The sequence below is a fragment of the Geotrypetes seraphini genome, chromosome 8 (genome assembly GCF_902459505.1).
Source record: "Geotrypetes seraphini chromosome 8, aGeoSer1.1, whole genome shotgun sequence".
In the NCBI taxonomy this organism is placed as follows: domain Eukaryota; kingdom Metazoa; phylum Chordata; class Amphibia; order Gymnophiona; family Dermophiidae; genus Geotrypetes; species Geotrypetes seraphini.
Window position 1 is genome coordinate 111,401,153 of NC_047091.1, and position 231,790 is coordinate 111,632,942.

Genomic DNA, 231,790 nt, shown 5'->3' on the forward strand with positions numbered 1-231,790 from the left:
AAATTAATAGAACTTTATATCTGATTAAAGAGTTTTGTTTTCTTTCAGAAGTCAGCTATGTATGTCAATGGCAAATGCTCTTCCTTTGAACAGTATAGCCACCACCAAAGCTTCCAAGCAGGTTTCAGCAGTACCCCTAGTGGCCACAGCAAAAACGATCCAGGTGTGTGATTCAAAATGGAGTCAACCCTGCAGGGACTAAAATAAAGTAAAACACAAAACCCTGGTTTTCCAGAAAACTCTTACAAAGGTTTTAATGGTCAGAATGGGCCTGAAACCTTCAATAAAGTCAGGTTCATCAAAAATAAACACCAGGGAAAACTCCTGAACAGTCTTCAGGATTTTCTTACAAAACCCCCAAACCTTTGCTTTTTCTTATACACAGGTAAGTCCAGCTTTAAACCTTTCTTACAGCCAAAAGTGTAGAAGCCTCCAGCTGCTAGTAAGTACAGCTGGGGACAGGGAGTTTGCCACAAGTTTGCTTTCAAAGCTTCACCAATCACTTTCAAAATTCCCTCCCAGGATGACAGCAAACTTCAGCTCCTCCCTGGCTTGAGCTCTCAAGTGAAAAGCCAGAAGACCCCCACCACCACCACCACCACACACACACACACACAGTTTCTCTTCTAGGCACTACCAAGTGGCCAACCCCCACACAAAGTCCAAACACAAACATCCGGGATTTAAATGCAATGTCCATAGCTCAGTCTAGTCAGCAAATGCAAAACATCAAAAATAAACTTCCAAAAGAACACAGAACATTTGCAGCCAAAAATAAAACAGTCTTTTTAAAAACAAGATATTGTGTCCCAAAGTTAGCCAGCTCAAAAACAAACACTCACAGTTCTGCATTCAGGAACGCAAATGGTTCCCCTTTGGCCACTTACTTCCTCCTGCAGCTCCAACAGCACTCCCTGGCCTGGGGCTGCAAACAGTGGTGTGGACCCAGCTTCTTCCACATCCAGGTCTTAAAGCATTACCCTGGCTTGAGCCTGAAACTTTCTCTTTGGGAAGAGACCGGTGTCTTCCCCCTCACCTCTCCCCAACTAGTGCAAACTAGTGAGCCCTCCGAATCTGCGGTTTCAGTATCTGCAGATTCGGTTATTCCTGATATTTTTTTTAAAAAAAAAATAAAGCTGCATTCTGGACCTTCCCCGCCTCCCTCCTGGCAGCCCAGACCTTACCTGGTGGTCTAGCGGGCTTTCAGGGCAGGAACGCTCTTCCTACGCTCCTGCCCCGTCTCAAGCGACTACGGGAACTCACGGCTGCCATTTGCTATGAGTGATCTGCCACAGGGCAGGAGCGTAAGAAGATCGCTCCTGCCCCGAAAGCCCACTAGACCACCAGGTAAGGTCTGGGATGCCAGGAGGAAGGTGGGGGTGGGTCAGAGCCGGCCCAAAAGTTATTCACAAATATTCAATATTCATGGGCCAGCTCTTCCCCTAACCCCCACGCATATGGAGGGGGAAGTGTACTGGCTTTTCATAAGGGGAGCCACGCCCTGCTCTGACTGAGCCTGCTCTCATCTGGGCCCTCTTGGGCTCCCCCCAGTGGACACTAGAGAAACAACAGACCAAGGCAGGAACGGAGCCTGACTGGTTACAACAGGCAGTGGCCCTTCTTTGCTTCTAGTACCAAGGTAGCCACCACTGCCACTGTAAAATTAGAATTTTAGCAATTAGCAAAGCCTATTAGAGAGAAAAAAAAGCACTCAGGAGCAGGGACAATCCATCCTGTGTCTGAAGGCACAAAATATTCTAAAACAGTGGTCTCAAACTTGCGGCCCGGGGGCCACATGCGGCTCGCCAGGTACTATTTTGAGGCCCTCAGTATGTTTATAATAATCACAAAAGTAAAATAAAACAGTTTCTTGATCATATGTCTCTAGCTATAAATGACAATATGATTATTAAGACTTAGCCAAAAGGAAAGATTTATAAACTATAAAGAGTTTTACCTCATGCAAAATTGTCATTTCTTTAATAAGACATTAACTATTTTTTTTCTGAGACCCTCCAAGTACGTACAAATCCAAAATGTGGCCCCGCAAAGGGTTTGGGTTTGAGACCACTGTTCTAAAACTTAGTATAGGGAAGAGGGAAAGGCAAGGGATTGAGGAGCACAAGCTTAACCCTACACTATTCTAAAATTACTTTGATTTAATAACATTAACATAGCTTCAGTAGTGTTCCTGGCTTGGATGCCACCCAGGATGAAGCATCTCTCCCTCCAGGCCCTAGGGGGCACATGGAGCAGTCAGGGATCTGTAGTCTGTGTGCACACAGTCAGCTGTGCTAATATCCTGCCCTGGAACAGGAAGTTGATATCAAAGGGGGTGAGGAACCACAGGAGTCGATGGCCGCAGGCATGTGGACTGTGGCATCACAGCTACTCTGTGCACCCCCCTGCCTGGAGCCGGGGCAGACTGCACCCATTGCCCCACCCTTGGTATACCACTGGGTTGCTTTCATTAAGGTCAAAGTTGAAAGTTACAAGCGCTCTGCATAACTTTTCACTACTTTGATTTTACTGGACACGTGCTAAATTCAAACATAGGCAGAGATGTCAAGTAGTTCCAGGCTGGAGTCTTTTTGGTCAGTTCTGGTGATGAATCTGCATCCAAAAACAGTTTGATGAAGACCTATTTGTTCTCTAATTTATGAGGTATTGATATTCCATGTGTACCGATTATCATTAACCGCATAGAACTTATTGGTTATGTGGTATAGAAATTGGTTGTTATGTTGTTATCCTGGCCATTAATGAAATCAATGCTGCAAATCTCATAATCAGAATTCTAGAATGGGCAAAAAATCTGCAATCTGGAAATGTGCATATTGACATCTCTGCAAGTGCTGTTCCTTTTGTTGCTTAATGACTCGAAATAGTCATTAATGCATGTAACTCTTTAGAAATGCAGTGATCATGTGACACCTTGTAAAGCCTATTATTATGCAGGGCTGTCAAGTTGCCCAATTTCAGGAGACTTTTTATCCAGTTCTGGTTTTGAAATGTCATCCTAAAGCAGTTTAGTATTTGAAATCCCTGATTTCATATGCTGAAATCAATTCTGCAGGTCCCTTAATACAACAAAATGGGGGCTGCCAGAAAGCAGGACAGGCCTTTAATCTTCCTCCTGAAAGTGGGTAACTTGGCAGCTTTGTTTATGGAGTAGAGTAGTGCTTCCAAAATATGGCCCAAGAGCCCACATTCATTTGAATTTGCAGAATCATTATAATCACTATGAATCCCCTGACAGAGAACACCACGAAAGGCTTTGGAAAGAGACAATGTTGGCAGAAAAGGACCATTTGGGCCCATTTTATTGTTATCACTCTGGCACTAAGAGCTACAGGATGAGCATACAAACATGTAATACTCCCTCAGATGACTTGGACCGCAGAAGACAGTAACCTATTATTGGGGTTTGTTAGAAAAGGTCCTCAAGTACTTCCTTCTAGTATTTTGGACATATGATCAAAGCTCATAGTGTCAGCTTAACACGCTGTTATATTAAAAGGTTTTGGGGTTTTTAAAAAAACAGATTTGCTTTAAAGCAATTTGACATTTGTACCAAATGAGAATAAGGTTTATGCAAATGCCAGACAGTCAATCCCACTATTGGATTTATAGACAATCTAAAAACAAAATGCAAGCTACAGCCAGTGAAAGACACATCCATATATTCACTGGTGTTCCCAAGTCACACCATACAGCTTCAGGTTTGGGAGGATCAAAGGATGGAGCAGGAATAGTGAAGGAATGAATGCTGAGAAGCAAATATTTATGTGTGTCTAAGGGAGAACCCTAATCCACATATCCACAATGTAATGGAAGTGGGTCTGTCTGAGTTAGAGCTCATTTCTAAGACATTTATCAATACTGTACAAGAATAAAGAAGTGGCTTTGGGCAACAGTACCAAAAATATGCTGCTTCATTCAATGAGACTTGGATTTTTAAGAATAAAGGTCCAACTCACTGGGTGACGGCTTAGTTGGCTGGTGCTAAAGTACTGGTAATGATAACATGCTAAAATACAACCAGGAATGTTAGTAGCTAGCAAGATACATGCTGTTCAGGCAGACTAGTCATAAGGCTAGAGACTTTGCTCTGTGCAAGCAGGAGCCCAGCCCTCTATCTCAAAGATAATTCTCGGTACTTTACAAAACTATATACCAATTTGTAGACCAGATCTGCAATCAAGAGAGGTCTGCTGCTTGCCGGGGGCCAGGATCCGGGATGTAACTCTAGCCTGGGCAGACTCATCAAGCCCCGAGATCACTTCCCTATGATTTTCATACACGTCGGAACCAACGACACTGCCAGGGGCACCCCGGAAAGCATTCCCGAAGACTTCAGAGCCCTGGGGGAGAAGCTGAAGAGGATGGATGCGCAGGTGGTCTTCTCCTCGATCCTCCCAGTGAGGGGCAAGGGCAGTGCCAGGGAGGATCAAGTCCGGAGGGTGAACGACTGGCTGCAGGAATGGTGCAAGGAGATGAACTTTGGGTTCCTGCACCACGGAGAGGCACTGCAAGGACTGCTTGGACCAGACGGGTTACACCTGACCAAGAGGGGGAAGAACGTCCTTGGACACCGTCTAGCCCGCCTACTACACAGGGCTTTAAACTAGGTAAGTTGGGGGAGGGTACGGGCTGCCAATACTCTTTTGAGGCTGAACTAAGTAAACATTACATTTCTGGGACACATTACAATTCTGGGTCTAAGGGGAGTACACATAGCAATTCTGGGTCTAGAGGGAGTACACACTGTAATTCTGGGACCAGCGAGAGTGCACACGTTATAAATTGCACTAATGGAGTTCAAGTAGCCCAAACGGGAATACCCCCACAGGGTACACACATTACCAAGTCTGGGATAGGAGCACACTGTAGTCATGGGGAGTCCGGGATAGGTGCACGCTGTAGCTTTGGGTCTAGGGAAATGTAAGAGACACGCAATAAATACTAATAGTGTCCTAGTCGATAAAGAGGGACTGTCCCCACTGAGATACAACAAGCACACAACATGGAGGGCTACGTATGTCAACGCCCACAGTCTGGGAAACAAGATCCTAGATTTGGAAACAGAAATGAGGAATGCCGACCTGGATGTGGTGGCGATATCTGAGACCTGGCTCACAGACTCCCACGGGTGGGACATGGTCGTACCAGGTTACAACTTGCTTCGTCGGGACAGGGAGGGCAAATTGGGAGGTGGGGTAGCATTATATACTAAAGATGACATTAAGGTCACCAGAATCACAGATGTACAGTACACTGGGGAATCCCTTTGGGTAAATTTGGCCAGAGGGAAGGACAAATGCCTGTATCTTGGCATAGTATACAGACCCCCAAGACATCAAGAAGACCTAGATATGGAATTAATCGGAGATATAGAGAATATCACCTTGCGGGGGGACACAGTATTGGTAGGTGACTTCAACATGCCCGATGTGGATTGGGTCACGCTTTCCTCTGCTTCCGGCAGCAGCAGGAGGTTATTAAACTCTTTGAATGGAGCAGGACTCAGGCAACTGGTATTTGAGCCAACAAGGGATCAGGCAATTTTGGACTTGGTACTTACCAATGGAGAAAGTATCACAGAGGTCTCGGTAGGTGAAACTTTGGCCTCCAGCGACCACAATATGATATGGTTCAATCTCAGGAAAGGTTTCACGAAATCTACCACACTGACCAAGGTTCTCAAGTTCAAGGACACAAACTTCCAAGACATGGGAGACTTCGTTCACCAGGCGCTACAAATCCAAGCAGACACCGACAGCGTGGAAGAAATGTGGTCCACTTTGAAAACCACTATACAGGAAGCAACAAACCGCTATGTTAAATCAGTAAGCAAACGGAGTAGGAACAACAAGCCACAGTGGTTCTCTATGGAAATCTCGGACCTCATCAAAGAGAAGAAAAAAGCATTCATCTCTTACAAACAATCAGGGACTCAGGACTCCAGAGTAGATTATCTGACCAAATCAAGAGCCGTCAAAGCGGCAGTTAGAGAGGCCAAATTCCGCATGGAGGAGTCTCTAGCAAAGAACATCCAGAAGGAAGATAAATCCTTCTTCAGGTATATTAGTGACAGAAAAAAGAACTCGGGCGGGATAGTACGACTCAGAAAACCAGACGGAGACCATGTAGAGACGGACTCGGAAAAAGCCCAACTGTTAAATGAATACTTCTGTTCAGTCTTCACCCGCGAGGCGCCGGGAATCGGCCCTCAGCCACAGACAAGGATCAAATCAGTAGACCCGTTTAGTAATTTCAAATTTACACCCAGCAGCGTCTACTGCGAGCTGTCAAAAATCAAGGTCAACAAGGCAATGGGGCCTGACAACCTACACCCCAGGGTACTCAGGGAGTTGGGTGATGTCTTGGCGGAACCACTATCCGCGCTCTTCAATCTCTCCCTTAGTAAAGGTAACGTCCCGATGGACTGGAAGATGGCTAACGTCATTCCACTACACAAGAAAGGCTCCAGGATGGAGATGGCAAACTACAGACCAGTGAGTCTCACTTCAATAGTGAGCAAACTAATGGAAACCCTAATCAAACGCCAATTGGATAGGATCATGGACGAGGAGAATCTACAGGATCCCCGCCAACATGGATTTACTAAGGGGAGATCCTGCCAATCCAACCTGATCAGCTTCTTTGGGTGACGAAGAAGCTGGATGTTGGTGAGTCCCTGGACATCGTCTACCTGGATTTCAGCAAAGCATTTGATAGCGTGCCACACCGCAGGTTGCTGAACAAGATGAGTTCTTTAGGTTTGGGCGACACATTAACCAAATGGGTTGGGAACTGGCTTGGAGGTAGGCTTCAGAGGGTGATGGTGAATGGCACCCCCTCCGAAATGTCAGAGGTGATAAGTGGAGTGCCACAGGGCTCCGTCCTGGGACCGATCTTGTTCAACATCTATATAAGAGACTTGACAGAAGGGCTCCGAGGTAGAATAACATTATTCGCTGATGATGCCAAACTGAGCAATGTAGTGAGCAAAAGCTCAACAGACAAAAAAGCAATGGCAGACGATATGGTGCATGACTTACTTCTGCTGGAGCACTGGTCTAGGTCCTGGCAACTCAGTTTCAATGCCAAAAAATGCAAAGTCATGCACCTGGGAAGCCAAAATCCATGCAAGATTTACACCCTAAATGGCGAGATCCTGACAAGAACTGAAGCAGAAAGAGACTTAGGGGTGATTGTCAGGGAAGATATGAAGTCTGCAAACCAAGTGGAGCAAGCTTCATCCAAAGCAAGGCAAATCATAGGTTGCATACGCAGGAGTTTCGTCAGCCATAAACCTGAAGTCATTATGCCACTATATAGATCCATGGTGAGACCGCACCTGGAGTACTGTGTGCAATTCTGGAGGCCGCATTACCGCAAGGATGTGCTGAGACTGGAATCGGTCCAGAGAATGGCCACCAGGATGGTCTCGGGACTCAAGGAGCTCCCGTACGAGGAGCGGTTGGGGAAATTGCAGCTCTACTCACTCGAGGAACGTCGAGAGAGGGGAGATATGATCGAGACATTCAAATATCTCACGGGCCGCATCAAGGTGGAAGAAGACATCTTCTTCTTCAAGGGTCCAGCGGCAACAAGGGGGCATTCGTGGAAAATCAGGGGTGGGAAACTGCACAGTGACACTAGAAGTTCTTCTTCACTGAAAGGGTGGTTGATCGCTGGAATAGTCTTCCACTTCAGGTTATTGAGGCCAGCAGTGTGCCGGATTTTAAGGCCAGATGGGATAGACATGTGGGATCTATCCGCAAAGATAGATAGGGAGGGTCACCGGAGTGGGCAGACTTGATGGGCCGTGGCCCTTATCTGCCGTCTATTTCTATGTTTCTATGTTTCAAATAGGAAAGACGTCCAAAAAGTGGTATAAAGGGGCAGATGGACATTTTTCTTGCCAATCCTTGCAACTCATTATTTTCGAAACCTATATTCTAGATGGATATTGACGCTGTTGATCAGTAGTTCATCTAAATCTCAAGGAGGCATATTAGAGGCATGCTGTGGGTGGGACTAGGGCAGGCTTATGACCTGGACTAATCAAACATTTTCTGGAATAATCAAACATTTAAGAATATATCAAGGGCACAATTTGGACATCTGGGGCTAGACCCTAAAAGGTGCCTAAAAGGTGTCCAAACTGACCAGATGACCAATGGTGGGATGTAAAATGACCCCCCCCCCAATGGTCACTGACCCCCTCCTACCCTCACACCCAAAATGCAAATGAAACAGTACATACCAGCTTCTATGAGAACTTCAGATGTTATGGCCAGCCCTAATAGAGCAGCAAGCAGGTTCCTTGGATAGCCTAGTGGGTGGTATAGTCAACCATAGTGATGGGAAGTCAGGTCCCTATCCCACTCTAACTACTATACTTATGGACTATGTGAACCTTTCAAAACTCACCCAAATCCCACTATACCTACATGTACAAGAACTATGAGATAGCTATAAAAATCAGAAATCCATTCCAGGTATTGACGCATCAGGCATCTCCAGCAAAGGGGATGGCGGAACTGGGTTGAAAGAGGATGGCTGCATGGATGTCAATGTGAGCGCTTTGGATTCTTAAGAAAATCAAATGATTTTCCAAGACCTGCTCAGCAGAGATGGTATCCATCTATCGAAGGAACAAGTATCTTTAGTAACAGATTGGCTAATGTACAGAAGAGGGCTTTAAACTAAATTTACTAGGTATGGGTGTAATTAATAACTCTCAGAAATATAAGGCATTAAATACCATTGTTAAAATTAGACAAAAGGGTAATAGATGGAAAGCTTTGTATACCAATGCCCACCGTACAGGAAACAAAATTCTAGATCTAGAGGACCTAATGGTAGAAGCTGAATTGGATTTATTGGTGATCGTGGAGACATGGTTCATAGAGAACTATGATTGGGATGTAGTTTATACCTGGGTATAATCTATTCAGGATGGATAGGGTAGGTAAAAAGGGCAGAGGAATGGAATTATATGTTAAGAATACAATATACCCCCGTGAATTCGCAGTTTGAGATTCACAGACTCGGTCATTTGTGGTATTTTCTGACCGTCTCTTCCGGGAACCAAAGTCAGGCTACACCAATCAAGAGCTGCTTTGACGCGCCAGATAGCATGTGAAAGCAGCTTCTGATTGGTGTAGTCTGACTTTAGTTCACAGAAGAGGCGGTCAGAAAATACCATGAATGACTAACCAGTGAGGGGGGGAGGGGAACCACCTATGGACTCCCAACACTGCCTGGGAAACACCTTTCCTCCTTGGGCTTTTATTTTCAAATAGAAAAGAGCAAACCCCACCGGCTCTCCAGACTGGCTATCTGCCTAGCAGGAGAGAAGCACAATTGAGGCACTAAGAATGATCCCGCAGGACATCAGCCTTTTTTTTCAGCACATGCCGCCGCCCCTGCAGCCCTCTCCCGCCTCTGATCTGCTCCTAAACCGGATCCAATATTCGCGTTTTTTCGAAGTTCATGGATGCTCCTGGAACAGAACCCCATGAATTACGGGGGACTACTGTAATATTCAAGTAACATAATTGTTAAGACAAAGAGGGTAAAAAGCACTGTGGGTTAATCTGGAGAGAGAGAATGGAAAAGGTATTTATGTTAGTATGGTATACAGGCCTCTTTCACAGTGAGAAGACATTTTGTTTTTAGATTATTATTATAAGATAGCTAGGAAAGGGGATTTTAATATGCTGGCATTATTTCCTCCTTTGTCTCCCCCTCCCCCGAATGTAACAATCACAGATATAACTGCTGGTATTTTATAATGTTACATGTGCAATTGGCACCTAACATTAGGTTCTAGAATGATATAACAAGGGTGATAGTGTTTCTTTCATGGGCTTCAGTTCTAATCTAATCTAAAATTTAGGTTTGTATACCACATTATCTCCAAATAGGAGCTTGATTCGGTTAACATAAGAGGACATATTCATAATCTTTGGATAGAATATGGTAAGATATGAGCTTAACCAAAATTTTAATATTATCTGATTGGTAAAATAGCTATCGGCGATAAACAGATTTATTTTCCTATTTTATTACATTTGTCTAAATATTGTTGAAATAAGAAAGTTTTCAAAGCCTTTCGAAAGATTTGAAGGGAAGTGAGAGTCCTAATAGGAGATGGAATATTATTCCAAATCTCAATAAATTTATTTATGTAAGATCGACAGTTTACCAGTTCATCTTATCCCTATAAAAGAGGGAAAGGAAAGTTTATACTTATGTGAAATAGGGGGGTGCACACCACACTCAGCTATGAGTAAAGCAGGGTTAACAGCCCAGCACAGATCAATGTGCTAGAAAGATCTGACCAATACGTTCCTTCTGATTCTCTGAAATAGTAGCACCTTTAAAGAAGAAAGCAGAAACTGCAAGATCCTTTCAGCCAGCACTGGAGCATGAAGAAAACTGCAGCCTCTCAGCACTTTTCTCTGACCTGCTGTGTCAATAACTTTTAGAATTTTGGTAAATCAGCACTTTTGCAGTGCTCTTTGGGCCTGCTAGATCAGTGCTCCAGGTGATTTATTTCAGTATATCCTAACTCAATAAGCAACCTAGTAGATGGTAGCGTACCTGGTATATTTGACACCTAGGGCCAAACATTTTTTTTAACACCCCTTTCTCTGTATAAAAATTTTTTTTGTAATATTCCACGAATCGCACAATAAAGGTGCGCCTAGGAAACGGCAGCATCTTAAACACTGCAGGAGCACTAGTTTTATAATGGATGTATTGATGTTCTAAACCAGTGCTCTTCAACCACCGGTCCATGGACCAGTGCCGGTCCACAGAAATTTTCTGCCTGTCCACAGGGCCAGCACGTGCATCAGGCCCAAAACAGTGTTCTTCAACCGCCGGTCCATGGTGCGATCAATGCGGCGTTATCTTCGAGCCAGCTCCCTCTTCCTAACTGATTCAGTGCACAAAGCCATGGGCAGTGGCTCCTACGGGCATCCTGTGCCTGAACCGGAAGCCTTCTCTCTGACATTGCAACGTCAGAAGGAAGGCTTCCAGATGAGGCATGGGACATGCCAGGTGCAATTAGTACTATTATGGGGTCGGGGTCTGGGGTGGAGATTGGGTAGAGATGGGCGGGGTCTAGCCCACGACTTAGCTCAGTGTTCTTCAAGCGCCGGTCCACAGAATAATTCTTTTATTTCTGCCGGTCCATGGGTGTAAAAAGGTTGAAAAACACTGTTCTAAACGAGTCAGATTAATACAGGTCGATCCTGCCAGTCAATGATAACAGAAAACCATGTCCTAATCAAAAAAATGCTTCTTTGTGTTTTGGAAGCTCCGTACCATAAAAAAATATTTTGATTTAACATCTTTTAGATTGTTGGTGCAGTCTCTGATATTAAGGGCTCCTTTTACTAAGCCGCGTTAGGACATTACCGCGTGGAATAGCACGCGCGCTAGACGCTAACACAGCATTGAGCTGGTGTTAGTTCTAGCTGCGTAACGCGGGTTTAGCGTGTGCTAAAAATGCTAACGCAGCTTAGTAAAAGGAGCCCAAAGTATCCCTGCCGACTCGCAAGGCACTATCAGCGGGGAGCTCTGGGCGCCTGCAGCCACTGCCAACGGAGCTCCACCACCGCACTGGCCCGAACAGCAGTTTTCAGGCCGTCGGCAAGTGCCTCGCGACTGGACCAAATTGTGCCCCACTCCGCCTGAAAAGGGCTCAATTGCTCCATACGCGACCTAGCTAGAAGAAAAGTGCCAGTTAGTACAAAAATACAGTAAAGTTAAAGGGAAGCAACCCTTCAGACCAGCACTACCTCAGGATTTTTTTATTATTTTTTTTTTTTTTTTCAGAAAAGACTCCTCAGGCTCTCAAAGCAATATGCCTGGCTTGATTTAGGGGGCAAGGCTTACTGCTGAGGCTCCTCTAAAAAAATGGGGGGAGGGGAGGAAATGGGAAATGGACCCCGTTCGAGACCCGCCAGGTTTGACACCCCCGAGGTTGGATGGACCCCCAAAAGAGGGCGCACCCAAGCTCAATCCGGCCAAAAACAGGGACTAGAAACCCCTAAACAAATTCCAACAGCCCTACCAAGGGAGATGGGTACAGCTCACTCAACACCTGTTGGAGACTGAAAGAAGACTGATAGGAATAGGGGAAAGAATCACTTATGTACTATTTCATGTTCTGTTTTCAGTCTCCACCTGCTGGTCATGATTGGGATATATACCCACTCATTAAGATTAATCTCTACCGGTCTGGAGAGTAGTGCTGCCCGATTCAGGAAAAAAAAAAATTTCGATTCGATTCAGCCTATTGAATTGGTTTTTTGATTCGATTCGATTTTCCTGCACAATTGGCTGTTTTTTTCAAACATCCTGGTGGGTTTATTTTATAGCCTCTTCACCCCCTTTGCCTTCTCCTAACCACACTGGCGCTGTGGTATAAACAAAATAAACAAACAAAAAAGACTTTATCTCTCTCAGTTAAATCCTAGCTCATGTTTGCGGTCTAACACCAGCTCTGGCAGGATACACGTTTCAAATCTGACATATTGTAATCACAAAATGGAAAATATATTTAGTTTTTCTACCTTTTGTTGTCTGGTCATTATTCAAATCTTGTTGGTCCCAGGATCTGATTGTCTTCTGATAACTTGCTTGCCAGGGTCTACTTCTTTCTCCATGCTAACCATCCATCTGCCATCTCTGTCCTCCCCTTCAATTTCCCTTCCCTCCCCTGGAGGTCTGGCATCTTTCTTTTTTTTTCGCCTCCATCCACAGATCCACCTTTTCTTAACTACCCTTTCATCCAGCATATCTCCCTCCTTCCCCACCACCCCAGGGTCCACCATCTTTCCCTTTCTTTTCCGAACTACTCTCCTATCCAGTATCTCTATCCCCCCTCCACACCATCCCTTGTGTCCTACTTCTCTCCCTTTCTGTTCCTTCCCTCCCTAAATCCCATTGTCTCCTCTATTTTTAGACCCATTATTTCTTCCCCCCCCCAAAGTCCGGCATATGCACATCTCTTTGAACTCCCCTTCCCTCCCTCCCTCCATGTACTTCTACACCAGGGCGCCCCTTCCCCTGAAGGTCTGTTCCTCCTTGAAGTCCTGCACCCCTCCCCTGAAGGCCTGTCCCCCCCATCCCTGAAGGCCTGTCCCCTCCCTTGAAGGCCTATGCCACCATCCCTGGCCTGTCCCTCCCCTTTAAAGGCTTGTCCCCCCCTTAAAGGCTTGTCTCCCCTGAAGGCCTGCTTGTCCCTCCGAAGGTCTGCCCCCTGAAGGCCTGTGCCACCATCCCTGGCCTGTCCCCCCCTTAAGGGTCTGCACCCCCTTTACAGGCCTGTTCTTCCCTTGAAGGCCTGCACCCCCCCAAAGGACTGCCCCCTCCATAGGACTGCGCAACCCCCCGGGAAGGCCTCCGTGTTCCCCCTGGCCTCCCTGCACCTTTTATCTTATAGTTTCAGCCTGTAGCGAAGATCGCGGTTACAGCGTCTTTGCAAAATGCTTTGAGCTGTTCCCTCTACTGCGGTCCCGCCCCTCCTCTGACGTCAGAGGCAGGATCGCGGCGGAGGAAACAACAAAGCATTTTGCAAAGACGCTGTAACCACGATCTTCGCTGCAGGCTGAAGCTGTAAGATAAACGGTGCGGGGAGGCCAGGGGGAACACAGAGGCCTTCCCGGGGAGGCCAGGGGGGATGCCAAGAGCAGCACTTCCTGACTGACCCTCACTCCTCGCCCTCTAAAGCAGATGTGGCAGCAGCCGGCCAGCAAGAGCAGCGCTGTTGCTCCTGCTTTAGGGGGGGAAGGTCCGAATCACGAAGCTGATTTTATTTTTGTTTTGAATCGATTCGAATCGATTCACCTGAAGTGAATCGGTGAACAGATTCAAATCGTGAATCGGGCAGCACTACTGGAGAGTGCTAAAGAAATGGAGCTTTTTTTGAGAGACCAATGACTTTGCTATGCTCCAGTACATAACTTGTATGTACTGAAATAGGGAGTGAATTGATTATCCGAGGTCTCTTTTTTCTCCATTATTTTTAAATGATATCTAATTTACTATGTCTATTGATACAGTGGTCTTTTGATCATAGCTGTCTCTTTCTACTATATTGTGTTGGTATTCTCCTACCCCACCAATTTGGCTTCAGACCCAACTTCAGCACCAAATCCCTTTTGGCCTCACTAATCTCTAAGGTGCAACAATTCCATTCTCGCAACAAATTCGCTGTTCTCCTACAATTCGACCTCTCCGCAGCTTTCGACATCGTCCATCACGATATCCTAATCTTCCAACTCTCCGAAATAGGCATAAGCTCCACAGTCCTAGATTCGTTCTCGAAATTCCTACGCTTCCGCTCCTACACCTTTAACATAAACGGTTCCTCATCACCCCCCTGGAAGCCGAAATGTGGAGTCCCACAAGGCTCACCCCTCTCTCCTATCCTTTTCAACATCTACATGTCCTCTCTGAAACTCCTTCTTCTATCCCCCCTAGAAACTCTCTACACCTACGCTGATGACATCCTTATCCTCCTCGAGACTGACTCGAACCTCTCTAACCTCGCTGACAACATATCCACATGTATAACGAATCTCCAATCCTGGGCCCAATCTGTACAAATGAAACTGAATGAGTCCAAAACAAAACTACTTTGGCTCGGCCCAACATTAGATCATTTACCCACCTCTATCCCACTACCTTCCGGCCCCACTCTTCAGCTTGAGTTTTCAAGCAAAGTCCTAGGCATTGTCATAGACTCCTCTCTCTCCTTCAATGATCACCTCAACTCCTTGGTAAAAAAATGCTTCTTTAGCCTTCATATGTTGAGGAAAGTGAGATCCTGCTTTCATCATTCTCACTTCGCCGTCCTCGTTCAATCCACCATCCTCTCTAGACTGGACTACTGCAATTCCTTCTATATAAGCCTAACTAAGAAAAACCTCCATAGACTTCAGCTAATTCAGAACGCCGCGGCTAAGCTTATTTTCGCAAAAGGCAAGTTTGATCAAGTCTCCCCACTCCTCTCCAAGCTTCACTGGCTCCCAGTATACTCTAGATCCTCTTTAAATATGCCTGCTAAGCCTTCAAGATCCTACATGGCGTCCTTCCTCCCGTTATCCCACTCTTTTGGAATTCCTCAAACCCACACTCCACCAGACCCTCCCAAAAACTGAAACTATCATTCCCCTCTATAAAAGGTATATCCCGCGCAGGAAAACTTGGAACATCCCTCCCCTTTAGAATCACAGAACTCTGGAACAACCTCTCATCCCCGCTCAGAAATTCAAGCTCCTTCCAATCCTTCCGCAAACACTTGAAAACTTGGCTCTTTTCAAAAATCTAATCACTGGGGGCGTGGCTTACCGCGCACACAAAATGGACATGTGATCGCGGCGCTCCTCTCAACTAGGCAACGAATGATTAAAAATTTTCCCTTTCGAGTTGATTTCGGTGGAAAAATCAATGCCGATTGATGAAACTTATATATCTACCAACAGAGGCAATTTTATAATACCTTCTCCGCCGGTACTGAAGAAAAGCCTGAGGGGAAGGAGACAAGCGCTGTTGCTTCTTTTACCGGCTTTTCTCTGTGCTGGTGCGGCACGGTAGTGAGGACAGGCTGTTGAAAATTATAACTGTCCAACGGCAAAGAAAAAAAAAAGGAAAAGGAAAGTTTTTCCCTTCAGGCCGATCTCGGTAAGAAGCTGGTGACAGTAGATTCTGGAGCTGTGGCGGTTTAGTGCAGCCCTCTACTGCCAGAGCTGAAACAGAACCCTGAGGGTGGGGAGCCAAGGAGATCAGCTACTCTTTCGCCGGTTTCAGTGGAGGGCTGGTGTCTGTCAATGATGAAAATATGGCAGTTTGATGTAGCCCTCCTCCGCCGGTGTTAAAGCAAAGCCTGAGAGAATAAGAGCCAAAAAATAAGAACGCCGTTTTTTCTCTGTGTTGGAGCGATGCGGTATTGAGGGCTGAGTTTCTGACGAGGTGAAAGATAGAAGTTTAAAAAAAAAAAAGCTTAAAGATCACGGTGAACTGGCATTGAACTAGCCGACGACGGAAAGGAAAGGAGAAAGGCTTCCCCTTTGGATTGATTTCGGTGGAGAGCTAGTGCCTGTCAGTTTGAAACTATGGCAGTTTGATGTAGCCCTCCCCCGCCGGTTTTGAAGCGAAGTCCTGGGGGTAAAGAGCCGGGTTTTTTTTTTTTTTTTGTGCAGTGTGACATCAAGAATAAATGAGGAAAAGTGAAATCGATGAAAAGTATGGTAATTGATGCTACCCTCCACCGCCGAAACTAGATAGGAACCCTGAGGGAAGGGATCCAAAAAAGTCTGTTATTTCCTCAACGGCATAGCATCGAAGGCGGGCTATTGTATACTGTGGCGGACAGAAATCTTACTGAGCCTAAAGATTGTAGAGAAGGTAAAATCTGTAAAAATATAAAAAGAGGTTCACAAACATGGCAAGCACCAGACAAAATAAAAATGAAGCTGGTATGTCAGCAAAAAGACAGAAGCAGGATCAAATTACACCAAGTAAGATCCCACTTCCTGCTGAAGAACCTGATATACTGAGTAAAGCAGAAGTTATGGAAGAACTGAGACAGATTAAACAAATGCTTAAAGAAACTGTGAATAATATGGCTGAAATGAAGGAAGAAATACTAAATATCCACAGACAGATGGAAATAAACAACAAAAGAACAACTGACTTAGAAACTAAAATGGAGGTCTTAGAATGTGAAGGAAACAGATGCAAAAATGACAGTTTGGAACTGAATAAATTGAAAAATCAACTGGAAGATTATGAAAATCAAGGAAGAAGAAAGAATATTAAACTTTTTGGAATACAGGAAAATTTGGAAGGAAAAAATCCCATACAATTTCTAGAAAATTTAATTCCAAAAATACTACAACTGGATTTAAAACAACCATTAGAAATAGAAAGGGCGAACAGGATCCCAATAAAAAATATAGAAAATCAAGGCAGACCAAGACCATTAATATTCAAAATGCTTAGATACCAGCAAACAATAGAAATCTTAAATGCTGCCAAGAAAGACAAAAATTTAAATTACAAAGGATCCAAAATATGGTTTTTGCCGGATTTTGCTAAAAACACAGCAAATAAAAGAAAGAGATTCTTAGACTTGAGACCTCAATTAAAAGAAAAGGGATATAAATACGGATTGTATTACCCAGCAAAAATGAGGGTATCTTCTGGAGATAAATCTTTGTATTCTGAAGATCCAGAAAAGCTAAAAACCTTTCTTTCAAAATCAGAACCCATGTCATTTTAACATAATGGATGTTGAAATGATCATAAAATACCAAGAATGGTTTTGATGACATTGTGAAAAAAAATATAAAACTATGAAACTTTGGAATACTGAAGAAAGAAAAATATGAAATAAAGAACAGGAAATAAAATGAACTAAAGAAAAGACAATAAAAAATATAAAGAAGTAATATACAAGAAAGACAGAATGAAAACTCAAGAGACTAAATTTAAAAGAGTAAAATATGGATGGCTGGAGTAAAGAATGATCATAAAGAAATAAAAACTTGAATAAAAAACAAAAGCAGAAAGAAAAAGAATGCACCAGATAACAATAAAAACAGGATAAAAGAAGAATGCAAAAAAGAAAAAGGATACTAAAAACTTTTAAAATAATATATGAAGATATGGACATTTGTTTTTAGATATTAAAGGTTGATAAGAATTGATGGAATAGAAGGTATAAGATATAGGAAAAATATCATTACTATATTAAATATATGTTTATGATAAAATTTTATGATATAAACTAAAATATAGGGGAAATATAAATTAAAAATTGATGAGTAAATAAAGATACATTAATGAAATGTTAGGAGTAAAATATGATTAATGATATCAAAGGTTAATATAGATAGATAGAAGGGGATATTAATTAAATATAGGTTGCCTAGAGGGGAGGGGGAAGTTCGGGTTGCTGTACCAATGTGTGTCCTTAAGCAGTCATTATATTGGGTGGGAAAGGGAGGGAAAAAATAGGATTTACTAGAATGATTAAGGAAAATAATAATAAGGGATTGGATACTTCAGGGGTAAAAATGTGTGTCATAGAGAAAATTTTTTGGATTTTAAATATGAAGGAAGAAAGGAAAAAGATTATGATGATAAGTTTTAAAATATATAATGTCTTTTAAGATATATTCTATTAATGTCAATGGCCTGAATCATGTAATCAAAAGGAAAAAGGTATTAGCATTTTAAAAAAAGCAAAACGCGGATGTTTATTGTTTGCAGGAGACTCATCTGAACATAAAGGAATCAAAAAAACTAAAGAATGGGTGGGTAAAAGAATGTTTTTTTGCTCCAGCAGCAGGTAAAAAAGCAGGGGTAGCAATTCTTATAAATAAAAAATGTATGGCCAATTTTAAGGTAATAAATTCAGATCCACATGGAAGATGGATACATATTGATATAAGTATGGGAAATAATGCCCTGACGTTGTTTAATATATATGCCCCTAATTCGAATCAATCAGAATTTTTTAAAAAGTTACAGAGTATGTTGTTACCACTGGCTGCTTCTAATTTAGTGGTGGCTGGAGATTTTAATGCTGTAATGGATCCATTATTGGATAAAAAACCAGGTAAAAGCATAAAATCTTTAGGTTTAGATAATTTGGCTCAATCATGTGATTTGAAGGATATATGGCGTATTCTTCATTTTAATGATCAGGAATTTTCATTTTGTTCACAGGTTCATAAATCATTTTCAAGAATAGATTATATTTTTGTTTCAACAAATAAGGTGCAACAGGTGATTAAAGCTTCCATAGATCCTATTATTATTTCGGATCATGCGGGAGTATGGATTGAATTACAATTGGATCAATTGGAGAATGGTAGACCTCTTTGGAGATTTGATAATGCATTGCTTGTGGATGACAAATTTTTGGAAAATTTTAAAACACAAATTAATGATTTCTTTCAAATAAATTTAGTGGAGGATACATCTATTGAGAATGTATGGGATGCATTTAAAGCAACTATGAGGGGTAATATTATATCATATTCAGCTTTTGTTAAGAAACAGATTAAAATGCAATATATAGAATTAGAAAAAGAAATTAAAATATTAGAAGCTAAATTGGTAAGTAAATGGGAACATGAGGTTTTGCAAGCTCTTTTGAAAGCAAAAGGTAAATATAATGAATTAACTTCAAAAATGATAAGAAGAGATTTGTTTTCCAAGCAAGTAATGTATTATGGAAATTCTAATAAGGCGGGAAGATTATTGGCAAATTATCTTAAAGCAAAAAAAAGAAGAACTAATATAAATGGGATAAAAGAAGATAATGGTATAATAACAAATCAAACAAATATAATTTTAAAACAATTTCTAAAATTTTATAAGGACCTGTATTCTTCCGAACCTTATTTGGAGAGACAAAAAGATGGTAAAAATTTTTTAGATTCTATTAATGGACCTAAGATTCCTGATCATATAAAACGGAGTTTAGATGAACCTATATCATTAAAAGAATTAGAAACAGCATTGAGATCTCTTAGAGTTGGATCCGCTCCAGGTGGTGATGGTTATACAGTAGAATTTTATAAAACATTTCAAAATGTCCTATCCCCATATTTACTAAATTTATATCAGACACAATTTATAAAAGGTGATATTAAAGGTACTATGGCTGAATCAATAATAATTGTTTTGCCTAAGCCAAATAAAGATCCTACTTTGGTTTCAAACTACAGGCCTATATCTTTAATAAATGTGGATAATAAACTTTTAGCGAAAATTTTGGCTTTGAGATTAGCCAAAGCTCTCCCACATATTATAGACATGCATCAGACGGTTTTGTTGCTAAAAGACATTCCTCTAATAACTCTAGATTATTGTTTCATATGTTAAATTTATCAAAAAAAATGGATGAACCGGCTTTTACAGTTTCCTTGGATGCAGAAAAAGCGTTTGATAGGGTAGAATGGAAATTTATGTATCAGGCTTTAGAATGGTTTGGTATAGGTCCTGGATTTATACAAATGGTAAAAACTTTGTATAGCTTCCCGATTGCAAGATTAAATATTAATAATATGATATCTGATGGTTTTCAATTGCAGAGGGGAGTTAGACAGGGTTGTCCTTTATCTCCTTTGTTATTTGACGTTGTATTAGAACCCTTATTGTTAGCAATACAACAAGCAAAGGGGATACAGGGTATTCCATATTCAGATGTGGAATATAAAATTTCGGCTTATGCTGATGATATTTTACTTTATTTGAAAAATCCAGAGTCTACCTTATCTTCTTTATTGGAATTAATTGATAAGTTTGGCAAATTCTCAGGTTATAAAATTAATTGGAATAAATCTGAAATTATACCTTTAAATGTTCATTGTGTAAAAGGATTATTTGACGCTTTTCCGTTCATATGGAAAGAAGAAGGATTTAAATATCTTGGCATTCAAGTTAAAAATACAATTGAAGATACCGTAAAAGAGAATGAAAAAATTATATTAAAAAAAGTTACGGAGTTGTGTGAGCAATGGAACCCTTTACATATTTCTTGGTGGGGGAGAGTTCAAACTATTAAAATGATGATGTTGCCTGTAGTTTGTTACCAAATGAGTATGATACCTATTTATTTTCAGGGGTCCTTTTATAAAAAGCTTAATAGCATTTTAACTAAATTTCTTTGGCTTGGTAAAACACCTAGAATAGCTTTAGTAACTTTGCAAAAATCAATTAAGGAGGGAGGGGTAAATTTTCCAAATTTTTATAGGTACCATCAAGCCTATATTCTACGTCAGGGTATGTATTGGATCCTCCCAGAACTTATAGATAATGCACCAGATTGGTTGTATTTGGAATGGCGCCTTATGTTTCCCCTAAATTTAGTTCATCTTCCAAGTATTAACATACCTAGAAGATACAGAGAAAATAAAATACTAATGGATACTTGGAAAACGTTGAGGTTTATTAGTAAATTAACACCTGTCCCAATAAACAAATCAACTAATCAATCTCTATGGATAAACTCCAAGATCAAAATTGGCGGAGCTCAAATCCTTTGGAAGAACTGGATTATTGCAGGCATTAGATCTCTAGATGATGTTATTTCAGAAGGTAAACTGCTGGAATTTTCACAATTGCAACATAGATTTGGTCTTAGTAAAACACAAAGTTTTAAATGGTTGCAATTGAAGCAGGCCATTCAGGTTGGGTTCTCTGAATGGAAAACATTGAATAATCAATATAGTTTAAAGTTCTTATGTTTTCAAGCAGACTTCCTAGGACATCAAGCCGCATTGTGGTATAAATTAATATCTGGATATTTGAATAAAAAACCAAAAAATGGTCTAAGAGATATTTGGAGCATTGAGATTAAGCATCAAATTAATGCATCTCAATGGCCACTAATTTGGTCTTGGAGAATGAGATGTACAGTGTCAGCATCTATGAGACAAACTTGGTTCTTTTTATTACATAGAGCTTTTTGGACCCCTACACGTTTACAAAAATTAGATAGTTCTAAGTCCAATAAATGCTGGCACTGTAATCTGGAACCAGGGACGTTAGATCATTTACTGTATCATTGTCCCTACATTAAAAGTTTTTGGAATGCAATTTGGCCACAAATTAATAAATTAATGGAAAATCATATAGCAATATCATATGATACAGTGTTATTTGGAATGATGATGAGAAAAAAAAGTCAAATTTCACCAGAAAATAACAAGCTTTTATTAGTCATGACAGGGGTTGCCATTCAACATATAACCAACAATTGGAAGAATTATAGTAACCTAAATTATACATTTTGGTGGAATACAATATGTCATATATTCAAAATGGAAAGAGCAATAGCAATACAAAGAGGGACATATACTAAATTTATAAAAATATGGGGGCCATTGACAAAATATTGCAATGAATAAATAGTAGGATTTTTCTTCTTTTCTTCTTTTCAATATCTTCTTTGTGACACACATAGAGGGGGGGTAGTGAAAATAATTTTTACATAATATGATATAATATAATATACAATATGTAATGTATGATTGAAAAGTAATAGAAGGGTGGGGGGAGGGAGAGGGGATAAAAATATATTTAGAATATGATGTATTAGGTATAAAAGTGATATTGTGTATTCATCAATTGTATTTTAATATTTTGTACACTTTATGTAAAACTTGAAAATAAAAAAATAATAACCAAAAATCTAATCACCTCCCATTCTCTAGTATCCTGTCCCTCTCTATCTTCTTAGTCCCTCTCCTATAGCCTTTCATTGTAGTTCCTTTCCTCTTAACTCTGTAAACCGTGCCGAGCTCTGCGCTTGCGGAGATGGCGCGGTATACAAACCTAAGGTTTAGTTTAGTTTAGTTTATTGCTATTGTAATAGCAGAGGTTCTGTTATATATTGGTTGAGGTGCTACATTAAAGCCAAAACAAGTGTTGAACAACCCTTTGTTTACCCTGTTCCTGTTTTAATCCTGGATTAGCTAAAACAAGTCTTAAGATCTAAGTTATTGCCCCAATTTTTGCCCAACAGAAGAAGTCACATACACACGGTGGGTTAGCTGCTCCATGCGGTTTATTATTTCTAATGCTTCGCTCTTCCTACACAAACAGGTTTCCTTCCTCATTCTCCCCCTCATCCAAGCCCTATGTTGGGAAGGGGGAAGTAGGTTAATCCTTCATTTTGTTTGAATCGATTGCGATCAACAACTGAAAAACATAAAAGGGAAAAAGAGAGTGTCAGCAGGGCCGCTTGGCCTGGGTCTCACATAGAAAAAGATTTCTCCATTTGGAAAATATTTATTTTATTGTTTTAACACAGAATTAATTTGGCTAGGCAAAATGTATTTACTTTGCTTTTTAATATGCTATCTTTGCAACAGAATAAGAGCCTGTTAAAATAGTATTTTAATTGAAATATATTTTGTATACATATTAGATGTATACTTTTACATCTAAAAATCTGTCTCAGCTGCTTCTATATCTGCCCCCTTTTTTAAAATTATGAATTTCAGAACTCTGGGGCTTTCTAATTTGTACTGACCAGGTCCTCTGTGATTCTCTGAAAAGCCCTATCAGTGCCATGATTTCAGAGTACTGTGCAGACCAGGAGCATCTCCAGGGCAGGATTAACCAGTAGGCCAAGTAGGCACATGCCTAGGGCCCGAAATGGTCAGGAAGGACTGATGAAGGAGGGCATCAACATTGTTTTTTCCAAACGGCAATGGGCCCTTCCAGCATCGATCAGCAACGTGGGCTCACCCCAATCGGCAACACAGCCCCCCCTCCCCATCGACGGAAAGTAAGACAAGCAAGTAACGCGGGTAAGAAAGGCAACGGAAACTGTAATTGTGCAAGCGGTGCTGCTTGCCCAAAGCTTCCCTCTGACGCAGCTTCCTGTTTCTGCCTGGGCGCATGGTGGGGTGGGGCGGAGCGGGGCATGGGGCCCAGTGTACTTGTGTGCCTAGGGGCCCTCGATGAATTTCCTGCCCTGAGTGTCTCACACTTGGGTCCTTTTACTAAAGCTGCAGCGGCAAAAGAGGCCTTAGCGTACCCCTTATGCAGGTCTTTCCCTTGTGCTAAGACCACTTGTGTTGTGCCTGGAAATTGGCCGGTTTTTCTATTTATGGAATTAATGGCCACATGCAAATTGCACAATTAGCACGTGACCATTAAAAATATTACCACTAAGCCTTTACTGCCATTCAGTTCGTAGGCAGTAAGGGCCCATGTACTAATCCCATGATAATCAGTTAACGCATGGCAATGCCCCATGTGTTGGGTAATGAAATCACGCTCAGTCAACCCCAAACACACCCTATTCTACAAAATTACAAAATATTTTAGTGCATATGCAAATTGGCAAATTTATTGCAGGATACCTCACTAGGCATCTCTAGTTCATGGTAAGTAGGCATTAGTGCTTACCGCAGTTTAGTAGAAGGACCCCACTGTGTGAGAGTGAAGGCAGGAGAATTAAGAAATCTATTAAACTGCTAGTGGCGAAGTTCCTCTCTTTGCTTCTGTTCCCTAGAGATGTGATAATGGTGGTGCCTTTGTGCAAGTGGCTTCTGCCCTTGCCAATCCTATGCTAATAGAACAGATTTCTGAGTGACTGAAATGCATCTCATTTTCAATAATCTTCTGTCTATAATGCGGTGTTGCTAAATAGTTTCACAGCACAGACCGTAAGTGGGCAGTGTCAGAACAGGACATAGCAATTATCAACACTTTTTTCATGCTCAGGATAATTAATATTCAAAAGGGTAGATGGAACCTTTGTTTAGCCCTTTCAGGACCAAGGGACATATTTGTCCCATAACTTTAAAATCCTATAAATTTTGATTGGGATAGTCTACAGTTCTAAATTTGATATGTACGGATTCCATATGATACTGCCTTTATGTAAACAAACTGGTTCCGACATTCATTCATTAGCGTCGTTGCCAGATTGACGAGAAGATTCACTTGCCACACTGTCCATAAGCCAGAAGTGTGATTTTTTAAATAAAAATAATGATATTTCACAAAAAAAATCAATTTTTTGGCATCTGCAAGCCCTTTTTACCATAAAAATGTCGTCAAAACCACAAAAATTGGCCTACGATCCTTATGGTCCTGAAAGGGTTAACATCCCATTCAAAACATGGTCTCTATGCAAATAACATGTTAAATTTAGGATTACCAGACGTCTGGATTTACCTGGGCATGTTCATCTAGGTTTTCATGCTTGGGGCCGCTTCTGGAGGGCCTCCGTGCATGTGTGGATGTGACATCATTGCATCACATCTGCACATGCTCGGAAGCCCTCCAGACACCACCTCGAGCTGGAGGAGAGATTTGGGGGCGGGAACACATGTCCAGGTTTTATCAGAAGAAAATCTGGTAAACCTATGTTAAACTAGGACACTGCACTAGTACAGGCTCAGAAGAAAACAGTGTGTACTGGTACCTTGGGTAGGGTTACCAGATTTTACGTCAGTAAAATCCAGACACCCCTAGACCCTCCCCCAGGCCAGCTCAGTTCCACCCATCCCCACCCTGTTATGCCCCAGTTCCATCCTCAGCTCCGCCCCCAGCCCCAACCTCCACTGCCTGTTCGTCAGGCAGGAAGGCATCTGCGCAGCCCCCTCCTGACGCGATTTCTTTTAAAAACCTGGACAAAGTGTCAGGTCTGGACCCCCATACATGTCCTTAAAAGGAGGACATGTCTGGTGAAATCTGGACGTCTGGTAACCTTAACCTTGGGATCTGCTATTAGCACTCTAGTAAGAGCATTCTTACCATACTCCTTTCCTGGGATGGGTTTATCATTCCATTCAAAAGCCCCCCAGCGGGTCCTATAGTGCAGATACTGAGCGGGCAGTGTTGGATCATACCAGGCTGTTTCTCTCAGGTGCTGGGCATAAGCTGCAGATCACAAACAAAACAGAACAAAACCATCAAAGAAAGCAACATTCTGCAGGGTGACAGGACCAAACTGATTTTGCCTATTCCACAAAACCTGTAGCATGTCAGAACAGTATCAAACAGGAGGAAATGTTTTTTGCCAGCTTTTTAAAGTAGTTTTACATTCCAGAAGTGAAATAGAAAGATTATGTTCTTCTTACCTCAGTAATCTTTCTTGTAGATGTATCTAGAGTTCCTGAACACTAGGGGGCTCATAATAAAAGAAAAAAAAAAAAAATCCAAAAAGTGGCCTAAATTGGTACTTGGACAATCAAAAAGACAGATCGTCCAAGTACTGATAATCAAAGCTGGTTTTAGACATATCTAAAACCAGCTTATGCCTTTCCCCTTGCCTCTGAATTAGAGAGCTGCACGGGAACGGGGACGACGGGAATCCCGCGGGACCCGTGGGGATCCTACGGGTTCCCCCTTTGGGTCGCGGGGTTCCCGTGGGGACACCCCCTCGGGTCACGGAAATCCCACGGGGTTCGATGCAACTCGAGCCGTGAGGCTCTTCTTCTTTTCCTACCTACCCTGATGTCTTCTATTTCCTGCCTGCCCTGCAGCAAGTAGATGACCGGAAGTCTTCCCTGATGTCAGCGCTGACGTTGGAGGGAGGGCTTTGCGTCAGTTACATGCCAGCATGTAGGGCAACGAGCCCTGCACGCTGCATGTGACTGACGCAAAGCCTTCCATCCGTTATCAGCGCTGACTGAGGGGAAAGACTTCCGGTAGGCTACATGCTGCAGGGCGGGGATGGAGGGGATTAATCGTGGGGATGGAGGGATTCCTCGAGGGGACGGGTGAGATTTCTGTCCCCACATAACTCTCTACTCTGAATGCCTAGAGCGAAAAGAGGCATTTTTGGAGGAGGGAAAAGGGCGGGAGGTGGGCCAGCCTAGATTTAGTAGTACAGCAAGTATAACCAAAAGTTTAATGAGATTGCCCAGTCGGAACTTACACTTTTTGACTTAGATCATGCCCAATCTCTCTTGCCGAGGCGCACCCCTGGAACCCCCCCTCGAATACTGGCAGGAGGGATCCCAGGCCCTCCTGCAGAGGCGTACCCCCGGAACCGAACCCCCATCCCCCCGACAACACTGGCAGGAGGGAGCCACCACACTAACCTTCAGCCATCACACTAACCTTAACGTTGGCCAGCTGGGTCCCCAGTCCAGCTGGCCCGTCATCCTCAGAATGGCGGGCCTGCCCCTTCCTGGTGCATTGTGGGAGGCACTGGGAGGGGCCTAGGTCCTGATTGGCCCAGGCGCCTAAGGCCCGCCCATAGGAGCCTTAGGCAACTGGGCCAACTGAAATTGGCCAAGTTGCCTTAGGCCCCTCCTATGGGCAGGGTCTTAGGCACATGGGCCAACCCATCCTGTCCCGCCAACATTAAGGTTAGGGGGGATCTGGGGTGGTGGATCCGGGGTGATGGTGGGGTTGTTCGGGGGAGGGGGGCTTCCGGAGGTGCGCCTTGGCACGAGAGATTGGGCATCTCTCCTGCTGGTATTCACCGGGGGTGAGTGTGTCAGGGGTACGCCTCGGCAGGAGAGATTGGGGCATCTCTCCTGCCGCAATCGTTGTTTGGTGGGGGGGGGAATTATGTAACCGGTGGTGTTTTTGACAGATGCCAGTAACAGAATCCAGCTTTTAGGTGAAGGATTGGCCCCTCCTTCATCTAAAAGGCGTTTGGGACTTGGGTGATTTTTTGGTTAGGAATTGAGTTTTAATGTTAGATGAGGTGGTCTGGGCAATTAAACTGCTGAACCTAGAGGTAGGCCATTCTCAAAAAAAAATTTCATTTTGGATGGGTTTTTTTTTTTTTTTTTTTTTTTTGAGAATAGACATTTCCCTGCTGCTACTTTCAGCGTTTAAGGGCTTAGGCCAAAAGGGGACTTAGACTTTTTTTTTTAAATTATGCCCCTCCACGGCTCTTTGTATCTGAAACTAGCAAGTTGCTTGCAGCAAACTGTCAATCATGTTTTCAATGCCACCTCCCTCCCGGGGAGCTGCTCCTGCCCCCTCAGTTTACAAGAACAATCAAGTAGCACTGCAATGAAAGACATAACTGGAAAGAGGGAAATGGGGAGAAATCAACACTACAATTCTGTTCTGCTCTGTAAAAAAAACAAAAAACATAGTAAATAACATTATAACATCCAAACTTGTACAACTAGCACGATTTATGTATAGAGCTTGTTCCTACTCACAGGACCTGCTAACCAAGTGGTAACCTTCGGGCATCGAGCCTTCAAACAACACAGAAAATTACTCTCACTTCTGGACAATTTGCTTGCAGAAAACAAACTGAGGGGAGGGGGCAGGAGCATCACCCTGGGAGGGAGGTGAAGTTAAAAACATGATTGACAGTTTTCTGTAAGCAACTTGCTAGTTCAGATACAAGACACCTAGCATTCTGGGCCACTGGATATATTGCACTAGAAAAAGAGATTGAGGCAGCTGTATATTGTCAGTGAGCCTGAACCCATGTCAGCATGTAAAACTTCCATAGCTGTGTCTTCCCTACACAACTCCAGCCAGCTGTTGAACTGCAGCAGTGGCAGTGCAACACCCTCTGCTGGAATTACAACCACAATCAAATGATTTGCTACAAACTTATTGTGTTTATGGTGACAGTCTCAGACCATAATTACACACACACCACATTCAACTTCTGCTTATTTGCATCAAATCCAGAAGAAAGGGACACCCTAGGAAAGTGATAAGCAGGAGCTTCTACTGGCTTTTGTGGACTATTACAAATCTAATAAATAAGGTATTATGTAGAAAAGCAGTGCAAGCCACCAAGATACTTGATTGTAGTGGGTAACCTCTTCTAGATCACATTTAGATTAAAATACTAGGCACACACTCACCTGTATAAGCTCCAGACACACCTAAACTTAAAAAAGAATTAACATGATATCAAACATTCATAAAACTGGATGGAAAACAAAAAGAAAGCTACTTCTACAGAAAGCTCACTTTGTATTCACTATTGCTCTAATAAAAAGTTCCAATACTCCCTCTCCACCCCCTTTTGTGCTCCTTCCCTGGAGGCAGGCTATTGAGAGGGATAATGGCCCTGGGAAGCCGAGGCAGGCTGTCCACGCAGGATAGTTTCCCTGGGAAACAGACCAACTGCATCCAAGACACTCATTCCCTAGAGGTAGGTGGTCCACTCAGCATAGTTTTCCTAGGAAGCAGACCTACTATATCCAGGGCACTCATTCCACAGATATGGGCAGGTAGGCCAAACTATACGTACCTTTAACATGCTGAGGTTAGTTCTTCAGAAGTAATGCACCTGCAGAAATGTAGTGTGCATAAAATACTCTTCCATTCCTGCTTGTCCTTTTTAGTATCTAAAAAGATATAACTAAAAGGACTGTTTCAGCACTGGTAATTCTTCAAAAACCAGGCCTTTTGCTTAACAGAAAACACCAGATCAGGAGAGACTGAACTAACCCTGGCTTTCTTCATTTGCATTTATGGACTTCTACTTCTAATTACTTCCACTAGGGAAGTGTCCTGAACTGCTGTGACAGAAACCAGAATACTCTGGTCTGTTCCCACTAGCAAGGATCCATCCGCTAACCAGTGGCCCATTCTTGTCTGCAGCCTACCGTGTGGCAGCGTCTTCAGTTCTCGCTTTTTGTGCCACTGGTACCAACGGTTGTAGATCTGCCGATTGTTTCCATTAGTCAGCCCTGTGTACCACACCTGAGACTCAGCATCCCACCCCATGGGAGTGGTCTTCCATCGCACTGCCTGGTTAACCAGAGGGACATTGCTGGGGCCTGGGAGGGAGAGCAGTTCATAGCTGAAAATGAGAAGAAAAAAAAGCAAAAAGGTAGCCATTACTCAGCAGACCCCCCAGAACATTTCTATGTACCTAACAGGCTAGGAAGAGTCAGATGAGAAATCATTAAAGGTGTACTGTTATTCTCTACAGGTTGCCAAAAATTAGGGACTGGGATGCTGCATACTGAATGCAAATTATATATAGGTAATTAAGCACATAATTGTTTGTTACAGAATAGTTGCATAAGTCCACAGTTATGTGCCTAACTTTAGGTGTGAGCACTAATGCCAGCTGAAAGGCTGGTGTGCATACTTGCACATAACTACTTAGTTAGGAACAGAACTGCTAAAACACATCCCTTACCAAGTCCATGTCTCTTGCAGTTGCCCACTTCAGAGTTTGTGCAGACAAATCGTAGAATACTGACTAAGGGCAATCACACACGTAACTGCAAATTAGCACCAATTATAACCACAGCAGTTAAGTAAGCAATTTACACATGTAACTGATACTAGTCTATAAATTCCACAGCCAACTTTGAGCACTACATATAAAATTGGCCACCAAGATTACAGAATTAGGGAGCAGGTGGGCAACACAGTGACTCCCCGCTTTGTGGATGTTCTCTCTTTCTTGCACCCTGTTATGTCTGCACTGATAGCACGCTCCTTTATGTAGGCCATATTGTATTATTGCTGGTTTTAAGTCAATTTTTAACTCTGTTAAGATACAGCAATGGATAAACAGTAAATCAAACTTGAACCACATTTAGCTCAAGAATACAGAAGACCAAGTCTGGTGTTTCAACCAACTGGATTAGAGAATACAAGTTACATTGGTGCACCTGCTGAGGTCACACCACAGACAGAACACCGGAGTCCAGGGGAATCCAGAGGTTAGCTGGAGCCTATAGAACTGCACCAAGACTAAAATTGGTCAGGTGAAAGGGGCATTCCATGCCATCATTTCTAAGGCCTCTGTTACTTCTGAGATGACCGCAATGCCTTTTGAGAGCAATGACTAGCAACATTTTTTGAGGTGTGTATGTCAAGTTTCAAGTTTAATATAAATTGGATTGATCGCTTATTCAAAATTTTAAGCGATGTACACATCAATAAAATTATAGAATTTAGGGGACAACAAAACAAACGACAAAAACTAAATCTTGTAAGACATATTCAAAACTAACCTTACAAACATATTAAAACAAAAGTAAAGAAAGGGAAGAGAAGAAATACAAGTTGTTTGATAGTAAATAAGACACTTATGGGGAAAAAACAATGGGAAGGGAGAGGTCCATGTACTTCAGAGAAGTTATGAAGTGCAATTGAAATAAGGCTCCTAGTCAGGCTTTCTAATTATCAAATGCATTCTTAAAAAGAAAGCTTTTTAATTTGCTCTTAAATCTGTCCAAATTGTTTTCTTCCCTTAAATAGATAGGGAGTGAGTTTCATGTTTGAGGGGCTGTGACAGAAAAAATGAATTGCTGCCGTGTATTAATAATTTTAAGTGAGGGAATTGTTAGTAAATGTTGATCATTTGACCTCAATAATCTAGTTGAGATGTGGGAAATCAGTAATTTATGAATAAAAGCAAGAATTTTGTATAGCAAAGATTTGAAAGTAAGCAGACTTAGTTTATACATTATACAGTGAGCTACTGGGAGCCAATGCGCTTTCTTAAGGAGAGGTGTCATGTGATCAAATTTCTTAGCTTTCATTATAAGTTTAATAGAAGCATTTTGGATAATCTGTAAATGTCTGATTTCATTTTGGGCTATTCCCTTGAACAGAGCATTGCAATAATCAATTTTGGAAATTGAATGAATTAATATGTTAAGTGACTTTGGACATAGAACGAAACTGAACGGATTTGACGAAGTCTTAAAAAAGTTGATTTAACAATACTACTAATGTGATCATGATAGGTTAATTTATAATCAAAGATAACTCCTAGGATCTTAATGCTACTTATCGACTGTAAAGTGGTACCCTTGATAATGATTGGAAAAATAAGCTTAGAACCATCTTTCCAGGGAAAGAGCATAACATTTGATTTATTAATATTAAGAGCTAATCAGTTAGCGTCAAGCTACTGGTGAATCTGTTCGAGTTTCTTATTGATTGCTATTGTTTCAATTGGAATCTAGCGGATGTAAAAGCTGAATATCATCTGCGTAAGCAAATACATTAAAACCAATGGATTGGCAGAGTCATCAAGGGTGCAAGAAAAATATTGAACAAAAGTGGTGAAAGAATGGACCCTTGGGGAATACCATGTGTTGCCAAAAAAACTTTCGGAAGTTGTATTGTTAAAGGACACAATCGAGGAGCAGTTTGCAAAGTAAGATTTAAACCAAGAGAGGACCTGATCCATGATGCCAATAGACTGCAGTCTATCTATAAGAAGGTTGTGGTCAATTATATCAAAAGCAGATGAAAGATCAATAGAAATCAGGAGAACAGATTTATGATGATCCAGAAAGTAAAGTATGGAGGTAGACATGCCAATCAACAAATGTTCTGTAGAGTAATGCTGTCTAAAGCTTGTTTGATTCGGATGTAAAATGTTGGTTTTTTCTATGAACTCTGATATTTGATTGAATACCACCTTCTCAGTCAGCTTTGCTAGGAAGGGGATATTTGCGATTGGTCTGTAGTTTGATTTAGTCTCGGGTAGCCTTAGAGGGGGTGTACAGCCGGCCCGGTCCCTATTGCGCTCCCACCCTCCCAGCGAAACCAGCAAACCTTCCTCCAGTAGTGTTGGCTGCTTCGCGGCTTTCTTCTCCCTCTGCCGCGTCACTGATGATGTCATCAGTGACGCTTCACCAGCAGGAGAAAGCCGCGAAGCAGCCGACGCTACTGGAGGGAGGTTTCCTGCTCTCGCTGGGAGGATCGGAAAGGTTCACTTGGGGAGGGGGAGAGATAGGAGGGTCAGCAGGGGTTCGGCTGGGAGGGGGGAGAAGCGGCTACCTCGGTGCTCCAAGGCCTGGCGCTATTACCTTCTTCGGGCAGCAGCAGCTTTTACAATTCGCTGCTGCTGCCCAATGAAGTTTGGGACACCAGGCCTTGGGTGACAGAAGGAGGAAAGGGAGCAGAGGGGGAGAGAATTGGGGAGAGTGTTGCTGTACCCAACTGGAGGGAATGAAAGGAGATGCCAGGGCTTGGAGGGAAGAAGAGACGCCAGGGCATGGAGGGAAGGAGGAAGGTATGCCAGATCAAGGGAAAAGGAAGGAGGAAAGGAAAGGAAGATGTCACAGCATGGAATGGGAGGGAGAGATGGAAGAAAAGGAAAGGAGAGAGATGCCGAGAATCAGGGAAGGGATGATGCCAGACTGTGAGGTGGGAAGAAAAGAAAGGAGAAGAGAGAGATGCCAGAGCATAGGGGAGGGGGTGGTGACAGAGAGAGAAAAACGTAGAGGTGACAGAGTTTAAATCAATCATGTACAAAGGAGAGAAGGGGCACGGGATAGATAGTTTATGGAAGGAGCATAGAAAGAGGGAAGATGCCATATGGAAGAGAGAGAGAGAGAGAGGGTGCACACTGGATAGAAAGAGCACAGAGGGCAGTGAATAGAAGGGGCGAGATAGAGGGTGAACAGTAGATGGAAGGGGTAGAGAGAGGGAAACAGACACTGAATGGAAGTGTGGAGGAGAGGAAGGACAGCTGCTGAATGGAAGTGTGAGGGAAAGGGGGAGCAGATCCTGGAAGGAAGTGGGGAGGAGAAAGAAAAAAAGGGCACATGCAGGATTAAGGGAGGAGGATAGAGTTAGTTACTGGAAGGGGTGAGGGAAAGAGGTGGCAAGCTATAGGTAGACACAGTGAAAGAGGGAAATTGAGGACTGAATAGTAAAAAAGAATTTAGACAGAGGCAGAAAATAAATTGAGAAGGAAGACCAGGGAAGAACATGAGGAAGGAAGCGGAGAGAGAGATGCCAGAGCAGGGGGGAAGGAAAGGAGACAGATACCAGATCAATGGGGGAGTGAACGGAGAGATGTAAGGGGGAGGCATACAGTTTCTGGAAGGGGCATAGAAGGAGAGAAGATGCCATATAGGGGAAGAGAGATGGCAGACAGTGGATGGAAGGAAGAGAGTAACAAGAAGATGAGGAAAGCAGAAACCAGATAAGACAAAGGTAGAACAAAAATTTTCTATTTATTTATTGCTTTAGGAGACATGTGTCACTGTTTCTGTGGTATTGCATTGTATGCAGAGTCCAGCTTCTTGCTGGTTCAATTTAACCTTTGTATATGTATTTCTATTTTATCCACCCTTTTACAAAACTGTGGAGTGTTTTTTAGCGCCAGCCGTGGTGGTAGCTGCTCTGATGCTCAGAATTCTTTGAGCGTCAGAGCTGTTACCATCTTGGCTAAAATACACACTACAGTTTTGTAAAAGTGGGAGGGGTAAGCTTGTGATGACATTCCATACTAGGCGAAGGTGTTTTCTGTGTTCTGTGTGTTCGAAAGACATGGTTCTGTTAGGATTGACTGCAGAATTGATCTGTACTAGTCTGGCTTGTTTAGTTTTACAATGGGTGTATTGCTGTTGTACTTCTCATTGTGACGTGTGGCTTGTTACTAAAAATCATGTTTTTCGTACAGATGGGGGGGGTGCCAAAAAATGATGGGCCCCGGGTGTCACACATGCTAAGTACGCCACTGTCCTCAGGACTATTTTTTTTTTATCCTTAATAATGGGGCGAATAACTGTTTCCTTCCAGGCTTTGGGCATAATGTTTTGTTGAAGACTTTCATTAATTAGGGCAAGGATGAAAGGACCGAAAATTGCAAAATAACATTTAAGAATGAAGGGGGGATTGATTCTGCTTGGGAACCCTTAATATTAATGGTCCTAATGAGGGATTCAATCTCCATAAGATTTGGTAGGTTGAATTGTGAGCATTTTGAGGATAGTGACATTTCCTGCTCTCTTAGCACTGGGCACGCTTTTTTTTAACTTGGGTACTGTAGTGGGATATCATCTACACTTAATTGAATTGCTTGATATGGTTACATCAAACCATATAGGCATATGCAAAAAACTTAATTTCTAGCCCCACTAACAAAAAAGTGTTGAGTATGGCAACTATATTATCAGCCGACAGATGTAAGAGTCACAAGAAAACAGGATACTTGGTTTGAACATATTCCCAAGCAAACTTTCCAGTTCTGTTTGCACAACTGAGAAGTTTAAATTTAAACATACAGCTACCAGTTAGCATATGGTTACCATGTTTGTTCTTATGGTCAAACTACTCAAAGAGCAAAGTAAATGTACTGCAGCCCATTACAGAGCAAGAATAACCCTCGAGGACAAATCTCTTTCTTGGAGTATGCCATTCACATAACCAAGCCCCTACAAGCATCCTGCTCCTCCTCACTAAAATCGTTCCCAACTCAGCCTCTTCTAACGCCCAGAAAAAAAAGGTTCTATCTAGCAAGAACTGAAATCCTTGTCTTGATGAAAATAAATTAGATGTTATTATTTATATCTAGGATCTCACCTAATTAAAGGTGCAGGAAAATCAACTTCCAAAGTCCTGCGTGGAATATAGCCCCTGTCTTCGTAACAGCTCATGTCTACCAGTTTTCCAAATACGTCCCTTCAACTCATTCACTTTTGTGACAAGGGGGATTAATAGGTTCAAGGTTATCATCACACTTGAATACTGTTACTGTCAACAATGCATTGTAGTTGCCTCCTTAGCAACCAAAGACAGACTTATAGGGAGGAGTTAAGAGCCAAGGTTACCTGATCCATAAAAATCACAAATGTTGCGAGTCTGAACTCCATATCAACATCAAGTTTCAACACACTTTTGTCACTAACACTTTCAAGAAGGAACATCAAAAAGATCCAAAAGGAAACTGGATTTCCAACAGCTTGTTTTAGAAAAATCATGTCCTAAAGCACTTTTGTAACCTTTGAGTGGTCACTACTTATGTAACAACACAAAAGAAGTTTAAAAAAAAAAGAACCTGAAACAGGTTAAAGTGCAACAAATTAGAGCATGTGTCAATTCTTTTTGGAGCAGACATAACTGAATGAAAACTAAAAGCACTGTCCAGCAATATCAGCTCCCAAGACAAACATCCTGATACAACTTTCTAGACAGAAAGGTCCATGTTCTATAAACCGTGCCTTATGTTTGGCACCTAATTTACTTCCTCCTTTACTAACTCGTAAGCGTGGGTTTTAGCGGCGGTAACTGCTCCGATGCTCACAAAATTCCTATAAGCATCGGAGCAGTTACTGCCGCTGCTAGCGCTAAAACCTGTGCTATGCATTAGTAAAGGAGGGGGTTAACTGGTAAATCCATTTCTTTCTAGACAGAAAGGCCCATATTCTATAAACCGCACCTTAAATTAGGCACCAAATTGGTAAATCCATTTAAGAACAATTTTTTAAAATCCATTTTATATCATCAAATGTAAACACTTTCATTGCGCCTACAGAGGCGCCATAGAACGCCTAAGGTTAATGCCGGAAAAGACCTCAAGCATTCTAGGGCACCTCCATAGACATAATTCTTATCAAAGGTAGCCACCGGAAATGTAGGACTTTAAAACCCTGGTCTACATTTCTGGTGCCTACCTTTGGCAAAATCTATGATTCTGTAAACAGTGCCATTGTGCAACTGACACACGATTGGCAGTTGCCGATAATGGCACCATTTACAGAATTTGGCCCAAAGTGTATAAACATGCTTCTAGCTGCCAGCTGGAGGTTTTCATGAGTCATTTCCATCCGTGAAGGGTCATGCCACACCTAGGGCCTCCAAATGAACAAGGTTCACCAAAATTTTGAAGAAATGTTTCCAAAAAAGATTTGGTACTGAAAAGGATTAAGAACATAAGAACATAAGAAGTTGCCTCCACTGGGTCAGACCGAGGTCCATCTCGCCCAGCGGTCCACTGTGAAGTGGTTTCTGACCACTTTTATAACCTACCTCAAGTTCTATCTGTACCCCTCTATCCCTTTATCCTCCAGGAACCTATCCAAACCCTTCTTGAACCCCTGTACAGAGTTCTGGCCTATCACTTCCTCCGGAAGCGCGTTCCATGTGTCTACCACCCTCTGCGTAAAAAAGAATTTTCTAGCATTTGTTCTAAACCTGTCCCCTTTCAATTTCTCCGAGTGACCCCTAGTGCTTGTGGCTTCCCTCAGTTTGAAGAATCCGTCCTTATTTACTCTCTCTATGCCCTTAAGGATTTTGAAGGTTTCTATCATGTCCCCTCTAAGTCTCCTCTTCTCCAGGGAGAACAGCCCCAGCATTTTTAACCTGTCAGCGTATGGAAAATTTTCCATACCTTTTATCAGCTTAGTCGCCCTCCTCTGCACTCCCTCGAGTACCGCCATGTCCTTCTTGAGGTACGGCGACCAGTATTGAACACAGTACTCCAGGTGCGGGTGCACCATTGTGCGATACAGCGGCATGATGACTTCCTTCGTCCTGGTTGTGATACCCTTTTTGATGATGCCCAGCATTCTGTTTGCTTTCTTTGAGGCTGTCGCACATTGCGCCGATGGTTTCAGTGATGAGTCGACCATCACCCCCAAGTCCCTTTCCAGGTTACTCACCCCTAGCAGTGTTCCCCCCATTTTGTAGTTGAACATCGGGTTCTTTTTCCCTACATGCATGACCTTGCATTTCTCTACGTTAAAACTCATTTGCCACTTTTTTGCCCAGTCTTCCAGTCTCGTTAGGTCCCTTTGTAGGTCTTCACAGTCTTCCGTGTTTCTAACCCTGCTGCAGAGTTTGGTGTCATCAGCAAATTTGATAATCTCACATTTTGTCCCCGTTTCCAGATCGTTAATAAATATATTGAATAGTAGAGGTCCCAGCACCGACCCCTGCGGAACTCCGCTCGTGACCCGTTGCCAATCTGAGTATTGGCCCTTGACTCCAACCCTCTGTTTCCTGCCCGCTAGCCAGTGTTTGATCCATTGGTAGATATCCCCTTGCACCCCGTGGTTCCACAGTTTTTTAAGTAGCCGTTCGTGAGGTACCTTGTCGAAGGCTTTTTGGAAGTCAATGGATTCACCCTTATCCATCTGACTGTTTATTCCCTCAAAAGAAGTACAGCAAGTTCGTGAGGCATGACCTTCCCTTGCAGAAGCCATGCTGGCTCGCCTTCAGTTGTCCATTGTTTTCTATGTGTTCGCAGATTGTGTCCTTTACCATTGCTTCCATCATCTTTCCAGGAACCGAGGTCAAGCTCACAGGCCTGTAGTTTCCCGGGTCACCCCTTGATCCCTTCTTAAAGATGGGCGTGACATTTGCTATTTTCCAGTCCTCTGGGATCTCCCCAGTTTTTAGGGAGAGGTTACATATTTGGCGAAGTGTCTCTGCTATTTCGTTTCTCAGTTCTTTTAGTACCCTTGGGTGGATGCCGTCCGGGCCTGGTGATTTGTCGCTCTTTAGTCTGTCTATCTGTCTGAGGACATCCTCTTTGCTTACCTCTAGTTGTACCAGTCTTTCGTCGTGTTCTCCGTTTATAATCACCTCGGGTTCTGGGATATTGGATGTGTCCTCTCTGGTGAAGACTGACGAGAAGAATTTGTTTAACCTTTCAGCTATCTCTTTTTCCTCCTTTATCGCTCCTTTCCTGTCTCCGTCGTCCAGTGGTCCCACTTCCTCTCTGGCTGGTTGTTTCCCTTTCACATACCTGAAGAAGGGTTTGAAGTTTCTTGCTTCTCCTGCCAGTCTTTCCTCATATTCTCTCTTTGCCTTCCTGACCTCTCGATGACATTCTTTCTGGTGTCTTTTGTGCTCTTCCTGGTTTTCCTTTGTTGGATCCTTTTTCCATTTCTTGAAGGATGATTTCTTGTCGCTTATCGCCTTTTTAACTGCAGATGTTATCCATGCTGGGTTTCTAGTTCAATTTTTTTTGCACTTTCCTAAACCTTGGGACGCACAGGTCTTGTGCCTCGAGCACTGTGCCTTTAAGCAGTGTCCAGGCTTCCTTTACGGTCTTCACCTTCCCTGAGTTGCTGCTGAGCTTTTTTCCTACCATTTTCCTCATGTCCTTGTAGTTTCCCTTTCTGAAGTTGAGTGCTGTCGTTTTGGTTCTTTTCACCTTTGATGTTCCCATGTTTAATTTGTACTGGATCATGTTGTGATCACTGTTCCCTAATGGTGTTATTACCACCACTTCCTTTGCGGGTCCTTCTAGCCCGTTGAGGATTAGGTCTAGAGTGGCATCCCCTCGCGTTGGTTCTGTGACCAGCTGCTCCATGAAACAGTCCCTTATCGCCTCTAGGAATTGTTTCTCTTGTGCAATTTGAGTGCCCAATGTCCCAGTCTATTCCCGGATAGTTGAAATCCCCCATAACCACCACCCTTCCACTTTTGCACTCCTGCCTCAGTTCGGCCTCCAGTTCCAGGTCGTTTGCTTCTGACTGTCCTGGTGGGCGAAGTAGAAGAGGAAGACCCTATGAAGAGGCACAATTTTTTTCTGACAATACAGAGTAATAGAAGTCTGTATCTTGAGACAGAACTGTAATCTTGGCCACAGTAGTCTCTGACTAGAAGACAGCTTGTGCCCACTTTACTCACCGGATGCCAACACCATTTGAAAATTTTCCAAAAGCAACAAGAAATGCCATTTTCCATTCTGTCTTGGAAAAATATCTGGTTAATAAAACAAAGAAAGCAGCTCATGTGGCCAAATATACGATGACCGTAAAAATACTTTCAAAACTTCCTAGTGGTTAAGGCTTATGGCACACTTTTAAGAATTGCAATACTGGAAGAAAACAGAAGGAAATTCTTTGACAATTCGTTTCCTCTGGATTCTATCTTTCAGCTTCATTGGAATCAACCCCTTTCTGGGGCTTACTGCTATCTCTGTTCTAGGAAACAGTCAAAAGCTTGACTTTTCTACCAAGCTTTAATGGAAGGAGCAGCTGGTATCACTTTTCCACTCCTACTCTAGCTGAAATCATTTTCTAGCACGTTTTCCAATTTCATGTGCAATTTTTCCTAGCTACCCATCCTTATTTCTTATCTAGAAACATAGAAAGATGACGGCAGATAAGGGCTACAGCCCATCAAGTCTGCCCACACCATTGACCCACCCTTATAAGTCTACTGGCCCCCTTAACTCTACTGACCTGCTCTATTAAGTCAATATCCTAGCGACCCTATTCATTGGTATGACCCTCGCAGTGATCCCACATAGGTATCCCATTTATTCTTGAAGTCTGGGATACTGCGGGCCTCGATCACCTGTACTGGAAGCTTGTTCCAATGCTCTATCACTCGCTCCGTGAAGAAGTACTCCTGTTACTCTGTCTATATGGTCCGCCTCCACCTCATGCCACAACCCAGTCAGGTTTTCAAGATTTCCACAATGACTATGTACAAAATCAATTTGCATGTACTATTTCAAATGTATGCATATCAATCTCATGCATATTCATTATAGAAATCTTGAAAACCTGAATGAGTTGTGGTCCTTGAGGACCATGGTTGCCCACCCCTATCTATGGTATGAAAATGTTTTAATGTGTATTGTATTAACATTAAAAATGGCATACTATGCAATATAATGTATATAATTTGAATGCTTACTGCTGTGTAAAGGGGTGATGAAAAGTTCTCAGCCTAACCAACTTCCTAAATTCTGCACGTTATTATGCCATTGTAGCTGAAATGAGTGTTATTTATTATTTAAATTTTCTATACCGTTCTCTCAGGGGAGCTCAGAACAATTTACATGAATTTAGTTAGGTATTAAAACATTTCCCCTGTCTCGTGGGCTCACAATCTATCTAATATACTTGGGGCAATGGGGGACCAAGTGACCTGCCAAGGGTCACAAGGAGCAGTGCGAGCCTGGGTGCCGAGGCTTCAGTTCCAATTCCTATACCATACTCTTGTAGTATGGTAGAAGATAGCATGGCAAACATTGTCCAAAAAGGGTGGCAAAACATAGTTAACAAAAAGATGGTAAAACATAATATGACAAACATGGTATGGTGAGACATAGCATGGCGAGCATATTATGGCAAAACATAGCATGGTAAACATTGTATTACAAAGAATGGGTAACATAGTATGACAACTTGGAAAAACTGGTAAGGCAAGCATGCTTGATGAAAAATAGCCTGGAAGACATGGAACAGCAAACCTTGTGTGGCAGACATGGCATGAGATTGCAGTATGGTATAGTATGGCAAACATAATATGATAAATATGGTGTATAGTATAATAGGATAAAGATGGTGGAACAATGACAGTGTGGAAGAACATTGTATGAGAAAACATGGCATGGTCAGATGTAGGACGAAGCACATAGCGTTATTTTCCAAAGTGCCAATTTGCATAATTGTAATGTTATGTTTTGACATTGCTTTAGATCATCGATTGAACCATGCCAATGAAAAGCATTGAATTTTCAAGTGTGGAACTCTGAGCCGTCATGAAGTTCCTATTCCTGCATTGGAAAATTTCAAAGGAAATACCATGTCCACGACCTGATTTTGGTAGCTCAACAAATATTGGCTAAAAACAATTGCTGAGACACTACAGATATCCAGGGAACAAGTTGGCTGTATAATCCATTAGCAGCTGGGTATGCAGAAGCTGTCAGCCAAGTGGGTGCCCAAATGTTTGAATGCTGACGAGAAATTATGTTGAGTGGATACTTCCAAGTTGATTTTGCAGCATTTTCAGCAAGCTGGTGCCATCTTTTTGGAACGACTAATTACTGTTGATGAAAAAGAGATTATGTACTTACCCTGATAAGCTCTTTTCCAGTAGATAGCTGAGACATTCTAGACAGTAGGGTTATTTCCCTATAGCCGCATGCTGCTGTAGAAGGAATCCACTCTGGATTTTTCACTCTGCCTGTGTTATACTTCACTGGACTCTAAACTAAACTTTAATTTTATAGACCAGGTCTTCAACCAAAAGGTGCTCAACTCGGTTTACAATATTGTAAGTATAGTATATAAATATGGAAGAAGAATGTAATTTAGAATGGCTTAGTTTCCAAAGTGTTTAGTAAACAAGAACATTTTCAGAGCTTTCCAAAATAAAACGAAGGGGCCTAGACTTCTAAGTCAGATTTTCAGGATAGCACTAATGAATATACATGGGGCAGATTTACATGCCTGCCACCTCTATTACATACAAATCTCTCTCTGCATACTCATTAGGGTTCTCCCAAAAACCCAACTGGTTGGTGGTCCTCCAGGACAGGGTTGGGAACCACTGTTCTAGACAGTAGGGATGTACAAAAGCAGTCCCCTGAAAAGCTAGGGCGGGCTTGCTGTGCAGACCCTTAAGACCGAGGACCCAAAGGCAGAGTCCTGTCTTGCCACCACATCCACTTTGTAGAACTTGGCAAATGTGTGAAGAGAAGACCACACTGCTTCGGCCCATGAAGAAACCACACTCCTGGTAGAACGTGCCTTAACAGAAACAGAAGACTGTTTCTCCGAAAGAATGTAGGTTGATGAAATGGCCCTAAGGATCCACCTGGAAATTGTGGTCTTGGAAGCGGGAGTGCCCCGTTTAACTGAATGAGTCAGCACAAATAGTTAGAGATGAAATTCGGTGATGCCCAAATAACGCATAAGAATTCTGCACATCCAGTTTCTCAACAGGTGGTCTTGTGACTTGGAACTTGGTTGAAAGGCAGGCAAACACTTCCCAATTGACATGGAAAGCCGAAACTACAGTACCTTCGGCGAAGGAAGGAAGCAACAGTCTGAAGGGAAACCCCTACCTCCGAAATACAGAGGAAAGGGTCCCTGCAAGACAAAGCCTGAAGTTCCAACACACGATGTGCCGATGTAATGGCGACCAGAAAAACGGTCTAGAGCATAAAGTCCAAGAGGGTAACATCTCAAAGGGCCTCAAAAGAAGCCTTGGTAAGGCTAGAAAACACCAAGTTACGGTCCCAGGAAGAGAAAGGATGCTTAACTGGCGGTCGAACATGAAGAGCCCCCCCTTCAAGAATCTAGAGACATTAGGATGAGAAGCCAAGGAAGACCAACGCTCCCGGGATCTAAAACAGGAGAGCCCAGCCACTTGGACCTGAAGAGAAGCCACAGTGAGGCCTTTAGCCAAACCAGACTTAAGAAAAGCAAGAATTAGCAAAATTGGAGCTGAATAAGGGTCCACCTGGTCCTGACCACACTAATGTTGGAAGGCTTTCCAAACCTTAGTGTAAGCAGACACCGTCAATGACTTCAGAAGAGTATCAACAATCAGGGCAGAATAACCTTTTTGCTAAGGCTGGCGCTCAAGAGCCATGCTGTAAGAGCAAAATGACCCAGACCATGGACCCTGCATGAGAAGGTCTGAATAGGCATCCAGCTGAAGACTGCGACCCTTGCACAAACTCATCAGATCTGCGAGGCCAATCTGGAGCCACCAGAATGATGCAGCCTGGAAGAGCCACGATCCTCTGAATGATCATTACGAGCATCGGCCAAGGAGGAAAAACATACAGGAGAATCTTCTGAAGCCATAGCTGCACCAGAGCGTCGAGCCCCTCGCTTCCAGGCTCGGATCAACTGAAGAGGCGATCTGCTTTCTTGTTCCTTGCTGTGGCCATGAGGTTGAAGTGGGGCCTTCTCCAGCACCCTACTATCACTTGGAATGCCTCTTGTGACAGGACCCACTCACCTGGATCAAGAGTCTGTTTGCTAAGGAAGTCTGCTTGAACATTGTCTACTCCCACCACATGCACTGCCATCCATGCTAGGAGATGATGCTCTGTCCAAAGAAAAAGGCAGGCAGGCTTCCTGAGGCAGAGGAGTGCTCTTGGTCCCTCCCTGGCGATTGACGTAGGCTACTGCTGTTGCATTGTCGAAGACCATGACCACTTATCCCTCCAGTTTCACCTGCAATCTCATCAGAGCTAATTGAATGGTTCTGAGATCCAAATGATTGATTGACCACTTTCGCTGAGAGGATGCCCAACACCTGAACAGGACAATTGCAATATGCTCCTCATCCCTGAAAGCTGGCATCTGTCATCACCACGATCCAGGAAGCAACGTGTAGCGATTGCGGGAGAAGCCACCAGTCATGCTTGCTCAAGCTTCCACAGTCTAAGGTAGACGGGTCTGCAAAGCATCCCTGTGCAGAGCCCAGCAAGAGAGCAAAGCATGCTGAAGAGGGGACTCATGTGTGCCCTTGCCCAAGGAACCATATCCAGCGTGGGAACCATGGATCCCAGAACCTGAAGATAATCCCATGTCGAAGGAGCCGGCTACTCCAGAAGGGAAGAAATCTGGGCACAGTTTCTGCCTGCGGGCTTCTGGTAGATAGATGCAGCCCACTGCCGTGCCAGGTATTCCAGCGATTGCGTGGGCATCCTATAGCTCTTTCTGAAGTTGACAATCCAGCCCAGGTCTTCTAGCACCTGGAGCACCTATTTCGTGTCTCATCCCTCAGCAAACAAGGAAGCTCTGATCAGCCAGTCATCCAAGTAAGGGTGAACCTGGAGACCCATCTTCTATAGGTAAGCCACCACTACCACCATCACCTTGGTGAAGGTGTGGGGTGCTGTCGCTAGCCCAAAGGCAGTGCAGAGAACTGGTAATGCTGTTCTAGAACATGAAACCGCAAGAATTTGCGGTGGCTGGAAAAACAAGAAATGTGCAAGTACGCCTCTGTGAAATCCAGAGAGGCGAAAAACTCTTCTGGGGCCACTGCTGCAATAACCAAACACACGGCCTCCATTCATAATTGAGAAATCTTGAGAGCAGTATTCACGTGCTGAAGATCCAGAATAGGCCTCCAATCTTCTGAGCCTTTTTTTGGCATGATAAAGTAAATAGGGTATCTGCCTGAGCCCAAGAAGTTCTGTCAGAAGTTGAGCAAATTCCAGCTTGTAACCCAACCAAATAATGTCCAAGACCCACTGGTCAGATGTAATGCACATACAGGCAGGAAGAAACGCTAAGAGCCAGCCCCCTATCCACAGAGAGGCATCCATTGACCTGGTGCCATTGAGCCTTTCTGGCAGATGGTGCAGAATGGGAGGTGGAAGGCTGGGAATACCTGTAGCCAGTATCATTGTCTGGAGCCCTGGGAAAATCTCTGCGAAATGGCATTTGCATACAGTTTGAAACACCGTGGAACCATGAAAATTAGAGTGTCCAGAACCCCTGGAGGATCTGGGTCTACTATCGGGCAGAGTCTTAGGGCAACAGTCCATCACCGAATCCATTAGGTTATCCAGACATTTGTCAAACAATAACTTCCCCTTAAAAGGCAGCATAGCCAAAGTAACCTTGGAAGTGGAATCAGAGATGGAGTACACTGACACCTTTGCCAAAATTCTCATGAGATCATACAATGCATCTGCCGTATAATCTGTCCCAGCCATCAGAAGTTGAGGGGGATCCACTACCTCACAAGCCACAAACGACGTCGCCAAAGCAGCCTTGATACCTAAAGTAGCTGTATCAAAATGTTTCCTGAGGACCACATCCACCCGGCAGTCATGTATGTCCTTTAACACCACTACCCTCACTGGGAAGAGAGGTGTACTTAAGTCACCTGTATCACCAAAGAATCCACCCTGGGCTAAACCAACAGCTGTTGACACTCCTGTGCTAGGTGATACAAGTGGGACATAGCTCTAGCAATTTTCAGAGAACCCTCAGAAAAGTCAAACTACTCCGAGACCAGAACACTCATATCAGGGTGCCAGGGAAAGGTAGCTGACTGCAAGCACACACCACATAGCCAGAAGGAAGTGGACAGAACTGGCTGAGTGACTAAATTCAATTCCTGCAATGACTCAGAAATGAGGTCTGGCAGGGCCGCAAACTTAAATAAGCACAAGACAGTAGAATCATGCACAGGATCCACGACTACAGAGGGAGCCAAAGATCCAGCACACAACCCCCGATCTCCCGCTCTGGGAAGTGCTGTACCTACAAACAAGGGATTAGTAAAAGAAACATCAGCATCCGGGTTCCCCAGATCAGGATCAAATAGTGCAAAAGCCACAACAGGCTGTGCCTAGAGGCAACACACCACTAAGAGACGCTGCAGAGGCGGATTGAGACTGTTCAGGGGAGAACACTTGCTCTGAAACTCTGACCACAAAAATTTCATAAATTTAGAAAAAGTGTCTGGCTTCAGAGGCAGAAAGTCACTTTTATATAACTTGCATTTGTGTTTCTTTGGCTGCGGAAGGTCTGCAGCCTGGCTGATGGAAGTACCAGCCGTGCTGAGCCCTGAAAACGACAGCCGCCCTGCAAGGCTAGCTGAGCATTTGGCTACTTGCTTCATTGTAGCCCCTCCCCCTCCATCTGCACCATGTGGCGCAAGGATGCTCTAAAAAGCACAGTTACTTACCATAACAGTTGTTATCCAGGGATAGCAGGCAGATATTCTCACACATGGGTGACATCACCGACGGAGCCCCGCAGCGGACAGCCTCGAAAGCAGACTTGCTTGAAGATCTTTCTAAGAGCTTCCGAGTGCTGCACCGCGCATGTGCGCGTGCTTTCCCGCCCGAACCAGGAGGCGCGTCTCCTGTGAGGATCCTCAGTTCAGATACCTAGCTCAGAAGCCAACCAGGGGATGTGGGTGGGTTGTGAGAATATCTGCCTGTTGTCCCTGGATAACAACTGTTACAGTAAGTAACTGTGCTTTATCCTAGGACAAGCAGGCAGCATATTCTCACACATTGGTGACCTCCAAGCTAAGCATAAAGGGATGGAGGGAGAGTAGGCAATTTAAGAAAAAAGATTTTGCAAAACAGATTGGCCAAAATGGCCATCCCTCCTGGATAAAGTATCCAGACAGTAATGAGAAGTGAATGTATGAACCGAGGACCAAGTAGCAGCCTTGCAGATTTCCTCAAAAGGAGTTGATCTGAGGAAAGCTACCGACGCCGCCACTTGTGGCCCGTCACTTGACCCTACCGAGGAAGACCAGCCTGAGCATAGCAGAAAGAGATGCAAGCAGCCATCCAGTTGGAGATGGTATGTTTCGAGATAGGGCGTCCTAACCTATTTGGATCAAAGGAGATGAAGAGTTGAGAAGATGTTCTATGAGGTTGAGTGCGTTGGAGGTAGAAAGCCAAGGCATGTTTGCAGTCCAAAGTATGAAGTGCCACTTCTCCAGGATGAGAATGAGGCTTCGGAAAAAATACTGGCAGAACAATAGATTGATTGATGTGAAATTCTTAAACAACTTTAGGTAAGAATTTAGGATGAGTACGGAGGACCACCTTGCCATGGTGAAAAACTGTGAAAGGTGGGTCCGCAACCAAAGCTTGTAACTCACTGACTCTTTGAGCAGATGTGAGGGCAATCAGGAATACAGCTTTCCAAATGAGATATTTGAGGTGAGCTTTGTCAAGTGGTTCAAAAGGAGGCTTCATCAGTTGAGCCAAAACAACATTAAAATCCCAAACCACTGGAGGCGGTTTAAGTGGTGGATGAAGATTAAAAAGTCCTTTCATAAAACGGGAAACCACGGGATGTGCAGAGAGAGGTTTCCCATCAAGAGGCTGATGAAAAGCAGCAATAGCACCGAGATGGACTCGAATAGATGTAGATTGAAGTCCAGATTGTGACAAGTGAAACAAGTAGTCCAGAATAGATGCCAAGGGGGAAGACATGGGCTGCAGCTGACGTGTGGAACACCAAGTAGAAAATCTAGTCCATTTCTGTCCGTAACACTGTCGAGTGGATGGCTTCCTAGAAGCAAGTAAAATATCTTGAACAGACTGAGAGAATTGAGAAGTGTCTGTTATGCAGAAAGGTACCAAGCCGTCAAGTGTAGAGACTGCAGATTGGGATGAAGCAAGGATCCTTGACTATGAGTGAGCAGAGAAGGAAAAACTGGCAGAAGTAGAGGCTCCCTGGTGCTGAGTTGAAGTAGAAGGGAGTACCACAGTTGTCTGGGCTATTAGAATCATAGTGGCGCATTCCGTCCTGAGCTTGACAAGAGTCCTGAGAATCAGTGGGAATGGAGGAAAGGCATAAAGAAACTGATTCCTCCAGTCCAGGAGAAAAGCATCCGCTTCAAGATGTTGAGGGGAGTAGATGCGGGAGCAAAACTGAGGTAGTTTGAAGTTGAGGGGGGATGCAAAAAGGTCTATCTGAGGGGTCCCCCAACGAGCAAACACCTGACGAAGTGTGGGGGAATTGAGTGTCCATTCGTGAGATTGCAGAAGACGACTCAAGTTGTCTGCCAGACAGTTGTGTTGACCCTGAATGTAGACAGCTCTGAGAAAGATGTTGCGATGAATTGCCCAATGCCACAACTGCAGAGCCTCCTGACAAAGGGAGTGAGAACCCGTCCTTCCCCGCTTGTTGATGTAATACATGGCCACCTGGTTGTCCGTCCGGACAAGAACTACTGTGTCGTGAAGGTGTTGAAAAGCTTTGAGAGCATTGAAAATCGCTCTGAGTTCCAACAGATTGATGTGACAGCGACGGTCTGTTGCAGGCCACAGCCCCTGAGTACGGAGACGAATCGGTTGAGAGAACTTTCTGATGAGGAAGATTGTGTAACAGCAAACCTCTGGAAAGATTGGAAGAGAGCATGCACCAGCGGAGAGATTTCTTCAATAAAGGCGTTACTATAATTTGTTGGGACGGCGGGTCCGTGGCTTGTTGCCATTGAGCTGCCAGGGTCCACTGAGGAATGCGAAGGTGAAGTCTGGCAAAAGGAGTCACATGAACCGTCGAAGCCATGTGGCCGAGCAGAACCATCATTTTGTCTTGCAGAAATCAAGGGAAGATGAAACACCTGATGACAAAGGCGAAGGAGGGTATCTTGACGTGTCGGAGGTAGAAATGCTCTCAGCTGGACAGTGTCTAGAGTGGCCCCGATGAACTGAAGAGACTGAGACGGGGGTCAACTGGGATTTGGGAAAGTTGATTTCGAACCCTAGACTCTGGAGGAATGCAATAGTCCGATGGGTCGCTGCAATAACCTCTGGAGAAGAGGAAGCCTTGATAAGCCATTCATCCAGGTACGGAAAAACCTGAAGACCTTGAGAACGAAGAGCAGCAGCCACGACCACCAGACATTTCGTAAAAACTCTGGGAGAGGAGGCGAGTCCGAAAGGAAGAACCCTGTATTGCAGATGAAGATTCCCCACCTTGAATCGAAGGTATTGACGAGAGGCCAGATGAATGGGGATATGAGTGTAAGCCTCTTCGAGATCCAGTGAGCACATCCAATCTCCCTGATCCATTAGGGAGTACAAGGTCGGCAATGAGAGCATGCGGAATTTCTCTTTGACCAGAAATTTGTTGAGGGCTCGGAAGTCCAGAATGGGTCACAAGTCCCGCGTCTTTTTTGGAACCAAAAGTAACGGGAATAGAAACCCAGGTTCCATTGGGAAAGAGGAATCTCCTCGACCGCTCGAAAGCGAAGAAGAGCCCAGGCTTCCTGAAGAAGGGGAAGTTGTGAGGATCTGGAAAGACACTCTCTTGGAGAGTGATCTGGAGGAACCTGAAGCAGGCGTGGAGAGTATCCCTCTCGGATAATGGTCAGAACCCAGAGATCCGAAGTGATGGTTTCCCACTGGGAACAAAAATGGGAAAGACAGCCTCCAATGGGTAGAAGAGAATTCGGATGCAGGGAGGTTGGAATGCTCAAGCCTGGAACGTCAAAAAGACTGAGCCGGCTTGGTAGCAGCAGGAGTTTGAGCCTTCTGTTGACACTGATGTTGCTGAGGGCGTCTAGGAGGTCTGGAAAAAGCTGGCATTGTTTTCTGAGGATAACGACGAGACAGCTGTTTGTAAGCCCGAGCAGTAGGAGTCTTGGGCTTGAGTCGAATCAGAGAAGCAAAAGAAACATAGAAACCTAGAAATAGACGGCAGATAAGGGCCACGGCCCACCAAGTCTGCCCACCCCAATAACCCTCCCCTACCTTTCTCTGTGAAGAGATCCCACGTGACGATCCCATTTTGACTTAAAATCAGGCACGCTGCTGGCCTCGACCACCTGCAGTGGAAGATCATTCCAGTGATCAACCACCCTCTCTGTGAAGAAGTATTTCCTGGTGTCACCGTGTAGTTTCCCGCCCCTGATTTTCCACGGATGCCCTCTTGTTGCCTTGGGGTCTTTGAAAAAGAAGATGTCCTCTTCCACCTCGATACGGCCCGTGAGATATTTGAACGTCTCGATCATGTCTCTCCTCTCTCTGCGTTCCTCGAGTGAGTATAGCTGCAATTTTTTCAGCCTTTCCTCATACGGGAGATCCTTGAGTCCCGAGAGCATCCGGGTGGCCATTCGCTGGACCGACTCAAGTCTCAGCACATCTTTGCGGTAATGCGGCCTCCAAAATTGTACACAGTACTCCAGATGGGGTCTCACCATGGATCTATACAATGGCATAATGACTTCGGGCTTCCGGCTGACGAAACCCCTACGTATACAACCTATGATTTGTCTAGCCTTAGATGAAGCTTTCTCCACTTGCTTGGCAGTCTTCATGTCCTCACTGATGATCACCCCTAAGTCACGTTCTGCTACAGTCCTTTGTAGGATTTTACCATTAAAGGTGTAAGTCTTGCATGGATTTTGGCTGCCAAGGTGCATGACTTTACATTGTTCGGTATTGAAACTGAGTTGCCAGGTCCTGGACCAGTGCTCCAGTAGGAGTAGGTCGTGCACCATACTGTCGGGCATTGAGTTTCCGTCCGGCCCTGTGCTTTGGTCTGACGTGTTCCTGCCTACTACATTGCATAGTTTGGCGTCATCGGCGAATAGCGCTATTTTACCTTGAAGTCCCTCAGCCAAGTCCCTTATGAAGATGTTGAATAGGATCGGGCCCAAGACCGAGCCCTGCGGCACTCCACTGATCACCTCCGTCGTTTCGGAGGGGGTGCTGTTTGGTGGCAGCTTCAATGGAGTCTTCGAAGAGTTCATTCCCCTGACAGGGCAAGTTGGCAAGACGATCCTGTACATTAGGGTCCATGTCGACTATGCGGAGCCAGGCAAGGCGACGCATGGCGACTGCAAAAGCAGAAACTCTGGAAGAAAGTTCAAAAGCATCATAAGATGCTTACAACATGAAAAGTCTCAATTGTGAAAGAGTTTGGAGGATTTGTTTAAACTCTTGGAGACAATGCTTGGGCAGGTCCGGAAAGAACGGCAGCAGCTTCAGAAAATGATTGAAGTAGGTGGTGAAAACATAGTTGTAATTGAGAATCCTGTTAGCTGTCATGGAATTTTGGTATAATCAATGGCCAAACTTATCCATGGTTCGACCTTCCCTGCCAGGTGGAACAGCTGCAGAAAGTTTAGATGGATGAGCTTTCTTCAGAGAGGACTCCACCACCAAGGATTGATGGGATAATTGAGACTTTTCAAATCCCTTACATGGGACAGTGCGGTATTGAGACTCCAATTTAGAAGGAATGGCCGTGACAGAATAAGGAGTTTCCATGTTTCTCATGATGGTTTGCTTAAGGACTGGAGTCATGGGCAACTTCAAAGTCTCCTTAGGCAGATGAGGCAGCTCCATGTCAGCCAAGTATTCCGGTGTGTACTTGGAATCTGAGTATAAGTCCAAATGAAGAGCCTGCCCCATATCGAAGACAAACTTGGCGAACGAAAAAGACTTCGAGGCCATAGCATCCTCAGGGGAGGCAGAACGGGACCGAGGTGCCACCGAGTAGGAAGGTGAAGTCTCACGAGAGTATTGAGATAAAGGTTCCGATTCCAAGTGCACTGTGATGGAAGAAGCCGCACTACCAGTCTGTGGCGGAGTTAAGGAGTGCTTGCGCTTCAAACTCCTTGATGGCGAAGTTCTTTGGGTTTGAGGCATGGAATGCAGCGACGCAGGAGGAGACGAGTCCCATAACAGAGGTCTCGATGGAGGAGTCCCCGATCTCGATGGTCTTGGAGATGGAGGTGACGAGGTACCACGATGATGAGACCGATGCTTCAACTTCGAAGAAGACTCAGTAGTCTGAGGAAGTTTGGAAGTAAGATGCTTCAAATGCCTCGATCGATGTTTCGGGCGAGGCAACGAAGACATCGAGGCAGGTTCCGGCGAGGAGTTATTGGAAGAAACACGCTTCCGAGACCTGCCCCGAGGAGGCTTCACAGGAGGCTCAGACTGCTGCCCAGGCTGGTCTACCAGAAGTATAGTCAAGGACGGAACCAATTGAGCCACAATCGAGGAAATTTGAGTAGTTAAGATAGACTTTAACATATCCTCAAACATGGGCACCGAGACAAAAGGATCAGGTCACGTAGGTGCCGCAGTGCACTCCGAGGGCGACCTCGAGTGTGAGTATTCCCGAGACTTGGAGGCACGCTTAGCTGGAGGTCTCGATGAGGCAGGCAAACCCGGGGTCATGGATTGCGGGATCAGAGACTCCGGCGGCTTCTTAGGGATGGCACCTGAAAAAGAGGCAGGAGACTTACCCATAGGAGCAGACTTCGAGGAAGGAGTCGACGAGGCCTTCAAGACCGAAGACCCCGAGGTCTTCGAGGTCGAGGCTGGCACCGGAGCAGAGGGCTAGGTCTTCAAGCCTGAGGCAGCCTCTGAAGTTGAGGTCTTCGGAACCGAAGTCGTCGTCAAGGTCGAGGTCTTATCGGGTTCCATAACCGCAAAGAGCTGAAGAAACCGTTCACAACGGCGGCGAAAAGCTTGAGGCTGAAGGGTTAGACAGCGAACACAATCCTCAGGTTGATGACTGTCTCCCAAACAAACCATACACTGACTATGAGGGTCAGTTAGGGAAATTGTCCGGCCGCACTGGTAACAATGTTTAAACCCGGTTAAAGGCCAGGACATAGAAAAAATAAAGTCCATACTGCAGGAAGGTGAAGGGTTGGGCCTAGGCCCAAAGCTCCCGTACCCGACAGCAAACGAGACAAACAAAAGTAAACTAAATAATATATATATATTTTTTTTTTTTACTGAAAGAAAAAAATTGTAGCAAAACACACGCAAACACAGCGACTAAATCAAAAATCCAGCCGCGGTGAAGAGAACATAAGAACATAAGAAGTTGCCTCCGCTGAGGCAGACCATAGGTCCATCCTGCTCAGCGGTCCGCACCCGCGGCGGCCCATCAGGCCCATTGCCTGAGCAATGGTCTATACCTATCTATACCCCCCAATCCCTTTCTCTTCTAGGAATCTATCCAAACCTTCTTTGAAACCATTTAATGTTTTCTTGTCTACAACAGCCTCTGGAAGCGCGTTCCATGTATCCACCACCCTCTGAGTGAAAAAGAACTTCCTAGCGTTTGTTCTAAACCTGTCCCCTTTCAATTTCTCCGAGTGCCCCCTTGTACTTGTGGCGCCCCTTAATTTGAAAAATCTGCCCCTGTCTATTTTTTCTATGCCCTTCAGGATCTTGAAGGTTTCTATCATGTCTCCTCTAAGTCTTCGCTTCTCCAGGGAGAAAAGTCCCAACTGCTTCAATCTGTCGGTATATGGGAGATTTTCCATTCCCTTTATCAGTTTGGTTGCTCTTCTTTGTACTCCCTCAAGTACCGCCATGTCTTTCTTGAGGTACGGCGACCAGTACTGGACACAGTACTCCAGATGCGGCCGTACCATTGCACGATACAGCGGCATGATGACTTCCTTCGTCCTGGTCGTAATACCCTTCTTAATGATACCCAGCATTCTGTTTGCTTTCCTAGAGGCTGTGGCGCATTGCGCCGATGCCTTCAGTGTTGCGTCTACCATCACTCCCAGGTCTTTCTCCAGGTTACTAACCCCTAGTGGTGTTCCCCCCATTTTGTATGTGAACATCGGGTTCTTTTTCCCCACGTGCATGACCTTGCATTTCCCCACGTTGAAGCTCATCTGCCACTTTTCGGCCCATTTTTCCAGCTGCGTTAGATCCTTTTGGAGATCCTCGCAGTCTTCCTTGGTTTGAGCCCTGCTGTATAGTTTGGTGTCATCTGCAAATTTAATGACTTCACACTTAGTTCCCGCCTCTAGATCATTTATGTAGATATTGAACAAGAGCGGTCCCAGCACCGACCCTTGCGGAACTCCGCTCGTGACCCCTTTCCAGTCTGAGTAGTGGCCCTTTACGCCAACCCTCTGCTTCCTGTTTGCCAGCCAGTTTTTGATCCATCGGTGGACCTCCCCTTGTACCCCGTGGTTCCACAACACTGCAGAGCTAAGAGGAACAGGTCTTCTCGGCTCCGCGGAAAACGTTGAACTGAGGATCCTCACAAGAGACGCGCCCCCTGGTTCGGGCGGGAAGGCACGCGCGCATGCACGGTGCAGCACTCGGAAGCTCTTAGAAAGATCTTCAAGCAAGTCTGCTTTCGAGGCTGACCGCTGCGGAGCTCCGTCGGTGATGTCACCCATGTGTGAGAAAATGCTGCCTGCTTGTCCTGGGATAAGCACTAAATTTGTACAATCCTGGCAAGAATCCACAAGAGGAGGGCCTAAGGACTCCATCCCAGCAGCTTTCCAGGCAAAATTTGGAGTTTTGAAGAAGCAGGGAACTTTAGAAAAAAAAGATTGCTAAAAATCCAAGAAAGCCACCGTAAATTAAATTTGCATCAAAATCACAATATTTTTCACACTTCTCAAACAGTAAAAATGTAGATTGCAGGATTTTTCAGGAGGGGGAACACAGGGGAACATCCAGAAACCTTCAAAACTCCACTTTTCCGACCTCCCCTGATGTCTCTCACAGGCTGTCAGCCTGTGTACTCACTATGATCTGACAGGATCTGTGATACAATCTGCTTTCAGCTCTCTCACAGTAGCTGGATGAGAAAACTCACTGCCACAATGCTGGGAATGCTTCTGCAAAGCTGATCTTCAGGCTGCCCGTCAGACTCCTATGTTTGACTACATCTCCACCCCTGTGGACCAACAGATGTGTACTGGGACAGGCGGAGGCAGCACCCTGCAAGACTTCACCAAGCCTCCTAAGGGCGCCTAACAGCCTGTGTTAGATCCCTGATTAACAGGAGGCAAGACCACCTCAGGGACTGTCCTGAGCTCCAGAGAAACTATGCAAGCTGGCTAGCAGGTACCTAGAAGGATCGGCCTGTCAGCTAGACTGGTCTGTGAATTCTCAAGCAGGCAGAGCTTCAAAATCACTAAAATACTAGAAAAGGGGACAAAATTACATTGAATTAAAATAATAAAATGGGGAGAACAGAATGCTCCTGCAAGCACATATGCAGAAGAACTGAAGGTAGAGCTAGAGAGCCCAGTGAAGTATAAAAGAGGCAGAGTGAAAAATCTGGAGTGGATTCCTTCTGTAGCAGCACATGGTTATAGGGAAATAACCCTACTGTCTAGAATGTCACCTATTGCACTGGAAACATGATTACACCACTATAATCCTGAGACAAAACAACAGTCCATGCAATGGTGGCACTCAGTTTCTCCAAGGTCAAGGAAATTCAAGACCCACAAGTTAGCAGGAAAGGTCATGGCCACAGTGTTTTGGGATCAGGAAGGTGTTGTAATGACATCTTCCAAGGGACCAAATAGTTAATGCAGAATACTACTGTAACTTGCTGTGCTGATTAAAAGAAGCTTTGAAAGAAAAAAGGAAGAGGGGAAGCTGCAGAAAAGTTATTTTTCTGCAAGACAATACACCTGCTCACAAGGCTAGCAAATGATGGATGTTTTGACGCAGTTGCTGTTTCAGAGCTAGACCATCCACCCTACTCACCTGATTTTGCTCTGATTATTTTCTGTTTCCAAACCTTAAAGAGTTTGAAAGGGTGACAATATTTGAATGATTCAAAGGTGATTGCAGCAGCAGAGTAGTATTTCTGTGACCAGACATCAGAGTATTTTTTGGAAGGGTTACATAAACTTCAGACATGATGTGCCAAGTATGTTGAACGTAGAGGTGAATATGTGGAAAAACTTGTAAGTTTCTTGGTTCCATGTCATTCACTTCTTAGTTGGACTGAGACTTGTATGTCTAGTTTGTTCATGCTCTATATCACCTTAGGCAAATTTCTTCAAAAAGGTGGTAAATAAATCCTAGGAAATAAATACTGCACCATGGGTCAATTCACACATATTAAGTTCCCCTTCCTTTGTTTTCAACTCCATCCCATTCAATCCTGTCCCTGCAGTGAGAATTCTATGGGTCATAGACCACTTTCTTATGGAACCCAGATGATGAGCACCACCAGTCTGGATAGTATGTTTGTTTGTTTTTTAGCTCCCACATTTTCTGTTCAAGTTCAAAGCAAGTTATGTTGACGTATTACAGATATGTCATTGTCCCAGAGGGCTTACAATATAATCTGAGTCAATGGAGCGTTAAAGGACTTGCCCAAGAAGCAATAAGGATTTGAATGAGGGTTCCCCTGGTTCTCAGACTCTGCTCTAACCATTAGACTTCTCCTCCACTCCATTATTGTGTAATGGATGCGGAATTCCTACTTAGCCCCAGCTAAGCAGAAAAAGCACAGTTACTTACCGTAACAGGTGTTATCCAGGGACAGCAGGCATATATTCTCACATGTGGGTGACGTCATCTACGGAGCCCCAGCGCGGACAGCTTTTCAAGCAAACTTGATTGAAGTTTCAAGTTTGCTACACTGCACCACGCATGTGCATGCCTTCTTGCCCACTAGAGGGCGCATCCCCACCTCGTGGTCCTCAGTTCCATAACCAGCAAAGAAGCCATCCCCGGGGAGGAGGGCGGGTTGTGAGAATATATGCCTGCTGTCCCTGGATAACACCTGTTACGGTAAGTAACTGTGCTTTGTCCCAGGACAAGCAGGCATGATATTCTCACATGTGGGTGACCTCCAAGCCAACCAAAAAAGGGCAGGTGGGAGGATGGCAATTTAGGAAAACAGATTACGTAACACCGACTGGCCAAACCGGCTGTCGCTTCTGGACAAAGTATCCAGACAGTAGTGGGAGGTGAACGTATGAACCGAAGACCAAGTGGCAGCTTTACATATGTCCTCCACAGGAGTAGATCGGAGGAAAGCCACAGAAGCTGCCATCGCCCTGACCTTATGCCCCGTGACTCTACCACGGAGCGTGAGACCAGACTGAGCGTAGCAAAAAGAAATACAAGCAGCTAGCCAGTTGGACAAGGTGCGCTTGGAAATAGGATGTCCCAGCCGATTAGGATCAAAGGACAAAAATAATTGAGGAACCTTCCGATGAGACTTGGTACGTTGGAGATAAAAAGCCAACGCCCTCTTACAGTCCAGCGTGTGAAGCGCCGCCTCACCAGGATGAGAGTGGGGCTTCGGGAAGAACACCGGAAGAACAATAGACTGATTGAGGTGGAAATCAGACACAACCATAGGTAGGAATTTAGGATGGGTGCGAAGAACCACCTTGTCATGATGGAATACAGTAAAGGGCGGGTCCGCAACCAAAGCCTGTAGCTCACTAATCCGACGAGCAGACGTGAGCGCAAGTAAAAAGACCACCTTCCAAGTGAGAAACTTAAGAAGAGACTTGTCAATAGGCTCAAAAGGAGGTTTCATCAGTTGAGCCAAGACCACATTAAGATCCCAAACTACAGGAGGAGGTTTCATAGGAGGATTAATATTAACTAAACCCCTCATGAAACGAAACACTAGAGGATGTAGAGAGAGAGAGAACGTCCCTCTAGATGCCGATGGAAAGCAGCAATAGCACTAAGATGTACCCGGATGGAAGTTGTCTTCAGCCCAGACTCGGACAAATGCAACAAATATTCCAGAACCGAGGACACCGGAACCAAACTTGGATCTAGATGGTGCGAGGTACACCAGGATGAAAATCTGGTCCACTTTTGAGAATAACAAAGCCGAGTCGAGGCCTTGCGCGAGGCTTCCAACACTTCCCTGACCGCCGAAGTCAGGGGGAAAGGAACCAAGCCGTCAGATGTAAGGACTGAAGATTGGGATGCAACAGCGAACCCCGACTCTGAGACAGCAGAGAGGGAAACACCGGCAGAAGTAGAGGCTCCCTGGTACTGAGTTGAAGAAGCAGGGAGAACCAGTGCTGACGAGGCCACCGAGGCGCAATGAGAATCATAGTGGCGCCGGATGACTTGAGGTGAACCAACGTCCTCAAGATCAGAGGAAAAGGAGGAAACGCATAAAGGAATCTCCCTTCCCAGTCGAGAAGGAAGGCGTCTGCCTCGAGACGGTCCTGGGAGTAAATCCGTGAACAGTAGAGGGGCAGTTTGTGAGTCTCCGGGGAGGCAAACAGATCCACCTGAGGCGTTCCCCAGCGGTCGAAGACCTCGCGCAGAACTCGGGAGTTTAGCGACCACTCGTGCGGCTGGAGAAGACGACTGAGTTTGTCGGCCAGACAATTCTTCTCTCCCTGAATGTAAACCGCCCGCAGGAAGATGTTCTGGGAAGTCGCCCATTCCCAAAGGTGCAAGGCCTCCTGGCACAGGGACCAGGAGCCCGTTCCCCCTTGCTTGTTTACATAATACATTGCCACTTGGTTGACCGTCCGTACCAGGACCACCTGATTGCGCAGCAGATGACCGAACGCCCGAGCTGCCAGAAAGATGGCACGAAGCTCCAACACATTGATGTGACACAGACGGTCCTCCGCCGACCATAGCGCTTGAGTCCGCAGACCGTCGAGGTGAGCCCCCCACGCATACTCCGAAGAGTCCGTGGTCAGGACCTTGTGATGTGGAGGGACGAGAAAGAGCAAACCCCCGGAAAGATTGGAAGAGTTGGTCCACCAACGGAGCGATCGTCTCAAAGAAGGAGTGACTGCTACAGGGAGGGAGAGCAGGTCTCGATCCTGACGCCACTGGGAGGCCAAGGTCCACTGAGGAATTCTCAGATGCAATCTGGCAAACGGCGTGACATGAACTGTCGAAGCCATGTGGCCGAGTAGAATCATCAGCCTGTGCGCAGAGACGGAGCGCTGCCGCAGAATCTGGCGGGCCAGGCGAAGCAGAGCCTCCAGTCTCGACGAGGGAAGGAACGCACGAAGGCGAACCGTGTCCAGCACGGCCCCGATAAACTGAAGGGATTGAGCCGGGCACAACTGCGACTTGGGAAAATTTACCTCGAACCCCAGACGTTGAAGAAAACTGATAGTCTGTCGGGTCGCTGAGATAACCCCCTCCCGGGACGAAGCCTTGATTAGCCAATCGTCCAGGTAGGGGAAGACCTGCAGTCCCTGAGATCTTAGGGCAGCCGCGACCACCACCCTACACTTTGTAAAGACCCGAGGAGACGAGGCCAGCCCGAAGGGAAGGACGCGATATTGGAGGTGCAACTCCCCCACCTGGAACCGTAAGTACTGGCGGAAGGCGGGATGCACCGGAACATGAGTATATGCTTCCTTCAGGTCCAGGGAGCACATCCAGTCCCCCAGTTCTAAAGAGGGTACAGGACTGGAAGGGGCAACATACGGAACTTCTCCCAGACCAGGAACTTGTTGAGCCTCCTGAGGTCCAGAATGGGGCGTAAGTCCCCTGTCTTCTTCGGGACCAAAAAGTAACGGGAGTAAAACCCCCGTCCCCTTTGGTTCGGGGGCACAGGCTCCACCGCCCGAAGGCTCAACAAGGACCTGGCTTCCGCCAGGAGAAGAGGAAGCAGGTGTCGACAGCCAGGGGAAGCCCCCGGCGGATGTTCTGGTGGCATGGCTAAAAAGTTTATCGAGTAAACGGAGATGATCCGGAGCACCCAAGAGTCCGACGTGATCTCGGCCCAGACTGGAAGAAAGGCCTGCAATCGGCCCCCGATAGGAAGGGGGTCTTTTGACAGTGCGGAGGTGGCCCGCCCCCTCTAAACGGCTTCTGCGGCGGAGCCCGGGGTTTGGGACGGACCAACGAGGCAATAGAGCGCTCGTGTTCAGACAAATGCTTGGTCGCCGCCTCCAAGGATTCATCAAACAACTCTGAGCCAACGCATGGAAGATTGGCCAGACGTTCTTGCAAATTTGGGTCCATATCCAGGGTACGGAGCCATGCCAGGCGGCGCATGGCCACCGAGAAGGCGGACACTCGAGAGGCAAGCTCAAATGCGTCATATACAGCATGGAAGAGGTAGAGACGCAGTTGGGACAAATTGGACATAAAAGCCCCAAAATCCTCTTTATGGGAATCCGGCATGACTCCATAAAACCTCGGCCACGACTTCACCATCTGTCTCAAGTAAGACGAGAAGGTGAATGCGTAATTTAGGACCCTGGTCGCCATCAAAGAGTTGGAATAGAGGCGACGACCAAACTTGTCCAAGGTCCGTCCCTCCCGTCCGGGGGGAACTGCCGCAGAGACCCTGGAAGGCTGTGACTTCTTCAAAGCCGACTCCACCAGTAGGGACTGGTGGGACAGCTGTGCCTTATCAAAGCCCTTGCACGGAACAGTGCAATATTTGGACTCCATCTTAGAAGGCACCGCTGTGACTGTAAGAGGGGAGTCAAGGTTCCTCAAGAAGGTCTGGCTAAGAACCTTATTAAGAGGGAGCCGAGGCGTCTCTCTGGGGGGAGAGGGTAAATCCTGCTCCTCCAAAAACTCCTTGGTGTACTGTGATCCTGCTCCCAGACCAAGGTCCAAAGCACTTCCCATATCCAGAACGAATCTAGAGAAAGAGGAGGGCTTTGAAGGTGGAGAGGGAGATCGAGACGAGCGCCTCGCCAAGAAGGAAGGAGAAGCCTCGCGTGAGTAACGAGGTTCCCTTCCCGTGCCAGACCCCGAACCCCAAGAAGCCGCCCCGAGCGATCGAGGCGGGGTCGGGGAACGCCCATGCCCCGAGGAACCCCTTCGGGAAGTCCCCGGGGTATGGGGCAGCGAGGCACGCCCCTTTCGTCTTGGCGAAGAGTCCCTCGAGCACTCAACCTCAGACGAACGGAACAGCCTCGGATTATCGAGGCGTAGTTCGGAGACCCGCAGGGTCTCGGCCCCGGTCGGCAAGGAGCGACCACGGCGCCGAGGAGAAGCCCGTTGGCGTTTCGGCTTCCTCGATCGACTCTTCGCCTGAGGCCGACCCGAGGGCGAGGAACCCCGGGAGGACCTCGACGAGGACGAAGAGGAAGAGATCCTCCGAACTCGCCGCACCTTGTCCCGAGGCCGCACACTCCGCTCAGGCTGGTCAACCGAGGTCGAGGGCAAGGTCGGGGCCGAGGCCGAAACCCCCCCCCCCGGGCCCGAAGTCGAGGGCACCGAGACCGAGGTCACCGACGCCGGGGCAGCCGAGGCCGAAGCCTGCTGAAGGTGCGTGATGGCCCCGGACAGCTCCGAGGCGATAAGAGCCCGGAGCAAGTCCTGGAAGACGGGAACCCCCATCATAATGGGCAGATCCGGGGCCGTCGGGTGCTCCCTCGAGGGTGACCTCGGTAACGAGTATTCCCGCGGGGCACCCGACTTCGGCTCTCGGGGCGGGGCCGAGGACGACCCACCCGCCCCCACCGAGGAACTCGAGGATGGCTTCTTCGAGGCTGAAAGTGAAGAAGGAAGTGAGGACTTACCCTTCGCCGACTTCGTGGTCGAAGACACCGGCTTCGACGTCGAGGGCTCCCGGGGCGAGGACGAAGGAGTTGAGGCCGAGGTCAAGGCCGGGGCCGAAGCCGAGGCCGACGTCGAGGCCTTCCCCGCCACGGGGTCCACTGCAAAGAGCTCTGCCATGCGAGCCTGACGGCGGCGGAGAGCTCTCCTCTGAAAAGTGGAGCACCGGGAACAAGTGTCGGTGGGGTGCTCAGGGCCCAGACAACGCAAGCACCACCGGTGAGGATCGGTAATAGAAAGAAGCTGATCGCACCGGGTGCACTTTTTGAAGCCCGTCACAGGACGGGACATGGGCCCAAAAACCGGCTGGGAACAAGCGAGGTCCCGCGGCTGCGGCTATCGGGAGCCCCCGGAGCCGAACGAAAAAGAATTTTTTTTTTTTTTTTGACGAAAACTGAAAGAAATAAAAAGAACAAAAAAGAGAAACACAGCGACCGAGTCAAAAAAGAGACACAGCCGCGGTGACAGAAGGCAAAAACTAAGAGCACAATTTCCACAGGGCTTCTGGCTCCGCGGAAGAGAATGAACTGAGGACCACGAGGTGGGGATGCGCCCTCTAGTGGGCAAGAAGGCATGCACATGCGTGGTGCAGTGTAGCAAACTTGAAACTTCAATCAAGTTTGCTTGAAAAGCTGTCCGCGCTGGGGTTCCGTAGATGACGTCACCCACATGTGAGAATATAATGCCTGCTTGTCCTGGGATAATGCTAGAATCAAATTAAACTTGTATCATCTCTACATGGCAGTGTACAGCAGTAAACACCACAGGGCCAGACCAACATCACACACAGACACTAAATATAAATTCACAATTGGTTTTAATGCCAGTTACATTAATTTACATGAAAAATTACAAATTTCTCTTCTTCATATCTTTTTGCACGGAATGACAATATATACCACAGTCACAGACTTACAAAATTTTCTGGCATAAACTAAGATGACTCATCCCCCCTACTGGACGTTGAAACCTAACAACTGTACAACTTGGAAATTTTAGGGTTCATACACTGAAAATACAAGTAGGCAATAATTTTTTCTCTCTTCTCCATACTCCTGTCTTCTCCAATTTACAAATATACATGCAGCACACTCCAGGCCCTAGACAGTCAGTCACTGAACATCTGAATAGTCTTCACAATGTTATAGAAACAAAATCATACCCATACTCACCCACATACATATACACATGCTTACACATTCAATATAACTTCCTAAGAAGGCGAGAGTCCCACATTATCCCATACCCTGAATGTATTCTTCCCTCTGTCTGCAGCAGTGCTTGTTCTTTCAAGTTGATTATAATCTCTTTTACACGAAAGGAAAATGATCCCTCTCAATCATTTTCTACACAGAAATAATTTACCTCATTAACAGTGCGATTTGACAACATGGCTCACCTTGTGTTATAAATTCAGTGTTTCTCAACTCAGTCCTGGAACACCCCCTTGCCAGTCAGGTTTTCAGGAAATCCACAATGAATATACATGAAAGAAATTTGCATATAATAGATGCAATGTATGCAAATCAAGTTTATGCATATTCATTGTGGATATCCTGAAAACCTGACTGGCAAGGGAGTACTCCAGGACAGAGTTGAGAAACATATTAACCCAATGGAATCTGCCAACTCTTGGAACCCTTAATTCCAACAATGAATTTTGCCTCTCTTATACCGACACTTTGTGGGGATCAAGAGGATAAGCACACTAAGTACACCTTCTTATAAGCTACTAGAGGTATCTCAAATGTTACCAAGTATTATCAACAGCAGTTATATAAAAATCAGAATATATGCCCCCCAGTTCCTGAGAGGTGCTATTCAATTGTTGAATCTATCAAACCATACATGAGCCCTCAAGCTTATATGGAGGGCCATTAGCTAACATGACCCTTCATTTTTCTCTTTCACTTGCACTGTTCCTCACCATAAGACATCAGGCAAAAATATCAAAATCAGATTGTTTTTTCAGTTGCAATCACCCATAACTAAACTGTTTTTAATGCCCTATAATATTTTATCACCTTCCAGATACATGAGAATTTGCAAAATTTACAGCATTTTAATGCTTTTTGACCCTACAAATCCATCCCCAGGAATATCCAGATCGTAAGCAAAGTTTTAAGTTGCAAACACAACTTGCTATTTGTGTCTGTCTCTTCAGGTTTATAACCAAGTCCTGTGACATCGTATGCTAGCTTAAACAGTAATGCTACTTATATCTTTAGGGTGTTGGAATCACAATTTCATCCTCCTCCCATTCTTTATCGGAATGCAAGAGGAGAGATTTAATCAATTTTAGGGGACCCTTTAAATTTAAAACTAGAAGTTCAGAAGGCTCAGTGATAAAAGAAAACACAGTACACCCCAGGTACCCACCAGCCTGAAATTTGTCATCAAAACATTCATGGGCAAACATTTTTGCAGAGGTGCAGGCTACTGCTGTCCTGAATTTCACAATGTTTTGGTAGTTATCTTCAAATAGCCTAATAAAGGATCCATCTTAAATTGTCCTAATAAAGGATCCATCTTAAATTGTCCTTAGTAAGGTTATCAACAGGTAAAAATACAATTAGCAGTTAGCAGCATGTTACTGTGAAGATTATAATTCTCTTATTCATTTTTTTTCTCAGCAAGAAATCCTTGACAGAAAATACTGAACCTCATCCATTGACCGGGATGCTTGGGCTTACCTGAATTCACAAGAACGCAAAGCTAAGCCCAAACTGGCACAGCTCAGCCATAAAACCCTAGCGGTTGTACGTGTCAGCAACTTATACAATGGAGATGTAAATGCCTAAAACACCTAAAGCACAAGATGTATAATTTCTGAAATGGGGGTCTAAAGAAGAGATATCAAATGTTACATCTGGATGATAAAATTAAAGATACAAACCTTTCCTACAAACACAATCTGTTAGCAGCTGTGTGAAATCCTCTTAGGGCATTAAACAATCTCATGTGCATTTGTTGGAGACCAATAAAGTTCAACCTCACTTGGTGGGTATGAAGGTAAAATAGCAAACAAGACTACACTGATCAGGACAAAAAGATCACTCGAACACCACAAAAGATCCTTTAGTCATTTAACGGTTTCTTTGATATGGAGCTGTATTATTGCCCGAGGAACTCTACATGTTAGACTTGCAGTATGGAATGTTACGGCCGCACTGGCTCTATAATAGCCTAACTTGTAAGATAGATGTTTGCGGCTCATGCAATAGGTATCCTAAGGTCCTACAGTCACAGAGTGCAAGACCACCACAGTAAATATTGAAAGTCAGAGTCACATCTCATACTACAGTTAAAAAATGTTGGCTGAAAATCACCAAAGAAATGAAAGCTTATGCAAAGGAGAGGGACATTACTGAATGTTTCCATGGCCCTACTGATCTCAAAAACCCTTGAGTAGTTTGGTAAAATGGGCAATCCAATACTTTCCTCCCCTGTCCTTTAAAATCTGTCCTCATCTCTGGGGCTCAACCAGTCATTTCCTAGACATGGCCCAACTTTAAAAATCAATAAATACATGTCAGCTTCAAGGAAGGCGACATCTGTCAGATTAAAACCAAAATGAAGAAAATATTTAAGTTTACAATTATCAAAATCTTCCAATAAAATAAAAAACTTCTAAAAGCTTTAGGTGTTATAGTGATTCATTGTAGATATTGCCTTCGGTGAAATCTGCTCTCATTTCCAACTAGTATAGCATAAGAAAAGTGATGCTTCTCTATGATGATTGTGGAAATATTGAGGACAATGAACAGGTTGTTAGCTCTCATCACTAACGGTCTCTTTGACAAAGCCGCGCTAGCGGCCCCGAAGCCCATAGAGATTTAAAGGGCTTCGGGGCTGTCGCTGTGCGGCAGCTGCTAGCGCTGCTTTGTAAAAGATGCCATAAGTGATCAAATAAACAAAGCTCCATGTCTTACTGATTTGGTAGATGAAATGATTTGGTAATTTCCAACATGCATTGGTTCCAAACCTCATGCTCTTCAAGCTCTCCTTTATGACTTATACCAGGATATTCATAATGGCCCTCCGAGGGATCCAACCAGGCCTAGCTTCAGGGTAATCAATAATGCAAATTATCTGACTTTTACACCAAACACATGCAATTAATCAATATCCATAATGGATATCCAATAAATCAGACCAATGTCTGACTCTGAAGGACTGAAGTGAATACCCCTCAGTGTACAGGAGGCAGTTGGAAAGATTATCCACCACGCTTTTTCTGAATAACAATGAGGGCTTGGATTTAGACAAGTAGCAACAGAAGAAACAAGAAGGGGTAAGTAGAAATCTATAGATTTCATCAGGTGGGAGAATCAAGACTGGATTGGGTTAAAGGCAGTCTGATAATAAAATATTCATAAATTGGTTTCAATCTTATTCCAACACCAGGGTGGTAGCCAGATTGAGATTTAATCTGTGTTAGCTCTTAATAAGTAGTTGCCTGGCACTGAATGGAAATGGTATTCTAATTCACACTTCCAGTGAATATCAAGTCTTGAGAAACAGTGATTTTGCTTTTCTGTGGTGCTTTGTCCTATGCATCACCATTTAGCTCCAACTCTTCTACTGCTGCTTTCCCTTAGCCATTATTATTCCCAGGACTCATCTATAATACAAACACACAGCTGGGAGACAAAGATTTTAAAAAAACAAAACAAAACCCAAAAAACATGCCGTTTACATTCAAACAGACTTTAAGAAGAAATAAATATATACAACAGAACTGGAAAATGTTGGCACATTTAGACTGACTGGACAGAACTTCTGCATGAAGGTAGCTCTTCCCTCATTATTCAATACCTCTCTTCTTTAAATAGCAATAATAAAAAAAAATCAAGTGCATTTTTTATAATATACCACTGCATTCCACAAGACAAAAGGAGCAAGTTCACTTATACCATCTTTCTTCTTTGATCTACATACAAGAAAAAAAAAAGATTTTAAATGCTCCCAGGTTTCAACCTAATTAAAGTTAAAAAAAACTTTTGTACTTAAAACCAAAAACACTGAATGTTGAGCACCTGATTCTCATAACATGATGTCTGTTTTTGTGGCCCTTTACTAGGTGAAAAAGAATCTCAGTACTTTCTTATCTACCCATCTGAAAAATTTCCATGGGAACAGCAGGTGTTGACTTTGGGGGGGGGGGGAATAAGGGGAGAGTCAATAGTGGCTTCAGTCTAGTGACATAACCTAGAGTGCCATTTAAGCTTGGGTATTTTACAAAAAAAAACAAACCAACCAACCCACCCCTTCAAACTGCTAATTACCTCCCACCAACTAAAAACCCAAGGACCAGGCAAGGCATAAACACAAGGCAGGTCTATGGACTGTTCTCATGCAGGTTTCCTGACACATTAACTAATTAAACAGAAAACCATTACATCACAGTGATAGAAATGTTGGCGCCACTGCCATAAAAGCAATATATTTCAAACCCAAACTGTTCATGTGATACTGCCAAATTGCTATACAGCACAAATAAATTCCAAGAAACTCACAAAAAAACTTCTCATAACCCAAAACAGAGGTAGGATGTAATTTCTCCTTCAGGAAGTCCAATTTCTTGCCAAAAAGAACTATGTCCTGGATAGGAAGTAACAAGTTCTGCCTTCCAAAGACAATTTCCCTCTGCCATCAAAAACTGGCTTCATTCCCACCTGAGGCATGGTGCCTTAAATATGAATTGAAAGACTTGAGCAGATAACTGAAGGAAGTGCCGAATGTGTGGTAGGATATCACAACCTGTCCTTTGCATTCTTAATTCAAAATAAAGAGATGATTCTAATCTGCCAAGTAGTCCATACAACACATATTACTCAATAATATGAAAAAAAAAAAAAAATGGTGTTGGTCTTTCATTCTGCCTCCTTGAAGTACAACCAATGAGCTGATATTTTTGACAACTCCTCCCCTACATCCCAGCACCCTCCCCCCAAATCTGTCCAAAATACTGTTTAACATAGTCCACAAACAGATTTTGTTTGTTTTAATAGGAAATCTTGGAACGTTGCTTAGCTCCCCCCATCCCCCTTTTTGTAAATGTCTTCAGGTTCCTTGCTGTTCTGAGCTCCATCATGTTGAATATTGAGTGGTATTCTCCCCAAATGCTTTGCCAAATGATACCGCTTTGTAATGGTGAGAGTTTTTATCGTATTCTGGTGAAAAGATTAAGAACTGATACAGACTCCTATAATGGGGAGAAAAAAATACACTTAAATTGTAAATACATAGCGATATCGTAATCAGTATCTACTCAATGCAAAGTCCAATTCTGATATTATCTGCTCTTCCCAACTTATAATCCTCTGTCTGCTTCATAGCAAACCATGTATAGAATGACCTTACTGCAGACTACCACAGTGCCTGGGAGAGGGGGTAGCCTCAGGATAAGGATAATGAACTGTACTTTTGGAGTAGAACTCACATGTCTCTACACCTATAGCAAATTACCATATATACTCGAATACAAGTCAATCCAAATATAAGCCGAGAACCTCATTTTCCCTCCAAAAAGGAGGAAAAATGGTTGATTTGGGTGGGCGGCTTAATATTCAAGTGCCCTCCCCTGTCAGGCTCTGCACCCAGCCCTTCCATGCCAGGCACTGCACCCAGCCCCTTCCATGCCAGGCACAGCTCCCAGCCCTCTTCCATCCCCTTTCAGGCTATGCACCCAGCTCCTTCCTTCCTCTCCTCCTGGCTCTGCACCCAGCCCCCTCACTGCCAGGCTCTTCACCCAGCCCCCTTCCCTTCAATCCCTGTCAGGCTCTGCAACCAGCACCTTCCCTGCCAGGCACTGCACCCAGCTCCCTTCCCTCCATCCCTCGTCAGGCTCTGCATCCAGCCCCTTCCCTGCCAGGGACTGCACCCAGCCCCCTTATCTCCCCCTCCCTCCCCTTTCAAGCTCTGAACCAGCCCCCTTCCTTCCTATCCTCCCGGCTCTGCACCCAGCCCTCTTCACTGCCAGGCACTGCACCCAGTTCCCTTCCCTCCATTCCATCAGGCTCTGCACTCAGCCCCTTCCCTGCCAGGCACTGCACCCATCCCCCTTCCCTCCCTGGCTCTTTACCCAGCACCCTTCCTTCGTTCCCAGGCTCTGCACCCTGTCCCTCCCCCCCTGCCCTGTCCGTTGTACCTCCTCTGCCGATCCCTGGTGGTCTAGAGGTGCAGCGGGCAGGAGTGAGCTTTCCATGCTCCTGCCCCACTGCTAACCCAGTCGGTCGGTCGCTGCTGTGGCTGATGCGAGTTCTGGTTTCTTCAGCCACTAAGCAGCACCAAGCAGGAATGTACTTTGGTGCTGCTGCTCAGCGCTGAGCAGTTTCCTGACTGGCTCCTGCGTATTCTCGTGAGAATTCGCAGGAGCCAGTCAGGAAGCCACTCAGTGGCTGAAGAAGCCAGACCTCCTGGCAGCCACCGACCGATTGGGTTAGCAGCGAGGCAGGAGCATGGAAAGCTCGCTCCTACCCACTGCACCTCTGGACCACCAGTGATCAGCAGAGCAGGTACGACGGGCAGGGAGGGGGGTAGGGTGCAGAGCCTGGCGGCAGCCTGCAAGAGGACACTAGCCCAAATATAAACCAGGACCCCTCATTTTTGGGACTTTTTGACCAAAAAATCCCAGTTTATATTCGAGTATATACATTAGCTGCTTACTGATAGATCTAAATCTGTACAACATCTGGTTGGGTTTGTACTTCTAGTCATAATCTAGCACTCTTGGTTTTCTAGTTTAGATCAACTTAAAAGATAGTACCAGAGAATGTGGTGAAATCAGCTTAGTGATGTTTAAAAAAGGTTTGGATAAATTCCTAAAAGGGAATTCCATAGGCCATTATTGAGATGGCTTGGGGGAAATCCACTGCTAATTCTTAGGATAAGCAGCATAAAATCTATTTCATTATTTTGAATTTAGCTAGGTACTTGGGACCTCAGTTGGCCACTGTTGGAAACAGAATACTGGGCTTGATGGACCTTTGGTCTCTCCCAGTACAGCAATTCTTATGTTTATAGTCTAGCTTGGTACATTTAATGCTTATGAGACATTATACAAGCAGAAGGGCACACTAATACATCATTTTTTCAAGTTCTAAATGCAATCATTTTATATAAAGGAAAACAGCTGTGTTTATGTTAAATTCCATGCTTTTCCTGAAAAGCCTGCATAACAGTACTGTACAAAGTGTGGTGCCCTCTGATTACAGCAGGTACATTTGCACATGGTTAAATTCAGCACTTAAGTCTTTGAAAGCACAGACCATGCTAGCAGAAATGGTACCTTTGTGGAGCGTGTTTTGCTAAAAACATTCCAGAATCTCAGTGTTTCATCCCCAGCTCCTGTAACTATGGCCTCGCCATCAGGAGACATTGCCTGAGAAGGGAAGGAGAAAGTGAAATAAGGAAGATAAGTTATGAAAGGAAAAGCATTTTATTGGCAGTATTGAGCGGCTTACTAGAAAGCAATCAATTTCACCATTCATACCTAGGTTAAGATCAATTTAAACTCTTACCTTTGCTAATCTTTCTTGTAAAACCACACTCTATTCTTGGACAAGTGGGTTATGTATCTCTTGTAGGAAGCTTCATTTGCACATTTTTGTACCTCCCCTCCCTTCATTTGCATATTTTTGAACCTCAGGACTGCCCTCTAACTTCCAGATGATATAAAAGCAGACAGTCATACCTGTATAGGACACAGAAAAGAGGAACGGGTACAGGGATACTCCCTGAGAAACAAGTCTAATCACCACCACCTGCTGGAGACTGAGAATAGACTGATTATAGAAGGGACTGCACAGCCCACTTTGTACTACTGCCAAAACTCATTATGTTTCAGTCTCCACCTGCTGACAGAGGAGCGTAAACCCATCCATTCTGTGCTGGTCTGAAGGGCTGTTAAAGAATTTAAGATTTTTGGGGTCTGGGAACCTAGGGCTTACTCCCAAAACCTTTAAAACCTAAAAGCTGAGACCCCCCCTCCCGCCAAAAAAAAATTGATCTCACAGGCTGTGAGCTGAAAGCTGAAACAGCTTACAGGGAGAGCCTCTGCTTAAAGAACCCTGGGACCTGGACTGCCTGCCTTTTCTGACTGCCTCTTGGGCCCACTGAACTAGCCAGGGGACCTCCACACTTCTCCCAAAACCTGCGCATGCTAAAAGGTGGAGGAACGCAGTAGGCCCCGATCCAGTAAAAACTGCCAAGGAGTCCTGCAGCCTGTACTCGAACCCACTAGCGGACGAACCTGGGGCAAGCTATGCTCCCAAGGGAACGGTCTCTGAGGTCTGAACTGTGAATGCAGGCTGTCCAGGTGGGTGCACTGCTGAGCTGCCAACCCAATGGAAGCAGAGTCTGCCCCTCAGATCCTGTGATCGCCTGCAACCAGAGCTGTCCCTTCAAGGGATCCTCTGCAGCATGAAAAAGAAATCACAAAAAATGTAGCAAAAAAAATACTGACGTAAATAAAAATAGACACAAGCAGAAAAGACTAGCTCCTACTATCTCGCTTGTAGGAAGACAAGGAAGACAACTGGAAGTTGGAGGGCAGTCTAGAGGTAAAAAAAAAAGGAGGAGTAAAACAATTCAAATGAAGCTTCCTACAAGTCTACAAAATTCTGAGTGGAGTAGAACAAGTACAAGTGGATCGATTTTTCACTCCATCAAAAATTGCAAAGACTAGGGGACACTCGATGAAATTAAAGGGAAAAACTCTTAAAACCAATAGGAGGAAACTTTTTTCACACAGAGAATAGTTAAGCTCTGGAATGCATTGCCAGAGGATGTGGTAAGAGCGGATAGCTGGTTTTAAGAAAGGTTTGGACAAGTTCCTGGAGGAAAAGTCCATAGTTCGTTATTGACAAAAACATGGGGGAAGCAACTACTTGCCCTGTATTGGTAGCATGGAATATTGCTACACTTTGGGTTTTGGCTAGGTACTTGTGACCTGGATTGGCCACCGTGAGAATGGGCTACTGGGCTTGATGGACCATTGGTCTGACCCAGTAAGGCTATTCTTATGTTCTTATATCTTGCGAGATGGGATTGACTACCCATTTGTTCAGGAATAGAATGGGGTTGTACAAGAAATAATCATTACCAGTTTCTTAACTGAGACTCATGAGATACTAGACAGCGAGAATCTGGTATTAGGGGTTGGTCTTGATTTGGCTTCAGCTTTTGATCTGGTGGACATGATTTGCTGCTTCAGAGACTTAAAAGATATAGGGATTTCATAAACTGTGTTGGAATGGTTTAAAATCATTCCTAATTGATAGAACATTTCAAGTAGTTATAAAGAAAGACAGGTCAATGAAACGTCAGATAAAATGTGGGGTAATTCAGGGTTCAGAATTACCACCGGTATTGTTTAATATTTTTTTGGTACTCCTATTAACATTGATTCAGGACTTCAGTATGAGTCTACTGCTATGCAGATGATATTTTAATTACAGCCAGAGATGATCCAAACACAAAGGACTTAAAGTTAAAAAACTGTTTATCAGCAATGATGAACTGGTTGAAGCAGCAAAGGCTGGTCTTGAATATTGATAAAACTATGATCTGTTAGTTCCATGGAGCATATCCTGACCTAAAAGCATCAATTAATTTTATGGGAGAAGAAATCTTCCCAGTAAAGAAATTCAAATACTTGAGAGTATTTGGTTGATAATGATATAACTTTTAGTGATCATGTGACAGATGTAATTTTAAAAAAGGGTTTACCACCCTTAGGATGTTACACTCTATTAGAAAATATTTTGACAAAAAAAAGTCTTACATACACCGATTCATCCGTTATTAATATCAAAATTTAATTATTGCAGTGTTCTATACACAGACTGTTCAAAGGCAGAATTGAGGATATTACAAACATTATAAAATGCAGCATTAAAATTATTAGGCAATTAAAATAAATCTGATCATGTTACGCCATTCTATTTAAACTATCACTGGTTGCCTATATCCTATAGAATACAGTTTATTATTACTGATACATAAGGCATATCATACCTTACGACCAGAATACTTACATTCTATGGTCATACCATACTCTTCTGTTAGGGTATTAAGATCCCTACAAGATAGCACAGTTACTTACCTATAACAGGTGTTATCCAGAGACAGCAGGCAGATATTCTCACAGATGGGGTGACATCACCCACGGAGCTCTGGTATAGACAGTGCGAAAGTGTATTGTCACTAACTTTTTTAGAAGTCTCAAGGCCGTACGTACTGTGCACGCGCGAGTGCATTCCCACCTGACATTTGCCTGCGGGACCATCAGTTCAGTAAACAAGCTAAGAAGCCAACTAGGGAAGAGGGAGGGTTGTGAGAATATCTGCTTGCTGTCCCTGGCTAACTCTTGTTACAGGTAAGTCACTGTGCTTTATCTCAGGACAAGCAGGCAGCATATTCTCAGATGGGACACCCTAGCTACTACAAGTGGGAAGGAGGGAAGTTAGCAACTAAATAGAGAATAAATTTTGTAGAACTGCTTGGCTGGACAAAAATAGGATGTGAAAAGTATGGATTGTGGACCTAGATTCTGCTTCCTAAATGTCCCCCCAAAAAGAGGAATGGAGTGAACTACTGAGGATGCCATTATTTTTACTTTGTGTGCTATAATTCGACTTTGAAGTGGTAGCCCAGCCTGAGCATGGCAGAATAATATGCAGATTGCAAACCTTGGAGTGATTGTCTTCTTGATTACAGAAACTCCTAGTCTGTTGGGATTGAAGGACAGGAACCCAACAGACAAGTTGTAGCTTTGAAAGGCTTAGTTTGATGTAGACCATAAGCTAAGGTGGGTTTACAGTTCAATGAATGGAATACAGCTCTCCCAAGATTAGAATGTGGTCTAAGGAAGAAGGCAGGAAAATTAATAGACTGGTTGAGATGAGAATTCGAGTCTACTTCTGTTAGGAAGAGGAGATGATTGAGAAGAACTAACAAAAGAAACTGTTGTGTAAGATTTATTAAGTAGTAGAGATTGGAATTTACTGACTCGGTGTGCAGAGGTGATACAGAGTCGAGTTTCAAGTTTATTAGGTTTTTATATACCGCCTATCAAGGTTATCTAAGCGGTTTTACAATCAGGTACTCAAGAATTTTCCCTATCTGTCCCGGTGGGCTCAAAATCTATCTAACGTACCTGGGGCTATGGAGGACTGAGTGACTTGCCCAGGTCACAAGGAGCAGCGCAGGGTTTGAACCCACAACCCCAGGGTGCTGAGGCTGTAGCTCCAACCACTGCGCCACACACTCCTCCTAAGTAAGAAGACTTCTGTCTAAATAAGGTGGTTAAGAGATGAAGTCGTAAGTTTTTCAAATGGAAGCTTCATCAAGAGGAGAGGATAACTGGTAGGGTCAAAGCAGCTGGAGCAGGTTGGAATGGAGGATTTGATATCTTGAGCCCTTTCACGAATCGAGAAAACAACAGATATGTTGCTCAAAGTCCCATATACGGCACTGATAGTCTTGAGTTGAACACATACTTAAGGGTTTTTGTTGGTTGTCTCTGTTTTTTTTTTAAATTTTTTGAGAGACAAACAAAAACAATGCAGCAATGATGATATAGGACATATGTTTAGAGCCAAATCCTGTAGGCGACACAGAAGGTAAAATATGTCCATATCAGCTATTCTAGACCAGTAAACACTTGAGAGAATGGCAAGCAAACACCTTTTAAGCTTTTGGCATTCTAGACTCTTAAGAACCATACTTCCACAGTTCATGGAACTTTTCCTTTCTCAGGTCATAAGAACAATCCTGATAACACTGTGTCGTAGTGGTTAAAGCTAAAGCCTCAGCACCCTGAGGTTGTGGAATCAAGCCCACACTGCTCTTTGTGACCCTTAGCAAGTCTCTTAATCACCCCATTACCCCAGGTACATTACATAAGATTGTGAGCTCACCTGGACAGAAAGGAAAAAAGTGCTTAAGTATCTGAATAAATTCATGTAACCCATTCTAAGCTCCCTGGGGAGAATGATATAGAAAATTGAATAAATAAATATTGACCACTGCTTGCTTTCAAAACTCAATAATGTGGGATTCAAACCACCCAAAATTAATAGATGCAGCAATCCTAGCCCAATCCTATTCAGGTTTCAAGATACAACAGGTTTTATTATTACTACACTTTCCTTTTAGGCAGTCTTTTTCTAGTTTATTAAAGATATATCTTCTGCTGTAAAACTTCAACAAACTTAGCACGTAATTAAGAGTTCAGTTCATTTATCCATTAGTGAGAGCTTCATGCCACATCTAATGCTTTCAAGACTTAGGTAGCAGCAGGGCCGGATTAAAGGATAGGCCCAGTAGGCACGTGCCTAGGGTCCAAAATGGTCAGAGTGGCCACCTGAAGGAGACCACTCCCCCCAAAATTTTTCAGATGGCGAAAGCCCGGCTCCCCTGTAGCGATCGGCAACACCGGGCCCCCCCTCAATTGGCAACACCGGCCCCCTCCTCGATCAGCGAAACAGGGCCGGTGACTGCTTTCTCCTGCTGCTGCCGCCGAAGCCCATGGGGCTCTAACAGTGCGCGTGACGCTACCGACTTTCCTCCTCCACCACCATCAACCAAATGGGAAGTTACATCATGAGGGGGGGAGGAAGGAAGCCATCAGCGGCACACACACTGTTAGAGCCCCGCGGCGTGTGTTAAAGTTGTTTACAGGCTTCGACAGAGGCGGGAGAAAGCAGTAAGTGAGTGGAAGTCGGCAGGCCTGGGGAGGGGAAGATGGAAGGGCAGTCGAAATACTGTATGTTGGAGCAGGGGATGAGAGGGAGGGAGAGAAGGGGAAATGTTGGACAAGGGCAGGAGGGGCGCTAGATCATAGGGTGACGGAGAAGAGAACAGCAGGAAAGAGAGCGGAAGCAATCTTCGAACCTGAGGGGGAGGGAAGAGAGAAGTGGTGAGATGATTGATTATGTGGAGAGGGACAGGAGGGAAAAAAGATGGGATAGGAAGATAGTGAAGGAAAAAGGACAGGGAGATATCAGGAGAGGAGATGCTGGGCTACAAGAATGGAGGGAGGGGATATTCTGGAAATTGTGGGACCGACCAAGGGATGGAGGTGTCAAGGACATGAATGAGAGGAAGATAACCTCTAGCCCCTCACCGCTGCTGCTTTCCTGCATGCGCCTGACGCTGACAGCATAAGTTCTTCCCACTTCCATCATCTGCCCTCTTCTCTCCCTCCCTCCACCCCAGGCAATTCACTGAGGGGGGCAGGATAACATGTAATTGCCTGGGGTGGAGAGAGAGAGAAGGGGGCAGATGATGGAAGTGGGGAGAACTTGTGCCGTCTGCTTCAGCAGCGGTGAGGGGCCCTCACCTCCTCACCACTGCTGCTGCTTTCCCACATGCTGGAAGGGGGGAAGAAGATAGAGTTAGTGAGATAGAGGAGGGATGAAGGAAAGGGGTGGCAAGCTGTGAGTAGACACAATGAAAAGAGGGAAACTGAGGACTGAATAGTAAGAAAGAATTTAATTTAGACGGAGGCAGGAAATAGAGAAGGAAGAACAAAGAGGAAAAGGGAAGAGAGGAGAATTCCCAGAAATGGGGGAGTTAGATATCAGATCTGAGTGGAGGAAATGAGAAGAGAGAGACGCTAAAAACCACAGGGGGGAGAGAAAGAGAGATGGAATGATATGCCAGACCATAGGGGGAACAGAGGGAAGATGATGGATGCTAGACCAAAGGAGGGCGGGGGGGGGGGGGCAGAAGGAGAGATGGAAGAGGGAGGTAGAGATTTTCTGGAAGGGGCAGACACTGGATAGAAGGAAGCAAATGACAAGATGAGGAAAGCAGAAACCACATGACAAATGTAGAAAAAAATTATATTTTTTTATTGCATTGCTTTAGGATAAAGTAGTATTGTAGCTGTGTTGATAATGTTTAGAAATAGAAATGGTGATTCTTTTATTGGACTAATTTTAATATATTTTTGGCTAACTTTCAGAGACCAAATTCTCCTTCCTCAGCTCAGGACAAGATACTGTAACAGCATTATAATTTACTGACCTAAGGAAAGAGGGTTTGACCTCTGCAAGCTAATTAAAAAATGTAGTCCAATAAAATGGTATTTTATTTTCCATTTTTTGTTTTATTTTTATTTGTTAATTTGTAAAGTGACTTGTTATTTCTCTTTTCTTCAAATTTACATCTGCTATCTTTATATTTTGTTCAGTATTGGGGGATATATACCACTGTTTCTTCAATCCTAAACTGTACCATTCCTTTGGTTTGTTAACACAAGGCAGCATACTGAATGCTTTGCACAGAATTCCTATGATCATCAGAACAGCACAGAACTTTCAGCCCGCCAGCCAGTGCTAAAAACCTCTTCCGTGCTTTTGTAAAAAAGGGGGGAGGGGGAGTTTAGTTTCTGATTACTTATTCCATACTAGGTAAGGGTGGTTCTGTGTCCTGTGTGTATGAAAGACATGGGTTTCTGTTAGCGTTGACCAGCCTTGTTTGGCAAAATGCATCAGGCATGGTTCCTTCGGAGCACCTTGAATATACCTGATTTGAATCTCCTTATTGGCTGCCGCTCTTCTTTTGTTCCATGTTGGATTCTATGGTGGACCGCTTGCCTTGCTGTTTTGTTACAAATTAACATACATGGAGTGGAACATACCAAAGGAGATATAGATTTGGTTGTTCATACATACATATGGGTTACAGTTGGACGATAGAGTGAGGCAGTTGAGAAGAATTGCAAACTTAGTTATTAATATGGACTTATGTTTCGGATAGTATTACTGCTTTACAATGCATTTGAACACTTTTGGGCAAGTAGGTGGGAAGGGAAGGAAGGGGGGTTTTGTTCAGAGATGTTTGGGGCTTGCCTAGAACTAAAACTGTACACTGGCACTGGTATGGTAATCTTTGTTATTTGTTTTGAATTTTATAATAAAAGAAAAAAATACAAGTGGAAATAAAGAAGTAAATAAGAAAACAGGTAAATAAATGTGGGCGGGGCGTGGGTGGGATGTGGGTGGGGCAGGGCTAGGGGGCCCAATGTACTTGTGTGCCCAGGGGCTCTCAAAGAATTAATCCTGCCCTGGGTAGCAGCTTTATTACTTGTTATCAAAATGCAACTTTAACTCAGATTGCTTCCTCTTTTGGGAGTAAACTCTCAAGCCTTCACCATTTTTAAATCTTCATCATGTTTTCTATGAGAGTATCTTCTACATAGCTTCCTTTACAGGCCATAGGCTCTTCACCATTAATTTGTATTTCACATTCAGAGCCAAGAGACATACTGGTCTTCATGACTGCCCAATCACGGTACACTACCTCAATCTTGGAAGCTTGTCTGTCTGCTTCCCATTCCTTGCTAGGTTCTGTTTCTAAGGCAGAAGTGGTTTGGTTGCTGGTTTCCCTTTCATCTGTCCATTCCAGCCCTGCTCTCCTCCCTTCTGCTTAGCCCTGCTAGGCACAGGTGTGAGCTGCTCCCTGATTGGTTGAGGTTGTCTTAGTGCTTTTTCAATGTGACCACCAAAAAGCTCGTCTCCCAAACAAGGGGAATTTGGAAGGCAGTCTTGGACAGTGGGATTCAAACCTGATTCACGAAGCCACACTTGCCACCGGATTGCAATGGAAAAGACCGATGCTCTGGAAGTTACATCAAAAGCATAAAAGACTGACCCTGACATGAATTTCCTGGTCTCAAGGAGATCATGTGTAGTCTGTTGAAAATCAGGAAGCTGGTCTACAGGGATGAATTGTTCAAAGTGAGACAGGCATTAAACTAAATGCTTGAAATAGGTCATATAGAAATTGTAGTTGAGGATGCGGCTAGTAACATTGTATTTTGAAATAGCTTATGACCTTCCTTACTTGGAAATGTAGTGGTATATGATCCAGAGCTAGACGACCTCTTCAAAACAGACTCAACTAGGAGAGATTGATGCTGCAATTGAGGCTTATGAAAGCCAAGACATGATTGTACCCTGTAAAAGGAATCCAATTTTGATGGTGCCACTGAAATAAGTAGGGGACTCTCCCAGTTTTTCAACATGGATTCTCGCATGAGATCATGGAGTGGGAGTTTTAGACATTCTTTCAGGATGTGTTCAAAGTCATGTGCATCGAAAAGTGCAGCTCTTGGTTCTGGTTTAGATTCTATATGCTTGACAGTCGTTCCTGAAATTTCTTATATTTACATCCCTTAACTGAGAGGAATGAAAACAGAGGATACGATTTTCCAAGATGTTTAAAAATTGTAATAATAAAAGATTCCATAAGATACTCAGGAATTGAGCCTGTTAGTGCATTAAAGCAAATGCAGCCGAGCTTAAACTTGACCCGCGCCTCAACTGGAAGCCAATGCAATCGACGATAAGAATCAGTAATGTGGTCAAACTTCCTCAAGTTGAAAATCATGGAATCTATTATTACAAGTTCTAAACATCTTAGAAAATCGCATCCTCTGTTTTTATTCCCCTCAGTTAACGGATGTAAATACAAGAAATTTCAGGAACAACTGCTATCTTTTCAGGCAGCCTCATGGACTAGGGACTTAACTCACATATTTACATTTCCAATTTTATTCCAACAATTTCGTCGTGCCTTAAAAACAAATCTTTTGGCAGTTAGAATCTGGATCCTTATTCATTTGTATTACTAATTTTTGTGAACCGCACATAACTTAATGGTATTTGAGGTATACAAGTGAGTTTTATGTTATGTTATGCATGTTGACCCATTTGCCTTATGAATGAGGTAAAAGAAAGGCTCTCCTTTGGTGACCTACGCCTAGGTAGAGGAGGAACTGGATCTGATGAAAACCCATAGGACTCTGGTGCAGAATGTTGTGAGTCAGAGAAATCCTGAAGGGTTAGATTAGAGTTCTTATGCTTTAAGGCTGGAGATGTAAAAACTTTTCTCCAGAAGGAGCATGATGCTGTGTAGTATGTTGGCTATGGTGTCAATGATAGCATCGGGAAGGACTCCTATGTCTCCTTCGATGACGGTCCGATGTTGATGAGGAAGTGCTCCAATGATGGGACCTGGGAGCACGTCAAGCAGTGCTCGGACTGGGCCAGTATCAGAGGAGTTGGTGCAGCAGGTAGGGGAGGGTCATTAAGGTGGGCAGACTAGATGGGCCGTGGCCCTTATCTGCCGTCTATTTCTATGTTTCTGATTGATAAGATGGACTTGGAGGATGAGATGTACGATGTCAGCATCTGTGAGACAAACTTGGTTCTTTTTATTGCATAAAGCTTTTTGGACCCCATTCGCTTACATAAATTAGATAGTTCCAAGTCTAATAGATGCTGGCATTGTCATCTTGAAGCAGGAACTTTAGATCATTTAGTATACTATTGTCCCTTGATACTGCAATTTTGGAGGTCTATTTGGGACCAAGTAAATAATATATTAGAAAATCCAGTGGCTTTATCTTATACTATTTTATTTGGTACTCTTATGAGAGCTAAAAGTCAACTATCTGCGAGTAATAACAAGCTTCTATTAGTAATGACAGGGGTTGCCTTGTAGCTTATTTTGAGAAACTGGAAAAACTGGGTTATTCATTTTGGTGGGAAACCCTATGTTTTACTTATAAAATGGAATGTTGTTTGGCCATATAACAGGGACGATTTAAGAATTTTCTGGATGTTTGTGAGCCATTAGCTAAATATTGTAAAGAGGAATAATTTTTCATTTTGTGGACATGTAAATACACACATCCTGGGGGGGAATGGAAATAGTATTGATATAGGAATTTATGAATAGTTTCATGAAGATTTTAATATATTTGTATTGGGTGGGCGGGAGGGGATAAAAATAATAGAGCATTAATGTTATACATTTGTTGAGCTTGGTTTGTAATACCCATATTTGTGATTCATTTGTTGCACAATTATAACTTAAAAAATCAATAAAGATTTATTAAAAAAAAAAAAAAAAAAGATGCGGTACCGAGATTGTCAATGGTACCGTTGGTGCAGGGTGTCAAGACGTTAGTGACCTCAATGTAGAGGTATGCCTCAAAGGAGACACTTGCTGTAATGATGGAGAGCAAGATCCTTGATGACGCCATTTGGCATGTATAGACTTACTCGATGCTAGAGATGCTGGTGTCGTGTGTCAAGGTGAGGCATCAGAATCCTTCTTAGCCCGTTTACTAGATGGTGACGGCACTAGTACAGAGGAAGTTGGTGCCGAACGATGCAGCAATTGTGGTGCTGATTTCATCATGGCTTTTTCGACATCAGACATGGTGGACATATTCAGTGGTGACTTTGAACAGTGATAACAAGAGTCTACTTGGTGCTAAGGACAAGGCACTGAAGACACCAATTGTGCAGATCAATAACTGATAAGGCCCTATTGCACCTCTTGAAGCTGGAAGAAGGCTTTGAAATTGAAGGAAAAACTGCTGCTGATCAAAGAAAACAATTTTTCTTCCGAGGGTCGATTAATTTAGTGACCAAAAGAGTCGATGCAGCTGGCCAGAAATCTGGCTGAAAGAGGACCTAAAGGCCCAAAAAAAATGCAAAGAAAAAATTTTGAGAAACTCTCAAGAAATTAAAAGACAACAAAAGAAAATTAAAAGAAATGAAGAAAATGACCCAAGAAGGCCCCAAAAAATGGAAAAAATAGCGCAATTGGAGAGACTCCAATGACACGTCTTCTTAATTCTGTGGAAAACTAAGAAATGATGGTCTCACAAGCCAATATCAGGTGGGAAAGCACTTGTGCATGCGTGGTAAGGGTGATTGAGACTTTTAAAGAAGTTAAAGTGACAGTACACTTTTACTCTGTCTGTACCAGGCTCCATGGGTGATGTCAACCCATCTGTGAGAATATGGTGCCTGCTTGTTCTGGGATAATTTAGATTAACAATTCCAAAGTTAGAGAGTGCAAAATGGGCCTCCACTAGAAACAAAGCCTTTTTTGTTTAGCTCCTCAATTATGGAATGCTTTATCAGCTGTAACAAGAAAGGAGGAAAACTGTATGAAATTTAAAATAGTTTCCAGTAGGATAGGCCTTTAAAGATCGAGTAGTGTAGGACATAATTAGTTCATCGAAAGGAAATGAATGGATCATTTTGAGAGAGATGTATGATCTTGGGGTGAATGGAAATTAGGCTTATCCTATCTATGAAATGGAATTCCTATTCTTGAGCTGATATATTTTTAGACTGTAAACCATTAACATTGAGGGGTATACTAAATGTTTTAACAAACAAACATACTGGGAATGAAAAGCTGAGAAATCAGCTTTTAACTTACCAGATAAAGAACTCGATAGGAATGTCCAGTTAATTTTGCAACTTGAGTTAGAGAGGGATACTTCCAGACCAAGATTTGGTTCTGTGAATAGCCATGGGTGCTCACCTGTAGGGCACAACAGGAGGATTCACAAACAGCTTTAAGAATCATAAGGATCAGTGAGGAAACCTGCTCATGTGCTCCACAGTTTCACTCTCCCCCACAGAAGGCTTACCAATTCATTGGCATGCTTGGACCATGCTAAGTTGCAGACTTGTGAGCCAGTGTCAATGCACTGTAAGGGCTGTCCTGTCAGTGTATTCCAGAAGCGGATGCAGCGATCGGCTGTCCCTCCACCTGAGGCCAGCAGCCCATGCTGATGAGGAGACCATGCAATGGCTTTTACTGCTGCAAGGTGTTCTGTGTATTGCTGAACAGGACTCAAGCTGGAGTGGTTCCAAACCAAAAGCTGTGGGCAGGTAAGAGATGAGACAGCTAAGGAACCAAATGTTACAAAGCAACAAAGAATGAGAAAGGCTGTAACAATCCAATCAATTCATATCCCAGCGATTTCACAGCCTCAAACACAATACTACATGGGATTTTGAATACTGAGCAGAGCAAAACACACCTTCTGAGCTCATTTGCAAAAGGAATAATTGAGGGGGGTGCTCCACTGCAGAAGGGGAGGAGTTTCAAGTTCTTAAAGATATCCTTCTGCAGTTCATGGGAAATGGGAATCAACAGTTAAAGTACAGGCTCCTGTGTATCCGCAACAGAATATAAAGTTAAGACTGTCCTAATCATAAACCTTGTTGGAATATGTTAGCATATGACTGGCATTTAGAAGGGTTTCATTCCATTTGAGTGTGTGTGGCTTTGGATTCCTGCTGCTTACATATCTTCGAAGGTGTGAAGAAGAGTTAAATAACAGGCTGAGACTGACCCAGACTGGCTGGGCATTATTCTTCCCTATAGACTGGAAAGCTACTGGCTAGAAAACAGCAATGAGCAAGCAAGCCCAATGAGACACACTATAGTAGCTGGAGGAAAGACACTTGAGATAGGTGGTATGGGAAACTAACAGAGGCAGCTGCAGAACAGGAAGAAAAAAGGAACCGAAGCTGAAGGAAGGGGAGAGCAAACAAAAACCATCACAAAAGGTGGAGCAAATTAAGTGAAAAAGTTAAGAAAAAAATATAAATTTCCTAGTTCTAAAAAGTTCTTGGCTAGTGCCCAAGTTTTCTAAATATGTTTCCACTCCTGCTCCCATAAATGATTTTAAAAGATGGGAGATGAGTCCTATTATGAAGAGCCCCCCCTCCAAATCTTGCTGTCATGCTGTAGAAAATGCCTCTGAACATCACTATCATACCTTATTGTCATTTCCACCCGAAGCAAGGAGCTGGTGATCAGTGGACCACTTCAAGCCACACACTTCTTGTCTGTGGCCCTGAAGCCGTCGTTCAGATTGGAGAGGCGGTGTTCGGATGTCCCTCTGAAGGATCATCCTGTCTCGACTTCCAGAAGACAGCTGATCTGCGTTCCATGCCAAAGCCCCTGTACCACAGAACACCCATTGCCCAGAAAAAAAAGGAATTTAACTCCCCAATCCATACTTTAAGAGAGAAAGAAGAGGTCCCCTCTAGAAGCAGGACTTCATAACTTCATGATGCTCACAAGAGTACCTTACTACAGCAAGATAGAGATGGCATATGGTAAAGAACAGTGGCTTTTCAGCACTTAAAAGTGCAAGGAATGTCTCAGAAGGGAAAATAGCAGTTAGTGTAGTCAAAATAACCCAGGTATAAGCACATCTTATATTAATGATAACCAATAACTAATATATACTAAGACGTGGCACTGAAAGTCAGTTAATGTACTGGCTTTCTTCAGCTAAAATTAAATGTTGGGATGTGCAACAGATCCCAAAGATTTTCCAGCTTTAAGTAAAACTAAAATCCAGGAGATGTGCCCAATGCACTTTTATACATATTTCTGAAAAAATATATAAAAGTTGAATTCTGGTGTGAGGTGATTCCCTGAGCAGACAAAGCATAGTTACTCACCTGTAGCAGGTATTATCCGAGGACAGAAGACAGATATTCTCATGTGTGACGACATCCACAGAACCCGGCACAGGTAGTCAAAAAGTATACTGTCAGTTTGATTATTGCCTTGCAGTTTACATTTGTTTGTTGTGCCATTTTTCAATAAACATATTCTTAAAGTTTAAAGCTCTAAGACCGCTCATACTGTGTGCAGGTGCCTTCCTGTCCGATGTTCGCAGGACCATCAGTTCAGCAACAAAGCTAAGAAGCCAACTAGGGGAGGAGAAAGGTTTGCGAGAATATCTGCCTGCTGTCCACAGATAACATCTGCTACAGGTAAGTAACTATGTTTTATCCGAGGACAAGCAGGCAGCAAATTCTCACATATGGGACTCCCTAGCTGCCAGGATAATGCCTCTGAGGAGAAGTTTATTGACAAAGGGGTTGGAAGGAATTTGGCATCTAAATTTGTGGGAGCCAATAAGGAAGCCACTCAGCACCGAGCAGCAGTGCCAAATTGCACTCCTGCTGCTCAGTGGCTGAAGAAACTCAATCAGCGGCAGCCGGTTAACATTGGGGCAGGAACTCGGAAAGCTTGCTCCTGCCTGCTGCACCTCCACCAGGGACTGGCAGAGGTATGAGGATAGGACAGGGATGGGGGCAGAGGCTGATGGTGGCAACCTGCAAATTCTAGGAGGGGGGCGTTGCCTCAAATATAAATCAGGACCCCCATTTTTGGACCAATTTTTTGGTCCAAAAATCCCAGTTTATTTTCGAGTATATGCGTTATGTCTCGAGTACTAAGTGGAGCACTTGGAAGTGTTTGAATATCTCTGTGGCAGCTGAGACTGATGAGATTTTGAGGAGGACAAGGTAGTCGTGCAGTCAGTATGACTCGATTTTCTGTGTGGCCTACTCTATATTGTCTCTGAACAAATCATCCTCTATACAGGGTATGCTAAAGAGACGTCTTGAATGTTGATGTCTAGATCTGAGATTCTTAGCCACATTTGTCTTTGCATGGTGATCGAGACTGCAGAGGTTCGAGAGGTAATATCAAAAGTGTCAAATGTAGAGCGTACTATGTATTTTCTGGTCTCTAGAAGATCGTTCATTAAATGTTGGTAAGAAGAGAGATGCACCAGTTGTTTATATTTGGTCATAAAGAGACATCTTATGGATGAGAGATTTCATATAAAATGTTATATAAAAATTATAGTTTAAAATTCTGTTTGCCAGCAGACCTGAAACACTGCAACCAAACTAATCCAGAGTCCTGCCTTCTCTCCAGGGGAGAGTACTAGCATAAGTTCTGGTACTGTTTGCTCTCTTCAAGGCGGACTCTCTGACCAAAGACTGGTGCTGTAACTGTGGTATGTCAAAGCCAGGGCGAGATTGGATCTAGTAAAGAGGGTTCAATTTATGTGGAGAACAGAAAATGGAAATTCCCAGTTTTAAAATAAAGCCTTTCATGAGGCCACTCTTTGTAGCTGACTGCATCAATGAGTTCTGTTTGAGATTCTGTTTCAGACTCCATAATTATTGGGAATGCTTGCTCCGTCTGTCTTATGACCTTTGTAAAGGATAGACTCTCAGGGGTGACCTTTGATAAGACAATGGAGGAGATGGATCCAAAGGTATACCATAAGACTCATCTGTTGAGAGCTCTGGATAATCGCTGGAAGTTGGAGTCATACCCCTTAACATTAGGCCTTGCAGACTGAGATCAACAAGGGAAATATTGAGATCGTTGCGAGGAGCATCAGGGTGAGCGTTTGATCTTTGGCGTGAGTGTCCTGATGAAAGTTGAGAGGAGTGTTGAGAATAGGATGATTAACTATGCTCTCTTGACAACAATGCAGGATTTGATATAGATACTTTATGTATTTGCAGTATTTTACTTTACATTATACCTTGCGGTTCAAGGTGGATTACAAAAGGAGTTATTTGGACATTTAGGAATACATAAGGAGTTATCTGGACATTTCCCATGGTATTATGGAGTGGAGCGGGTTGCTATTGGGGATTGAGATGATTCTTCCTGTGTTAGTTTGTCTTTAAGGATTTCTTGAATAGCAGGGTTTTTATTTCTTTTCTGTAGGATTTGTAGTCTGGGGTCGTGATCAGTAAATTGGAGAATTGGTAGTCTAGTTTTGCTGCTTGAGTGGCCAGGAGGCCATCGTACCTTTTTTTTAATTGTAATCTTAATGCATGACTGTCTGTTTTAATGTATTTGTATTTTGTAATCTGCATAGATTTTTGTGATATGCAGAATATAAATGTTTTAAAATAAATAAAATTTTTAAAAAAAATGTTGTGGCTTCCAAGCTCAATGCCTCAATTTTTGAGCCGAACGAAAGCAAAAGAAACAAAACAGTAAAATATGACTGAAAAAAAAAATAAACATGGCACAAAATAGCACAAATTTGATGTTTAATTCTGCTCAGACTAAGAACAGCTTCTCAGTTCCGTGGAAAACTGACAGTCCCATGTCAGGTGAGAAGGCACCTGCATGAGTGTGTGCGTGTGCACGTGCGATATGGGCAGCCTTACAGTTTTAAAGTGGTAATACACTTTTTGACTGCTGGGCCAGGTTCAGTGGATGAAGTCACCCACTTATATATACTGCTTGTTGTCCTCGAATAAATGCTATTACAAAAGCTACCTAAATCCCATATACATATGAAGGAATGTGATGGGAAGTTATACAGCAACCCCTCAGACTAAAGACATTTTGAATATCTGTGTCATAGCTATGGAGCCCACATTGACATTGTCTTTGAATCATTTTATTAGCCCTTTTGTTCTCTCTCTAAAGTATGATCATCATCTGTCCTATAGCTGAATTGTTTTTTTATTGGTTATTGTGATCTGCGCACCAGAAACACAGGCACCGTACACACTTGAATATAAGCCGATCCGAATATAAGTCGAGACCCCTCTTTTCCCCCCAAAAGGAGGAAAAATGGTTGACTCGAATATAAGTCGGGCAGCTTCATATTCAAGTGTCCTGCCCTGTCAGGCTTTGCACCCAGCCCCTTCCTTCCTCCCCTGTCAGGCTCTGCGCCCAGCACCCGTCCATCCTCTTCTCCTCTGTCAGGCTCTGCACCCAGCACCCTTCCATCCTCCCCTCCCCTGTCAGGCTCTACACCCTTCCCTCTCTCCCCTGTCAGGCACTGCACCAGCCCCCTTTCTTCCTTCCCCCCTCCCCTGTCAGACTCTGCACCCAGCACCCTTCCTTCCTTTCCCCGTCAGACTCTGAACCCTCCCTTCCTCCCAGACTCTGCCCCCGCCTCCCTCCCTGCCCTAGCCTCATACGGAACCTCATCTTGGTGATCCGCAGTAGAGGTGCAGCGGGCAGGAGCCAACTTTCCAAGTTCCTGCCCTACTGCTAACCGGCTGCTGCCGAGTTCCTTCGGCCGCAGAGCAACACGAGCAGGAGAGCGATTTGGTGCTGCTGCTCGGTACTGAGAGGCATCTTTACTGGATCCTACAACGGCCTTAAAATAAATTCTAGGAGGGGGCATTGACCCGAATATAAATCGGGACCCCCATTTTTGGGCCAATGTTTTGGCCCCAAAATCCCGGTTTATATTCAAGTATATATATGGTATATCAAATTTTAATAAACAGAGAAATTAAGTCTTACTTGCTAATTTTCTTTCATCAAGTCTCTCCAGACCAGTCCTAACAAGGGGGATGTGCTTTTCTACCAGCAGATGGCTGAAAACTGAGAACTACTGAACATAAGGGTCCTCTGCAGCCCTGACCCAGCAAGTGTTTCTACTGACCCAGCAATTTAATAGAACTCAAACAGTTCCCCCAAATCCAGGAAAAGAATAATCAACCAAGACTTTCTGGATTTTTTTTTTCTTTTTGCATAGTAGAATCCAGAATCAGGTGACTCTCCAGAAACTGAAAACCTCAAGAGTGATGACTCTTCTTTAAGACGTGAACAAAAAGTGAGATGTCCAAATCAACCAGTGGAAATTTTATTAAGTATAGACAGTCTCTACAGGGTTGTTTGTTGCATCAAATAGAGTATATAAACTAAGATCCCAACTAGGATCCAAGTTTCGGCAGTGTAAATTGCCTTCTTCAGGGGACTTACAAACAATTATTCGCTGGCCAAGAGTGATGTACACTTTTGATAAAACCAATAAATTGTATCAGCCAAAAAAGGCTTCCGCGGCTGGCGTCATAATTGTTGTAGTTGTCTGGGTTTTACTGCATCTGGGTAGGCAGAACAGACATTTCAGCCATCATGCTCTGCTATTCCCAAAATCATCTCACCCTGGGGAAAGTCACAGCATGATGGCTGAAACTTGGTTCTACCTACACAGACACATTGAGACACAGACAACTGCAACAATCAAGATCTAATTTTGCCTTATCACTTCAGATCAGTCCCAACAAGTAGGAAGTACCAAAGCAGTACCAAACAACGGTAGGACCATGACAACTCAGTCACCAATACCTGAGCTCTAAAAGCCACATCCTGCTGTAACTGAATAGCCAGTCTGTAATGCCTCATAAAGGAATACAATGTAGACCAAGTTGCCGCTTTGCATATCTCAAGTGCCAGAATCAAGAAATGCTCTGCCCACGAAGAAGCCTGTGATTTGGGCCTTCAGCTCAAATCAGTACTGAACTTCCTTTCAGCAAATAAGTTGAGGCAATGGCCTCTTTAATTCATCTGGCCACCATAGTTTTCAAGGCCACCTCACCCTTCTTTTGGCTTCCAAACAAGACAAAGTCTGTCAAAACCTCTGAAACTTCTAAGTCCTTTGCAAATAGCAATGTAACACCATATGATACAGAAAATCTCTGACAACCACCTGTGCAAAATAAAAAACCCCAAAAAACAGATAACGAATGACTGATTTATGTGAATCTGGGAGACTACCTTGTGCAAAAAAGCTGGCACTGGAAGAAGGACCAGCTTCCCTCTGGACATAAGGAAAAATGGCTCAGAACAGGAAAGAGTCTGCTACTCTAAAATTCATTTAGCCAAAATGATGGCCACAAAACCACCACTTTCAGCTTAAGAATCTTCAGCACTGCCTGAGGAAGGAGCTCAAAGGGTGCCTGAACCAGGGCTGACAAAACTAGATTCAAATTCCAAGGAGAAATAATCCAGCAGAATGGAGGTTTAATATTCTTAACTCTCTTAAAATGCAAAACATCCAGATAAAGAGCCAGAGCCTGGCCCTGCACTGAACTTCTGAGACATGCAATTGCTGCAAGCTAATCTCTCAAGAAGGCCACCTTACTTATGACACCTTAAGTGGAGCAACTCTGCTATCCTCACACCAGTTTACAAAAATCCTCCAAATCCTGATATAAGCATGGAACTCATTAAAGTAACACAGTAAATGACGGCAGAAGAGAGACCCTCAGGGTCCATCCAGTCCACCCAACAAGGTGACCAAAGCATTGCACACCACTCTGTGTAGTACGTTAGATAGATTGTGAGCCCACCGGGACAGAGAGGGAAAATGCTTGAGGACCTGATTGTAAAAAACCGCTTAGATAACCTTGATAGGCGGTATATAAAAATCCTAATAAACTTGAAACTTGAAACTTGTAGGCCCAGGTTACCCATGTTTAAATGCTGGTTGTGAAGTCACCACCATGCCAACCATACAGGCAGCCAAACATAATGGAGACAGAAACAGAGAATCATGATGGTAGATAAAAGCCAAATGGTCCATGCCCATCCACTATCTCCTAAGAGATTCCACATGATTCCACATAGATATCTAAGATATTCCACATAGGCCTGTCCCATGCTTCCTCGAATTTAGCCAGTCTTCGTCTCCACCACCTCTACCAGGAGACTATTCGACAAAGTGGTTAGAGCTACAGCCTCAACACCCTGATGTTGTGGGTTCAAACCCTGCACTGATCCTTGTGACCCTGGGTAAGTTACTTAATTCTCCATAGCCCCAGGTACATTAGATAGATTGTGAGCCCACCAGGACAGACAGAAAAAATGCTTGAAGTGACTGTATGTAAACCACTTTGAGTGTGGTTGTAAAACTACAAAAAGGTGGTATAGAAATCCAAATCTTTCCTTTACTTCTTACTTCCACTTTTGTAAAGAAGGGCCACATCTGCCCTTTTCCAGTCCTCCGGTACCACTCCTGACTAAAAAAGCATTGAAAAGGTCAGCCATACAGAGCCGCCAGAACTCCCCTAAGTTCCTTCAGTACCCTCGGATGTACACCATCTGGCCCCATTGCTTTGGCCATCTTCAGTTTAGTTAGTACCTCTTGAACACAATCCTCTGAAAATTGATCAGGGTCTACTACACCTCCATCCTTATTTGTGTTCATCTTCAGTGGTTCCGCTCCCGGCACTTCAGCTGTGAACACAGAACAAAAATATTAAGCAATCAGCCTTATCTTTATCAGCTTCTACATATTCCTCCCCTTCATCTGAGTCTCACAATGCCACTTTTGCATTTCTTCCTATCACTAATATATCTTTAAAAAAATGTTGTCCAGCCCCGTTATACTGTCTATTTTTTTTCTTCCATTTGAATCTTTGCTTTCCTGACTATTTGACCAGCCTCTTTTAATTTTTCCAGATATTTTTGCCTGTCTTCCTCTTTCTATGATCTTTTGTAGTTTATGAAAGCTAACCTCTTTTTCTTTACCTTCTCAGCTACTACTTTTGCTCAATGCTTTCCTACTTCTTCTAGATGTTTCCATCCAGACAAAATTCCTTGATGTAATCCCCCATCTGAACAATGTTAGTTTAAGTCTAGAGCCTTTGCTTTTGAATGAACCCTCTCTATACCTTAATATTAAACCACACCATACATAATCTGGAAACCAGAGGATCACCCACTGTAACATCAGAAACACTTTCCCTGTTTGTAAGCACTAAGTCTAGAATGGCCCAATCCTGCATGGGTTCCATTACCAACTGCTGGAACAGTTTTCCTTGAATAGAATCCATGATCTCCTTACTTCTAGAAGACCCCACAAAAGGGATACCGCTATCAATATCTGGCATGTTAAAATCACCTATTAGTAATACTTTCCATTTTATACCTATATTCTGAATATCCACTATTAAATCCCTGTCCACTTCTTCTGTCTCTGAAGGAGGCCTACATATCACACCAATGTAAATACAAGTTCCATTTTCTCTTTTTAGACTGACCCACAGTGCCTCTTCTTTACCCTGTAAATCCTGCAATTGTGTGGCTTTAAAATAATCTTTAACTTATAATGCCACGCCCCTCCTTTTCTTCCTATCCTTTCTTTCCTGAACATATTAGCCCTTTATAAATATATCCCAGTCATGGTTCTCTGTGAACCAAGTCTCTGCAATTGCCACTAAATGCAACTCAGCCTCTTCCATCACAGCCTCTAGATCTAGAACCCTGCTTTCCAGACATTACCCCCTTTTCCCATTTGTTTAGAGGTATTTAGTGATTCACTTACCTCAGGTCCTATACTCACCTGGGACTTTAATCAATCTGCCCTAACGATTCAAGTTTAAAACCCTCTTCCATAGGTCAGCCAGTGTGCTGCTGAAGAAACGTCTTCCCTTCTTTGATAGATGTACACCATCCCTGCTCAGCAGGCCTTGGAAAATCATCCTGTAGTCCAGGAAGCCGAAATGCTCTCAACACCATCCAGGCAGCCACACATTCATCTCCAGGATGTAAGTTTCTCTGCCTTGGTCATTACCCTTGACAGGGAGGATTTACAAGAATACTACCTGTGAACCTTACTGCTTCACCTTCTCTCCCAGACCACAGTCACTTTTGATACATTCAGAGGGGTACCTAGCAGTATCATTAGTGCCAACATTGGATAAAGCACAGTTACTGTAACACGTGCTATCCAGGGACAGAAAGTAGATATTCTCACATGTGGGTGACGTCATTCACGGAGCCCTGGTACAGATAGTCCCAAGTGAATTAACACTTTAAGAACTTTAGAAAGTTTGCGACCAACTGCACCGTGCATGCGCGAGTGCCTTCCCACCCAACATAGGCGTGCGGCTCCTCAGTTCAGATAGCCAGCTAAGAAGCCAACCAGGGGAGGTGGGTGGGTTGTGAGAATATCTGCCTTCTGTCCCTGGATAACATCTGTTATGGTAAGTAACTGTGCTTTATCCCAGGACAAGCAGGCAGCATATTCTCACATGTGGGTGACCTCCAAGCTAATCAGAATGGGATGGTGGGAATGTTGGCCTTTTAGGAAAATAAATTTTGTTTGGCCGAAGTGCCCATCCCATCTGGAAAAAGATTCCAGACAATAATGTGAGGTGAATGTATGAACTGAGGACCAAGTGGCAGCCTTGCAAATTTCCTCTATAGGAGTGAAAGAAGGAAAGCTACAGAAGCTGCCATTGCTCGAACTTTATGAGCTGTGATTCGACTCTCCAGTTGCAGTACAGCCTAAGCGTAACAGAACAAGATGCATGCAGCCAGCCAGTTGGATATTGTTCTCTTGGAAACAGGATGCCCCAACTTGTTAGAATCCAAGGAGATGAAAAGTTGGGGAGACAATCTGTGTGATTTAGTCCTTTGCAAATAATAAGCCAATGCTCGTTTGCAGTCCAAGGTATGAAGAGCCGCCTCTCCAGGATGAGAATGAGGCTTTGGAAAAAATACTGATTGAGTTGAAATTCAGTAACCACCTTTGGTAAGAACTTTGGATGAGTGCAAAATACCACTTTGTCATGATGGAATACTGTGAATGGTGGATCCGCCACCATCACTTGAAATTCGCTCACTCTTCTGGCTGAAGTGAGAGAAATTAGGAAGATAACTTTCCAAGTAAGGTATTAAGATGAGCCGTAGACATTGGTTCAAATGGAGGCTTCATCAGCTTAGCAAGAACCACACTGAGATCCCATAGTTTGAGAGGTGGTTTGACATTGAAAAGACCTGGAAATGAGAGGATGAGCCATGAGATGTTTGCCATCCACTGACTGATGAAAGGCTGTGACTGCACCGAGATGAACTCTAATAGATGTAGACTTGAGTTCAGAATCAGACAAATGTAGAAGATAATCCAAAATTCGGGAAACCGAGATGTATTTTGGTTGTTCTTGATGAAGACGACACCATGAAGAAAACCTTGCCCACTTTTGGAGATAACATTGTTGAGTGGACGGTTTCCTGGAAGCTTCTAAAATTAGTCGAACAGGCTGAGAGATGTGAAGATCAGCAGAACTCAGCCCGAGAGGTGCCAAGCTGTCAGGTATAAAGACTGAAGATGGGATGTAGGACAGATCCTTGACTCTATGTGATGGAAAGGTTTATAGAGAGATTGGTTCCTTGGTACTGAGTTGAAGTAGAAGGGAAAACCATGGTTGTCTGGGCCACCGAGGAGCTATCAGAATCTCAACTTCATCAGAATCATGGTGGCAGACTCCTGTTTAAGCTTGACAAGTGTTTTGAGAACAAGAGGATAAGATAGAAATGCATACAGGAACTTGTTCGTCCAATCCAGGAGAAAAGCGTCTGCTTCGAGGCGATGAGGTGAGTAGAGCCGGGAACAGAAGCGGGGCAGCTTGTGATTATGGGAGATGCAAAGAGATCTATATGAGGTGTTCCGCATTGCAAAAAAATGAAATGGAGAGTGGCTGAATTCAGAGTCCACTCATGAGGTTGAAGAATGCGACTGAGATTGTCTGCCAGATTATTATTTTCCCCCTGAATGTAAACAGCTTTGAGAAAGATGTTTTGAAGAATTGTCCAATTACAAATCTTTTGCGCCTCCTGACAGAGAAGGAGAGACCCTGTACCTGCCTGTTTGTTTACATAATACATTGCTACTTGATTGTCCATCCAGACAAGGAGAACTTGATCTTGTATGAGATGCTAAAAAGCTTTGAGAGCATTGAAAATCGCTCTGAGTTCCAATAGATTTATATGATGGCGTCGGTCTCTGGAGGTCCATAGACCTTGAGTGCTTAGGCCATCCAGATGAGCTCCCCAAGCATAGGTCAATGAGTCTGTTGTAAAAACCTTCTGATGGGAAGGCGTTTGGAAAAGCAAACCTCTGGAAAGATTGGTACATTGCATCCACCACTGCAATGACTGTTGAAGAGATGAGGTCACTGCAATGTGCCGGGAGAGAGGGTCTGAAGCCTCTGGGAAGCCAGAGTCCATTGAGGGATTCGTAAATGAAGTCTCACAAATGGAGTGACGTGGACTGTGGAAGCCATGTGTCCCAGGAGAACCATCATGTGTCTTACTGACAGACTGGGTCTGGGCAACCTGATGACAAAGTTGAAGAAGGGCTTCTTGACGTTGTTGCAGAAGAAACGCCCTGAATTGAGTCATGTCCAGAATGGCTCCTATGAATTGGAGTTTCTGAGACGGTTGAAGTTGAGATTTGGGGAAGTTGATTTTGAATCCCAAACTCTGAAGAAAGGACACCGTTTGGTGTGTCGTTGAAAGAACAGTTTGTGAAGAGAGATTTCTGATGAGCCAGTCGTCCAGATAGGGAAAGACTTGAAGACCCTGAGACCTCAGGGCCACTGCCACTACTACCAGGCACTTGGTAAAGACCCTGGGAGAGGAAGCCAGACTGAAGGGTAGAAACTTGTATTGGTATTGGTGTTGCGCCACTCGAAACCTGAGGTACTTCCTGGAATTTGGATGAATGGAAATGTGAGTGTAGGCCTCTTTCAGGTCTAGAGAGCATAGCCAATCGTTGTAATTCAGTAGGAGATAAAACCTTGCTAGGAATAGCATTCTGAATTTCTCTTTGACCAGAAATTTGTTGAGAGTCCCCATCGACTTGGTGACGAGAAAGTAATGGGAGTAAAATCCTGTGTTCTCCTGTTCTGTAGGAACCCACTCGATGGCATTGAGAAGCAGTAAGTTCTCGATCTCCTGAAGAAGGGAGGGCTGAAGGAGATTGGAAACACACTCTCTTGGAGGATGATCTGGGGGTATGGTGAGAAAATGAAGGGAGTATCCTTCTCAAATGATCTTGAGAACCCAGAGGTCGGATGTTATTAAGTCCCAACGATGAGAATAAATTTGTAGATGACCTCCGATGGGTTGAGGAAGCGGAAGGACAACTGGATTAAAACTATGCTCTTGAGTAGATGGTCAAAAAGACTAAACAGATTTTGCCGGAGCAGACTGCTGAGGTTTCCGAGATCTCTGCTGTTTTTGCTTCTTCTGCTGAGATCTTGCAGCAGCAGATGGTTTAACAGTATAGTTTTGCTGGTAAGACGTAGATGGCTTAAAAGGACATGACACTGAAGACTTGGGTTTAGGCTTAACTAAGGAGTCCCAAGATTTTTCATGAGCTTTTGAGTGGCATTTTCAATTGTATCTCTGAAAAGCTCATCACCAAGACATGGTATATTAGCCAAGCGATCTTGAAGAATAATATCCAAGTCTGCCACTCTGAGCCAGGCCAGCCTTCTCATGGCCACAGACATAGAAGTTCAAGAGGACAGCTCAAAAGAATCATAGGCAGATTGTACCAAATGTTGCCTTAACTGTAGAAGGTTGGAAACTAATCGTTGAAACCCTTTAACATGGTGAGGAGATACGTTTTGGTTCATAGGTAATTGTTTCAACAATTGCTTCAAATAGCATGTGAAATGAAAAGTATAGTTGTTTACTCTACTGTTCAGCATTGCATTTTGATAGAGGCATCTACCAAATCTATCCCTAGTGCAACATTCTCTCCTTGGTGGAACAGAGGCATACACCTTAGCAGAGGTAGATTTTTTAAGTGTAGATTCTACCACTAAGGATTGGTGAGAAAGCTGAGCTTTGTCATACCCCGTAGAAGGAGCAACCTTATGTGGAGTCCAGCTTTTGGGTGCCACTAGCACTGATAAGGGAGATTCCCAGTTTCTAAAGAGAGTACCTTTCAATATGAAAAGGCTAGGAAACTTAAGCACCTCCTTTGGAGGCTGTTTGATGTCCATAGTTTCTATATATTCAGGTGTATATTTGGAGTCAGCTTCCAACTTAATAGACATGTCTTTACCAAATTGTCTAATGAAGCGAGAGAAAGAAAGAGACTCTTGAGCAGATGACTCTTTAAGAGATAGAGGTGGAGAACATTTAGGAGAATCATCAACTTCCGTTATTGAAGGAGAAGCACCAAGATAAGATTGTATATGGAGGTCAGAGTCCAGTACTATTGATTGACATCTATGCCTCTTATGCCCCCAGTATCGATCCTGAGAAGGAGAAGGGGATCCGATGTTTACGCTTCTCCAGACGCTTAGTAGAGAAGTGCCTAGACTTGGGCATAGAAGAGCTGCACTTGGATTTGTGCATAGAAGAGCTGCGGCTAGAAGCAGTAGTCTTAGATGCATACCTGGATGATGGACAGTGCAGTAATCCAGGAGACGGCACTGAAGACTGAGTACTATTACCGGCATCCCTGGGGTTGGTATGCTCAGGCTGGGCCGGCACCTGCAGAGTCGTGCCAGGGTCAAGAGATTGAAAATGTTATCATACTCTGCGCGAAAGAACTGCTCAAATTGTTCTTTCAAAGTACCGGTACCTGTGGCATTGTTGCTGGTACCATCAATGCTGCTACTTGCTCCACAGTAGGCACTGGTACCTGTGGCTTAGTTGCCGGTACCATTGGTGCTACAACCCGCTCCAAAGAAGAGAAACCCCAAGATTTTGAAGTGAATCGAATAAAGGGCTGTCGTTTGGCCATCATGATTGGGCTCAATGCCTTAGTGGCCGACCCCACCTGGGAGACTGGTGACTTCCTCGCTGGCTTCCTGAAAGAGAGGTTGTGACTCCGGAGTAGAAGGCGATGCCAAAGGTCGTGATGCCTTGGATAATGGTGCCTTCAGAGGTGGTGCCGTAGAATGCGGCACCTTTACCAGCAGTGTTGTGGAATGTGGTGCCTTCACTTAGAGTGCCTTTGAAGACAGTGCCTTGGAAGTTGAAGAGAAAGATTGAAGTTCTTCCATAGCAGCACCAAAAAGTTGTTTTTGTTGAAGAAGAAGGGTTTTTAAAGTGCACTTTTTTTAAGGTGGAACAGCGCATGCACAAGTCAATGTGATGTTCAGGCCCCAAGCACTGGATGCACCAACTCTTTGGGTCTGTCACCAAAATAGTGCACTGGCACCTGCCGCACTTCTTAAAACCAGTTAAAGGTCGGGTCACAAAATTAGGAAAAACCGCCTCAGCCAAATCGAACGAGAGAGAGGCTGAGGAGGGAGAAAAGGCCCTGCTGTGAAAAGCACGACAAACACTCTTCTGTTGGTTGTTTTTGTTTTGTTTAACTATACGCAAGAAAAAAAGCAAGAAATATATGTAAAAAATACGTGCGAGTAGGAAGGCAAGCACAAAAAATTAACGAACATTCAATGGCGCGACTGAGCAGCTCCGCAAAAAACATTGAACTAAGGAGCTGCGTGCCTATGTCTGCGGGACAGCACTCGTGCATGCGTGGTCGGTCATGAACTTTCTAAAGTTCTTAAAGTGACGATGCACTAGGGACCTTCCGTACTGGGTCTCTGTGGATGATGTCACCCACATATGAGAATATGCTTATCCTAGGACAGTGGTAGGCAATTCTCGAGAGCCGGAGCCAGGTCAGGTTTTCAGGATCTCTACCATGAAGATGTATGAGATGGATTTGCCTCTCTGAGATGCAAATCTATCTCATGCATATTTATTGTGGATATCCTGAAAACCTGACCTTGCTCCGGCTCTCGAGGACCGAAATTGCCTAACCCTGTCCTAAGATAATAGTCATTAGGCTTGATAAGTTTCAGCAAGCTCTCCATACCATCTTGCATTTTGGCACCAGCAGACAGCATACCTCTCAAGACATCATGTCTGGTCTGCAGATGGACGCCTCTGTACCCCTCAGAAGGGACTCACCAACCACCGCTACCTAACGCCTCCTAGTGGTCACTAATCCAGCAACTTTGGGAATTTCAAGCTTTGGTCCTTCCCATCCCTGGGATGCTCTTTATCTCCTCCATTTCCAGGGCTGCATACCGGTTCTTCAGTTCAAGGACAGGTGAAGTCACAGTATCAATCCTGCAGGATCCCATAATCTGAGTCCAGCTGTCCTCTCTCAGCATGGTTTCTTTGCCACAGCTGAAAATCTTTGATGCCTCATGAAGCATTTCATTGATGTACCTCTTCTCTAAGTTCCTTTACTTCCTTCATGAAGGATTCAAGCTGAAGACAACTTGCACGTGGAACCAATACCTCTGCTTAACATTTTCTGTCTGCACAGAGACAGAAGTAAAGACCTGGAAAACATGTTTGGTGACACAATGTTTCCTAGCCATACTGTTGCAGAAGTACTCGCAACTGATTGGGGGGGGGGGGGGGTGAAGAGAAGAAAAAGCAGAAAAAAATCCAACCAAAGTGAATGGGAATTAAACACTAAACAAAGACTTTCTTCAACTGCTAAGTCCTAATCTGATCTTATGCTCTGAAATACAACCTAAAACACTAATCTAAACTAAAATACTTTTCATATAAAAACCCTAACAGTGTCTAAAGGCTAAACTATTGCCTAAACTGACTGCTAAAAAAGTAGAGTACTGAACTAAAAAGTAAAAGAGAAGGATAATAAAATAACCTAGTGAAGCCCAAGTTTTACCTTTTGTCAAGTTTGAATGCCAGCAGGTAAGATATTCGAATGGTGTAGTAGTTCTCCTTAGCAGATCCTTAGTCAGTTGAATACTATCGGTATTACTAACAGTATTCAACTTACCAGCCAAGATGCCTTCCCCTCCCTCCTAAACTGCACAGTACTCCCACTTGCAGTACGTGACAAAAAAAACGATCAACACACTTGAGTTGTCAAACCTTTACTTTTCTCTTGCCACATAGGGGACACAAACCTTATAAGTCTGTCCAGCACTGGCCTAAATTGCCCCATGCTGGATTTGGCTACTCTTAAGAACATAAGAAGTTGCCTCCGCTGAGTCAGACCAGAGGTCCATCGCGCCCAGCGGTCCGCTCCCGCGGCGGCCCATCAGGCCCACTGCTTGAGCAGTGGCCCTTGATTTTTCTCTAACCTATGTCCCTCTCTTGCCATGAGAGGGACATAGATCACACAAGTTCTCTGGTATCTGCCTCCATTCTCTCATGCTGGATTTAACCAATCTTGTTTGCCTCTCAACACGTGTGGGACGCACACCATACAAGTCTGTCAGGCATTGGCCTCCATTCCCTCATGCTGGATTTGCAAGACAGACCATTCAAAAGTCTGTCTAGCACAGGGATCTCAAAGTCCCTCCTTGAGGGCTGCAATCCAGTCGGGTTTTCAGGATTTCCCCAATGAATATGCATGAGATCTATGTACATGCACTGCTTTCAATGCATATTCATTGAGGAAATCCTGAAAACCCGACTGGATTGCAGCCCTCTAGCACTAGTCTCAGCTCTCGCTATTATTACCCAAGGTAAAACCTCAACAGCCATTTTGCATTTCAATCTTCTTTCTATTTAAGTATCCCCTGTGTCCATCCCACACATTTTTTTTTAATTCATTCACAGTTTTAGAATCTACCACCTCTCTTGAAATGGTGTTCCAAGCATCCACCATCCTCTTTGTGAAAAAGTATTTCCTGACATAACTTCTGAGTTTATCTCCCTGTATTTTCCATTCATGTTTTCTAGTTTTGCTGCCTCTATGTCTCTGAAAGAGGTTTGTTTGAATATTAATACCTTGCAAGTACTAAAATGTCTGCATTTATATCACCTCTCTCTCTTCTTTTTTCAAGCGTATACATATTTAAGTCTTCTAATCTATTCTCATTCATCATATGGCACAAACCATGCACTCTTTCCATTGCCTTCCTCTGAAATGCGTCAAGCCTTTTTTACATCCTTGCAAAGATACAGCCTCCAAAAGTCTTTATGATTTCAGCAGAATAATCTTGTTTTAGCAACCTCACTTTTCAAAGACCAAACATATCTATGACTGTTGCAGTTGTCCGGGTCTTGCCACATCTGGGTAGGTAGAAAGCGCAGTTACTTACTTTAACATGTGTTATCTGGGGACAGCAGGCAGATATTCTCACATGTGGTTGATGTCATCCACGGAGCCTGGTACAGACAATGTAAAAGTGTACTGTTACTTTAAGCTTTAGAAGCTTTAAGACTGCCTGCACTGTGCATGTACGAGTGTCTTCCCGCCCAAAGCTGGCTCACGAGGTCAGCAATTCTATGTCCAAGTGAAGAAGCCAACCAGGGGAGGTGGGTGGGATATGAGAATATCTGCCTGCTGTCCCCGGAAAACACCTGTTACAGTAAGTAACTGTGCTTTAGTCTAGGACAAGCAGGCAGCATATTCTTACATGTGGGACTTCCTAGCTTAGGGAAATCATGCCTGCACCCTTGAGCAGGACCACCTCGTGCCAGCAGCCCTTTCTTCAGGCAAGTGAGGCACTTTAGTCAGTTAAGGCTTGAACCAACTTGACCAAATCCTCTCCAAACAAGAAAGAGCCCCTAAAAGGGAATTTCGTCAACTTAGTTTTTGATGCCACATCTGCCAACCATTGCTGAAACTACAAGGTATGGCGTGCTGCCACTCCAAAAGCCATAGACTTGGCAGAAGCTTGCAAGAGGTCATACATGGCATCTGAGAGATAAGAAGCACCCATATCAATTTTGGCAACTTCCTGCTCTTCAATTTTGGCAGCTTCCTGCTCTACTAAGTCCCAATTATTCGACTCATGGTCAAGGACTCGCTCGGCCCAGCAAAAGCACACCCAAGCAACCAGCTGGACTGCCAGATTGCTGCCTGGACTGCCAGAGCTGTGATATCAAAACTCTGCTTGAGGAGGGGCTCAAACTTACATTCCTCTGGGTTCCTCAAGGCAGCACCGCCCTCCAAGGCACGGTAAGTCACTTTGCAATGGCCGAGATCACCGCGTACACCACTGGCGACTTCAAAGTGTCCCAATCTCCCTCCGGGATGGAATACAGATGGGCAATAGAACATGCAAATCGAAAGGGTGCCTCTGGCACTTGCCACTGTGCGAGCACAATATCCCAGATATCCTAATGCATAGTGAAAGAGCGGGAAGCAGAGCGGATCCCCCTGAGCAAGGGGTCCACTGTACGCAGGGGCTCCGCCATGATGTCCCCAAACCTCAACACAGAGGAGACCTGACTCATTAGCTCAAGAAGCTCATCCTGCTGAAAAATGCGCACCATGGACACATCCTAGCCAGCAGGCGGGCGCTCAAACCCACCGCTGGAGGAATCCTGCCCCCCCAAGAGGTCTCCCCAAAGGTCCAAGTCCTCATAAACTACATCCTGCTCCTCGTGGCAAAAATCCTCATCCCAAGAGACACGAGGCCGCTTGTACGAGAGAGGAATAGAGGGGGCAAAACCAGCACTGTCTGGGGCCAAACCAGAGAAGACGTCAAGGGTACATCCCCTTTCCTCCCCGGAGTGGAAACAGGACCTCCAGCCGCCAGCACATAAGCTTTGCAAAATGCTAAAGTAAAATCAGTGACCCAAAGAGACTCCCTGCCACAGCAACATGACTTTATCGGTAGCAGACCCACACAACTAGTTTCCCCCTGTTTCTCCAATACAGGGGGAAGGTCACCTGAGGACACAGAGATGATGGTGGTGTTTCCCGCCGAAATCGGGCCAGAAACCACTAAAGTCGGGGTTCCCTGGCAGCCAGCACCCGATGCCGATGAGGATCCCCCACCGCTCCCGCCTTGCGTCTGGAGCACAATGAGCACTTTTTCCCTAGCAAAGTGCTCATTGTGTTGAAAACTGCCCTAGCTGCAAAAGAAGTGCTGGTTCGTTGAGAAAAAATACAGAACTAGCAATTTTACAGGGAAATGAGCCCTGTAGATCAGCACAGCCTCAGGATTCTTTTTTTCTTTTCTATCAGAACAGGCTCCATTGGCTCTCTAAGACGGAGGTCTGACCGGTATCGGTGGCCAAGCTGCCAGCTGAGGCACCTCTACAAAAATGTGGGGAGGTGGAGGAAGGAAGGGGTAGGGACCAAGCACCCCTCCCCCCCGAGGTCGTATGGATCCCCAAACAGAACCCGTCCAAGCTTCATCCAGCACTATAGAGGGCCCAGGAGTCCTAAAACAAATTCCAACAGCCCCAACAGGGGGAGATCAATTTAGTCTTACCACTCTGCTGGAGAATGAGAAAAGACTGGATGGGTAGTGGAGCCTCTTCTAATATACAAGTTTTGGTCTCAGTCTCCATCTTCTGGTCACAGTGAGATATAACCCATCTGTGTTTACCGGTCTGGTCTACAGTAGAGAGTTGTGCGGGGACAGAAATCCCACCTGTTCCGGCGTGGAATCCCTCCGTCCCCACCCGTCCCCGCGAAGAATCCCCTCCATCCCCGCCTGTCCCTATAAACTTCAGAAATAGTTATTTCATTTAATTATGCTACTGAATTAAAGGCTCTGGTAGAGACCCATTTACAAATAAGCAAAGACACTTTATTAATTGGGAAGAATACATACTTTATAAACAGGTTTCTACCAGAGCCTCTAATGTAAATATAAAATATAAATACTCAGCTGATGAGGATCCCCAAGCTATGTCAGCTGAGGACTTCCTCTGAAGGTGGCCGGGGCTCCCTTTAGCCAAGCTTGGCAGGCAGCAGTAGCGTCCCTGAGTCACAGATACTGGCACCTCAGTAGCTCATGGATGCTGCCAATGGCTGCTGCACTTGGTGGAGGGGAGTTCTGGCTATCTCTAGAAGAGGTCCTCTGCTCATGGTGCTTGGGGATCACCACCAGCCACAGCCAGGGATCAGCAAGTTCTTCAACTACACTGTAGAAATAAAACCAGAAAAGCATTTTCTTTTCTTTTGAACACAATACAAAGACACTATATATATTTCCCAAAGCTAACATATTTTAGTCAATACCATTTTTTTTACCTTTATTGTCTGGAGACTTATTTTTCCATCAAGTTGGTCCCAGTTTCTTTTTTCCTGCTTTCCCGTCCTCTGCAAATTCTTCTGTTGCTGTCCATTGGTTCCTCCTACCATGGTCCAGCATTTATCCCTCTCTCATCGCCCAGACCATGTACAGCATCTTTTGCCCCTATCCATCAGCCCCATGCCCAACATTTCTCCTTCTATCACCCCTCTCCAGCACCATGCCACATCTCTCCCTCCATTCACTTCACCACTATGTCCAACATTCCTCCCTCTTGCATCCCTTTCAATCTGTCCCACTGTTCCCTTTCCACCACATTTCTCCCTCTCATCTTTCAATTCCCTATCTGTACCTCCCTCCCTATGACCAAAAATTCTCCACTTTCTTCCATTCCCCGTGTACTCCATCTTTCTTTCCCTCTCACTGACACACATATGGCATGCTATACTATAATAAAAGACATTTTTAAAAGGTAGGGTAACTCCTTATTGAGGGTAGTTGTTTTCTAAACATAGCTGTTGAATGAAATTTAGTCCTTCAGTTGTTTTCTTTCAGATTTCCACTGCCGGGTATTGACCCTCATTTAGCTCCTTATTAACTCTTATATGAAAAAACCACAATTATAATCACACAATAATTCTATAGTGCTGTGGTCATCCCTCAACCCTTTAAATATGGTACCTCTTTCTTAACAGAAACGATAGGAAAGGGCAGCTGAGACTTGACTAGTATACTTGTTTCTATTTCCTGCTTACTTGATAGTAACCTAAACAAGAAAGCACTATATACATTTATTTTTAAGGCACAGCAACAATTTGGCCCCAAATTAATTCTTTATTAGAAAATCATGTTGGCCTTTCATATGATACTGTATTATTTGGTACATTAATGAGATTTAAAAGCCAAATTTCAGCGAATAATAATAAACTTTTATTAATATTAACAGGGGTTGCCATTCAGCAGATTACAGGAAATTGGAAAGATCATACTAAACTAAATTATACTTTTTGGTGGAATTCAGTATGCCATATTTATAAAATGGAAAGGGTGCTTGCTATACAACAAGATAATTATAATAAGTTTAAAAAGATTTGGGGGCCATTGATTATTTATTCTTTTTTTTTTTTTTTTTTAAATCTTTATTCATTTTTTTTTTATGTTACAGCAAGTGTTACAAATAAACTCAATAGAAACTTAAATACACACTTGACTAACTCATATATTAATATCAAGTTTAACATTAATATAATAATCCCCTGTCCCACCCTCCTTCCCAACCAATAATACATAAATCAATTTTATTGTACATTCTTTAAATATTAATTTAGTATGTAATAATCAAAATTGAAAAGCCCACCCCGTTCCCCTCTTTACAATTATCTTATCATGGGAAAAGTTGATTTTTCATTAGAGAAATCATGTTAACGGTCTTCAGATATTTCCAAGTTTTATTTATAGGAAAAATTATCTTTCTTTACAAAAATCAGTTAATGGTCCCCATATTTTTTGAAATTTATTCATGTATCCTTTGTGTGTTGCAATTGCGAGTTCCATTTTGTATATGTGGCATACCGAATTCCACCAGAACATATAATTCAATTTATCATGTTGTTTCCAATTGGATGTAATTTGTTGTATTGCAATTCCAGTTAAAATAAATAAAAGTTTGTTATTACTAGATGAAATTTGGCTTTTTGCTCTCATGGTTGTTCCAAATAATATAGTATCATATGTCAAGGCTACCGGATTTTCTAACAATCTGTTAATTTGGGGCCAAATTGATTTCCAGAATGATAGGATAAATGGACAAAAGAATAAAAGATGATCTAGTGTCCCAATTTCAATATGACAGTGCCAGCATCTATTAGATCTTGAACTATCTATTTTTTGTAAACGAGTAGGGGTCCAAAAAGCTCTATGAAGAAGAAAAAACCAAGTTTGTCTCATAGATGCTGACACTGTACATTTTAGCCTCCAAGACCAAAGTCGTGGCCATTGAGATGCACTAATTTGGTGTTTTATCTCAATGCTCCAAATGTCTCTAAGACCATTTTTTGGTTTTTTATTTATATATCCGGATATTAATTTATACCACTGTGCGGCTTTGTGACCTATTGAGTCCATCTGGAAACATAAGAATTCCAAACTGTGATATTTAGCGAGATCTTTCCATTCAGGGAACCCTTCCTGAATAGATTGCTTCAATTGCAACCATTTAAAATATTGTGTTTTATTGAGACCAAATTTTTGTTGCAATTGTGAAAACTCCAGCAATTTATCATTTTTAATTACATCATCCAAAGTGCGAATGCCTGCTATCATCCAATGTTTCCAGATGACTTTGAAACCGCCAATTTTGATCTTGGGGTTTAGCCATATAGTTTGGTTGGTTGATTTACTAATTGGAATTTGAGTAAGATTACTTATGTATTTTAGAGTTTTCCAGGTATCCATAAATATTTTATGATCTTTGTATAACCTTGGCATTTTGATACTAATTACATGATTAAGACGTAATGGAAATATAAGCCTCCATTCTAGCCAAAACCAGTCTGGGATATTATCTGTGGGTTCTGGGAGGATCCAATACATACCATGACGTAAGATATAGGCTTGATGATACCTATAAAAGTTGGGAAAATTTACCCCTCCCTCCTTAATTGGTTTTTGTAATGACGCTAGAGCAATTCTTGGTTTTTTATTAAGCCATATAAATTTTGTCAAAGTCCTATTTATTTTTGTATAAAACGAATCTTGAAAGAAAACTGGTATCATCCCCATTTGGTAACATACTACAGGTAAAATCATCATTTTTACAGTTTGTACTCTTCCCCACCAAGATAAATGCAAAGGATTCCATTGCTCACACATTTCTATTACTTTTTGTAATAAGCATTTTTCATTAATTTTCATTGTTTCATCTACTGTTTTTGTTATCAAAATTCCAAGGTATTTAATATATTCTTCCTTCCAAACAAAAGGAAATGTATCAAATAAACCTTTTGTACAATGTATATTTAGTGGAAGAATCTCTGATTTATTCCAATTAATTTTATATCCTGAAAAATTTCCAAATTTCTCAATCAATTCAAGTAGATGTGGAATGGTGGATTCTGGATTTTTCAGATATAGTAATAAATCATCTGCATAAGCAGATATCTTATATTCTTTATCTGAATGAGGTATACCCTGTATCTCCTTAGCTTGTTGGATGGCTAATATTAAGGGTTCTAAAACAATATCAAACAGCAAAGGGGATAAGGGACATCCTTGTCTAACTCCTCTCTGTAGACTAAATTTTTCTGAAAACGTATTATTAATATATAGTCTAGCAGAAGGGGAGCTATACATTGTTTGTATCATTTGTATAAATCCAGGACCTATACCAAACCATTCCATTGCTTGATACATAAAAGGCCATTCTACTCTATCAAAGGCCTTTTCTGCGTCTAATGAAATTGCAAAAGTAGGTTCATTCATTTTCTTTGTTAAATATAACATATGGAATGTTAATCTGGTATTGTGAGATGAATGTCTTTGAGCAACGAATCCTGTTTGATGCATACCTATTATATGGGGGAGAGCTTTAGCTAATCTTAGCGCAAGTATTTTTGCTAATAATTTTCCATCTACATTTATTAAAGATATTGGTCTATAGTTTGAGACCAAAGTGGGATCTTTATTGGACTTTGGCAAAACAATAGTCAAAGATTCTGCTATAGTGCCTTTAATACAACCTTTATTGAGCTGATATTGATAGAGATTTAATAAATAGGGTAGTAAAAAATTTTGAAATGTTTTATAAAATTCCACTGTATATCCATCACCACCTGGAGCGGATCCAACTCTAAGGGACTTCAAAGCTGTTCCTAATTCTTTTAGTGATATTGGTTCTTCCAAACTTCGTTTTATATGTTCAGGAATTTTTGGACCCTCTAACATTTTTAAAAATTCAAAACCATCTTTTTCTTTATTTGGATAATTTTCGGAAGAATAAAGAGATTTATAAAATTTCAAGAATTGTTTTAAAATAGGTTCAATTTGTGTATATGTATTTCCATTTTCATCTTTTATTGCTATTAATTTTGTTTTTCTTTTTTTCGTTTTAAGATAGTTTGCCAGTATTCTTCCTGCTTTGTTTGAATTACCATAGTACAATGTTTGTTGAGAAAATAAATCTTTCCTAATCATTTTAGATGAGATCTCATTATATTTACCTTTTAATTTTAATAATTCTTGTTGAATAGAATATTCCCATTTTTCTATAAGTTTTGATTCTAAATTTTTTATCTCTTTTTCTAAAAATAAAAATTGTTTTTTAATTTGTTTTTTTAGAAAAACCGAATAAGAAATTATTTGTCCTCTAATTGATGCCTTAAAAGCATCCCATAAAGTTTCTCTGTTAATATCATCATTATCATTTATTTGAAAAAATTCTTTCATTTTTGTTAGAAGATTTTCACAAAAGTTTTGGTCAACCAACAGTGTATTATCCATTTTCCAAATTGGTCTGTTATTATTTTGATCTGTAGTTTTAATTTTGATCCACACTCCACCATGGTCAGATAAAATAATTGGATCAATGGCAGCTTGTGTCACTTGATGTGCAAGATGATTTGAAGTAAAGATATAATCTATTCTTGAAAAGGAATTATGAACATGAGAACAGAAAGAAAATTCCCGACCATCAAAATGAAGTATTCTCCATATATCTATTAAATCACAAGATTGAATCAAATTATCTAGTCCCATAGATTTCATAACTCTACTTGGGTTTTTATCTAATAAAGGATCCATTACAGCATTGAAGTCCCCTGCTACTATAAGATTTGAAGTAGCCAGTGGTATGATCATTTGTTGAAGAGTTTTAAAGAATTCATTTTGGTTCGAATTAGGGGCGTATATATTGATTAACGTCATGGTAGTATTTCCCATATTCATTTCCACCATTATCCATCTTCCATGAATATCTGAAGCTTTTAGTTTAAATGAAGCAGAGCATTTTTTATTAATTAAAATAGCAACACCTGCTTTTTTCCCTATAGCTGGTGAGAAAAAACATTGTTTGACCCAGCCTCCTTCTAGCTTTTTAGATTCTATATGTGAGAGGTGGGTCTCTTGTATAAGGCATATATCTGCATCTTGCCTTTTTAAAAATGATAATGCCTTTTTCCTTTTTATCATATGATTTAGACCGTTAACATTTAAAGACATAATTTTAATATCCATTTATTTTTAAATTTTCAGGTATTAAATTATGTATATTTTCCCAATGTTTTAAGTATTTCATTTCTCTTTTTTCCTTTACACCCATGATTACCTTATATATTTCCCCTTTATTCCCTCCCATCCCTCTTATCCCTCCCTTCCCCCCCTCATTAATTACGAAAACTTGGATACGCAGGTTGAGGTTAGATTTAGATAACTCCGACAAGCTATTAATAATTATCTAAAGTACTACCATTTTTCTCTATTTCTGTATATTTTCTCTTATTTTATTATTAATTATAAGAATAAGTAAAAAGTTTTTCATTCTTATGTATTGAAAGATTATTTTCTATATTTGTATGTCTTTAAATCCATAAGAATGAATATATTACATTACTTATATCTTAGAACATTTCAATTAAAATTCATTTCTTTTCAGGTGGTATATTATTTTTACTTTAAAAAGCTTTCATATCTGGGTATAATAAGTTTATCATGTTAAGAGCATTCCAATTTAGCCTCTTTCCTCAGAACTGTAACAAGAGTCTTCAGCACAGGAATCCCCCCATCTCTTATGCTCATTATTTTCCTATGATTCACGAGAGAGTTGTCAATTAAGAGAAGCCAACAATCCCATCAGTGTTCTCGTTAGCTCTGTCTCAATAGCATACTCTCCAGACATCTATGATTTTAAAGTATCTGGGGCCTGTGCAGACGAGAGTGGAGTCCTGTGCCAAAAACTCTCCCTTTATCTCCCATAGAGGATTGCCAGGTTGAACAATTGTGGGTACTAAAAGTCAACTTAATAAATAAAAGAACAATTATCTATAAAGATGAAACATGAAATTTGAGATATATATATTTAAAAAACTTTTCAGGCAATTTTTGCGTTTCAGATATATTCTTTTCATATATATCGTATTTGAAACGCATTTTAATGTATTTGAACCGCAAAATTAAACCTGAAGTACCACCTTCAACCGGAAATATAACAAACCAATCACTTCGTCTTTTTTATAATCTTCTCTGTGGTTGAAGGATGATTCCCTTCTCACCATTACTCCGCCTTCAAAATTTCTTATCCAATCAGTACATCTTTAAGTTTGTTGAAAAAACTTTCTTCGTCGTTATTTGAGTTCGAAGATGTGTTTCAATTCATTTTCGTTCCTGCCAGTAAGTTTATTCTATTTATTCTGAGTAGAATTCTAGAATTTTTGTATTTTTTCAGTTTTCTTATTTTCCATGGAGAATGTTGCAAGTTGTTTAAGTTTTTAATTCGATCCTTGTGTGTTCTTTTTCCATTGCTTTCCGTTCCAATCTATCTTTAACCAATGTTCTTTTATTGAAATTCATTATCATATAAGTCAAAGTTTTCACAAATTGGTCAATAGTCTTTAGTATGAACCCATTAGATGTTCTTTAGATTGTCATAGGTTGCTCCAGTTGATTTATAAATTCCTGTAGTTTTTTTGGATCTGTAAAGTTTTGCGTTTTGTTAGCAATGGTAACCTTCATAATCGCCGGATAAAGGAGCCCAAATCTAGCTCCTAGAGATCTTAGTTGTGGTCTCATGTCTAAGAATTGTTTTCTTCTTGTTGCTGTTTCTTTTGCAAAGTCCGGGACAATGTATATTTTTGAATCTTGGCATTTAAGATTTTTGATTTCCTTGGCTATTTGGCATATTTCAATTGCTTGTTGATGTCTTAAAAGTTTGAAAATTAAAGTTCTTGGACCTGTTTGAGTGTTATTTCTTTGTGTTGGAATCCTATGAGCTCTTTCAATTTCCAGTTCCGTTTTAAATTTCAGTGGTAGTATTTTAGGTAGAAATTTTTCAAGAAATGCAATCGGATCATTCTTTTCCACTCCTTCAGGTAATCCGATTATTCTTAAATTATTCCGTCTTTCACGATTCCGGCTGTCTTCAAGATTTTTTTTTATCTCTGTTATTTCTTTCCATATGATTTTGCTGTGATTCATATCTGTATTTAATTGTTCTGTAATATCTTCTAATGTTGAAATTCTATTTTCTGTAATGTCCACTCTTTTAGTTAGGATTGCAGCATCTTCCATTGCTTTTTGTAGTTTTTTGTTACTATCTAAGACAATTTCTTTTATTTGTCTTAGTTCTTCCATAACATCCAGATTTTTTTCTGTTGGTAATGGGATTTTAGAGGGTGTACCTGGCTCAGGTTTCGACCTCTTATTGCTTCCCGATGTTCCAGCTCCCAAGTCAGCTTTATTTTGTTTAGTTGAAGTCATATTTCAATATATATTTTAGTTTCTTTAAAATCAAAATATAAAATATTTGGTAGTAATTCTTTTTAATATATTTGTATATAGGAGCTATTCGTTTATCCAACCATCCGTCCAAGCCACGCCCCTTTTTTTTTTTAGTATTCTTAAAGCAACTGTAAGTTATTTGTCTTAGGTTCTATTGCTGTGAGAAAAATTGTCAGTAGTCTTTCTTTCTTTTTTTTTTCTTCTCCTTCAAGCCCTATCTCAGTCTCTATGAAGGCAATAACATTCAAAGTAGCAGATCTTTTTTAGATATGGTTGATTATTCTTTTATAGAATTAATTTACCAAACTCGTTGTTGACATCTAGCTTCAGCGCTGAAAAAATTTGTAGCCTTCTTTTCTTGCTCTCCTCTTATAAGCCCAATCGCAGCCTCTACCGAGGAGAGCAATATTCCATCCAATATATTTATTTCAGCGTCTCTCAATTGCCTCAATGTCACTTTTTTTTTTCAGGTTACAGAAATCATTAATCCTTTTATTTGTCCTATTCTCACAGCCTAAACGTTGAAAAAAAAAAAAACCTACAATCTCCTATATCTGAATCTTTTCAAGTACAACAGCAGAGATTGATATTTATATTGATATTTATATTTATCCTTCACAATTTTTTTTTTGAAGTTAGCAGCAAGGAAATAGTTAAAAAAAAAAAAACAAAAAACCGTTGCCCAGTAGATTTTACTGCAGACCTTGCTTTATCTTCAGCAGAGGACAGTTACTTTAAAACAGCTTATTTCCTTAGTATGACAGGCATCAGGCATTTCAAAACTTTTATTCCTGTCATTAAGCAGCTCACCGGCAGTCCCAGACTTTGTCAAATTTTTTCGATCCAAGATGGCCGCGATCGCGGTGCACCGAGCAACCGCCTGCAAAACCCTACCCTCGGGAAACTTCTCCTCTGGCGCTCTACGCCGCAGAACCCCGACCGTGCCAAAGAGGAGGGGAAAGGGAGCCCCACGGTGTCCCGAATCAGTCTCCTCTGGCAATATCCAAGAGTTGCTGAGACGGACTCAGCCCTCCACACCTCGCCTCCCAGAAACAAAAACGGCACTTCTATCTCCCGACTCTCACTCAAAACGGCACCTCTATCTCTCCGACTCGATTAAAGAGGTAAACTTTAATTTATTATAACATCAAGAATGTAAAATCTTGTTTTTTTTGTAGTTTTTTTCTGAAAATTAAGCCTGTTTGTACGGAGCTTTTTCTTCACCCAACCGTCCTCATTCGCGTCCAAGCCACGCCCCCCCCATTGATTATTTATTCTAATGATCAGACATCTTAAACACCTCAGTATTGGAAAAGATAGAGGGAGGGTGGGAGTATGAATGATAAGAATTGATAATTGTTAATTATTAGTATATGGGAGGGAGGAGTGGGATTCTTTTATATTTATGTATTGGAAAATTACAAATAAGATTGTCAAGTGATTAATTAATATATTTCTGATGGATTATTGTACACTTGTTGTAATTTTTGAAAAAGAATAAAGATTTATTTAAAAAAAAAAAAAAAGGCACAGCAACAAACGGTTCAGCATCACAACCGAGATAATAGAACAAGCATAGAAATACATATGTAGTTAAGAGGTACTATATTAAGAGACCAGAGTCTACATAAACACTCAAAAAACCCAGCTAAAAGTAACTAATCGTTAACTTTCAAAAAGCATTAATGATTTAAAATATAAATAAAAAGGCACAGAACACTAGTCATACAGCAACGGAAGTTACCGTCTGATCTACAGAACCTAGTTAATTTAAAAATAGGCAGCAAGCATAAGAACAGCATATTCACTATACAACGCAGAAATGATTAATTACTTCTCTTCAACAATGCTTTAGTTCTCACCTCTGTTTGCTCCTTTTTTTTGTATTTTTAAACCACGCTAATCTGCCGACTATTGATCAATTCTAACTAGGATATACTGCGGCAACTAATCCCTCGGGGTCGCACCGATTTAAAGATGCCGCCATCCACGCCCACCTTCTCCCCCTTAACCAGTTCGAACGGGTAAGGGGAGCTAAATAGCAAGAGCTCAACTTACCTTATTAGGTGGGCTAGTTACGTCTTTAAAGAATGGCAGACAGCCAATCTGGTTCCTCTCTATGGGACGAGGTGGTACCTTTCCGGTTTGAATGGACACAATAGGGTGCCAGTAGGTGAATACTCACTGAGTAACTAAGCTACTGTGGCTGGGAGGCCAGTGGGGAGCATTGTAGAAATCAAGAGACTGTATTACGATACACCATTTCAAGGCAGGAGTGAGCAAGAACAAGTTAGCAGGAGGATCCGCTTCTTCCTAGTGCGCACGCTGTAAGTTCTTTTTAGCAGGAGGGCAGAAAAAGAAGAGGAGAGCCACTCGGCTCGAGCTGCCTCCAATCCCGTGGGGGCAGCTCGAGCCTACGGGATCCCCGCGGGATTCCCGTCATCCCCGTTCCTGTGCAGCTCTCTAGTCTACAGGCGCTGCAGAAAGGGAAATTTAAATGCTACTAGCAGTAGGACTCAAATCCATGGTAGCACATTTCTATGAGATGAGCGCCTAAACTATATCGCCATTCTAATGGCTGTGATGAAGGGAGAATGTCAAAAAAACCAAAACCTTGGTCTTCCCCATTAAGAAAGGTTCCTCTCTACTTTCTCCCATTGAATTCAAGTCTACTCCGGTTCAGTTGGTTAAGATCATCAAGCTTCTAGGAATCACTTTTGATGAAAGTCTCACCTTCCATGATCCTTCCATGAAAACGTAAATGTTTTCACCGTTTCCATATGATCCGCTCTCTTACCAAATTACTTGACTATTCTACCCTAAATATCCTCATTCATTCACTGGTCATCTCCACTGGCAATGCTCTATATCAAGGAATTACTAAGAAAGCGATCAAACGCCTACACATAGTACAGAATACTGCCGCTAAAATCATCTTCAACGCAAAAAAATTTGACAATGTCACGCCCCTCCTGGTCAAAGCTCAGTGGCTCCCTATTGATCACCGTATTACTTATAAAACCCTATTGCTGACATTTAAAACTAGAAAAACAGGTCAGCTGGAATTTATCAACAGACTTTTGATACCTTACTCTTCGATCCTCTGACCAAAACTTGCTAGCAATTCCGTCACTAAGATAGATTAATACTAGGACAGCATCAATGAGCATATAGAAAGAAATAATCTGATGAGAACCAGCCAGCATGGTTTCTGTAAAGGGAGATCCTGCCAAACGAACCTACCGCACTTCTTCGAGGGGATAAACGAACAATTGGACAAAGGTGACCTCATAGACATCATATATCTGGACTTCCAAAAAGCCTTCGACAAGGTACCTCATGAGCGTCTGCTAAGGAAACTGTGGAACCACGGGGTGGAAGGGGACGTGCACAGATGGATCTGTAATTGGCTGGCGGACAGGAAGCAGAGGGTAGGAGTAAAAGGACACTACTCTGACTGGGAAGCAATCACGAGCGGTGTCCCGCAGGGGTCAGTGCTGGGACCACTACTGTTCAATATATTCATTAATGACCTGGAAGTGGGGACGAAGTGTGAAGTTATAAAATTTGTGGACGACACAAAACTCTCCAGTAGGGTTAGAACTGTTGAAGAACTGCAAAGGGACTTGAACAAACTGAGTGAATGGGCAAATGGCAAATGTGCTTCAATGTAGAGAAATGCAAAGTCTTGCACATAGGGAAAGGAAACCCGATGTACAACTACAAGATAGGGGGATGGTATTGGGGAAAAGCAACCTAGAAAGGGACTTGGGGGTTTTAGTGGACCAATCAATGAAGTCGGGGCCACAATGCGCAGCGGCCTCAGAGGCGGCGAACAGAATGTTGGGCATTATCAAAAAAGGAATTACTAGCAGAACCAAATAAGTTATCCTGCCGCTATATCGGGCGATGGTATGCCTGCATCTGGAATACTGCATTCAATACTGGTCGCCGTACCTTAAGAAGGACATGGCGACACTTGAGAGGGTCCAGAGAAGAGCAACAAAAATGATAAAGGGCATGGAAGACCTTTCATATGCTGAGAGGCTGGAGAAACTGGGGCTCTTTTCCCTGGAAAAACGGAGACTTAGAGGGGACATGATAGAAACTTACAAGATCATAAAGGGTATAGAGAAGGTAGAGAGGGGCAGATTCTTCAGACTGGCGAGGGAAACAAAAACAAGAGGGTACTCAAGAAAATTGAAGGGAGACAGATTCAGAACAAATGCTAAGAAGTTCTTCTTCACTCAGAGGGTGGTGGATACCTAGAATGCGCTTCCGGAGGAGGTGGTAAGAGCAGAGTACGATTTTGGGTTTCAAAAAGGGGTTGGACAAGTTCCTGAAGGAAAAGGAGATTGAGGGGTATAGTTATAGGGGCACTATATAGGATAAAATGTCTTAAGTAAAGGATCACTTACAGGTCACTGACCTGGGGGGCCGCCGCGGGAGCGGACTGCTGGGCACGATGGCCTATGGTCTGACTCGGCAGAGGCGATGCTTATGTTCTTATGTTTAGGAGAAATACTATCTTCTCAGTCATCGCTCCCTCCATCTGGAACTCGATTCTGAACTTCATGAGAGAGAACACCCCTCGATAAATTCAAGTCTTCTCTTAAAACATTCCTTTTTAAAGATGCTTTCCAAGTTTGACTGTCCTTTTAAGGACATTTTAAACTTTATTTAGTCCACTCTTTTTTGGACCAGTCCTTTTGTATTTTCCTGTTTTCTGTTCTTTCCTTTTATTATATTAAGTCCTTTCCCTCCTGTGCCAGTTTGTTTAGATCTGTTTTGTAAGTCTTGTCAACCTGCTTGATGTCATATTATTTAACTATTTTTGATTAATTATTTGTATACTTTTGTTTTTAATATACAACCACCTTGAATTTCTGAGAAGGCGATATAACAAATTTTTAATACCATTCAAGTCAACGCACCTACGCCACCTAATCTCACCAGATACTACTTAGTGCATATGTTTTATTGTCATGTCTATATTATAAATTATTGTCATGTCTATATTGTAATTATTGTAAACTATGTCATCTCTGTCATATCTCAATTATTATGGATGTACTTTGTAACCCGTTCTGGGCTCCTTTGGGAGGACGGGCTAAAAAATTGAATAAATAAATAAAATAAAGAATGATGAAGGAATTGAAGTTTTATTCTATTGCCTTTTATTTTTTGAGGGAAGTATAGAAACCTCAATAAATTATGGAGAACATCCCCTTAATCTATTCGATAAAGAGAGTAACATTGAAGGTATCAGTCCAATTCTAAACAGAAAGGAAAGTGCCAACAAAGGCATGGCGATGGGGAGAGATATCTTCCAGCAGAAAAACATAACATCTGTAACAGATTGGAAAGAGGCAATGTAAGAATCTCCCAGAGAGATTCATTCAAATTCAATGGCTGAACGAGGCACGCTGCAGGCGCAATAGAAGACTAGAAAAATCATGTGGAACATGCAGAAAGTTGTGAGCTGTCGTAGCAAAGGAGAACTATGAACACAAAATGACTCGATACTGAAAATGCCAGGGATGCTGAGAAGCTCTCCGGTACCAAAGGGAATCGATACCACTCAGATGATTAATCCATGAAAAGGTGGCACTGGTACCGTATGCTGCTCAGCTGGTACTACAGATGCAGCAGGGTGTCAAAGCGTTGAGAAACTGAAACAAAAGGCGCACTTCAGAATGACAGCCTGCATTGATGGCGCAGATATGCCTATGACACTTGATGTTCAATGTCAATGCACCGGAACCGCTAGGAAACGGTACCAGAAAAGAAGTCCAATTTGCCAGGTACCCAACTCCAGGCCTAATATCTTCTTATAGAAAATAAAATGCAGGAACAAAAAGAATAAAAACATTTGTTTGGTAAGGCATTATTCTTCTTGTTCAGTTTTTTTTTTAATACAGCCCTGGAAGATCGGGAAGATATCCAGCAGGAAAGACCAACAGCATGCGTCGAAGGCCGAAAAGCCATAGATACCGTAGGCAGAGACAAAATCTACAAAAATACCTGTGGGCCTAGAAATTGAAAATAAAAAAAAATTACTTGAAATTGTAAAGGATTGAAAAGAAAAACAAGTAATAAAAGAAATAAGGAAATTAAGGGAAAATACGAAGAGGGAAGCAAACTCGAATAGACAAAGTTTAGATACGTGTTCTTCACTCTGCGGAAAATGAAAAACTAACCTTGCAAGCTGGTGTCGGGCGGGAAGGCACTTGCGCGGTGCAGGCAGTCTTAAAGCTTAAAGTTACAATACACTTTTACACTAATGAAATCTACATTTGAGAATATGCTGCATGCTTGTCCTAGGATAACCAATGTTTCAACCATCAAGGTGTGGCTTTCTTCAGGGTATGCTGTAAGGTCTGCAATTTATATATAGTATGTCCTCAAACTTGACTGGCTGGAGTTTGCAGGGATTGAGGCAGGAAAGCCCGTTGGTCACAAATTTGAAATTTTGGTGGCCAAAATTCCCGCCAAAATTCAAATTTTTAAGCAGAATAGAAATGTTTAAAATAAAAATATTCTAATCAGAATACAAGCTGGCACTCTTGATATCAAAATTTTGACATGAATAGTATAGGTTCAGCATATTTCCTCCCTCAGCTTAGAGGCAAACATTGCTACTGACATTTCCTTACCAACTCTGGCTGTGTGCCCCTCGAGCGTGGATAACTTCTTCCCTCCTGCTGCATCCCAGATCTGTACAAAGCCCTTATGAGTGCCAACTGCTACTAAGTTCCCCTAAAAATAAAAAAATTACACATAAAAAGTAAGACTACATTTCTTAAAACACAGAAACAACATAACATAAGTTTTTATTTATATACTGCACAAATGCCTTTCGGTTCAAGACGGTGAACAACAAGAATACTTCAAGGAAAATTGTTAACATTAAAAACAGATTAAACCATACCACAGCACATAGATATTCCCTGTCTGTCCCAGATGGGATCACAATCTATTAATATATATTTATACAATAGAAGAAGAAAATATGTAAATACGTAAATGGTAGGAACTATGTGCAAATAATAGAAAAAGAAAAAAATATTAAAATCACAATAAAGGGAAAAAAATTTGCACTAAATCACATATTCCTTTAAATGGGAAAAATATCAGGAAGCAGACATTCTCAAAATCTCATTGACGATAGTTGCAAATTCTTTACTAGCAGGTGTAAGGAGAAATTAGTTCTTACCTGCTAATTTTCTTTCTTTTAGTCTCTCCAGACCGGCACACCATGACAAGTAGGTGGAGACAGACACAAATTTTTGGCTGTAGTATAAGTGGGCTGTGCAGTCCCAAGTACAATCAGTCTGACGAATAGCCAATCAGAACTAATAAAACTAAGCAACAACACTCCCAGAAGGAGAGTTGTTCCTAACATAGAGAAATACTGGTGGATATTGAATAGAATAAGAACCTTAAAAAAAGTCCCCACAGCTCGCCAACTACACCAGACGAACAAAATGCTGCTTTTCTGTCTATCTTTTTTTTCCAATGTTTATGTATGCATTATCAATCTCCTTAAACCTCCGAACAAGAAGACACTGCAGAAAAAACAGCACTCTTTGCACAAAAATCTGAACAAGAAAATGACAGAGGAATCTGTGCCGGTCTGGAGAGACTAAAAGAAAGAAAATTAGCAGGTAAAAACATAATTTCTCCTTTTTTATTGTCCCTCTAGACCAGCACAAAAACTGATGGGGATGTACCAAAGCAGTACCAATCATGGGTGGGACCCCCAAAGGGCTGCTACAAGAACATGCTTCCCGAATACCGCGTCCCAGCACACCTGAACTTCCACACGGTAGTATCGCACAAAAGAATGGAGAGAAGACCAAACCAAACTGCAGCTTTAGATATCCACCGGAGGTACAAGAGAAGACTCCGCCCAAGAAGCTGCCTGACACCGAGTGGAATGAGCTTTGAAAAATTCCGGAAGAGGATTCTTCTGAAGAAGTTACGTAGAAGCGATAGCATCCTTGATTCATCATGCAATAGTAGCCTTAGAAGCACCATTCCCCCTTACCATCATGTAATAGTAGCCTTAGGACCCGCTAAGATGACAAAAACATGATCCAATTTCTGGACTCCTGGGTCTGCTGAACATAAAAGCTAAGGATCCGACAGACATCCAACTTGTGCAACTGCCTCTGCTCCAAAGAGCACTCCCGACTACCCAAGACCAAGAGGACCACGGGCTGGTTGAAATGAAAGGCGAGACCACCTTCAGCAGAAAAGAAGGGACCAGCCGCATGACAACTCGCTCCCGAAAGAACTCCAGGAAGTGGGGCCTACATGAAAAAGCCTGCAGTTCAGAAACATATCTCGCAGAAGTAATGGCCACCAGGAAGTCTTAAGAGTAAGGTCCTTCAACATGCAGGAGCCCAGAGGCTCAAAAGGAGAGTGCACAAGCATGGAAAGTACCAGATTGAGATCCCAGGCTGGAACTGAAGGCCGCACTGGAGGACAAAGTAATTTATCCACCTGCAGAAAACGAATCACATCCAGAGAAGAGGCCAAAGGCAGACCATGCAACAAACTATGAAACATAGACAAAGCCACATGCTGAACCCAGAGGGACGACCAGGCAAGGCCCCTATCCAGGACACCCTGCAACAACTTCATGATGTGAGGCAAAGAAGCGCAGAGGGGAACCACGCCATGCGCGGGAACACCACGCCTCAAAGATACGCCAAACGCACATAAGCCCAAGAGGTGGAAAGTCTCCGAGAGCCCAAGAGAGTGGAGATCACCTTATCTGAATAACCTTTCTTACTTAGGCGTTCCCTTTCAAGAGCCAAGCTGTAAGACAAAAGGGGCCTGGATCGAACATTGGAATGGGACCCTGCGTCAGAAGGTCAGGTACAAGGGGCAGCAGAAGAGGATCTGCCACAAGAAGCCGAACCATATCTGCGTACCACAGGCGCCAGGGCCAGTTTGGAGTCACCAGGATCACGTGGCTGAGATGATAAGCAATGCAAAGAAGGACTCTGCCCACCATCAGCCATGGGGGAAAAACGTACAGGAGGCTGTCCATCGGCCAAGGCTGCACCAGAGCATCCAGCCCCTCGGCCCGAACATCTTTGCGCCGACTCAAGAACCATGGAGCTTTGACATTAAAACTTGTGGCCATCAGGTTCATGACTGGCTGACCCCAAGTCTGCATAATCAACTCGAAGGCTGCGGGACCGAGACACCACTCTCTGGGATCCAGCACGTGACAACTGAGAAAGTCCGCCTGAACGTTCTCCATTCCAGCAATGTGGTCCAGAAACATAGTAGATGACGGCAGATAAAGACCCGAATGGTCCATCCAGTCTGCCCAACCTGATTCAATTTAAAAAATTTTTCTTCTTAGCTATTTCTGGGCAAGAATCCAAAGCTCTACCTGGTACTGTGCTTGGGTTCCAACTGCTGAAATCTCCGTTAAAACCTACTCCAGCCCATCTAAACCCTCCCAGCCATTGAAACCCTCTCCAGCCCATCCTCCCCCAAAACGGCCATATACAGACACAGACCATGCAAGTATGTCCAGTACTGGCCTTAGTTCAATATTTAATAATTATTTTCTGATTCTAGATACTCTGTGTTCATCCCACGCTTCTTTGAACTCCGTCATCGTTTTCCTCTCCACCACCTCTCTCGGGAGTGCATTCCAGGCATCCACCACCCTCTCCATAAAGTAGAATTTCTTAAGATTGCTCTTGAATCTACCACCCCTCAACCTCAAATTATGTCCTCTGGTTTTACCATTTTCCTTTCTCTGGAAAAGATTTTGTTCTATGTTAATACCCTTCAAGTATTTGAACGCCTGAATCATTATCTCCCCTGTCCCTCCTTTCCTCTAGGGTATACATATTCAGGGCTTCCAGTCTCTCCTCATACATCTTCTGGCGCAAGCCTCCTATCATTTTCGTCGCCCTCCTCTGGACCGCTTCAAGTCTTCTTACGTCCTTCGCCAGATACGGTCTCCAAAACTGAACAAAATACTCCAAGTGGGGCCTCACCAATGACCTGTACAGGGGCATTAACACCTTCTTCCTTCTACTGGCTACGCCTCTCTTTATTCAGCCCAGCATCCTTCTGGCAGCAGCCACCGCCTTGTCACACTGTTTTTTCGCCTTTAGATCTTCGGACACTATCACCCCAGGGTCCCTCTCCCCGTCCGTGCATATCAGCCTCTCACCTCCCAGCATATACGGTTCCTTCCAATTATTAATCCCCAAATGCATTATTCTGCATTTCTTTGCATTGAATTTCAGTTGCCAGGCATTGAATTTTAGTTGCCAGAAGATGAGCCTCTGTCCAAGCCATGAGCAGAGAAGTCTCCTGCGCCACCAGATGACTCTTGGTTCCCCCTGACAATTGACGTAAGCCACTGCTGTGGCATTGTCTGAGAGAACCCGAACTAACTTGCCCATCAGCAATGTCTGGAACCCCAGTAATGACAACCGGATGGCTCTGATCTTCAGAACATTGATCGACCAGGATGCCTCCTCTGGCGACAAGCTGCCCTGAGCCAGGTGACCAAGATACTGAGCCCTCCAACCAAGAAGACTGGCGTCCATGAGAAGCACTGTCCACTGAGGCTGATCCAGAATCATCCCCTGCACCAGACTGGAAGAATGTAGCCACCAGCAGAGGCTGCGACGAACCAAACCCCAAAGCAGAACGGGAGAGTCCTGATCAGGCATCTGAGGCGACCACCGCCAAAGAAGAGCATACTAAAGTGGGCACATGCGAGCCCGAGCCTATCGGACCACATCTAGGGAGGCCGCCATTGACCCCAAGACCTGCAGAAAATCTGCACCCGAGGACACAGACAATCCATCAGAAAGCGAACCTGCGACTGCAATTTGCACACTCGGGCCTCTGGAAGGAAGAATCTCCCCAAGCTGGTGTCGAAGAGAACCCCGAGGTATTCCAGGCACTGAGATGGAGCCAACCAGCTCTTGGATAAGTTGACCACCCATCCCCAGTGACTGCAGGAACTACACAACCCGAATCGTAACTCGGGAGCTCTCCTGAAAAGACTTTGCTTGAATCAACCAATCGTCCAGATAGGGATGAACAGAATGCCTTCCTTGCAAAAGGCCACCGCCACAAAATTCATAATCTTGGTGAAGGTCTGCGGAGCCATGGCCAGACCAAATGGAAGAGCACAAAACCGATAGTGCTTTCCCCAAATTGCTCAGCAATGGAAACCCTGATAGGAGGTCCAAATTGGAACATGCAGGTAGGCCTCTATCAGGTAAAGAGAAGTCAGGAATTCTCCCAGCTGGACCGCCAGAAAGCACAGTTACTTACTGTAACAAGTGTTATCTAGGGACAGCAGGCAGATATTCTCACGAATGGGTGATGTCACAGACGGAGCCCTGGTATGGACCACTTTAAAAGTACATCGCCACTTTAAGTGTTTAGAAAGTTTGCGGTAGCCCAACATAGGGTGCAGGGTCCCTCAGTTAAGATAAGCCAGCTAAGAAGCCAACCTGGGGAGGTGGGTGGGATGTGAGAATATCTGCCTGCTGTCCCTGGATAACACCTGTTACGGTAACTAACTGTGCTTTATCCCAGGACAAGCAGGCAGCATATTCTCACGAATGGGTGACCTCCAAGCTAATAGAGATGGAATGGTGGGAGTGTTGGCCTAGGAAAATAAATTTTGTAATACAGATTGGCCAAGTGCCATCCTGTCTGGAGAAAGATTCCATACAATAATGAGAAGTGAATGTATGAACTGAGGACCAGGTGGCAGCTTTACAGATTTCCTCAATGGGCGTAGATCTAAGGAAAGCAACAGAAGCTGCCATAGCTCTAACTTTGTGGGCTGTGACACGACTCTCCAGTTCCAGTCCAGTCTGAGCATAGCAGAACGAAATGCAGCCAGTCAGTCAGTTGGAAATCATTATCTTGGATACAGGATGCCCCAACTTGTTTGGATCAAAAGAGATGAAAAGTTGGGGAGATGTTCATTCCGGCTTTGTCCAGTCAATATAGTAGGCCAAAGCCCGCTTATAGTCCAAAGTATGCAAAGCAGTTTCTCCAGCATGAGAATGAGGTTTAGGAAAAAACACTGGTAGAACAATTGACCGATTGAGATGAAATTCAGTGACAGCTTTTGGAAGGAACTTTGGATGTGTACGCAGAACCAGCTTATCATAATGGAAAAACTGTGAAAGGTGGATCTCTACTAATGCTTGTAACTCACTGACCCCTCCTGGCAGAGGTGAGAGCAATAAGGAAGACCATTTTCCAGGTAAGAAACTTGAAATGAGCTGTGACCACTGGATCAAATGGTGGCTTCATCTAACTAGAAAGAACCACATTAAGGTCCCTGACGACAGGTGAAGGCTTGAGAGGTGGTTTAAAAGTCCCTTCGTGAACCTGGAAACCAAAGGATGAGCAGTGAGAGGTTTTTCCTCGACTGGCATGTGAAAAGCAGTAATAGCACTGAGATGGACTCTGATATATGTAGACTTGAGACCAGAGTCAGACAGATTAAGAAGACAATCCAACACCAAATTCCACTACCAAGGATGTTGGATCGTGATGATGAAGAAGACAATCCAACACCAATTCCACTGCCAAGGATGTTGGATCGTGATGATGAAGAAGACAACATGAAGAAAATATAGTCCACTTTTGTTAGTAACATTGCTGAGTTGCTGGTTTCCTGGATGCATCAAGAATTTGACGAACAGGCTGAGAAAGAAATTAAACAGATGAATTCAGCCCAAGAGAAACCAAACTGTCAGGTGTAGAAATTGAAGGTTGGGATGTAGAAGCAATTCCTGATTCTGAGTGAGCAGAGTAGGAAATATTGGAAGAGGTATGGGCTCCCTGGTGGTGCTGATTTGCGCCCCGGCGATGAAGCCGATGTCGAGGCACTCATCGATATAAGACCCAATTGTTTCTTGGGACTCCTCGAGGTCTGCAGGACTTGGCTCACTGCTGAAGTGACCTGGGAACCCAAAGAGGTGGGGGAAGGCTTCTTAGTCAGCTTACTCACTGCATGCGACACCGAAGATGAATCCATCGACGTCAGGTGTTGGGATGTCAACTTCGGTGCGAACTCCGACGTCGGCGCTGGTGTCGAATCACCCTCCATAGCGCAACCGAAGAGAAGACACTGTTGAATCAGATGATTTTTAAGGGACCTCTTCTGGAGTGAGGAACGAGTGCACGATTCAGCCCTATGCTCCGGCCCAAAACACTGATGGCACCAGCGATGTGGATCTGTGATGGAAATAAGGCGAGCACACCGTCAGCACTTCTTAACCCTTTCAGGACCAAGGGACATATTTGTCCCATAACTTTAAAATCCTATAAATTTTGATTGGGATAGTCTACAGTTCTAAATTTGATATGTACGGATTCCATATGATACTGCCTTTATGTAAACAAACTGGTTCCGACATTCATTCATTAGCGTCGTTGCCAGATTGACGAGAAGATTCACTTGCCACACTGTCCATAAGCCAGAAGTTTGATTTAAAAAAAAAATAAATAATGATATTTCACAAAAAAAAAATCAATTTTTTGGCATCTGCAAGCCCTTTTTACCATAAAAATGTCGTCAAAACCACAAAAATTGGCCTACGATCCTTATGGTCCTGAAAGGGTTAAAACCCATCTGAGGACGGGACATGGAGGGAAAAGATGGCCTCGGCAAAATCAAAAGTCAAGGCACAAGGAGGGAAACAGGCCCCACCAGGCCAAACTCGCGAAAGGGAAAGTAAAAAAAAAAATTTTTTAACTATAAAAAAGAAAAACTGACTAAAAAGTCAAAAATAAGCTGCGTGAGCGGGAAGGCAGTGAAACAATATCAACAGCCATTGATGAAGCGACTTCTTAGCTCCGCGGAAACTAAGAAACTGAGGGACTGTGTGCCCTACGTCGGGTGGGAAGGCACTCGCACATGTGCGGTTCGGGCTATCGCAAACTTTCTAAAGACTTAAAGTAGCAATGCACTTTTAAAGTGGTCTATACCAGGGCTCCATCTGTGACGGCACCCATTTGTGAGAATACGCTGCTTGCTTGTCCTGGGATAATGACAGATCTCAAGGTCTCCATACAAAAAGATGGCATTCGGAGCTCCCTTCAGATTTAAAATGGGCCAAGAGGACCCCTCTTTCTTGGGTACCATGATTAAATGGAATACCTGCAGGTTCAAAACTCCCAAGGCACTGGAACAACTGCTTTGAGATCGAGCAACTATTGCAGAGTCTGACGAAAGACCCTTCTCTTCCAAGCTGCCAGACAAGGAGAAGAGAGAAAACTATCTAGCAAGGGCCAGGCAAACTCCAGAGCAAACCCGTCCCGAATCACCTCCAGGACCCACTGATCTGTCGTGATCTTGTAAAACTCCCACAACCGAGCACCCAGCGGCACCAGGGGAAGGGACTACAAGGAGTCATGGGGCCGGGCGGACAGTGGAGGGGCTGAAGGAGGAGTCCCAACCCCCCCTGCGGGCACCCTGAAAGGACTGCATTCGCTGAAACTGCCCCTGGAAGGAAAACTGAAAGAAACGGAAGCCAACTTCCACACATCCCCAACCAGGGCAATAATGATGAAAATCCCGCAAACGCCCCCGGCAACATCACCATGTAAGGGCGGGCAAGAACTGTCCTCAGGAATAGGGGGCACCTTAGAGTCATTCAAGGCCTGAACCAACTTATCCAAGTCCTCACCAAACAAAAAAGAAGCCCGAAAGGGAAATTTAGTAAACTTAGCCTTAGACACTGCATCCGCCGACCAACTCCAAAAGCCATGAACTTAGCTGAAGTCCGCAGCAGATCATACATGGCATCTGAAAGATAAGAAGCACCCAGCTCAAGCTTAGCAATTTCCTGATCCGACTCCCGGAAAAAAGCATGCAACTTCCTGATCCGACTCCCGGTCAAGAGCATGCTTGGACCACCGGAAACAAGTCTGGGCCACTAGACAGTCATACATCGCAGCCTGGACCGCCAGGGCAGCCACATCAAAACTCTGCTTAAGGAGAGACTCCAGCCTATGATCCTCAGAGTCCCGTAAGGCCAAGCCATCCTAAACTGTCACTGTATGCAGATGCGCGATGGCCAAAACCACCGTGTCCACCACAGGAGACTTCAAGGTATCCCTATCCCCATCAGGGTTAAAGATACAGCTGAGTCATAGACCATGCAAAATGAAAAAGCGTTTCCAGCACCTTCCATTGCGTGAGCACTATATCCCAAATATCCTGGTACACAGGAAAAGAGCAGGAGTCTGAGTGGACCCCCTAAAGCAGGGGGGGGGGGTCTACCATACACAGTGGGTCCTTTGTGTCTTCCTCAAAACGCAAAATGGATGAATCATGAAGAATAAGCTCCTGTAGCTACTCCCACTGAAAAATGCGCACCGACGCATCCTCACCAGCCAGCATCTCCGAAAAACACAGGCCACCAGCATCTGTCTCTCCAAGAGGATCCTGAGAGTCCAACAAGGGGTCCAAGTCCTCATCAGGAGAAAACACATTTCCAAACAAAAAATTCTCGTCCCACGAGACCAGCGACCGCTTCGACGAAGATTGGGGGAGAATGGGTCAGAACTGACGATGAGGGGGGGGCCAAGCGGGGGTAGACATGGAAAGCAAAAGTCCTCCTAAAAAGCCCGAGATCCCCGAGGAAGAAACAGGACCCCAGCTGCCTATAAGTATGCCTTATACATGGTCAAAGCAGGACTCACTGCAAAGATAGGAGACCCAACAGAAACCTGCTCCTGTCTCTCCAAAATAGGAGGAAGGTTACCTGAGGCTGCAAACAAGATGGCAGAGCTTCCCACCAAAACAGGCGAAAAACCCGCTGAAAAAATCTTCCCCAAGGCCTGACTAGATCCAGCCGCTAAAGCAGGCAAGCCAGCAGCCATGAAAAAGGAGTCTCCAGCACTATCAGCGATAAGAGAAACCTCCCTCTGACCAAATCTATCTCCCTCCCTCCCCCTTACCTTCACGGCGCTTTAGTAAAGAAACTTACTGAAGCTGGCGGAGACTGCCTGCCTGTGCCTGCAGTTACGTGTGTGTGGGCGGAAGCTTCTTCTCTGACACAACTTCTGTTTGCATCAGAGGAGAAGCTTCCACCCACACACATGCGACTGCAGGCACAGGCAGGCAGTCTCTGCCGGTTTTAGTAAGTTTCTTTACTAATGCGCTGGAAACTAAAGGGGAGGGAAGGAGATTCTCAGGCCGCTGAAGGGCGATGAGGTGGCGAGAGGGAAGGGTGGATGCTGCGGGGACGGGGCGGTGAAGGGGACGGTGGTCCAGTGATGGGGCAGAGACGGGGACAGATTTTTTTCCCCGTGTCATTCTCTAATCTCTTTCTCTAGTTCAGCAACCAGAACTTTGATTTATAAAATGACAATTGTACAGAATATTGTTTCTTTTTATACTTTAAGAAAATAAGTTCAGTATAAAGCTATTCAAGGCTTATGTGGATGGGATCAGATGGTTTGTGGGGACGGGACAGGGATAGGGATGGAGCTCACGGGGATGGGACAGAGATCAGCTCACTGGGACAGGGCAGAGATGGGGGTCAAATTTTTTTCCCCGTGTCATTCTCTAACATAAAACAAACTAAGGGGGCAGGAACAGCTCCCTGAGAGGGAGGTGGAGTTGAAAACACAATTGACTGTTTTCTGCAAGCAACTGGCAAGTTCAAACACAAGACCCTAGTAGTAAGAACCACTAGACAAATTGAACTAGAAAAAAAATTTTACTTATTAAGTCTTGTATTAGTAGGACCTCAATGGTGACTTCATTCACATGCGCTTCATGGCTCAGCTTGATTTTTATAGGTCCATATTGTTAGGTTTTATGAAACATATCACTGAATTATTATTTTTTTTTTTTTCAAAATCTTTATTCATTTTAACATATACATCAAGTGTACATTTAAATATGAACACAACATATTACATTATCACTTGATAATTCCATAACAATATATACCTAAAAGATTTATATCCCACACCCATCTCATATCTATACATGAATAATATAATTCCTATGTATATTAATCAATTAAATTATGCACATATATATTGAATTATCATAACCCACCCATCCCCCATCCCCCAATTCTTTCAATTATCATATAAGGAAAAAGAATAATATATTAACATTAATCATTATGATAATTTATTATTGGCCTCCACACATCTTTAAATCTATTAAAATGACCATTTTGTATTGCAAGTAAACGTTCCATTTTGACACACTGAGTTCCACCAGAAGCTGTAATTTAGTCTAGAACAATTTTTCCAATTCAATGTTATTTGTTGTATCCCTACTCCTGTAAGGATCATCAAAAGCTTATTATTTACTGCAGATATTTGGCTTTTATTTCTCATACACATTCCAAATAAAACTGTATCATATGACAATGCCACATGATTTTCCATAAAGAGGTTAACTTGATCCCATATTGATAAACAAAATGTCTGAATATATGGACAATAAAATAAAAGATGATCCAGAGTTCCAACTTCAATTTTACAATGCCAGCACCTATTAGACTTAGAGCAATCTAATTTTTGTAATCTAGTAGGGGTCCAGAATGCTCTATGCAACAAAAAGAACCATGTTTGTCTAATAGATGCCGGCATCGTACCTTTAATTCTCCAAGACCAAATATGTGGCCATTGAGATGCATTAATCTGATGCTTAATCTCAATGCTCCAAAGGAGAAATTAGGTTCTTACCTGCTAATTTACTTTCTTTTAGCTTCTCCAGACCAGTAGAGGTTAACTTTACGAATGGGTATATATCTAATCATGACCAGCAGGTGGAGACTGAAAACAAAACTTTGGGACAGTATATACTATCCTCCCTTCTCTATTTCCCTCAGTCTGCCGAATAGCCAAGCAGAACCAAGAACTGGAAAAACAGGAAGAAAACAATACTCCGAACAGGAGTAACAAATAACATACCCAAATGCTGTTGGAAAATGCAGAGGAGAAATACCCGAAGGAAAATGTCCCCACAGCTCGCCAGCTAAGCCAGCCGAGCCACAGCCGCTGTTCTTTAATTCTCCCCGGCCCTAGAAAAATACTAGAACCCGCAGCAAAAAACAAAAACTGCCCGTGAAACAGCCCCAACAACAACAACAACAGACAGGGTGGGGACCTCTACTGGTCTGGAGAAGCTAAAAGAAAGTAAATTAGCAGGTAAGAACCTAATTTCTCCTTCTTTAGCACTCTCCAGACCAGTAGAGGTTAACTTTACGAATGGGACGTACCAAAGCAGTCCCTCTCACGGGCGGGACCCCCGAAGGGCCGATACCAGAACACGCTCACCGAACACCGCGTCCCGACGCGCCTGCACATCAACCCGATAATGACGAACAAAGGAATGCAAGGAGGACCAAACCGCAGCCTTACAAATATCCACCGGAGGCACGAGCGACGACTCAGCCCAAGAAGCCGCCTGACCCCGAGTGGAAGGAGCCTTGAGAAACTCCGGAACAGGCTGCTGTTTCAGAAGATAAGCGGAAGCAATCGTCTCCTTGATCCAGCGCGCAATAGTAGCCTTAGAAGCGCCAGCTCCCCGACGAGGACCCGCCAGGAGGACAAAGAGATGATCGGACTTCCGGAATTCCTGGGTCCGTTGCACATAAGAGCGAAGGACCCGACCGACATCCAACTTGCGCAGCTGCCGTTGCTCAGAAGAGCCCTCCCGACCACCCAAGACCGGGAGAACCACCGATTGATTGACATGAAAAGGAGAAACAACCTTCGGCAGAAAGGAAGGAACAGGCCGCAAGACGACCCGCTCCCTAGAAAACTCCAAGAAGGGAGCCCTACAAGAGAAAGCCTGCAGCTCAGAAACACGCCTAGCAGAAGTAATGGCCACCAAAAAGACCGCCTTCAAAGTAAGGTCCTTCAAAGAACAGTCGTCCAAGGGCTCGAAAGGCGGACGCACCAAAACAGAGAGAACCAGATTAAGATCCCAAGAGGGAACCGAGGGCCGAAGGGGAGGCCTAAGCAACTTGGCCGCCCGCAAAAACCGAATCACATCAGGAAGAGCCGATAAACGCTGACCTGACACCAACCCTCGAAAGGCCGACAGGGCCGCAAGATGAACCCGGAGAGAAGACCAAGCCAGGCCTCTATCCAGGCCATCCTGCAAGAACTCTAGAATGTTAGGCAGAGAAGCGCGAAAAGAGGTCACTCCCCGCGCCCGACACCATTCCTCAAAGAGACGCCAAACCCGCACATAAGCCCGAGAGGTAGAAAGCCTCCGGGACCCCAACAGTGTAGAGATCACCTTGTCTGAATATCCCTTCTTGCTAAGGCGACCCCTTTCAAGAGCCACGCCGTAAGACAGAAGGGAGACGGGTCGAACATGGGAATGGGACCCTGCATCAGAAGGTCGTCCGAGAGAGGCAGAGGAAGAGGATCCGCCACCAGGTGCCTCACCAGATCCGCATATCACGGACATCGAGGCCAATCCGGCGCCACCAGCACCACCAAACCCGGATGGTGAACAATGCGAAGAAGCACTCTGCCCACCAGCGGCCAAGGAGGGAACACATACAACAGCCCCTCCGTTGGCCACGGCTGGACCAGAGCATCCAGACCCTTGGCCAGACCGTCCCTGCGACGACTGAAGAAGCGGGGCACTTTGGCGTTGCCACCCGTGGCCATCAGGTCCATCAGGGGCTGCCCCCAAGCCTGCACTATCAACTGAAACGCCCCGGCGCCGAGACACCACTCTCCTGGATCTAGGAAGTGACGACTGAGGAAGTCTGCCTGAACATTTTCTACTCCGGCTATATGAGAGGCCGAGAGGTCCAGCAGATGGGACTCCGCCCAAACCATGAGCAGAGCCGCCTCCTGCGCCACCTGAGTGCTCTTGGTGCCCCCCTGACGATTGACATAAGCCACCGCCGTGGCATTGTCCGACAGCACTCTGACCGACTTGCCCAGCAAAAGTGAGTGGAAAGCCAACAGCGCCAGACGGACCGCTCTGGTCTCCAACACGTTGATCGACCAGGCGGCCTCCTCCGCGGACCAGGTGCCCTGCGCTGAGTGACCCAAACACTGAGCCCCCCAACCCAGGAGACTCGCATCCGTCAGGAGCACCGTCCACTGCGGGAGATCCAGACCCACCCCCTGAACTAGGTGAGGGGTCTGGAGCCACCAACGCAGACTGCAGCGCACCAAGCCTCGCAGGGGAACCGGAACATCCATCCCGTGCCTCTGGGGAGACCACCTCCGGAGCAGAGCATACTGGAGAGGACGCATGTGGGCCCGCACCCACCTCACCACGTCCAGGGACGCCGCCATCGACCCCAAGACCTGGAGGAAATCTCGCGCCCGAGGACACCGGGACGCCAAAAGCAGGCGAATCTGAGATTGCAATTTGCTCACCCGGGCCTCTGGGAGGAAGACCTTCCCCAAGGAGGTGTCGAACAGCACCCCTAGGTACTCCAGACGCTGAGCCGGGACCAACCGACTCTTGGAAAGGTTGACCACCCAGCCCAGCGACCGGAGAAACTCCACCACCCGAGCTGTAACCCGGGAGCTTTCCTGCAACGACTTTGCCCGAATTAACCAGTCGTCCAGGTAGGGGTGTACCAGGATGCCCTCCGACCGCAAGGCTGCCGCGACGACCACCATCACCTTGGTGAACGTCCGGGGAGCCGTGGCCAGCCCAAAGGGAAGCGCACAGAACTGAAAGTGCTGACCCAAGATCGCAAAGCGCAGGAAACGCTGATGAGAGGCCCGAATGGGAACATGCAAGTAGGCTTCCGTCAGATCGAGAGAAGTGAGAAACTCCCCCGGCTGAACCGCCAGAATGACCGACCGCAGAGTTTCCATATGGAAAGAGGGAATCTTGAGAGCCCTGTTGACCCCTTTCAAATCGAGGATGGGCCGAAAAGTCCCCTCCTTCTTGGGCACCACAAAGTAAATGGAGTACCTGCCCGTGCCCCACTCCGGAGGGGGCACTGGAACAACTGCCCTGAGATCTAGCAAGCGCTGAAGGGTCTGGCGAAAAGCCTGCGTCTTCCCAGGAGTCTGACATGGAGAAGCGAGGAAAAAGTCCGGCAGAGAGCGGGCGAACTCCAGGGCATAACCGTCCCGCACCACCTCCAGGACCCACTGATCGGACGTGATCTCGGCCCATTTGGGGAAAAAGTTGTGCAGCCGGGCCCCCACCGGAACCAAAGGGGGCGCCGGCAAGGTGTCATTGTGCAGGACGGGAAGCGGGAGAACCGGCGGAGGGATTCCCTGCCCCCCGACGGGCCCCCCGAAAGGGCTGCATGCGCTGGAAGAACCGACCCCGGGAAAACCCCGGAGACTGGAAAGAAGCAGCCCCACGCCCAGGGAGATACTTGCGAAATTCCCGCAAACGCCCCCGGGCCGCACCACCCCGAGACGCAGGGCGGGCACGGTCCTCCGGCAGACGGGGAACTTTCGAGTCCGACAGAGTCTGAATCAACTTATCCAAGTCCTCTCCAAATAAAAACGACCCCCGAAAGGGAAATTTAGTAAGCTTAGCTTTGGACGCAGCATCCGCCGCCCAAGCGCGCAGCCACAACACACGCCTTGCGGCCACGCCAAAAGCCATAGACTTAGCCGAGATCCGCACCAAGTCATATAGAGCATCTGAGAGGAATGAGGCAGCCATCTCAATCTTCGCTACCTCCTGATCCACCAGAGACCAGTCATCAGACTCCCGATCCAAGACACGCTCCGCCCACCGAAACACGGCGCGAGCGACCAGTCCCCCACAAATAGCCGCCTGGACCCCAAAAGCAGAAACCTGAAAATTTTGCTTAAGAATGTTCTCCAACTTGCGCTCCTCGGAGTCCCGCAAGGCAGAACCGCCCTCAACAGGCACGGTATGCCGCTTAGAAATTGCCGAGACCACCGCATCAACGACTGGCGAAGCTAACGTAGCCCGATCCCCTTCTGGAATGGGATACAGGCGAGCCATGCTGCGCGCCAGCCGAAACGGCGTCTCCGGCGTTTTCCACTGCTCCAGAATAATATCCCGAATATCCTGATGCATAGGAAAAGAGCGGGAAACGGAACGGATCCCCCGTAACAGAGGGTCCCCCACACGCGGAGTCTCCGGCGGCGCGTCCTCAAAACCGAAGAAACCTGTTGAATAAGGTCAGGCAGCTCATCTCTCTGAAAAAGGCGCACCACAGACGCCTCTTCACCAGAGAACGGGAAACCCGACAACCCGCCGCCAGCTTCCGTCCCCTCCAGAGGGTCCTGGAATTCCTCAGAAGGGTCCAGGTCCTCCTCCAGACCGACACGTTCCTCCGACCACAAATCCTCGTCCCACGACACCCGCGGACGCTTGGACAAGGGAGGCGGCGGAGGGGACGTCACGTCAGACGAGAGAGGCAAAGCCGCAGGGAGCGCGGAGGAAACCCCACCCCCCGAAACCCCCTGGGCGCAACCGGGACCCCCAGCCGCCTGAAAATAGGCTCTGCATAAAGAAAAGAAAAAATCAGGAGAAAAACCCCCCGAGGGTCCCAAGGGACTCCCTGCCACAGCAGGGGACCCAGCAGAAACCTGCCCCTGCATAGTCAAAACAGGGGGAAGGTCACCTGAGGTGGAAGATAAAATGGAGGGGCCAGACAGAGAAGATGGCGGTTTTCCCGCCAAAAAAGCTCCCTCCATAGCCTGAAACGGCTGAGAAACCTGAACAGTCTCAGCCGCTAAAGCAGGCAAGCCGGCATCAGCTGTCAAAAAATCAGCTGAGAGGGAATCCTCTAAAACCCGACCGTCGGCGGCTCGGGGAATCCCTCCGTGGGCGGACGGAGAAGACCGGGCTTCTCCACCGTTCCCTGCCGACTCGCGAGGCACCATCGGCGGGGAGCTCTGGGCGCCTGCAGCCGCTGCCGACGGAGCTCCTCCACCGCACCAGCCTGAACACCGCTTGCACAGGCCGGCCGCGAGTGCCTCGCGTCTGGAGCACAATGAGCACTTTTTCCCTTTAGAAGTGCTCATTGCTCCATACGCGACCTAGCTGTAAAAAAGTGCCGGTTAGTTGAAAAAATACAGTAAAATACAGTTTTCTTAAAGGGAAACAACCCTCCAGACCAGCACTACCTCAGGATTTTTTTTTTTTTTTTTTTTACAGAACAGACTCCACAGGCTCTCGAAGCAATATGCCTTGCTTGATTTAGGGGGCAAGGCTTACTGCTGAGGCTCCTCTAAAAAAATGTGGGGAGGTGGAGGAAGTGGGGGGAGGGACCCCGCTCGAGACCCGCCGGGTTTGACACCCCCGAGGTCGGACGAACCCCCAAACAGAGTCCGCCCAAGCTCCGTCCGGCCAAAAACAGGGACAATAAACCCCCTAAACAAATTCCAACAGCCCTACCAAGGGAGATGGGTACAGATCACTCAACACCTGCTGGAGACTGAAAGAAGACTGAGGGAAATAGAGAAGGGAGGATAGTATATACTGTCCCAAAGTTTTGTTTTCAGTCTCCACCTGCTGGTCATGATTAGATATATACCCATTCGTAAAGTTAACCTCTACTGGTCTGGAGAGTGCTAAAGAATATCTCTTAATCCATTTTTAGGTTTCTTATTCAAATAATTAGATAAAATTTTATACCACTTGGCGGCCTGGTGTCCCAGAAAATCTGCCTGAAAACATAGGAATTCTAAGCTATAATGATCATGTAAAGATTTCCATTCAGGGAACCCTACCTGAATAGCCTGCTTCAACTGCAACCATTTATAACTTTGTTTTTTATTTAGACCATATTTTTGTTGCAATTGTGAAAAATCAAGCAGTTTACCATTTTGAATAACTTCATTTAAGGATCTTATACCTGCTTTAATCCAATCTTTCCAGACAATCTTAAACCCCCCTATTTGTATCTTGGAGTTTACCCAAATAGATTGATGAGTAGATTTTCCAATAGATTCAGGAGTTAATTTGTCCACACATCTTAATGTTTTCCAGGTATCCATTAATACTCTATTGTCCTATTAAATACCAGGCTCAATAAGTAAATTTGTTTTTTTTCCTGTTGGTTTTTCCATTTTAGGAGACATTCTCAAAATGGTATCTTGGCTCCAAAGCAGAAACTTGAAAATATTTAACAAATAAATAAATTCAGCAAATATTGTACTCTGTGATAACCAAGATTTCAAACTGGAGGAGGGATGTTAACCTCTCTTTCCTCTAGACATTTTTATCACTTTGATCTTAATAAATTATGTTATGAGGGGAGGGGGGAGAGGAGTATACCAGCATGGTATTTAGCAAGTACTGACCCTTTCCGACCAACCCACAGATGTTACAGAGTCCCCTTCTACAGAGAGGTCACACAACCTGGTAACCTGCAAAAGCAGAGAACAAGATGTCAGCAAATGGATCCGTTTGTCAAAGCAGCCATGGAGAGGTGACAAAAATATTACCTGGCTGGTGCATGCACTCCATAAGTAAACACAGGTGCCCAGACCCACACTGAGGACATTGAGGGAGGACCAGTCCACCAGATTTAGGTAAAAATCATCTTGCAGTTCAGGAGCATCAAGGACTTTAAATGGAATTTTGGAGATTTTTCTAGTTGGTTTTCGAGGTGATCGCAGCAGCTTCTGACTGTTTCCAGAAACACATAAAATATTCCCCATGTTACCAATGCTGAGTGTAGACCATCAGAGATTAAGCTTTGAACATCCATGGTAACTGAGCAGTGTCTTTAATTTTTTTTTTTGTTATGCTCTCACTAGGATACTGACAGTACGGAATGAATTGTTAAGTTCTGTATTTCCACAGACATACATACATGGACATCCACTGGCAATTTCCTTGCACTATAAAGAGCTGTATACAGATGTCCATGGACTGTCCCAATACCTAAAACTTTTGTCCACTCTAGTATTTAACTGGGCCTCTTCTTTTCCTTAATGGCAATGCAGTGGTGTATTGAGGGTAGGAGGTATCTGAGATGGTGGTTCCCCCCCACCTCACCCATACTTGCATCCTCCCACCCTCGTACCTCTGTAAATCTTCACGTGAGTAACTTCTCCAGCCTGCTGCTGGCTTTCCCTCTGATGTCAGTTCCTGGCCCCGCAACCCGGAAGCGATTTCAAAGGGAGCCAGGCCTGAGGAGCAGGCTAGAGTAGTTGCTCACGCTGACGAAGATTTTAAAGAGGTATGGGGGGCAGGAAAGGGAGGGAGGAGAGGTGTCAGTGCCCCCTTGCTATGAAATTGCAATGGTTTTCATATACCTTCCACCTTCTCTTGTATATTATTATTGTATACACACCTGCACATAGATCAGGGCCACATGCAGTGGTCTGGAATATAACAGAAGTTTTTAAACAGTATTAGATTTGTGCTGTGCCACCTTAAATGGAATACAAATCCTACTAAATGTACAAATAACTTGATTCCATAAAAATTCATGCATTCAGAAACAAAGCAAATTGTTTTTTTCTTCTTGGATATGCATCCTCTTACACAAATGCCAGAAGATAATCTCTAGTGAGAAGTTATTTTGCTGATGCTGGAATTCTGAAGTTTGTGCAGAGTTGGGCTGCTTTTACATACCTCTTGTTGCTGACAGGTGATAAGGAGTATGGGGAGACTTCATTTCCATCATCTGGGCTTGAACGTTTTGAGCTGAGAGAGTACTGGATGGGATAGGAGACAAAAGGAAGAACTATAAATCAGAACAAATAGAATCAATAATAATAAAACACTAGAGCGCGCATGCGCTCTCGAAAATTCGTGAGTCCTGGCGCCATGAGGTGTGCTTCTGTGCCAGTCCTCACGACATCTGCACTAGCTGGAGGCGCGTGTGCCAGCGACTCCTCCCTCCCGGCTCAACCGTCCTCCCAAGGCGAGAAAGACAAAAAAATTTCGTCTCCACAGGGGGATTCGGCGCTCACGACGGGCTGCGTCTTCCTGCCTCGGCCTCTCAACTGGTGTGAGCGCTGTGGCGCGGCCAAGTCCGCCACTTAGTAAACATAAATAAAAGGGCTTCGCCGCCGTAACCTCCACGCGGAGATATCAACAGGCTCCACGCGGAGACATCAACAGTTAATGCTGCCCAAGCGCCGTTCCCTGACGTGACGTCCCCGCCTAAAACGGCGGAGGGCTCGAGTCTCGCGGCGGTCAATCGCTGAGCCGTTGATTTCTCGCCAGAGGGCGGGGTGACACCGGAGGCAACGTCTGCTTGTGAGGAGGCGGGAAGGCGGCCAAGGGCGGCGAGTGGCAGCCGACCGGGGGGAGGAAGTATCGCCAGTAGGTAGGCCAGGCTTAGGCGCAGGAGGGACGCAGGCAGGCTGGCTTCAGGGGAGGGGTGGGACAAAGGCTGAAAGACAGTAAGGAGGACATAGGAAGGAAGGAAGGAGAGAGAGAGGCAGAGAAGGGGTGAGGGTTGTAAACAGAAGAAACACAGAAAGGTCTGGACCAAAGAAGAAAGACAGGAGGCAGATGCTGGACTATGAGAGGTGCAGACAGGGAGGGGGGGGGAGACCCTGAGGAAGAACAGAGAGATGGAAGATCATAACAGAGGAGAAAGAGAGAGACAAAGAAAAAAACCCAGACAGACAGACATCTCTAGCACCCGTTAATGTAACGGGCTTAAAGACTAGTACATAAATAATTTTGCTTTATTATAACTGGACATTAAGTAGCAGATACACAACTTTAAATTCTATGCATTGTGAACTTAAAATGAGGAAAGAACAGAGATGAAAGTAAACATATTACAGGTGTCTTGAAGACTACAACATACTGCTGCTTTAAAGCAACAAGTCCAGGCAGAACTAAGCAATTTAATAAAATAAAAAGCCAAGTCATGCTGCTTACTGAGAAACTTCCCTCACTTCCTGATTGTTGCACTTGTCCATATCTTGCCATGTCTGAATAAGTAGAACCTACATTTCAGCCAAAGTGTTGTGGCTTTCATCAGGGTATCCTGAAAAGAGTGAGAGCACAATGGCTGAAACATCAGTTCCACATATTCAGATGGAGCTAGACCCAGACAACTACAACAATCATTGACGTTAGCCGCAGAAACTTAAGAGAACATATTATCTCTTCCATTTTACTCTAAGTACTGTTTCCTGCCAGAGAATGCACCATGCTCTCCCACAAGTCAAGAAAATTCAACCAGGGTTTCTAAGATTCCTCTGCAATTTACTTGCTAGGATGAAACGCTTTGCTCAATATTATGCCTTTTGTCTTCCCTCCATCATTGAGTTTTTTTGAGGGCAATGGAAATGACCGGAGTACAAAGGTAGCATATACACCTTCATTGTGCCTTACTCTTCTGCTCCACTCTATATCCTCTTCTTCTCATTATACAAGAGTAGTTAGGGTAAAGGGTCATGGATTTGACATACTGCCTTTCTGGTACTCTCTCTATCCCTAGTGGGCTTGCAATCTGTTTTTGTACTTGGAACAATGGAGGGGTAGGTGACATGCCCAGAGTTACAAGGAGCCACAAAAGGAGCTGAACCCAATATCCCAGGTTCTCAGCCCATTGCACTAACCAATAAGCTACTCCTCCATTCTCTTTGTTGTTGTAGTTTCTTGTTGTTCATACTAGACCAGTCCAGAACTTGTTGGTTTGTGCCCATTCACCAGAATATGGAGAAAGAAAACAGTCAACAGCCTTGCATTACAAATGTTCAGTATTCTCAGTTGCCAGCAGATGGTGACAACTGCCCATGCAGCTCCTGAAATGCTTAATGGTATAAAAGCTCCTGCACCAGTTGGAGAAGCTGGTACTCAGTTAAGCTGGGCATTTTTGGAATTGAAAAAATAGGCCCTGATTAAAAACAAAACAAAACACATTTTTTACTGGAGCATAGGAGATTCGAGCTCCCTCCCCACCTCTCCTCATATTGTATTTTCCTTACTCCTTTATTAAGGTTTTAAAGTAGACTATTTTCTCCAGCAGCTGTTTCTTCTCAGCAGTAGTTTGAGAGTCTTAATTTTTTTTAACCCTAAGTCTAATAGATGCTGGCACTGTCATCTTGAAGCTGGGACATTAGATTATTTGCTATTTTATTGTCCACTGATACATGCTTTTTGGAAATCAATTTGAGGTCAAATAAATAGCTTGTTGGAAAATCTGGAAGCATTATCGTATGATACTGTGTTATTTGGTACATCAATGAGAGCTAGGAGTCAAATATCTTCTAACAATAACAAGTTATTACTCATTATTGCTATACAGCATATCATGAGAAATTGGAAAAATTGGGATCGTCTGAATTATAGCTTTTGGTGGAACTCTTTACATCACATATTTAAAATGGAAAGGGTAATTGCCATGCAGCAAGGGAATTTTAAGAAATTTCAGGTTATTTGGGAGCCATTAATAAAATACTTCAATGAATGAATACAATTTTTCTCCTTAAAAATGCACGTCCAAGATGGGGGAGGGGGCATTTTGGTTTTCTTATGAGTGCAAATTGAGTATGGGGGAGGGAGGGATAAGGAATCTGAATTAGATTTTGATAGGCTATTAAGTGATGTATTTAAGTATTTTTTTTTTTTTTAATCTTTATTCATTTTCAGAAATTTCAACAAGTGTACAATAATCATTCAGAAATACATTAATTAATCACTTGACATTTATTTATGTTTAAAGGTTTCGGAATTATGTGAACAATGGAATCCGTTACATATATCTTGGTGGGGGAGAGTTCAGACCATAAAAATGATGATATTGCCTGTGGTTTGCTATCAAATGTGTATGATGCCGGTATTTTTTCAAAACTCTTTTTATAAAAAATTGAATTCAATAATTATTAAGTTTGTTTGGCTTGGCAAAACACCTAGAATTGCTTTGGTATCTTTACAGAAATCAATTAAGGAGGGTGGGGTAAATTTCCCAAATTTCTATAGGTATCATCAGGCCTATATTTTACGTCAAGGTATGTATTGGGTCCTCCCAGATCTCATTGAATACACTCCAGATTGGTTATATTTGGAATGGCGACTCATGTCTCCTTTACATCTTTGTCACATTCTCAGTATCAAGATGCCCAGATTGTATAAAGAAAATAAACTTTTACTAGATACATGGAAAACTCTGAGGTATGTAAGTAATTTAACTGAAATTCCTATTAATAAATCAACAAATCAATCTATATGGCTAAACTCCAAGATTCAAATTGGCGGATCTAAGATTGTCTGGAGGCATTGGTTAAATGCAGGAATACAAACTTTAAATGATGTTATTTCAAATGGAAATATGCTTGAGTTTACACAATTGCAAAATAAATTTGGACTGAATAAATCACAATTTTACAAATGGTTGCAATTGAAGCAGGCCATTCAGGCAGGGTTCCCTGAATGGAAAAATCTAAATTCTCAATATAGCATGGAATTTTTATGCTTCCAGGCAGATTTTCTGGATCACCAGGCCGCACAGTGGTATAAAGTTATTAGTGAATTGGTTAATAAAAAACCTAAAAATTGTCTTAGGGATATTTTGAGCATTGAGATTAGGCATCAAATTTCAGCATCTCAATGGCCACAAATTTGGTCTTGGAGAATAAGATGTACACTGTCAGCATCTATGAAACAAACTTGGTTTTTTCTTTTGCACAGAGCATTTTGGACCCCTGTTAGATTACAAAAATTAAATAGTTCATTGTCTAATAGATGCTGGCATTGTAAGCTTGATGTAGGGACTTTGGATCATCTTTTATTTTTTTGTCCCTATATATTAGCCTTTTGGAATTCGATCTGGGATCAAATAAATTCTTTATTAGAAAATCCTGTAGCATTAACTTATGATACTGTGATATTTGGCATGTCTATGAGAAAAAAGAGTCAGATATCGGCAAGTAATAACAAACTTTTATTAATTATGACAGGAGTTGCCATGCAACATATTACTACCAATTGGAAAGATTACAGCAGACTTAATTTTAATTTCTGGTGGAATTCACTTTATCACCTATACAAAATGGAACGTTCAATAGCAATACAAAATGGAAATTATAAAAGGTTTAATGAAATATGGGAGCCATTGACATTGTTTTGTAATGAATAAACACCATTTTCTTAACATTATTTATGAATGGAAGGGAAAGGGGAGGGATTGTATAAATGAAGAAAAAGGTAAAAAGAACTATGAAAAAGATTGATTCAATTAAGTAAATTGTATGGAAAGGGAGGGGAGAGAAGGGATTAGATATATATACATTTGTTATTATCTTGATAGATTTATCAAGTGCTGTTAGTAAATCTATGTATTACATATATTGTACACTTGTTGAAAGTTTAAAAATGAATAAAGAATTTAAAAAAAAAATAAATTTTTTTAAATGAATAAAGAATTACAAAAAAAAAAAAATCACTTGACATTCTTGTTTGTATTACTCCAAATAAATATTTATAAAAGAGACCCACCCCTCCCACCCATATACTAATACTTAACATATATCAATTATTATCAATCATAATCCCACCCCTCTTTATCTTATCCAATATTCAGGTGTTTAAATTGTCAGATCACTAGAATAAATAGTCAATGGCTCCCAAATCTTTTTAAACTTATTATAATTGCCTTGCTGCATAGCAAATACCCTTTCCATTTTATAAATATGGCACACTGAGTTCCACCAAAAAGTATAATTTAGTTTAGTATGATCTTTCCAATTCCCTGTAATCTGCTGAATGGCAACCCCTATTAATATTAATAGAAGTTTATTATTATTAGCTGAAATTGGACTTTTAAATCTCATTGAAGTACCAAATAATATAGTATCATATGAAAGGGCAACAAGATTTTCTAACAATGAATTAATTTGGGGCCAAATTAATTTCCAAAAGGCATTTATATAGGGACAAAAAAATATCAAATGATCTAATGTCCCAGCTTCTAAACCACAATGCCAGCATCTATTGGATCTTGAACTATCTAACTTCTGTAAACGAACTGGGGTCCATAAAGCTCTATGCAACAAAAAAACCCAAGTCTGTTTCATAGATGCTGCCCTTGTAGTTTTTATTCTGCAAGACCAAAAACGTGGCCATTGAGAGGCAGAAATTTGGTGCCCAAGCTCAATGCTCCAAATATCCCTAAGAACAGTTTTTTGTTTTTTATTCAAATATCCATATAACAATTTATACAACTGTGCGGCTTGGTGACCCAAGAAATCCGCTTGAAAGCACAGGAATTCCAGACTATACTGAGAATTAAGAACTTTCCATTCAGGGAATCCTTCCTGGATGGCCTGCTTCAATTGCAACCATTTAAAACTTTGTGACTTATTTAAACCAAATTTATGTTGCAATTGTGAAAAATTAAGCAATGGTCCATTTATAATCACATCATTTAAAGTCCGTATACCTGCAATGATCCACTGCTTCCAAACAATTTTAAACTCGCCAATTTTGATCTTGGAGTTTATCCAAATGGATTGATTTAATGATTTGGAAATTGGGTCTGGTGATAAATCACTTACATAACGTAAGGTTTCCAAGTATCCAACAAAATTCTATTATTTTTATATTTCCTGGGCAAATTTATACTAATAAGATGAGACAAATGTAGAGGAAACTGGTACATTTTCCATGAGATCTGGGAGGATCCAATACATACCCTGTCTTAAAATATAGGCTTGATTGTATTTTAAGTATAAAATGATGTTATATGCTGTTACACTTATTGTAAGTTTTAAAAATCAATAAAGAATAAAAAAAAAAAAACAGCAACCCAAAACCCTGAGGATGCTTACAGGGATTAAGATTACCTCTCTGAATCCTTCAGGTTTGTAAACAGCACTGGATCATTTTCAGACTTCCAGCCGCATCCCTGCTCTCAACCTTTTGAAGTGTCCAATGTGCCTGAGATAACTGGCAGCCATTCTCCGATTTAGGCCTTGGCTGAGCATGCCAAACTCTGTGCTAACCATGGGAGCTAGCAAGGAGCGGCTAGAGACTGCACATCTTAATGGGAGGATATTCTTTTTTTTCTTTTTTTTAATTCTTTATTCATTTTAAATCTTAAACAAGTGTACAATAAAATATCCATTAAACTTTCAATATAATACTTGAAATTCTTAATCATATCATCTAGAACAAAAATATACATCCCCACCTCCCACCCTTCTTAAAGTAACTAAATTCCTTGAGTTATTTTAAAACAGACAATAAATGTACATAAATATATCCATTATAATTTCAATACAGCACTTAAAATTCTTAATCAAATCCTCATAAACAAAAATAGAAATCCCCTCCCTCCCACCCTTCTTAAAGTAAGTAAAACAAACTTTCAAATAAAAATTATATCGCCCCCCACCCCCCAATGTGTAAATATAATCTCCCTTTAAAAAAAATGTCTACTCATTACAATTCTTTTCCATTGGTCCCCAGATCTTTATAAACTTATTGTAAGTCCCTTTCTGCGTAGCAATAGCGCTTTCCATCTTATAAATATGGCATAATGGTTTCTGATCACAGCACTAGTCCTTTCACAAGTAAAAAATAAATAAATAAAATGCATCAATATAAGAAAAGGAGCTTTATACTCCTTTAGTAAAGCCTTGCAGTTCCTTAACAGGTAGTGCTAAGGCAGGAGCCAATTTATAGTGGGCTATATTTGAAACTTTCTCAGTTTCACTTTGTATTAGATCAGAGGTTCCCAACACACAGTATGCATATCCCAGGGGCTATGTTCTAGGAGTGTCACTCACAGATTTTACATAGTTGCGCACAAAAATACTTGCAAATCTGGAATATTGTTGGTTTCTAGAACTGGTTGCTCACACAAAATATTTTTTTGAAATTGTCGCTCACATGAGAACAAATATGCACACACCTGGCCAATCCTTAGAGGGGGTACGTGCAGTGGCGTACCAAGGGGGGGGCGGGGGGGGGGCGGTCCGCCCCGGGTACCAAGCCCTGAGGGGGTGCTCCCGGTCCGGTCCAGTTACCCCCCCCTGCGCCGGGTGTCGCGTCTGGAAACAGCCTGCAGCAAGATCGCGATGCCAGAGATCTTTGCCTGCTTCGACTGTTTCCTCCGCCACGGTCCTGCCCCTCCTCTGATGTCAGAGGAGGGGCGGGACCGCGGCGGAGGAAACAGCCGAAGCAGGCAAAGATCTCTGGCATCGCGCGATCTTGTTGCAGGCTGTTTCCCCAGGGCAGTAGCGTACCAAGGGGGGCGAGGGGGAGGTCCATCCCGGGTGCCGCCTTAGGGGGGGGTGCACAGCTGGCCCGGTCCCTATCGCGCTCCTACCCTCCCAGCGAAAGCAGCATCGGCGCCATTATCGAAAAAGGTAATGGCGCCAGGCCTTGGAGCACCAAGGCAGACCGCTTCTCCCCTCTCCCAGCCGAAACCCCGCTGACCATCCTATCTCTCTCCCCCCCCCCCCCCAAGTGAACCTTTCTGACCCTCCCAGCGAAAGCAGCAAACCTCCCTCCAGTAGCGTCGGCTTTATCCTCCCTCTGCCTCATCACTGATGACGTCATCAGTAACGCGGCAGAGGGAGGAGAAAGCCGCGAAGGAGGTTTGCTGCTCTCGCTGGGAAGGTCGGAAAGGTTCACGGGGGGGGGGGAGATAGGAGGGTCAGCGGGGGTTCGGCTGGGAGGGGGGAGAAGCGGACTGCCTCGGTGCTCCATTACCTTCTTCGGGCAGCAGCAGCGTTTACAATTCGCTGCTGTTGCCGGCTTCAGGCCTTGTTCTCTGCCGGGTCCTGCCTACTTCCAGTTTTCAAGAAGACAGGACCCGACAGAGAGGAAGGCCTGAAGCGGGCAACATCAGTGAATTGTGAATGCTGCTGCTGCCCGATGAAGTTCAGGACATCAGGACATCGGGGAAGGAGCAGGGAGAAATCGGCTGCTGGCTTGGGGGTGAGGGTAGGGAAAGAATCGTGGAAGTGGAGAAATCGGCACGATGGCTTTGTGCAGGCTAGGGGGAGAGAGAAAGAAAGGAAAAAATAAAGAGGGGGGGCCAGGGGGAGAGAGAAAGAAAGGCAGAAAGAAAGAGGGGGACCAAGGGGAGAGAAAGAAAGGCAGAAATAAAGAGGGGGGTCAAGGGGGAGAGAAAGAAAGGCAGAAAGAAAGAGGGGGGCCAGGAGGAGAGAGAAAGAAAGGCAGAAATAAAGAGGGGAGCCAGGGGGAGAGAGAAAGAAGAAGGATCAGAAGAAGGACCAGAGACTCATGAAATCACCAGACAAAAAAGTAGGAAAAATGATTTTATTTTCAACTTAGTGATCAAAATGTGTCCGTTTTGAAAATTTATATCTGCTGTCTATATTTTGCACTATGGCCCCCTTTTACTAAACCGCAATAGAGTTTTTTAGCGCAGGAAGCCTATGAGCGTCGAGAGCAGCGTGGGGCATTCAGCGCAGCTCCCTACGCTAAAAACCGCTATCGCAGTTTAGTAAAAAGGGAGGGGGAATATTTGTCTATTTTTGTATAGTTGTTACTGAGGTGACATTGCATAAAGTCATCTGCCTTGACCTCTTTGAAAACCCGCAGAATATAAATGATAATTAACATTTTCTCTGCGTACAGCGTGCTTTGTGTTTTTAAAATTTTATTGTTGGTAGATCATTTTGACTTGGCCACAAAGGTAAGGGGGAGGGAGGGAGGGGAACTGCTGAAAGACATCTAATAATCCTTGCAGGCTTGACTGCAGGGAATTATTTTTGTAAAATCATGTTTTGTTATGTGACTGGCATTATCTAGACTTTAATTTCTATGAATGAATAGAATGAAAATGATATAAAATTACTTGCTTGTTTTTATGTGCGTGCGCTGAAGGAAAGTGGAGAGAGAGTGGGCTGAGGATGCTGAAGGGAAATGGGGAAGAGAGTGGGGAGAAGACGCTGATTTATAAATTGACAATTGTACAGAATATTGTTTCTTTTTATACTTTAATATAAACAATTCAAGGCTTGTGTGGATGGAATCAGGTGGTTTGCGGGGATGGGGACCGAGCTTACGGGGATTAGTCCAATAAAATTGTATTTTTTTATATCTCATTATTTGTTTTATTTTTATTTGTTAATTTATAAAGTGGTGATTGTTATGTATCAGTTTTTTCAAATTTACATCTACTGTCTTTATATTTTGCACTGTATTAGAGGACATGTGTTACTGTTTTTTGTGGTGTTGCATTGTATCCAGGGTCTGGTTTCTTGGCGGATCAGTTTAACTTTTGTCTACATATTTCTATTTTTAGTTTGTGATTATTCCATTTTGGGCGAGGGTGTATCTCTGTTCTGTGTGTATGAAAAAGACATAGTTTTCAGTTGGCATTGACTACAGGACCAATTGACTGTGCGGGATCTGGCTTGTTTAGTTTTACAATGTATGTGTTGGTGTTCTAGTGCTCACTGCAGTGTTTAAGATGCAGCCTTTTCCTAGGTACACTCTTGTGGTGCGATATGTAGATTGGTACTAAAAATCATATTTTTCATATAGATGGGGGGGGTGTCAAAAAATGATGGGCCCTGGGTGCCACATACCCTAAGTACGCCACTGCCTGCAACTACTCCATATGTACTTCTAATGTCATGACAATTTAGACATAATTTATGTTTTGTTATGTTTGGAATAATGGTTACATATATGAGGTTCAATAAAAGAAAATTTTCACTGCCTGTTTCTATTCTGACCATTTATTCCATTTCATGGTTATTGCAAAAAAAAAAAAAAAATTTTTTTACATGGGGGGGGGGGGGGGGTGTCAAAAAATGATGGGCCCCGGGTGCCACATACCCTAGGTACGCCACTGGGTACGTGTACCAATGGCAGGATGTACACAGTGCTGGCATGCCTCCAACACTACCATCATTTTGTCTCCCCAACACCCTGGACTAGCAGTGGCACCTCTCCCTAACCCCCCCCCCCCCGACTCTCTCTTGTAATTTGACCGACAGCAGTCTCAGGGCCTTTTCTAGGCAAGCCCGCTTCCAATGATGCAACTTCCTTTTTCCTCAGAGGCGGGTCAGCTTAGCAAAGGCCCCAAGACTGATTGGGGGAATCGATTTGCTAATGCTGCAGCAGCTGTCAGGCAAGTTACAACAAAGAAAGTCTGCTAGTCAGAGGGGAGGGGTAGGTGCTGCTGGACTTGGGAGGCAAGATGGAGGAGAGCTGCTGGACCTGGAATGTAGGGGGGGGAAGTGCTGCTGGGCCTGGATGATGAAGGGAGGTGAGAGGGAGAGGTGCTGCTGGACCTGGGGGGGAGGGTTTGAAAGGAAAGGTGTTGCTGCTAGTCAGGGGAGCGAGCAGTGCTACTGGACTTGGGTGGTAGGGGGAGGTGCAAGGGAGCGGTGCTGCTGACCTGGGTGGTGGGGGGAGGTGAGAAGGAGAGGTGCCACTGGACCTAGATGATGGGGGGAGGTGAGAGGGTGAGATGCTGCTGGATGGTGCAAGGGAGGTGAGAGGGAGAGGTGCTTCTGGACTGGGGTAGAGTGAGGTGTGTATGAGAGAGAAACGGGCAGAGTGACCGAAGGCGGGATGTGTGCGTACTTGTGTGTGAGAGAGGGAGAGAGAGAGAGAGAAGGGCAGAGTGGCTGAAGGCAGATGAGATGTGTATGACAGAACTTGCCCATAGTGACCAATCATGTTTCATTTTACCAGAGAAGAGAGGAAACTTGATTGGTAACTACTGGCAACCTTTGTGCAGAACTTCCTTTTCTCCTGTTCATATAAATAGGCCCTGTTTAAGTGTCACTGTTCATTTTCACTTAGCATGTAAGAATGACACATCACCTGTCAAGAGGCCAGTTTATAGGAGATTGAAATATAACAGATCATGTCAAGTATGCCTTAGTCTGTAAACTAGGATGAGATGTATTTGTTACTTATGTTGCCTAGTTAGTTACTGTTTAACAATAAAACGTCCATTTCCAAAATCTCTGCTACTCAGAGCATGGGGATACTCGGTTGAAAAATTTTCAGTTTAGGGCAGGGGATGTCAACCTGCGGCTCATCTCCCATGTGACTGTGGCTCTTCTCCCAAGGCCCCCCCAGATCTACTGAACTATCTGGTGGTCCAACAGGGGTCTTCATGGCAGAAATGTAGCCCTCTCGCTCCTGCCTTCTAAAATGGCTGCTGCAACCTCTCGCGGAACTACAGGAAATGCTGTGAGCAGCCGTGAAAGGTCATGGTAGCCATTTCAGAAGGCAGCTGCAAATAGGTAGAAGCAAGAGGGCCGTGGTCCTGCCATAAAGACACCCACTGGAGCACTCCACTCCACTGTCAAAGTGGGAGGTGCCAAAAGAAGTAACACTTCTCCAAAACTGGTTTGCGGGAATGGATTGATCACCTAACGTACGGATTCCTGAGTAGATCTAACAGAATTACCAGTACTTTAGATCCAGAACATAATGTAAATGTATATTTACAGAATGTATAAAATTCTAAGTTTTTAATATGAAGCTGGAGTCTGAGTTAGTACATTTTTATCGACTAACTCCACTCAAAAAACAGCCCTGCTTTCGAATCGCTTTAAAAATGAGTCTGCCTTACTTGGAGCATCCTTTGGGTCATCTTAAAACACTGATGCGACAGGTTTATAAACTCATGCAATTCTTCCCTATGGAACACTCATTCCACAGAGGCATGGTCACCTGAAGTCAAATTCTTCATCCATGCATCCTCCTCACAAACCTCTCTCCTATCTATCTGATCCTCATCCATCCAACCTGGAGCCTCCTCAGAAAGGAGGAAGATGCCTAGAGGAGATCCTCCTCCTCTCAGTCCACCCTCTGTTATCTGGAATGAGGAGGGAGGTGGGGAGTCCACTCAGCTCCTCTGTCACTTGTTCAACTTGACCCCCCCCCCCCGCCCCAATTGCCTCATGCAGGTGACCTTATACAAGACCAAAATGAACTCAAGAGAAAAATCCACTCTGGAGGCTCCCTAGGGTAAAACACCTCCCCCCCAGTCTGATCCAGAATGAAATTCATATGCTAAAGATGCAGAGACTGCTCAACACTAGACCCTGAAGACAAGATGATGGTAGCTTCCACCAAAGTCAGGGCCGCCATTATGTCATATGCACCAGATCTGGCAGCCTCAGCTACATCCCCACAGGAATCCTTCTTCCAACAACTTGCAACAGCTGCTGCTGAAGGTTCGTCAGTCCTGCAACCGACACAAAATTTACAAACTCCTGCCACATCCACTCCTCATTGTGAATACTCAGAGAACTTCTTTAGTCTGTCCACATTCATCACATCTCCTCACTGGTGGTATGCACAGGCTCAGAAAAACAAAGGACCCTCACCCTCTTCCAACAAAGTCACTCAAATATCTCTCCAGCATCGAAAAAGAGCAAGGCCTAGCAGCTGCAGCCTGAAGACACCACACTATCGGCTGTGAAACTGAGGGTTAAATGATCAAAGCAAGAAGTCTTGAAACATGTGGAAGAAGGAACCCAACCACCCAAGAGCAACACCCCCTTGAGCCTCAGTCCCAGTCCAGCATAGCTAACTGCCAGCTAGCCCTGAAAAAGATTTTTTTTTTAAATGCAGAACCTCATTTATCTGACCTCCTACAAGCCTAACACCTGACCAGGACTGCACAGGCTTACAATATCCATCTGCAAGAGACTGAGGACTACCGACTCTCTGGGTACTGCACAGCATAGTTAGAGGTGAACCCAGAAGTCAGTGGTTCTCAGTCTCTACCTGCTGGTCAGCGTGCATAACCCATTAGTCTGTGCCAGTTTCTATTCATAAGGCGTATGGGGACAGACTTAAAGATCTCAATCTGTATACTTTGGAGGAGATATGATAGAGACGTTTAAATACCTATGCAATGTAAATCTGCATGAGTCGAGTCTCTTTCATTTGAAAGGAAACTCTGCAATGAGAAGGCATAGGATGAAGTTAAGAGGTGATAGGCTTTGGAGTAATCTAAGGAAATACTTTTTTACAGAAAGGGTGGTAGATGCATGGAATAGTCTCCCAGAAGAGGTGGTGGAGACAGACTTTGTCTGAATTCAAAAGGGCCTGGAATAGGCACGTAGGATAATGGTTACTGCAGATGGGCCATTTGGCCTTTATCTGCCATCATGTTTCTATTTTAGTTTTTTCTTGTTACATGTTTTTCTGTCACAGTGTGTAACATGTTTTATTTTTCAATACAATTCAAATACTCAAGGATTTCTGCTCCATGTTTTCATTGCTGTGTCATTCAAAATATTGAGCTCCTGTAGTTGCATGCTGCCTTAACAGGGCAAGGCTCACAATTCTTTGTTTTCTGTCTCCAGCTGCTGATCGATTGGCAGAAACCAAACAGGTTCCGGATGGGACTAAAGGAAAGAAAATGATCAGGGAGGTTCTAATTTCTCTTACCCTCCCCCATTCCTCTTGCAGGTCTCTCATTCTCATTCCTATCCTCAGGGCCAAAAATGCTTCGTTGTCTCCCCACTCCCTAGCAGCCAGTCAATATGGTGTACTTCCTCCAGAAAAAGCAGGCAAATGCATTTTCAAATACCAGACACTTTCATGGCTTACTGTAAAAAGGCTTTTCTTCTCCGGGGTAGATGGCTGCAGCCTTCTGTCCTCTGTCTGGGGATCTTGCACCTTTTCGATCCCTGCTCCTAGCAGCTCATTCTTCAAAAGGGCAGAATAGGCGAGGCCATCTATTGAACATACAGGGAACACAAACAAGCCCCACTTCACGTCTACAGAAAATGATCTGAAGCAGTTAGAAGAGACGTAATGCAGGGAAAGGGAGAGGTTTAAATCCTGGGAGAGGGATATGTATGGTGTATAGACTTTGAAACCAATAACTAGTAACAAATGACAAAAAGTTTTGAGTCCTACCTTTGCCATTGTCAGAGGTAGCATCTTTTGCTTTCCTGTTCTGACTTGGTGATTTTTCATTTTCCTGTAGACAGGAATAGAGTCCAATATTGTTCACTAAAAACTGTTACACAATGCCTTATGTGTAATACCAGTAGCAATATATTTTATTCATGGCGTAATAAGGGAGGGGGGGCGGACCACCCCAGGTGCCATCTTGGAGGGGGCACTAGCACCTGTCCTCCTCCTCCACCCCTTCTCAACCTCCCCTGCCATGCGCTGCTTCTCTTGTCCATACCTCTTTAATTTTCCCAGAGCGAGCAGAATTACAAACTTGCTGCCCGCCGTGTCGGTGTAGACTATCTCTGATGTCACTTCCGGGTCTCATGCCTAGGAAGTGATGTCAGACGGAGAGCTGACACCGAAGTGGGCAGCAAGTTTGTGTTCACTCCAGGAAAATTAAAGCAGTACGGGGGAAGGAAAGGGGTGTGCGGTGGGGGAGGGAGGAGTTGGAGAAGGGGGCGCCACTCACCCTCACTACACCACTGCACATAACATTGGGGTAATACCAAACTCATCTAAGTGCTTTAAGGCAGGGGTGCCCAATACGTCGATCACGATCGACCGGTAGATCTCGAAGGCAACACGAGTTAATCGTGGTGCCCATCCCGGGTTTCGTGATAGACTTGCGTTGCCTTCGCAATCTACCGGGCCAATCAGCCTTCCCCTCCCCGACGTTCCCCACTGCCGCCCCAAGCTCTCCCTGCAGAAGCGTTCTCCCCGACGTCAATTCTGACGTCAGAGAGAAGTTCCGGGCCAGCCAATTTCCTCTCCAATGTCAGAATTAACGTTAGGGAGAAGGCTGCTGGCCTGTTGCAACGTCAGAAAATGAAGAACTTGGCAACGGCAGCATCTGCAGTGGCTTGGGGGCCCAGAAATCGGTGAAGTTCCCAGAAGTCGGTGGTGGCTTGGGGGCCTGTTCCCAAACGACAGCCCTGGCAGTGGCTTAGGCAGAAAGAAAGAAAGGGGGGTGGGGGGCAGAAAGACAGAAAGAAAAAGAAAGAAAGGGGCAAGGAGACAGACAGAAAGAAAGAAAGGGGAAGGGGACAGGGAGGAAGAAAAAGTTGGACTCATGGAAGGAAAGAGATGTTGGCTGGGGAATGGAATGAGGTCTGAAGGAGACAAAGCATGCAGGAGGCAGAAAGAAGGGAAGAAATATTGGATGCACAGTCAGAAGAAGAAAGTATAACTAGAGACTCATGAAATCACCAGACAACAAAAGGTAGGAAAAATGATTTTATTTTCAATTTAGTGATCAAAATGTGTCCTTGAGAATTTGTATCTGCTGTCTATATTTTGCACTATGACCCCCCTTTTACTAAACCACAGTAGCAAATTTTAACGCAAGGAGCCTATGAGCATCGAGAGCAGTGTGGGGCATTCAGCGCAGCTCACTGCGCTAAAAACCGCTATCACGGTTAGTAAAAAGGGAGGGGGTATATTTGTCTATTTTTGTATAGTTATTACTGAGGTGACATTGCATATTTTAAAGTCATCTGCCTTGACCTCTTTGAAAACCCCCCGAATATAAAAGATAATTAACATTTTCTTTGCGTAGTGTGCTTTGTGTTTTTTTTAAATTTTATTTTATTGTATTCGGCATGTCAATGAGAACAAAGCCAAATTTCATCAAGGAATAATAAACTTTAAATGATTATGACAGGAGTCGCCATACAACAGATCACAAGTAATTGGAAAAATTGAAAAAAAAAAAAAAAAAAAAAAAAAAGGAATAGACTCAATTATAACTTCTGGTGGAATTCGGTATGTCGCATTTACAAAATGGAGAGAACAATAGCTATGCAAAAAGAGAATTTTAATAAATTTAAAGAGATATGGGGACCATTAACAAATTATTGCAATGAGTAGACATCATTTTAAATTATAATACAATATTAAGATAGAAGGGATGGGAGGGGGGAATTTAAATTTGTTAAATGATTAGATCATTAGGAAAGTTTATTGATGTGATATATTTGATTGAATGTTAGGTTGAAAAGGAGGGAGGGATGGGATAAAATTTTTATCTATTAGTGTCATAAATGATAGAATTTCAAATGATGTATTTATTGATAAATGTTTAATATATATATTTGCTGTAAGATGAAAAATGAATAAAGAATTAAAAAAAAAAAAAATTTTATTGTTGGTAGATCATTTTGACTTAATCATTTTAAAAGTAGCTCGCAAGCCTAAAAAGTGTGGGCACCCCTACTTTAAGGCTTTTATAAATTATACTGCCTTGGAAGTTTTAGGGCACAAGCATGTGGTGCACGCTTCTCACATTACAATATCATAGACTTTCTAGAAACTGTACCATGTAACAATTATGAGGAAGACACTTACATTTATTCTGTGGAAGTTAATGCTCCAATTGGCTCCAGCGCGCGATGGAATAAACCTGTCTCCATGCTTACTGGGGGAAGACATAGGAGAATTGGAAGGAGTCAGAGTACGTCTCATCTCTGGTACCTGAAGTAATAAAGAAAATGGGGACTCCTTAAAGCAAAAGAAGGCTTTGAGGATCCATGGATAAAAAAGTGCCACTATTGAACTACTGTATATCCTTCAATCAAAAGATAAAGCAGTCTCCAATTGAAGTCATACAAACAGAAAGTGAAACCATTACAAGGGGGCTCTTTGTAATGGTTCTTGTACTTCTGTTATAGTACAACTACTGTATTTTTTGCACTATAAGATTCACTGGACCATAAGACACACCTAGATTTAGAAAACAAGAAAAAAAATATTCTGAACCAAATGGTGTACTAATATATTTAATAAATATAGCAGGATAATATTTCAACCATATAAAGTCAACAGCGATATTAAGAACCATCATCACTATCATTAACAAAGGAAGAAAGACTTTAAGGTTCAAGCACTCTTCTAGTTTTCTAGGCTCTGCACTCAGCCCCCTTCCCTGCCAGTCTCTGAACCCAGCCCCATCCCTCCCTTCCCTACCAGGCTCTGCATCCGTCCCAGCCAACTAACAATTTTTTTTTTTTAATCCCCCCATATCTTTTTAAATCCTGGTGGTCCAGCAACGTTATCGGCAGGAGCAAGAACTGACGGCAGCCATTCAGGAAGCGGAGTGGGCCCAGGCTGGAGCGCGAAAAGATCGCTCCTGCCTTGTGTGCCGCGAGATCTGAGGCAGCCATCCAGTCAGGGAAGAGCTCAGTATGGGGCAGAAATGCGGAAAGCTCGCTCCTGCCGATACACCGCTGGACCACCAGGATTTAAAAAGGCAAAAAAAAGGTACCGTATATACTGTAAGTTTCCCTGGCAGACAGCCGGGCGCTCACTTAAATTAGCTGGGCAGAGCGCCTGGCTAAAAGACGCTAGGGAGAACACTGTACATCATGGTCTGTGACGCAAAAATTCGCTCCATAAGACATTTCCACTCACTTTTGGGAGGGAAAAATGCATCTTATGGAGCAAAAAATACGGTATGTGATAAAATTCAATTTGAAATCCAGTTGACTATAAGTAGCTGGTTTTCTTGACACGAGAATGGCATAAGTAGCTGGTTTTCTTGACACGAGAATGGCAATTTTTAAACATTTTATTCCTGGGAGAATTATGCCCAACTCCGCAGTATTTCCCCATCCCACAGAATACTAATTATTCTGCAGAAATGTATTCAGTGTCAGCATCGGGTTCCCCTCCCAGCAGAGATCATGTGGCAGGAGAAGGTAGTGAACCACTATACATTGGGTCAATGCCTCCTCCCTTGCTGGTTTACACAAGACTGTTTATGTGAACTACAGGGGTCCATTTCAACTTTAAATGTGCTACTTGAATTCGAAATGAAAATTGCTAAATGATGTTCATTATAGATTCAAAATGAAAGGAGAAATTTGTTTACTCTTCAGATACATTATATATCCCCTTCCTGAAAGACCATATTTACACTTCCAAAATAGTGGGGAAAAAACCATCCTATATAATAAAAAGCTAGCCGCGCATGCGCACTCAGACCTGCGTGATCTGTAATCCCTGATCCGTAGGTCCGTGGCCAGAGTGCGTATGCAGCGGCCTGATCGGGAAAGCACAGCACAGCCAGCGACTTCCCCCTCCCGCCCTCACTCACTGCCAAAACCACCACCTCCTCCTTCTCACCGGCTCACCCGCGTTTAAATGGAGAGAAAAGCGCTGCACCGCTGTTTTCCTTCCAATTTGTTTTTATTGCTGACTCGGACTGCTGCTTCTTCATGTCATCACCAGTGTTGCTGTCACTATCACTGTCCTGCCCTTTTTCCATCTGTTCTCCGGAACTGCGACACGTGCCATAAACTGCCACAGGCTCCACCACTGTACGCATCGCAGAAGCAGCATTGAGAGAAAAGCGCTGCACCGCACTACCGCTGGCTTTGCCGTCTTCTGTCCACTGCGGCCCGCCCTCTCTGACTACTTCCTGTTTCCGCTAGGGTTGGCCGCAGTGGACAGAAGACGCTGAAGCCAGCGGTAGCGCGGTGCAGCGCTTTTCTCTCAATGCTGCTTCTGCGATGCGTACAGTGGTGGAGCCTGTGGCAGTTTATGGCACGTGTGGCAGTTCCAGAGAACAGATGGAAAAAGGGCAGGACAGTGATAGTGACAGCAACACTGGTGATGACGTGAAGAAGCAGCAGTCCGAGTCAGCAAGGAAACCAAATCAGAAGGAAAACAAAGCCCGTGCTGAGGGGGCCACTTCAGAAAACAAACAAAAACAGCATGACTAACAAGGACAAAGCTGAGAAGAACATTGAGAAGCTAACAGGAGAGGAAGCTACGAATGAGACAGAGAGGAAGGAGCCCTGTGCAGATGTTTCTGCCCCAGTGAATGGCGAATTTGCAGCCCAGCAGAATGAGAGTGGTGAAGACAAGAACCAGGAAGAAGACCACAGTTTGGGTAGTGTAAAGCAAGAGGTGCCCACTGAATATACACAGAATGACACACACATTGATGCTAAGATGGAAAAGTTAGGCAGTGACAGAGAGAGAGACAGAAGAAAGAAAGACAGAAAGCTGCCAAGGAGAGAGAGAAAGAAAGAAAGAAAGACAGACAGACAGACAGTGGCCAAGGAGAGAGAGAGACAGAAAGAAAGAAAGAAAGAAAAACAGACAGACAGTGGCCAAGGAGAGATAGAGAAAGAAAGACAGAAGGCGACCAAGAATAGAGACAGAAAGAAAGAAAGACAGTGGCCAAGGAGAGAGAGAGACAGAAAGAAAGAAAGACAGACAGCAGCCAAGGAGAGAGACAGAAAGAAAGACAGCAGACAGACAGACACATCTATTCTAGCACCCGTTAATGTAACGGGCTTAAAAACTAGTACATATATAAAACTGTAAATGTAAATAAAAGCTAAAAATCAATTATCAAATACATCTTTGCAGGTGGAAAGAAAAAAACAAACCAACCAAAAACAAAACACTGTAGGCTTTTTGTCCAAAAGTACAAAACTGAACTATTGGACAAATGCCCCAGAGTGTTTTATGGCCAAGGTTTTGCTTTTGCAAATCTTCCTGGGGCTATTTCCTCTTCCTAAAGGTAAATAAAATCAAAACTGAAAACAATATAAAGAGATTATTTACTTACCTGGTAAGACATTCTAGACAGTAGGGTTATTTCCCTATAGCCATGTGCTGCTGAAGAAGGAATCCACTCCGGATTTTTCATTCTGTCTGTTATAGCTCCACCTTCAGTTAGTACCCAAGCACGTAGAGCCACCTAATACACATGGAGTAGAGGCAACTGTAGCAACAGGCTTAAACAAATTGTTCTGCTCAAAAGTAATTAAACAGTACTGGTAACTGCCAACACGGGCTTCAAAGGAGCTAAGAAACTACCAGCTCTTGGAAAGGTTGACGACCCATCCCAGCGACTGCAGAAAACTTCCCCACCCGAGCTGTGACCTGGGTGCTCTCCTGGAATGACTTTGCTCAAATCAACCAGTCGCACAGATAAGGATGAACCAAAATGCCCTCTTTACGCAATGCCAGCCCGACAACCACCATCACCTTGGTGAACATCTGTGGAGCTGTGGCCAGACCAAAGGGAAGCGCAAAGAACTGATAGTGTTGTCCCAAGATTGCAAAGTGCAGGAAGTGATGATGGGAGGCCCAAATTGGAATATGCAGGTAGGCCTCCGTCAGATCGAGAGAAATCAGAAACTCCCCTGGCTTAACCGCCAGAATCACAGACCGCAGGGTTTCCTTGTGGAAGGATGACACATTAAGAGCCCTGTTGACTCCTTTCAAATCTAGGATAGGCCAAAAAGTCCCTTCTTTCTTGGGAACCACAAAGTAAATCGAGTACCAGCTCATGCCTCACTCCTGAGGGGGAACTGGAATCACAGCTTTGAGATCTAACAATATTTGAAGGGTCCGGCGAAAGGCCTGCTGCTTCCACGCCACCTCTGAGGGAGAAGCGAGAAAATGATCTGGCAAGGAACGGGCGAACTCTAGAGCATAACCGTCCCGAACCACTTCCAGAACCCACTGGTCTGAAGTGATTTCTGCCCACATTGGATAAAAGTTGAACAGTAGGGTGCCCACCGGAATCAAGGCGGGTGCCGGCAGGACGGGCTGCAGGGAACCAAGCAGGGGCACTATCCGCACCCCGGCGGGCTCCTCAAAAGGACTGCATGCGCTGGAAGAACCGGCCTCTGGAAAGCCCAGAGGACTGAAAGAAGTAGCCCCTTGACCAGGGCGGAAATCACACCCACGAGCAGCACCCCCCTCCCCCCCCCAGGGGCCAACGGCCTAGGCCTACCTTCAGGTAAACGAGGCACTTTAGAATCAGTTAATGTCTGAATCAACTTGTCCAAGTCCTCACCAAACAAGAAAGACCCCTTAAAGGGAAACTTTGTCAACTTAGCTTTGGACGCCGTATCCGCCAACCAAGCGCAAAGCCACAAGGTATGGCATGCTGCCACTCCAAAAGCGAAAGACTTGGCAGAAGCTCGCAAGAGGTCATACATGGCATCTGAAAGATAAGAACCACCCAACTCAATTTTGACAACTTCCTGCCTTACTAATTCCCAATCATCAGACTCACAGTCAAGAGTACGCTTGGCCCAGCGAAAACACGCCCGAGCCACCAGCCCGCCACACATTGCCGGCTGGACCGCCAGAGCTGTCACATCAAAACTCTGTTTAAGGGGGAGCTGTTTTACCTTGTCTGACTGGGACGCAGGAGGAGACTCTAAAACGCTGCCCCGTGTTTCCTGCAGCAGCGGCAGGGCCCGGAGGTGGAATCGGGTAGGCACTGTGGAAGACGGACCCTTGACGTCATCGGGTCCGTCTCTCCTGGCTGTGAAATTGCTTAAATTAGACACCGCTGCCGCGGAGTTTTGGGAGCTGTTTTACCTTGTGTGACTGGGACACAGGAGGAGATTCTGAAATGATGCCCCGTGTTTCCTGCAGCAGCAGCAGGGCCCGGAGGTGGAATCGGGCAGACACTGTGGAAGACGGACCCTTGACGTCATTGGGTCCGTCTCTCCTGGCTGTGAAATTGCTTAAATTAGACACTGCTGCCGCGGTTGCGGCCGAAGCTGTGCGGCCGCAGGGCGTGGCCGAAGGAGCCGGGGAGCGGGAGTTCAGGTCGTATAACTTTAATCTGTTATTATGGGCAAAAGGAAAATTAAACCTAAGAGCTCAACACCTGCAGTTTCTGGTCCTATGGATAGACATTTGACATTTTCCACAGATATTTCATCACAACCTTTACTTGATATGAATTCTCCCATATCGGGAGCATCGTTGAGCCCCCTCGAAAGGACACCCCCCCTTCATCCAGTATCTGGTGGTAGCGGGAATATTACCCCCACTATTTCTACTGAATTAGTAGTATCTTCTATTCAGATAAGTAAATTAACCTTTACTGAAATACCTAAACCACTTTAATTTTCAGGTGTAGTAGAGGATCAACCACTAGCAGTGGAAAAAAACAATGTTACTTACCGTAACAGTTGTTATCCAGGGACAGCAGGCAGCTATTCTCACTAGTGGGTGATGTCATCCGACAGAGCCCCAATAAGGACGTCTCACAAGCATACTTGCTTGCAGAAACTCAGAAGTTTTGAGATGCCCGCACCGCGCATGCGCCAGTGCCTTCCCGCCCGATGGTCCGGGCGTGTCTCCTCAGTTCAGGTAGCTAGCAGAGAAGCCAACCTAGGGGAGGTGGGTGGGACGTGAGAATAGCTGCCTGCTGTCCCTGGATAACAACTGTTACGGTAAGTAACATTGCTTTATCCCAGGACAAGCAGGCAGGTATTCTCACTAGTGGGTGACCTCCAAGCTAACCTCAATGGGATGGTGGGAGTTGGCAACTTAGGAGAATAAATTTTGTAATACTGTTTGGCCAAACTGTCCATCCCGTCTGGAGAAAGTATCCAGACAATAATGAGAGGTGAATGTATGAACCGAGGACCAAGTGGCAGCCTTACAAATCTCCTCAATCGGTGTCAATCTGAGGAAGGCTACAGAGGCCGCCATTGCTCTGACCTTATGGGCTGTGACCTTACAGGGAAGGGGTAATCCAGCCTGGGCATAGCAGAAAGAGATGCAAGCCGCCATCCAGTTTGAGATGGTCCGCTTCGAGACAGGTCGTCCCAACTTGTTCGGATCAAAGGAGACGAAAAGTTGAGGAACAGTTCTGTGTGGCTTGGTGCGATCCAGGTAGAAAGCCAAAGCACGTTTACAGTCCAGAGTGTGAAGAGCTGATTCTCCAGGATGAGAATGAGGCTTTGGAAAAAACACGGAAGAACTATGGATTGGTTGAGATTAAATTCAGTGACCACTTTAGGCAGGAATTTCGGATGAGTGCAAAGGACCACCTTGTTATGATGGAATACTGTGAAAGGCGGATCCGCCACTAAGGCCTGAAGCTCACTGACCCTGCGAGCAGAAGTGAGGACAACCAGAAAAACCACTTTCCAAGTGAGAAACTTCAGCGGAGCCTTGTTGAGAGGCTCAAAGGGAGGTTTCATAAGTTGAGAAAGGACAACATTGAGATCCCAAACCACTGGAGGAGGTTTGAGAGGAGGATTGACATGGAAAAGTCCCTTCATAAATCTGGAAACCACAGGATGAGCAGATAGAGGTTTCCCTTGCAGAGGCTGATGGAAAGCCGCAATAGCACTCAGGTGGACTCGTATAGATGTAGACTTGAGTCCAGACTGAGAAAGGTGGAGAAGATAGTCCAATACAGAAGACAGGGAGGCTCGCTAAGGCTCCTTACGATTAGAAACACACCAGGAAGAAAATCTAGTCAACTTTTGGGAGTAGCATTGTCGAGTATCAGGCTTCCGGGAAGCCCCCAATACATCCCTCACCGCCTGGGAAAACTGGTGAGGAGTTACGTTGAGAGGAACCAAGCTGTCAGGTGGAGAGACTGCAGGTTGGGATGAAGTAGAGATCTCTGATGCTGAGTAAGCAGTGAAGGAAACACTGAAAGAAGGAACGGCTCCCTGCTGCTGAGTTGAAGTAGAAGGGAGAACCAAGGCTGCCTGGGCCACCGAGGAGCTATCAGAATCATGGTGGCATGGTCGGATTTCAATTTGACTAGAGTCTTTTGAATGAGTGGAAATGGAGGAAACGCATACAGAAAACGATTCCCCCAATCCAGCAGAAAGGCATCTGCCTCGAGACGATGAGGAGTGTAGATCCTGGAGCAGAATTGAGGCAGTTTGAAGTTGTGGGGAGCCGCAAAGAGGTCTATCTGAGGCGTCCCCCACAGAGAAAGATCTGATGAAGGGGTTTGGAATGGAGGGTCCATTCGTGAGGCTGGAGGAGACGACTTAAGTTGTCCGCCAAGACATTGTCCTTCCCCTGAATGTAGACAGCTTTGAGGAAGGCGTTGTGGCGAATCGCCCAATCCCAGACTCTGAGAGCTTCCTCGCAGAGGGAGGCCGAGCCCGTGCCCCCCTGCTTGTTGACATAATACATGGCAACCTGATTGTCTGTGCGAATGAGGACCACCATGTCGTGAAGCAGATGTTGAAAGGCCTGAAGAGCATTGAAGATGGCTCTGAGCTCTAGAAGATTGATTTGATGGAGGCGGTCCGCACTGGTCCAGAATCCCTGAGTGCGAAGCCCATCCAGATGAGCCCCCCATGCATAGGTCGAGGAATCTGTTGTGAGAACCTTTTGGTGGGGAGGAGTGTGAAACAGCAAACCTCTGGAGAGATTCGAAGCGGTCATCCACCAAAGTAGAGACTGCTGAAGAGCAGGAGTGACAATGATGTGACGAGTCAAGGGATCTGACACCTGTGTCCATTGAGAAGCCAGGGTCCACTGAGGAATTCTGAGGTAAAGTCTGGCAAAAGGAGTCACATGAACTGTAGAGGCCATGTGGCCCAGGAGAACCATCATGTGTCTCGCTGAGATGGACTGGCGAGAAGACACTGACTGGCAGAGGTGAAGAAGAGCATCCAGGTGCTGAGGAGGAAGGAATGCTCTGAGCTGAATGGTATCCAGAACCGCCCCGATGAAGGGGAGAGACTGGGTAGGCTGTAGATGAGATTTGGGGAAGTTGATCTCGAAGCTCAAACTCTGCAGGAACCGAATCATGGACAGGGTCGCCGAGATGACCCCCGGAGCCGAGGGGGCCTTGATAAGCCAGTCGTCGAGGTAGGGAAATACCTGAAGACCCTGGTTCCGGAGTGCAGCGGCCACTACCACCAGACACTTTGTGAAGACTCTGGGAGACGAGGACAGGCCGAAAGGAAGCACTCGATACTGCAGATGGAGATGTCCCACCCGAAATCTGAGGAACTTGCGAGAGGCCGGATGAATGGGAATGTGAGTGTAGGCCTCCTTGAGATCCAGAGAGCATAACCAGTCGTTCTGCTCGAGGAGGGGGTAGAGAGAAGCAAGGGTCAGCATGCGAAATCTCTCCTTGACCAGGAACTTGTTGAGGACCCTGAGGTCCAGAATCGGACGCAGATCGCCAGTCTTCTTCGGAACAAGGAAGTATCGGGAGTAAAACCCCTGGTTGAGTTGGTCCACAGGGACCGGCTCGACGGCCCGAAGCCGGAGCAAAGCCTGAGCTTCCTGAAGAAGGGCGGTCTGGGTCAAGTTGGAAGGATACTCTCTTGAAGGGTGGTCCGGGGGGACCCAATGGAACTGAAGAGAGTACCCTTCCCTGATGATGGTAAGGACCCAGAGGTCGGTAGTGATAGCCTCCCATCGATGGTAAAAATGATGGAGGCGACCCTCGATGGGAAAAACAGGGGATGGCAGAACGAGGTTGGTTATGCTCTCTAAGAGAGAGTCAAAAAGGCTGAGGAGCCTTGGGGACAGTAGAAGGCTGAGGCTTTTGTTGAGCCTTCTGTGGAGGCTGCCTCTTCGCTGGTTGTCTCGCAGCCGGAGCCTGCCTTGGTGTATAACGCCGTTGATAGATCAAAGGCGGCCGAGAAGGACGAGTCTGAGTCGGCTTAGGCTTGGGTTGAAGAATGGACTGAAAGGATTTCTCATGGTCAGATAGTTTCTTCATGACGGTCTCGATGGACTCGTCAAATAAATCTGCCCCTGCACAAGGAACATTAGCAAGCCTGTCCTGAAGGTTCGGGACCATGTCAATGGTCCGAAGCCATGCCAATCAACGCATAGCCACGGAACAGGCGGCAGCCCGTACCTAAAGCTCGAAGGCATCGTAGGAGGATTGCATTAACTGTAGACGTAGCTGGGACAGCGAGGCAACTACTTCCTCGAATTCGAAGCGAGCCTGAGACTCAATGTAGGGTGTGAACTTCCGAAGCACAGGCAGGAAGAACTCCAAATAAGTGGCAAAATGAAAAGTATAATTGAGAACTCTGGAAGCCATCATCGAGTTCTGGTATATCCGCCTCCCAAACTTATCCATGGTCCTGCCCTCGCGACCCGGAGGTACCGAGGCATACACCTGGGACGGATGAGACCTCTTGAAGGAGGATTCGACCAGCAGGGATTGGTGAGAGAGTTGAGAGCCCTCGAACCCCTTGTGATGAACCGTGCGGTACCGGGCATCCAACTTGCCAGGAACAGCAGGAATAGAGTACGGCGTTTCAAAACATCTCATGAATGTTTGGTCGAGGAGCTTGTGCAGAGGCAGACGAAGAGACTCAGCAGGAGGATGAGGCAAATGCATGGTGTCGAGGTATTCCTTGGAGTACCGAGAACCGGAATCCAAGGTAATGTCCAGGTCATCCGCCATCTGCCGGAGGAAAGATGTAAAGGATAACTGGTCCGCCAGCACAGGCCTACGAGATGGACTGGACGAAGTTGAGGCCTCGGGATCCACAGAGACCTGTGATCGACAGGGTGAATAAGAGACACAGGGATCCTTGAACTCCGGACCAGGCGGAGGAGACACATCCGACGAGGAATACCCCATACGCGGCAGCTTCTTCTGCGGCGATACTGTAGAGTGCCTGGAGGAGTGCCGCGAAGAATGCCTGGACCGATGCCCCTCTCGGTGCCGGGAGGGGGATCTAGAGCGGCGATGTTTAGAATGGTCCCCAGACGTCTCTAACGAGTATATGGGACTTGAGGCTGTAGAACGCAGAAGCGGGAGATTCGACGCTTCCCGAGATGCAGTCCAAGCTTGATAAGGAGTGCGGAAGAACTCTTCCTGTGATTTGCGATGCCCAGGGCTTCGATTACCCGAAGAGGGATGCCACACCTCTTCGTCTGGAGGCGTAATGGGCTCTAAAGGGGGCATGTCACTGAAAGAGGCCCGCCTCGAGGGACCGGCCGCCAATCGCCGCTCCTCCTCGCCAAGGAGCGAGAGTGACCGGCGAGGAGGAGGGGGGGGCGGTCCGCCCCCCGGATTCGGACCGGCAGGTCACCCTGGATCGTGGCAATCAACTTGGGTCCCATGGTGGTCATGAGCTCGACAAACTGAGCCTCCAAAAGGGACTGCAACGAAGCCGACAAAGAGGGAGCCGCACCTAAAGTGGGACCTCCTGAACGGTCTTCGCGCTCCTTCGTGGTCGAGTGCTTTTGCTTGGAAGTCTTCGGCACTTTGAGAACCACTGGTGGAATGGGAGGAGGCAGTACCTGATCCGAGGAGACGGAGGAAGGCACCGGAGCAGAAGGCGGGGTCGAAACCGGAAAAAAGGAAGCCGGCTTCAGGAGACCCGGTGTAGCAGGAGTGGTGGAGGGCTTTGCAGATGCAGGCGAAGCGCCAGCCGAAGTCGAAGCTGAGGGTTCCTTAGCAGCTTCCATCTTGAACATCGACTCCCACAAAAAACAGCGACGCTTAAACGCACGCGCTGTGAGAGTGGAACAAGGCCGGCACGATTTCGGGAAATGTTCTGGACCAAGACACTGCAAGCAGCGTCGATGCGGGTCCGTCAACGAAATCGCGCGCTGGCACTTGCTACACTTTTTAAAACCAATAATTAGAATTCTAAATTCTAATTTAGAATCAGAAAATAATATTAAAGATTGAACTAGGCCAGTTACTGGGCAGACTTGTACGGTCTGCGTCTATGTATGGCCGTTTGGAGGAGGATGGGCAGGGGAGGGCTTCAATGGCTGGGAGGGTGTAGATGGGCTGGAGTAAGTCTTAACAGAGATTTCGGCAGTTGGAACCCAAGCACAGTACCGGGTAAAGCTTTGGATTCTCGCCCAGAAATAGCTAAGAAGAAAAAAAAAAAAAAAAAATTTAAATTGAATCAGGTTGGGCAGACTGGATGGACCATTCGGGTCTTTATCTTACGTCATCTACTATGTTACTATGTTGCTTTGGACATAGGCCGAAAAAGCTCCGCCGCAAGATCGAAGGAGCGGGGCCTGAGCCACGCGGCTGACCCGGTCGAATCGCCGAAAGAATTTTTTTTTTTTAAAAGAAACCAAAGAAAATAAAACACACGATAAAGAGTAAAATAACTCAAAACCGCGGCAATAGAAGGCAAAAGAACGGGAATTCAATCAGCGCAGAATTGAAGTAGAACTTCTCAGCTCCACGGAAAGAAAAGAACTGAGGAGACACGCCCGGACCATCGGGCGGGAAGGCACTGGCGCATGCGCAGTGTGGGCATCTCGAAACTTCTGAGTTTCTGCAAGCAAGTATGCTTGTGAGACGTCCATATCGGGGCTCTGTCGGATGACATCACCCACTAGTGCCTGCTTGTCCTGGGATAACAAGATATTACCCTTAAAGATTTGTGGTTAGGTATTTCTAGAGTTGAAGGGTTCCTCAGAGAATCAGTGAAACAAACATTGGATTATTCACATTCTGTGTCTCAAAAGTTTGAGAATGTGGATTCTAACTTAAGTTGTTTGGATAAAAGATTAAGTGTGGTTGAAACTCAAAGTAATACACTGCAAGCTGTCTCAGTATCTGCTGTTAAGGATTCTACGTCGCTACATTCAAAAATGGAAATGTTGGAAAATATGCATAGAGCGAGGAATCTCCGCTTGGTTAATTTCCCAGTGACTCATTTATTATCTTCTGAAATTTTTCAAAGAAATACTGGGATTACCCAATGCGGAAAATTTCCCAATAAATAATTGTTATTATATTCCGCAAAAGAAAATACAATCCAACCAGGAGGTGGACCACCTGGTAACAAATGAAATAAATCTGACAGAGTTTTTGGAAGATACTCAGGATGTGATCCAGAGTAGGTCCACCATGGTAATAACATGATGAGTGAGATAGATAAAATGCTAATAATGAAACTTTACTTTAAAAATAGGTTGACAAAATTTTGTGGAGATTTGGTTAGAATTTTTCCTGATGTTTCAAGAGCTACGCAACTAAGAAGGAAAGAATTTCTGAAATTAAGAACAAGAGTCTTAGCACTAGAGGCATTTTTTTACCTAAAATTTCCATGTAAATGTCTTATTAAATTACAAGACATTGAATATGTATTTTGGGGATCCTATTCAATTGCAACAATTTCTAATAGCTTGAGATTGAGAACAGAAATGAATTTTTTCTTTTGCTTTAAAATGATTCATTACTGAGAAAATTTGAAGGATGTAAGAGTCCCAAATAATATGGAATGGTCCAAGATTCATATGAATCAAGAACCAATTCTTAGTTTTCTTTATTTTTGTTAGTTGAAAATGAGCATGTCTCCCCATAGTTGAGGGCTTGGAAAGGAATTTTTGTGTTGTATAAATATTGTTAAAATTTTGGGTAAGAAACTTTTTTTCTTTGTATCATTTGATATTATAATTATTAAATTTATTTTTAAAAAAACTGTTTAAGGAGGGACTCCAACTTACGCTCCTCAGGGTCCTTCAATGCAGCATCGCCTTCCACAGGCATCATATGCTACTTCAAGATGGGAGAGACCACCACGTCTACTGTCGGCGACTTTAGTGTCCCTATCCCCTTCAGGAATGGGGTATAGGTGGACCATGGAGAACGAAAAATGAAAAGGCGCTTCTGGCACCTGCCACTGTGCATAGCAAAAGAGTGGTAAGAAAAGCGAATCCCCCTAAGCAAGGGGTCCACTGTACGCGGGGGCTCCGACACGGTGTCTTCAAATTTTAACACAGAAGAGACCTGAAGAATTAGCTCATGGAAATTGTCCCGCTGAAAAATGCACACCACAGACGCATCTTCGCCAGCAGGTGGGCGCTCGAACCCACCGCTGGCAGAATCCAGCCCCCTCAAGAGGTTCCTGGAAATCTCCCCAAAGATCCAGGTCCTCAATCACATCTTGCTCCTCCTGACAAAAATCCTCATCCCAAGAGACCCTCAACCGCTTGGACGAGAGAGGAGTAGGGGGGGGCAAAACCCCGCTGTCTGGGGCCAAATCGTAGAAGACGTTAAGGGCAACCCCCCTCCCCCTGAATTGGACACGGAACCTCCAGTCGCCAGCACATAAGCTTTACAAAATGGCAACATAAATTCAGGGGGGAAACCCCAGGCGGCCCCAAGGGACTCCCTGCCACAGCAGGGGACCCATCAACACCTTGCCTCTGCATCTCCAATACAGGGGGAAGGTCACCTGAGGACACTGAGATGAAGGAGGAGGTTCCTGCTGAAATTGGATCTGAAACTGCCAAAATCGGAGCTCCAGAGGCCTGCCGCATCTGAAAAGCCTGGGCTTTTCCTGCCGCTAAGGCTGAGGAGCCGACCGACGCGGTAAGGGAATCCCTCAGCTGCACCGGCGGTAAGAGAATCCTTTGTACCCTGACCGTGGGCGTTGGGGGAAGCCCGGGCTTCCCCACAATCCAAAGTCAACACGATACCAACGAGGATCCCCCACCCCTCCAGCCTGCACAACACTTGCACAGACCGGCCATGAGTACCTCGCGTCTGGAGCACTTTTTCCCTTTCAAAGTGCTCATTGTGCTGAAAACCGCTCCTAGCTGCAAAAAAGTACCGGTTAGTTGAGAAAAGACACTAAAAAACAGCACTTTTAAAGGAAAATGAGCCCTTTAGACCGGCACAGCCTCAGGATTTTTTTTTTTCCCAATCATAACAGACTACACAGCTCTCAAAGCTGGAAGCCTAATCAACCACGGGATCCAGGCTGCCGACTGAGGCACCACTACAAAAACACGGGGAGGGGGAGAAATGGGGGGGATGGACCCATCACCAGGTTTAATATCCCCGAGGTCAGATAGATCCTCAAACAGGACCCATCCAAGCTCCGTCCGGCACAAAGGAGGGACCCAGGAGCCCTAACAAAATTCCAACAGCCCTAAGAGGGAGAGCCGAATTAGTCTTACCACACTGCTGAAGACTGAGAAAGACTGAAGGAGAAGGAGGAGTCTCACTTAATATACAAGTTTTTGATCTAAGTCTCCACCTGCTTGACCACAGTGAGGTATATTCCCATTCGTAAAAACTATACTGGTCTACCAGGCAACACAGAAATAATATTTATAATATTTAAGTGTCAAATATTTATTAATTTTATAGCTACGCAGATCTTTTACCGATTCAAATGTCCTAATTAGAAAAGTTATCCCTGAATTTTGGTGGTCACATATTCCCTTTCCTAAAGACCAGATCCTGATGGATTCAGGTTTCACACACTCAGAAAATCAGAACACCTTTTTCTTAAACCAAGCAATGGCTGAGCATTTTAACAAAATTGAGTGAATGGAGGAATATCCTAATACATTAGTTAAAGCACTTGGCTGAAATACAGGGAAGCCAGGGTTTAAATACCACTATTGCTCCTTGTAATGCGTTTTCATGTACAGCGCTGTGTATGTCTAGTGGCGCTATAGAAATGATTAGTATTAGTAGTACCGTATTTTCACTCATATACCGCGCACCCGTGTAAAACGCGCACACGGGTATAGCGCACGGGGAACAGAAATTTATGTAATAAAATTTTAATATAGCGCGCACACGCGTATACCGCGCATGCTAAAACCACCTCCCGCCTACTCCGAACCGGCATACTTCCCCCCCTCTCGCGTCACCCCCCCTCCCCCGCAATCCTACATCCTCCCCAACACCGCAAAGACAACTCTTACCCGATTGGGCACCGGCACCAGCACCAATGCACAGGATGTGCCAGTGCCCGAAGATCCTCCCTCGTTGGGCTTGGCTGGGCTCCAGCATTCCCCCTGCAAACCGGCATCCTCCCCCCCCCACGATCCTACATTCCCCCCAGCACCGCAAAGACAACTCTTACCCGATTGGGCACCGGCACCAGCACCAAAGCACAGGATGTGCCAGTGCCCGAAGATCCTCCCAAGTTGGGCTGGGCTGGGCTCCGGCATTCCCTCTGCAAACTGGCATCCTCCCCCCCCGCTCGTGTCACCCCCCTCCCCCGCGATCCTACATACCCCCCAGCACCGCAAAGACAACTCTTACCCGATTGGGCACCGGCACCAATGCACAGGATGTGCCAGTGCCCAATTGGGTAAGAGTTGTCTTTGCGGTGCTGGGGGGGATGTAGGATCGAGATTATCTCGGAGAGAGCGAGACCAGAAGGCTTTGAGCATGCGCAAATGCTCAAAGCCTAGTCCAGCCCTGCACAGGAAGAAGGAGGATCTCTCTCGCACCGCCCAGCCCAACCCAACGAGGGAGGATCTTCGGGCACTGGCACTGGCACATCCTGTGCATTGGTGCTGATGCCCAATCGGGTAAGAGTTTCTTTGCGGTGCTGGGGGGGATGTAGGATCGCGGGGGAGGGGGGTGACACGAGCGGGGGTGGGGAGGATGCCGGTTCACAGGGGGAATGCCGGATCAGAATGAAAAAAAAAAATTTGTACAACGCGCTCACACGTATAACGCGCATGGTTATGCACGGTTTGTAAAATCGTGTATAATGCGCACATTATATGCGTGAAAATACGGTAATCACGGGCAAGCCATTTATCCTGTTATTGCCTCAGGTGCAAACCTAAGTTATAAGCCCTCCAAGGATAGGAAAATATCAACTATACCTGAATCTAACTTGCCCTGACCTAATGAAAAAGGCATGAGCTAAATCCAAAATCTCTTTGTTAGGTACAAGATACTGTAAACCTTGTCATTTAGGTACAGTATAAATGACAACTGCCGCTTCCGAAATGAGCAACATAGAAAAAAAAAAAAATCTTGCTCACTTTAAGACAAGAGTCTGAAAATGGTCCCTCTGTACCTTGCCAAGCTATCAGTGAACTTCTCCTGTCATGTCTTAAGTGTACACACACAGTACTGTAGTCATCATAGTTATAGAAGAGAGCTTTTCCACCTACACAAGGCATTGTGTTTTCATTCTGGATGTTGATCTGCCGCAAGAGGCGCCTCTCATAATCCTGGTCCATGGCAGAAAGATGTGGCTGGCCGGAGGGGGAATCTGCCCCTCTCAGATTCTTCTAGGCATGAACCCTGATGGCACAAATCAGTCGGCTACAATAAGAACAAACATTAAATAAAAGGGTAAAACACTGACCATCCAAAATCATGTAGAAAATAATGTTTGGAATGAGAGAACAGACATACAGAGTTTGAATCAATCTGCTGATCACCATCTCTTATTACTCCCTGTTGGTCACTCCCAGGGAAGTGATTTTTCCATAAGTATCTACTGAGTACTTTCAAGTGATCCCCCTCTATTAAAAAAGACAGGATGCTACATTTGACTAATGGCTTCATCCAACGTTTTATGTCAAGTTTTCTCAGTCATATTGCCTAACTCACTTAAAGGATAATACATAATCAAATTTAAATCAATTGAAAGATTTAAATCCAACCCATATTTCTATTGGTCTATTGAGTTGATGGATCTAATCTCTAGCTTTGAGCATTCTTTTCTACATTTATATCATCAAGCCCAAATGTCTCAATCTAATAACACACACACACACACACACAAAAGAAATCAAGTGACCAATGTTTAGCCTACAAACAGGCACCCTTTTTATCCAACATGGCCAAGTTATTGAGTTTTATTTGGCTTAACTAGGAAATAAATGCGAGATAAAATCAATGCCTACCACAAATGCTGATTTGGCCAGTGTTATCAGCAGCTGTTTGTATGGTCACCAAGCTCTAGTTTAATGTGTTCTGTATCTTCTGCGTTCAAAATCTTCAATACGAATGCAGCAAATAGTAGGAAATACGCAGAAATTCGCAGAAATTCTATGAACAAATGCACATACATAATATACAGACAGAGATGTCAGTTACCAAGCAATACTCGCAATATAAAGACAGACTCTGAATTAGACGTAGACAGCTGGTGGGATGAGAGGGACAAATCAGACTTGGATTCACAGGCACAAGTACACAGGTAATGTTTATATGATACTACGTTTTTTTCCTCCAGTAAGAAACTCCATAAAATACAGTTCGAATAGCCTCTGTTTCTCCAACCCACAGGGCCTTCAGATCATGTATGCTCAGTTAACTGGTTACATGTATTATTTTTACACATTCCTGCTACACAGAATGCAAAACTCATGATGGATTCTTTCTAAAGCTGACATCAAACAATAGCAGAGTCATTGTCCAGTGACATCATCAGTCACCTGACATTAATTCATTGAAGAACACATATCTAGACTTAGAAAATTAAATATAATAAATAATAATAATTTTTATTCTTATATACCGCCATACCCAGCGAGTTCTAGGCGGTTTACATTAAATTAGATTAGGATCCGCATAGACTTGTAGATTTACAACAAATTTATCGGATTAACAGCAATTGTAGCCAAAACTTGGCAGATGAAAAGGGAAATTTACAACAAGTTAGCCAACTTCGTAGATGAAGAGGGCAGAATTAATTACAACAAATTTATCGGATTTAAAACGGATTTGGTCAGACTTGGTGGATGAGGAAGGAAGTGGGTAGGAGAAGCAGGGGGAGATAGGAGCTATCGTGAAGGAGAAGAGTTGGGTAGGGGGCCCTGAGATTATCTGAAGGGTCGGTTAAGGGTCTTGTTTGCTGAAAAGGTAGGTTTTGAGTGATTTTCTGAAGTCGAGGTAGGTGGGGGCCTCGAGTATCATTTGGGATAGCCATGGGTTCATCTTGGCTGCTTGGAAGGCGAGGGTTTTATCTAGGAATCTTTTGAGTTGACAAAGCTTTGGCGAAGGGAATGCGAACAGCTGAATTCTGCGGGATTTCTTGTTGGTGCAGTGAAGATTTAAGTGGGGAGTGATGTATCTTGGCGAAAGACCATTTATCGATTTGTAGCATATGCATGCGAATTTGAAAAGAACTCTGGCTTCGAATTGCAGCCAGTGAAGTTGGTTGTAGTATGGGGTGATGTGTTCCCATTTCTTCAGGCCATAGATGAGGCGAATGGCGGTGTTTTGGATTGTTTTTAGTCTCCTGGTGGTTTTCTTTGTGGCGCTCAGATAGATAATGTTGCAGTAGTCCAGAATGCTGAGAATGGAGGATTGTACTAGTAGGCGGAAGGAGGTGTCATTGAAGAATTTTTTTATGGTACGGAGTTTCCAAAGTACCATGAAACATTTCCTGACAATGAGGTCTGTGTTGTTTTCTAAGGATAGGTTTTTGTCTAGGATGACAAGAATCAATACTTTTAATTGTGTGGTGAATCACTACTTTGGATTTCTGAAACAGAAAAACAACAAAATGGTGCCTCTATCCTTTCAATAATCCAACACAAAAACACATTTCTTAACATTTGTGAATGTAGAAGTCAAGGTCATTGCTCAGCCAATGCAAAGCTCAGTTCTGTCACTATAGTTGGGGTTATATCAAGGGTAATTTATATAGTACATCTGAATAAACTAAACGTGATAAGCTATCCTTTAGTCTCACACTATGTCAAACAGGAGAAAAACTAGAGACGATCATTTGCATGACCAGAGATAACCATCATAGTGGGACTGATGAGCTCGCTGCCAACACCGAGGCACCAAAAGCGGCATCCTGCTTGGCTGCCACATCAAGCCTGTAAAACTTGGTGAAGGTGTGTAAGGATACCACGTAGCAGCCCTGCAAATCTCATCTGGAGACACTGCTGAAGACTCATCCCAGGAAGAGGAAACCCCTATGGTAAAATGAACCCACAGCCCGAAGGGGGGGGTGGTTCTTTACTGCCACTACATAAGCTGCAGAAATGGTTGCTCGAATCCATCTTGAAATAGTAGTCTTAGAGGCAGGCTTGCCCTTGCAGGCAGGACTCACCAGGACAAACAGGTGATCTGAGACACAAAACTCATTGGTGACCTCCAAATACTGCAGCAAAAGCTTGCGCACCTCCAGGGACTGCCGCACCCGGTCCTTTAAACCAGAAGCAGCAAACACCGGAAGTTGAACTTCCTGATTCACATGGAAGACAGAAACCATTTTTGGAAGGAATGGACCGTACATAAGAGCACTGCGGCATCTGTAATATGCAAGAAAGGATCCCAAAACTCTCTGAGCTGACGTAACAGCCACAATGAATACTGACATGATAGTGAGGTCCACCAAAGATGCCTGCTCCATAAGCTCATAAGGAGGGAGAGCCAGGGAATGGAGAACCAGATTCAGATTCCACGTCAGCAAGGGAAGTGCAAAGGAGGCCTCAGACGAACTGTGCCTGTAGAAAACGGACCACGTCTGGATAAACCGCCAAAAATTCCCTCGAGGCAATAGTGCCCAGGCAGGACAGACCTGCAATCTGAACTCGTAGGGAAGTCATTGCAAGGCCCTTTTTCAGGCCATCCTGCAGAAACTCCAGCACCCAAGGAACCGAGAAAGAAGGAGAATCCTCCTGACAGCTGGTGCACCAGGCCTAGTAGCATCGCCAAGCTTTAGCATAGGTCGCCACTGTGGACTTCCATTTGCTGTGAAGCAACAAAGAATGGCACCGCAGTAAAACATCTCTGAGCCGTCAAGGCTGTACGCTTAAGAGCCTTGCAATAAGACCACAGCGATTCAAGTCCTGCAGAGCGATTGGCCCCTCTGTGAGTAGAAAAGGGTGACAGGGCAACTACAGCCCCTGGCCCTGCACCAGGACGGTGTACCATTGCGACCTTGGCCAATCGGGAGCCACCAAGATCACCAGCCCCCCCGTGCTCTGCTATGTGATGCAACAGACATCCTATCATGGGCCACGGAGGGAAGCCGTAAAGAAAACCCTCCTGTGGCCAGGACTGCACCAGAGCGTCCAGACATAAGAACATAAGCAATGCCTCTGCTGGGTCAGACCTGAGGTCCATCTTGCCCAGCAGTCCGCTCACGCGGCGGCCCAACAGGTCCAGGACCTGAGCAGTAATCCTCTATTTATACCCTTCTATTCCCTTTTCCAGCAGGAAAATGTCCAATCCTCTCTTAAATCCCAGACTGTTGCTGCTGGCCTCTCGATGACTGTAAAACCGATCAACCTTCTTGTTCGCGGTGGTCGCCATGAGGTTGAAAACTGGTACCCCCTTCGATGTACAATGCACTCGAACGCTCCCTGAGAGAAAGACCACTCTTCTGGGGGTTCAGTGTTTGATGAATGAGAGTCTGCCTGAACGTTGTCCACGCCTGCCACGTGAGCCGCGGACAGCGCTACCAGATGTCTTTCCGCCCAGTAAAAGAGCAACCGAGCCTCCACACTCAGGGAGGGACTCCTCGTGCCCCCCTCCCATTTGACGTAAGCCACCGCCGTGGCCTTGTCCAAGAACACTCGGACAGATCGATGATGGAGATGATCCTGGAAATGCAAGAGAACCAGACGAATCATCTTAAGGTCCAGGTGATTGATCAACCACTTGTGCTCAGAGGGCACCCACCGGCCCTGCACCAGAACAGACATACAGACTGTCCTCCAGATGGAGAGACTCGCATCTGTTGACAGAGTCACCCACCAATCTGGAGCAGAAGGCCCTTGGCCAGCAACCGGGGACACAGCCACCACGCCATGCTGCTGCGCACCGCCGTCATCCAAGGCAGGAGGGCAAATAATGGGTCCCGCTGTGGATTCCATCAGGACAACAGATGCAGTCTAGTTCTGGCCCATGAAACTACATCGATCAATGCCACCATGAGCCCCAGGGCCTGGAGATACTGCCAGGCTGTTGGGGTCTGAGTGGCCATAAAATCTGTGATGACTTTCAAAATCTTCTCTTGACGGGATATGGGAAGAAACACTTTGTATTGGCCCGTGTGAAAGCAGACCTCCAGGTACTCCAAATCCTGAAGTGACTCTTCTGAAGGTTGATCACCCAGCCCAGACGCTGCAGCAAGCGAACTACCTGCTGAACCACCTGGATCCTCTCGGCCCGAGAGGGAGCTCTGATCTGCCAATAGCCAAGATATGGATAGACCAGGACACCCAGAGAGTGGAGATGCGCTGCCACTACCACCATTACCTTGGTGAAGGTCTTGGGCGCATTCGCCAATCTGAATGGAAGAGCAGCAAACTGAAAATGCTGCTTCAGGACGTGAGAACCACAGAAACTTCCTGTGCGCTGGAAAAATGGGGATATGAATATACACTTCCGTGAGATCCAGGGAGGCCAGAAACTCCCCCGATGCCACTGAAGCAATGATGGAACGAACCGTCTCCGTGCAGAAGTGGGGCACCTTTAGTGCAGCATTTGCTGCTTTGAGATCCAGGAACGGTCTCCAATCTTCAGAGCCTTTCTCTGGAAAGATGAAGTATATCGAGTATCTCCCAGAGCCCAAGTCACCCTCTGGCTCAGGCTCGATTGCCGCAAGATCCAACAGTCTGCGGACTGTGGCCTGCACCTGAAGCGCCTTCTAGGGGCAGCCAGCAGGGGAATCTAGAAAGTACTTGGAGAGAGGACAGAGAAACTCCAATTTGAGCTGTCATGGAGTATCTCCAAGACCCAGCAGTCGGATGTGACAGTCTCCCATTCCGCCAGGAAGGCCGACAACCGCCCCCGATTCATAAACACTTTCCTCCATGGTGTGGTATCCACTCCCTTCTCATGTGTAACTTTGCCAGCCAATTGTGGTCCTTCTTCAGGGTTTTCTTCCATGAATACAGAACAGAAGTACTTGTTTAGCACATTTGCTTTTTCCTCATCAATCTTAACATAGTGGTCCATTGCTTCTTTCAGTTTCACAATTCCATTTTTTGTTTTCCTCCTTTCACTAATATACCTGAAAAAAATTTTGTCTCCCCTCTTTTGCTAGTCATTCCTTTAATTCATCTGGTAGTCTTTTCTTACTTCTCCTCTTGATTTTTATTTTTTTATTTTTTTCAGGAATGCCAGCTCTTTTGCCTTTATTTTCTCTGCCACTAGTTTAGAGAACCATATTGGTTTCCATTTTCTCTTGTTTTTGTCTATTTTCCTTACATGGACTTGGACCACTGTTTTTTCCACTTCTTATGTCTTCCTATCCTATCAGCTCTTTCTTCAGGTACTCCTCCCATTTTTCTTAATGTTCACATTTTTGAAATGCAGGACTTTTGAGCTTTGTGTGGCCACCCTCTACTTTAGCTTTTACATCAAACCAAACCGTTTGATGATTGCTACTTCCCAGGTGGGCACCCACTCAGACATTAGAGACACTCTCCCCCCATTTGTGAGAACCAGTTCCAGTATCACTTTTTCCCTTGTGGGTTCTGTCTCCACTGGTCCGAGCAGAGCCCCTTGAAAGGCATCCGCAATTTCTCTACTTCTTTCTGACTCTGCTGATGGAACTTTCCAATCTACATCCAGCAGGTTGAAGTCACTCAACAGTACCTCCCCTTTTTTTCCCAACTTTTTGTATATCTGCCACTAGATCTTTATCAGTTTGCTGTGATTTAGCTGGAGGTTGTAGACAACCACATAGATAGAAGATCAATCTTCTCTTTTCAGAACGATCCATATCACTTCTTCCTTTCCCCAGTTCCCCTGCATTTCAGTCGCTTGGATATTGATCTTTACATAGAGAGCTACTCCTCCACCTTTTTGCCCATCTCTGGCTTTCCTAAAAAGATTATAGCCTAGTATATTTGCATCCTATCCAAGGGATTCACTGAACCATGTCTCTGTGATAGCAACAATATCCAAGTCTGTCCCTAACATCAGGGCTTGAAGATCATGAACTTTGTTGCTTGGACTGTGAGCGTTTGTGGTCATTGCTTTCCAGCTACCTTTCAAATCATTACAGACCAGTCTTCCCTCGACTCTGGAGGCTCGAACCAGCCTTATTGGTGGCTTCTCCCACAATCACTATGCAAGAACGTACCACTTCAGATCACCACCCGAGTCATGGTGCAGACATATGCCAGCCTTTGAGGCTGTGGAACCTGCTGCACTCGGCGTCCCATTCAGGGGTATTGGACGTCCTCTCAGTGGAAATAGTTGCTCAACCGGTTGGAGCTCAGAGCCTTCAGCTGGCTCTAGTGCACAAGCAGAGTACTTTGGTGAGCCAAGCGGTCAGAGTCTTCTCTGACAATGCAATGGCAGTAGCCTATGTCAATTGCCATGGAAATGCCAGCAGCAATTATCTGGCTCAGGAAGTCTTCCTTCTCTTTCTGTTGGCAGAGAGCTGCCTTCTGGTGCTCTTAGCAGCACAAGTGGTGGGAGTCGACATTGTTCAGGCTGACTTCCTCAGCAGACAGCCCTTGGTTCCGGGCAGGTTTCAGGTTTATTTAAAATTTGATTATATCGCTTATAGTACTTCTAAGCGATGTACAATTTAAAATGGGAAACAATATTACAAATTACATACATGTACTAGAATATACCAACTTGATACAATAGGGACGAGGGTTGAAATACAATAATTATAGGAAAGAAACAAATAATGGTAGTACAAAACGGGCCAATAGGAAAGGTGTCTGAAGCCTCCTGAAGTTCAGGTTTCTATGGAGAGACACATCAGTTATTTGGTTTTATGTTTGAAAGGCGTCTCTATATAAGAAGGATTTTAGTGAGCTCTTAAACCGATCAAGATTTCTCTGAGACGGGAAGGTAACTTATTGTTGTGGAGCATAAGTTGTAAAAATTTTGTTTCTTCGAGTATTATTTTTAAGGAGGGGATTACAAGCAAATTTTGATCTACAGTTCATAAGGTCCTAATGGGTATATATGGAAAGGAGTTTATCAAGAAATGTCAGTAAGTTTGACTGTTGTGTTTTAAAACAAAGCAAGATTATTTTATATGTGATCTGATGTGAAATTGGCAGCCAGTGAGCATTTTGTAATAAAGGTGTCACATGACTGAATTTTTTTGGAGTATAAGAGTTTTATAGATGTATTCTGGATTAACTGTAGACATTTTAGATGAATCTGGGTGATGTTTTTATATAAAAATTTGCAGTAATCCAGTCTAGAGATAATGAGAGAATGAATAAGTGTTTAATGCTGCTGGTTCTAAAACCTTTTGCAATTGATCTTATCATGTGGAGCTTATAAAAGCAGCTTCTTACCATTGAACTTATATGGTCACAGTACGATAGTTTCTAATCTAAGATTACCCCAAGGAGTTTAGTGTTATGCACCATTTCCAAGGGAATATTGTCGATTTGAATCTGTGCCAGCAGGGATATTCCTTCCTTCCAGGTAAACAACATGGCGAATGGGTGCTAGCCCCAGCGGTGTGCTGAGCCCTTGTACAGGGCTAGGTTCAGTCCCGCTCATGGCCAAGACAAAGCACATGCAAGCAGATTAATTCTTCAGTTAAAGGTCTGAGCTCAGAAGCGAGGGTTTCTATGCTCTAGTGCAGCTGTGGCCTCAGGCAATCCTCCTTTATGCCTTCCTCCCTGGCCCATGCTAAGCCGAGTCATTCGGCAGATCGAAAAGCCATGTCATTCTGGTGGCTCCAGACTGGCCTCGCAGGCCATTGTATACAGCTCTGCTGCAACTTCACTAGAGTAGTGACCTTCTGTTATGCGTCCCTCCTGGTCTACATAAGCAGGGTCTGGTGTGTGTGGAAGACTTGGGTCGTTTTGCTCTTCCAGCTTGGCTCTTGAGTATGCACCCTTAGTCTGCAAGAGCTCTTCTGCTTTAGACCTTAGCACTCTGCTCATGTCTAAGTAGTTTTCTGCTGCATCTGCTTACATTACGGCGTGGGAGCCTTCCAGCATTTGTGCACTCAGGACCACGCAGAGCTGTATTCAGATCCACTTTCGGTGGTGCTGACTTTGCTCCAGGTTGGTCTTGATCAAGGCCTCTCTGCAGCATACCTTCAGGTTCAAGAAACTGGGCTCTCGTTTTCATGCCCAGGATCATCCTTCGCCTTTGGAATTTGGCCCCAACGTTGCCAGATTTCTGACAGGGGCTCTTCACATTGGACCACCGATTTATCTACTGTTCCTTTTTTGGGACCTCACCCTTGTGCTATAAAGTCTATGTAAGACTTTCTTTGAGCCTTTTTGGGATGCTTCCCTCTTGGACTTGACACTCTAGATGGTTTTTCTGATCGTTGTACCATCAGTGAACTGTCTGCCCCTATTCCAGGTTTTTCCTTGCTATGAACCGTTCCTCTGAATCTCGGAGATTGGGATTTCATTGCGCATGTTTTCTTTCTTCCTGTCGAAGATAGTTTTGGCTTTCCATGTTAATCAGAAAGTACTTGTGCTTATTTCTCATCTTACTGGTTCAAACACTCAAGATTGTGTTTGAGGATCCTGGTGTGCTTCATTATTTGGTGGACTCAAATGAGTTCATCTTTCTGACCATTTGTTTGGATTGACTTATTCTGTCCAGCGGAGAGCTCCTGCTACTAAGACCTTGATTTCCAGATGGATCTGCGAGGCCCTTTCATCAGTCTACATGCTTTCTGGGAAACAGTCTCCTGTTTCCGTCCAGGTGCATTCTTCTAGATGTGTGGCTTTTTTATAGGCCTTAGCTAGAGCTGTCTACCCTGAGATTTGCACAGAGACAATGTGGTCCTCTATACACCCTGTTTTGCAGAATGCATGTAGCAGCAAGACAGGACTCTGCTTTGGAATCCTCAGTCTTGAACGTAAGCGCAGTCAGTCCGCCCTGGCTTTTTTGGGACTGCTTTTGTACGTACCACTTGTCTAGAATGTCTCACCTATTGCACTGGAAAAAGAGATTATGTACTTACCCTGGTAAGCTCTTTTCCAGTAGATAGGTGAGACATTCTAGACTCCTGCCCTGTCCTTTCTGCGCCTGACTAGGGTCCACCTTGGGGGTGTCATTGTAGACAATATGATGAAACCTTCTACCCAATGTGTAGCAGTGGTCAAAAAAAGCAAACAGGATAGTAGTAATTATTCAAAAAGGGATGGTTAACAAGACTAAAGATATTATAATGCCTCTGTATCGCTCCATGGTGCGACCTCACCTGGAGTACTGCGTTCAATTCTGGTCTCATCTCAAGAAAGATATAGCAGCACTAGAAAAGGTTTGAAGAAGAGTGACCAAGATGATAAAAGGGATGGAACTCATTTCGTATGAGGAAACACTAAAAAGGTTAGGGCTCTTCAGCTTGGAAAAGAGAAGGTTGAGGGAAGATATGATTGAAGTCTACAAAATCCTGAGTGGAGTAGAATGGGTACAAGTGCATTGATTTTTCACGCTGTCAAAAATTACAAAGACTAGAGGACACTCAATGAAACTGAAAGGACATTCTTGCGACAGCACAAAAAAACCACATACAATAATGGATGCCACTCAGCAAGACACTGCCACACGTCAAAATGAACACAGCTGTGAGACACTGATATACCAAGGTTAAGAAACCTTACTGAGTTGTTTGTACAGTCAATGTAAGCGCATGGAGGCAAGTTTGCGAACTTGTCAGATCTCGTATCTTCATCTGTAAAAGCGATTGGCCTTAGTGTTTACATCCGATGCCATCAGATCCATCTGTGGATGCCCCCACTGCCAAACTATGGAGTTGAATAACTGGAGGGATGGTGACCATTTCCACAGGCAGAGAGTCTGCCGACTGAGAAAGTCACTCTGCACATTTTCCACTCCTGTTACATGCACAGCCAGGTACTCCAGGTGCTGAATTGGCTCCAGCTGGCTCTTCTTGAGGTTGATAATCCATCCTATGTCCTGGAGGAGTTGGACCATTCTTGAAACTGCTAGTTCGCATTCCTCCTTGAATGGGCTCTGATTAGAGAGTTGCGCAGGGACAGAAATCAAACCAATCCCCACTCATCCCCCCTGGAATCAAATCCGTCCCTGCAAGTAATCTCTTCTGTCCCCATCAATCCCCATATACTTCAGAAGTACAGTATTTTTTGTTCCATAAGAGACACTTTTCCCCCCAAAGTGGGTGGAAATGTCAATGTGTCTCATGGAGCGAATATTGCGTCACAGACCTTGATGTGCAGTGTTCTCCCTAGGGTCTTTTAGCCAGGAGCTCTGCCCAGCTAATTTAGGTGAGCGCCTGGCTGTCTGCCAGGGAAACTTACAATATATACGGTACCTTTTTTCGCTTTTTAAAATCCTGGTGTTTCAGCAGTGTATCGGCAGGAGTGAGCTTTCTGCCCCACGCTAAGCCCCTCCCTCTCTGGATAACTGCCTCAGATCACGCGGTCATTGGTGCTTTGCCCTCCAGTCTGACCTTGTGCTGCTCCCTGAATGGCTGCCTGTTTCAGCTTAGGAATATAGCTGGGATAAATGGAGAACGCTGCTTTACACGTTTGCCAGACAAACCTGGTCTTTGGGCTGCCAGTTGGATCGAGATCAGACTGAGCCTCAATCCATGGATAACCTCGCACGGCGAAGGGAAAGAGAATCACACAGTTGGCCCAATAGTAATCCCAGCCAAGTCAGGAAGGAGCCAAACAGCCAGTGCTCAAGCTCCTAATAAATCAGGGATATAAGCAGCTACGCAGGGCACAACCCCAGAGCTCAAAAAAATACAAAAGCAGGCTGGCTAGCTAGGTGTCCCCCAAGGGCTGATCCTGCTAGCAGCAGATGACTTCCACTGTGCAAGTCTGCGTCTTCTCCCAGGCAAAGGTCCCAACAAGTGGAAACCTCTGGGCACAGATCTTCTGACCAATCACTTAGGGCTCCTTTTACTAAGCTGCGCTAATGGTTTTAGCGTGCGCACTAGACGCTAATGCTTCCATAGAGCTGGCGTTAGTTTTTCCGCATAGCGCAGGGATTAGCGCGCTAATCTTCAGCGTGTGCTAAAAACACTACCGCAGCATAGTAAAAGGAGCCCTTAGAAAAATACCCCAAAATAATAAAACTACAGAGCAGAAACCCTTCTGAGAAACTTGCTGGCAGAAAAAAAAATCTGAGGGGGCAGGAGCAGCTCTCTGGGAAGAATGTGGACATAAGAACATAAGCAATGCCTCCGCTGGGTCAGACCTGGGGTCCATCGTGCCCAGCAGCCCGCTCATGCGGCGGCCCAACAGATCCAGGACCTGTGTAGTAATCCTCTATCTATACCCTTCTATCCCCTTTTTCAGCAGGAAATAGCACACACTAAAATGCCCTGCGCGCTAGCCGCTACTGTCTCCTCTTGAGCAGGTGGTAGTTTTTGGCTAGCGCGCGCTATCCGGTGCATGCGCTAAAACGTTAGCGCACCTTAGTACAAGGAGCCCTTAGTGTTTCCTTTTCACATGGTTTTAATGGTTATAGTCATGGTGGTTGAAAGATTATAAGTCAAATCCTTTGCAAGTAATATGAAATAGCAAAACATTTTTCAATAAAATAAACATCATGACCATTTCCTCACTATGGGGGGTCCTTTTACTAAGGCGCACTAGTCGCTTTTACACGTGCTAAACGCTAACGTGTCCTTTATAGTCTATGGACACGTTAGCGTTTAGTTTAGTGCACACTAAAGCAGCTAACGCGCCTTAGTAAAAGGACCCCTATAATTTTAGGAAAATTATAAAACCTATGTTTTCATATACGTAATAGCATTCAGAAGAGGTTCAGCAAAACATTTTCAGGGAAAGTTCTTTTGGTTCCCAGATTAACACCGATTGATCTATGTGAAACTTGATTGCTTGGTGTTTCACACCACTCCAGTTTGGCATGGCTGTCTGCTGTAGCTCCGCTGTGAGTAGGAGTATTGATCTTTCTATTTGTCACTCCTCCTGAAGAAAGTTTTTGAAATTCAGCCAGAGTCGAGGAGTGGAGACTTTGCTATTTTGTGAATTATGGGTGTTGGTGCGTTTTGAACATATTTGTCTGAACACTTTTTGGTTATCACATGGCACTTTTGAACACACTGGAATGGATGCTTGACCATATATATTTATATATTTTTTGGACTGATTTTGTATCCTAAGATTATTTGGAGATGTTGGACTTTCTACAGCTAAAGCAGCAATCAGATAAATAACCTTCTTTTTGTTTTTTAATGTAGGCTACTTGATTTATTTACTGTTATGGCTTCAGTTACATGCATGTATATTTAATTTATTGCTGCATAAGCTAATGCTTCTCCTTCATTTGGTTTGGTTCAACAGAGAATGATGTGTGCTATGATGGTTCTCCGGTCCATTCTACAAACTGCACCTACCTTTGATTGACAAGTGGTAGGTACTGTTTTCCTAGGCAACTACCAAGTTAAACATCATTTATAGAATATAGCCCAGTGTCAGGAAAAATCGGACTCCTTACAGAGTTTCTGAATACTTTGCAATTGTTTAAACATTTAGTATGACCTTTGAAAATACATTAGTCCAATCTTTATTATGAAACTCCCTTAGCAAATGCATTGAACTGTATGCCTTATTTTGTTGCAAAAATTTAATTGCGTCTTTTTATTCATAAATGCCATTTTCCTAAAATGGATCAAAATAGTCACTTTCTGAATGATGTAATTTTTAAAAGAGGAATCATTCAGTTTTTACAGTATCTTGCAGTAACACCTATCAATAATAGTAATTTTTTAATAATAGCAAATTTATTTTTGGATGAAAATGTTGAGGTCCCATTTTTTATCCCAGACACTATTTGCATGTGTATGGAAAAATTATGTTCTTACCTGTTAATTTTATTTCCTTTAGACGCAGCAGATGAATCCAGCGACCAATGGGATAGCACACATCTACCAGCAGGCGGAGATAGAGAAACTGATTAACAAGTGGTCCTATTGGCTGGCACTCCTCCTGTATCTCCAGTATAGCTCCTTGCCCAAGCATCCGAAACCATCAATAGGCATAGCATGTAAAAAACTTCTTTCCCATAACAAATCTCAAAAGGTAATAATACAGAATACAACCATCAATAACAACAAACTTTGAAAGTTGCAAAAGAAAAATCCAACAGTCAATATTCAGAAAGGGTGGGGCTCTGGATTCATCTGCTGCGTCTAAAGGAAAGAAAATTAACAGGTAAGAACATAATTTTTCCTTCTTAGCAACAGCAGCAGATGAATCCAGAGACCAATGGGATGTAGCAAAGCAATCCTCAATCTAGGTGGGAAGCAAACGCCGCCTCCGCAACAACCAAAGCACTAAACACATCTACCTCATGCGCCCACACATCTAACCAGTAATGCCGAAAGCACTCTCGGAAGACCAAGTAGCCGCGAGACCAGGGCTGTGGAGTCGGTAGATAAATGTTCCGACTCTGACTCCTCAGTTTTTTGTACTTCAGACTCCGACTCCGACTCCAGGTACCCGAAATTTCCTCCGACTCCGAAGCACTCGTTAATTTTCAGATCGTTAAAATGGAATGTCAAGTTGAGAGAAATGAGCATTTTCGACACCACCTTCTTTTTGCTTTTAATCAAGGTTCTAAGGCCGCAGAAGCTGCTCGCAACATTTGTGCTGTGTATATAGTGGTTGCTATAGCTGAAAGAATCACTTGTGATTGGTATGCCAAGTTCAAAAATGGAGTCGGTAGATAAATGTTCCGACTCCGACTCCTCAGTTTTTTGTACTTCTGACTCCGACTCCAGGTACCCGAAATTTCCTCCGACTCTGACTCCTCGACTCTGACTCCACAGCCCTGAGCGAGACAAAACTCCTCTCCACGGAAAAAAACTCTGGACTGAGTCCAAGAAGTAGCCATCGCTCTAGCGGAATGGTCATGAAGTTCTTTCGCCAACTGTTTCCCTGCCATCAAGCAAGCGTAAAGAATGTCCTTCTGGACCCATCGAGCGATGGAGGCTTTGGACGCCGCCATACATTTGAGGCGTCCCATGAAGAATACAAAAAGGTGATCTAAACAACTAAAAGTCGTTAGAAACCTAGCTTGCGGAGAATGCTACGCACTTTCAAAAAAAATGCAATGAATAAAAGCACGTCTCCCCATTTCTCCTCCCAGGAAGAAGGAAGGAAAAGTAGAGTTTACTAAAAGAAAGGATGACACTCCCTTAGAAAGAAATTGTGGTACTGTCCGAACTGACACCCCAGATTTCGTAAATCAGAAATAGGAATCCCCGCCAAACAAGGCTTGCAACTCAGAAAACCACCGAGCTGAAGCCATGGCCACAAGAAACCCCGTGTTCAACGGCACAGCCCTTTAGAGTCTCAAAAGACAAGGATGAAATGAAGCCTTCGGTAAACTGCGAAGAAGTACCTTAAGACTGTACTCTGGACAGGGCTTTCTAAGAGGTGTACGAATATACCGTACTCCGTTTAGGAACTGAACTACATGAAGCTGAGAAATAAGCGAAGAGCAATATACCTAGCCCTTGTAACAAGCTAAGAATGGCACTTGAAGCTGAAGGGAATTGAACGCTAAGCCCTTGGCAATACACTTGCGCCAAAAAAGAACTCTGGAAGGATGCAAATGTTGACAAGTACCCAAGAAAGGAAAAACCTACAAAAGGAAGCAGAAGCCAGAAGTGAAGACGACTGTATCGCCTGGATAAGAGAAGAAACAACCTGCTTCGCATAACCCTTACACATCAGCCATGACTTTTCAAAAGCTAGGTCGCAATACCAAAGTAGTACGAATATCCATGTTGATCGGACCCTAGGTGAGCAAATCCGGAGATACCAGGAAACTCAACAGTCCGGCTGTCGAAAGACTCATCAGATCTGCATAGCAAGGATGGCGCAGCCAATCCAGAGATTAAACAAATACTGTGCCCTGAAACTGAGCTTGAGATGGCAAATCCAAGCCATCATCAGCCAGGGGAAAACACTGAAAAAAAGAGAAACCAGAGGCGAGAAAGAAGCCACGCTTCTACCCCCTCTGACTCCCACTCGCCAAAGAAGCTAGGAAGCTTAGAATTTTGAGACGAGGCCATGAGGTCTAGTTCCAGGAGATCTCACTTCCATAAAAAGAGCTGGAACGCCTGAATCAAAATTCTCAATATCTAGGATGTAGAAGATTTCACTATTACTAACATTTACACTTTCTAGAGCATACACAGCGCTGTACGCTGTAACATACAATAAATGGGTCATGCTCAGATTTTGCGGAGAGAAAGTCTATCCAAACTCTTTTCCTGACCCATAAAATGATCTGCCAACAGAAGAGGAAGATGAGGGTCCACCCATTGAAGTAGAACCACAACTTTACCCGCCAACTGAGTGCATCACCTACTGCCCAGGCTGTAGAGAAATACCCCCATCATAATACTGACTGAAAAGACCTTCAGTGCCATTCTGGAAGAATGGTCTGAAGCTCCAGAAACGGTAGCCTGACCATGCTGCAGAGTAGAAGAATGAACAAGTACTGAGTCGCCTCTTAAGACCAGACTCCTGGAGCTGAGGATGGAAGGCACCGAGCCCCCAACCCGACAGCCCAGGATGTTCGGTGGCATTGAGCTAGTCCAGCAAAGACCGAGGCATGCCTTTGAAAAGAGAAATCTCGCTGAGCCACCAAATCATACAGAGTGATGCTTGAGGAGCCTACCAAATAATTGGAGCCCTGAGATACTGGGAACTACCGGAACAAAAGCGACTGCTGTAACGTTATAATGGGAAAGCAAGCCGAAGTTCCCAGTGGACACGGTGACCGAAGAAGAATGCAAACCTGAGACTGAGACCCATCGCCCTAGTCTCTGGGAAGAAACACATATCTCTCCTTTATGAATAAAAACATCTCCCCGATATACCTATAAATAGTACAGGAAAAAAGAGCGCTGTGCAAATTCAAAGATTAACGTCCAAAGAACTGAGGAAAAGAAACCACTCTTTTCGTGTCAGTCAAATGGCCCGACTGGAAGACGTCCGAATCAAGCAGTCAGTCAAGAAGAAATTAGGTGAATCGCCTGGTAGCGTCAAAACAGTACCACTGCCCACATTTTCTAAAATGTTCGTGAAGCCTTGGGTAGGCAAAATGGTATGTGCCAAAACCGAACGCGCTCCTCCAAGAGAGGCAAGCAAACCTAGTGCCGATTCGGAGTCCATAGTGAAAATATAAATATTCTCCCAGTTTTCTGCAGAAATCTGTAACCCTGAGAATCTAATTCAGCCGAATGGGATCCAGCCTGCCCAATGCCCCCATCTTGGGCACCATGCAGAACTACAAGAACTGCCCTAAGGACCAGTAACACTTAAAAGGGAAACACAAAACATAGAGACTCCAAGAATGAACTGGAAACCTGAGGAGGATGCAAAGCTGCAAGCATCCTGAAAAATGTTCACAGTCCCCTGACTTGACATTATAGCGTCTTCTTCCTCATGAGAAAGTTTGAAGAGTCATTGGAAGAAGTCAAGATCCCCTCATAATGAAGTGCAGAAGGTCAGAGAATGGCAGGATGAGAACTGTAGGATCTGTAAGAAGAAAGAAATTCTCCTAGGAAAAATCAAGTTTCGCAATGTAGAGGAGTATATTGGAACCAAGAAAACAGTACGAACTCCATGCAACGTGAGCGAAATACGTATGTCCTTTAAAGTGAATACGTACTAGACGCAATCAAGATGCTGCATCTACCGCCCCGTGGAAAACAACAGCATCCTAACAGGTATAAGACAAAGCTCACATTGCTAATGAGAGCTTCAGGGATGAGGCTAACAGCCACATAGCGCGTGCTCCTCCGCGGGTTTGTTAAAATAGGTAACTGGTTAGAAGGAGCTGCACAGTCCTTCCTGTCTGGTCGGGGGGTCCGTCTAGCATGTTCCATGAGAAGATGGCGACAGGAGAAACCAGCGTGATAAGCATGGAAATCTGAAGTCCAGGTCCTCTCAGAAATAGAGAAAGAGAGTCCTGGCCGCAGGAATATGCGAAGTGTCATTATGCCCATAGAGACAGCTCGAACTTGGAAACTGTTAGGCATATATAAACCATATAAACCTTTAGGCATATATATCCTATGCCACTACTAGACACATGTAGCGCAGCACAGAGGTCCAAATAAGAAGGACAATTACCAACAGACAAAGGCTCAATCTTCAGGGACCCCAAGAGAGACAATGAGATACCCGTGTGAAATAGAGGGCACTATCTTACTGCTGATCTCACTGTGCCGTATGTTAACCCAGTCCGGAGACAAACCGAGACTGGATGACCTAGCACAGGTCAAAGTCTCTCTGGTAATCCCCTCAAGTGCTAACCTCAGAGTCCGATTAAACTAGCAGCTTCCTTCAAGGGAATACAGCAGGAACACAGACATAGACATATAAATCTGCCCAAGCTTGTCCCAAATCTGGTGAAACACGTACAATTTATCTGAACCGGAAAGGAGAGAAGCCGCGGCATACCCTGACCAAAGTAGCTGTAAATAAACTACCGGAATGCTGCAGCTCTCCCGCCATCGCTGGAGACCCAAGCGCAAGCCTGATTCTCCTGACATGTGGCCGCTGCATCAACGCTCCTAGAAACATAGTCGGATTCAAGCCCCGCAAAATTTACCCTGCCGTGGCCTGCATAGAAAGAAAATAAGACTCGGGGAATAACCAGAAGAATGGTGCGGTGTTTCCCACAGTGCCAGAAAAACATGTCCCATCTCATGTGCGCTGCTATAAACCGGCACCTGCACAATCAGCTGCACATGGCCGTGACAAACACCGATGAAAGAGAGCCTCAGAATAAACAAGACTGCACTGAAACCCAACGACAAGAACAAGTGCAAGCATGAAATCGCACCGCTACTGCTGCGCTGTAACCAACAAGGAAACCAAGTGCGTGCATGCAAAGGGTGGGAAAGTCCCGGCTCCCTCAACGGATTTCTAGTCATAAAACTTAGCCTCAATAAAATATCCATTCCTTAAACATACGTTGACCGAACCCACAGTACTAAGACTCCCAAACAGAACCTGAAGTTCAAACAACAATAAAAAACACATACATACTCACAAGCTTGTTGTTAAGGCCGGTTGAAGCCAGTAAGTGCTGGTTGTGCAGTACTAACAGGGCAGAATGTAGCAACTGTGGTCTCCCTTTTTTTTTTTTTTAAAACAGAGAAGGGAAAGAAGAAAAAATTGAGACCCAGTCAGACCCTCTAGCAATGTAGGGAGGGTGAGGAAGGGACCTGGGGGGGCCCAGGTGTAACCCCTAAAGCCGGCACCGTTCAGCCGGACACCCCTGTCTCACTGAAGAGAAACTTCAACAGGAGAAAATAAAGTTCCAGTCACAGCCAGAATCCAGGAGCTATTCTAATAGCAATCATCGCCTGCTGGTAGATGTGTGCTATCCCATTGGTCTCTGGATTCATCTGCTGCTGTTGCTAAGGAAGTATATATATATATATATATATATATATATATATATATATATATATATATATATATATATATATATATATATATATATAAGAACATAAGAGTTGCTATACTGCAGTGGTCTCAAACTCGCAGCCCGGGGACCACATGCAGCCCGCCAGGTACTATTTTGCGGCCCGCAGTCTGTACTAGTGCTGCCCACTCTTTGCAGCGTCCTCCGGCTTCCCTCCTGGCTTCCCGCTCTTACCTTCAGATAATTACCGCAACTTGCAGAGAGATTTGTCGGTGCTGTAGCGATCCTTGTAGGCTGCCGTCATTCTCAGCAGCATGTTCCCTCTGCCGCAATCCTGACCCTGAAGTCAGAAGAGAGGCAGGACCGCGGCAGAGGGAATATGCTGTGGAGGCCAATGGCAGCTTGCAAGGAACGTTACAGCACTGGCGATCTCTGCAGGCTGCGGTAATTAACTGAAACTAAGACCGGGAGGCCAGTGGGGAAGCTGGAGGACGCTGCAAAGAAGGTAGGAACATGCAGGCCTTTGGGGGAGGGAGGAAGATTTATAAACTATAAAGTTTTACCTCATGCAAAATTGTCATTTCTTTAATAAGACATTAACTATTTTTTCTGCGGCCCTCCAAGTACCTACAAATTCAAAATGTGGCCCTGCAAAGGGTTTGAGTTTGAGAACACTGCTGTACTGGGACAGATCGAAAGTCCATCAAGCCCAATATCCTGTTTCCAACAGTGATCAAGCAGAAAACAGAAGATAAATCCACTGCAAGACCAAGACAAGCAGCAACACTGCAGGGGAGAAGAAAGACCAAAACTAGTCAACGGCATTCAGATGGCTTTATTACACAAGAAGATTCAACATATGGCGTGTTTTGGCTACTAGGCCTGCATCAGACATCTAAACATATAAAAATGTGAATAAAATATAAAAATAAAGTAAAACATAAATCATACTCTTAAAAGCATTTATTAAAATATATGTACACTTCTCCCACCGTATTCGCTCTGATAGGGGATTAACCGCAAATACAGAAAAACTGTGAATAACATTTTCTTATGTTATTCTCTGTTTTCTATTAAAATCCATCGTGAATGTAGTGAAACCGCGAATAACATGGTGGAAGACCTGGTCTGTTCCTGAAGGAGAGGCAAAACACGGTGAAGAAAGTGCTGGGAATCAGCGATTTTCTCTGTAAATGCTTGGAATCAGCGATTTCTCTATGCAAGCTGATGTAATTTGGGGGGAGGAGCCAGCAAGCTAAAAACTGTGAATAATCGAAACCGCGAATGCTGAAACCACGAATACAGAGGGAGAAGTGTATGCTATATAATTATATTCTAATGGAAAAATTTCAAATTAAAAACATGTGTGATACTAATAAAATATTGCATATGAACCAAGATTACACAAAAACATTTACTTGAAAGTATAAAAAGTTTAAATGTATAAATAAAGATGAAACAAATTAGAATTGCTAGGGACAAAAAAAAGATACACTATTTATAGAAACCTGGTGGGGTCCATTAAAGTCTAAATACATGCAACAAAGAGCATATAAAGTAAAAATTAGATATTTTTCACTCACTCTTTCCATTGTTGCTTCTTTTTTTTCTTTCACTCTTTTTTCACTCATTCTTCCCATTGTTGCTTTTTGCTATTTTATTATATCAACAACACTAATACATAAAATTTCTTCAACAATGATACTTAAAATGTCTTCAGGTTTCAGCACTTCAATAATCTTATCCAGTCTGCTGCTTAAATATGATGAAAAGCCTTCCTAAAAAAATAAGCTTTCCAGCTCTTTCTAAAAATTAGCATGTGGAAATTTCATGTACTGATTCTGGAAAAGCAATCCACAACTGTGGCGCTGCCACCCTAAAAGAACGAGATTGAATACTTGCTTTTGATATACATCGAAGGGTGACCTGTCAAAAGCGCGCAGGACATTGGCGCACCAACAATCCCGCCCCGACATATGCGCGCTGGACAAATGCGCACCACCCTATTTCCTTCCCTATTGCCTACCCATTTGCGCTTTAAGGGGGTTTGGGGAGAACTGGGCAGCCATTCAAAAAGCAGTGCGGCCCAGGCAGGAGCGCGAAAAGCTCACTCCTATCGGCCAACACACCGCTGGACCACCAGGCTATAAGCTGCATTTTAAAAGGTATGGCGAGCAATCCACCAGAGACTACATGACAGATGGATGGGCGGAGGGGGGGTCCACCAGAGACCATATGACTGACATCGGACGGGCAGGTGGGTCCACCAGAGAGACCACATTTGGGCACTATAATAATGCAAGTATGCCTGGAACAGGTTGACAGAGTCCATATACTGTTATTGAGAAAGACACAAGGGAAGCCACTGCTTGCCCTAGATCAGTAGCACAGAATGTTGCTACTCTTTGGGGTTCTGGAATCTTGCTATTGAGATTCTGCTTAGAATCTTTTGTTAATGGGGGGGTGTTTTAAAAAGGTATGATGAGGGATTTAAAAAGGTACTGGGGGGACAGGGGACAGAACCTGGAAAGGAGTGTGGGGTTGGGTGCAGAGCCTGGTGTATATTAGTACACAATTTGGTTTAGAATGTTTTATTTCTTGTTTTCTTTTCTCTAAATCTAGAGTGCGTCTTATGAGATACGTCTTATGGAGCAAAAAAATACGGTAACTAAGTAGCAGATTTAAAACAAAAGTGTAATTAAACTTTGTAATTCATTGCCAAAGAATGTGGTTAAAGCAGTTATCCAAACCTTATTTAAACCCTGCTAAGTTAACTTCTTAAAAGAAAAGTCCTTAAGCCATTATTAAGATGAACTTGGGAAAATCCACTGCTTATTCCTAGGAGAAGTAGATTAAAATCTGTTTTACTTTTTGAGATCTTGCCAGGTACTTGTGACCTGGGTTGACCACCGTTTAACAAGTTCTGACAAGTGGGTTTACTTCCCCCAATCATGAGTTGTTGTAGAAGGAATTGTATCATTTTTCTTCAGCTCCACCTCCTTTCCTCGGGCTGCATACACATTTCTTCTTCCAATATGGCACTGTTCTTATCGAGCACATTTATTATTCTATTTTCCTTATATACTCTTTTGTGAGGTATTACCCATATCTCCCCTGAGCTGTCTTCTCCAGACTGAAAAACCCTAGCTGCTTTAGCCTTTCCTCATAGGGAAGTCATCCTATTCCTTTTATCATCGCCCTTCTCTGTACCTTTTCTAATTGCACAATATATTTCTTGAAATACAGCAAACTGTACCTTTTCTAAATGCACAATATCTTTTTTGAAATGTAGCACACAATATTTAAGGCCGCAAAATTGAGCAATACAAGAACATTATAAAATTCTCAGCTTTGTTCTCCATTCCTGATAATTCCTAACATTCTATTTGCTTTCTTAGCTGCTGCTGCTGCACACTCAGTTAAGGTTTTCAACGTATCCTCAAAGACAATATTTAGATCCTTTTCCTGGGAGGTGACTCCTAATGTGGAACCCTGCATCACGTAGCTATAATTTGGGTTCCTCTTTCCCATATACATCATTTTGCACTTGTTCACATTAAACGTCATCTACCATTTTGATGCTTTCTCCCAAGGTCCTCTTGCAATTTTTCACAATCCTCTTGTGATTTAACTTTGTGTCATCAGCAAATGTATTTACCGTGTTTCCCCGAAAATAAGACAGTCATACATTAATTTTGGGTCCAAAAAACACACTAAGGCTTATTTTCGGGGGATGTCTTCTTTTTTTTCATGTACAATACTCATCTCTCCCCCAACTCAATTCTTCCTCTTTCCTTTCTCTCCCCACATGTGCAGCATCTTTCCTCCCCTCTCACCCATCCCTTTGTGCCTTCCCTCTGCAGCATCTTTCTATCCCTCCCACCCCTGCGCAGAACCACGACACCGACATACCTCCCTCCAAACAGCAGCATCAGCAGCACTCTAAACAGGCTGCTTTGCAATCTTCTCCCACCAGGGCCTTCCCTGTGCCACGTTGCTGATGACATCATCAGTGATGCAGTAGAGGATAGGACCCAGTGGGAGAAGACTGCAAAGCAGCCTGTTTAAAGTGCTGCCGACGCTGCTGTTTGAAGGGAGGTATGACAGTCTTGCGGTGGGAGGGTCGGCGATGTTCAAATGGGAGGGAGAGATGGAAAGAAGCGCAGGGGGATGGGTGGGTCAGCGGGGTTCAGCTGCGTGGGGGTGGGGGGGGGGGGAGCGCTGCTGCCGTCAAATCCAGAGATGGAGTCGGGGGAGTGTCAAGGAGATTTGGGGGTGATCTAACTAGGGCTTATTTTTGGGGTAGGGCTTTTATTAAGACCTACCCCGAAAATCATGCTAGGGCTTATTTTCGGAGAAACACAGTATATCACTAATTATTCCCATCTCTAGATCATTGATAAATACGAGGTTAAATAAAAAAGTAAAGGCAAAATACATTTAATGGCTTTAATAGAAGGAACTGTGAGCAACTGAACATATCACTTTTTCACATAGACCCCATGCAAGACAACGCATTTGTTGTATAGTTCAACTAGCTTCTGCATTTCTGAAGAGAAGTTTTTAGGCTACTCCTGAGCATCGCTTCCTTTACTTCATCATGCTTTGTCTTTTGCTCTCTGGGTCACTTTGATGTAACCATGTCTTGTTGCCAGTGACAGTTCTCTGCAGAATACACGACTCTTCTTCATACCATCTCAGGAACTGGGTCGCAACCTTCACATGCTATTGCTTATACAAATCAGTAAGCTGTTTGAGAACCCATCATGCGCAGACTTTCCTGTATCCCAAGTCATCATGCCTTATGGCAAATACAGATCCAAAGCCGATATCCAAATCTGCAGCCAACTGAGACACCGTTATACGTTGATCTTCTCTAATCAAAACATCTGTCCTGTTAATGTGCTCTTGTGTGCGCAATGTTAATGGGCAATTAGAATGACCTTCATCGATTACACCTATTCTTCCTGCTTTAAACCTCTTCACCCACTCAGAAACATTTCATTGAATCATGGTGCTATGTCCATACCGAGTCAATATCCAACAGTGAATTTCCCTCTGCCCACAGAAAGCACACTACTGCACGTTGTTCTTCGATGGTGCAATCTTGTAATGGAGTGTCCTTATTTCTGACCTCGTGTCTGCCACACGACTAAAGGCCAAGCGTTGCAGTGTGCATGGATGATCTATCCAACAGGCAATGTAATTTAAGAATTGCCTTTAATTTTTGATTCGCCTTCGTAAATTAAAAAGCAGAAATCTCAGGACAGAACCCTGGGGAACTCCACTATTTAACCTTCTCCATTGAGAATATTGACCATTTATTCTACTCTCTGTTTTCTATCTTTTAACCAGTTCTTAATCCATAATAGGACATTACCTCCTAGCACATGACTTCCTAAAATGATAAATGTACCATATATCACTGTTCTTCAACTGCCGGTCCGCGGACCGGTGTTGGTCTGCAGGAAATTTTTGCCGGTCCGCACAGGGCCGGAGAGATTGACTCACTTCAATTTCCTGCCGGCATGATCAACAGCTGAAGTCCGCGCTGGGCCGGAGAGATCTTGGGGAGCTTCCGACAGTGGCTTTCTCCCCTCTCTGCAATTCTTCTTTACTTCCCAGCGCAGCGATTCACGAAGGCAGCCTTGGGGTTTTGCTGAGTCGCGGCTGCCTCTGATGATGCAACTTCCTCTTTCCTCAGAGGCGGCACGACCCAACAAAGGACCTGAGGCTGCCTTCCTGAATCGCTGCGCTGGGAAGTAAGGAGAGCTGCTGGAAGGGGAGAAAGCCACTATTGGAGTCTGGGAAGCTGCTGGGCAAGGGGAAAAAAGGGACAGCTGCTACTGGATCTGGAGGGAAGCTGCTGGGCAAGGGATAAAAAAGGGACAGCTGCTACTGGACCTGGAGGGAAGCTGCTGGGCAAGGGATAAAAAAAAAAAGGGACAGCTGCTACTGGAGAGGGAGAAGGAGAGATGCTGCTGGGAGGGGAGGAAAGAAAGGAGTCTGGGAAGCTGCTGGGCAAGGGAAAAAAGGGACAGCTGTTACTGGAGAGGGAGAAGGAGAGATGCTGCTGGGAGGGGAGGAGGGAAAGGAGTCTGGGAAGCTGCTGGGCAAGGGGAAAAAAGGGACAGCTGCTACTGGATCTGGAGGGAAGCTGCTGGGCAAGGGATAAAAAAGGGACAGCTGCTACTGGACCTGGAGGGAAGCTGCTGGGCAAGGGATAAAAAAAAGGGACAGCTGCTACTGGAGAGGGAGAAGGAGAGATGCTGCTGGGAGGGGAGGAAAGAAAGGAGTCTGGGAAGCTGCTGGGCAAGGGAAAAAAAGGGACAGCTGTTACTGGAGAGGGAGAAGGAGAGATGCTGCTGGGAGGGGAGGAGGGAAAGGAGTCTGGGAAGCTGCTGGGCAAGGGAAAAAAAGGGACAGCTGCTACTGGAGAGGGAGAAGGAGAGATGCTGCTGGGAGGTGAGGAAGGGAAGAGAGTTACTGCTGGACAGGAGGAGGAGGGAAGGAAAAATGAAAAAAGGAAGGAAACAGCTGGCAGGGAGATTAGAGGAAGGGGAGAGACAGGCATGAGAAAGTAGAGAGATTGATGATAGGAAGGGGTCAGCAGAAAAATAAGCAGAGAGGGACAACGATGGTAGATCTGATGTAGGAGAGATAAAAATGAAGAGATCAGTGAAGCTGGAATGAATCACGTAAAAAGGAGAGAGGGGGCACAGGTTAGATGGAAAGGGGAGAGGGCATAGAAAGAAGACAGATACCATATGGAAGGGGGAGAGGACAGACAGTGGATGGAAGAGACAGAGAGGGCAGACGCTGGAAGGAAGAGAGTGAAAAGAAGATGAAAGCAGAAACCAGAGACGACAAAATTTTATTTCTATTTTGTGATTAGAATAAATCAGATTTGAAATATATATCCTGCTAGAGCAGGTGATAGACATAACTGGGGACTGCAAAGTCCAGGAAGTGCTTCTTTAGCTTCCAGCAGGCTTAGGGCGCTCTCTGACCAGGGGGCAGTTGCACTCCCCTAAAACTATTCCTGTCTTGTGTGACTGCATTATTCTGTTAGCATGATATTTCTGTGTAGCATTCTGTAATAATTTGGCTTGTTCAGTTTTCTTGATAGTAGAGGGGATATATGTGAAGGGGAGGGGAGACAGGGATTTTGTTGATCCTTGCTCTGTATTTATAAAATAACAATTGTACAGAATATTGTTTCTTTTTATACTTTAATAAAATACATTCAATATAAAATCATAACTGAGGCTTGTGTGGATGGAATCAGATGATTTGTGGGGACCGAGCTCATGGAGATGGGGCGGAAACGGGGTTTAATTTTAGTCCTTGTAGTTTACCGGTCCACAAAATAATTATTTTATTTCTGCCGGTCAACGGGTGTAAAAAGGTTAAAAAACACTGCCATATATTATACTGTAACATTTTATTTTAAAGCTGGAGTTAGTACATTTTTACTGACACCAACTCCACTCAAAATTGCTTCTGACTCCGACTCCACAGACCTTGTCAAAATAGAACAAATCTAGCCACTCATATATATGTAACCATAAAAAAGAAGCAAAAAGGCCTCAAATCAATAAACCAAATAAGTTATCAAATTCCTCTTTAGATTTTTTAACATAGTAACTTAAGGATGCAGATCCATGGCTCTCAATTTGCCATTAACTCTGCCTCCAACTCATTTGGAATAAAAGGATCAAAGCAAGCACCACAGTTAGTTTCAATGCAAGTTTCAACCTGTAAGTCCCAAAGAATGTTAAGTGAAAACGGACAGAAAAAGGCTCATCAAGGTCCTCAAGACTAGACTTGTATGAAATTATGGATTAATAATGGCAAGATAGGTGATTTACATGCACAGCATTAAAATCTCATTTTCACCGAGGCATTATGAACTGTGTAAATGTTTTAAATAGGGGTGTCCAACCTTTTGGCTTCCCTGGACCGCATTGGCCAAAAAGCACAGTTGCTTACCGTAACAGGTGTTATCCAGGGACAGCAGGCATATATTCTCACATGTGGGTGACGTCATCTACGGAGCCCCAGCGTGGACAGCTTTTCAAGCAAACTTGATTGAAGTTTCAAGTTTGCTACACTGCACCACGCATGTGCATGCCTTCTTGCCCACTAGAGGGCGCATCCCCACCTCGTGGTCCTCAGTTCCATAACCAGCAAAGAAGCCATCCCCGGGGAGGAGGGCGGGTTGTGAGAATATATGCCTGCTGTCCCTGGATAACACCTGTTACGGTAAGTAACTGTGCTTTATCCCAGGACAAGCAGACTGGGAGAAAGTGACTAGTGGTGTGCCCCAGGGCTCGGTACTTGGGCCGATTCTATTTAATATATATATATCAATGACCTGGAAGGCGGAATATCCAGTGAGATCATTAAGTTTGCAGACGACACAAAGCTATGCCGGGAAATCAGATCGCAGGAAGATAGCGAGGAACTCCAGAGCGACTTGTATCAGCTAGAGAAATGGGCAGAGCAATGGCAGATGAAGTTCAACGTGGAGAAATGCAAAGTAATGCATTTAGGTAGTAAGAATAAGGAACACGAGTATAGAATGTCAGGAGCAACTCTGGGTAAGAGCGAACAAGAAAAGGACCTGGGTGTACTGATAGATAGGACCCTGAAGCCGTCGGCACAATGTGCGGCAGCGGCAAAGAAAGCAAACAGAATGTTGGGCATGATAAAGAAAGGAATCACGAGTAGATCGGAGAAAGTCATAATGCCGCTTTATAGAGCAATGGTCAGACCACACTTGGAATACTGTGTACAACATTGGTCTCCCAACCTAAAGAAGGATATAAAACTGCTGGAGAGGGTGCAGAGACGAGCAACGAAACTAATAAGAGGTATGGAGAAATTGGAATACGAGGAACGACTCAAGAAACTGGGATTGTTCTCCCTTGAGAAGAGGAGGCTGCGAGGGGACATGATAGAGACGTTCAAAATACTGAAAGACATCGATAAAATAGAGCAGAAAAACAAATTATTTACATTGTCCAATGTGACACGGACAAGAGGACATGGTTTGAAGCTAAGGGGTGACAGGTCCAGGACAAATGTCAGGAAGTTCTGCTATACGCAGCGAGTGGTGGACGCATGGAATGCTCTTCCACAGGAGGTTATTAAGGAATCCACTGTGCTAGGATTCAAAGGCAAATTAGATGCACATCTCCTTATGAGAGGCATAGAGGGATATGGGTGATTAGAACAATCAGGTGTATACCTGACTGGGCCTCCGCGTGTGCGGATCGCCGGACTCGATGGACCATGGGTCTGATCCGGAGATGGCAATTCTTATGTTCTTATGTTCTTATGATATTCTCACATGTGGGTGACCTCCAAGCTTACCCAAAAAAGGGCAGGTGGGAGGATGGCAATTTAGGAAAACAGGTTACGTAACACCGACTGGCCAAACCGGCCGTCGCTTCTGGACAAAGTGTCCAGACAGTAGTGGGAGGTGAACGTATGAACCGAAGACCAAGTGGCAGCTTTACATATGTCCTCCACAGGAGTAGACCGGAGGAAAGCAACAGAAGCTGCCATAGCCCGGACCTTATGCCCCGTGACTCGACCATGGAGCGTGAGACCAGCCTGAGCGTAGCAAAAAGAAATACAAGCAGCCAACCAGTTGGACAAGGTGCGCTTGGAAACAGGATGTCCCAACCGATTAGGATCAAAGGACAAAAATAATTGAGGAACCTTCCGATGAGACTTGGTACGTTGGAGATAAAAGGCCAACGCCCTCTTACAGTCAAGCGTGTGAAGCGCCACCTCACCAGGATGAGAGTGGGGCTTCGGGAAGAACACCGGAAGAACAATGGACTGATTGAGGTGGAAATCAGACACAACCTTAGGCAAAAATTTAGGATGGGTGCGAAGAACCACCTTGTCATGATGAAACACAGTAAAAGGTGGATCTGCAACCAAAGCCTGCAGCTCACTAATCCGACGAGCGGACGTGAGCGCAAGCAAAAAGACCACCTTCCAAGTGAGAAACTTAAGATGAGATTTGTCGATAGGCTCAAAAGGAGGCTTCATCAGTTGAGCTAAGACCACATTAAGATCCCAAACTACAGTAGGAGGTTTCAGAGGAGGGTGAACATTCACGAGACCCCTCATGAAACGAGTCACCAGAGGATGAAGAGAAAGAGATCGACCCTCGAGATGCCGATGGAACGCCGCAATGGCGCTGAGATGCACCCGAATGGAAGTCGTCTTCAGCCCAGACTTAGACAGATGCAACAAATATTCCAGCACCGAAGACACTGGAACTGAACTCGGGTCCAGATGGTTCGAGGAACACCAGGATGAAAATCTGGTCCACTTCTGGGAATAACAAAGCCTAGTCGAGACCTTGCGCGAGGCTTCCAAAATCTCCCTCACCGACTGAGAAACAGGAACCGAAGTCAAGGGGAAAGGAACCAAGCGGTCAGATGTAAAGATTGAAGATTGGGATGTAACAGCGAACCCCGACTCTGAGACAGCAGAGAGGGAAAAACAGGCAGAAGCAGAGGTTCCCTGACACTGAGTTGAAGGAGCAGGGAGAACCAGTGCTGTCTGGGCCAACGAGGCGCAATGAGAATCATAGTGGCTCTGGTCGATTTGAGATGTATCAAGGTTCTCAAGATCAGAGGAAAAGGAGGGAACGCATAAAGGAACCTCCCCCCCCCAGTCGAGAAGGAAGGCATCGGCCTCGAGACGGTCCCGGGAGTACATCCGAGAACAATAGAGGGGCAGTTTGTGAGTCTCCGGGGAGGCAAACAGATCCACCTGAGGAGTCCCCCAGCGGTCGAAGACCTCGCGTAGAACCCGGGAGTTCAGCGACCACTCATGCGGCTGGAGAAGACGACTGAGTTTGTCTGCCAGACAGTTTCTCTCTCCCTGAATGTAAACCGCACGTAGGAAGATGTTCTGGGAGACCGCCCATTCCCAAAGGCGCAGGGCTTCCCGGCACAGGGACCAAGAGCCCGTTCCTCCCCGTTTGTTCACATAATACATTGTCACCTGGTTGTCCGTCCGCACGAGGACTACCTGATCGTGTAGCAAGTGGCAGAACGCTCGAGCCGCCAGAAAAATGGCCCGAAGCTCCAACACATTGATGTGACAAAGACGGTCCTCTGCCGACCATAGATCCTGAGTCCGCAGACCGTCGAGATGAGCCCCCCACGCGTACTCCGAGGAGTCCGTGGTCAGGACCTTGCGATGCAGAGGAACGAGAAAGAGCAAACCCCCGGAAAGATTGGAAGAGTTGGTCCACCAACGGAGCAAGCGTCTCAAAGAAGGAGTCACCGTTATTGGACAAGAGACTGGGTTGCGATCCTGACGCCACTGCGAGGCCAAGGTCCACTGAGGAAGCCTCAGATGCAAGCGGGCGAACGGAGTAACGTGGACCGTCGATGCCATGTGACCCAGAAGAACCATCATGCGCTGAGCCGATACTACAGGCATCAACGAAACCTGGCGACTCAATCGAAGCAGGGCCTCCAACCGAGGGGGGGGGGGGAGGAACGAACGGAGGCGAACCGTGTCCAGCACGGCTCCGATAAACTGAAGGGATTGAGTCGGGCACAATTGAGACTTGGGAAAGTTCACTTCGAACCCCAGACGTTGAAGGAAGATGATAGTCTGTTGGGTCGCTGAGATAACCCCCTCCCTGGTCGATGCCTTGATCAGCCAATCGTCCAGGTAGGGAAAGACTTGCAGCCCCCGAGATCTCAGGGCTGCAGCGACCACCACCATACACTTCGTGAAGACTCGAGGGGACGAAGCCAATCCGAAGGGGAGGACCCGATATTGAAGGTGCAACTCCCCCACCTGAAACCGTAGGAACTTGCGGAAGGCGGGATGCACCGGAACATGAGTATATGCTTCCTTCAAGTCCAGGGAGCACATCCAGTCCCCTTCCTCCAAAAGAGGGTATAAAACCGGAAGGGACAACATACGGAACTTCTCCCAGACCAGGAACTTGTTGAGCTTCCGGAGGTCCAAAATGGGGCGTAAGTCCCTGGTCTTCTTTGGGACCAAAAAGTAGCGGGAGTAAAACCCCTGCCCCCGCTGTTCGGGGGGAACCCGCTCCACCGCCCGAAGGCTCAACAAGGCCCTGGCTTCCGCGAGGAGTAGAGGAAGCTGGGCTCGATTGCACGGAGAAGCCCCCAGCGGATGTTCCGGCGGCGTGGCTAAGAAATTTAGCGAGTAGCCCTCGGAGATGATCCGAAGCACCCAAGTGTCTGAGGTGATCCCGGTCCAGGCCGCATGAAAGGCCCGCAGCCGACCCCCGATGGGAAGGGGGTCCGGCGAGAGTGCGGAGGGGCCCGCCCCCATCCGCACATCCCGTCAAAAAGAAGGCGCCGGCTTGGACGCCCCCTGCGCCTGAGGTTTTGGTTGGCCCGCTCTACCCTGTCGCGGGGGGCGCCGGGGCGGAGGCCTCGAGAAAGCCGGCGTGGACTTTTGCGGGTATCGCCGCGGGGGAGGTCTGAATGGCTTCAGCGGCGGGACCCGAGGTTTAGGACGGACCAAGGAGGCGATGGAGCACTCATGTTCCGACAGTCGTTTGGTTGCCGCCTCCAGGGACTCGTCGAACAATTCCGATCCAACACACGGTAGATTGGCCAGACGCTCCTGCAAGTTCGGGTCCATATCAACCGTACGGAGCCATGTCAGCCGTCGCATTGCCACCGCAAAGGCGGAGACCCTCGAGGCCAGTTCAAAGGCGTCGTAAACAGCGTGGAACAGGTACAGATGCAATTGAGACAAATTGGCCATGAAATCAGCAAACCCCTCCTTATGGGAATCTGGCATGACCCCATGATAACGGGGCAAGTCCTTCACCATGCGTCGAAGATAGGAGGAAAATGTAAAGGCATAATTGAGGACCCTGGTAGCCATCAGGGAATTGGAATAGAGGCGGCGACCAAACTTGTCCAGGGTCCGCCCTTCCCGTCCGGGAGGAGCTGCCGCCGAAACCCTCGAGGGCTGCGATTTCTTTAGCGCCGACTCGACAAGTAACGACTGGTGAGACAGTTGTGTCTTCTCGAAGCCCTTACATGGGATTGTCCGGTACTTGGACTCCATCTTAGACGGCACTGCTGTGACTGTAAGAGGGGATTCCAAATTTCTCAGGAAGGTCTGGTGGAGGACCTTATTGAGAGGCAGCCGAGGAGTTTCTCTCTGAGGAGTGGGCAAGTCTTGCTCCTCCAAAAACTCTTTCGTATAAGTAGAACCCGCGAGTAAGTCCAGGTCCAAAGCACGTGCCATATCCTGCACGAATCTGGAAAATGAGGAGGGCCAGGAAGGCGGGGAAGGAGTTCGAGAAGTCCGCGCCGCCAAAAAGGAGGGGGAAGCCTCACGGGAATACTGAGGCTCCCTACTAGACCTCGACCCCCAGGAGGCCACATCCAGGGACCTTGAAGGGGTCGGGGATCGCCTATGCCCCGAGGAGCCCTTGGGAGAAGTCCCCGGGGTACGAGGCACCGAGGCACGCCCCCTCCGTCTCGGCGAGGAGCCCCTCGAACCCCTGCCCTCGGAGGAACAGAAAAGCCTCGGGTTGTCGAGGCGGAGCTCCGAGACCCGCAACGTCTCACCACCGGTCGGCGAGGAGCGACCGCGTCTCCGAGGAGAACCCCGAGAACGCTTGGGCTTCCTCGGCCGACGCCTCGCTCGAGGCCGGCCCGAGGGCGAGGAGCCCCGGGAGGACCTCGAGGAAGAAGAAGAGATCCTCCTAACCCGACGCACCTTGTCCCGAGGCCGCACGCTCCGCTCAGGTTGGTCAACCGAGACCGAGGTCTAGGGCAAGGTCGGGGTCGAGACCGGGAGAACCCCGGGGGCCGAAGCCGAGGGGACCGAGGCCGAAGCCGCCGACGCCGGAGCAGTCGAGGGCGAGGCCGGAGCAGTCGAGGCCGAAGCCGGCTGCAGGTGTGCGAGGGCCCCGGACAGCTCCGAGGCAATCAGCGCTCGGAGCAGGTCCTGGAAGACCGGAACCCCCATCATGGCGGGTAGGTCCGGGGCTGTCGGGTGCTCCCTGGAGGGCGACCTCGGTCTCGAGTATTCCCTCGGGGTACCCGACTTCGACACTCGGGGCGGGGCCGAGGACGACCCACCCGCCGTTGAGGAGCCCGAGGATGGCTTCTTCGCAGACCCTGGAGTCGAGGAAGGAAGCGAGGACTTACCCTGGGCAGGCTTCATCGAGGCAGCAGGCTTGGATGAAGCCGAAGGTCGCGGCGAGGTCGAGGTCAAGGCCGGGGCCGAAGCCGACGTCGAGGCCTTTGCCGCCGCGGGGTCCACAGTGAAGAGCTCCGCCATTCGGGCACGGCGTCTGCGGAGCGCTCGAGACTGAAAAGTCGAGCACCTATCACAGGACTCGGTAGGATGCTCAGGACCCAGGCAGAGCAAGCACCACCGGTGTGGATCGGTGATAGAGAGCAACCGATCACACCGGGTGCACTTTTTAAAGCCCGTCAAGGGACGGGATATGAACTCGAAAAACGGCCGGGAACGAACGATGTACCGCGGCCGCGGCTACCGGGAGCCCCCGGAGCCGAAAGAAAAACAATTTTTTTAAAATAACTGAACACACCAACGGAGAAAAAAATAAAGTAAGCACAGCGACCAAGAAAACGATTCAGTCGCGGTGACAGAAGGCAAAAAAGAGAGAGCACAATTTCCACAGGGCTTCTGGCTCCGCGGAAAAAACTGAACTGAGGACCACGAGGTGGGGATGCGCCCTCTAGTGGGCAAGAAGGCATGCACATGCGTGGTGCAGTGTAGCAAACTTGAAACTTCAATCAAGTTTGCTTGAAAAGCTGTTCGCGCTGGGGCTCCGTAGATGACGTCACCCACATGTGAGAATATCAAGCCTGCTTGTCCTGGGATAAATTTTTTTCTGGGACCGCGCAAATGCTGCAGCAAGACAAAGGAGGGAGCTGGCAAGACGGTAAACACTGGGGGCATTAGAGGAAAACACTGCATTGCCCTCAACCGGGGCCACACAAAATACTTCATGGGGCCGCAGGTTGGACACCCCTGTTTTAAATTGTACCAGTAAATGTGAGTTTAACTATTTTTTACATTTTAAAATAGGGATTTCACAGCCAAGAGTAATCTAATTTCTTTATTTTTGATACAAACGTTTTAAGTCAGTTCTCAATTACTGTATAAAGAAATGGGATAATTTTCTTACAATTCCTTTGACAGAATTTTCAAAACAGACATCCCAAAAACAATAACAGAATTACATTTGGAAGTGGCTAATGTCAAAAGGTTCAGTCTGCAAAATATTTGTTTATAAGTTTCAAACTATAGAACTTTACCGCTTCTGCACCTGAAACATGTTCTGCTCTTGGAAAGAAGATGCAAACTTTTAAGAAAAAAATGAAACACTAAAGCAGTGATTTTACTGAGTACTGTACTAAAATTCCAAGCAAATGAAGAAACAATTATCAAATTCTTCTTTTAATGTTGGACTCAGGATGCCTGTATCACAATAATTGTAATCAAAGAGAAAATCCTAAATTAGGAATAACTGCTCTCATCATATACATACCAATATCATTCCCTGTGTGATATTTGTGATAAATCATGTGAACTGTTGTGATGATCTCCGAATGTCAGTAAATCAAATGACAAACACAAAACAAAAATAAGGGCCCCTTTTACAAAGCTACAGTAGCAATTCCTGAATGGCAAATGTGATGCAGCCCATTTAATTCTCATGGGCTGCGTTGTATTTGCTGCACCAGTACTCACTACAAAGGCTTTGTAAAAGGGACCCTAAACCTAGTAATAACTTTTAAGATGTTACAAAACTGAAGAAAGAAAACTAATGCAGAGGCAATAATCAAGTTTTGGACTCAAGAAAAAAATGCCTACTGAAAGACTATGGGCACCTTTTACAAAGCTGCACTAGGGCCTGAACGCGCGGAATAGCGCACGCTAAATTAGCGCGCGCACTAGCCGCTACCGCCTCCTTTTGAGCAGGCGGTAGATTTTCAGCTAGCGCGCACTAATCCGGTGCATGCGCTAAAACTGCTAGCGCAGCTTTGTAAAAGGAGCCCTAAGGAGTAAAGGCTGCCATATTTCTTAACTATGATTCACTAGATGCTTTCCAGAGTCAGTCATTTTATTATCCACCTGTACTTTCCCTTTGGATGCTTGCTTTTGTTGAAATTGTAATCTTTCCTGTCCCTCCTTACCTTCTGTTTCTTTTGTTGGGTTTATTTTATTTTAGATGCTATTCTTCTCCCCCACCCTAGATTTTGCTTGAAAATTTTGCAGTATATCAAATTGAACTTTTACCTCGTGCATGTAACGACTTGTAATTTCTGATTTCCCCACTGCATTCCCCAAGAAAAGCAAGATTACAAGTCTCAGCATGCACTAGAGTAAACCCAAGCCTGTATCAACACTATTCTGCAAATTCTGGATCCAGTAAGGAGTCTTAATTAAGGGGTCGTTTACTATATCATGATATATTTTGGTTAAGTCTACTGTAGCGCAGGATTTTAAAGTGCAGCAAGACCAAAACTAATGCAATTAGGAGCATTCCCAACATTTTCATGTTCTGGCCTTGTATTAAAATTGCTGGCTGGGACAGTTACTGCAAAAGCACTTAGAGGTCCTTCTACTAAGCTGTGTAAAACATGGTCTTAGCGTGTCCCTATGCAGGGTTTTCCCACACTTCAATGGCATTTTTACTGCATTGAGGTAATATAAAGAAATAAAACAAAAAACAAAGGAAATAAGATACCTGTTTTATTAGACTAACTCAATGAACTTTCAAAGGTAACCCTTCTTCAGATCATCCAGAAATGGCCAATTTTCCGTTTTTTCAATTAATGACTATACCATTAGTGTTACTATTAGCGCATTGCTATTAACAAATATTATTAGTATGTGAGCCCTTACTGCCATCCATCCACTTTGTAATTAGTAAGGGCTTACATGCCAATAAGTTAGTTCACAGTAATACAGCTGTGTTGATTTGTGCTGTCATAGCCATTCTGCCCCCCAGGCACTCCTCCCCCCAAAACAAATTCATAATTTTTTTTAAACACAGTACAGTAGTTTGAGCATGCAGATTGGGATTTTACTGCAAGACATCTCAGCATACTCCATGGTAACAGCATGCTAGCACTTACTGCGGCTTAACAGCCTCTGCACTAACAAACAGCGTGTCAGTCTGATAATGTATGGTAGCTCCTGCACACTCTCTGTCTGTGCCCATTTTCCATATACTGTAATAATATCCCTTAACAAAAAAATGCCATGCGCTAAACCCATTTTTACCACAAGAGAAGTTAATGTGTCTCTGTGCTGGCTAAATTGTGGATAACAGACTACAGATTTAGTAAAAGGTCCCTAAGATATTCTATAAACTCTGTGTAAACACTCCAAATGATCCAGTTACTGCTGGTCTACCAAATTAACATAGGCCAGGCCTAGTATATGTTTATTGCTCACATTTATCAACAGCTCCATCAATACAATACCACATATAAATAAAACTTTTAATATCAACATTAACCATCTTAACATAGATTACAGAAAAGCCTTAAAAAATAAAAAGTAAAATAACTTTTCAAAAGGCCAGCCTCAGCTAAACCTGATAAAATTAAGCTAATTAAAGAGATCCACAAAGCCAAGCTTGATGTTTTCTGAAATGCTGATACTCTGAGGTCCTTGGATGACAAGTACCAGAGATTGCAGACAGACTGAAAGAACAGGGACAATAGCAGAAAAGGTCCTTACATATGCATAGAACATACACACACAATACCATCAATTAATTTATGCAATCGCTTGTATCTCCTTAGCTCTACCCTATCCTTAATTAGTGGGGTTTCAGTTATGTAAAGGGGCTATTATGATTGAATTTATTGTATTTTCACTGTACACTTAATACTGTGAACCGCGTTGTGGCTTCTATTTACAATATTACCACCGAATTTAATACGTAAGGTTTCGTTTCAATCTCTGAAGGGAGAGGCTACCTTCAAGCAAACCAGGCCACACAAACCTGCAAGAGCCGAAAAAAAATTAGGACTGTCCTAAGGTGTGTGTGGGGGGGGGGGGGGAATGGTGGGTTTGATACAAAAGACGTGAAAAACAAAATCGTGAGACTGAGAAGAAGAGGGTACCACTGGAAGTATCAGGGGGGAAATGGGGCATTACGATAGCCGAATATGCAATGAGGAGGAAAAAAACCGGACACCGGGGCCACAGGAAGAACTATGACAGCTCCGCCTTCACTAAGCGCAACCCCCTGCCGGCCTCCTCCCCACATTCCTACGTGGTAACAACAATAACATCGGCAGGCTCCGGGGCTGGAGGAGGGAAGCGGTGGGACCTCGAGTCCCCCTCTGTCTCACCTGTCCAGCCGCGGCACTCTCCCTAGCCTCCGTTCCCCGGTCACCACCACCGCCGCGGCTCTATCTTCGCCAAACCTTTCAATATGGCGGCGCCTCCTCCTCCTCCTTCTCGGCGCTTCCCCCTCCCCCCTCGGACTCCATCCCCTCCTCCCCGGCTCTCGCGCGGCATCTCGGGACGCGCTGACGTCACACGATTCGAATGAATACAGGTGGCGCGCCGGCACGCGTAGTCATGGTGACTGCAGCTAGGCCTGCACCGGACCCAGCTAATTGTAGACCGTGGTACAAACTGGGCAATGACAGGAAGATTTTCGGGCTTAATCAGAAGATTTTTCACGAGGGTTGCCACTCAAGTTAGTAGTTCGTCCTGGCTTGGTTTTGCTCCAGTGCATAATCTGATTTTTAGTTCTATAATGATCTTATGTATGAAGACTAGATTATATAATTTTAAGAAAAATGGTGTCATAATGTAGGTTGTCTGTGCCAATCTACACTTCTTGTATTTTGCCTTCCAAAGGCAGTTAAGAAATATTAATACAAAATAAAATGTATTTTTCCTTGTTAGCAGCTGATGAATCCAAAGACATGTTGAGCTCTGTGTTATAGGACAGAATGCTCCCTGGTCAGCCAGCATTCTCTGTCTTCAGCAAGCGGATGGATGGTCTTTCACATGCTCCTGGTTTCATTATCTAGTGCTCCTATTCTGTGTTTCCTGGTTCAGTTGAGCCTGGGGGTAATTAACTCCATCTCTGGATGTGGAGTACCTGCTGACACCTTTGGAACTTGAGCATGGCACCACCCTTTTCTAAAGATCTTGCACTTGCTTCCACATATGGACATCTATGGCTGTGGTACTGCACTTCAGCTCTTGTCATGGAGCATGGCTCCATTTCAGGAGGAAGGTTTCTCTGTGTGGTTCTGAGTGCTGCTCCATCTCTGGATGTAGGGCACGGATGCGGTTCAGGATTTGGGGAGCAGCTCCATTTCTAGCTTTGGATCTCTGCTCCGCCTTGTCTCTATCTCTTATTGGCAGACCCTGCTCCGTCTTGTTCTTGAAGCACTTTGTGGAGATTGATTCCATTTTTGGCTATAGCACTCTGATCTGTTCTGGATTCAGGACTCTGTGGGTGGCTCTGCTTCTTGGGGAGGCTACCTGTGTTCTTCGGGGACTGCTGTCTTCTGTATCCTCCTGACATCTTCTTGCCGCTGGGCATTAATGGTCACACCTTCTTATGTGTGCAATATGCCCTGGAACCTTGGACTCTTCAGTTATCCTATTTCTTTCCTGAGGCTCTGGGATTCCTATTTTTGGGGATGTTGGAGTCCTGTGGTCTGGTTTTGGTTCTATTGTGGTTCCTCTGGGCTGCATATTGTTTCTGTGTGGGCTCTTCTTGCTTGGTGCTCGCTTTCTCTCTGGAGAAGTTGCAGTATTTCACCATGTCTGTGGAATGTTACAAGATCCGTCCTTGACACAGAGCATGGGATACACCACTATGGGCAATGCTCCCTCATTGACTGGCAAGCACAGCACCTCCCCCAGATGTCTATCATGTGCAATGAAGGCTGATAACAGTTCTCTCACTGCTGTTCGAGCATGGCTACATCATTGGAAGTTGAGAGCAGCTCCATCTCTGGATAGAGAGAGCAGCACTATCTTTCGAGCACAGTTATATTTCTGGATGATGAGTGCAGCTCCCTTTCTGGAGGTTGAGCCTCACTACTTCTGGCTATTCTGTGTTGAACTTCTTGTCACCTTTTGGTCTCTGAGTTGTGAGGAGGGAGTTTTATGTCTATTGGTACTCAAATGATATTCCTTCTGCTTTGTTATAAGTGTCCGACCAAGGAGTGTTTCATCCTATACGACTGAGCTCAATTCAGTTCTCTCTTTCTCCACCTGCATTTAATGAACATAAACTACACATCTCTGATTCATCTACTGTGTCTAAAGGAAAGAAAATTATCAGTTAAAACATGGTTTTTCTTTCCCTTTGATTCTCCCATGGCATACAGAGCTATACTGTATAAATCAGTATATGCGTTAGGACAAAACCCAGCACTGGGTCAACTGAACCTGCTTTCTCCATGGACAAGCAGGATAACTTGCTTGGTAAGCTATATTATAGAAAGATATTATTTGAGTACCAATATTTATGTTATTTGAGTGTTCTAATAGGTGTTTATTAGGTGTTCATTAATATTATGCTGACATCGTGTTATATCTGTTATTTGATTTTCAGTGCTATTAAATGTGTATATTTTTATACTGTTTCATAGTAGTCCTATTGGGTTTCAATTTGCTGTTTTCTAGATTATCTCATTTATTGTATTTATGTCTATATTTGGTCATTTTTGCTATTGTTAAACTATAATTTTTATGTTAAATAGTACATATTATATACCTTCTTGAGTGAATCTCTTCATAAAGGTGGTTAATAAATCCCAATAAATAAATTAATAAAAATCAGCCAAAGATGGGTGATGTCATCCCTAATGGTGCCTAATCAGTTGATTTATTCTACTGTTCATGGAGAACCTCTTGTTACAGGGCAGGGAATACGCATGAATGCATAAGCCAGTTAGCACTTAGGCCCAGATTCACTAGAGATAGCGACTCTATCTCTTTTGGCCAATTCTCTGGCCGATTTTCAAACAGCGATTGATTCACTATCAAGTTTGCAAGCAAATGATTTGCCCTGACAGTATTGACAGGAGAAGCAGCCTCCTGTCACTGCTGCCGGGCTTCTGCTGGGTTTTTTTGTTTTTTTAAATTTTTTAATGGCACAGATATTTTGCATGTATTACACACACAAAATATCTGCTCAATAAAAAAAATGAGAAAAAAGCCTCCCGACAGTGCCCCCTCCCTCCCCGAACCCCAAAAAATGGCAGGAGGGATGCCCACTCCCTCCTGCCATCAGTCTTCCCCCCCCCCCCCCAACTTAGATATGGCAGGAGGGACATTTATTAACTATATGCTGGCTGTGAGTCCCTATCCTCTTCTGGTTAGCGACAGCAAGCTGCTTCTTTCTATTCTTACCTTTAGTCCCTATATTCATGGGAGAACGATATCTTCCTTTAGTTTCCAAGTTTATTCTATATTTGATATACTGTACCAATCATCAACAAGACCTCCAAGTGGCAGCTAGTTCACTAGCCTCCTTTGTGATGTTGGCTTCTCTATATAACTTTCACTATCCCACCCTAATGAGGACTGCTTTGCTACATCCCACAAGTCTCTTGATTCATCTGCTGCTGATGATAAGGAAGGACAAATTGTCTTAACTGATAATTTTTTTTCCTTTAATCACAGCAGATGAAGCCACAGTCCCTCTCTTTCTTATGGATAAACATAGTAACATAGTAGATGATGGCAGATAAAGACCTGAATAGTCCATCCAGTCTGCCCAACCTGATTCAATTTAGATTTTTTCTTCTTAGCAATTTCTGGGCAAGAATCCAAAGCTCTACCTGGTACTGTGCTTGGGTTCCAACTGCTGAAATCTCTGTCAAAACCTACTCCAGCCCATCTACACCCTCCCAGCCATTGAAGCCCTCCAGCCCATCCTCCCCCAAAAGGCCCTATACAGACACAGACCATGCAAGTCTGCCCAGTACTGGCCTTAGTTCAATATTTAATATTATTTTCTGATTCTAGATCCTCTGTGTTCATCCCACACTTCTTTGAACTCAGTCACTGTTTTCCTCTCCACGACCTCTCTCAGGAGCGCATTCCAGGCATCCACCACCCTCTCTGTAAAGTAGAATTTCCTAACATTGCTCTTGAATCTACCACCCCTCAACCTCAAATTATGTCCTCTGGTTTTATCATTTTCCTTTCTCTGGAAAAGATTTTGTTCTACATTAATACCCTTCAAGTATTTGAACGTCTGAATCATATCTTGGATACTTGATATGTTATTGAAAATTGATAAATAAATATTTTTTTTTCTAAAAAAAGATGTTTGTCCTTTTGGCGTCATTGAGTTATGACTTGTTGGATTCATAGCTAGTGGCTTTGAGGAAGGAGTTCTACTTATATCATTGTTTTCACAATTGTCCTCCTTTGTTATGAGAAATACTGGCTGACCAAGGAGCATGACAGCCTGAGTGACAGAGCTCAGTTTAATGCTCTCTATCTCACCTGCTCATTGATGATCATATCAACAAGTCTCTGGATTTCTCTGCTGTGACTAAAGGAAAGAAAATTATCAGGCAAGACATTTAAGATCCAAGGACATGATTTGAGCTATAAGTTGAGGAAGGTCTAGGCAAACCTTCAGCCCCCCTTGCCCAATTAACTTGTAGGCCCCTTATCCCTTCCCCAAACAATCATGATCAGCTTAACACCATCATTCCCAGTATAATGGTAAATGAGCTATTTAAAAACTGTATAGGACTAAAGGCACTTGAATTTGGAATACATTTCTAAATAAGCACAGTATATCCATCCCTATTTAAAAACTGACCACTATTCCTGCTGGTAAAAGTACCTCCTGTTTCTTTGAGTGGTTGTGAGCTATTGTTTTATTTTGACTGCCGTTGCCTAGAAACAGTGGCCTAAATCTTGCCTAATGGTTGAGCTAGCCCCTCACCTTTGTTGACCTGTTCTTTTGAGACTAAAAACCTGTACAATTTGAGGGAGGAGGGTATAATCCCTGCTATCCAACCCCACAGATCACTATAACATTATAACCCTTGGCAGAAAAATATCCTTTACTTTTTGAATTTACAGCTCCAAGGAGCAAGATAAGATCCCAAATCATTCCAAAACCAGAAACTTCTATCAGCAAGAATCTTTAAAAAGCAAGAAAACAGACAAAAAAGATCCTAGAAAATATGCAAGGTCATGCCCCATAGTAACAAAGCAGTTTTCTCATGGTCTTATCTGTTAGGCCTGCTCCACCAGAGATGAGTCAAAACTAGTTTGTCCAAGTTCTAAAATAAAATTATCTCGGATTCTTTACTCATTAAATATATTTATAATTTATGTACTGAAGATTCCTGAATTTGTGTTCAAAAGCTGGGAGAAAACAGTATAGCTTTGGGGATAAGAGCATCAAATCCATTCAGACCAGGCCTGATATGGAGAAAATATTAGCAAACGCAACATTGATAAATGTAATGTAATGTAATTTATTTCTTATATACCGCTACATCCGTTAGGTTCTAGTGGGATTAACATATTGGGTCATAGGCAGATTATGTGCATAATTTATGATGTCATATCATGGTGATGGGAATTGCCCAATGTAGCATTCAACCCTTGGTGTCAGCACAATGTGATGTCAAAAATTGTGTTCAATGCCAGTTCTGGCGCCACCTCCTTCCTCCTAACTATCCTACCACTCAATTGCCAGAGGTGCCCAACTTGTACAATTCCTGTCTCCAGGAAATAGTAGTAAAACAGGAGAAGATTAAGGCACATCACACAGTTCCCCTTAATCTTATGGCCTATTTAGTATGTGCTAATCTTTAATAAAAAGCCCCTTAATTTCTAAATAGAATTCCCTAAATTTGATTAAGTAGAAGCTTAAAATTACTCGCAGAAAAGACTGCAGTTGCTTTAATAATTGCATTTACATGGTATATGCTGCTATAACATGACAGGTTACACTAAATTATTTTTTGCAGTACTCAATATAAAAACAGCTTCTAAGGAGACAAACTTGCAAGACTCCAGTAGGATCAGAAACACTGGGTCGCAGCAGTTTCAAGGCAATAGTAATTAATTGCTAAATATTCAGCATGAATGAGTTGAAAATAGGACCCCACACGCATTCAGAGGTTTTATGCTCCTAATTTTGGGCTCCTTTTACAAAGCCATGGTAGAGGTTTCTAATGCAGGCTGGTGAGGTAAATGTTCTGACCATTCATAGGAATTCTATAAGCACTGGAGCAACCACAGCTTTGTAAAAGCCAGCGTTTGAGAGTTATGCTCATAAACTGACCTCTGTGAAAACTTACTAGGGCTGAATGCATAAATATTTTCTCAAAAATTACCCCCCCCCCTTTCCCAATTTACAAAGCAACACAGCAAAAGTCCTAAAAGACTTTTAAATCCCTATAGGCTTCAAGGCAGTTACCGCAGTGGCCCACACTATCGGGCTTTGTTAAAGACGGGGGAAACAATTAAATTTAGTATAAAAAGTAGGTGGCAACAGGGGTAGATTTAGGATGGAGAAAAGAAGTTAGGGGCTTACCACTGATTTTTCAGCACTAGGCACATAAATCTAGGCAAACAAATAATGGGCCTAAATTTATGAGAATAACAACCCCCCCACACACCTTTTACAAAACTGTAAAAGCGTTTTTTAGCGCCAGCCAGTGTGCTGAATGCTCTGCACTGCTCCCAACGCTTATAGGAACCCTATGAGCATTGAAGCAATGCGGAGCATTCAGCACACCATCTGGTGCTAAAAACCGCTTTTGCGGTTTTGTGAAGGGGGGGGTAAATTAGGATGCATTTTCAACTAAAAAGCTATGCTTCTCCTATGTTTGACTGAAAATTGGGCACAAATTTAGGAGGCTAACTTTTTTTTAATTCATTTTATCAATAAATTTACAAGTATCCAATTGTTTTGGAAATACAGAGAATAAAGTATTAAAGCAAAGAAAAGGAATTTAACAACATTCCCATTAATAATAAGAAATTATGATCTCTTCCTCAGACCACCATTAAAACTGGGGGTGGGGGTGGGGGGGAGAACATACAATAATATAAGAAATATACTTAACGGGTTATAACACCTTCCAATTTTATATTAACTTTGAATCTCCTGGACTGGCTTCTTAGTGTCCAAAAAAGCCCTAAGCTGTTCTGGACCAAAAAAAACATATTTTGACCCAGTATATTTAATTAAGCAGTTACATGGGTAGCTTAGCCCCCAATGCTTTAACTTCTTGTCTCATATTAAGAAATGCTTTTCTACGATCTTGGGTAGATCTGGTCACATCAGGAAAGACCCAAATTCTCTGTCCCAGGAATAAAGCTTGAGAAAAACCTAAAAACATACGGATAACAGAATTTAGGTCTTTTCGAATACAAATGAGACAAGAAGAGTGGCTCACTGTAGAGGTGAAGGAAGTGATCAGAGACAAGAAAACTTCATTTAAGGAATGGAAAAGGTCAAAAACAGACAAAAACTAGAATAAGCACAAACAACATCAATGCAGGTGCCACAAGGCGGTGAAAGGGGCCAAAAGAGACTACGAGGAAAAAATAGCCAAGGAGGCAAAAAACTTCAAAATGTTCTTTCAATATATTAAGGGGAAACGACCCACGAAGGAATCATTGGACCATTGGATGACTGTGGAATAAAGGGCGTGCTAAAGGAAGACAAAGAAATCGCCGACAAACTGAACACTTTTTTTGCGTCTGTATTTACCAAAGAGGATATACACAGCATACCGGAACCCATCAGGCTATATACTGGAAATGAAGAAGGGAAACTGACAGGGTTGACGGTCAGTGTAGATGAGATATGCAGGCAGATTGATAGGCTAAAGAGCGATAAATCCCCGGGACCGGATGGCATCCATCCGAGGGTCATCAAGGAACTGAAAGGGAGTATAGCTGAACTGCTTCAAATAATAGCCAATCTGTCGATCAAATCGGGAAAAATTCCAGAAGACTGGAAGGTGGCGAATGTTACGCCGATCTTCAAGAAAGGTTCGAGGGGAGATCCGGGTAACTACAGACCGGTGAGTCTGACTTCAGTACCGGGAAAGTTGGTAGCGATGCTGATAAAGGACTGCATCATTGATGACCTTGACGGACACGGGCTGATGAGGACCAGTCAGCACGGTTTCAGCAAAGGCAGATCGTGTTTGACGAATTTGCTGCATTACTTTGAGGGAGTAAACAGGCAGATAGACAAGGGCGACCCGGTCGATATTGTATATCTGGATTTTCAGAAGGCGTTTGACAAGGTTCCATATGAACGACTACTTCGGAAAATTGCGAGCCATGGAATCGAGGGTGAAATACTCACATGGATTAAAAACTGGATGGAGCATAGGAAACAGAGAGTGGGGGTAAATGGACAATTCTCAGACTGGAAGAGCGTCACCAGCGGGGTGCCGCAGGTTCTCAGTGCTCGGACCCATGCTCTTCAACATCTTTATAAATGATCTGGACTTTGGTACGACTAGTGAGGTGATTAGATTTGTGGATGATACGAAGTTATTCAGAGTAGTGAGGATGCGAGGGGATTGCGAAGATCTGCAAACTCGAGAAATGGGCATCAACATGACAAATGAGGTTCAACGTGGATAAGTGTAAAGTGATGCATGTCGATAACAAAAATCTCATGCATGAAAACAGGATGTCTGGGGCGGTACTTGGAGAGACCTCCCAGGAAAGAGACTTGGGAGTTCTGATCGCAATGCGCAGTGGCAGCAAAAAAGGGCAAACATAATGCTAGGAATGATAAAGAAGGGAATCACAAACAGATAAGAGAAGGTTATCATGCCGCTGTACCGGGCCATGGTGTGCCCTCACCTGGAGTACTGTATCCAGCACTGGTCGCTGTACATGAAGAAGGACACGGTATTACTCGAAAGGGTCCAGAGAAGAGCGACTAAAATGGTTAAGGGGCTGGAGGAGTTGCCATACAGTGAGAGATTGGAGAAACTGGGCCTCTTCTCCCTTGAAAAGAGGAGACTCAGAGGGGACATGACCGGAACATTCAAAATACTGAAGGGAATAGACTTAGTAGATAAAGACAGGCTGTTTACCCACTCCAAGGTAGGAAGAACGAGAGGGCACCTCTAAAGCTGAAAGGGGATAGATTCTGTACAAAAGTGAGGAAGTTATTCTTCACCCAGAGAGTGGTAGACAACTGGAACGCTCTTCCGGAGTCTGTTATAGGGGAAAACACCCTCCAGGGATTCAAGACAAAGTTGAACAAGTTCCTGCTAAACTGGAACGTACGCAGGTGAGGCTGGTTTTTGACCTGAGGGCTGCCGCGTGAGCGGACTGCTGGGCAGGATGGACCACCGGTCTGACCCAGCAGCGGCAATTCTTATGTTCTTATGAATGAGATTGGATTTCTAAGGATTTTTCCAACAACAAGGATATATTATTTAAATCAGTGATTCCCAACCCTGTCCTGGAGGAACACCAGGCCAATCGGGTTTTCAGGCTAGCCCTAATGAATATGCATGAGAGAGATTTGCATATGATGGAAGTGATAGGCATGCAAATTTGCTTCATGCATATTCATTAGGGCTAGCCTGAAAACCCAATTGGCCTGGTGTTCCTCCAGGACAGGGTTAGGAACCACTGATTTAAATCACCAGTTTGTAATTTTTCAACTTCAGGATTATTATCCAACTTTTTTTTCCGGAAGATAATAAATTCGGTGTATGGGCGGCATAGCTTCTGATGGAAATTTTAAAATTTCAGATAAGTACTTCTTAAGCATGTCGCCCGGAGTCATCCCATTGGCTTTAGGGAAATTAAGAAATTGGAGATTCAACCTTTTATTAAAATTTTCAATCTGTTCAATTTTTCTTTGAATGAAAATTTTATCTTTAGCCAAGTTCCCAGTTAAATGCTGTAGAGATGAAACTAATTGGAAAGATTATACTAAACTTAATTATACTTTTTGGTGGCATTCAGTCTGTCATATTTATAAAATGGAGAGGTTGCTTGCTATACAGCAAGGGAATTATCATAATTTTAAAAAGATTTGGGGGCCATTGATTACATATTCTAATGATCAGACACCTTAAACACCTTGTTATTATATAAGATATAGGTGGGGTGGGATTTGGAAATATGATATTTGCTAATTGATTTATTGTTAATGGGGGGGAAGGGTTTCTTTTATACTTTAAGGATTATAAGTAAGATTGTCAAGTGATTTGTTAAAAAATTTTTGTGATAATTTACACTTGATGTAAGATATGAAAATGAATAAAGATTTAATACAAAAAAAAGAAACTTCTTTACCCATTTGATCAAGTCTCTCAGTTGTTTCCTTTTTAATGAATTCTACTGAGTTTGATAATCATCAATTTTACTCACAACCGTGGCAAATTCCGATGTCGATTTAAAAACTGCTATTTTGTAGGACACTCCAGATACCGTCCAGTGTAACCACCGCTTTAGGGGAGCTCAGTTCCTTGCTCCCTGGTTGTCTCGAACTTCGGCGGCAGGCAACAGCTTGGCTCTCCCTTCGTGCGTCTGCAACGGACCTCCCTGAATTGGAGACACCACGTCATCGCTGAATCCTGATGTCGGCCGCGGTGGAGGCAGAGTAAGAGGAGGAGACAGAGATGTCTTTAGCCCAGTAACTACGGAGGCTTCTTCCTTCACAGCAAAAGCAGGCAGCTCAAATCCAATTGTGGATGGAGAACTTGCCATGAAGTGGTCCATCGACAACTGTCCTGGTGTAGGGAGATTTGGCCGGACAGAGCCTTTCCTTTTGGTATGATGCATTCTTGATAAGAAGCTGAATAAAATTCCGAACAATGTTAGGTCTGTTTAAGGTAAAATGGTCAGGTTAAGATGGGATGCTTACTCTGGCAGCTAACCCGCTGCCATCTTGGTTCCTCCTCAGAGTTCCTCCTTATTTTCTGTTTATCTTTGCTCTTATATCTTTTTTGTTACCCACCAGATGTGTCTTCCCTAAATGTTTCTTCATTTTCTATAAAGTGTAGTTCAACCCCCTTACCTTTTGTACCAGCTATTTATTTGTACGCATATATTATGTATTAAATTATACAAAACTGTTTTGTTTTGTCCCTTATTTTTAAAATGTTTTACGCATTGAAGTATTTAACATTGCATGTACAACAAAACCTTAATAAACTTGAAACTTGAGGCTAACTTAACAGCAAACTTTTAGAGCTTAGCATTTTCACAATATCGAGTCCACAGTATTTAATGAGAAGTATAAAATGCATACAACAAAACACAACACTGAACAGAAAAGTTTACCTAAAAAGACTCAAATTTATGTCATAGAGAAAGGAACTTTTGCTGTTTTCCTTGCTATGATAGCTGATGCTTTGTGGTGATATCAAAATACATTAATTGTAGAAATCCATATCTTCAATCACCTTTGCAACCAATATGGATTCTGAATATTGTCAAGCTGTCAAAAAGAATCAAAACCCTAACTTGTGATGGCTGCTTAGTACTAGAGTGCACCCCCGTGGCCAGCTTTTGCATCCGGTGCTGAGGAGAGAAGACCTGCAAGCAGCCGTCCACAGAGGGCTGCTTAGTGCTAGAGTGCACTGGGAAATCGTTACAGGCATCCCCGCGGCCAGCTTTTGCATCCGATGCTGCAGGAGAGGTCTTTCCTGGCCTCTTAATCTAATCTAAACCTTAAGTTTATATACCGCATCATCTCCATGAGTATGGAGCTCGACACGGTTTACAAGCCATGGTATGCGGCCTGCAGACGTGAGTCTGAAAGGGTGTGGCCAAAAGGGCAGGATACACCCCTTTTGAGCCCCTTCGGCGTGCAGGGAGCAGGGGATTATTGGTGTTTAACAGCATGAGAAAAAAAAAAGTGAAGATAGTTACATCTTTTGCTACAGGACCTATGAACAGTCATCTTCAACCCCTACCATTACCATCGCTGGATAATAAGATAAACTTATCTTCTCAAGTGGTCTCCCTGTCCTCAGGGGAACCACCTCTTCAATCAGTTCTAAACATTGATGGGAGAATAGACTTGGCCTCCAAAGTGGGGAAGTTTCCTCTCCCTCACAATTACTTGATTTGGACCCAAGTATAGATTCTTCTAAGCAATGTACAGAAACAACAGGTGCACAATGTTTGACTCCAGTTCAAATGTTACTAGAGTCAAATATAAATCTTCCTCCTAAAGATAAAACAATTACCTTACAAGATGTATGGCTACTGGGTTAATCGGATTGAAACCTCATTACAAGGTACTGTCTCAAAACTTTGCCAATTTTCATCAGAGATACTTCAAAAGTAACTGAATATGAGACCCAATTGACTTTATTTGGAAGTAAATTGGATAAACTAGACTCTTCAGTAAACACATAACAAAAGACAGCTATATCCAATATTAAAGACAGTACATTATTGCATACTCAGTTGGAAAAAATGGAAAATTCAATAAGAGCTAAAAACCTTAGATTCTTGAATTCTTCTCTCTCTCATTATCTGGCTCCATTGGAGCTCTTGAGGATGTATATGAGAGATGTTCTTTAATATGCTCAGGTAGAATTGTTTACACCCAATAATTTGTGTTACATCCCCAGGAGCTCTAAGGGTATTGCGGATGAAGGAGAAATTGATCAGTTAGTATCTCCTGATAGTTTAAATATTTCTCAATTTTTAGAATCATCTAAAGATATTACAACTAAGCTTGCAACTTTGTTGGTGACATTCAAGACAGAATTAGAAAAGCAAGCTATTCTTAAACTATATTTTGTTAAAAAGCAGGCCTTGTTTTGTGGTCAGCAATTGAGAGTTTTTCCTGATGTTGCCAGACAGCTTAAGCCTAAGGTTTTGGCAATAGGAGCTACTTTCTTCCTCAAATTTCCATGTAAATGTTTAGTATCTTATGGAAACAAAAAATATATATTTGTGGATCCATCTCAATTAGAGAATTTCCTAAAAGATAAACCTTCACGTGAGAAAATTTTACAGACTAATACTGTGGTTGAAGATAAAGGGCTCCTTTTACGAAGGTGCCCTAGGGTTTCTAGCGCACGCACAAAATTATCACGTGCTATAGCGTGCAGTAGCCAAAAATCTACCGCCTCTAGTGGCTAGCGTGCTTGGCACCTTTGTAAAAGGAGCCCAAAATGTGATATTTAATAGCTAGGGCCTTTTTTTCTGCCTATTGCGATAATATTATGAATAATTTCCTGGAAAAATTTTGTTTTTCTCTTATGTTAAGGTACAAGTCAGCCTCAAATGATGTGGACTAGATCAGAACATAATAGCTAAACTGAGTCAGACCAATGGTCCATCTACATAGCACAGTATCCAACAGTGGCCAGGACACAAATACTTGACAGAAACCCAAATAGTAGCAACATTCCACGCTACCAATCCCAGGGCAATATTCAGTGCCGGGACCTACATAGCTAAGCAGGTTAATTTAGGAAGCTTTTTGAGCTGTCCTAAAATAATCCACTTAGCTCCTTCCCCTTGCAGCTCTTTATATAAAAGGGCTGTCATAACTTCTTGTGGCAGCCGCAAAGGGCAAGAGGGCTTTGCTTCTGCCCCCAGTGCCCCCACTGGACCACCAGGGAGGAAAGGTAGGCCTAGAGCAGTGTCACGCAAACTTTTTTTTTTTTTTTGCTCCAGCACACTAACAGGAGCAAATGTTTATCTGTGGCACACCCACAACCCTGCCCCACTCCACACAAACCTCATTTTGTTTTCTCTGAGCTTGGGGCTGTATCTGGAGGGCACGATGTCATCATGTTGACGTCCATGTATGATTGGAGGCCCTCCAGACACGGCCCTGAGCTCAGGGAAAACAAGACGAGGTTCATGGAGGGGGGAGGCGCCGATGCCAGAAGTGGTGTGTCCTTCAATCCCTGGCAGAAAACCCAGAATCTCACCACAGCATGCTGTTTGCGATTCACTGGCCTAGAGGGCCTACGTGTACCATGGGGATATTTTGTTCCCAGGGTAAGGGTGAGAGCGGTTTCTCGCAGGCTCAGGAGAGGCTTTTCCAGGAGATCAGGCGCAAAAAAACCTTATATACAAGTTATGTAGTTTCCAGACAATATTCAATCAGGGTCTGCATAACTCTTTGATGCAGGCCTTAGATGAATATCAACCAGGCCCACATAAGCTCTAGTGGCCAGCCTAACAGAATTAATCCCCAATATTCAGTGTCAGTGCCCAGACATGGCCTGGCAATGAATATTCAGGGCTAATCTAGCCAGTGACATTAAGCATTTAAAACGGGGGAGGGGGGCTAAACTCTCACTTTTACAGTTGGAGCCTCACCCCAAACTATGATGATTTTCTTATACAAAAGCAGATTGGAGGAGTAGTATAATGGTTAGAACAGTAAGCCAAGAACCAGGGAAGCCTGGTTCAAATCCCATTACAGCTCATTGTAATCTTGGGCAAGTCACTTAACCCTCCATTGCCTCAGGTACAAACTCAGACTGGGAGCCTTCCAGGGACATAAAATTACCTACTGTACTTGAATATACATCACTTTAATGATAACCTATATTTCAGAAATTAAAAAAAACATTGGTTGGTGGAATGAGACCCAGTGATTAGCACAATGGGGTTAATTCCCAGGGGAACCAAGGTTCAGATTTCACTTCCACCACTAATACTCCTTGGGTATGTTATTTTGGCAACAATTCTATAAATTGGCACCACAAAGGGGCACACCTAAGCATCTATAAAATAGTAGCACAAAGCCATAGTAGAACACCAAAATTTAGGTCAGTGGCAGGAAGGTATAAGTGGGCACACCTAAATCCACCATGTAATGGGCGCAACTGATAGCATTCTATAAGTTGTGTGTGTCACTTGCTGACACACCCATGTTCCGCCCACATGTACACCTCCCTATTCAGAAATTTTCCTATAGTCTGCTACTAGTATCAGAGTTTTGTTATGGAATATCTATTCCCTCCTCACATTGAGATTGCAGACAAGTAGTGCATATATAACGTTTTCCCCTTATCTCTCTTTTAATAGGATAAGAGCAGAAGCAGAAATAGCAGAGCTGTGTCAGGCTGGACTTGCTCTGAAAAACATCTATCAGACACTAGGATAGGGGAATGGAATAGGAGATGCTCAGCATTCACATCTGTTGTATACCACAGCACCCACAACAACTGACATCCATTCCACACCACTGTTTATATGAATGGAAAGATTTTCTGTCCTATCTGAAGGCAGAGAAAACAAACAAACATTTAAAATAGCCAGATTCAGCCATCAGTCTACACCAGTTAACACTCTTCATGACTTGTAAAGTATTCAGAGATGAGCTCTCGGACAATCTCAGCAGTGTTATCATCCATGGATTCACACATGGGATGGCTTGGCTGTGGGAACTCTGAAGTCTCTATGGCTTCCAACCACTTATCGATAAACTTCTCATTGTGTACTTGGCACACATTGTGGAGGATGCAGCAGGCTAGGATCATAGTAGGCACCAGCTCCATCAAGCAATCATTGTGTGTCAGGAGGCACTGCCAGCGTGCCTTCAGGCGCAGGAAGGCATTCTCAATCACACTGTGAGCACGCTCCAAGCGATAGTTGAATTTCAGCTGCTGCTGTGTTAAGTTCTGATGTTCTTTGTATGGTTTGAGAAGCCAATCCTGTAGAGGGTAGGATGAATCTCCCAGCAATACGTACTTCAGTGGCACCCCCCGGAAGGGTCTTGGGGGATCAGGGAACAAACTGCCTTCTCTCACCAGCTCCCACAAGTAGGAATTCTGCAAGATGATGCTGTTTTCCATACTGCCAGGAAAGCCGGCACACAGATCCCAGAACTTTCCTAGACCATCCACCGTGGCCTGTAGAACAACTGAATTCCAAAAACGACTATTCCTGTAGTCAGAGCTGCACTGAGAAGGGACAGTGAGGGCAACATGGAGACTGCCCAAAGCACCAATGCAGTGTGGAAAGCCCCAGCGGGCATTAAAGATTCGAGCCATATTGTCGAGTTCCTGCTCCTTGGGCTGCTGGAGATACAGAGGCTTCAGCAGAGAAACTATAGCTTGGCATACTGCCTTCACACATTTCTGCACCATTAAGCAGCTCATACCGAACAGGAAGCAGATGATTTGGTACTCAGTATTGGTTGCCAGTCGCCAGAGAGCAACGGCAACCTTCTTTTCCACAGAAAAAGAGGGCTGCAGGTGGCTCACATTTCGGCAGAGCTTTGGCTGCAGCTGACTGCAGACATAGAAGAAGGTGTCTTTGGACATTCGGAATTTCTCCAGCCAGTCCCGTGGGCCAAATTCCTTCATCACCACTTGCTCCCACCAGTTGCTTCTTCTGATGCTGGGCAATGTACAAGGATGAGTAAAAGGGCCCTCTCTCCTCCTGTGAGCAATCAACAGCTGAAAGGTTTACATACATGGGTATTATACATAGTTTCATAAAATTTTGATTAAATGCTAATCATACATTAAAATAATACATGAAAATTAAAAGAAAGGGGGAATTAATATAAAAAAACAGCCGACTTACCAACACAACATAGGGTAGGATAGTAAACAGGAGGAGAGAAGGGAGAACTATGATTTTTGAAGATAAAGAAAACAAAAAAGGGGAAAACAGGGAAGGAAAGGGGTAAAATATCAAAAGTGGTTAAATTACTTTTAGGCATCTTTGAAAAGGAAACATTTTACACTGCCCTTAAATTTATTTATATTTTGTTCCACTCTGATATGTGATGGGAGGGAGTTCCAGATCGTAGGAGCTGACAGAAAAAATGGACGCACAAGCAACAGCAAAGGTAAGAATAGCATTGCTGAGGAAATGGGAGTGACAGGCAAGCAGTGTGAGCTTAAACGGCAAGACCAATAGGACAAAGACTTATTTTTTTAAGTGGCAGAGGCTTGTAACAACTTATAGACTTACAAGATGGCTAAGGAATAAGCTTTTGATGACAAGAGGCCACTTTGTCAAATGCATCTGATGACATAGACTGCCACAATGAACCCATTAGTTTATAAGGTGCCACCAGCTAATCTATTGTTTCTGCTATCATCAGAAACTAAAATAATAACTTTATTTTTACTTATGTTTTCTACAGCCTCTCTGGAAAAAAAAATACAATCCTGTACAGGTCCCTCCCTGAAATTAAGTAAGGGCCTCTTTTACAAAGCCACGGTAGCGATGCTGCTGCAGTAAATGTACTGAAGCCTGTAGGAACTGAATGGGCATTGGTGCGTTTATTGCAACAGCATCGCTACCACGACTTTGTAAAATGGGCCCTAAATATCTTAAGGGTGTTAGAATCTAAGCTCAGTGCATCTTAAAACAGAACTTTCTTGTGCACTAAGCCCTGATGTAATGCAGCAGAAATGGGTTGGTTTGTTTTTTTTGCAGGTCCTGCACTAATTTTCCCATTAGCTCATGGGACTTGCAAAAAATGAATGTAGGACCACTTTCAGCTTCCTGTTTAGAAGGTGCTAAGTATTCCCATGATAACTCAGCATTAGCCAGTTAGCACACACTTATGCGAACATGCTAGCTGGTTAAAGACTCCATGCCCCTTCTCCACTAGAGAGTTGCGCGGGGACAGAAATCCCACCCTTCCCCGCCAGGATCCTCTCCATCCCCACCCACCCCCGCCAGGATCCTCTCCGTCCCCACCCATCCCTACCAGGATCCTCTCCATCCCCACCCGTCTCCGCAAGGATCCTCTCCGTCCCCACCCATCCCCGCAAGGAATTACCTCAATCCCCGCCCGTCCCCATAAAAAGCAGCAATTACTTCTGACAGGATCATCAATTCCACAGTTTCTTTTGTGTTTGCGCTGCTGTTTTCCTTGTGGAATCTCTTTGGTGGAACCCTTTTTTTGTTTTCTGTTCAGGTAATTAACTTATAAACCCCCTCTTTTACTAAGGCTGACGTGTCATTATATTATAAGGCCGAACCCTGCTTCCAAAGCCTTCCATCCCCGTGGGAGTCCCGTTGGCTAGAGGGGGGTCCCCGTGGGAGTCCCGTGGGCCAGAGGGGGTTCCCGTGGGAGTCCCTTGGGTTAGGGGGATTCCCGCGATCCCCATTCCCATGCAGACCTCTATTCTCCACCTATGATACATCCCCTCAAAAAATATTAAAAAGAAATAGTAACACACATGTAGTGCATGCCAACATGCAAAATACTGCAAAACACATTTAACAAGTTTTGCAGTAGCCTATTTTTCACACATTAGGGCTTAATGCCCTTTAGTAAAAGGGCCCCTTAATCTAATACCTAGGTCAGCATTTTTCAACTGGTGTACCACAGAAGTTGAGAGTCATTTATTAATAAAGCCAGCTTAATTTGTGTGGGAGCAGAAATCGCCTTTTAAAAGTTTAATTGTCTCTAGCTGTTGGGGGCAGCGGACAGCAATTCATACATCCTGCTTGTGCCAATCCCGATGCCTTCTCTCTGATGCTTCCCATCTATGTGGAAACAAGAAGTTAAATCAGAGAAAAAGCTTTGGGTTGGCGCGAGTAGGAGAAGGTTATCATGCCGTTGTACCAGGCCATGGTGCGTCCTCACCTGGAGTACTGCGTCCAGCACTGGTCGCCGTACATGAAGAAAGACACGGTACTACTCAAAAGGATCCAGAGAAGAGTGACTAAAATGGTTAAGGGGCTGGAGGAGTTGCTGTACAGTGAGAGATTAGAGAAACTGGGCCTCTTCTCCCTTGAAAAGAGGAGACATGATCGAAACATTCAAAATACTGAAGGGAATAGACTTAGTAGATAAAGACAGATAGTTCACGCTCTCCAAGGTAGGGAGAACGAGAGGGCACTCTCTAAAGTTGAAAGGGGATAGATTCCGTACAAACATAAGGAAGTTCTTCTTCACACAGAGAGTGGTGGAGAGCTGGAACGCTCTTCCGGAGGCTGTTGTAGGGGAAAAAACCCTCCAGGGTTTCAAGACTAAGCTGGACAAGTTCCTGCTAAACTGGGACATACACAGGTGAGGCTGGACTCATTTTAGAACACTGGTCTTTGACTGGGGGGCCACCGCGTGAGCGGAATGCTGGGCACGATGGACCACTGGTCTGACCCAGCAGCGGCAATTCTTATGTATGAATTGCCACTCGCTGCTCCCCACCCTGACTGCTAGAGACAAAACTTTTAAAAGATATATGGGGGGAGGGGGTAAGAGAGACAAAGAGAGCTGGTCGCCAGCTGGAAAGAGGACAGAAGGAAGATATGCTGAACTATTTGTGAGGGTGGGGGTTAGGGGCAGGAAAAGGTAACATGATGGACCATGTATGGGGGTGGGTTAGAAAGTAAAATACTGAACCGTTTGCAGAGTTGTGCTTCCACAGATTTAGTGCCATTAGACAAAACAGGTTCACAGTTGCCAAGTTATCCAGTTCCACGAGGAAGATTTTTTTTTTAAGACCAGTTCTGGTTTTCTAACAATCCAATTATGAAGTATTTTAGGACCTGCTATACTGTTGTCAATGCTTTTGTGTAAAAGTTTAAAATCAGGTTCTGTAATAAAATCTCTCCTAGATCTGAGATATTTGGCAGCACTTTCCTGCTAAGTGCTTGCAGTACTGATGCAGCACTCTTGCCTATTTATCTCGACTAGACTAAGCTCTACAGAGCCAGAACTTTCCATTAAGGGCTGCAGGTGGTTCTCAAGCACTGTGTATATGTGTTATGCTCCTTTTCTAGTGCAAAAGGCATATAAGTCTTGAACAGTGGGTAAGTGGCATAGCGAGGGTGAGAAGTTCCCATCCCTTGCCCTCTTTTCCACTCCCGCTCTTCCCCCCCCCACACACACCCCTTCCCTTCCCTGAACCTCTTTTAACTTCCCCAGTATAAGCAGCATGACCAACTTGCTGCCCACATCGGCACTCCCTCTATTGTCACATCTTAGGTGCAGGACCCTGAAGTGACATCAGAGGAAGGGCCAACACTGGTGCGGGCAGCTGGTTGGAGTTGCTGCTCACGCCAGTGAATAAATAGAGGTACAGTGGGGGGAAGTGAAGGTGGCATAGAGAGGAATGGGAAGGAGCAGGAGGGTGGAGAGGAGGAGGGGTGCCGGCACCCTCACCAAGACGACGCCCATGGCGGACCGCCCCCCCCTTACTATGCCAATGTAGTGGATTCTCCTTTACTCGCGAGTCTGTAGAAGGCATCATTTACCTATTTCTTTCAGCTCCACCTCCTGCTTCTCTGGGCTGTGCCTCATCTCAGATTTTCCTTCAACAGGTGAGTTGGAAGGTGTCTTTCTGATCTGCTCTGATTTAGATTTTTTATTTTGGGGTCTTCATCCGAACTGAGGCTTGCAATGCTCCAGAGATTCCCAATTTGACAGAGGCAGCTCTGCCTGGGAGAAGACAGACTCTGAGGTCAGAAGGGAACTTCCCTGGCTAGCCTACCCTAATGCTTTGGTGGCTTAATGACCGTTCCACTTCTAGTTTTTACCAGAGCTCAGTATCCTGTTTCCAACAGTGACCAACCCAGGTCCCAAGAACCTAGCAAGATCCCAAGTAGTAAAACAGATTTTATGCTGCTTATCCTAGGAATCCCCAAGCCATCTCAATAATGGCCTATGGATTTCTCTTTTAGAAAATTATCCATATCTTTTTTTTTAAACCCTGCTCAGCTAACTGCTTTCACCACATTCTCCAGCAACAGTTTAAAAAAAGGGGGGGTCAGTAAGGAATACCTTTAAAATTTGTGAAAAACAGAAAATTAAGGGCAAAAAAATTTTGGTTCATTTTATGGTTTATTAGACTTGATATACCACCTTTGCAGTTTCTTTGGACTCCCCCCCCCTAAGTTTTGGGACAGCTCTGCCTAGGAGAAGACCCAGACTCTGTGGCTAGATGTACTAAAGTCTCCGATTGTCTAACGATCATCACTAAACTAGTTTGACTGGTTTAGCAACTGATCATATTTGCCAACCGGATGCACAAACGGCTCACTGCATGTTTTTCCTTGTGATGACTCATTCTCCAATCTGGCCATGCAATTAGGTCATTAATATTAAAATGCTATGCAAACTAGCCAACCAATCGATGCTCTAACATTGCTTTGCAATGCACAAAAAATAGTGATCACTCCAACATATCACGGGGGCAGCCGTCATTGTCTGGGAATGTGTGGATGGTATCAAGGACCTGCGGTTGTTGTCAAGGGTAGGGGGCATGTGGTGACTCATCATCGGGGGTTGCAAGCTTAGCTTGCGTTTTGGGTTGTTTTTTTTTAATAGGGCAGATATTGTGCCTTTGTAACACAGGCACAACATCTGTGCCATACAAAAATGAAAAAAACAGGTAGACCCTGGAGGTCTCATGTGGCTACTTGGTGGATTCGGCGAAGCATAGATGCCTCTGGGCCTGTGAGGAGACAAGGTGAGTTCCTGCAGGAGTCCTGGGGGCTCCCTTTTCAGGGGTTTACTCCAGATTTTGTGAGTTTAATGTTTACAGCCGGAGAATGTGGTGAAATCAGTTAGCTTAGCAGGCTTTAAAAAAGGTTTGGATAATTTTCTAAAAGAAAAGTCCATAGGCCATTATTGAGATGGATTGGGGAAATCCACTGCTTATTCCTAAGATAAGCAGCATAAAATCTATTTTACTACTTGGGATCTAGCAAGGTATTTGGGACCTGGGTCGGAAACAGGATACTGGGCTGTCCCAGTAAGGCAATTCTTATGTTCTTTAAATTATCAGGTGCTGCACACAATGTCTGAGGTCATACTAGTGATTGCACAGGAGGGTCCACCCTCTCAAAGCACAGTTCTCCCGTATAAAAGTTAGCCACAGGACACTGAGGTCCAGTTGGAGAAGGTCTGGAAGAAATGGGGATCAGAGTCAATGTCCTTAATCTTCAATCTTGGAGGATATGTGGTCTCAGACAGGAGCAGCCTTGGTTTAGGGGGAAGACCCGATGGTGTGCAGCCATTTTAAGCAGGTGACATTGTCAGAGATAATTACAGAATCCTTAAGGGAATTAAAGCTTAAGACCCTGCAGACCTCTGAGGCTCAGTTATGAACAGCTCTAAGGCTCAGATCACTTTTTTTTTTTTTGTTTGCATCCAGATATTCCCAAGATGCTGACAACTTTGGGAGATTCCTGAAGGCCCCTTGTAGGTTGCCGGGACTATGATAAAGCTGTATTTGATGTCTGCCTGTGAAGGCAAAGTAACTTTAAAGAATGTGCAAGACCGCAGAGTGGATTTAGCCCTCAACAAGCAATTTGAGGCACTGGTTTTGGGTCTAAAGGCAGCAGCTGTGACTTCTTTTGTTGCACACACCTGCCATAACAGATTACATGGAGGAAGACACACACTCCCAGTTGCTACTTTTGGGAGTGGATTATGTGACAGATGCCCTATATGATGTTTTCAGAGTTATGAGCAAGATTTCTCCTTATTTAGTCTCTGCCTGTAGAATACTCTGGATCAAACAATGGGCAGGAGATTCAGCATCCAAGGCCACTTTGAGCAGATTTCCATTCAAGGGCCAAATGCTCTTTGGAAATGGACTGGACAAGCTTATGGCCAGTGTGGCAGATCATTGCCCGAAGTCCTTGCCAGATCCTCAGCAGGGATCTCGGCAGAGGTTTGGAGGCTCCAGAAGAACTGACCTCAAATGCGTGCCCCATGGCAGCCTCCAAGTAGACTCAATGGCACCAGGTTGGTAGCCGAACCTCCTCTGATTGGAGGGAGATTGTCAGCCTATTGGTAGGCTTGGGCGAGGATTTGTTCAGACCACTGGGTACTGGACATCATTCAAGAGGGATACAAGCTCAAATTATTTCATCCTCTACTGGTCTTATTTGTGGACTCTCAAGCTGGTCAACTAAAGAAAGCGGTCAGAGTCCAAGCAAGGTCATAGAACCCATATCAGCCGAAGAACCAGGCTTGGGCAGATACTCCATATATTTTATCATGATCAATGCAGCACTAAAAGTACCCCGATTCCAAAGAGAGACTGTGAATTCGGTTATAGCTTTGATGGCACCGGGAGAATTTCTGGCCTCTCTAGATTTATTCGAGACTTACTTACTTATTCCAGTATTTTTGGCTCACAGGCAGTTCCTGAGATTCCATATACTGGAGAGCCATTTCCAGTTCTCAGCACTCCCATTTGGGCTGGCAAAGGTATCTTGCATTTTTGCCAAGGTGATAGTCGTTGGTTGGATTATCAACTTTCAGAAGAGTCACTTGGAGACTACACAATCCTTAGAATGCTTGAAAATTTGCTTCAACACAGTAGAAGCCCATGTTTTTTTTGCCAGAGACACGCAAACAGAAACTAAGACACCAGATTTTAGATATCCAGGTGATGCCAGCTCACAAGGCTTTTGTGCCAATGAGCCCTAGCCACCTAGTTCCAGGTGAATTTGTGCAGCTATTGTTTCAGTGTATATTGGATGTGGTAAACTACCACCTATCACTTTGAGAGCACACTCTGAGGGTTATGGCTTTGAGAGCATAACTCTGAGGGTTATGGCTTCTTCATGGGCAGAATCCTAGGCAGTATTGCCTGAAGAAATTTGTAGGGCGGCTACATGGTCCACCCTTCATACTTTCATGAACTTCTACAGAGTGGAGGTGGCACAATGAAAGGATTCCACTTTTGGGTCCGCAGTGCCCACAGCAGGCTCATCTGTCCCACCCTAGACTCAGGGGAGTGCTTTGGTATGTCCTACTGCAGGGGTGCCCAATAGGTCAATCGCGATCGACCATTAGAATGCCAAGGCAAAGTGAGTCGATCACGGAGCCCATCCTGGGCTCCGTGATCGACTCACTTTGCCTTGGGATCTACCGGGCTGATCAGCCGGAACTTCCTCTCCAATGGCAGAATTGACGTCGGGGAGAGGGAGGCTGGTTGGCCCGACGCAGGGAAGCAGGAAGAGCTTGGGGCGGCGGCGGCTTTGGGGCCTGTTACCCCGATGGCGGCGGCAGCTTGAGGGACTGTTCCCTGATGGCGGTGGCAGTGGCTTGGGGAAGGGCAGGGAGAAAGATAGAAAGGGGGCAGGCAGGGAGACAGAAGGAAAGAAGGGAAACAGAAAAAAAGAAAGGGGGCATGAAGAGAGAAAAAAAGAAAGGGAGGCAGGGAGAAAGAAAGGGCAGGGAGAGAGGAAGAAAAAGTTGGGGGAGGGAATGAGGTCTGGAGGAGAGGAAGCATACAGGCTGAAAGAAGGGAAGAAAGATTGGATGCACAGTCAGAAGAAGAAAGTGTAACCAGAGACTCATGAAATCACCAGACAACAAAGGTAGGAAAAATGATTTTATTTTCAATTTAGTGATCAAAATGTGTCTGAATTTATATCTGCTGCCTATATTTTGCACTATGGCCCCCCCCTTTTACTAAACCACAATAGCAGTTTTTAGCGCAGGGAGCCTATGAGCGTCGAGAGCAGCGCTGGGCATTCAGCGCAACTCCCTGTGCTAAAAATTGCTATTGTGGTTTAGTAAAAAGGGAGGAGGGTATATTTGTCTATTTTTGTATGGTTGTTACTGAGGTGACAGTGCATAGAGTCATCTGCCTTGACCTCTTTGAAAAAACCCCGGAATAGGAATGATAATTAACATTTTCTCAACGTACAGTGTGTTTTGTGTTTTAAAAAATTTTATTGTTGGTAGATCATTTTGACTTGATCATTTTAAAAGTAGCTCGCAAGCCCAAAAAGTGTGGGCACCCCTGTCCTACTGGTTCAAGACTCATACACCTTTTGCACTAGAAGATTAGGTTCTTACTTCAATAATAATCTTTCCAGTAGAAAGGTATATGAGTCTTGAAGGCCCGCCTTGTCAGATTTCAATTAACCTGCTTGTGGGCTCAGACATATATTTCTTTTCGGATGTTGGTGTCTGTTGGCAGAGAGATCCAAAGAGTACTGATTGATCTTTTTGTTTTAATGAGAAAAATAAGAGGATTGCGAGCTTCATAAGTATTAGTGCTAGTTGAACTCAGGTGGTTGACTTGTTAATTTCCACCTTTTTCTCATAATTACAAGTATTGGAATTAATTTGTTGCCTTTAACTTGTTGCAGATCAGAACAAAATTGACTGGTTAGGGAGTACCCCATTTCCTGTCTCCTTATTTCTCCTCTTATAGGAATTGTCAACTGCTTTGATATGAACTGAGGAGTTGGGGCACAGCCCAGAGATGCAGGAGTCATAGGGTTACCAGATTATGCATCTGATAAAGGAGGATACGTGGCCCTGCCCTCGGGCCCGCCCCAGGTCCACCCCATTCCAGCCCTGGCCCTGCCCTGTTCCACCTCCCAACCCCAGACTCCCTCAAATCTCATCTCTTCGGGCCGGATCTGGAATGCATCTGCGCATGTGCAGATGCAATATGATGACGTCGCACATATGCGTGCATGTGTGTGACGTTGCATCCACGCATGAGCAGATGCATACCAGACGGCCCCGATCTTACCAGCTCTTCAAAACCCAGACAAAGTGCCAGGTTTTGAAAAGCCGCCTGGACAGACCTCTGAAAAGAGGACATGTCCAGGTAAATCTGGACGTCTGGTAACTAAGGAGGCGGAGCCAAGAGAAAAAGGTAGATGATGCCTTCCACAAACTCATGAGTAAAGGAGAATAACCCACCAGTTCAAGATTCATATGCCTTTCTACTAGAAAGAAGATTATCAAGGTAAGAAGCTAATCTTTCTATAAATCATGATAATAATAACATGGAGCTGACAGGGCTCTTTGGACAATGACACCCGGTAAATCAGGATAAATGAAGAGGGGGAGGTGAATAATGAGAATATAGAGTGCACACTGACCATCAAGAGTCTGCTATGCTTCTGCAGATAGTACTGACGGAGCCTCCTCCTCCTCTCCATATCTTCCCGTCTCTTGGAGGCCTCGCTTTGTGGGCTGCATCTCTTGTTTTTAAGCACATACAATATGGGCAGCAACCAGGGCTGCAGAAGTTCAGCCACCTCTTCCGTCTCCTTAGGCATTTTCAAATCAAGAGAGCCCAGCTATACTGCTCCCAGGAAGCATAGCTTCAAGGGTCAGAGTTAAAACAAGAGAGTGCAGAAACAGGCACAGCCATTTGGGAAAAAGATCCTGATCTCCCTCTACTGGTCCTTAGCTGTAAATTCAGATGAAAAAAAAAAATCAGACTTCCCAATCTTTTTCTCAAAAATGCTCCGTTTCTACTAAATCTTGCTATTTTAGATGTGAAACTCACCTTTTTAGCAGAACTTAGGGTACTTAACCCTTGCTGTCAAACCACTTCTCCCCCAAGGAACAGCATAGGTGGTGATACTAAAAGCTGGAGAGAGATTTGCCTTTACTGCAAGCCAGTCAAAAAATGTATTTAGGTCAATAAAAAGCTATCACCTTATTTTCCCTTAGTTTTGTTTTGTTTGCTTATCTTAGGGAATGCAATTGGGAAATCACAACTACAAGTCCATGTATGAAATAGGGTAAACCTAGGACTGGATCCAGTTGGCAGCCTTAACCAAATGTAGAATGGAAACCTAGAACAAGGTCTATGCTTCTGTTCTAATTAAGGAGACACTGATAACTTTATTGGAATGACAATTTTACATGGGCTACCAAAGCAATACATTGATTAAGGGACCAACCAATGTAGGGTTACCAGATTTTCCCGAAGGAAAATCTGGACCCATGGTCATGTCCCCAGGCCCACCCAGTTCCGCCTGTGTCACACCCCTTTCCGCCCCCCCAGCCAGTATCTGTGCATGCATGGACATGACACAATGACATCACGCAAGCGTGTGCGTGA

The 231,790-nt window shown here is 44.4% G+C and overlaps 3 protein-coding genes and 1 long non-coding RNA gene across 5 annotated transcripts; 1 reads left to right on the plus strand and 3 right to left on the minus strand.

Moving 5' to 3' along the window:
* Positions 1–22,312: 22,312 nt before the first annotated feature.
* Positions 22,313–34,922, minus strand: C8H19orf71 (chromosome 8 C19orf71 homolog). Its single transcript, XM_033957488.1, has 4 exons — positions 34,804–34,922; positions 29,118–29,314; positions 25,327–25,452; positions 22,313–22,752 (listed from the first exon to the last, which is right to left on the minus strand). Exons 1-4 carry the CDS (start codon positions 34,875–34,877, stop codon positions 22,679–22,681), a joined length of 471 nt encoding a protein of 156 aa, XP_033813379.1. The 5' UTR covers positions 34,878–34,922; the 3' UTR covers positions 22,313–22,678.
* Positions 34,923–61,501: 26,579 nt separating this feature from the next.
* On the minus strand, positions 61,502–205,520 carry FZR1 (fizzy and cell division cycle 20 related 1). Of its 2 annotated transcripts, XM_033953978.1 has the most exons (15): positions 205,391–205,520; positions 168,563–168,707; positions 167,822–167,975; positions 151,535–151,660; positions 149,150–149,213; positions 148,838–148,965; positions 134,936–135,018; positions 133,798–133,981; positions 133,654–133,719; positions 116,019–116,121; positions 82,320–82,504; positions 81,180–81,413; positions 80,966–81,070; positions 68,997–69,089; positions 61,502–66,911 (listed from the first exon to the last, which is right to left on the minus strand). In XM_033953978.1, the coding sequence occupies exons 3-15, from the start codon at positions 167,888–167,890 to the stop codon at positions 66,870–66,872; spliced, it is 1,482 nt and encodes a 493-aa protein (XP_033809869.1). In that variant the 5' UTR covers positions 167,891–167,975; positions 168,563–168,707; positions 205,391–205,520; the 3' UTR covers positions 61,502–66,869. The 2 variants fall into 2 exon arrangements, with proteins under 2 accessions (XP_033809869.1, XP_033809870.1); XM_033953979.1 differs by lacking the exons at positions 168,563–168,707; positions 205,391–205,520 and having other exon boundaries at positions 167,725–167,855.
* LOC117364608 lies at positions 205,351–216,128 on the plus strand. The gene is made up of 2 exons (XR_004540280.1): positions 205,351–205,743; positions 215,467–216,128. It is a non-coding gene; the product is annotated as an uncharacterized LOC117364608 (long non-coding RNA).
* A 1,224-nt stretch (positions 216,129–217,352) lies between these two features.
* On the minus strand, positions 217,353–231,324 carry LOC117364607 (protein ANTAGONIST OF LIKE HETEROCHROMATIN PROTEIN 1-like). The gene is made up of 3 exons (XM_033953980.1): positions 231,230–231,324; positions 230,817–231,130; positions 217,353–221,437 (listed from the first exon to the last, which is right to left on the minus strand). The coding sequence occupies exons 2-3, from the start codon at positions 230,994–230,996 to the stop codon at positions 220,319–220,321; spliced, it is 1,299 nt and encodes a 432-aa protein (XP_033809871.1). The 5' UTR covers positions 230,997–231,130; positions 231,230–231,324; the 3' UTR covers positions 217,353–220,318.
* Positions 231,325–231,790: the final 466 nt, after the last annotated feature.

Bases quoted from the DNA above. Each gene is read 5' to 3' on its own strand.
- LOC117364607 (XM_033953980.1), bottom strand. From the start codon at position 230,996: ATGCCTAAGGAGACGGAAGAGGTGGCTGAACTTCTGCAGCCCTGGTTG. The intron at 221,438-230,816 runs GTCAGTGTGCAC...TAAACCTTTCAG, and splicing joins AGCATAGCAGACTCTTGATG to CTGTTGATTGCTCACAGGAG.
- C8H19orf71 (XM_033957488.1), bottom strand. From the start codon at position 34,877: ATGAGCTGTTACGAAGACAGGGGCTATATTCCACGCAGGACTTTGGAA. The intron at 29,315-34,803 runs GTGAGATCCTAG...TCTCATTTTCAG, and splicing joins TTTCCTGCACCTTTAATTAG to CTATGAACTGCTCTCCCTCC. The intron at 25,453-29,117 runs GTAGGCTGCAGA...TGTGATCTGCAG, and splicing joins ACTGAAGACGCTGCCACACG to CTTATGCCCAGCACCTGAGA.
- FZR1 (XM_033953978.1), bottom strand. From the start codon at position 167,890: ATGGACCAGGATTATGAGAGGCGCCTCTTGCGGCAGATCAACATCCAG. The intron at 116,122-133,653 runs GTCAGTACTTGC...TTTTATTTTTAG, and splicing joins CTGTGGGTTGGTCGGAAAGG to GGGAACTTAGTAGCAGTTGG. The intron at 82,505-116,018 runs GTAAGGAAATGT...TCTGTGGTACAG, and splicing joins GGGGCACACAGCCAGAGTTG to GGGCTTTGGCATGGAACGCA.